Source organism: Gopherus flavomarginatus, chromosome 1 (assembly GCF_025201925.1).
Source record: "Gopherus flavomarginatus isolate rGopFla2 chromosome 1, rGopFla2.mat.asm, whole genome shotgun sequence".
NCBI classification, from domain to species: Eukaryota; Metazoa; Chordata; order Testudines; family Testudinidae; genus Gopherus; species Gopherus flavomarginatus.
In genome coordinates this window covers 332746181-333026966 of record NC_066617.1, presented here as the reverse complement: position 1 = coordinate 333026966, position 280786 = coordinate 332746181, and the positions used below count along the sequence as shown (strand labels likewise).

General features: G+C 43.6%; 1 protein-coding gene across 13 annotated transcripts; it reads left to right on the top strand.

The window, feature by feature from the left end:
• The first annotated feature begins 45492 nt into the window (after nt 1-45492).
• On the top strand, nt 45493-258447 carry ZMYM2 (zinc finger MYM-type containing 2). 13 transcript variants are annotated; one of them, XM_050937126.1, is made up of 26 exons: nt 46573-46715; nt 47613-47669; nt 86074-86185; nt 87518-88019; nt 88281-88374; nt 99905-100190; nt 113973-114138; nt 115600-115812; nt 152479-152629; nt 153284-153399; nt 165358-165474; nt 178425-178575; nt 207769-207941; nt 214149-214314; nt 215690-215724; nt 217547-217676; nt 217811-217926; nt 220876-221047; nt 223040-223147; nt 228448-228542; nt 241270-241438; nt 242732-242883; nt 249629-249743; nt 251224-251475; nt 251867-251987; nt 255490-258447. In XM_050937126.1, the coding sequence occupies exons 4-26, from the start codon at nt 87528-87530 to the stop codon at nt 255680-255682; spliced, it is 3783 nt and encodes a 1260-aa protein (XP_050793083.1). In that variant the 5' UTR covers nt 46573-46715; nt 47613-47669; nt 86074-86185; nt 87518-87527; the 3' UTR covers nt 255683-258447. The 13 variants fall into 13 exon arrangements, with proteins under 13 accessions (XP_050793078.1, XP_050793076.1, XP_050793085.1 ...); XM_050937121.1 differs by lacking the exon at nt 46573-46715 and adding an exon at nt 45493-45531 and having other exon boundaries at nt 87518-88374; XM_050937119.1 differs by having other exon boundaries at nt 46570-46660; nt 87518-88374.
• Nucleotides 258448-280786: the final 22339 nt, after the last annotated feature.

Sequence of the window (280786 nt, the reverse complement as noted above, 5' to 3'; positions counted from 1 at the left end):
GCAGCAGGCTGAAGAGGATAATGACCATCATCATGAATTTTTGTCTGTCCCAGCTGAAGCTTTGGCTCTGATTGGAAAATGCTAAAGTACCAGGGAGCTGCATGTGCCATGCTAATGGCATGTTATGGGATTTTGGTGTATTTCCAAAAATAGCCTGTTCTGTGTGAGACAAAGACAGGCAGTGGCAATTGTCAAAACCTTTAACTTGGAAAAATTTGAATGGATTTTTATGAGGCCAATAAAGAGCCCTTCTCAGAACTATCTCCCTGCCAAAGTTCAAAGTAAAACTGCAAACAATGCAAAGAACTCTTTTTAAAAAGTTGAAATAATTTTTCATTGTAGACAATGTTGTGGGTCACTTCAAATGAAACCTCAGCTATTCAGAGGATTACAAGAGAATATCATTACAGTGCCATCTGGTGACTAAATCCAGGATTGTCTCAAGAATTTTAATCAAATCAAGTGGAAAGAAAAAATGGGAAACCTAGAATAAATTGTCTATCCTTTGTGGTCTTAGAGAAATAAGATGGCAAGGACTTCTAATTTAAAAAGTATTAGTGGGCTTCCTTTCTCTGTTCAATTACTACTAAGCATAATTATACAAGGTAAGGCTGCTGGGTCTAAATGGAAAGAGTAATCTTCTAAACATACCACATTTACAAGATGCTCCATCAAATTAACCAAACGTAGTTATTACAACACTTATTTGCAGGCCATGTCATTAGAATCTGGAAAAAGTGAGGGGAAAAGCCAATGTCTCTGAATATATCTTCACTTTTACTCCTATAGGTAATTCTGATTTTAGTCAAGGAAACAAAGGCTGCCAGAAATTTGATTGTCAGACTCACCAGTTTGAGTTTGAGCAAAACATCCCAACTTTTCTAAAGAAATAACTTTGAAAGTTGTATCCCTCACAAACATTGCTAGTTCACAGAATATATGTTTGTCAATATTTTCCAACTAAAGTACTTCGCCTGTACTCCAGATTACAAGAAAGATATACTCAGACTCCCAACTAAAATAGAAAGCAGTGTACTAATCCTTCCACCGGGTAATGCAGCAACATCTGAAATATAATATGCCCTCAACTACTTCTTACCAGTCACTTAAACTGTGTTCAAAAATAGGAGATGGACTTGGGCAGACAGTTTACCCAAACAAACAAATAAGTGATCTGGAACGTTTTGTGCAGCTGTATCCCAGTCAAGCAGGGAAATGTGTGGTACAATCAGAAATGTAGAGCTGGAAGGACCTTGAGAGGTCATCTAATCCATCCCCCTGCTGAGGCAGGATCAAATATACCTAGGCCATCTTTGACATGTTTGTCTAACCCAGGGGTTGGCAACCTTTCAGTAGTGGTGTGCCGAGTCTTCATTTATTCACTCTGATTTAAGGTTTCATGTGCCAGTGATACATTTTAATATTTGCAGATGGTCTCTTTTTATAAGTCTATAATATATAACTAAACTATTGTTGTATGTAAAGTAAATAAGGTTTTTAAAATGTTTAAGAAGCTTCCTTTAAAATTAAATTAAAATGCAGAGCCCCCCGGACCGGTGGCCAGGACCCAGGCAGTGAGAGTGCCACTGAAAATCAGCTCGCATGCTGCCTTTGGCACATGTGCCATAGGTTGCCTACCCCTGGTCTAACCTGTTCTTAAAAACTTCCAATGACTGGGATTCAACAAATCACCCTTGGAAGCCTATTCCAGTACTTAACTATCCTTATAGTTAGAAATTTTTTCCTAATATGTAACCTAAATCACCCTTCCTGCACATTACGCCCCTTACTTCTTGTCCTGCCTTCAGTGGACATAGAGAACCAAATTGCTCACCATCCTTTTCATAACAACCTTTAATATATTTGAAGACTGTTATCAGATCCCCCCTTAATCTTTGTTTCTCAAGACTAAACATGTCCAGGTTTTTTAACCCTTCTTCATAGGTCATGTTTTCTAAATTTGTTATCATTTTTGTTGCCCTCTTCTTGGCTCTCTCTAATTTCTCCACATCTTCCCTAAAGCATGGTGTCAAAACTGGACACAGTACTCCAGCTGAGGCTTCACCAGTGCTGAGCAGAGTGGGACAATTACTTACCATGTCTTACATACAACAATCCTTTCAATATACCCCACAATTATATGTCTGTTTCACAACTGTATCACATTGTTGACTCATATTCAATTTGTAATCCACTACCACCTCCAGATCCTTTTCAGCAGTTATCACTGCCTAGCCCATTATTCCCCATTTTGTATTTGTGCATTTGATTTTTCCTTCATAAATAAAGTACTTCGCACTTGTCTTTTCTGAATTGCATCTTGTTGATTTTAGATCAATTCTCTGATTTGGCAAGGTCATTTTGAATTCCAATCCTGTCCTCCAAAGTGTTTGCAACCCCACCCAGCCTGGAATCATTCACAAATCTTAAGCATACTCTCTACTCCATTATCCAAGTCATGAATGAAAATTGAATATTACTAGACCCAGGACAGACCCTGGGTTGCCCCCATTGCTCTAAGTGCTTGCAAACTTATTGTTGAATAATTTGATCCAGTATCTTTCCAAGTATCAAAGTTAGACTGACTGGTTTATAATTCCCCTGATCCTCTTTGTTACCCTTTGAAAGATAGGTATTATGTTTGCCCTTCTTCAGTCCACTAGGATCACACCCGTTCTCCATGAGTTCTCACAGATAATTACTAATGGTTCAGAGATTGCTTCACCTAGTTCCTTAAATGCCCTAGGGTGAATTTTGTCAAGCCCTGCCAACTTGAATACATCTAACTTATGTAAACATTCATTAACCTGTTCTTTCTGTCGTGTTAGTATTAATTGTGTTAAGCACCTGGCCATAATTATCTTTTTTAGTGAAGACTGAAGCAAAATAGGTATGTCATAATACTCACTGCAATGTATTAACCCCTTCCAGATTAAATGCAACCGAAAGCAGTTATTTTCCTGTATCTGTTTGCCTCTGATATCCAGTCTTCTGGAGCAGAAGAGGAGACAATCTCTGAGACCTTGATTTCTCAGCTAGTGGCCACAGCAGTTGCTGAGAAACAAAGGATGGTTAATGTAGAAAAAAGGAGTCCCTCTTGGGGCACTCAGTATAGGTTTGGCCCTACCAAATTTATGGTCATGAAAAATGTGTCACGGACCGTGATATCTAGTCTCCCACAGTGAAATCTGGTCTTTTGTGTGCTTTTACTCTATACTATACAGATTTCATAGGGGAGACCAGTGTTTCTCAAATGGAGGGGTTTGACCCAAAAGGGAGTTGCAAGGGGGTTGCATAGTTGTTTTAGGGGGGCTGCAGTCCTGTCACCCTTATTTCTGCGCTGCCTTCAGAGCTGGGTGGAAAGAGAGCAACAGCTGGTGGCCAGGAGCCCAGCTCTGAAGGCGCCCCCCCCATCCCCCCGCAGCAGCACAGAAGTAAGGGCAGAAATACTGCAACCCCCCTTACAATAACCTTTGCAATCCCCACACAACTTCTTTTTGGGTCAGGACCCCTACAATTACAACACCATGAAATTTCAGATGTAAATAGCTGAAATCATGAAATTAACTATTTTTAAAATCCTATGATCGTGAAATTGACCAAAATGGACCCTGAATTTGGTAGGGCCCTTAGTAGAGGCAATCAGCCTTGTTTGTGTGTTGCAGTCATGGTAACAGGTGAAAGCCAGATGAATTTGGCCAAGTTTAATAATCCATCAGGGATAAGGAGCATCACATTCCTCTTCTCTTGAACTACAAGATGTCAGAAATTATCTTTTTCTTCTGCTGGATAAAAGTAGACTGAAGCCCCAAAGTATCAATCATCCTGTCAGGTTGTGGCAGAACTACAGGACTGTGCCTAGGACCCAGCTCCAGGAGTCATGTTGTGATTACATCAGAATTTCAAATTACATTTTAAAAAAAGGGTTTTAGCTGTCCTGTTTTCAAGCTTTGCTTCCTGAACATGAACACAGGATAACACAACTGATGCAGCAATGTCTGCAGACAACCTAAAACAGTAGATCTGAGAGGAGAAACTGCCCTGTTCAAATTAATGAGATGCTAACTCAAGATACACTGCTCGAGGAGGCTCCACCAACACCACCCCATCAAAGGACTCTGCATAAGGCCAGAGAAGAATGCAGCAGGCCTGGCCCACCAATCCTAACAGATACACCTCCACTGCTGGTGTAAGTTCTGGGGGACTCCCTGCTGCCAAATTTGACAAAGATTGGGACACATGTCAAAGGTTCCTGAACCAATGTCAGCTGCTGTTTCTCCTCCACCATCAATCATTTCCCATGGATAAGGCCCCTGTGGGCTCATCTTAAATTTGTTGATTCAGGCCTTGGCTTCCTGAAACAGTCCATCCCCCTCTTGTGACAATTAGAGGAATTTATTCAAGCTATGTCCATCATCTTCGGTAATTCCCACTATGCGCTGACCACCAAGGCAGCCCTTCACACCTTATGGCAAGGAGGCCAGGTCATACCAACTATGCTGCTTAATTTCATCATTTTTTCTTCTGACACTGAGTGGAATGAGGCAGCACAGCATCAAGATTTCCGCTTGGGCTTAAATGAAGAAATAAAGGACGATTTTGCATGGATGGAGCTTCTGTCGAGTTTGAAGAATCTGATTGATTTGTCCATCAGAATCAACTTCTACCTCAGAGAACATTGTCATTAGCATACCTCAATTTTCTGGAAGCTGCCATTCACTCTGCCCCTCACATTGCAAATAGGCAGGTCTTCCCTGGCATCAGAGCTCCTGCAAACCAACCAGGTTCATCCGCACCTCTCCAACCTGGAGAAGCACCAATGCTGGCCATTAGGTTTGTGCTTATATTCTAGAGAACCTGACCATCTTGCCTTGACATGTCCAGTGAAAACTAAAGCAGAACCAGGGCCAGGAAAGACCAGATCCCCAGCCCTTAGGAGTGGGTCCGAGCTGAGTTGGTCTTCTCCCAACTTCGGTGGTTCCCAGCACCCATGGGCCACAGTTGGCACAACAGGATCCCTGAGTCAGTTTCTCTGAATATCTCTATTAATCTGACTACCACTAAGCCCCAAGATCCCTTTACAGATCCTAGACAACTCGGGGACCTCAGGTAATTTTATGGACTTAAACTTTACCAAGATCCATGCTGTTCCCACCATATCCAAGGACTTCTATATTTGGGAGGGGATCAGTGGGGGGAGGGCTCTGGATGCAGAGGGTGAGGCTCAGTTGGGTGGGGATTCAGGTGTGGGGGGTTCATTGGGGAGGTCTGGGTGTCAGGGGCTCTAGATGCAGGGGGTGAGACTCAGCGATGTGGGGATTCAAGTGTAGGGAGCTCAGTGGGAGGATTCCAGGGGATGGGGGTACGGATGCACTGGGGTTGGGCAAATGGGAGGGTCGCTCCCTATAGAGTGACCCCTCCCCACACAGCTGAGGAGTGATGGGGTCAGGTGATGCGAAGCTTCCTGAAGCCGGAGGAGTTTGTTGAGGGTGGGTCTGACCCAGCCCACGTGGCTCCCTGCAGAGGTAGTCCCGTCATCCTCTTCACCACCCCCCATGCACTGGGATAGGTAGCTAAGCACACACCTGGGTTGGGAAGAAGCAGCTCAGCTGCTTGGCTCTTATTGAAAACGGCCCGAAGCTGGAGTTCTGCTGTGAGGTCAGTGCTCTCTTGCCCTCCCCCTACACTGCCCGTGTGAGGAAACTGCCCAGCAGGCACAGAGCTCCTGGCATCACCCCCTCTCCTAATGTTCCTTCATGAGGAGATAGCAGGACCAAATACAAAGGAGAAATCTTGGCGCACCACGCACGCGTTGCCTCTGCGTCATATCCAGTTTGGGGCTATCAAAGCAGCCTTTGAAGAATGGCGCTATCTTCTGGAGGGTGCTAGGTTCCCAATCTCAGTCCTGACAGACCATAAAAATATGCAATACCTAAAAATGGCCAGGCACCTGAACCAGTGGCAGGCATGATGGTCTCTCTTATTCATGCTATTTGAATTTGTAGTCACCTACTGACCAGGGACAAAGAACAATAAGGCAGATGCATTGTCACAAAAAAATGAGTACTACAAACCTGGTGAGGAGACTATGTCCATGATTCTCAAGCCCCCAAACTTCATTTCTGAAGTTCTTAATCAATCTGGCCTCTGAGCTCCATCTGCTCTCAGTTACCAAGTGATCCCTTTGCAATCCAAACCCGTCAAGACTTAGACCAGGACCAGTCCTCCACAGGCTTCACATTTCAGGACATGATCCTATACCACAAGGGATGCATCTATGTGCCTGAAGGGGCCACTTGGCTTTGAGTCCTACAACTTTGCCTCAGAGGTCTCCTAGCAGGCCACTTCGCCCATTTCAAGACCCAAGAACTGGTTTCCAGGAACTTTCAGTGGGTGCTATTCACACTTCTGTTGGGTCCTACCCAGAGTCCTTTGACCTTTGCACCTGGACCAATACCTCTCATTCAAGACTGCTGGTCTTCTCCAGCCCTTACCCACTCCACCTTGGCCTTGGGTCATCATATCAAATCAATAGATTTTATCGTGGAATTACCACCCTCCCAAGGTCACACTACCATTCTAATGGAGGTTGACCATTTAACTAAGACGGTGCATTTTGTTCCATGTCTTCCCTCTGCTGAGCAGACAGCCTACCTATTTTTGAGCAACATCTTTTATCTGTATGACTTGCCTACAGGTGTGGTGTCTGACTGAGGATCCCAGTTTATTTCCCACTTCTAGTGAGAATTTCTATGATGCCTGAGTTTTCAGATCTTAACCTTGTGACAGGATCAGGCCAGATGACTAAAAGAGAGTGGTCAAAGGTAGATACATTAGTTCCAGGTTAAGCAGGTCCCTTTTCCCTGGGTAAGATAACAGGGACTATTCTAGAACACTTAGGAACTTTCTAGAACTAACTAATGTAGGCAGGCTAATCAGGACACCTGTAGCCAACTGGGAAGCTGCTAGAATTAATTAAGGCTAATCAGGACACCTGGTTTAAAAAGGCTCTCACCCCAGTTAGTGCAGGATGTGTAAGGAACTGGGACTGAGAGAATATGCTGCTGGAGGACTGAGGAGTATAAGTGTAAACAGACATCAGGAGGAAGATCCTGTGGTGAGGACAAAGAAGGTGTTGGGAGGAGGCCATGGGAAGTAGCTCAGGGATGTTGTGCAGCTGTTCCAGAAGGCACTCTAGACAGCTGCAGTCCACAGGGCCCTGGGCTAGAACCCAAGGTAGAGGGTGGGCCCAGATTCCCCCCAAATCTCCCAACTCCTGATCCAACACAGGAGGCTCCACCAGAGGGGCAGGTCTCTGGGCTGTTCCCTGACCCACATGGTGGATCAGCAAAAACTATGGAAGTTGTTCTTACTCTTTTTTCCCCCACACTGGCCAGTGATGAGGTTATCTGAGTGAACAGCAGACTCAAGCCATGAAAGTGGCCAAACTGAGGGCTACTGTGAATCTCTGAGGCAAGCAAAATCTGCCAATAAGCACAGGAACCACCAAGGCAGAGGAGAAACTTTATCACAACCTCAACAGCCTATGATCCCAGCACCAGTGGGCAGGAGGAGTGGGTCAGTCAGGTCCTTGAACAGTACCTACATTGCATCCTAAACTGTCATCAGGATGATTGGTTGTCCCCATAAGTGCTGGAACTAGGCTTGCTGGGGGTGCTGCCACACCCCCTGGCTTGAAGTGGTTTCCTTTATTTACAGGGTTTACAGGGTTTACAATTTGGTTAATGGCTCTCGGCACCCCCACTATAAAAATTGTTCCTACACTCTTGGCTATCCCTGATCCCTCATGCCGAGTTTGCATTAACAATAATGCCATATATGCCTCCACCAAGCAGATGTTCTTCTTTGCTAACTATGGTTTCCATCTTCATGCTAATCCAGAGATCCCCTCTGAATTGCTGATGCCTGCTGTTACAAGACTCAAAAACCCACATCCAGCATGTACACTAAGAACTCCAGAGGCAATTAGAAGTCACCAAGGTAACCTACAAATGGTATGTCAAGTGGTCCTGCCAGCCAACACCTGGCTTAGGGGTAAGGCATGGAATCTGTGATCAATTCACCCTCCACAAACCTGGACCATAAGTACCTGGGGCCTTTCCAGATCATGAAACAAATTAACCTGGTCCCTTTCAAGTTACAGTTACCAGATTCCCTGAAGATTCACCCAGTCTTCCATGTCTCTCTTCTAAAACCATTAGTCAAGAACCCCTTCCCAATCCATACTACTCTCCCTTCTCTGCCTATAACTTTTCAGGGCCAAGAATATGTGGTTTGCCAGATTCCAGACTTTTGTCGGATTTGAGGAAAACTACAGTATCTAATTAACTGGGATGGATATGGCCCTGGTGAACATTCATGAAAACCTGCAGCACACATCCATGTCTTGAATTGCCTACACGCCTTTCACCATACTTACCCTGAGAAATCAGGTCTTGAGGCCTCTGGGGAGGTACTGTCAGTAATCAGGGCCTGCAGCAGAGCTAGTCTCCAAGCAGCCTCATCAGTACAGCTGGCCTGCAGTAAGCTGCCTGATTAGCCACACCACCTGATCAGCTGCATGAAGCCAGCAGTAACAGCAGCTCACTGGCTTCTCAACACTCATGCCCACCACTGTGCCTGCTCCTGTGTTACCTTACTCCTGTCTTGCCCCTGCTTTGAACCCCTCCTTGCCTGTTATCCTGCTTGCTCCAGTTCCTTCCCTCAGTTTTGACCCTTGGCTCTGGCTCCTAACTACTGACTCTGGCTTGACCCTGGCCCTTGAGTGCTGATGCCCACTCTGACCAGTAGGCTAGACTTCCCTCATCCTGGTTGGCTGGCAGAGGGTATATAAAATCCTCCTAGGGAGGTATGTAATGCTGAGTGGAGGAAGTTCCGTAGGAAATAGCAGGGGCAGGATAATGCCCGCTCTTTCTCAATTCCATTTTATGGACATTAACAGCAGAAGCCTCAAAACCCATCTGTGATGGAGTCATGGCTTGTCTTGGCAAACCACAATGCCAGTTAGTTGTGCAACAAGTTTACATATTTGGTGCTGAGGCAATGCAGTCCCAAGAGCAGTCCCACTTACTTTTTTCTGATCCTTGTCTTCAGCCCTGCAGAACCATTTTCAGTATACTTTCTGTCTTCCCTGTGATGCTGAGGAGTAGGAGTTTGCACTGAAGGCAGAGAGGAAGTCTGGAGATGTTGATGTTCTAACAGCAGTGTCAGAAAGAGGGTTAGAAATCTTAGCTGGTTTAGGTTTGGAACATGAGCCGTGGAGTCACAGATGGCTTAGGAACTGAGGAATGTTTCAGTATTGGCTAGTGAGAGCAGGAATTGAGATCTGTACAGGGGACTAAGTTGAAGAAACAGCTCTGGTGAACATCTGCTTTCCTATTATCACATGCAAGAGTTTCTTTAAGCTTGCATTCTTCACAGATCATACTGAGGTCAGCTGTGGAATCCAGAGGTAAGGGGGAAAATAGGTAAAGTTACCCCAAAATATGACTTTTCTAAAAACTATGTTAAACACTAGTTAAATTCTAAAACTAACTATATACAAGGTAAAAATTAGTTAGTTGTCTGGGAAGGTCAGAAAGGGACATAAACTGAGCTTATTTAGCTTCCCCCTCCTTGGGCACTGAACATTCAGTGATGTGAAGCAGCCTTCATGCAGCTCCCAAAGGGCCCAAGTTTCCAGAACAGTCTGGATCATTGTGGTTCAGGCACTCTGAATTCCATGAGTGGGAGTATGCAGAGGCTCCCTATAACAGGGTTCTCTGACCTCTAGGGCACCTCCTCCTGGCTGCTCTGGGAATTAATTCCTTCCATCACTCATTCACACACCTTGTAGCATCCCCCCCCCATCACTCTCTGGGACTTAGGGTGCTGTCTCATCATGGCTTGGCCATTCAGCCAGGTCACTATGTATTTTCCCCCTTCTGGGGTATCAAAGTCCCACAGGATGAACCATCCCAGGCAGTCTTCAAATCCACTGTCCTGATTGTGCCACTTTCCCAGCAGCTGGTAGGGGAACCCAGGCCCACCTCCTGGTTCCTGCACAGGGACTATCTAATCAGTGGCCAAGGTCTGTACCATCTTAAATCTCAGCCTTTTCCCACACCTTCTCTCTCCCCTTATGTATGTATGTATGTATGTATGTATGTTTCCTTCCTTCCTTCCTTCCTTCCTTCCCTAATGTCCAGAGAACTTCTGCAGGCTTCTGAGCTGCAGCACTTTCCTGCTGACAACTTCCTGCCATATAGTAGACCTGCCTGTTCCTTCTCAGGTGGGCTATATCATCTGTCTGCGGTTACTTAGACCACCTAATTCTCTTTGGGTGTGGCTTGTCTGGTTAAATGCCCCCTTCAGAGCCTTATTAACCCTTTCCAGGCTAATATTGGGGTAAACACCTCATCCCTAACCCCCCCACCTTATTTAACTAACAGGGGTTATGAGTAAATTATAATACTATCACCTTCTACAGAGTTGCATAATCACTTCTTATAAGTGTGCCATATTACAGGGTCTCAAGTGAAGTGATCAAAAAATGGATGCAGCTTTGGAGAGCCATGGTTTTTATTGTGAAAACTTCTAGTGCAGCAGCATTCAAGGGAGGCACACAGGTGCATAACTGACATTTTTCCTAAAACAGTTATATTTTAAATGTAAAATACACTGACAGAACAGGTAGAGAATACTTGATCAGTGTAACAGCCATTGCACTTGATCCTGAAGTGCTTATTATGTAAAACCCATTGCAATATGCCTACTGAAACCTTATAAAAAAACAACTACCTAAAAAAACCCCATACAACATAAAGTGCTAAATCATATTACTTGTAGTCCAAAGGCAGCTCCCATTATGGACTGTTATGAAAAGGAGCTTCTCAGTCAGCCAGTGTTGAAGGGATGAAATGAGAGAGTTTAACTGTGCAATGAAAGCCAGTTCAAGCTGATGCTTAAAAGATAGTAAAGTGCCAACAGTACTGCAATCTATGCTATACATATTTTTAAAAGATTCAATAAAGTTGTGTGAAGATTTATTTGATAACCACAAAAATGTAATAGAAATCCAATGACTTCATGATTTTTTGTTGCGTTTTTTTACTTTCCTCCTGTTGCTGCCTCCCCCCATGTCCAGAAGAATTTGCTTCTTGCATCCTGATCTTTGCATCACAGAGTATGCTTTTTTATCTCAGTTCAAGCTGCCTAGAACATTTCTTGCCTACTTTTTCCTACATGATCAGTCTTTGCACATAATTTATTTCTATAATTTTCCAAACAAATGAGGCACCAGGACATTTTTTTTTGTGAATGTATTCACACTCCAAAACTTTATTGAGGCTGTAAATGTCCAATAAGTCTAAAGAGTTTGATTAAACAAGTCAAATAGGCTTATAGATAGACAGTGGACTACTGTCCTGGAACATATGATGCATCTTTACGTGTTTTGTTCCTTTCTCTTCTTCAAGTCTAGGCTCAATGCGTTTTTCTGCTTGGTGAGGGATTTGTATTTGAGCCAGGAAAGTTTGAACTCTCCTTGTTTGGAAGTTTAACTAATACTTTGTCTTTAAACATCTTTGTGTTTACTGATATCTGTCAATGGGAGGTGCCTGATAAAGCTGGCTGGGAAATGGTTTTCCCGTCCTATGAGAATTTGACATGTTGACCATTTTTCCACTCCCAAATTGGGAAGAAGAGTCAAATTTTTGTTGAAAAGCAAAAACTTTCAGATTTGGGTCAATCAAAAGATTTCATTTTGATAAATTCTTAATGTTTCAGTTTTGACATTTTAATTTTTTGGATGTTTTAAATTATAAATTAATTTAAATTTCAATACAAGAAGTTATTTTGAAATGAAAAACAGAACTTTGTTTAGAAAATGTTGAAACAGGATATTTCAACAATTCTGAAAGTTTTTTTCCCCCCAAAATGGTTTTGACATTCTGTTTCCAAAACAACCTTTTCATATGAAAAGTTTAATTTTTGACAAATTGGTATTTTCCAGCAACAAGTTTTATAAAAAAAAATCCCAACCAGCTCTAATGCCTGTAAAATTCAGCTGCAGCAACAAACCTCATAGTCCACTTAGTATAAGTAAGTAGTATAATAACCAGGCGGGAGAATAGCTCACTACAGGAAACTCTCGTTCCCATACTCTCCACAGTTCTGTGCTACAGAGGGCAGCATAAAGAATAGAATTTGTGGTAAAATGGAGTTATAACCCAGGATGGTTGGAGCCGGGGGGCAAGTCTATGGAACATGTTCTCCAACTGCTATGAACCCACAGAAACCTTTCTATGTGAAGACTGTGAGGTTGAGCTTCATGAGTATTGGGGGATGTTTGGCCAGAAGCAGGCAAAAGAGAGGAGCTGCTGTTCTATGCTGCATGCTCACTATATCAATTCCCTGACATTGCAGGCACCTCAGGCCTTGGTACACCTGGGTCCCTCCTGTTCACAGCCTATGGCACACAACAGCTTAGCCTCCTGAGGGCCATAATACTTTGGTCAGTTCTGGTTGTTGAATGTGGTGTGGAGTGGTTGAGTGGTGTTTAGCGGCCTGTAATATTCAGAAAGTCATATTAGATGCTCTGGTGGTCCCATCAGGCCTTAAACTCTATGATTATGTTTCTCTTTCACACACACATGCATTCCCCAAAACCAAAAAGACCCAAAAGATTTCCTACCAAAAATCTGCACAGATATTAATTGTCCTTTAAGTAGTAACCTCTCCTCCACAGTATCTCATCCCCGCTCACAACTTGAGGACAGGGACAGCATGCAACCATGGTGAGGGAGCAATATGAATGAGAAGACTCTCCATGCAGATACCCTCAGATATGCCAGTATGGCATCAAAATTTCCTTGTAATTCTTAATGATCCATATCAGATACATTCAGAATGTCACACCCATTGCACTCAAATCGTTGCCTCTGGAGCAAGTATCTGTAAGGATTCTCCAGATAGGTTACCAAACTGAATTCTCTGCTTACTTTTTCTTTCCTATAAGTTCTTCTGGAGGACAGAATATAGGCATCTATTTTTATAACATTTTCTCTGTGCTTAAGCAGAATTGCAATTATTTATTCATGTGAGAAGATCTACTTAAGTGTATAGAGGTAATATTAAAAGTCTTTAGATATGACATAACAAGAAAGATATTACATCAGGCTAGGTTTGGAAAGGTTTACACTAGAAAGTATTTGTCTACTTTGGGAAATTAAATTATGCAAGAACACAACCCTGAGGAGTAGTTGCAATGTTAAACAATGATGTGGTGGTCAGTGTAGAAAGGGACTGTCATGTTTAATGGTGTGTCAGTGGTTGAGGTTAACTAGAGTAAAGTGGCATGATAGTGGACATAGTGTACCAGAGAATCTGGCCTTCAATGTTTAACACTGTATTATTTATGACTCTTCAAGGATGTGTTATAAAATGATATCGTTTCCCAGTTTAGACAAGCCGAACAAAGTTATGATAGTGATGGTTTTTGCAAGGTACATGGCATGTTAATTCCTTATGTCTTAATTTTTTGTTGGTGGTGACTTAGGATTATTGAGTTAGCATGGTAGTATGGGTTATTGGTGGAGAGATTTTGGAATGAAGAGGGTTTTGAGGAGAGTTTAGAGGAGGAGGAGAGAATATGTGAGGCATATAGAATCTAGAAGGACATTCCAAGTGTAGGTGAGAAAGCAAAGCTTATGGGAGAAAAATATGAAAAGCCAGTGTAGGGAAGTAAAACAGCAGAGCTCTGTCCAATTTGGAATGTGGGGATGCAAATTTGAACATGAAAGATTTTAGATTGCATATGGGTATGCACAATAGTAAATTTTCCATTCATTTTTGGACCTGTGCTCTATATGCCCAAGGGGACCCTTTGATAGAGGTGCTACTGCCTCAGTTTCCCCTCCTGTGCTTCTGAGATAATAATATGCCACACAATTAGTGTTACAAATATCCCCTGCTGGGCTCTGACTTATTGAAATACAGATTACATTTCCTACTTGCACAGGAAACTCTCTTCTTGTTCATACCTTGGCTTCAGATTTCCTGCCCTTTCATTAGGGTCTACGTGTCGTTCTCTCTTCCCATGTATAAGGCTTCACTACAGTCCTTCAACCTCTTGGTTGCAAGGATCCTCCATAGCCCTAACCCTAGAGGCTGTGAAAAATTCTAGGAAGTTCCAGGCCTCTCACTAGCTTCTGACCATAGGCCCATGTGAGCTCTTTTCCCGGGCCCTTGCTAGGTAAGACCTAATAGCCAATGTCCCCCCTTGAATCTTCTAGTGGAACAATTCCCTACTATCTTCCTTGATTCCTCAAAACTAATAACAGGCCTTGCTTTGATCACATGACCAATCATATGGCCTTTGGGCTACATATCCTCCTCAGCCTCTGATTACATCAAACAGAATTCTGAGCCTTAAACGGTCTTCAACAAGCAGAATGAGTCATGCCTGCAGTTACAAAACCAGCACAATATCATGGTCCATAACAGCAAACACAATTTCACATGGAAATCTTTCATGAAAAAATCATATTTGCCACAGTACACAATATTTTTTAATCACACTTACACATTTTGCTCTATTTTCTATGCAATAATACAATTTTGCATGAAAGATATTTTGGAAAATTTGTTACTTTAAAATTTGGCAAGACATGTAAATGCAGTTTAAATAAAAGTTTGTTCCTGCAGATGAGCTATCACATGAAAAATCTTTCATACAGAATCATGTCTACTGGAGTAAAATGTGGGTTAACAGTACAATTTTGTCTAAGTATTGCATTTTCTTTTTTCTTGCGGTCTCTTTCTTTAAAAATAAAGTAATTGAATTTACAGTCAACATCAGTGCAATGTTAAGTCTGAAAAAGTAAACATATAACAGTCAGGGCATTTTACAGTATAAGCTAGCCAGCATTACTACTCTTACTTCGTCTAAAAAGAGAGTGTGTGTGTTGTGGTGTGATTCAGACTAAGTAAGTCTTTAAAGAAAACAAGAACAGCAGCAGTCAATCTTAAAAAAAAATTGTTACCTCTTTTTGGGATCTCCTTCTAATTTTCTCTTTTTTCCTGGTTCTTGCAAGAAGCAGCTCCACCCCTTCTGATGATATCATAAATAACTCCAGCAACAGTCAGTTGTTCAGACTTAAAGGGGTTCAATCAATTATTTGAACAGTGAATTCGTTTAGTGTTGATAAAACTATGATGTTATTAGCATGCTGGAGGGTTTCTTCTAAGAACCAGGAAGAAGAGGAAAAAATTAAATGGCAAAGACTGGGGTAAAGTAAGGTAGAATACAAGCAGATTTAAAAAGAGAGACTAAGATTTGTTTACAGTATAACTCCTAGGAGTTGCCCCATTGGATCAGACCCAGGGTCCATCTACTCCACTGTCCTGTTTCCAGCATTGTCCAATACCAGATGCTTCTGAGTGTTATTATGGATGTAAACCAGTGGTCTGAATGAGCTCTGTCTTACTATCTAGTGATGAACTAGAGTAAAAGACCCCATGTGCATAGACATACCTACTTTGCCAAGATGATCAATTTTGCAAAGCTAATGAAATGTTATCTTTATTGTGTGACTAAAGGGCATCAGAACTGTACTTAATATGCCTCTCAGAGTTGGTAAGACAACTCCCATCTTTTCATGCTCTCTGTATGTGTATATATATTTCCTCAATATATGCATCCAAAGAAGTGGGCTGTGGCCCACGAAAGCTTATGCTCAAATAAATTTGTTAGTCTCTAAGGTGCCACAAGTACTCCTGTTCTTTTTGCTATTTTATACAGTGCCATAGTGCAAGCCAAAGAGTGTAGATCTGGGTACTGAGACTTGCTGCTGCAACTTTTTTTTTTTTCAGACATACACTTAATCCTCATTCACTAAGTGTGGGGTACTGAGCCAAATCTAAGTTCAAGTCACAAGGGGTGGAATAGATGTTCCTATTTGGGTGGTGGGGGGGCTATTTTAGATGCTGTTTGACTCTTTCCAGTGTTTTAAAGGAAGAGCTAAATAGACTTAATTGAAAGGCTTTTTCACATTGACCACTGGAGCTGAAGTCACTGATTAGCCTTGGATCCAGTATGGAGATAGTGTTTTGGTGGAAGACAATGCAGAGGTGGCAATGAGGTACTTTGGGGAATTCTGCACCAAAACCATTCAAAATTCAGCACACAATATTTTAAAATTCTGTAAATTTTATTTGTCAAAATAACACTACATAATCATGCCAGTTTCAATTATTTTAGTAATTTAATAATACTAATTTAGTATTTTAGTAATTTATTTCAAAATACCTGTCAGCAACAATATAGACACACTCAAAAATTCCCCCAGGAGTAGAGCGTTAAAGAAACCCCTATGACAACCCAGTTCCTGTTTCTCTGCCTCATCTCTCCACAGAGCTCAGATGGGAGGCCAGACACCACAACCCCTTACCTTCCACCCTGACCCACCCCCCGGCCTTTCCCCAGCCAATACACTCGAACCTCTCCCCCCAAGCCCAGCCATGGGGTCCCCCAGCCCAGATACCTGCACCCTGTGACATTGCACCACATAAGACTTTATGGAAATATGCTTATGAGTGTATATAAGACATAACTGGAATATGTTTTAGGCTACATATGCCATGTAACATTTCTGCAAAGGTTATGATCTACTGAATATATTCATCCTATTTATATGCATGTATCATTTTTGTATTTGAAATTATGAATATTGTCTGTGTACGTTTGATTTTAAGTAGCCTTAGTAAGGCTTTTGGTCAGCTTCTTAAGAAAGGAATTTGCAAGTTAAGTGCCCAATCAAGAAACACTTAACAGACAAAGGAACCTTGGAAGACTTCCATCCACATAAGAAGTCTAGCTGGTGACGTTCAAGGTAGCATGTAAGCAATGGCTGCCACTTGTAAGGAATTGAGTCATGCATGGACACGTGACTTGCCCATTAGACTCCAAAACTCCATCTTGGAGCTGGATTCTGCATAGGAGAGAGGAGGAGGTCTCTACCCACAAGACAAAGTCTATTTAAGCTCTTGAGAGACCCCTCCATTTTGTCTTCAGCTAGCTCAAGACATAGCCTCTCCACTCCCAAAGTATACGTGAAAGAAACTGGAACAAAGGACAGTAACCACAAGGGTGTGAGTGATTGCTGGATCCAGACTAGAAAGAGGCTAGTCTGTAAAAGAAACTTATTGGAACATCTCTGAGGCTGAGATGTCATCTGTAATCATTTTCTTACTGTATTAGGTTTACACTTGCATGTTTTATTTTATTTTGCTTGATAGTTCACTTTGTTCTGTCTGATACTTGGAACCACTTAAGTCCTACTTTTGTATTTAATAAAATCACTTTTTACTTATTAATTAACCCAGAATATATATTAATACCAGAGGGGGGGTAGACAGCTGTGCATATCTCTCTAACAGTGTTACAGAGGGCAAACAATTTATGAGTTTACCCTGTATAAGCTTTATACAGGATAAAACAGATTTATTTGGGGTTTGGACCCTGTTGGGAACTGGGTACCTGGGTGTTGGAGACAGGAACACTTCTCAAATTGTTTTCAGTTAAGCCTGCAGCTTTTAGGGATGTGGTTCAGACCCGGGTCTGTGTTTGCAGCAGGCAAGCGTGTCTGGTTCAAACAAGGCAAGGTTCTGGAGTCCCAAGCTGGCAGGGAAAATGGGTTTAGGGGTAGTCTCAGCACATCAGTTGGAAGTCCCAAGGGGGGTTTTGTGATCCAACCCGTCACAGCCCCCTCCCCTTCCAGAGCCCAGCCATGCCCCCACCAGCCCAAACACCCGCCCCCTACTCCTCAGAGCCCAAGGATCCAGAGGGAGAAATAGCCTGATACTCGATCCCAGGCTTGTGTGGAGTTTCCTGCGCACCACCATCTCCTTCCCTGAGGGCATGTGGGGAACTGCAGCTGCCAGGAACCCTCTAGCTCTCTCCTCTTTGCCCCACAGCAGTGTCTTCTATGTGCAAGCTGGGCTCTGCTGGATCCAATGGCCCCTAGTGGCAGTTAGCAGCACTGCAGTCCATTTCTGTGGGGGAAAGAAAATTCTACATGCATAATATTAATTTCTGCAAAATTCTGCATTGCACAGTGGTGCAGAATTCCCCCAGGAGTAAGAAGGTTCTCTGCTACCCAGTAAGATTATTAAAACTGAAATCACTAAGAGCTGGGCTAGATAGTGGAACCTCAGCACAAGGCACTGTAGCTGAAAGAGACATGATGAGAGATGCAGCAGCACAAGTGTCCCATACCCTGCAAATCCTACAGTTGTGACTATTAATAGCTGGGCTAGGTGATCATGGCGCAGTGGAACTGGACTACAAAAAAGACACAGCAGAGCAACAGCAGAGGTGACAGCAGCAACGGTGACAGCAGCAGCAACATCCCTCCCTCAAAGGGGCTGGAGGTGAACCCTCCTGAAAGCATCACTGGACTCTGGGACTTTGCTGACCTCAGACAACATACCATGAATGAGGTGAGGGAAAGTGGGTGTGGTGTACTAAAGAGGCATTTGTCCATTGGACTTTCACATTGCAAGGTGGAAAACTGAGGCAAGATACTGTAAGGTGGGTGTTTTACTTATGGTTTGCATACTTTTGAATCATTGTTGCTATGTCAATTATCAGGTGGTAGCCAGGTTAGTCTGTATCCACAAAAACGACAAGGAGTCCGGTGGCACCTTAAAGACTAACATTTATTTGGGCATGAGCTTTAGTGGGTAAAAACCCACTTCTTCAGATGCATGGAGTGAAAGTTACAGATGCAGGCATTATATAATGACACATGAAGTGAAGGGAGTTACCTCACAAGTGGAGAACCAGTGTTGACAGGGCCAATTCAATCAGGGTGGTTATAGTCCACTCCCAATAATAGATGAGGTGGTGTCAATTCCAGGAGAGGCAAAGCTGCTTTTGTAATGAGCCAGCCACTCCCAGTCCCTATTCAAGCCCAAATTAATTGTGCTAAATTTGCAAATGAATTTTAGTTCTACTGTTTCTCTTTGAAATCTTAGGGGGGAGGGAAGGCTTTGTTTTGTCTGTTCTTTGTCTGTCTGTTGCGTGCTTGCCGGAGTCAGATCAAGAAAGCAAGCAATCCAACTCCATTCGAATTAGATGTCTCCAGCATCAAGGGAACAGTTCCAGGCTGAGCAGGAAGCAGATGACAGCCTTCAGAAAGCTTGGGCGGCGGCACGGAGCACCCCACCGCCTCTCAGCTCTTCTAATCAATCCAGGTTTGTTGTAGAAAGAGGACTTTTATACAAGGAAACTCTTTCTGGTGAACACTAGGAAGACTGGCATCCTCAAAGAGAGTTGGTAGTTCCAACTAAGTATTGGGTAAAGCTCTTGAGCTTAGCCCATGATCATCCTAGTGGCCATGCTGGGGTGAACAGAATCAAAGACTGTTTGGGGAAGTCCTTCCACTGGGAGGGAATGGGCAAGGATGTTTCTACCCATCTCCGGTCTTGTGAGGTGTGCCAAAGAGTGGGAAAACCCCAAGACTAGGTCAAAGCCCCTCTCCAGCCACTCCCATAACTGAGGTTCCATTTCAGTGAGTAGCTGTGGATATTCTGGGTCCTTTCCCAAAAAAGACACCCAGAGGAAAGCAGTACATACTGACTTTCATGGATTTTGCCACCCGATGGCCAGAAGCAGTAGCTCTAAGCAATGCCAGGGCTAAAATTGTGTGCCAGGCATTAACAGACATTTTTGCCAGGGTAGGTTGGCCCTCTGACATCCTTACAGATTCAGGAACTAATTTCCTGGCAGGGACCATGAAAAGTCTGTGGGAAGCTCATGGGGTGAACCACTAGGTTGCCACCCCTTACCACCATCAAACAAATGGCCTGGTGGAGAAGTTTAATGGAACTTTGGGGGCCATGATATGTAAATTCGTAAATGAGCACTCCAATGATTGGGAACTAGTGTTACAGCAGTTGCTTTTTTCCTACAGAGCTGTATCACATCCCAGTTTAGTGTTTTCACCATTTGAACTTATGTATGGCTGAGAGGTTAAGGGGCCATTACAGTTGATGAAGCAGCAATGAAAGGGGTTTACGCCTTATCCAGGAACTAACATTCTGGACTTTGTAAACAACCTACAAAACACCATCCAAATCTCTTTAGCCCTTGCTAGAGAAAACCTACAAGATGCTCAGGAAGAGCAAAAAGCCTAGTATGATAAACATATCAGAGATCGTTCCTTTAAAGTTAGGGGACCAGGTCATGGTCTTGAAGGTGCTCCAGGCCCATAAGATGGAAGCATTGTGGGAAAGGCCATTCACGGTCCAGGAGCACCTACGAGCTGTTAACTATTTCATAGCACCCCCACACCTCAAACCTAAAGTGTATCATGTTAATTCTCTAAAGCCCTTCTATTCCAGAGAGTTAAAGGTTTGTCAGTTTACAACCCAGGGAGGAGATGATGCTGAGTGGCCTGAAGGTGTCTACTATGAAGGAAAAAGTGACGGTGGCATGGAAGAGGTGAACCTCTCCATGACCCTTGGATGTATGCAGCAACAGCAGATCAAGGAGCTGTGCACTAGTTTCGCACCGATGTTCTCAGCCACCCCAGGATAGACCGAAGGGGCATACCACTCCATTGACACAGGTGATGCTTGCCCAATTAGAGCCCAACCTTACCGGGTGTCTTCTCAAGCCAAAACTGCTATAGAATGAGAGATTCAGGACATGCTACAGATGGGTGTAATCCGCCCCTCTAACAGTGCAGGGCATCTCCAGTGGTTCTAGTTCCCAAACCAGATGGGGAGATACGCTTTTGTGTGGACTATCGTAAACTAAATGCTGTAACTCGCCCAGATAACTATCCAATGCCAGATGCAGAGGGGCTATTGGAGAAACTGGGACGTGCCCAGTTCATCTCTACCTTAGACTTAACCAAGGGGTACTGGTAAGTACCGCTAGATGGACCTGCCAAGGAAAGGTCAGCCTTCATCACCCATGCAAGGATGTATGAATTTAATGTGCTCCCTTTCGGGCTGCGAAATGCACCTGCCACCTTCCAAAAAAACTTGTATATGGTCTCCTAGCTGGATTGGGAGAATCTGCAGTCTCCTACCTTGATGATGTGGCCATCTTTTCTGATTCATGGGCAGAACACCTCAAGCATCTATAAAAAGTTTTCGAGCGCATAAGGGACTAACTGTTAAAGCTAAAAAGTGTTAAATAGGCCTAAACAGAATGACTTTGGACACCAGATGGGTCAAGGAACTATCAACCCCCTACATGCCAAAGTGGATGCTATCCAAAAGTGGCCTGTCCCAAAGCCAAAGAAACAGGTCCAATCGTTCTTAGGCTTGGCCGGATATTACAGGTGATTTGTATTGCACTACAGCCAAATCGCTGCCCCACTGACAGACCTAACTAAAAAGAAACAGCCAAATGCAGTTCAGTGGACTAAAGAATTCCAGAAGATGTTTAACGAGCTTAAAGCAACACTCATGTCTGATCCTGTGCTAAGGGCCCTAGACTTTGACAAACCATTCCTAGTAACCACAGATGCATCTGAGTGTGGTGTGGGAGCAATTTTAATGCAGGAAGGACCAGATCAAGAATTCCGCTTGTCGTGTTTCTCAACAAAAAAAACTGTCTGAGAGGGAAAGCCACTGGTCAATCAGCGAAAAGGAATGCTACGTCATTGTGTATGTGCTGGAAAAGCGATGCCCATACGTTTGGGGATGGCGTTTCCAACTACAAACCGACTATGCTGCACTGAAGTGGCTTAACACCATCAAGGACAATAACAAAAAACTTCTTCAGTGGAGTTTAACTCTCCAAGATTTTGATTTTGAAATACAACACATTTTGGGAGCTTCTAACAAAGTGGCTGATGCACTGTCCCGTGAAAGTTTCCCAGAATCAACTGGTTAAAATCATCCTTGAAATGTGGAAAATAGTTAGTTTTTTATATAGTCAGTAGGATATCTAAAGGTACATGTGTCTTATTAACTCTGTTTTCTCCTAGAGCTCCAGGAAGAAATCACAGCCAGTGTGGAACCAGTTGTCCAACACTGTGTGTGATTTGGGGGGCGTGTCATAAATATAAAGGGAAGGGTAACAACCTTCCTGTATACAGTACTATAAAATTCCTCCTGGACAGAGGCACAAAATCCTTTTATCTGTAAAGGATTAAGAAGCTCAGGTAACCTAGCTGGCACCTGACCAAAAGGACCAATAAGGGGAAAAGATACTTTCAAATCTGGGGTAGGGGGGAGGAGGAAGGCTTTGTTTTGTCTGTTCTTTGCCTGTCTATTCTACGTGCTTGCCAGAGTCAGATCAAGAAAGCAAGCAATCCAACTCCATTAGAATTAGTAAGTACTAGCGCGGGAATGCATTAGCTTACTTTTATTTTGGCTTGTGATTTTTCTCTGTGTTGAGAGAAAGGTGTATTCCTGGTTTTCTTTTTGTAACTTTAAAGTTTTGCCCAGATGGAGATCCTCTGTGTTTTGAATTTGACTGCCCTGTGAGATTATCTTCCATTCTAATTTCACGGAGGTGCTTCTTTTAACTTCTTTCTAATAAAGTTCTGCTTTTTTAAAATCGTATTGGTTTTTTTTAAGTGGTCTTAAAAAAAACCCACCCAAGGCTGGTTTGTGCTCCTCTTGTTTATTCTCAGGCCTCCCCAGGAAAGGTGGTGTAGGGCTTGGGGGAAAAGTAGAAACTCCAAGTGGTCCTTTCCCTGAGTTTTGTCTAATCAGTTGGTGGTGGCAGCATTACCTAATCCAAGGTACAAGGGAGAATTTGTGCCTTGAGGAGTTTTTAACCTAAACTGGTAGAAATAAGCTTAGGGGGGGTCTTTCATGCAGGTCCCCACATCTGTACCCCCAGAGTTCAGAGTGGGGAGGGAACCCTGACAGGAGCCAACCTACTTCCCTATAGCTTTCCTTCCCAACTGAGCTTTTTCAGTCTTTATAGATGTTGTGTGTAAGCCAGTCGTCTGAATGAGCTGTCCCTTGCCATATATTGATGAATTGGGGGAAAAAGACTTAAGGAGCAGACTGTATTTGCATAGATACAACTACTTTGCCTAGGTAATCAGCAACCATACCTGCTTTGCCAAAGTCATCAATTTTGGCTGCTTTGGGTTAAAAATTAAGTTTCAGATGCAGGGGTTATGAAATGTTATCTTTACCATATAACTAAAGGGCAGCAGAATGGTACTTAACATTCCCTAATTGAGGTAAGTCACCCTAAATGGAACCTCATTCACTAAACAGGGTAGTGATGCCAGATTCAAGTGAAAATCAGAAGGAGATTGTTGTTACCTGGTGCTGTGAACTTGTTTAATGTGTGGGACTTGATAGAGCTCCTTCCCAACATAGGGCAACCAAACCTGCCTGAGGGCTGGGGTGCTACTCCAAAACAAGGATACAGAATAGGCTACAGACTGTGTGGAAGGATTTGAACCCCTGAGCAGGTCAGGGGATTAGGCAGGGAACTAGCCTGCAAAGTTTGCAGAGAGAACAAAGAAGCTGTAGCCACTCCAGCAGGATCAGCAACACTGAGATGAGGGCAGAGACAGTCTGCACTAGGAGGTGCTTGAAGGAGAACCAGTGCTGCAGTGGTGATTGCAAAAGGGATCCCTGCAGGCATACAGCCTGGAGCCAACAGGTCAGCTTGGACCATGAAGCTGGAACCACTATTTTTTGCTCACAGCACACTCCAACATCAGAGTGCCTGGACAGGTTGGACTGACCCAAGGAGGTTTGCATTGACACCGGGCAGAGTGCCTGTGTGTGTCCAGTTGGCATGGAGGGATGTGTGCTGTGCCAGCATAAGGGAGTCTGTAACCAAAATACTCACCGGGGTTTACTCCTGGCTTTGCCTGAGTTAGATAAAAGTGTGTTGTATTGTTAAGCATGATACTTGTTCCAGGAGTTAACTCTGACCCCTAGGAGGGAGGGTCGTGTTTGTGCAGAGGTGCAGTGGTTGGGAGGTGGGGGATGTGGTCCCAAGTGACAAGTGTCATCACAAACAGGATATGGGGAGTTAAGGCAAGGCTGAGACAATGTCTGAGACACAAGTAGTTGGAGGGTCAGGGACACCTTTTAATAGTCTGAACTCTAACCCTTCTCCCCTCCTAGTGGCCTGTCCTGCCCTGTCCCAATGTTGATGGCATACCACATGGGGACCTGTGCTTACCCTGGTTTACTGGGGATAGCCAGACCAGCTTCCCAGGTAGGGCTGGAATCCACATTTAATATGTACTGCCTCCCTGAGTCAGCGGCAGATTAGCCACTGGGCCAATCGGGTCTGTGCCCAGGGACCCTGGACAACTGGGGGGCCCAGAAAAATGGGTGGCCCGTGCCCCAACCAGATCCACCCACCTGGTACTCCACTTGCTTTGACCCAGGGCTCCACAAAACAGTAACCCACCTCTGCCTTGAGTACCAGAAGGTGAGGATCCTGTTGGGACAGCTGTGAGGAGCCACTCTAGTGGAAGTATGGACCTGGCCAGGCAACCAGAATGGTAGAGTCCAAAATATTTTTAAAAGACTGGATTGGATTTATGGACCAATGACCTCTTCCCCTCCCTTAACAGATAAAATAATTCTTTGCTCAAGCTCAAAAAAGTCTACTAGCAACACTCAGGGATTTTGCCAATAGCCTCCACGCAATCCTCTGCTCCATCAAAAAGATGATACCCTTCCTGGGCCTAGAACAGGACCTGGCATGATGACTGGCAGAAAGGGCCTTTGCGCTCCCTATGCATGAAATTCCTCAAAGTCCATATTGAGGTCTTTAAGGAAAAAGCTGTGGAGGCAGCTGGATTATAAACACCTGAGAGAGAGGGCTGGACAGCCACTCACATGCTAGACTTTAGTTACTCACACTCAACACTTGGGGCCTGGCTCGGAGTGGACTGAAGCATCTCAGCCAGCATGGAGATCCACAATATCACCCAAGTTGTCCAGATGCATGATTGAGCTGAGAATGAGATGGAGAGGCAGGAGACACAAATGCAGAGACTGCATTAGGCACATAAACAAATCCAGCAGTGAGGCAGGGGCAGGGAGGAGGGCAAATGCTCAGTTTGACCAGGATGGCCAACCCATCTGCTGGGAATGTGGGGAAACAGGCCACCGCACAAAGAGCTGCTCCCACCAGGTGATGGTGTAAAACAGAGGGTCCTTCGGGCATGGAACTGAACCCTGAAGGAACAACCACTAGGACACCTGAATGGGAACAATCTAGATTGAACAGCAAGTGCCCAATAGTTCTCATCGTCCTCAATGGTGTGCGGATGAATGCCATACTGGACACTGGCTCCCAGGTGACTACTGTCCATAAGAGAACATTTCTTCTGCACTGGTGGCCAGAGGATTTATCAAACGCTCCCTACAGCTGAATTCAGCTAGTTGCTAGGACTGAGCTCAGCATCCTTTATGTGGGATACATGCTTTTTGACCTACAGCTAGACTTCCAGATGCTTCATCAACAGGGAATCACTCTAATAGACACTGATAACTATGCCCTAAATGGCTGTTGTTCTAGGCATCAACCTGATCCAGCACTGCTATGACAAACTGCTAGAGGCACTGCGGGCACATGAGCCTCAGCTGCCTCTCTAGGGGAGAAAGGTGTGGTAAAATATCATTAGAAAAAAGATGGAACTAACAGCATCTTGCTGACACCTATGATGAAATTCGAAAGGCTAAGATCCAGGACATCCCCTCTCTGTGTATAGGACTGAACATGGAGATCATTCTCCTGGTCAAGACAAAGACTGGCGTAGGTGGCATTGATTATGTCACCCAAGTGAAGCCATACCCTGACACCAGTGAAAACCTGATCATGGTTGCCCACAGCCAGAATGGAAGAATTATTCCACTGATTTAGGTTGAACTGGTGAAGGATGAGTCACAAGAATCAGAGAGAAGAAGACTGCAAGCCCCAGAAGGAGGGCTGTGGGGTTCCCTTAGTAAAGAAGGAAGGGTTCTGAGCCACTGGAGACTGGGAGCAAGACTACATAAACTAGATCCCACCCAGAAGGGGTAATTTTGTTTGAAATACCTAGGACTGTGCAGTTCTTAAGGGGGCCTGAAGAGGGGGAAGACAGGGTGCTCTAAAGTGAACTCTTACTCTGAGGGGCTGCTGAGGAGATGACTAACCTTGTTACACGCTCTAGACACAAATCAAAACAACCATCATCCACAATAACACCAAACCCACATAGGTCCTTGTTCCTCACACAGCCCATATTGGCCATCCACAATCAGCACACACAATAACCTCAAACATCAGTTTGAAGCCTAGAAGATCTGTTGAGTCAGTGTGAAGTTATGGAAACAGCCACAGAGCTCTTTTTGTTTAGAATATCACCAGGTTCAATCATCACTGGGATTTGCAGTCCGTTACCGTCCAGTTCTCAGCAATTTTCTGCCCCCCCTCCTTTTTTTTTTTAATACATACACACACGACTTTATAAATTACACCTGTGCAACAGCATGGCCTTTCAGCTAGTAGTAATAACACATAAGATGGTATAAACTGGTTTCCACTCTCTTACACGGGGCCTCAGTACTACTGAGGACAAGGGGTGGTTCTACGTTGCATGAGATGTAGATGTAGCTATGTCAGACTCGAGATATTAGAGAGACAGGTGAGTAAGGTAATTTTTTTTATTGGATGAACTTCTGTTGGTGAGAGAGACAAGCTTTTGAGCTACACAGAGCTCTTCTTCAGGTCTGGGAAAGGAACTCCCAGCATCACAGCAAAATTTAAGGTGGAAGGGATTGTTTAGCATAAGTAGTTGGCACGTGTTGTAAGGGACCATTCCAGGTGGAGTGGATCCACAGATTTTGAAAACTGTGTTGGGGGTGGAGTGTTGATCATTGTAGCAATGGAGATACGTCTGCCCCATCCAACCACCCCTTCTCCCTGACCATCCCTAGAAACCCTGTGTGCCTCCCGCTACCCCATTCAATCCCCCCCTCTCCTTCCTGACTTCCCCCCCTGGGATCACCACCCTCTGACCACCCTGACCCCTATCCACACACACACACACCCCAACCACTACCCCAAACTCCCCTGCCCTCTATCCAACCCCTCCGTTCCCTTACTGCACTGCCTGGAGCACCGGTGACTGGGAGCACTACAGCCCCGCCACTCGGCTGGAGCTAGCCATGCCACCGCGCAGCACAGAGCACCGGCTCTGCAGCTGCGCTGCCCCAGGAGCTCACCATCACCCAGAGCATTGCACTGGGGTGAGCTGAGGCTGTGGGAGAGGGGGAATGGTAGGGGAGGGGCTGGGGGCTAGCCTCCCACGGCAGGAGGGTCCTGTGGGTCATATATGGCCCATGGGCCATAGTTTGCTTACCTCTGCACTAACCCCTTCTTTTTCTCCTAGGACTGCAGAGGTGTTAATATTGAATGGTCCCTTCTAATATGTGCCAACTACTGATGCTGAACAATCTGTTCCACATTTCATTTTGCTGTGATGTTGGGAGTTCCTTTCCCAGAGCTGCAGAAGAGCTGTGCGTGGCTCCAAAGCTTGTCTCTCTCACCAACAGAAGTTGGTCCAATAAAAGATATTACCTCACCCACATTGTCTCCTACTTCATTTCAGTAAGAACTGCTGGCAGGAATAGGCTCAAAAATGCCAGTTTTTATTTCAAACTTACACTGCTTCCTATACGTAAAGCCTGCAAGCTGACCATCTTGCAATGTGAACTGTCAGAAGACTGTGCTGTGCAAAAATGAGTGATATGCTTATTTTTCAAAGCAAGTAAATTTGTGAATACAAACTGCAGTTCAACCAGCCAATATGCATATTTAACTCAAAGAAGAGCTGCCTGTGAGAAGCACTGTGTATGGTTATAAAGCAGTAGTTCTCACACTTTTGTACTGGTGACTTCTTTCACATAGCAAGCCTCTGAGTGTGACAGCCACCCCCTTATGAATTAAACACACTTAAAATATATTTAACACCCTTATAAATGCTGGATGCAAAGCGAGGTTTGGGATGGAGGATGACAGCTCAAGACCCCCCATCTAATAACCTTGTGACACCCTGATGGGTCCCAACCCCCAGTTTGAGAATCCCTGTTTAAAGCTTTCTTTGTGTGTTTTATGCTCACTACATTAAGAGTATGACAAAAGCTGCTGAGTTGTTCAGGATCTGTGGATGACAAGCCACTCTAAGATGGATCTACAATTCAAATATCAATCCCTTACTTCCCACAGCATAGAGCCAGGAGAGCTTCAGGACCATACTTGGGTGCAAACAGGATCAGCTATAAAAAGGACAGCTGATCACAGTGTAGAAACATAGAAAAGCCAATATAATACAAAGGAAAGCAATAAGGCAATCAAAGGCATTCGCTGTTTAATAGCATGGATAAGCGGCAGAACAGGCAAACTATTCTTTGGAGTAGTTAAAGTGAGAGGGTAGCAACTTACATATTACAGAGAGAGACATCCAAAATGAATGAAGCATCAAAGAAGAAATATGCATCTTGGTATGCAAAAATCTTTTGGATTAAACTAAGAGGGTTTATGGTGTCAAAAATGGAAGCCCCAGTGCAGAAGTGACCCTACCCAAATGCAAGCTCTGGGAGTACAACTGCTGCCCCACCCGGAAAAAATGCATGCAATTCTACAGCTAGCAATTCTGCTGACCACTGTGGAAAGGCAGTTCCATGGATGCCCTGCCTTTCTCTACCACTCTTGGGAGACTTGTGCCACTAATCGTGCTTAGGTGCATACAAGGGCTGCAGTTGTGCTCATCTCCATTTCAGGAGGTTCAAAGCCACTTGTGCACTTGTACTGGGACAGGCCACAATCTGTCCCTTCACAAAGGGAATGTTCTTTCCTCTTTTCAGGTGTATTAGATGTAAGAGCAAATCCCACAATTATAACTGATAAAACATTTGTGGGTTGCATGGGAGTAGCTGCACAGAATTTGGTTCCCTTACCTTATTTTAGTAAAAGGGGAGCTATATTAACCCTTCAGAGCTTAAAATGAGGTGGCAGTGATTATCTCCTGGCTCATGATCATTTCAATAGCCCAAATTCATGCTTATTCTAGTTAAATGTGCATCTCAGATCAGTATTAACTATGGAATCTATATCCTTATAATATTATGATACGAGTGCAGTCTTGTCATAGTTAAGGTTCTAGCTGGGTTTCATAGTAAACCCCATGTTTAGATCCTTTCTAACCTTAGTTAGCAAATTAGTTTGACCTAAAAATTAAAAAGTTTTCTCTGAAAGAAGAGGAGAAATTCCTGAAGTGATTGAAAAAAAATTGGTCAAAGTGGTTTAGAGTTACAGGACACTTAAAAAACAAAATGAAACATCACCCTACTTTCCAATATTGATATCTATTTAACATTACTGTAAAAGGGGCACTCACTTCTTAAGCACATCCTACCAGATAGGTGTGGTATTGCAGTCCTTTTCTCACCCCTTGTAGACAACTTGGCGGGCATCAGTGGCTTTGCCCTCTGGCAGACTCACAAAATCTAAATTAACCCCTTCTGGGGTATTAAAGAGTCCAACTCATAAGCAGTTTATCCCACTTCACTAGGGTCTTCAGCCCCAGCTCCAAGTCCTTTAATTCAACATTTTGTTCAGGCTCCCAAATAAGACTTGGCTCCTTCTTGGAGTTTACATCATTACGCCTGGGGCCAGTAGGGGAATCTGAGTCCCTCCACTACTCCATGGTCCAATCAGGGACCCTATACACAGCAGCCATACGCTACTTACTCCAGTCCATCAATCAGCACTATTTCCATAGGCCTAATCTTACTAGGCCCCTTTTGTCTCCAGCCCTATTTCAGGACCAGCATCCTCAGGGTCTTCTCCAGTACCATACCAGAAACAAACACCCTTCTTCTCTTCTCCAGTCCTAGCCAGGAACTAAACTGCTGAACCCAAGCAGCTCCTTTTATCTGGGCCAGAAGGTCTCTGCTTGGCTGTTACTAGCCCCTCTAGCTCATGGAGGACCACCTCTCGCTAACTTCCAAAATGGCTGCTCCAGAAAGTCCACTCTAGGCAAGCTTGGAGGACTTATCAATACTGCTCTTTTCTTCTCAGCTTGCTGCTTCTTGGGGCAGGGTCTGATTTGACCCTAAAATGTGCATTTGAAATTGCTATTTCAATTGAGATTACTGCTAAAATTGGCAGATAGTTACAGCAACCGTATGTAATCTGTGGAACAAATAAACTGTGCAGCAAACAGAAAGCACAACATGGAGAACATTCAAAGATTGTGTGTTTTCATTGTGGGATACAATCTCACAAAGATAAAGGTTGTTGGTGTAAAGACAAACCATGGAGAAACTGCAAGAAATTGGGGTATACACAGAAGACGTGCATGTCAGTGGAAAAAATACAAACGTTATCTCACAAGGGCAATTTCAGAGAGTTTCAAATTAATCAGATTGCAGATAATATGGAATCCTCTGAGAATGTTGTAGCATCTCTACAACTTTTTAGAAGACAGTAAATGAAGTGTTATTTGACTTCCTTTACAAATGGAAGGAGTATGATTTACAATGGAGTTTGACACAGGATCTTCTGTTTCAGTAATTTCTCCAGGGCTGCCCAGGGGGGCAAGTGGGGCAATTTGCCCCAGGCCCTGCAGGGACCCCCATGAGAATATAGTATTCCATAGTATTGCAACTTTTTTTTATTAAAGGGGCCCCTGAAATTGCTTTGCCCCAGACCCCTGGAATCCTCTGGGCAACCCTGAATTTCTCTGCAGAATTATCAGAGAATACTTAAAACGGTGATGTTGCAGAAAACCTCAGTGCTTCTAACAACATATAAAGGAGGGAATCCTCACTCCCTTGAGTGTAATTATGGTGAAGGTAACATGCAGTAAAACTGTAAACTGCTGCTCTGGTAGGGTGCTGGGTGGCTGCTACAATGGAAGATAGCGTGGCCCAGTAGAGGTTTCCCGAACTGTTTAAAGGGATATTATTCCTCAGTTCCTTTACACTGCAGGCAGAGATTCTGCAAAGCTCTTATGATCCACACTGCAGGGAGCAGGGAGAGGTGGGCCTGGGAACCCTGTGGAGCTCCTGAACTCTTGATTGGCTCCTACTTAAAAAACAAACAAAACCCACAAGGAAATTAACAAATTAAAAAAAAAACTTTAAAGTTATTTTTCTGTATACTAAGAGCTGTTCCAGTTAAAACAAAAAAATTCTCTAACTAAAGGTATGAAAATGCTGTTTTTGTCTCTTAATTTAAGCTATGGAGGCCCATTTCCTCTTCGACTCCCTGCACCTCCTTATAATGAAATGTGTATATATTAAATTTAGAAGTACTTGTATTTATTGTAATTTTGATGATGATTTTCCCAGGAGTGAAAACCTGGATATAGAACTTTAGCAAATTTTGTTTGAGACTCTCTAGCATCCATAATTTCACACAAAGTCTTTGAATCTGATTCTCCACATACGTACTTTAGTTTTACATCAATGTAACTGTATTACTTAAATGGAGTCACTCCAGATTTGCACCAGTGTAAATGTGAGGAGAATCAGGCCCTTTGCTTTGGTTTGTTAGCTTAAAATGAGAATGAAAGACTGAGAGCCTGGGTCAAGAAAAATGAATGGTTGCATCTTGTATCTGTACATTGTAGATACAATGCATGTACAAAATGAATTATTTCCTAGTAAGTCTATATTCTTTGCAGAATTAAATCATCCCTTGAAATGGAATACCTCACAAAGATAAATAACTCATACTATTCAGCCAACAGAAAACTGGAACCATCAGCTAGGAAAAAAATACTGTTATCCCTTTTTAACCCAAGCAGCTAGCCAATATTTGGGGTCTTGTGGGTTGTTTCCATTAGGAGAAGAAATTGATGATAGAGTCGGGTATTTCTTTGATGAAACCCTATTATTTACACAAATAATGTACACAAATCCTGTTTCCTGACCACAGTAGGAATCAAACAACACAAGGCAGTTTCTTTGCTCATAGTTCTAAGCCTCTTTCCAGCCAGCAGTCTGCCCGCAAAGCTCTCTTCATTTTCTCTTAGGGCCATTTCACGAGTGATGCTCTTATTACCTCCTGGCTCTCTGCTTGCTTTTCTCACAGCTTCTGTATGCTTCAGACACACACAGCTCCACTCAGAAATTCCTAGCTTGTACTTTTGCATTCAGTCCCCAGGGAAAATCTTCAGACTACACGGCTCAGCTCCTACTTCAGCCTTGCCATGCTGGTGTCTGATTTGAGTGGAGGGGTCTATTGTTTCAGTTATTACCAATAAAGGGGCATTCAACTGCTCCGTTATTTAGCCTGAATGAAAGGCAACTATCATACCCATCACTTTCAATGTTTACAACTGCCCTTAGGTTAAAGACACATTCCCTGAGAACCAGCCAACCTGCAGCATAAAAATATTTTAATAGCAAACCTTTAAAATGGGAAATTATATAATGCTTTCTTACTTGTATACTGCGCAATGATTCCAAATAAGTATCCCACCAAACAGAGATGATTTTGGCCAACATACTAGTTACATTATGGCCTATGCTTGGCATTGATATTGTAAGTTTGTAAGAATTCTTTATCTTTCAATCTTTCATTTGTACTGAAACGATTTATTCTGGGGTCTAAATTCTTCCCTCCTCTTCCTCTTCTTGATGTATCACTCACTTACCTCATAGTGACAACTAATTGTATAGCAACAGGGAACTCAAGTGTTCCTTTGGCAGATAGATAACACATCACTGAAATGCCATACAAGGTTTTCTTCTCTGTCTTCCCAAGTTCTTGGTTTTATTTAAAACTATATCAGCAGGCCTCTACCAATGATATGCAGAGTAATAAATAATAGTTTAACTGATCAGTTTTATTCATTATCTAACTTAAAGTCAGACAACAAGGGAGACATTGATAACACTTTATAACTGTACCAATGGATTCTTTATCAGAAGTACATCTAAGCCCAATGACTCTGTGACCTCATGGTGCTGATTGTCAGAGGGCATAGAGGCACATAGGGTTCCAGGGCTCCCCATGGTCTGGTCTCTACATAATAGTTTGTCAAAAGGTGTCATGTAAGGTTTGTATTGAAAGCTTGTGTCACACTGATCATCATGTACATATGGATAATATGTAAGGAGTTATGTTAAGATTCACAGAAGAGACCTCTGCCACTTGAAAATAAAGTAACTATGAGAAATAGTAAGTTGTCATCCTCTGTGTGGACTAGCCATTAGAGATACACATTTTGCAGTGGAGTTTACAGCTGTCTGCTGCTAAAAGAGGATTGCTCAACCTCAGAAATCCTGATTCCTATTCCAGGTTCTGAGAGGAGTGTGTTTTAGGGATTACAGACCCTTCTTCTTCTGTGCTGCGCAGTTCAATCCCTTCTGCCCCTGCCCCTCCGGCTTGTCCTTGTCCCAGTCTGAGTCTCCCCCTTCCCTTTCCCCTTCCCCTTCCTCCCTCTGCTCCACATCCTAGTCCCACACTAGCAGACCCTGGGCTCCACATCCCAGTCCCCTACCCCTTGACTCCTTGTCCCAGTTCCAGTCCCCCACTGTGATGGGATCCCTGGGTGCAGCCTGGGACTGTGGGACTGCTGTGCCCCCTTAACTCTCCAGCCTGGGCTGTCTCTCACAACACTTTGCTAGTGACAAGCAGCAAAAACCCCTACAGATGCTGTGATCACTCAGCACAACAGCATGTGGAGCCCCACACTCAGCTAGATTGCATGAATCCTCCCAGAGCCACTTATGAATCACATAGAGTAAGACACCAGTCAAATCCCCCCAGCTCCCAGCCTTGTACCTCAAGAATATACCTTCTTGCACTGCTCAAGACTAGCAGTTCAAATTTATTAATGGTTCACCACTTCATCAGTGGAAAGTGGATATACACCAGCCTTTGTAAATCTGAGCAAACACCCTTACCAAACACTTCAGGCAAACTCACTGGTAAAGATAAACAGTTAAACAAATGTATTAACCACAAAAGATAGATTTCAAGTGATTATAAGCAGTAAGCAAAATGTCAGAATTAGTTACCAAAAGAAAATATAAGCACACAGTCTAAACTCTCAATTCTTTTAGACTGAGCAACATTTAGATTAAGCAGTTTTTCTCACCCCACTTGATATTACACTCCTTAATATTCAGGTTTGTCCCTTAAACTTGAGCCAGTCTCCAATGTTGGAGTCTTCAGTCTTCTTCTGAGTGTCTTTGTTGCTTGCAGCATAGGTGGAGGCATGAGAAAGGGCAAGCATGTGGCCACTGTGTTCTGTTTTATACCCTTAGTCCATGTGCCTAGAGAACACAAGTCCGGGCATATCTTGTGGGCATTGCTGAGTTCCCAGGCAAGGTTGAGGAATTCCCCTGTTGTGGCCTTATGCAGGTGAACCATTGCATTTGCAGGTGAGTCATTGTAGCTCCTTGTATGCTGGACAATGGCTGGTGATTTCTGTTCAGCACCAACCCGGTGGTATGTGGGCGCTTCCCAAACGAACAGCATATTTTAGTGACAATCATACAACACATTCTCCTAACTTCATATGCATTAATTATATATATATTTAGATAGAAAAATGACTTTCAGCAGATCATAGCTTTCCCCTGATACCTCACACAGCCTGTTTTATAAGCAATATCACCATTATATATAAATGAGGAATATGTGGGTTAGAGGGGGCTCCCCCAAGGTATAGAATGTCACACCCACACCTTGTACCCATCTCCCTCATTGCCACTCCCTTGCCCCAAGGTCTGGCTCTTCACTTTTCTGCATTCCAGCCAGGCTTCTTTCTCCTTACTGCTTGGGCACCATAAGGGATAGCACTGAAAGCACAGGAGAGACTGTCTCCCTGCTCTCAGTTCCTGTGCCTGGCATGTATCAGCCCTACTTGCCTGGAGGAGCAATTACAGCCTGGCCTGCAAGCAGGGGTGGTCCAGGCATCAGCACGCCAAGCGCATGCTTGGGGCGGCAAGCCGCATGGGGCGCTCTGCTGGTTGCCACGAGGGCAGCAAGCAGGCTGCCTTCCGCGGCATGCCTGCGCAGGGTCCACTGGTCCCACGGCTTTGGCAGACCTCCCGCAGGCAAGCCGCTGAAGGCAGCCTGCCTGCCGTGCTTGGGGCGGCAAAATGCCTAGAGCTGCCCCTGCGTGCAGTCCTAGGTTGAAGCATGCTCAGTAGAGACTGAATCTTTGGAGATTTTAGCTGCCCAAACTCTAACTAATCTCTACTGAGCATATGCAAACTGAGATTTTTCAGAGACTTATAAATTTGCCAAATTTGTGTGAATTTTCACAGGAACAGGAAGAGGCATATCTCCAACACTAGGGCAAGTTATCTTCCAAATGTAAACTCCTGTCTCCAAAGCATGAAGTTCTAGAACTTCTTGTTGAAAGAGCTGTATGAATTTTAAACTTTTTTTTGTCATTAGTACCACCTAAAATATGATAGTTGTACATATGATTGTCACCCTATCCTCAGTGCTTCATCATATATTGTTAATCTTTTTAGCTTGTAAGCACTTTAGGGTACTATGTTTGTATAGTTCCTAGCCCTGTGCAAATATCTCTGCTTGGTGTCTCTATATACAACAGTATATAATAAAATAATAAGCATATGCTTTGTAGACTGCACTATTTTCAGCTGACTTCCAGATGCAATTCGTGGTGTTGAATTTCAAGCCTACCTGGCTAGCATAATGGCAGCTTCTCTCTTCCTAGCAATAAAGATTGGCTTAAATGCTCTTGCTAACAGACTTAGCCTCTGCATTTATACCTTTGTGTCTGATGGTAGAGGAACTTTTCTCTGGAATTTATTTTCCTCCACTGTTCCAACAGAGTCCAAGTTTCATGACCTTCCAAATATGCAGTAAGGCCTATATGTACACTCAGGCCAGTTGTGCACAGCTGAATTTTTGAAATGGTTAAGTGGGATTTTTAAAATTAATTAGTAGACAAATGCTGTCCCAAGTCATCCCCTTTGTGGCTTGCAATGGCCCTACAGGCACCTTGCCTCAGTTTCCTTTTGAGTTCCCCCAGAGCAATCAAGTCACAGACAAGATCTTTGAAACAATATTTCCCTCTCCTGGGGTTAGTTTATTCAACAGCATTCAGTCTCCTTTCTGCTTACCCCTCAGATTTAAGGTAATTTAAGGTAATGATTTAAGTCCTCCTCCTTGGGACTATGTCATTAAATCCTGGCCTCCCTAGCCCATAACTTGCCCCTCAAGTTTAGGGGTTACACAGCTATACTTTCTGGGACTGTGGGCTGGTTAACTTCTTTCCTCCAGGAGGTGGCTTCAGCAGCTTTCGCTGACTGGACTTAGATCTCCTTTTGAGTCATCCACCCAGTCACCTGAACACTATCTTAATTCTTACCAGGTGGATTTAGGTATAAAACCCCCAAACACCGATCTAGGCTGTCTGGGAGGGAGGGAAGCCTTGCCCCACCCCCTTTATACATTGGCTGATTTCTAGTAGGTATTGTGGCAGAAGTGGATTTTGAGAAGGGATTGGAAGGAGGAAGAGACAGTAATAGCTGTACTGATCAGTTCAGGAAGAACATACCATGAATAAGGGTAATGTGGAATAAAATGTGAAAATGTTTGTGCAAAAGATGGTAGATGATGACATTTTTAGTGGGATAGAAAAGGCTATGGAGTGAGGGAGCAATAAAATACATCAGCAAGTAAAGAGGAAGTGGCAAATTATTGAGAGGCCTTGAAGTTAAAGACAAGAAGCTTGAACTTGATTCAGTGATAAAGTGGGAGCCAGGGGAATATTCAAAAGAGGAATGGTCAGAGCAATGAGCATGAAAGTTGATCTTATGAGCTATGTTATGTGTGGGGCAAGTGAAGTGTTGGGGAGGCCAGTGAGAAGGTAGTTACAATAATCAAGATGAGTGGTTAGAAAGCTGAACAAATTCTAGCTTTCTGGACACAAAACCTAGTTTTCAGGAAAGGAAACATTGTTAACTATTTATAAGAGTTATAATACTTTTGATAAAAAGGTGATAAAACTTTCTATTTAGAAATCTCATTAAGAATTTTGAAAAACAGCTCTGTTTCAAGCCCCTTCGAAATGAAAACAACTTCAAAATTTCATTTTTTGTGTGATTTTTCTCCCGCAACAAGCTTTAACTATTGTTGATAATTGTCATTCTGGGACCAACCAAAAGAACACTGTGAACCTGATTAACAAAAAACAGGCAGTACTAGCCCTTCAATTAAAGATACTACCTTCTACCATCTCCTACTAATGTTTTCTCCATTACCAGCTCTTGTCTTCTCCAGACAGAACCTTAATCAGCTGGCTTTCATTCATGCCCTGTGTACACAGGGTGACCAGATGTTCCAATATTAGGGGGTTTGTCTTGTATAGGCAACTATTACCCTCCACTCCTGTCCTGCTTTTTCACATTTGCTATCTGGTACAGGTGCTGGGTTCCTCCGGACCCTGGGAGAGCTCAACCCCCCTGCTCTGCCCCAGACCCTGCCCCCACCCCTTCTCCCAAGCCCTCACCCCAGCTCCACCTCTTCCTGCCCAGTTCCACCCCCTCCCCTGAGTGTACCCTGTCCACTGCTCCCCCTCCCCCCAGTGCCTCTTGCCAGGGGCAGCTCTAGGAATTCTGCCTCCCCAAGCACGGCAGGCAGGCTGCCTTCTGCGGCTTGCCTGCGGATGGTCCGCTAGTCCCACGGCTTCGGCGGGCCCTCCGCAGCGAAGCCACGGGACCAGCAGACCCTCCGCAGGCTTGCCTGCGGGAGGTCTGCTGAAGCTGCGGGACCAGTGGACCCTCCGCAGGCAAGCCGCCGAGGGCAGCCTGCCGCCCTCGCGGCGCTGGCAGAGTGCCCCCGTGGCTTGCCGCCCCAAGCACGTGCTTGGCGTGCTGGGGCCTGGAGCCGGCCCTGCCTCCTGCACACTGTGGAACAGCTGATTGTGGCGGGCAAGAGGTCCTGGGAGGAAGGAGGAGGAATTGATTGGCCGAGCCACCAGTGGGTGCCAGGTGCTGGGAAAAGGGGGGAGCTGGCTGCCAGTGGGTACTAAGCCTCCACTAATTTTTTTCCATGGGTCCACTTCCGGGACTGATGTCACTGGCCAATTGCGCTAGCCCACAGGGCCCCCCAAAGCATGGAGCCCAGAGGGTTCGTGTGCACCTAGCAGCCCTGCGGCCTGCCACAGTAGTGGTGATGGCCGGGTCCCCCTGGCCCTTTTAAATCACCCGCCCCCTCGGCAATTGTGTACAACAAGCACTGTGAAAGTCAAAACATAGCACAATCTATGTTTAAGGAAAATAAATATTCAGTATTATCACCATACTGATGTCACTGCCTCTCTTTCCTTGCAGCACTGAACTGAGAAACACTTAAGAAGATATAGTCTTTACTCTGTGAATCTTACAGCCTGATATAGAAAGAAACAAGAGTGAAAGCAAATAGCATTTTAGAGAATCATCAAGGAAAACCTTGGAAGAAATTGGATTTAAAAAAGATCAAGGAGCTCACTTTGTACACAGGAAGAAGAAGGCTGTTCCAAGGCTAGGGAACTGTGTGAAGAAGATAGTGGGAAAATGAGTTAAATGGAGTACATGGAGGTTGGTGTGGGGAAAAAAGTGGTTACTCTATACTAGCACCTTTCTCAATCCGAGAATCTGCACACAGTCCCAGAAGATAAGGATGTTTCTGCTAAACTAACCAACAATTAAATAGTTACTATTAATTTTTTATCAAGAGACTTCAGGTCACCATGCTGTTGAGCTGAATAAGAGCATTTCACACCTGTCTTAGATCTATTGGGCCTGAATCTTTTCTCATTTACATTACTTTTACATTGGTATGACTCCATTGACTTAAATTAAGTTGCCGTACTTATGATTTACATTTCTGTAATAAGACACAAACTCATTGTTTCTGTCTATCTGAAAACTCAGTCGGATAGCCCTGCATTTGTTTTATATTTTGATCTGTTGCAATCATAAGGTTCAGAAACTTCATTTCTTTTAAACTAAAGCATAACTCTGCAGCAGCTGATGAGGCCAAATGAAAAATGCTGGTACTGTGTACTACTGCATACAAACTCAATCTGACCCGGGGGAGCCCTAAGGAGAGGGAATTGGTCAGAACAAAGCGGGAAAGAGGGGAGAATTAGATGAAATGTAGGCAGTGATGTAGCAGTGCAGAGCATTGAAATTTAGCCCGAGAAGCTTGAACTTGAAGCAGAACAGGAGAGTAAACCATAGATACAAGGAAGGGAAAGGGAATATGATTAGAGTGACAGGATAGGAAGATAACTTTAGTGTCAGTGTTTTAGATAGACCAGAGAGAGAATGCAGAGATAGGGAGACCAGAGAAGAGGAGGTTGCAATAACCAAGGGAAGAGTTGACCAGGATTTCAGTAGTTGGGACACAGAGAAAGTATACTTTCTCGGCTCTATGAGCTAAGAGGTGAAAACATTATCTAAAAGTTGTATCTCTTTATTAGTGCCATTTCTGTTAGCAATTTCTTCCATTTTCAATGAGGACTACAAGACTTGTCAAACAAACAAAAAAGAAAAGAAGAAAGGAAAAGGTAACAAAACAAAAATGGTAAAGTTTGCATTTTGATTCTATTTCACAAGTAAATGTAATTTTGACCATTGCATAACTAAATAGAAATTATTTAAGAATATTGGATAGGTGTTGCAATATTAGCCTAGACAATATCAGAATATGTACAGTTGCCTTCTTTGAGAAAGGTGTGTATGTTTGGAACTACAGTTTCTAACACACACTTTTCCAAAATTGAAACATGGGATGTAGTGCAAGGTTTAACTGGATATTATACCATGTAATGTATAGTAACCTACTATAGAGTGCATAATGTCACATTATATGATGTTTTGAGAGATCATTTTTGGTTAAATAAGACACATGCAATGAAAACACTTGAATGTAATACATTTTTGGATACATATTAATTTGTTTATAAAGATCATGAAATATATATGTAGCTTAAAATTAGGCTTGGCATAATTCATTTTTAATATGTTTGACAGACAATATTGATATTCATTTTTAAGCATTTTTCTCAATTGGTATTTAGTTAAATTTTCACAGTTGTGAGAAGTTATAGTGGGGTCAGACAATGTGTGTAGTCAGATGATAATTATTTAATGACAGTAGAAGTTGAGATTCAAAAAGTTAAAGATTTGTAACCATTAAAACAGAAAATGTCAATGTCAAATGTCAAAATTTACAAATTAAATACCGTATGTACTCGTTCATAAGCCAAATATTTTTGGTAAAAAAGTGACGCATCAAAGAGCGGGGGTTGGCTTATAAACAGGTCTACACCAAAATTTGATGATTTTAAACTCTGTGGAATCATTGAATTGAATATCTAATACATTGTCATTTTGTTTACCTGCAGCGTCTTCAGGCATGGAACCCTGCAGCTCCCTGTGGCCACGGTTCGCTGTTCCCAGCCACTTACCGCAGCTCCCATTGGCTGAGGGGCTCCATGCCTGTGAATGCTCCAGGTAAACAAAACGCCCGATCTGCCAGCGGCTTACCCCGATGGGCTGGGAGCCAGTTTTCCAACCCCTGAAATACAGGGTCAGCTCATGAAAGGATCATACAGTTTTGGCTATTTTTACTTATCCATCCATATAGGGTCGGCTTATAAACGAACGGCTAATGAACAAGTATATGCATCGTCTTAAATCAAACTCTAATAAGTTTTCAAGCAGCATTTTTCTTACTTTGCCTATCTGTAAATTTCTGTTACTATCAATGGAAATATATTTTTTATCAGTTTGTGAATGTATGGTGAAATTGATGTTTATCAACACTTACTGATAAAAATCTAATCCTTACAGGCCTACTTAAAACTCATAATGAAAAATACAGGTAATGTATTGTTGAAAGAAATTTCAATTTTTTTCAGGAATGTGTTAGTGCCCAGAGACCCCAATCAGGATTGAGGGCCTATTGCTTTAGGTACTGTGTAAACACATACAAACCTAAGGTGCCTGTCATGAAGAGCTTAAGTCTAAAAAACAGCTCAAAGGCCTAATGCAACTCAATTAAACAGAGAAAGGTAGAGGAAATGATTATAGCATACAAACAAAGTGATTAAGGTGTGATGGGCCCATATTGTTAATTGTGTATGTGTTGGGTTGCCCCACCTTAAGGTGTCACCTGATGTACAAGGATACCACTGAGCCCGCCTGTTCCGCCAGCCTGGGCCCCTTTTGCTCTGTCTTGCTGAGACAGGCTCTTAAGCCTCCTCTGGCACACACACAGGCAGGGCCACACCCAGCTGCAGAAAGACACAAACACTGAGATCAGCTCTGGCAAAACTCAGCTTAAGGGATTTGCCGCAGCACTCAGGTGCTCACCTTCCTTGGAGAGCTGACCCAAAGGTATATTGTCTTGCATTGTATAGAAAGATGTGCACAGCGCAAGCTCATAAAAATTCGCCCTCTCCCTCAATGTGAAGAAAGATAAGCACAGCTTCTTGTCTCCCCCATCCCCCCCACCAGATATGGCTTGCACAAACTGGGTTTAATAATAAACAAAAACAAGTTTATTAACTATAAAAGGTAGATTTTAAGTGATTATAAGGCAGTGGTGGGCAACCTACGGCCCACGGGCCACACATGGCCCATCAGCGTAATCCGCTGGCGGGCCACGAGACAGTGTTTACAATGACCATCCGCAGCTCCCAGTGGCCACAGTTCACGGCTGCTCAGTTTATAGTTTATTTATTATTATCATTAATTGCAGTAACACCTTTTTCTTCTTCTTTGAGTGACATCTCCAGTGTGGAGGTTGTCAACCACCACCTTCCATCTTTTGCTGTTGCGAGAGGCACAGCATTGTAAAACTTCCACTCTTCTTTGGATACCAGCCCATCTGGCCATTTTTCCGATATAGCAGGCTTTCTTCCTCTGTGATCTTGCCTGACAGTCTGAGTGCTGGAATCAAGTCGCTCTGCGATTGATGATCAGTGTGTTCACAGAAATATGTTATTCTCCTACCTAGGATCTCAAGTAATTGTGCTATTTTTAAATTAATCCTTCTCATAATCTCATCTATAGTTCTGGTTATTCAGCTATATTATTTTTCCAATTTTCAGTAATCGATTGTATACGGGATGCCTGGTCACTCACATCAGTGCACTCAGTACTCTATTTTACACTGTCTTGCCTGGGTACAAGAAAGTGCCGATTGTAGTCAGATTGCAAGGCTTCTTTGCAGGTTTAATTATACTGTACAACTTTCCATGTCAGATTGTACTAGTGGGTAGTTTCAGAGGGAGGCCCCCAAATATCAGCCTTTCCTGAATCCCTTCTGGTAGGTCAATTGCATGCCACTTTGGTTAGGATTGGCTGCAGGCTTATTTAATTGCAGCCTACACTTGTCATGTCCAGTACTGTGTTTGGGCTTGGCAGTACTGCATCAGATTGTCTGCAATTGCTTATTTGACCTGTGTCCCTGGCTATATTGCAGATAGCTGAAGGCTGTTCCACTATCTGCAACCATGGTTATGTTCAGTGGTAGATGCTGCTGCCCCTTGGAATGATTACCCAGGGCACCTAGGGACTCAAATCATAGACCTGTACCCCATTGTGCTAGGCACTGCATGAACACACAAAAAAAGACTGTTCCAGTCCAAAGGAATTTAGAAGCTTCTGTTTCTTCTTTCTTTCTTTGTTTTTATGTATGTATGTATGTATTTATGTACTTAGTATAGGATGGGGTTAGGCTTAGGAATGGCAGGAGTTGAGTAAATTGGAGCAAGAAAGTGGGATAAAATAAGGAAGGGAAAAAGAAACTGAGGAAGGAGAAATGGAAATGAATAAAGGAAATAAGGAGAGGAAGAAGAGAATGGAAGCAGGGATAGTGAGACTGGAAACAGAGGGATTGTGAGCGAGATAGACAGGAGAAGAGGAAAAACAATGAATTAGCACACAGAAAAGAATTATTTTTGTTACAAATTGTACAAGGGGCCAGATTCTATTTTCATGCACACTAGTCAGAGTAACTGCACTGACATTTTAAAGGTATATGCTTTATTTGGGTTCCAGACAGATGCTTTTCCAAGCCAGCCTTCAAATCAGTTGTAATAAATTGTAGGATTGAAGTCTATGTAGTTTAAAGCTGCCTGTTCCCTACCACTTTCCAACTGTTAACTTATGCCAAATAGTGGTAGACACTTATTTTATCCAAATATTCCTTCTTCTTCCTTGAAAATGGTCATAGTTCTACAGGCTCTGGGCCAGATTCTGTCCTCAGTTACAGTGTTGTAAATCCTGATAGTGTTTAGGCTGAAGAGGGAGTCATTGAATAAATAGAATATTCACTTTCTAATTCTGGAAAAAGAGTCTAACCATTCGTTCACGTGTGAACACTTGGCAATGTTGGCGGTAGCAGGAGGAAGCTTTAAACTACATACATTCCAATCCCACAATTTATTACACCTGATTTGAAGCTGTCTTGATAAACTAGTCAGGATTACTGTGAAAGCCTAAACCCTTTAAAAAATATGTCAAATATTCGATTTTGCCTTCTCAGTGAAAATACATTGGACTTCTAGTTGCCACTCTTTTACGTCATGAGACATAGAAGGATATCACTCTTCACATATGTCATTACTTATACTATTAGTTCAGCTTTGATGAATTTATCTACTTCCAGTCCATAAATTAGAACTTTTGTAGTGACGCTGCTGACATCAGACCTGTCCATGAGCGCTGTAGTGTGAAGACTATAAATACATCAGTTTCACATTCATAGTATATATGCAGAGATACACGCTTTTTTTTTTTTAGGTTTTTTTTTTTTAGTTTTTGAGCGAGAGCAAGTGCTTTCAAACTATAAGATGGAACTGATTAATTTTAACGGTGTTTTTGAATAAGGTCAGCCTCACCATGGATCTGTGGATGACAAGACAGATAAAACGCGATACAACAATGCTTGAATTGGGAAGTATAGGTGTCTATGCCAGACCTTCACTTTTCACTGCTGTCAGTTGAAAAAATAATTAAAAGATAATTTTATATGCCATAACTTTTTTCCAAGTTTGAGTAATGAGAGAGTTAATTTAAAGGTAGGATTTGTGATCCTTGATTTGTGATCTTTTAGTGGAATTACGATTAGCAAAACTCCAGTAGAAAATACATACATTTCTAAAATTGCAAGCACAAATGTTCAAATTTAAACGTAAACTTTACATTCTGGTGTCCTAGTGATAATGATCTGTACTAATGTGCGAGAGACACACGTGCCATTGCTAGTTCAGATCTCTTGTTGGGATTTTGTAGAGGCAGAGTGCTCAGTGGTTACTTTTTTGACTGATTAAATAGAATTACAGATTCCATCTACAAATCCTGATTCAGAAAAGCACTGAAGGACATGCTGAAGTCCATCGCTATTCAAAAAAAGCACTTAAAATCACGTTTAAGTCCCATTGACGTCAATAAGACTGAAACACATACTTAAAGTTAAGCATGTACTTAAGCACAGTTCCAGAATAAAGATGTTTTAATTAAGGGAGACCAGAGTCATGTTTATCCTCTGCAACTAGAAGGGTGGCCAAAGTATGCAGACCATTGAGGATAAATTTGTTTTGATTCTCAGATACAGAGAACCCATAAAACAAAGAAAACAAAACCAAACCAAACCCTAAATGTAGAAACAGTAGAATAGAATTTTTTTTGTTTAATCTTAATCATTTCTCTGGTTTGTATGTATTTATTTAGCTGAACATTTTTGTGTTTTGGTTCAAACTATTTACTACACAAACTCAAAAGAATCCCTCACTGTGGATGGTGATTAACATAATTAAAAATGTCATCCTTTCATAGTCATTGAGTTAGACCTTTTTCATTATCAGTTCATTTTTTTGCATCCGACACAAAAATGGCATGTACAGTATGACATCTAGGTGCTGTTAACCATAGGACACGTTTCCCCCCATAGCAACAGGTGTTCTCTCTCTTTCCAAGGCATCTATAGCTAGGGTGAAGTGTGCTAATAGTTGTTTCTTACCACCACCATATAGTAATGGTGTCACAAAAGTGTTTGGCTTGGGCTGTTGACTTCAGCCTGAGTCTCAGGGTGGGGCTGTTGGTCGGAAGGAATTAGTTGTAGTGAGCCAAAAGAAGCGTTAATATTTCTAGTCTATCTCCCACATGAAAATTATTAGCCCAACACACCAAGGGCACGCTGGAGAAGAGCCAGCCCTTCATTCATTTCTGCTCCTTCTCACCTCCGCACATTACCCGCCCAGATGCCCTGGCATTTGTGGTTGCCCTGCGCGATGCTTGCAGAGGTGGGATGGAAGTGGGGCAAGCAGCTCGACTGACTCATGCGCCTTACACAGGCATGAGGCTCTCTCCGGGGCTGTACTGCACAGTGTGGTTGACATGAATTGACGCAGGGTGGAGAGGGCTGGTGTTTGCTTCCTTTCTTGGCAGCGGGGGAGCAGTTCAGGAGAAAGAGCTGGATTAACTAGCGGTGCGAGAGGCTGAGCTCTCCAGGTCCTCGAAGAAGCGGGCGTGAGTCCCATGGCTAGAAAGGGGGAAGCAGCCGCGCAAAGGAAGTGCGCAGCCTCCATTTTGGCAGAGGGAGCGAGGAGAGCCTGGCTCTCAGGGTCTTGCAGCCTTTGCCGCTCTGAGCCCCGCGGACCACCCCAGGGCATTGCCTGGGGCGCCCTGCGAGTGTCACTGCAAGGCAGAGGCGCTTCCAACTGGCCCCTATCTGAGCCTCAGCTTGGCTTGAATTGGTCCCAAGTTCCCCGCAGCAGCTTCCGACAAAATGGAGGACGTTACCACCACTACCACCACCACCACCAGCAGCAGCTTCTCCAGGAGCCATGGCGGCTGCTGATATGGCTCCCTCCCCCAGCGTGGGTGGGAGTCTAGTGGAGGAGGCGAGGAGACTCCTGAGTGGGACGTGGGTGTGGAGAGTCTCTGCCCCGGGGGAGGGGACTGTGTGTTCTTTCGCTCTTCTGTGGGGGAGGGTTTCCATTAGCCACACTGTCCTTCATGGAAATGGCTCCAACCTAGGTTCATAGCCTTGCCGGGGGGCGGGGCCCAACCTATAAGAAGCTGTGGACGAGCTGTGCCCGCCCTGCCGTCGGCGAGCATGGGGTAATTACCGTCTGCCCACGAGTGGGGCTGTTGCCCATAGGCACTCTGCACAAGGATGGGCTAGGGTAATACACTGTACTCTCCCCACCCCAGCAGTTGTCTGGATGAGTGTGGCCAGCCTTGCACCCATACTTCTGCAAGTTACTGTCAAACAGCTGCCCTGGGAACTGGGGCGGAGCCCCCATCGCTTCCCAGACCCAATACCCGGGCATTAGAACTGCTGCTGCTAGTGGGCAAGGAAATTCAGGTTTCTCTAACCTGATGGATCAAAGTGGGACGAACTGTGGGCGTGGTTAGAAGAATGATTGGCAGCTTTTAGACCCAATCTGCTGCAGGATGATCTGATGGACGGACGGTCCGTCCAGTCGGCTTGCCAATCGCTAAAGCTCACCCTCTGTGGGAGCCAATGGGGGGGTTACGGAGGCCGTTCTTCCCCAAGCTCGGTTGGCCCTGCTCCTCCTTCCCCTCGCTAGCAGCTGCGCTTAGCCCGGGACTGGACCGAGTTAGAGTTGAGGCGGCGGAGGAGTAGCGCGGAGTGCGTGTGACCGGGGGGAGGGGGAGACTCGAGCCTGTGAGCGGTGGGGAGCTGGGTAAGGTGGGGACGGGGAGTGCCGCACCCTAAGGGCGGACAGGGGGGCAGCTGGAGGCTCAGAGCTGCCCCTAGGGCGGGGATGGGAGGGGAGCCGCCGTGCCTCACAGCCACCGGGGCTAAGTGCCCCACTGTGGCGTCGCTGCTGCCGCCTCTCGTCACAGAGAGGGGTGGGTAGGACTGGGGCAGCCCCAGTGACAGTCTCGGTGTGGTGGCGGCGGAGGGGGTAAATCGGAGGCGGGCTGGGGCAGAATCGAGGGCGCAGGGGCATTTGGGGGAGGGGTGTTTCAGTTTTAGCGCCTCCTATTTTAAGTCGCTCCCTCCGGCTCCAGGCCCTCGGCTGTTGTTGTGCCCCGTTTCCTCGCTCCCTCCCGCCCGCGTGTGTCTCCCTCCCTTGCCCGGCGCTGAGCTCCGCGGATCCTGCTGCCGCCGCCGGTGCTCCCCTCCCGTATTGTTTGGCTGGGTGTCTCTAATGGCGGACAGGAGGCGGCAGTGCTGTTGGCTGACTGCAGGGGGGCAAACCCGAGACCCGGGGCAACTGCTTAGGGAGGGTTATTCCAGCACAGAGGAGTGGCTACTGAGGGCTCTGTGCCCCCCGCGGCAGGGGGCTCCGCTAAGGGACTGTTTGGGCAAGTTAGCAGAGCCCTCCTCTGCTGCCGGGCTGCCTCTTACTTGCACCTTCCCAGGAAAGGCCCCGGGGCAGATCCATGCAATCCTTCCTTCAGCGGGGAGCTGGATGTCTCTTTGGGGCGATACCCCATAACCCACTGGGAAGGCCATGTGTAGGAGTTGGGGGGGGGTGAGGGAAGTGGCGGGCAATGCAAGTAATACCTGCCCAGGCAAAGGGGACGCTGCTGACTCCCCAGGCCGCATGTTAATCCCCCTGCCTTTCCCCCAGGCTCCAGCCCAGTTTGGTGCAGCCTTGGCAGAGACCAGAAAGGAGAGGAGCTCCATTGTGAGTGATATTTATGTATCTATTTCTGCCTCAAGTAGCCCTGTCTTTGGGGAGGGGTCAACCCCCTTCTCCGTTATGGTGTGGGAATCGGGGTAAGAGGAGGAGCGTCCGGCATAGGGTGGGGGAGATGCCTGGGTGCAGCAGCTGCTTCCCTGGGGCGAAGCCCCTGTAATGTCTGTGAGACGGCTCCTCCTCGGGTTGGGCGCTGCTGCTGCAGGCATCGTTCCTGCAATACCAACTCCAGCAAGCAGACGACGGGCTCCTGCCGCTCTCACGTTACTCAGCTGGGGAGGGGGGAGGGCATGTTTCGGCTGCCCTCTAGAGTTTTAGATTGTACATTAAAATACACAACGTGACACATTTAGCCATCTTTAATTTTATATCTTTCCTGTAACCTGCCTGTGGGAGTACGGGGGAAGGCAGAGATCTAAACTAATCCAGTAATTCGCAGAGCCTATTCCAGTCTCTGGCCTTTGTGTAGTTGGATCAGTTCTTGCTGCCTGCGGGTTTGCTTGGGTGATTCTGTCTGGTGCCATTGGGGTTTCACGTGTCACAGCAAGGTTCCCTTGTTAAGCAACCATCTGTCTTGCTCTTTCCCCAAAACCGCTGATGTCACCTGAGAAACCCACACCTTGTCACTAATCCGTTTCAGTGTCTTATCAGTATGGGATTTTCGAAGCAGATTGTGTTCTCTGTTAGGTGTTAGCTTACCTAAGGAGAAACGACTATTGATCCCTTTTCACCTAGGTTCTGGGTGTAACTTGTCGTAGGTTTGCACCTTTTTAGTAATGTCTTTTTCTGCGCCCTGTGGAATCACGAATCCCAAAATTACAAAGTAGCGCAGTGAAGGCGAAAGTAATAGTATCTATAGACACAATGTATTTTGAGAGCTCACGAGACTGGATGCTGTCGGTGCTGTCGGTCCCCACTAGAGGCCGCTGCAACGATCTATTGATTGCACTGAAACATCTCGTTAACAAACGTGGTGGAGGCAGAACAAAACAAGAAGTCAGCACATACTTTGGGCAGTAAGTTCAATTTTGTGTAGAAGTATTCTAAATCTGAAAATATTCCTAAACATGTACATCTTGTTTGATATCTTAATATTACAGAGCATAGTCAAAGAAAGTAAAAAGTTCTTTTCCAGTAGCATTGGACAATGACTACATTGCACTTATTATGTACATAGATACAGAGACTAGGTGGCTCCCTAAATAAATCCACAGCTCTAATTCTTTGGCATTCATGTTTGGATTTATTCTGAAATTCTAAAATGAGCAGTGACACTGACCATTAGAACTCCCACAGCCTCTAACTATTAAAGAGCTTGTTCTAATATAATCTCTGACTTGTTGCAGTACCTTATTTTTAATGTTTATGTTTGTATTCTGCCTGTGGTATAAGGCTACCTTCCAGCCTCAGCTCTTTATATGTTCTAGCATAATAACTATTGTAGAGTTTGTCTGTAGTACATATTGCTGTAATATCTAAGTTCTGAGTAACATAACTTATGTCAGCATTGCAGAATTCTACTAGTCTTCTCACTCAGGGCAAGTAACTGCTTTTAGAATGAGTGAATAAACATAATTAGGTTGATTTATCATCATAATCATCACCACCGCTATCACAATGGCAAAGGGAAGGCAAGTAGATTATTGTGCCTGGACTAGTACATTTTCATGACCATCTTGCATGGCCGTCTGCTAGAAAACAAGAATAGCTTTATGCAATACTCTTTCTGTATAAAAGTATAGATAAGAACCAAACATCTTGAACCATCATAGTGTTCTAAAGGCAGATGTATAGAGCAAATCCCTTTTTATAAAGCCTCTATTTAACTGTATTAATAAACTAAGTCACTTTTAGTTCTTCATTGATCCAAAATCTTTTGTTCCATTCTACTGTTTCTTTTTCTTTGAAATAAAAGGTTGGAAGGGATTGTTTTGACAATATATATAAAAACAAAGTTAATGTGAAATTCTGTATCTGAGCACATGTGAAGGCGTGTGGGACCAAGGTCTCAGTTGACTTTTTTTTTTTCCAACTCTTTTAGTAGATTTTGTTGACTTGGTCTTGGCTATTTGTTGTGCCTTGTCCAGCACTACCATTTTTACATTGCTGTGGCATCTTTCATCCTCAAAACTTTGTATTGTACAGAGAACTGCTGAAATCTATCTTACATCTTTTATGGTGGATGGCAACCAAACAGAGACAGTGGATAATAGGGGAAATGGGAAATTTGATCAAGGACATTAGGGCCAGTACTGCTACTAATGAAAAATGCTACAAAATCTTTGACACTTGTGCAGAGTAGGCATTTTTTGTTAGATTTTCTTCCAAAAGGCCTGTTTTCCTCAAATGGCAATGAATTCTATCTAAAGTACCCTAGAATGGTGAAGGGTTGTGGTGCAGGCAGCCTAGTCGGATCAAACCTGTTGGGGAGAGAGTTTGTCTAGTCCAGGAAGCTGGGTAAAAACTTGTTTAATGTAGACCTTGTAACTGTGTGTGTTTAGAGTCTTCTTGGCTAGCAGAGTTCAGTTTTGTTTCCTGTCAAAAGCAGTTAACTGCAACTTGTTTTATTATTAAAGCCACATTTTTGCGTCAGTGATTTAGGTTATGTCTACACTAGCACTTATGTCAGCAAAACTTTTGTTGCTCAGGAATGTGAAAAAACATCACTGTGAGCTCCATTAAGTTTTCCTGGCATAAGCACTCGTGCACAGCGCACTGTTGGTTGGAGACACTCTCCTGCCAACATAGTTACCGCCGCTCATTGAGCTGGGTTTATTATGTCGATGGGAGAGAACTCTCTTGTTGGCATAATGTGACTACATGAGTGCTCTTACAGCAGCACAGCTATATCACTGTGCCACTGTAAGCTTGTAAGTGTAGACATGGCCTTGATCATGTTGCCTTTCTGGAGCTTGTGACTTAGTAGCTTTCTTATGGATGGGAGACTAAGTTCTCTTTGAACTCTGTTCCTTACTGCATGTAGGCTGCCTGCTAGTCACAAATGTTGCTGAAAGTGGAAATTAGTATGTCTTGTTGGTTTCTTGTTCTTTGTGCAGGACCAAAGCTCATTTCCTAGTCACTTGAGTTCTAATACTGTTAGGAGAAATCTATCACCTGAAAGATATTAAGAAATGGGCTAGGAATATAAAGACACCTATGGTGTAGAGTTAACTTTTATGTCCCTTTTCACTTGATACCTTGATATATTGATTAAACTCTACTTGCATGTACTTAAATAGTGATTTTGTGCAGTTTAAGGCCTCTTCCAGTTTCTGGAAGTGATCAGTTACAAGACAAAACTTAATTAATCTGTGAAACTCAGTGCCACTAGATATCACTGAGTCCAAGAGCTTTATAGGATTATATCAAATTACATGATAGGATTAAATTTTTTAAAAAGAAAGGATAAAAACTTAATGCTTCAGGACTTAACTCTTGTCAGTTAGTGATTATCTTAAGAGACTTCTTATAAACCATTATTTCATAAGTTGTCCACTACAGGGTTTCTTGCATCTTCCTCTGAAGCATTTGGTACTGGTCATGGACACAATAGCGGTTTAGGTGAATCATTGTTCTTATCTGATATGGCAGTTTCTGTGGTCATGAAACAACCAGGCTGCTTTCTGCCGAGTATCTAATTTGGGGCTCTTGTTAACAGTCTAACTTGTACTGGGGTTTGTTCAAATTATTTTAACTGGGAAATGTTTACAAAGTTATTTCTGTTAATGTTTGTAATTTAGGTTGTGAAAGTCTTACTAATTCAGCATATCCAATATAAATCAAGGTCATTCAATTCTGTACTCCAAATGAGCATTTTCAGACTTGACACTAAAACCCATTTGAAGTAGAATCTTGTGTGGGCGGTAGCTCCAAAGGGGGTGTGTGTGTTTTTTGTTAAATGTTTAAACTCCCTTCTGTCCCCATCCTGCACCCAGTCACACTGAATGATTATTTAATGATGATCTCATGCTTTGGGTGGTAGTCTCACTTCAAGATTTACATTCAAGATTTTCAGTAACTTAAATTTAAATCTTCCTTTGCTATTGCACTTCAGGTGTGCACTGTTTTAAATCTCTAGAACATTCAGCATTTAAGTGTATTGCCTTTTCATAGAATGCTCAACATATTTTTGCAGACTGATTTATTGCAAGAAACTACGTACATGGAATACTATATTCATTTAAATAAATGTAGCATGCCTTCATTTTTGTGCATGCTGAAAAAGCTTTATTGTTGGGTTACCTGGAAAAAAAATTTTTTTTTTTAATTGCCATTTCACCAAACGTGCTAATCCGGGCTGGAGCCCCGTGGTATGACAGGTGCAATAATGATATCTAGAAAGACATGGTCCCTGCCACAAAGAATTTTTCTTTCTTTCTAGCATGGGAAGTGATGAAGGTGGAAAAAGAATGTTACCCCCTTTTTTCCTTCCCCAGTCTTGGATACTATGTGAATTACCTATGTGCACGTTTTAACAATACCAAATCACTTAAAAGTATTGTCCTTCTGCTCTGTTCCCACCTGACTTAATTGTCATTAGCTGGACCAGAAGTAGGTCATTAGAAGAGGGTAGTAGCCTTACATTAGTTTAGTAAGGGCATTCTATCTGCATAGATTGATAGACTCTAGGACTGGAAGGGACCTCGAGAGGTCATCGAGTCCAGTCCCCTGCCCTCATGGCAGGACCAAATATTGTCTAGACCATCCCTAATAGACATTTATCTAACCTACTCTTAAATATCTCCAGAGATGGAGGTTCCACAACTTCCCTAGGCAATCTCTTCCAGTGTTTAACTACCCTGACAGTTAGAAACTTTTTCCTAATGTCCAACCTAAATCTCCCTTGCTGCAGTTTAAGCCCATTGCTTCTTGTTCTATCATTGGAGGCTAAGGTGAACAAGTTTTCTCCCTCCTCCTGATGACACCCTTTTAGATACCTGAAAACTGCTATCATGTCCCCTCTCAGTCTTCTCTTTTCCAAACTAAACAAACCCAATTCCTTCAGCCTTCCTTCATAGATCATGTTCTCAAGACCTTTAATCATTCTTGTTGCTCTTCTCTGGACCCTCTCCAATTTCTCCACATCTTTCTTGAAATGCGGAGCCCAGAACTGGACACAATACTCCAGCTGAGGCCTGACCAGCGCAGAGTAAAGCGGAAGAATGACTTCTCGTGTCTTGTTTACAACACACCTGTTAATGCATCCCAGAATCACGTTTGCTTTTTTTGCAACAGTATCACACTGTTGACTCATATTAAGCTTGTGGTCTACTATGACCCCTAGATCTCTTTTTGACATACTCCTTCCTAGACAGTCTCTTCCCATTCTGTATGTGTGAAACTGATTGTTCCTTCCTAAGTGGAGAACTTTGCATTTATCTTTATTGAACTTCATTTACCTCAGACCATTTCTCCAATTTGTCCAGATCATTTTGAATTTTAACCCTGTCCTCCAAAGCAGTTGCAATCCCTCCCAGTTTGGTATCGTCCGCAAACTTCATAAGCGTATTTTCTATGCCAACATCTAAATCATTGATGAAGATATTGAACAGAACCGGTCCCAAAACAGACCCCTGCGGAACCCCACTTGTTATACCTTTCCAGCAGGATTGGGAGCCATTAACAACTACTCTCTGAGTACGGTTATCCAGCATGAGGCATCACAGTGGAAAGCACGAAGATGGCTGTCAGAAAAGGTCAAACTGGCATTTGAGGTTGGCATAAATGTGGCCGAGCAGAAAGGATGGGGGAAAGTTGATAGTTATAATTACGGTTGCAACAGCGTACTGAGGCATAAATTGAACCATCTGTCATCTCTCTTCCCTCCCTCTTTTCCCTTCCAATTAAAAAAAAAAAAGGAAAAGTGCAAGCTGGAGTTGCACGCTGGGAAGGATTTCTTTGATTTGTGTAAGTTAGGTGTACATTGCCACCATGGTAATGAATGCTATATACATGCCTATTAAAAAATTACTATGCTAACTTCACATACCTTTTACCTCAGTTCAAGATCAATTTTCATAGTGTTTAAGGCCAGAAAGGACCAACAGATCGTCTAGTCTGATCTGTATATCACAGGCCAACAGCACCACCCAGCAATTGCTTAAATTAGATCGAAGTATTACAACTCACAAAGACTAGACTTATGTGTCACAGGCAGAGAATAGCGGGGCCCAAGGTACCCCAGTGCCTGAGGCCCTGCAACGGCAGGGAAATTATTGTTAGATATACCCAGATAATCCTGGCAAGTGATCACGATCCATGTACTGCAGAGGAAGGCGATCACAATCGCGTTCACTGCCAGTGTGACCTGGGGCAATATTTCTTCCCGACCCTACATATGGCAATCAGCTAGACCCTGAGCATGTGGGCAAGAGCCAAGTACCTGAGAGAGAATGCTCCGTGCCACTTCTTAGCCGTGGTACACTCTGCCCAATGTCCCAGCTACAGCTGTGGCCATCCCGAATGCTTCAGAGAAAGGAGACCAAAAAAGCTCCCCCTCCTGCCCCAAATACATTGGGGTGCGTGTGTGTATTTTGCAGGCTATCCCTTCCTGACCTCTGCAGCTGGCCTGCTGAAATCCTGAAGCATGAGCTTTTAGGAATGTAAGGGTATGGCTACATCTGGAATTTCAAAGCGCTGCCCCGGCAGCGCTGCGGGAGCGCTGCCGCGGCAGCGCTTTGAAGTGTGAGTGTAGTCAGAGCAGCAGCGCTGGGAGAGAGCTCTCCCAGCGCTGCATGTAAACCACATCCTTTACGGGTGTAGCGTGCAGCGCTGGGAGCCGCGCTCCCAGCGCTGCTGCCCTGATTACACTGACGCTTTACAGCGCTGTATCTTGCAGCGCCCAGGGGGGTGTTTTTTCACACCCCAGTTGCAGCGCTGTAAAGTGTGAGTGTAGCCAAGGCCTAAGAGAGAAACCTGAAGTGAGCCCCAGGGCTGCTGAGTCATACCTTTTATCACAAGCAACCCCATCATACAATCACTCCTATAAATATGTCCAGCTCTCTTAAAAAGTTGTCTCTCCCCTCTCCCCTATCCCCATTGGTAGGCTGTTCCAGAATCTCACTCCTTTGATGACTAGAAACTGTCTTCTAATTTCCAGCCTGAATTTGTTCATGGACAATTATATCCATTTGTTCTTGTGTCAGTACTGTCGTTTAGCTTAAATAGGTCTTCACCCTCCCTGGTATTTATCCCCTGATGTATTTATAGAGAGTAATCATATCGCCTCTCTGCCTTCTTTTTTGCTAGACTAAAAAGGCCAAGCTGTTCCATTCTCTCATAAAATATGCCCTCCATTCCCCTGATGATTCTAATAGTTCTCTATACCTGTTCCGGTTTGAATTAATCTTTCTTGAACATGGGTGACCATAATTGTATACAGTATTCCAGATGAGGTCTTATGATGCATTGTACAATTGCATTAATACTACTTTATCTCTACTGGAAATGCCTCATCTGCTGCATCCTAGGATCATGTTTGCCTCTTTTGCAACTGCATCACAATGGTGGCTCATAATCATCCTCTGATCAACCCACGCACTCTGGTTTCTCTCATCCTCTGTCACTTCCAGATGATAAGCCCCCAGCTTGTAGCAGAAATTCTTATTATTAGGTTGTAAGTGCATTACCTTGCACTTTGTGCTATTGAACTGCATTCCATTTCTATCACTTCAGTCTTCAAGGTCATTCAGATCTTCCTGTATAACATTCTGATCCTCCTTTATATTGATGATGCCTCCCTACTTTGTGTCATCAGCAAATTTCATTAGCACATTCCTACTTCTTGTGCCAAGGTCATTTATAAAAGTATTGAATAAGTTCCAAGACAGTTTCTTAAGGAACTCCACTAGTAACCTCCATCCAGTCTAGTAATTCATCTTTCAGCACAACCCTTTGCCTTCTCCCCTTTAGTCAGTTCCTTATCTACCTTACAATTTTATACTGATCCCCATCTCCCCTAATTTAGCTAATAATTTCACTGTAGTAGCATGTGAAAAGCCTTACTGAAGTCCAAATATATTAAATCTAATGCCCTTCCCTTAACTATAAAAATAATTAATTTTCTTAAGGAAATCTTGTTAGTCTGACATGATCTGCCTTTGGTGGTAAACTCATATTCATTAGATTTATTTCCCTCCATGAATTTAATTATTCTTTCCGTCACAGTTTTAAAGCCTCACATACTATGGAGGTCAGACTAACAGGTCTGAAACTGCCTTAATCACCTTTTTCCCTTTTTTGAACATCGGTATGATGTTTGCTATTCTCCAGCATATGGTACTTCCCCTGAATAGCTATTTATTAAAAATCCTTGATACAGGAGTAGCAATTTCATGTGCCTGTTCTTTCAGGATTCTGGGATGGAAATGATCTGGTCCTCCCAGTTTGAGCGCATCAAGCTTCTAAAGCTTTTCTTCCACCTTAGATGTGGTGATTTCCATATCTAGACACTCATTTCTGTTAGCTGTACTGCCTTAATGCATGTGCTCCCTATTATCATCCTTTGCCTCGATTTTCAGTTAAGTACTCATTTAGTTTTTGGGCCATACTTAGATTATTTTTAATCTTTCCACTCACACTGCATTGTGGCTCAACCTCATCCTTCTTTATCCTTTTTTTATTTATATAACTAAAAACCCTCATGTTAATTTTCTTGGCAAGAGTTAATTTAGCTTGACTGTTAGCTATTCTCACATTATTCCTACATTTTCTAACCTCCACAATGTAGCTTTCTTTGCTTATCAATCCCTTTTTCCATTTCCTATATGTTCTCTGCTTACTCCTAATAGCCTTTTTGAGCTGGTTATTCATCTAGCTGGGAGGTGAAGACATTCTTTACAAGCCTCTCCTTCCCCCTCCCTTGATTGGTATGCAAATTTGATAGTTTTTGTATGGTTGGTGTGAAGAAATTCCAAGCCTACTCCACATTTAAGTCCTTGACCTCTTCAGTCCAGTTAACTTCTGTAATTAATTCCCTTAATTTCTCAGTCTGGTCTTTTTGAAATCAAACCAGGTCATCAACTGTTTTTTTTTATCATCCTTCCAATTTTTTTAAACTGAATCAACTCGTGATCACTCAATCCAAGGTTATCCTACATGAGCTCTTCTGTGCTGTCCTCACTGCTTTCCAAAACAAAGTGTAAAATTGCATCACCTCTTGCTGATTCAGGGACAGTTTGATGAAGAAAACTGTCATCTGTCACATCCAGGAATATGTTGGCCCTTCCAGTATTAGTATAATTTATTCTCCAATATATATCTGGGAAGTTAGTCACTCATTATGCACAATTCCCAGAAGTATTTCTCTCTTTAATAATATTAGAGATCTCTATCCATAGCCACATCTGACCCTAGGGGGTCCATAGTAGACCACTAATGCTATTCAAATAGAATCTCTTTTACAATCCATCCCTAAAGTGATTTTGACCTGAACAGACCCCACCACCTTTTACCTTTTTCTCTCTCCTAAACAGCACATGCTCTTTGATACCTGTATTCCAGTCAGTGCTATTCCGCCATGTTTCTGTAATCTCTATGTCTGGCTTGATCTCCTGCACCAGTAGTCACAGTTCCTCCATTTTATTGCCCATATTCCTTGCATTCATGTACAAGCATTTCAGTTGTTTCTCTTGGACCTCATCCAGTTTTCTAGTCAGATTAGATATAGCGCTTTCACTAAGAATAACACTTGACTACTACTGAAATCAATATTTCACTTTCTTTCTCCTGGCTGTCGATAATCTTATCTCATAAAGAATAGCGAAATATCACTATATCTTCATTTAGCTGACTTTTTTCCCCCTCTCATGTTTTGAAGCCAGGCATGGAGATTTCACAAGTCTCTCCAGCCTACTCTCCATATCTGTTTTAAAGCTTTTTTTTTCTTTTTTTTTTTTCACCTTCCTTCAATCATGCCAGCCTTGATCCCAGAAGGTTAATACCCCTGGTATTCAAAGTTGAATGCATCAGTTGAGAATAATCTTCCATCAGATACTCCTAAAGGATGAAATACATCCTGCAGCTTCTGCATCTGTCCATCTGCATCTCCTCTCCTCTTTGGGTCTCATAGACTTAAGGTCAGAAGGGACCATTATGATCATCTAGTCTGACCTGCACAATGCAGGCCACAGAATCTCACCCACTCACTCCTGTAACAAACCCCTAACCTGTATCTGAGTTACTGAAGTCCTCAAATTGTGGTTTAAAGACCTGAAGGTGCAGAGAATCCTCTAGCAAGTGACCCGTGCCCCACACTGCAGAGGAAAGCGAAAAACCTCCAGGGCTTCTACCAATCTTCCCTGGATGAAAATTCCTTCCTGACCCCAAATATGGTGATCAGTTAAACCCTGAGCATGTGGGCCAGCACCCAGGAATTAATTCTCTGTAGTAACTCAGATCCCACCCCATCTAACATTGCATCATAGGCCATTGGGCATATTTACCTGCTAATAATCAAAGGTCAATTAATTGCCTAAATTAGGCTATCCCATCATACCATCCCCTCCATAAACTTAGCTGGCTTCAAGACTAAGCTTGATATGTCTTTTGCCCCCACTACTCCCCTTGGAAAGCTGTTCCAGAACTTCCCTTCTCTAATGGTTAGAAACCTTTGTCTAATTTCAAGTCTAAACTTCCTAGTGTCCAGTTTATATCCATTTGTTCTTGTGTCCATATTTGTACTAAGCTTAAATAATTTATCTCCCTCCCTGATATTTATCCTTCTGATATATTTATAAAGAGCAATCATATCTCCCCATAGCCTTCTTTTGATTAGGCTAAACAGGCCAAGCTCTTTGAGTCTCCTTTCATAAGACAGGCTTTCCATTCCTCGAATCATTGTAGTAGCCCTTCTCTGTACCTGTTCCAGTTTGAATTCATCCTTCTTAAACATGGGAGACCAGAACTGCACACAGTATTCCAGATGAGGTCTCACCAATGACTTGTATAATGGTACTAACACCTCCTTATCTGTACTGGTAATACCTCGCCTGATGCATCCCAAGACTGCATTAGCTTTTTTAATGGCCATATCACATTGGTGGCTCATAGTCATCCTGTGATCAACCAATACTCGGATGTCGTTCTCCTCCTCTGTTATTTCCAACTGACGTGTCCCCAGTTTATAACCAAAATTCTTGTTATTAATTCCTAAATGCGTGACCTTGCACTTTTCACTATTAAATTTCATCCTATTACTATTACTCCAGTTTACAAGGTGATCCAGATCTTCTTGTATGATATCCCAGTCCTTCTCTGTGTTAGCAATACCTCCCAGCTTTGTGTCATCCGCAACTTTATTAGCACATTCCCGCTTTTTGTGCCAAGGTCAGTAATCAAAAGATTAAATAAGATTGGTCCCAAAACTGATCCCTGAGGAACTCCATTAGTAATCTCCTTCCAGCCTGACAGTTCACCTTTCTGTATGACCTATTGTAGTCTCCCCTTTAACCAGTTCCTTATCCACCTTTCAATTTTCATATTGATCTCCATCTTTTCCAATTTAGCTAATAATTCCCCATGTGGAACCATATCAGATGCCCTACTGAAATGGACGTAAATTAGATCCACTGCATTTCCTTTGTCTGAAAAATCTCTTACCTTCTCAAAGAAGGTGGTCAGGTTGGTTTGGCACCATCTACTTCTAATACTGGCTCAGTAGCCATTGTTGACTTCTCTTCCTAGATCCTATGCAGAAAAACCAACAAACAATGTAAGGGGGGAAGGAACTTCAACAGCACCACCTCCTCATTAAAGGATTTTAGCAAGCACTGAACCAAGCCACACACCTGTAAGAAATCACTGGGCCTTCAGAACACAAAGTCATCACTGTCCTCTCAGGCCAAACTCCCACAGAAACTCCACTGTTAGTGGTCAAGTGACTCCTGATTTTTGGATGCCCAAAATTGAGAGACCTTAAAGGGGCTATAGAAAAAGAGCAGGTGCTTAGAATTTTTTGTATTGGGCCCTGTTTAGGGCTCACAATCACTATGCCCTGACAATGTGGAGCCAATTTTCTTTTTTATTAACTCTTTTGTTGAAAATATTACAAAATATTCTTGCTATCTTTCCTGACTCCATATGCCCTCCTCCCCACAATTGCAAGGATGCTTTTGTCTCTCCCATCTTAAAAAGAACCCTCCCTTGACTCCACTTATGCCTTCAACTACTGTCCTTTCTCTCTTCCATCTCTAAGCTCATTGACTGCGCTGTTTACAGTCACTGTCTGGAGTTCCCTTGATGCTCTCTATTCTGGTTTCTGCCCTTTGCACGCCACTGAAACTTGCTCTCTAATGATTTTTTCAGATTTGGCTAGGGAGAATCAGTACTCCCATCTGCAGCCATCTTCGACACAGTTGTCTGTGCACTTCTTGGTTTTCCTTGGCTTCCATGACTGTCCTCTTCTGGTTCTCGTCCTGCCTTTTTAAATCACTCCTTCAGCATGTCCTTTTGAGGATTCTCTTCATCTCTCTAGCTCCACTTCCAACTTGGGGGTGGTAGTGCTGTTCTTCTGGGGTCTGCCTTTGGTCCTCTTCTCTTCTTCCTATACACCCTATTTCTAATTTGAATTTATAGATGAGATTACCTAAACTACCATCTCTATACTGATAATATGTAGATCTTTCTCTACTCCAGACACATCTCCCTTTTTGCTCAACTAAAATCTATCTCTGACATCTCCTTGTTGTCAGCTCAAGCTCAGTGTGTCTAATGTAGAGCCCTTAATCCCTCCCTCCACCCCCAAGCTCTCCCCATTACCTCCTTTCTTGATCATTTTGGTCAACACCACTATCTTTCCTGCAGCTCAGGCCCATGAGCTCAGTGACATCTTTGACTTAGACCTCTTTCTAGGTTCTCACATCCTGGCTATATCTAAATCTTTCAGGTTTTCTGCATAACAGCTCTAAGATATGGCCTTTCTTATTCACCCACCCAGCTAAAACTCTTATGCAGGCTCTCATCACCTTACATCTTTATTACTGCAACATCTTTATCGCTGGCCTTGACAAATGCAGTCTTACTGGCTCATATCCATTTGGAATGCATGTGTTGTTTACTGAGCTCTTTGATCATGTAGCCCATCACTTTGATTATGTCACCCCTCTCTATGCATCCCTCTACTGGTTCCTCCTTCTCTACCTAATCAGACATAAACTGCTTGTCTTCATTTTCATGGCCAGTCCCCACCCTGCCTGTCACCTCATTCACTATTGAGATGTCCACTCCTGCCTCTTCCATCATGGTCTGAGGAATCTCCATTGCCCACTTACTACATTTTTCTAACAAATGTCGTCTTGATTTCTCCTGGGAGAGGCTCCCTGCAGACATCTGTAAAGCTATCTCATGATCTTCCTTAAAAATTCTCCTTTGACGTGATGCCTCCAAAAATTTGACAATATTGAGGCTGCTGGACTGAGACAGTTGCTTGTCATGCTGACCAATACTAGTCAATGACTACGGCTTCAGGGGGCTAGAATCATAATAATTTGATAAAAACGGTAATATATTGGTAAAGAACCACTATCAGTTAGATCTGTGTTTTGGGTGGTGCTGGGGAATAAGCCTGTTTTTCTGTATAACATTCTGTATAATCTTTGATCTCAGATTAAATATTTTAACTTTTAATTGAAAAGTAGGATATTAATAGGTTTTATGCTCAAATAAATTTTAGTCTCTAAGGTACCACAAGTACTCCTGTTCTTTTTAGGGTATTAATGTGTGTCCGCTTTATGCTCAGACTAATACTCTAGTTAGTAGTGACATGTACCATTTCACATCAGGTGGACTGGCTTTTATGTAGGCCTCACCATAAATATAAGACTTTTTTTTTATTTAGGTTAAAAGAATGGGGGGTTCTTAGAGTGCTTGCTCATGTTCATTCCATATTAGGTGTGTGTACTCGCCACATGCACCGGAAGTTTTTCCCTTACCAGTATCCATAGGGGTCTGGCTCTGGCACCTTATGGAGTGGTGCCTGCATGGTGTGGTATAAGGTGCGCTGCCGGCTCCCCTCACCCTCAGTTCCTTCTTGCCGCCAGTGATGATGCTGAAACTTCTGCTGCTTCGGCTAGTTTTTGCTTAGTTCAGTGTGTCTCACGAACAGTTCTTGTAAAATAGTTGTATATAGTTTAGTTTTATCCTTAGTGTTTGTTCCAGTTAGTTGGTCCTGGATGGGACTCAGCCTAGGGATGGGGCATGCCCCAGTTCCCAGGCTATAAACTCTGCAATGGTTGTAAGTGGCCCAAGCCTATCAGCAACCCTCACATCAGCTGTTGAAGGTGTCTGGGAGGACAGATAAGTGACAAGTGTCACATCTGTAAGTTGTTCAACCCAGAACAAAAAAGGGGAGAGACATCTGTCTCAAGGCACTCCTGATGGAGTTGGCGCTGACCCTGGCGCTGGAGCAGAGGTCTGACTCGGCCCAGAGCACTGCAGCTTTGGTATGGAGCTCCCCGCTGGTGCCGCCTACAAGCCAGCACCAATCCCCCCTCCCCAGCCAAGAAGCCCAAGAGGTCTGCAAGGGGAAGGTCTCCACTTCCCGTAAGGGAAAGGAGAGGGCCAGAGGAGAGCCAGGACCTGCGCTGCAGCTCAATATCTCCGTCAGAGAGTCGGGCCCGAGCGCATGTCAGGCGGTCGAACCCCTCCCGTACTATGCCTGCCACACCAGACAGTGATGAGGCCCTCTGTCAACTCGAAGTCCCGTCGATGCCTGAGGCCCTGCAGGCAGTGCAGGAGATCTTGATGCTTCCGGTGCCACCCACACTTTGGGACCGTTCTGAGTGTCCCCGCCTCAGCAGTGCTGCTCCCCAGTGCAGGGGACATCCCGCCTGCGCTTGCCGACCCATAGAGCCATCATGTCTCGGACTTTGGGAAGCAGGCTCAAAGAACCCCTCTTCGGTCTCTGGACCCTTGGGCTCTGACAGCAGGATTTGAGGCGTGGCTTGCCGGTAACCTGGCATAGACCTGCAGCGGCATGTGCTCCCCACATGAATGTCAAGGCTGACCTATCATGTTTCCAATGCCTTGGCAGCAGTCGTGTGACTGATCGGCAGAACTTGGTCACCAGTCACGTGGCCGCTGGTGCCTGTTGCTGAGATGCGAACCCCTCGATCGGGGAGATTCTACCAGTGACCGGCCTGCTCCGACTCCCGGTCCCACTCTATATTCTGATACAGATCAAGCAGTGTGAGGCTTAGATTGCTAGTCTACCGATGCAGATTTGCAAATGTCAAAGTTCCCTGGGGTCCCATGAGAGGAACTCATTCCAGTTGGCGTTGAGACATAGTGGCTGGCACTGTAAGGAGGAGGGCCACTGGGCCAGCTGGTCATGGTCACTCCGCAGCGTCTGCTCTGCTTAAGACTGGTGCTGATCAGGAGTCCCTGGTAGCAGGATGGGCCTCGGTACCAGTGGTACCGTTAATATAATCGGCACTGCAACTGACCCTGTGGGCTCTGGGCCAGTAGTGGCAGCTTGGTACCCCTGGAATCCATGGGGCTTCACCCCGCCTTTCAGGCGGCCCGATCAGTGGTGGGGGCTTCAGGCCATCGGCCGCAGCATCCTGCCCTCCTCTGGAGGTGGAGGCCCACAGGGAAGGGCCACTGCCCACCCCAGTCCATGAGGACCTAGGGGAGCAGCCAATTGTACCACTTTGGGGGGATGTGGTGGATTCCTTGCCACTGGCTTCGTCGTCCTCTTCGCCAGACAAAGTGATTACAGGTCCCCCTCACCTAGTTCCGCAAAATGACACCAAGGCTTATCAGGAGCCTTTGAAGAGGGTTGCCTCTAACTTGAGGTTCCAGGCAGAGAAACTTGAGGAGTCATTGGATTCCCTGTTCAACATACTTTGCTCAATGACACCCGCGAGAGTGGCTTTACCCCTACATGAGGGGTATGACGAACCCTCTCTTCCCTGCCACTCATCTCAAAAAGGCCTGAGCGCAAATATTTTCTGGCAGCTAAAGGCAATGAGTATCACTATATTCACCCAGCCCCAAACTCCCTCATAGAGGGAGAGGCAGGGTCAACCCGCGGCTATGCCCAAGAATAAAGACTCGAAAAGACTATGTCTGTTTGGGTGAAAAATTTTAGTCTTCCAGCCTTCAGTTGAGAGTGGCCAACCACCAAGCCCTCTTTGGCAGCTATGACTACAGTATGTGGCAGTCTATAGCCAAATTCGAGGTCTCCCTGCCCCAAGGGTCCAGGAAGGAATTCTGGGTGATCCCCGAAGATGAGTGGCCTTCCAAGCGGCCTTGGATGCAGCAGACTCTTCAGCTTGCACCATGGTCTGGGTCATCTCCACGCGAACGGCGGCCTGGCTGCTCTTCTTGGATCTGTCAACGGAGACTCAGCAATCAATGCAGGACCTCCCCTTCAACAGCCAGGCTCTGTTTGCAGAGCAGATGGACAGTAAACTGCATGGCCTAGAGGACTCCCGCACTACCCTGAAAACTCAGGGCTGTATGTTACCAGCCCAGCCCGTAAGCGGTTCAAACTGCAGCCATCTCAGGGTCAAGAGAGTCGATCCCGCCAGGAACCCCCTCTCATAAGAAGAGTAGGGCTACAAGTGCCACCCGAGTCACCCAACTCCACCCCTTCCCAGTTGGGCTCAACCTGCAATAAGCAGGGAGACAAATGAGTGTTTTGATGGTGCTTTCGAGGGCAGCCTAGAAGACTATATCCCAGATCCATCTATCCTGCTGTTCTCCAATTGCCTTTCTTTTTTCCTTCCCTCATGGATCGCTATAACTTCAGACGGCTGAGTCCTCAATACTGTGGTGGAATGTTGAACCCTACAGTTTATTTCTATCCCCCTCCCAACCGCCCTTCCCCGTCCCTCTTCGGGGATCCTTCTCATGAGAGCCTCCTCGTGCAGACGGTAAAGGGGTTGCTGCATTTGGGTGCAGTGGAAGAAGTTCCTCTTGAGTACAGGAACAAGGGGTTCTATTTTATAGTACTACTTAATCCCAAGGGTGATCTGCAGCCCATCCTGGACCTGAGGGATCTCAACAAGTATTTAAAGAAGCTAAAGTTCCACATGGTCTTCCTGGTTTCTATCATCAACACCCTGGATCCAGGAGACTGGTATGCTGCCCTCAACTTGAAGGACGCATACTTCCACATAGTGATCTTTCAAGGTCACAAATGCATTCTCCGGTTTACAGTGAGCCCCCACCACAACCAGTTTCTGGTCCTCCCGCTTGGTCTGGCGACAGCACCCAGAGTGTTTACCAAGTGCACATTGGTGGTGGCTCCTTACCTTAGGCATCAGGGTATCCAGATCTACTGTACCTTGACAACTGGCTAGTCAAGGACAACTCCCGGTTTCAGGTCCAAGAGGATGTCGTGGTGCTGCAAGCCACATGCTGCTCCCTGGGCCCACTGGTGAATGACAAAAAGTCTACGTGAGTTCCAGTGCAAAGGATAGAGTTCATTTGAGCGGTGCTCATCTCGACCTGCACCAAAGCTTTCTGCTTCTAGAAAGGTTCCAGACATTTGACAGACCTCATTGCGGAAGTCTCTGCGTTCCCCTTGACTATGGCCAGGGTCTTTCTGGGCCTGCTGGGTTGCATGGCAGTGTGCACATACGTTGTCCACCATGCCAGGCTCTGGATGCAACCCCTGCAGCAATGGCTGGCGATGGTCTGGTCTAGTCCCAGTCCAGAGATCACCTGGACAAGGTAGTTACCATTCCCCCGATGGTATTCACCTCACTGTGATGGTGGACTGATCGCATGACGATCCTGGAGGGGGTTCCGTTCAACACCCCCATCACTCCCTCAAATTATCAGACGCCTCTGATTTTGGCTAGGGTGCGCACCTTGGTGTCTTCCAGACCCAGGGTATGTGGTCCCCAGAAGAGATGACGTTACACATAAGTGTTGGAGAATTCAGCGTGGTCCGCTTGGCATGCATTGTCTTCCTACATCACCTGTTGGGCAAGGTGGTGAGAGTCCTGACGGACAACATGGCCTCTATGGTCTACATCAGCAGGCAAGGGGGAGCACGCTCATTAACTCTCTACAAGAAGCTCTCTGGGACTTCCGCATCAGCCACGAAATCCATCTGGAAGCTTGTCACCTCTCTGGCTAGTGGATCACCTCAGCAGGGGCTTCTCCTCTCACCACGAGTGGTCACTCCACCTGGAGGTAGCCTGTATGATCTTCCGACGGTGGGGAACTCCCCATGTGGACCTGTTTTGCCACCAGTCTAAACCGGGAATGCCACTGGTTTTGTTTGCGACAAGGCCTGGTCAAGGATTCCCTCTCCAATGCCTTCCTCCTGTCATGGTCAGAGAACCTGATGTAGGTGTTCCCTCTAATTCCTCTCATCAGAAGGGTCCTAGCAAAGATCAAGAGAGACAAGGCGCAGGTTATCATGGTCGCCCTGGAGTGGCCTCGCCAGCACTGGTTTAGAACGCTCATGAACCTAGCAGTGGCCCCTCCCTGACCCCTGTCACAGTCATCTTACACCCTAACCTCGTCCCTTCAACTCTTGGCGTGAATGCTGCATGCCTGAACCCAGAGCAGTGGACCTGCTTGGATGAGGTCCAACAGGTCCTCCTGGGAAGCAGGAAGCCCTCAGTCAGACTGACTTACCTGGCCAAGTGGGTGAGGTTTTCCCACTGGGCGTCCGAGCGTGGCATCTCTCCCTTGTGCTCTTCCATATTGTCTATCTAAAACTACCTGCTTCATCTGAGGAACCAGGGCCTGGCATACTCTTCTCTTAGAAGCAACGAGGAGTCCGGTGGCACCTTAAAGGCTAACAGATTTATTTGGGCAGAAAACCCACTTCTTCAGATGCGTGGAGAGAAAATTACAGATACAGGCATAAATATATATTGACACATAGAGAGAAGGGAGTTACCTTACAAGTGGTGAACCAGTGTTGAAGGCCAATTCAATCTCGCAGCCATCTCCTCTTTTCACCCACTGATCCAGGGCCAGATGGTGTTTTCTGATGACATGATGATCAGATTCTTGAGAGGCTTCAAGAGACTCTTCCTGCAGGTAGGGACCCCTGTCCCAGAGTGGGATCTTAACTTGGTCCTCTCCAGGCTCATGGGCCTGCCCTTTGAGTCACTAGGCTCCTGCTCCCTTTCCCACCTTTCATGGAAGATCGCTTTCCTGGTGGCAATGACATCGGTGAGGTGAGTCTGAGATTGAAGCCTTGACCTCAGAACCATCGGACACGGTAGTCTACAAAGACAAGGTCCAGCTGAGGCCTCACCCAGCGTTCCTTCCATACGAACCAGGACATATTCCTCCCGGTGTTCTGTCCTAAGCCGCACAAGACCAGTGAGGAGAGGCGACTGCATGCCTTGGACGTCCGAAAGGCTGTGGCTTTTTACCTAGAATGTACCAAGCCTTTCTGTAAGTCGACTCAGCTCTTCATTGCCACAGCGTATAGGATGAAGGGCCTTCTGGTGTCCTCACAGAGGATTACCAACTGGATCACCTCTTGCATATGGGCTTGTTACAATCTGGCCAGGGTCCCGCTTCTTATGATTGTCTGAGCCCACTCGACTAGGGCTTAGGCTTCCTTGACAGCCTTCCTAGTGCACATCCCTATCCAGGACATCTCTAGAGCCGCAACATGGTCCTCTGTCCACATGTTCACGGCGCATCATGCCATCATTCAGCAGGTCAGAGACGACACTGGGTTCGGCAGTGCTGTGTTAACGATTTACACGTCTGTGAACTCCTACCCACCTCCAGGGGTACTGCTTGGGAGTCACCTAATAGGGAATGTACATGAGCAAGCACTCGAAGAAGAAAAGACTGTTATCCTTTCCGTAACTGGTGTTCTTCGAGATGTGTTGCTCATGTCCATTCCATAATCCACTATCCTTCCGCACTGTCACAGTTTCTGGCAAGATATAACTGAAGGTGGGGGGGAGCTGGCAGCACCCCTTATACCATGCCATGTGAGCGCCAGTCCAGAGGTCACCAGAGCTGGTTCCCTACGTATACTGCTAAAGGAAAAACTTCTGGCACCGGTGCATGTGTTGAGGGCACACACACCTAATATGGAATGGACATGAGCAATACATCTTGACGAACGCCAGTTACAGAAAAGGTAACTGTCTTTTCTGCAGTCACCAGAAATTTGTTCAATTGATGGGTTGTGTATTACCCTCTCACTCAGTTTTGGAAAAACTATGCCCTCCCAAAGGATGAGGTTTTTTAGAGTAAAAAATAACCAACCCATATGTAAATGGGGTAGAGCTCTTTTATATCATAGCTTGGCAGAATTCAATTTGTATTTTTTTAATAATTTTGATAGCTGTTTATGCAAAGTAAAGATCCTTAAACTGAAGATCTCAAGCAGCATTTTTCTTACTTTACATATCCAAAAACTGATTATCGATGGGAATTTTTTTTTTCCAGTTTGTGTGTATGGTGAAATGGATATTTACTGACAAATCTAATCCTCCAAGCCTACACTTGCATCTGATGCATGGAAAAATAAGTTGCAAGGAGAGGTTTTGTTTTGTTTTGTTTTAGACCTGGGAAGGATTTTTCAGGAAGGAAACCTGGACAAGTCCTGAGAGACAATGGAATAGGCTGAACTAAAGCTGCTTTTGTCTGTCTGATGACATCTATATAACACTGGAGCATCCATAATATCTGTAGCTGCCATATAAGCAACAATCTGGGCCCTCTGACACTGTGTTCAATGTAGCATCCAGTCCATTAGCAGGACCTCCCTTGAAGCAAAAACTTCTTTAGAAGTACTTAATCAACAACTTGATATGAACAGAGTCTGCTCCTATTTCTTCCCTTACCTCCTGTCCCTTCCTTCCCTAAAAAAAAAAAAAAAGGAAAAGAAAACCTGAGAACCACAGAAGAGAGAAAATGACTACCCAAAAGTAAGGTCCTGTAACTAGGAACAAAGAATATAGGCTGCATATACCAGATGTGGGAGGGATTACCCTAGAAATTATGAGAATGAAAATTATTTAAGGAGTCATAGTGGATAATCATCTGAATATAAGTGCCCAATGTGTGGCTAAGGCCAAAGGGGTAATACATTCCTTAAATGTATAAACAAAAAAATATTGAACAGAAGCGCTGGGGTGTGTGTGTGTGATTTTACTTCTGTGGAAGTGAGGGCAGTATTGGAATACTGCATCCAGTTTTGATGCCATTCAGTTTTTGAACAATTGGAGAGACTTCCGATAAGAGCCAGATGAATGATTTGAGGACTGGAAAGCATGCTTTACAATGGGAGACTTAAGGTCAATCTGTTTAGCTTATTGCAGAAAAGCTTAAGAAAGGTTTATTGAGTTCTACATGTACCTGCCTGAGAATATATCTGATATAAGAGCTCTAATATAGCACACAGAGGCATAACAAAATCCATTGCCTTGAGTTGGTGAGAAAAACAAACTATATAAAAGGCACAATTTTATTTTAATCCGTAAGGGTAATTAACAATTGGAACAATTTACTGAGGGTTGTGGTAGTGTCTCCATCACTTGATAGCTGTAATACAAGATTTGAATGCCTTTCTAAGGGAACTTTGAGCTTGATGCAGGAATTAATGGGTGAAATGTTATGGCCAGTGTTCTGCAGGAGATCAGACTAATCAGTTGTCTCTCTGGTCTAAACATCTATGATAATGATTAATACAAATGCCATAAAGTTTACTGTATCTCGTAGAGTACTTGGAGACCAGCATTAAGAGAACTAAAAATATACATATCTGCTGTGCGTTTAAAAAATTCAAATAACACTCTCCTTTGTACTTTTGGAAGCCTACCTGTTTAATCTTCATTTTGCAGTTTATAAGTTGGGGACTCAGTTGCATAACCCAAGCCCTTGCCAACCAAAGAATGCAGCTGCAAAAACCTGTCTTGCCTTACGCTCTGGCCACATCTATCCTCTCTTCAGATTCCTTCGCTAGTTTCCTGTTGGTCTTAGCATCAGACATAAGCTCCTAGATGTTAAGCCCAGAAGCGACCTTCATGATCATTTAGTCTGACCTGCTGCACAGTGCCAACCAGAGAACCTCACCCATCCCACTCCTGTAATAGACCCATAAACTCTGGCTGTTATTGAAATCTTCAAATCATGATTTGAAGACTTAGTTACAGAGAATCCACCCTTTACTCTAGTTTAAATCTGCACGTGACTTATGCTCCATGCTGCAGAAGAAGGCTAAAACAGCCTCTCCCCGCCTCCTCCCACCCCCAGTCTCTGCTAATCTGATCCCAGAGGAAAATTCCTTCCTGACCCCAAATATGGTCAGTTAGACCCTGAGCATTTTGGCAAGACCCAGCATCCAGACACCTGGGGAAGAATTCCCTATAGTAACTCGGAGCCCTCTCAGTCTAGCATCCCATCACTGGCCGTTGGAGATACTTGCTGCTAGCCATTGCAGATTGGCTACATGCCATTTTAGGCAGTCTCATCATACCATTTCCTCTATAAACTTATCAGTCTTGAATCCAGTTAGGTTTTTCACCCCCCATGCCTCTTCTTGGAAGGCTGGTCCAGAATTTCAATCCTCTGATGGTTAGGAACCTTTTTCTAATTTCAGACCTGTACTTATTGATGGCCTGTTTATATCCATTTGTTCTTGTGTCCACGTGGTGCTTAGCTTGACTCCTCCCTCTCTGATTTATCCCGCTGATGTATGTACTGAGAGCAATAATATCTCTCTCCAGCCTTCTTTTGGTTAGGCTAAACAAGTCAAGCTCTTTGTCTCCTCTTGTAAGGTAGGTTTTCCATTCCTGTAAATATCCTTTCACTCATGGACAGTGAAACCAAACAGCCTGCCCTTCAACTTCTGTGCTTTTATCTTCCTGCTGTTAATCTCTCTCCCCCTTTGTTGCCTGAATAACCTGGTTCTTTTGTGCTCTCATCTCACTGTTGGCTCCAGGCCGCTTCCATGTGGTCCCTGATATCAAGGCATCCCTCCCTTATCCAGTTTGGTGTGCAAGTATCCTGATGTGGGGTTTGCCTGCCCTATAGTGGCCCCTGTTAGCCAAGGGCAGCTCTACTGGGTTTCCCTGCCTGAGTTTTCTTCCCTGAGGTGGGTCTTCTGGGCACTCCATGCACCCAGGTCTGGTGGAGAGGTGGCTTCGCCCTCCAGCCAAGTCACAAACAAACTTAGCCCCCCACATCCCTTAACATCAAAAGAACAAACTAAAAAGTCCCAACCAAAAATAAGTTGTTTTTTTTTTGCCCTTTGCTGAGGGCTTCTCTTCAGCTCTTCAACAACCACCTGACCCTCTTTAGTCTCACCCCTCCAGACTAGGAAGCAGTTAATTATGTCACAGGTGTGGCTGGCCCATCTCCCCTTAAAGGGGCCAGTAGTTCTGTGACACACCCTCTTAAATCTCTTATTTAAAACTCACCCATTACCATGTCCACTCCTCCTTAGTCCTCTTATGTGATCAGTGTTACCAAACTAGCTGGTAGAATCTTTTCCATTCTAGAAAAAACTCAAACAATTGTGGACACATGCTGTACTTAACTATGCTTCCTTTTTCTTCTGTTTGTGTTTATCTAGTTTTTAAACTCTTGAAGGTAGGGGTGGTGGTTTTCATATTTCTGGCACACAGTTGACACTATACAAATGACATGTTTTTGAATTAAGTCCTGCTGATTCATATTATACCTAGCCTATTGCTGCAAGTTGGGGTTTTGGTTTGTCCATATGAGGATCCTTGAAACTGTGATTGTGTTCACAATCATGAAAGGCAGTACAGTATCTTTCTCCAATTCTCTGTCAAAGTAACTTTTTTCCTTCTCTGTGCTTGTTGAACCAATGGGAAAAGGTGCCGACAATGAGTAAAACTTGAACACCTTACAATTCAAGACGTCCCATATAGAAAAGTGGTCTCAGACCAGTCTTCAGCAGATGGGTTTCCATATAATTACTGTCATAACTCATCATCTTGTCGATAGTTGTAACAGAGAGGCCGAGAAATGAAAGGGGCATGAAAGCTGAACTATCCTCTCTTCTTTCAAGATGTTCCCTTTCTTAACAAGTTAGTTAACTGAAACATGTGAGCCAATCCTTAAGAATATCTTCTTGACACGTGGAGACAAAACCCAATTATCTAGATAATGAACTCAGGAGGGTTTCACACACAGCCATTGCAACTTTCTAGTTTTTAATCCACTGGACACTTGTCCTTACCTCATAATATATGGTTTTATATCATTGAAGTGCAGTGAGGACACCTCTCGTTAGTGGCTGAATGAGAAGAACCTCAAAAGATTCCCTCTTTGAATCACCAGACTGGATAATAGTGACCACTGAAAGCAATTTGTTTGGCTGAAGAGTGAATCTGTGCTTCAGAGTGGGCCAAGAGAGTTCTGAGATTCACAAATTACAAAAGACAGGAGGAAACACTGATTATCTAATCTGATCTCCTGTATAACACAGGCCACAGAACTTCTCTGGAATATGCTGTAGTTCAGATATTTTTCTAAAGAGAGTTTCTTTTTGATCTTGTTTTAAAAGTTGCCGTAGATGGAAATCCTGCCACAACTTTGGCAAATAGTTCCAGTGGTTAATTACCATCACCATTAAAATTGTCTGCTTATTTATGGTCTGTTGGGGCTTGTTTCACCTCTGTCTGCTATATTGAAGAATATATTATCAAACTTCTGGTCCCTGTATAGATACTTACAGACTGTGATCTCTTTTTTTAAGATTGCGCTCCTGAGTCTTTCATTATAATGCATATTTTCCAATCCTTTAATCCAGTGAGTCTCAAACTTCTGTACTGATGACCCCTTTCACACAGCAAGCCTACGAGTATGACCCCTTTATAAATTAAAAACACATTTTAAAAATATTTAACACTATTATAAATGCTGGAGGCGAATTGGGGCTTGGTGGTGGAGGTTGACAGCTTGCGACCCTCCCACATAATAACTTTGCGACCCCCTGAGGGGTCACGACTCCCAGTTTGAGAACCCCTGCTTTAATCATTCTTGTGGATCTTCCCTGAACTCTCTGCAATTTATCAATATATTTCTTAAATTCTAAACATCAGAACTAGACACAATGTTCTAGTAGTGATTTGCACCAGGGCCAACTGTAGGCAATGTAGCCTTCCTAGTCCTACTTCAGATTTCCTTATTTTATACATTAAAACAAAACAAAACTTTCTCAAATAGCTATCTGACTTTAGGCAACATGGATTGATCCATCCTCCTTTAGCCTTATAAATGATCTTTGTTCAAATTGCTGATTTCGTCAAAAGTGAAATAGTTTGGTGGTGTCACTTAAGTCTTCTGGCCACTTGTCTGTCTCTGACTGACAGTCTCTTTCTCCCCCTCCCTAAATATGGGAATGCCAGAATTAAGGTTTCCTGTGCAATCTTAATTCATCCGCTTTGTGCATGTGCATTGTGATAGTCATCTTTAATTGCATGATCACCTCTTTTTTTTTTTTTTTTCATAGGTCCCCTGCCTTATTATGTGCTATAGGAGTGAATCAGGGTTGTATAGTGAATGAGACTGTAGGATCTGCTGCATTTGGTGTTTTCCCTAGCCTTGTCCTGAGAAAAGGAGGAACCATTGTAGTTCAAACTTAAAGATTAGCTTGAAGGAGATGCTCCACTCAGCATGGAAAACTTCACCCTGGACAATTGGTTTTGCAAAGTTGTATGCAACTTACAACAGGATATTTATAATGGACGGTGTTGGGCAAACTAAGCTGTTGGGCTGCTACCTCTGCTACCTATAAAGATGTATTTAAAATTTGTCTGTTTTGATAGTGTGTTCAGAGGACAAGAATTGCATAGGGTGATCCAGGGGTCACTTCCAGTTGCAGGATTAACTTTTTTACATGTGGAATGACTACAAACATGGATGGCTTTGCAATTCTAAAGTACAGTGTGACTCTCCTTTTTATGTTAATTGCTTACTGGTAACTGATGAACAGTACTTCTTATGAGAGAGGACTAAATGATTTGAGAAATGGGCCTTTCACCTCCTTATTCAGTAATGTCTAGGGCTGTGTCAGTGACCATCACTGTCATGTAACGTCTGTTTGGCCATGTGAAATGAATAGTTTCAGTTCAATTTCCTAGAAGACAGTAATCCATGTCACATATCACCATCTTACTTGATTCTCTCAAGTATCCAGAAAGAAAGGAATTTGGAGACTGAACTGTTCTCTGGTTCTTGGCGGTGATCTCGACAGAGCAGTTATGAAGTATATCTAGAATTTAAATTTAGTAGCATTGTTCATATTTTTCTGGGTATGGATGATCCATAATTCCCATTTCTAATGCTCATGTTTAAATACCTCTTTGTCATTCCTAGGTCTGTCTCTATCTTAGACCGTTCATTTATTTTCCTTTAGTAAGTTATAGTGCCTGTATTGAATCAAGATGGATCAAATAGCAGCTCAGCCTCTTTTTATGCCTTCAGTTCAGCAGGAGAGAAACCAGCAACTCGCTAACCTTTACAGATGGGTTTCAATCACTGTGTGTTCTCTCAGATTCTGTTTCCTTTTTTGTGCTTTCTCCTCTTGTCATGTCCCTAACATGGTGGTTCTCATCCATCATATTTAATTCTTCTTTGCTCTCTCTGTCTCTCTCTCTCTCAACCTAAAGTTGGTTCAGGTTTTGTCACCGCTCTTTCCTTGGACCTCTACTCTCTAACTGCTGTGGAATTTTCTAGTTTCATCTATCTGTTTCCTCCTGCCATTAAAGGGGCATTACCTAAAATGTTCTGCTTGATATTTGAATAGCAGTAGTGGGGCAAGAATAATTTTGGTGTTTACCCCATTACATATATACTACTTACAGATAGAGGACTTCAGGTTCTAGGTGACCAGTATCTTTTCATGACTAAATTTACATCAAATGTATTGAGTGTGAGAAAAATAACCCTTTAATGTGATTAACATGGCTACCATGGACTAATTTTGTGTCTATACTAGAATTTTCATCTACTCTGGCCAACCTTGCCAAACACTGCTTGTTCTCTTCAACTGATATTGAAAATTGATTGTGCTGTTGGAGTGGCTCAGAGTCAAAAGTTAAACATTGTGATAGAGTGAAGGAGTGTGGCATGCTTTGCTGCAACAGGCATTGAGTGCTGTTGATCCTGTCCACAGAGGCAGGACAGCCATTTCAACACTGGCTGAGAGGGAGCAGCACAAAGGGACAAAAGCTGTGGTGGATGTCAGTTGTTCAAGTATACCTGAAAGCCCAGTTTGGATACATCTCTGGACTACTGCATTCATACGTTGCACTTGACAATAAAGACAACTTTCGTTGTGCATACTACAGGCAGTCTTGCAAAGGCATCAAGATATTCAGAATACAGTGAAGTTCATGGTCTCTTTACTTTTCAGCTTCCCAGTGGGCATCACTTTTTTTGCTTTTTTAAGTAGTTTATCTTTTGAATCAAATTGAAACCTGATTGATAGAATTGCTTTGAAGTATTTTCATTGCATAGGGCTATTCGTTTGTTTTGCTGTTCTGCAGCTTCTCTACATTTTTGCTATTGAGTTTTAAAAAATGTATTTAGACATATGACAACCTATGTGTCCATCATATGCTCTGGATGTTTATTGTGTATATAAACATAAAATAAGTCCCTAATTTAATACATTATTTCAATCCATTTCTCTCCATAAAAGCCTAGGGAAAAGATGAGCTTTGCAGCATGTCCAAACTTATCAAGTATGGGAGCAAATTCCAAAATCAAGGTCGTCTTGCAGCGTATGGCTTTCCATCTTGTTTATAAAGAAGGGGGCTGAAGCACCTCTGTTACACTCAACTGTGGTAGTACTGCATGATTAAAGATCCATGCCATTTACAAATAGATAAGCGGGACGGAGAAAAATGACTCAATTTTCTAAATCTGTTTTTTAAACTCAGATACTTTTATTTGCGTGTCTCTCGTTCTTTCCTATCTGTTTATTTTATAGTCTTGAATTGCTAAAGTGAGTATTTTCTACTTTTGTTTAGTTTCCCAGCTGTTAGTAGAATTTAGGATTTTGCATAGAGAACATTTTCCTAAGAAGTTTCACACTTACAATGGGTTTCTTTTTCAACATGCACAGCAGTGTTTCGTTAACATCCTGTCCATGCTATACTTGCATTCAGCACCATCTTTCAGTATATTGAACTTCCACAAGTTAAGAAAGCTGAAATTCTTTGCCTTCATCAGTATTTGCAGTTTGAAGTCAATGAGGCTTGCTTTTGAAAACCATACCTGTAGGCTCCTAAACCCATACTTAAGCACCTAAACGTAGGCATCTTTTTTGTTGTTGAAAGTTTTGGCTTTTTTGTTTAAAAAGTTAATTTCTGTGTATGGAAAGTATGAATAACACTTGTTAATTCTGAAGCAATTTTGATTTGAAATGTCAAACATTTTATGCCACTAACACTTTTTAGATTAAAAATACAGTTTTATATCTGGTGGGGCAAACACTTATTATGCACATGCTTAACTTTATATGAGTAGCTCCATTGAAGTCAATAGGGCTATTCATGTGACTAAAGTTACACAGTTGCTAAGAGAACAGGAGTACTTGTGATGCTTTAGAGACTAACAAATTTATTGAGCATAAGCTTTCATGGGCTACAGCCCTCTTCATTGGATGCATAGAATGGCACATATAGTCAGAAGATACCCACACACACACAGAGCACATGAAAAGGTGGGAGTTTTCCTACCAACTCTAAGAGGCTAATTAATTAAGAGAGAGAACTTTTGTAGTGATAATCAAGATAGCCTATTACAAACAGTTCCTAAAAGAGTACTCAAGGACGATAAGGCTATTGCAGAGAAACCACATCGGGTTGGCAGCCTTTCAGACTGTGCCAAGTCTTTCTTTATTCATTCTAATTTAAGGTTTGTGTGCCAGTAATACATTTTTAACGTTTTTAGAAGGTCTCTTTCTATAAGTCTGTAATAGATAACTAAACTCTTGTATGTAAAGTAAATAAGGTTTTTAAAATATTTAAGAAGCTTCATTTAGAATTAAATTAAAATGCAAAGCCCCCCAGACCGGTGGCCAGGACCCCGGGCAGTGTGAGCGCCACTGAAAACCAGCTCACGTGCTGCCTTCAGCACGCGTGCCATAGGTTGCCTACCCCTAAACTACATGCATTCATTGCATTGGTCTTCACGGCTGAAAATGTGAAGGAGATTCCCAAACCTGAGACATGCTTTTTAGGTGACAAATCTGAGGAATAGTCCCAGATTGAGGTGTCATTAGAGTAGGCTTTTAACAAATGGATAAATTTAACAGTAGTGAGTCACCAGGGCCAGATGGTATTCACCCAAGATTTCTGAAGGAACTCAAATGGAACTACTAACTGTAATCTGTAACCTATCATTTAAATCAGTTTCTGTACCAAATGGCTGGAGGGTAGCTAATGTGACGCCAGTTTTGCAAAAGGGCTCCAGAATTATCCCAGCAATTACAAACCGGAAAGCCTGACTTGAATACCGAACAAACTGCTTGAAACTATAGTAAAGTCAAAGTTGTCAGAGAGAGAGGTGAACATAATTGGTTGGGGAAGAGTCAACATGTTTTTTTGTAAAGGGAAATAATGCCTCACCAATCTACTAGAATTCTCTGAGGGGGTCAACAACATGTGGTCAAGGGGGATCCAGTGGATATAGTGCACTTAGATTTTCAGAAGGCCTTTGACAAGGTCCCTCACTAAAGGCTCTTAAGCAAAGTAAGCTGTCATGGGATAAGAGGGAAGGTCCTCTCATAGGTTGGTAACTGGTTAAAAGATAGGAAACAAAAGGTAGGAATAAATGGTCAGTTTTCAGAATTGAGAGAGTTAAATAGTGGTGTCCCTCAGAGGTCTGTTTTGGGTCCAGTCCTATTCAACGTATTCATAAACGATCTCGAAAAAGGGGTAAACAATGAGGTGGCAAAATTTGCAGATGACACAACACTGCTCAAGATGGTTAAGTCCCAGGTGGATTGCGAAGAGCTACAAAAGGATCTCTCAAAACTGGGTGACTGGGCAACAAAATGGCAGATGAAATTTAATGTTGATAAATGCAAAGTAATGCATATTGGAAAACATAATCCCAACTATACATATAAAATGATGGGGTCTAAATTAGGTGTTACCACTCAAGAAAGAATCTTGGAGTCATGGATAGTTCTCTGAAAACATCTACTCAATGTGCAGTGGCAGTCAAAAAAGTTTGCAGAATGTTAGGAACCATTAGGAAAGGGCTAGAAAATATCATATTGCTTCTATATAAATCCATGGTACTCCCACACCTTGAATACTGTGTGAAGTTCTGGTCGTCCCATCTCAAAAAAAGATACATTAGAGTTGAAAAAAGTACAGAGAAGGGCAGCAAAAACAATTAATAGTATGGAACATCTTCTGTAGGAGGAGAGATTAAAAAGCATGGGACTTTTCAGCTTGGAAAAGAGATGACTAGGAAGGGCAAGATACGATAGAGGTCTATAAAATCATTACTGGTGTGGAGAAAGTAAATAAGGAAGTGTTATTTACTTCTAACACAAGAACTAGGGATCATCAAATGAAATTAATAAGCAGAAGGCTTAAAACAAACAAAAGGAAGTATTTTTTTCACACAATGCACAGTCAACCTGTGGAACTCCTTGCCAGAGGATGTTGTGGAGGCCAAGACTATAACAGGGTTCAAAAAAGAACTAGATAAATTAATGGAGGATAGGCCCATCAGTGGCTATTAGCAAGGGTGGACAGGGATGATGTCTCTACCCTCTGTTTGCCAGAGCCTGGGAATGGGTGACGGGATGGATCACTCGATGAGTACCTGTTCCGTTCATTCCCTCTGAAGCACCTGGTATTGACCACTGTGGGAAGTCAGGATACTGGGCTAGATGGGCCTTTGGTCTGTTCCAATATGGCCGTTCGTATGTTCTTAAGTTTCAATATTTTGTGTTTTTTGCCTGTAACAGTTTTGTGAATTTCAAATATCCTACTATTAATGTTTGACAGATTGGGAATGTCTATGTCAAATTCTGTACTCCATTTTGTTGTGAGAATACCTTTTTCTTTTTAGAGGCTCCACTTTGTACTGTAATCTTCATTTTGGAGGGTAACCTTGATAATGTATTATAACCTTACTTGTGGATTAGAGCAGCGGTTCTCAAAACTGTGGGTCGCAACCCCATTGTAATGGGGTTGCCAGGGCTGGGTTAATTTGCTTCAGCCCTGGGCGGCAGGGCTCAGGTTACAGGCCCCCTGCCTGGGGCTGAAGCCCTGGGGCTTTTGGCTTTGGCCCCCCCAGCCTGAGGAGGTGGGGCTTTGTGCCCCCTCCCTCCTTCTGAATGGTGAGACTTGGGTGGGCTTAGGCTTTGGTCCCCCCTCCTGGGATCCTGTAGTAATTTTTGTTGTCAGAAGGGGGTTGTGCTGCAACGAAGGTTGAGAACCCGTGGATTAGAGTATCTATTTTGTAGTAGAGGCTCGATACCTAGTTGAATTACTATTTGGGAAGCTGGTACAGAGCAGTCTATCAACTTTGTCTCTGAGTTACTGGCCTATATACAAGAACAATGAACATTCTACACAGAAGCTTGGCTGTGGGAAAGGGCTGGAGTTCCTCAGACTGGGCATATGGCCAAAGTGGATCAAAGGTTATATTTAAGGGGTAATGTTCACAGACATCTGTGAGAAGACCAGGCCAAAGAGAGAGGTGGCAGGACGGGCCGGGTAGCTGAAGAATGCTGACCAAATCCAGCAGTTATAGGAAGAATGAGATGAGAGAAAAGGGGTGGGCTGCATTTGAAATTTTGTTTTTCAAAGACCGTAACCCTGTAGTGCTGTTAAGAGTAAAATGCCTGTGGCTAAGAAATTTCTTTGCGAAGCTTGTATTCTTTGATTGTCTGTCATGTTGTCCCTGAAGGAGTTAATGGAGAAGATCAGAGCACCCACAGTGAGGTGACATTGAGGTATCCCTTTAGAAGCAGCTGGTGACACGTGTATTAACAGTTGGAAAAGTTGAGGCACTGGTTCTGGTGTGTAAGGCAGCAGGGCTACAAAGCCTAAAGTCCAAGGAAAGGGGCACTGAGGTCTTTTGCGGTTCGCGGTATGCACCTGGGAACTGGCCTGAGAAGACCTAGAGCTAGAACATAAGAATGGCCATACTGCATCAGACCAGTGATCCATCTAGCCTAGTATCCTGTCTTCTGACAGTGGCCAGTGCCAGGGGCTTCAGAGGGAACAGGCAGTCATTGAGTGAACCATCTCCAGAGTGGATGACACTCCCAGCTTCTGGCAGACAGAGGCTACGGACACTTGGAGCATAGTGTTGCATCCCTGACCATCCTGGTTAATAGCCATTGATGAACCTATTTTCCATGAATTTATCCAGTACGTTTTTGAACCCGGTTATAGTCTTGGCCTTCACAACATCCTCTGGCAAGGAGTTCCGCAGGCTGACACGGTGTTGCATGAAAGAATAGTTCCTTTTGTTTGTTTTAAACCTGCTGCCTATTAATTTCATTAGATGACACCTGGTTCTTGTGCTACATGAAAGAGTAAATAAAATTTCCTTATTCATTTTCATAGGAATAGAACAAGTTAAAAAGTACTTAAGCAAATTAGATATCTTCAGGTTATCAGGGCCTGATTAAATGCATCCTAGAATACTCCAGGAGCTGACTGATGAGATATTTGAGCCATTAGCGATTATCTTTGAAAAGTCATGAAGACGGGAGAGATTCCAGAAGACTGGAAAAGGACAAATATAGTGCCCATCTATTAAAAAAAAAAAAGGGAAATAAAGACAACCCGGCGAATTACAGACCAGTCAGCTTAACTGCTGTACTGGGAAAGATAATGGAGCAAATTCTTAAGCAATCAATTTGGAAACGTCTAGAAGATAATGTGATAAGTAACAGCATGGATTTATCAAGAACAAATCGCTTCAAACCAACCTGATAGCTTTCTTTGATGGGGTAACAAGCCTTGTGAATAGGGAGGAAGTGGTAGACATGGTATATCTTGACTTTAGTAAAGCTTTTGATACTGTCTCTTGCATGATTTTCTCATAAACAAAGTGGGGAAATACAACCTAGATGGAACTACTATAAAGTGGGTGCAAAACTGGTTGGAAAATTGTTCCCAGAGTTTGCGGACGATACCAAGCTGGAGTTGGAAGTGCTTTGGAGGATAGGATTAAAATTCCAAATGATCTGGACAAACTGGAGAAATGGTCTGAAGTAAATAGGATGAAATTCAATAAGGACAAATACATTTAGGAAAGAACAATCAGTTGTTGCACACATACAAAATAGGAAATGAATGCCTCGGGAGGAGTACTGGAGAAAGGGATCTGGGGTTCATAGTGGACCACAAGCTAAATATAAGGCAACAGCGTAACACTGCTGCAAAAAAAGTGAATATGATTCTGGGAGGTAGAAGCAGGAGTGTTGTAAGCAAGACATGAGAAGTAAATCTTCTGCTCTACTTCGCGCTGATTAGGCCTCAACCATAGTATTGTGTCCAGTAAAGATGTGGACAAATTGGAGAGAGTCCAGAGAAGAGCGACAAAAATGATTAAAGATCTAGAAAACATGACCTTTGAGGGAAGATTGTCTGTCTTCTCTTTTCCAGACTAAACAAACTAAATTTAGTCAGAGAGAGGACATAAGTTTTCAAGTACATAAAAGGTTGTAACAAGGAGAAGGTAGAAGAATTGTTGTCCTTAACCTCTGAGGATAGGACAAGAAGCAATGAGCTTAAATTACAGCAAGGGAGGTATAGGTTGGATATTAGTAAAAACTTGCTGTCAGGGTAATCAAGTACTGGAATAAATTGCCTAGGGAGGTTGTGAAATCTCCATCATTGGAGCTTTTTAAGAGCAGGTTAGACAAACACCTCTCAGAATGGTCTAGATAACACTTAGTCCTGCCATGAATGAATGGGACTGGACTAGATGACCTCTTGAGGTCTCTTCCATTCCTATGATTCTATGTTTTTCTCCACACGATTCACAATTTTGTAGACCTCTATCATATCCCTTTTTAGTCATCTCTTTTCCAAGCTGAAAAGTCCCGGTCTTATTAATCTCTCCTCACATGGAAGCTGTTCCATACTCCTAGGAAAGGTGACTAGTCACGGCTTGGTCTATGGGGGTGGAAGAGGCTCAGATGACTTAAAAGCATGTGGGATCTATTGGTTGTGTTTACTCACAAGACTGGTGTCTGTGCAGAGAGGGGGACCGGGGCAGGTTGTGACAGTGGAATTTTGTAAAAAAAGCAATTCATCAATTTTAATCTAAAGTTAAAATTTTGTTTCAAATTAGTTTTACAAAATCTAGTTTAAATAAATACTTTAAAAAAATAAAAATAGAAAGGTGATTTAAATTGTTCCACTCTGTATATAAGTTAAAAGTAATGCCCTAAATTTCACCCAGAAACCTTCTGTCGTTCAGTGTAGATCCTAGAGCATTAATGTAATACTCCATTTAACGAGTGGACTTCCCTTTTCTGAATAGGTATAGTTTAAGTGGTCTCATAGGCTCAAGTTAGCTGCATTTTTGCAGTTTTGATATCAAGGTGATAGGGCATAGATAATAGTGGCATGGTCTGTTTGAACCGTGCTCATGGCCACATCCTCTATCTAATAATACACCTAAGTTCTTGCCTGTAGTTGAAATGTTGATTGCATGCTCTGTCAGGAGCCCCAGTATAATTTCTTCTAACTACAGGGTGATGTTTAACATAATGATCACATCACAGCCCACATCTCCTCACTAACTCTTCCAAGGGCCTCATTTGCATGTTGGTCAGGCGGGACTGACAGTAGAGACACCTATCTCGTTCATAGGAGAGAAGCCTCAGAGTAGAAGGTAGTGATGTGGAATTGTAACTTTCTGATCTCTCAAAGATGGGACCACTCCAAACAGAATTCATGCCTACCAGGTCAATAGGCAAGTTAGTAGAACCTCATAGTCAATGATTTCAAAAGCTGCTGACTGATCCAGTGAGCATAGATGTTCTAGGTTCATCCATTGCAAGGAGGAAAATCTTCAGCTAATGCCACCAAAGCTGTTTCTAGCCCATACCTGTGCTTAAACCCCAATTGGACAGGATAAGGGAAATTAAGAAACCAACCAAAATTAATCTCTGGAAAAAGATATTTTCTTGAATAGAGGCCTCAATAAATTCTTTAAGAATTACAAGCATGTGCCTCCCACTTAAAAAACTGTTAAATCTCAATCAGTAGCGGCAGTTCACGCTGTAGCTTGAAGCCACGTAAGTATCTTCATAACACTGAGTTTTACCCTCAGCCTAAATACCAGATCCAGAATGCACCCAACTTTATGAATAGAGTGTATGAGCACCTGAGGCTACCTATGGTATTAGTACCTTTCTGAGCCGATCCATTTCTCCTCTTCTCTCCACAAGAAAATACCTAAAAATTAATTCTTTGGACAATGTTAGCTTTGGCATTGAATGCTGTTTCATCATGCTTTTCTTAAAGAACTTTTTCACAGTCAGTAACTTTGATTCGCTGAGGTTGGTAGGTCCAAAACATGACTGATTTCTTTTCTACAAAGTTTGGCAATTCTTCTAAAATAAAATGTCAATATTCTTGTGTTTTTAAAATAAGAAGAAAATCCAAACATAGCCTTTCAATACATAGAGGGGCAATCTTTCAATCAATGGGATGTAAGTGCACTTCAGTCCTGCTCTTTGAGGTTGTTTATAAGTAGTAAGAAATGTTACACATCATGCTATTAAACTGGAAAATGTTCCTTGACAGCATCATACAGTAAAACTCTACAATAGGCTAACTTTTTGAGAGAGTCAAACTCAAGAAAGGTCAGACAGTGAAGATGCATAAGAAGTGAATGTCATTGGTTAGAAAGAAATGAGAGGAAGTTGAATTAAGGGGATTAAAGTGTTTGTGATTAGTGGACCACCTGGTTTCAAGCCTGACTAATATAGCCAAATGACTCAAATTGGCCAAGGGAAGTATAATCTGTATGTGAATTGTCTTGACTAATACACTGTAACAACCTTGTAGTCAAAGACTCCAGGTCTGAACTTTGGCAAGTGGATGAAACTTGGTTGACATTATTGCAGTTTATGTACCTACACATGTGTAGGCTTGGGAGGATTTGATTTTAATTGATAGACATTGGTAAACATCTGTTTTAAGATGATGCACTGAAATAGAAGGAATAGAATATTGACTGGATAACAGTTGGCAGGATCTCCCTGCAATTTATAAACCTCTTCCTAGCATTGAAAAATCCACACCCCTTGAGCAACGCAGCTGTACTGACCCAAACCCCTGTGTAGACAGCGCTTTGTCGATTGGAGAGCTTCTCCAGTTGATGTAGCTACCACTTCTCGTGGAAGTGGATTGACTATGCCAATGGGAGAAGCTCACCTGTCCATGTAGTAGCATCTTCATTAAAGTGCTTCAGCAGCTGCTGCAGCTTTTTAAATGTAGACTTGCCCTGAGAGCTGCTTGAATCTTAGTACCCTTTGCTTAAAATAAGAACGGCTGTACTGGGTCAGACCAAAGGACCATCTAGCCCAGTATCCTGTCTACCGACAGTGGTCAATGCCTGGTACCCCAGAGGGAGTGAACCTAACAGGCAATGATCAAGTGATCTCTCTCCTGTGATCCATCTCCATCCTCTGATAAACAGAGGCTAGGGACACCATTCCTTACCCATCCTGGCTAATAGCCATTTATGGACTTAACCACTATGAATTTATCCAGTTCTCTTTTAAATGCTGTTGTAGTCCTAGCCTTCACAACCTCCTCAGGTAAGGAGTTCCACAAGTTGACTGTGCACTGTGTGAAGAAGAACTTCCTTTTATTTGTTTTAAACCTGCTGCCTATTAATTTCATTTGATGACCCCTAGTTCTTGTATTATGGGAATAAGTAAATAACTTTTCCTTATCCACTTTCTCCACGTCACTCATGATTTTATATACCTCTATCATATCCCCCCTTAGTCTCCTCTTTTCCAAGCTGAAGAGTCCTAGCTTCTTTAATCTTTCCTCATATGGGGCCCTCTCCAAACCCCTAATCATTTTCGTTGCCCTTTTCTGAACCTTTTCTAGTGCTAGAATATCTTTTTTGAGGTGAGGAGACCACATCTGTATGTAGTATTCGAGATGTGGACATACCATGGATTTATATAAGGACAATTAATATATTCTCAGTCTTATTCTCTATCCCCTTTTTAATGATTCCTAACATCTTGTTTGCTTTTTTGACTGCCTCTGCACACCGCGTGGACATCTTCAGAGAACTATCCACAATGACTCCAAAATCTTTTCCCTGATTTGTTATAGCTAAATTAGCCCCCATCATATTGTATGTATAGTTGGGATTTTTTTTCCAATGTGCATTACTTTACATTTATCCTCATTAAATTTCATTTGCCATTTTGTTGCCCAATCACTTAGTTTTGTGAGATCTTTTTGAAGTTCTTCACAGTCTGCTTTGGTCTTAATTATCTTGAGCAGTTTAGTATCATCTTCAAACTTTGCCATCTCGCTGTTTACCCCTTTCTCCAGTTCATTTATGAATAAATTGAATAGGATTGGTCCAAGGACTGACCCTTGGGGGACACCACTAGTTACCCCTCTCCATTCTGAGAATTTACCATTAATTCCTACCCTTTGTTCCCTGTCTTTTAACCAGTTCTCAATCCATGAAAGGACCTTCCCTTTTATCCCATGACAGCTTAATTTACGTAAGAGCCTTTGGTGAGGCACCTTGTCAAAGGCTTTCTGGAAATCTAAGTACACTATGTTCACTGGATCCCCCTTGTACACATGTTTGTTTGACCCCTTCAAAGAACTCTAATAGGTTAGTAAGACACGATTTCCCTTTACAGAAACCATGTTGACTATTGCTCAACAGTTTGTTTTTCTATGTGTCTGACAATTGTATTCTTAACTATTGTTTCGACTAATTTGCCCGGTACCACCTGCTTTTAATAAACATGTCCATGTAACTGTATAGTATCAACTAAAATGCTCTCCAATTACAAACTGTGCCTAGTGTAAAATCTGGAATGTGTACTTTCTGGGAGAGATGACAGCTTCAGTTCCCAATTTTTGTCTAGAACACTCTAATAACATAATCAATTTTATCTATCATCCAGGAACAACTAAACTGATATTAGTGCATTTTGTTAGTATTATATGATTGAACTGTTACATAATAGTGCATTACCCACCCAGAGAAGAAATAATTCTAAGTACTATGAGCTGGATAGCACCTCTTATTCAGAAGGATGACATCGCTTTAAAAAATTTTTTTTCTAAACTCTCTCTGCTGGTGTGAAGGAAACAGACTTGTTATCCTGGTTGGTAAGACTTTGGGCAGTGTCAGGGGGTGGGGGAGAAAAGAACCTGTTGTTATATATGTTAGGATCGTGAGAGTTTATTTTTCTCTATTTCAGGATATTTCAGCCAAGGGCATCAAGTTAATTGGTATAAGAGGAGTAGACCCTACACTGGAGCACTTGGGATCAACTTACTAAGGTAAACAGGTTGCAGTGGATTTCTGGATGGGTGAGTATTGGGGAAGAATACTCCCCATCCCCCTACCCCCTTTTTTTCAAAAGGTTACTTGCAGAAATCCACAAAGACATTTTTCCAGCCTTGAATAATCTTCTGTCATAAAGTATACAAAGATTTAATGGTATCACACGTGCAAATTCAGGTATGTGTTTGAGTATACTATCATGTAGTTATCTTGATAGTCCTCCCAGTACCTGCAGTAGCACCAATGCACTTCATTTACCAACAGCTGCTGTGAACTTCGTTTCTATTATGTCCTTTCCATTGGCCCTGATTATATATTTAGTCTTTTATAATACATAAAAGCAATTATCCAGGGCTAAATTTTCTTTTGGTGTATTATAAAAATACAATTGTACTCATGCAAGTATCCACAGGAATAAACCCAGCAGCCTCCCAAAACCACAAAAAGACCAGCTGAAAACAAAATGCCACGTGCAAGATGAGTAGTGGATGAAGGAACCTGCAGCAGCATCTGATGTTGAGAAGAGAGGAGATAGGAAGTGAATCTCTTACAACTTTCTAAAGAATATTAGAGTAGGAGCCAGGATCTCAAATGAGCCTCCTTTCACTGCTCCCTTGCAGTGGTCAGAGTTTAAGATTGGCAGAGTCAATGTTTTCCTTTCTTCCTTTAGTGTCCAGCTATTCCAAGGCTCTTACCCTTGTTTCCTTCCCCCATCACTCTTCAGCTGGGCGGGATCCTGTGATGGGGGGTTATGCTTTCTAATTCAGACTGTGAAGTAGTCTTGGTTAGCCTACACCTTGTGAGCATGAGTCCATGCAAAGCAAGTCCTTTACTAGGCATGTAATTTGTGCATTTGCTGTTGAGATGTTTTCATGCCATTTTAAGAGGAATAAAAATGGACAACTTTAAATACCTGGGCTCTTGATCTTGCCTTGCAGTTGAGCAGAGGCACTGCTATTTGACCTATTGTGCATACAAGAGAGGTGTGGGGTATAGGGATAGGAAATTAAGCCTGAGTAGTAAATGGCAACAAAAAGGTGACAATTGTGCTAAATTCTGTTGATGTTTCCAACATGTATCTTGCTAAACTTAACAGCACATAGCTGTTCTATTGGCAAAAGTTTTGTGAAACTGATAATGGACCTCTGTTCTTACTAGCATGTTATGATGTGGGAGTGGTATTAGGTAGGATAATGAGTAAAAGTTCTTCTAAAACAGAAGGCAGATAGAAATCTTGAATTGTCGTTAAGAGAAAATAAATAAAAGATGACTTTTTAAATGTTATGGAATACGTGGTATTTAAAGAAGTTAAATCTTGTACTTAAATTACTTTTGTTTCTCTTTTAATTACAAAACAGCTTATCTGGAATGGACAGAAGTTCTCTGGGAGGATTAGAACTATCTGAACATACTTCTGGTTTACTAGGAATTACTGCCATGGCAACTGGTCTTGCAAATATAGGAAATTCTTTTGGAGGGCCACCTAATACTCTAGTTTCTAGAACTAATAAGTTCCAAAACTCATCTATAGAAGATGATGATGATGTTGTTTTTATTGAACCTATACAACCTCCACAGACTTCTACATCACTGATATCAGATCAGAGAAGCGTCGCATTTATTTCATCAAAAAGTGATGAGCTTCAGGGAAATGATTCCAAAATGCTTCCTCCTTCAAAAGACTTAAGTTCTCAAAAGGGAAGTATAAGCGAGACTATTATTATTGATGATGAAGAAGATATTGAAACAAATCAAGGACAAGAGAAGAATACTTCCAGTTTTAATGAGCGAAGACTTCCAGAGTGTAAAAATAGATCCAGCGATATGGAATTCTCAGCTTCCAGTTTTTCAAGAAGTAAGGTAAATGCAGGAATAGGTAATAGTGGTATAACCACAGAACCAGACTCTGAAATTCAGATTGCTAATGTTACCACATTAGAAACAGGTATGAGCTCTGTGAATGATGGTCATTTAGAAAATACTGAAGGGCGTGACATGAACTTAATGATTACACATGTAACATCACTGCAGAATACCAACTTGGGAGATGTGTCTAACGGACTGCAGTCAAGTAATTTTGGTGTTAATATACAAACATACACCCCATCTTTAACTTCACAGACCAAGACTGGTGTAGGACCTTTCAATCCTGGTAGAATGAATGTGGCTGGAGATGTGTTTCAAAATGGAGAATCTGTGACTCATCACAGTCCAGGTAAGTCATACCTTTAAATATTTTGCTAAGCTTATAAAATGTGTAAAATGTGAACAGTCCAAAATATTAATTTGTTTAAATATATACAGTGCAGAGCTACTAAAATACACACATACACTCTTAACGTCATACTTTAGAAAAGGAACTTGTTTTTTTTTTTTTCTGTCATCTCAATCAATGAGGCGAAGTGTATACATAAGTAAACTTGTCTTGCATTAGCAATTAGGAAACAAACTGAATTCCTTCCACCCCACCCCCAATAATTAATACTTTGTGTATAACTACCTAATCTTTCAAAAAGACAATGCACATTTTTATGTGTAACTGACTTGGGATGCATGGAACCCAGCGCGCAGTCAAGGTGACGTGTGCACCTAGATAATTAGTGCACATTTGTTCATGGACTTAGTATTTGAGCCAAACTTCTGTTTCTGAAGTTCTGTGGCTAGTATTATGCATCAAAGCCATTTTCCCTCAAAGTGGAAAAGCGTTAATTTACAGATTTGTTGTCCATGCTCCTTGTCCATGCTCCTTCAATAGTATTTGATATGCACAAGGATTAAGTGAGAGACCCTAGAATATTAATCAAATCATGATGATAGCAGCTAGCATTTTAAATTTAAGCACTGTGAAGTATATAATTTTTGTTGGTATGATGTCTGGTACATTTGAGGTCTAACCTGCTTGTGGCTTGTAGGTGTTAAGTATTAATAGTTATATGTGTGTTATCTTTTTGCGCTACCGATGCTAAAACTTATATGCTATATGCTGTTGGGGTAATTTGTTTTTGTTTAGGAGAGCAGAAATAGCAGTAAACCTTACTTAGCTAATAAGAAATTCCACTTGAAGCAAAATGGGACAGTTGCAACTGCAGTTTTCTAGCATTCACGTTCTGCAGAATTTAAGCTTTCACCTAAAAGGTGCAGGGGGAGGAGGAGTAACTCAGTGGTTTGAGCATTGGCCTGCTAAGCCCAGGGTTGTGAGTTCAGTCCTTGAGGGGGCTGTTTAGGGATTTGGGGATTGGTCCTGCTTTAAGCAGGGGGTTGGACTAGATGATCTTCTGAGGTACCTTCCAACCCTAATAATCTATGATTCCATGATTTTCTATGGTAAATACTGAAGCTTTTAATCTTAAATTATGAAGATGAAGTTCTCTCAGTGTCAGTCAGTGCACTGCTGCCCTATTAAATTAGCCTTGTAGAAAACCATCTCAAATGAAGCCAGTAGCAAAGGTATGAATGCCCCTCATTTCCCTATGCAAGTAATAACTTCGGAGACTAGTTGGGATTATTTCAAAGGTGATCTAAAACATTCAGTTGGAATCCAGATGTATTAGAACCTAGCACAATTTGCCAATATGTTAATTTTATAATTTTCAGACACATTGGTAGCCTCTATCTAGATCTCAATAAGTATCTTGATAGCAGAGTTCTCTAGTTCATGTATTACCAAAACTTACTTTTCAGAGAGTATTAGTGCTTTTTATAGAGTACTGTAGCAGTATTAATATAAAACTAAATACTTCTCTCAAAATAAGAGCAAAGGAAATGCTATGTTTCCTGACTAACTTGCAAAATTCATGTCAACTTGACAAGTTGTGTAGTTTGCTGATGGCACCGTCCATTCTTATGAATCAGTCATATCTATTATAACGAAAAAGCAAAACTTGGATGTTCACCTCAAGTTTTAACTTATTTTTCGAAGAATGCATTTCCGTTTTTGTGAAATTTGCTGGTGATTCTTGATACGCTAAAGACATCAAAATGCATTGTTTTTTGTGACATTACAGGTAGAAGACATGGGAACTTCTGGTACCTGTTAATGCAGAATAATGCCTTTTGTATGCCTTTCAAAACCAGCGCATGCTTTTGACCAAGACACCAGAAAATTCCTCCTTTTACTGCTGGCCCAGAAGGCTTTTTGTATGTCTGCTAGTTTGATTGACAGGTCAGGTGCATACTGAAAATCTGCAAAATATGGAAACTGGTACACTAGCAGCATGAAGTAGAGTGAGTTCTGGCAGCCTGGATTAATGGGGAAGAGAGGAAACAAGGTTTCTTTGGGATTCAGTGAAGAGGGCCAACTATGGGAAGGAAGGTTTGGTGCAGAATGGGGTGGGAGCTGAGAGTGTGTTGCAAAAGTCTGTATCTGTTGCACTTTCGAAATGTTGCTTGTCTTCTGGAGGGAATAAAAATGGTCTTTTCTACGCTTGTGGTCCTTACACATGAAAAGAGCATAGTGAAGGGTAAACAAAAATAGGGAGAAGCGGGAGCAGAAAGGACTACCACAGGTAAAAAGGGGGAGAGACAGAGCAAGCGAAAAAAGGAACAAGACAAGTGAGAGCAGGAGCAAAAGAAGAAGAAACGAGAGGAGGAGGGAGAGAGGGAGAGAGGAGAGAGCTGTAGTGGAAACTGCTTGTACAGGAGAAGCAACTGAAACACGGTAGGTATGGATCTCTTATAGGTTTTATTTACAAAAGTAGGGGAAACATTTTCTGGGTAACTTGTTTCTGCTCACCTTTTCATAATTTTTTTTTGCTTTTGGAATGGCCCTCCAGTGAATACTTGTCAGCATTTTATCTGCCAAGCTAGGCCTGCCTGATCAGAAATCTGTATACTATGAAGCGTTTCAATCTTAAGTATAGCTACCAAGGATGTGTTCCCCAACATCCTGTGGTGCAGGGATAGGGTGGAAGAAGTGGATAGAAGAATCTTACATGCTCTCGGATATTACCATCTCCCCTAGTGATTGCTGCTCCTGACTTTCACCATAAGTGAAAACTTGGCACAAAGGATATTCTTTCCAGCTACTGCCGTAGTTTTGCAAATCTTATGTCCAACCCATTGTTGTATTAAGTCCATTGTAACTCTAAAGCAGGGTGGTCTTAAGACTTGAAGTAAGTCTATTGTCTCTGGGGAGTAGCCTTTGAAAAAGAATGCTTGAGAGCTATAAACTGTAGCAGTATCAGTCTGAGCACCCAATAAAGCTTGTCACTCCAGGAGGGCATTACAGAAGGCAGACTGTAAAAGAGGATGTTGGGGAGGGGAGGAGAGCAACCTGAAGAAATGGAGACTTGGTGACAACATGGGAATGAACCAAAGAAGGGGAGACACCTTTTTTGTGCTGAGATCAGGCTTTAGGAATGGTTTTGAAGAAGGGAAGGAAGGTGGTGGAATACAAGGAATGATGGAGGAAAAAGCGGTAAGACTCAAGGATGTGAAGAGAGTTGGCAGAGAAGGATAAAGTGAATGGAGTGCAAATATGAGGGAGACAAGAGTGAAATAAAGAATGAAAGACAAAAGAGGAAAAAGCAAGAAGTCCCATTTTAAGATTAGACACTTACTGTTTCTACATTTTATGGTATTTCCCCTGCAGAAAGGAGGGAAGTCCACTTGAAATTTTAATGTATGGGGGACTCTCAAGGCCTTGTGGAAGGGGCTAGGAGGTGTGAGTGGCAAGTTGGAGTCTCAACCGAAAATGAAGTGTGCAAACCATAGGGCCCATGAAGCATCAGTTAAGTAATGTTGGTGGTATAGTCGCATATACAGGAATCTTTCTGGGCATATGCTTCCTTGTTCTGGATGGAAAGGAACCAGTGTGGACTCCCATTCCAAACACACATGAGAAAAGGGAGTGTCAATATTCTGGCTGATTGAGGTATTTTCTAGAAATGTATCTGTCAGTCTAAGGTAGTTGACAAAAAATGGAGTCTACATTTGCATGAGTCTCCTTAAACTGTAAGTACTGTGGTAACATATCTAGATTTGTCAGTGTGGGGCAGATTCTTTAAATTTTTTTTTTAAATGGTCTGACAGGTCAAAAAGAATGTTTTTGCGCTGCTTCTCCTGTCCTCCCCATAACCCCTCCACTTTGTTAATTGAAGCTTTCTAAGGGTATGTCTACACTACGGGATTATTACGATTTTACATAAACCGGTTTTATAAAACAGATTGTCTAAAGTCGAGTGCATGCGGCCACACTAAGCACATTAATTCGACGGTGTGTGTCCATGGTCCGAGGCTAGCGTCGATTTCTGGAGCGTTTCACTGTGGGTAGCTATCCCGTAGCTATCCCATAGTTCCCGCAGTCTCCCCCGCCCCTTGGAATTCTGGGTTGAGAGCCCAGTGCCTGATGGGGCAAAAATCATTGTTGCGGGTGGTTCTGGGTACAGCCTCACCCCTCCCTTCGTGAAAGCAGCAGATGACCATTTTGCGCCTTTTTTCCTGGGTGAACTGTGCAAACGCCATAGCACAGCAAGCATGGACCCTGCTCAGATCAATACCGCAATAGTGGACGTTGTAAACACCTCGCGCATTCTCGTGCAGTCTATGCTGAACCGAGACCTGCAAAGCCAGGCAAGAAGGAGGTGGCTACGGCAGTGCGGTGATGCGAGTGATGAGGACATGGACACAGAATTATCCCAAACCGTGGGCCCGTGCACTTTGGAGATCCTGCTGGTAATGGGGCAGGTTCTAGCCATTGAACGCCGATTTTGGGCCTGGGAAACAGGCACAAACTGGTGGGACCGCATAGTTTTGCAGGGGTGGGACGATGCCCAGTGGCTACGCAACTTTCGCATGCGTAAGGGCACTTTCATGGAACTTTGTGACTTGCTTTCCCCTGCCCTGAAATGCCATAATACCAAGATGAGAGCAGCCCTCACAGTTGAGAAGCGAATGGCAATAGCCCTCTGGAAGCTTGCAACGCCAGACAGCTACCGGTCAGCTGGGAATCAATTTGGAGTGGGAAAATCTACTGTGGGGGCTGCTGTGATGCAAGTAGCCAAAGCAATCATTAAGCTGCTGCTACGAAAGGTTGTGACTCTGGGAAACGTGCAGGTCATAGTGGATGGCTTTGCTGCAGTGGGATTCCCTAACTGGGAGGGGGCGATAGATGGAACCCATATCCCTATCTTGGCACCGGAGCACCCAGTACATAAACCGCAAGGGGTACTTTTCAATGGTGCTGCAAGCACTAGTGGATCACAAGGGACGTTTCACCAACATCCACGTGGGATGGCCAGGAAGGGTTCATGACGCTCGCATCTTCAGAAGCACTGCTCCGTTTAAACTGCTGCAGCAAGGGAATTACTTCCCGGACCAGAAAATAACAGTTGAGGATGTTGAAATGCCTATAGTTATCCTGGGGGACCCAGCCTACCCCTTGATGCCATGGCTCATGAAACCATACACAGGCAGCCTGGACAGTGATCAGGAGCTGTTCAACTGCAGGCTGAGCAAGTGCAGGATGGTGGTAGAATGTGCATTTGGCCATTTAAAGGTGCGCTGGCGCACATTTCTAACTCGCTCAGACCTCAGCCAAACCAATGTCCCTTTTGTTATTGCTGCTTGCTGTGTGCTCCACAATCTCTGTAAGAGTAAGGGGGAGACCTTTATGGCGGGGTGGGAGACTGAGGCAAATCACTGGCCGCTGATTGCGCGCAGCCAGAGACCAGGGCGATTAGAAGAGCACACCTGGAAGCGGTGCGCATCAGAGAAGCTTTGAAAACGAGTTTCACCATGGGCCAGGGTATGGTGTGACTGCTGTGTTTGTTTCCCCTTCATGAACACCCCCCCCTTGATTGACTCCTTCCTTGTAAGCAACCCACCCTCCCCCTTTGATTACAGCTTGCTTAAGGAAATAAAGTCTCTATATCGTTTAAAAATCATGTATTCATTATTAAAAAGTAATTATAAAAAGAGGCAGAGAACTGACAAGGTATCCCGGGTGTGGTTTGGGAGGAGCATAGGAGGGAAGGAAAAGGCCATTAAATACATTTCAATGTAATGACAGCCTTTTTTTTGGACTGTTCACTGGGGTGGAGTGGGTTGGTGCATGAAGCCTTCCCCCAAGCGTTCTTACGCACCTGGGTGAGGAAGATATGGAACATGGTGAGTGGTGAGAGTGATTACACAGGGGCTGCAGCGGCACTCTGTGATCCCGCTGCTCTTCCTGAAGATCCACCAGACGTCAGAGGATATCAGTTTGATCATGCAGCAGCTCCAGCGTTGCATCCCGCCACCGCTGATCTTCCTGTCTACACCTCTGATCTTCCTACTGCCACCTCTCATCTCCTATCCTCATGTTCGTCCCTACTATCTTCACCTTGGTCCCTCCTGTCCTCACGTTCACTGGCATCTTTCCTGTACTTTGCTACCACGTCCTTCCAGTCATTCATATGAGCTCTTTCATTGCGTGTTACTTCCATGATTTCTGAGAACATTTCGTCTCGTGTCTTCTTTTTCCTCTGCCTTATCTGAGAGAGCCTTCGGGATGGAGTAGGGAGGCTTGAAAAATGTGCAGTTGCATGAGGGAGGGAAAAAAGGGAGAGAAGTATTTAAAAAGATACATTTTACAGAACAATGCTTATACTCTTTCACAGTGAACAACACTATTCACCTTACATAGCACATGTGATTTCACTATAAGGTCGCATTTTACATCTTAATATTGAGTGCCTGCGGCTTTGGTGTTACAGATCTCACAGACGCAGGTCTGGGCATCAGAATTCAGCTTGCATGCGGCCATGGTAAGCCATTGTCTTTTGGCTTCTCCAGCCTTCATATACACAGTGCCCTCTGCTTCTTTCCTGTTAACATGCAGCAGCAGAAGCCAACTCCCCTCATCCAATTCTCTAGGATGATTGCTTTACCCCTCCCCCCACCGCATGGCTGGTATCATGGAAGATCACTGCTAATCACCCCCTTTCTGCCCCCTACCGCGTGGCTGGTAGCTGGGACGATTCCTGCTAGCCAAACGCAAAAAAAGCTTAGTGCTATCCTTCCTCCCCTCCCTCTGCTTGGCTACGTGCAAGGAAGGATTTCTTTTAAGCAACAGCCCAGTAGGAAAATGGCCATCTCTGTCCCCTTAATTAAATTCCTGAATTTCAACCAGGTTACCATGAACAATATCACTCTGCTGAGGATAACAGAGCGAGATAAAGAACGGATGTTTCTTGAATGCCAGCAATCACCGGGACCATACGCAGCTATGCTTTGTCATGCAATGATACCCGTTTACTTGCTACATGAATGGCGTGGTAAAGTGTCCTACCATGGTGGACGGAACAAGGCTGCCTTGCCCAGAAACCTTCTGCAAAGACTTTTGGAGTATCTTCAGGAGCGCTTCATGGAGATGTCCCTGGAGGATTTCCGCTCCGCTCCATCCCCAGACATGTTAACAAACTTTTCCAGTAACTTTACTGTCCGCGAATGCATCCCAAGCCCTCATGGCAAATCAATCATTAAAAAAACGCTTGCTTTTAAACCATGTTTTATATTTACAAAAGTACACTCACCAGAGGTCGCTTCCATGGCTTCGCTGTCTGGGCTAGTGGCTTGGGAGGGCTGGGAGGGTAATTCTGTCTGAGTCAGAAAAAGTTCCTGGCTGTTGGGGCTAACGGAGTGCTGTGTGCTCGCTGCAAGGTCGTCGTCCTCTTCCTCCTCCTCCTCATCTTCCCCCTCCGCAGAATCCTCAGCCATGGTTGAGATTACAACCCCCACCTCGGAATCCACGGACAGGGGTTGGATAGTGGTGGCGCAGCCCCCTAAAATTGCATGCAGCTCAGCGTAGAAGCAGCATGTTTTCGGCCCTGACCCGGACCTTCCGTTTGCTGCTTTGGTTTTCTGGTAGGCTTGTCTGAGCTCCTTAACTTTCACTCTGCACTGCACTGAGTCCCTGGTGTGGCCTTTGGCCATCATAGCCTTGGACATTTTTTCATTTCATCTTTTGGAACGGAGTTCTGTTAGCACTGAATCCTCTCCCCATATAGTGATCAGATCCAGTACCTCCCGTGCGGTCCATGCTGGAGCTCTTTTTCGATTCTCAGGAGACTGCATTGCTACCTGTGCTGATGAGCTCTGTATGGTCACCTGTGCTGATCACAGCTCCACGCTGGCCAAACAGGAAATGAAATTCAAAAGTTCGCAGGGCTTTTCCTGTATACCTGGCCAGTGCATCCGAGTTCAGACTGCTGTCCAGAGCGGTCACAGTGGTGCACTGTGGGGATACCGCCCGGAGGCCAATACCGTCGATTTGCGGCCACACTAACCCTAATCCGATATGGTAATATCAATTTTAGCGCTACTCCTCTCGTCGGGGAGGAGTCCAGAAACCGATGTAAAGAGCCCTTTATATCGATATAAAGGGCCTCGTAGTGTGGACGGGTGTGGCGTTAAATCGGTTTAACGCTGCTAAAATCGGTTTAAACGCGTAGTGTAGACCAGGCCTCATAGTCAACTTACATTTCATGCATCTTGCATGCCTAGGAAATAGGACATCCATGGCAGCTGTCATGACAGACAACAGGGCAGGCAAACATGCAATCTCAAACAGTAACCTGGATTTCCAAACAAGAACATTGGACTCCTTGGGTATTTAAAGAATAAATTTTAGAGTCCTTGAAACTTTTATCCAAGAATTGTGCAGCACACTTAGTAAAGCTTGATCTTTATGGTCTCTTCTTAGAAATAGAGTGCTTTATTAGAAAATATGGCAATCTTTCATTTCATTGATTGATGGATTCCTTAGAAAGCCTCAAGAACAGGCTGTAGTAATTTTCACCTAAAAACTGCAGGGATGAAGAATCCAAAATCTTCAGAATTTACAGTTTTTTTTTCTTTTTTGTTTCTATATGGCTGTTTTGATACCAGCTGTTCTAAGGTGCAATGAGAGTCACTAAAAATGTTTATGTATTTAAACTAACTTGCTGATACTGGACCAAACTATAGAGATGCCACAGAGCTTTTAAGGTCCTGCAGTGCAGTTTGCAGGATGTCAGTGCTTTCAGCCTATATGTTAGGGTAAATGCCACATTAGCTTTAACTTGGGGACCGTGGCAAATATATGTTCTCTAAGATGAGATTGTTTATGCATGCTGGGCTCTAGCATTATTTTTATGAAACATTCATTTAGAAGAATGGAATGACAGGATCAAAAGATAAGTTTAGGTGCTCTGAAGTTACTGGTGATAGTTGTCATGTTGTTGGTATTTTAAGTGAAATAAATTGGGTCATTAAAATATAAAGGAAATACACTTATAATGAAATTTTTCATACTTAAAATAATACTTCTTACTCTTGGCATCCTATAGAACTTTCTCCATTGTCAGGGCCTAAAAACTTAGTTGGTCCAAATGGAAGCTTAAATTCTGGAGAAATGCCTAGAAAGAGGGTTTTATAGAAGAATATTTTTGCCAGAACTTTGTCTTTTGAACCTAAGTTAAATATTAAAAATTGAGTTCAGGAGACACAGGGATGCGATTTTTTTTTTAGTTCTTTTCCTGTGGGACAAATTAAATTGTGATGCAAACAGCCCTGCAAGATATTAAACTATAAAATGACCAACTGTCTCTGTACTCTGGGATTGTGTTGTCCAGAGCTAGGTGGGAGGAGGGGATGCCCTGAGGCGGCGCTTAGGTACTACAAGGACTTGGACTGTTAACTTCTAGGTTTATTGTTCCCTACTGAGAAGACCAAAATCTTGAACTCATCAGTTTTTGCTATCCTGCAGATTTCCATTGTTCTGTTTGGTAGCCATTGCGTTGAATTAGGTTTAGAGTAAAATAGAAATTGCTTCCTATAGGAACCATCATACAGATAAACGTAATGGTTGGTGTGAATCTGTTTTGTCGTCTTTAATTATAATACAAAAATTTTTTGGGCCAGAGACTCCGGACTGGGAAACTACTTCAGAAGTTGGAAATCTGCTATTTTTGTATGTAATACCAGAAGTTTTAAATCAAAATAGTTTTTACCTTATTCTAATCTCTATATAAGTGAACTTTCTATCTACAGAAAATCCAGGGTTTTGCTTTTAAAATAAAAACATGAAAAGTATCTTTGATAACAGCCTAAGTCTGATAAACATTTGATTGGTCCAAATTTGTAAACCTCTTCAGTAATATTTTAGAAAATGGAAGTTTCTAATAGATGAAATCTTCAAAACGGAAATTCTGCTTTGACTTCTCTGCTTTGAATTTTTAACTGCAATTGGCACAATTTAATATTTGTCTAGAGGTTCTACTCCTGGGGGAATTCTGCACCAGTGCACATGTGCAGAATTCATGTCCCCCGCAGATTTCTTTGTTTCCCTGCAGAAAAATGACTTTCTGACACGGAAGTAGAGCGAAGCTGCAAGAGCAGTCACACACGATTCCCTAGCTGCGCAGGTACATTGTTTCAGGTACCCGGAGCAGCCAGTGGTGACGTAAATCACTGCAGGGCTGGAGACACCTCAGCCAGTGCTCCTACCCAGAGGAGGGATTAGCTGCTAGTCCTGGCTGGGCTGGAGGCAGGAGAGGACGGGACTTCCTCTTCCCCTGCAAGGAGTGGCTGTGGCTGTGTTAGACCCACCCCCAGAAACCTCCCCAGTTGCGGAAGTTCAGCATTCTCCCCCCCAGCTTCCTGCCCCCATTGCTCCTGAGCTGCAGGGAGAGGGGTCACTGTATGAGGAGCTGCTCCACTATCCCCCTAACCCCCGCCAAGCCTCACCCCGTACACCCAGAACCCCCCTAGCCCTGCATACCCAAACCCCACCCCACTGAACTTCAGCCCTTGCATTTGGAGCCCCTCGCCTCCAAACCCCCACCCCCCACTGAGCTCCCTGCACTCAAACCTCCACCCTGATAAGCCCCATGCTCTGCACCGCCCTGAGCCCCCTGCATCGAGATCCATTTCCCCATCAAACTTCCCTGCAGAGACCTTCACAACCAGACCCCTCTGCTGAGCCCCAGCCACTTTCACTTGGAAGCCCCTCCAGAGTCCCATTGCCCCTGCACCTGGAATCCCCTCAACAAGCCTCTGTGCATCCAAATCCCCCCACACCTAGACCCCACACTGAGCTACCTGCATTCAGATTGTCCCACACAGAATCCTCTCCTCTCCCCTCCCCTCCCCTCCCTGCCCCCGGATCTCCCCACACTGAGTCCCTCTACACTTGGCTCCTGCCTGGTTGAGTCTGCCTGCCCCATACCTAGTGTGCCTGGCGCAGAGCCCCAGGGTTTTTCTGGGGCAGGCCCAGGTCTTGTGCTGTGTCAGGATCAGGTGCAGCCTCACCACTGAGTCCGTGTCCCAAGGGTGAGGAGTCTGCAGGGTGATCCCATCTTCGCACAGACAGTGGCCTGTGCTCCCCACTGCCATGCTGGAGCCTCTGCATTTATTTATTGACAAATAAAACATGCAGAATTTTAAAATGTATGCAGAATTTTAAGTTTTTGGCACAGAATGCCCTCAGGAGTAAGGTTCAAATGCCAATTTGCACACAAACTACAGGTGTGTTAATCACTCTGGTGTCTCCAGGCCTAGGAAATGGGCACCTTGAGATGCTCCCCTGTTTTGGGATTTCCTGTGATTGCAGAGAACAATGCCATTGATCTAAATATACTGACTGATCATGTTCTTTAAATTTTTACATATACCTCCAAGGTAACCAATTCCTCCTCTTAGGATAATTTGCTAACAAAAGTGTTTAATATAATCAGATCTATTTGTATATTGAAAGAGTAATTTTCCATGTATTTTGTATTTTTAAGATTCCTGGATATCCCAGTCAGCTTCATTCCCTAGAAACCAGAAACAACCAGGTGTGGATTCCTTGTCACCAGTGGCCTCACTTCCTAAACAGATTTTTCAGCCGTCTGCACAACAACAACCTTCTAAACAGGTTAAAGTCACATGTGCAAATTGCAAAAAACCCTTGCAGAAGGGACAGACTGCATATCAGCGCAAAGGATCAGCTCATCTGTTTTGTTCCACTGCCTGCCTTTCATCATTCTCGCATAAACCCGCTCCAAAGAAACTCTGTGTTATGTGCAAAAAGTAAGGGATATTTTATTCTTTGTTCCCTTAATACTTTCGTGCAAAAATATATGCTTTATGATTGTTAAGGAGCATTCTTCTTCGAGAGATTGCTTATGCGTATTCCACAATAGATGGGTGTGCTCGCCATGTGCACTGGTGCCAGAAGTTTTTCCCCTAGCAGTACCCGTAGGGGAGTGCCTTAGTAATCCCTGGAGTGGCGCCTCCATGGCATGGTATAAGGGGTGCTGCGCCGCCAGTGAAGATGCTTCGTAACTGCTGTGCCATAGCTTGTCCCCAAAACTGCTTGCTTGTTCAGTGTATGGCACCTGTAGTTAGCTTAGCTTAGGTTAGCTAGAGCGCCCAGGCCAGAGCATGCTCTGTGCCCCGGGTTTTAAGTCATGCAGCACTTGTAGGTGACATATGCCAGTGAGTGATCTGCACGTGGACTGTTTACTCTGTTTGGGGGAAACGCATCTCAGTGATCGCTGCAAGATTTGCAAGTCATTTAAGACTCAGACTAAGAGAGAAAGGGATATCAGGCTCCGGGCTATTCTGATGGAGTCAGTGCTGACCCTGGCTCTGACGCATTGCTCTGAGTCAGCACTGGGCACTGCGGTGTTGGTGTGCGGCGACCCTTCGGCGCCATTGACTAGTTGGCATGGCCCATGGACGGGGAGTGGTGCCAAGAAGATTAGGAAGAGGCCTTCTTTGCCTCATCACTGGAGTAAACCTGGGACAGAGACTAGACCCATGTTAGGTAGTCCTCGATCCCCACCGGCCTCTAGGCCTCTGACTCAACTCGAGAAGAGCAGCCAGGCCCATTTGAAGCAGGCCTCCCCAGATGTCCGGATGCCCTCCACACAACGACCTGCAGGCGGCCCAGGATGTAATGTCCATGCCAGTACCAGGAGCACTGCCGATGTTGGCCCCATGCTCCAGAGGCAACCTGCCGCTGGGATCGCTGCAGTCACCCCCAGCTCGGTGCCGGTCTTGGTCGAGGGAACATTCCCAACGCCGTTCCCCACCTAGCATCTGTTCAGGGCAAAGTCCACGTGGATCCCTCTTGATGCTCACCAAGCTGTCTGGTTGAGTTCCATTTGACCGAGACTCTTGGCACCGCTCCGCCTCAAGGAGAAAACACCGACCGGACCAAGGCAGACAACGCCAGAGGTCCTCGTCTTGGAGGGGCTATTGCAGCCGGTCACGGCACAAACGTCGATGTCGTTCCCGTTCATCATCCTGCTCCAAGATCCCGCCACGGCACCACCTCCGCAGCGCCGGGCATCGATTTCCGGAGCTGATCGCGGAGCATCTGTTACCTACAGTACCGGTCCTCCATGTTGGGATTGCAGTCCGATGGTCTGCATTGCTACCCGTGCCACTGCTCCTCCCGATCCAGGGACAGTGGCAGGTTATGTCAATCCAGCCTCCTTTTGTAGTTGTCCATCAATGAGCCAGGCCGAACAGCTGGCTCCGCCGGTACCACTGCAGGTGCAGTGGCATTGGGCTCAATGGTACTGGTGAGCACTATGGCCCCCAATTGCAGCCCCTGGTGGGGGCTTGCTTGGTGGCTGGAGCCTCAGAAGGACCCTCGGCCTCCCTCTTCAGACCTCCGAGGAAGGAGTTGGTGGGACATACATCCTTGGCACTGTGCCCAAAGACCGACCAGGTGGTGGACCCTCCGGTGCCGGTGGTGACACAAGTACCGCACTGGCCTCCTCACCCTCCCCGCATGAGATGATTACAGCCCCACCATCCCACAGGAGGACTTTAGGGCCCACCAAGAACTCTTAAAAAGGGTGGCGTCAAGCCTCCACCTCCAAGCAGAGGAGATGGAGGAGCCCTCGGGCTCCCTGTTTAATGTACTGTCCTCCTTGGCACTGGGCACAGTGACCTTGCCTCTTCACGAAGGGATGGTGAAAATTTCAAATGCCCTGTGGCAAACCCCGGCCTCATTGGTCCCTATCTGTAAGACAATGGAATGCAAGTATTTTGTATCCGCCAAGGGGCATGAATACTTATACATCCACCCTGCTCCTAACTCCCTGGTCATCGAGTCAATCAGCCACAGGGAATGGCAGGGCCAACCAGCCCCTACCCCCCAAAAATAAAGATTCAAGGAGGCTGGACTCATTTGGAAGAGAAATGTATTTGTCCTCGAGCTTCTAGTTACGGATGGCCAACCACCAGGCTCTTCTGGGCCAGCATGAGCTCAGTCTGTGGGGCTCCCTGCCCAAGTTCGAGGACTCCCTCCAGGAGCGCAACAGGAAGGAGTACAAAGCACTGGTGGAGGAGGGCACAGTGGCTGCCAGGGCAACTCTGCAGGCAGCTTTGGATGCAGTGGACACAGCTGCGCGGTCTATGGCCTCTGCAGTGTCCATGGGAAGGGCGTCATGGCTTCTGCTCTCTGGGCAGTCCGGAGAGGCGCAGACTTCCCTACATGACCCTCCCATTTGACGGCAAAGCCCTGTTTGTGGAACAAACGGATACAAAGCTGCATGGCCTGAAAGACTCCCGCATGACTCTCCAGACTCTGGATCTCTATGTTCTGGCTCTGGCTAAACCTAAGTCCAAGCCACAGCAGACTCCCGCTCAGGCCACCCATTCAAAATATGAGACTGCCTCTTACAGTCCCATGTCGTCTTATAAGCAGTCTTGACCTGGTCCACCAGCCTACCTCAGGCGCCGGGGGGTCCAGATCTTCCCCTGTCTGGATGACTGGTTGGTCAAGGGTGACTGCTGGTCGCAGGTACAGGATCACATGGTGCTCCTTCTGTCCACATGCACCACTTTGGGCCTGTTGGTAAACAACACCAAGTCCATGTTAGTTCTGGTACAACACCATAGAGTTTATTGGGGTGGTCTTGGATGCCTCGTCGGCCAGAGCCTCCCTCACATCGGACAGGTTTGAGACCCCGAAGGGGCTCATTGACTTGGTCATGAGGTTTCTGAGGACAACAGACAGAGTGTGCCTCAAACTCTTAGGTCATATGTTGGCATGCACATATGTGGGCTGTCATGCCAGACTCAGGATGAGGCTCTCCCAAGTTCTCTCAGACCAGGAACAGGATGGACCAAGTCCACACGGTGCCCGAGCCAGTGATCACCTCCCTACGGTGGCGGTCCTCCCCGAGAAACATGCTCCAAGGGGTCCTGTTCAGGGGCAGGGCCCCATTGCTGGAACTGGTGTCTGATGTGTCGGACCTGGGATGGGGGGCCTGTGTGGGGAACTTTCAGACCCAAGGTCTGTGGTAGGTTCAGGATCTGACACTCCACATAAAGGTCAAGGAGCTCAGGGCAGTATGGCTGGCATGCATGGCCTTCCGCTCACACCTGAAAGACTGGGTGGTCAGAGTCCTCACAGACAACATGGCCTTGATGTTCTACATCAACAGGCAGGGCAGGGCCCGATCCTCTGCCGCGAAGCCCTCAGGCTGTGGGACTTTTGTATAGCACGTGACATGTCTACAGGCCTTCCATCTGCCAGGCACTTGGAACGCGCGCACGGATCGCTTTAGCAGGGACTTCTCTTCTCAGCACAAGTGGTCTCTCCACCTAGAGGTGGTGTACAGACTTTTCCAAGTGTGGGGGACTCCCTAGGTGGACCTGTTTGCAACGCAGCACTGTCGCTGTTCCCAGTTCTGCTCCAGGGAGGGGGCTGGGATGGGGTGCTTTCTCCTGTCCTAGTCAAGCCAGTTTCTCTCTGCCTTTCCCCTGTTCCCGCTGATCGGCAAGGTCCTGGAAAAGATAAGGGCAAGGCCCGGGTCCTTCTGATTGCCCCGGCATGGCCCAGGCAGCATTGGTACGGGACCCTTACGGGCCAGGCGGTCACCCCACTGTGGCAATTGCCGTCCTGCCCAGGCCTAGTCTCCCAGGACCAGGGTTACCTCCTCCACCCTAACCTAGCGGCACTCCACCTCACGATGTGGCTGCTCAGTGGTTTGGTAGAGAGGAAAGGACGTGCTCAGAAGGGGTTCAGCGCGTCTTCCTAGAAAGCAGGTGGCCCTCTACGCACCAAGCCTACTTGGCAAAGTGATCTCGGTTTTCCAGATGGGCAGAAGAGCAGGGCGTTTCCTCATGACCTCCCCGATTCAGTTTATTCTGGACTACTTTCTTCACCTTAGAGACCAGGGCCTGGCACCCTCGTCAGTCAAGGTGCACCTGGCGGCCATATCGGCCTACCATCTGCTGGTGCAGGGCCACACGTTATCCTCCCATGCTATGACTGGCCGATTCCATAAGTGGTTGGATCATCTCTTCCGTATGTTAGGCCCCCAGACCCGCAGTGGAACCTCAACCTGGTGTTGGCCCATCTCACGGGGCCCTTGTTTGAGCGACTAGCCACGTGCTCCTCGTCACACCTCTCGTGGAAGGTGGCCTTCCTGGTTGCAATCACGTCGAGTAGATGGGTCTTGGAACTCAAGGCCATGACCTCTGAACCCTCGTACACGGTGTTTCATAAAGATAAGGTCCAGCTCTGCCCACACCCTTCGTTCCTCCCGAAGGTGGTCTCCACCCGTCACATGGGTGAGGACATTTTTCTGCAGGTCCTCTGCCCCAAGCACCATGCATCCAGTGAGGAGCGCCGCCTCCACATACTAGATGTGAGACGGTCTCTGGCCTTTTACCTGGAGTGGACTAAGCTGTTCAGAAAGTCCTCGCAATTGTTCATCGCATCGGCTGAGCGCATGAAGGGTTTGCCGATCTCCACTCAGCAGCTCTCCAACTGGATCACCTCGTGCATCTGTACTTGTCGTGATCTGGCGGGAATCCCTCCGCTGTCAGTTGTGATGGCACAGTCGACTAGGACGCAAGCCTTATTGGCTGCCTTTTTAGCCCATGTCCCCATTCAGGACATTTGCAGGGCTGCCCCATGGTCTTCAGTTCACATGTTCACCTCTCACTATGCGATTGTCTCCCAGACCAGGGGCGATGCTGGATTCGGCAGGGCCGTACTCCGTCCTGAGAATTTGTGAACTCCTACCCACTTCCAGCAGATACAACTTGGAATCACCTATTGTGGAATACACATGAGCAATCACTCGAAGAAGAAAAGACAGTTACCTTTTCCGTAACAGATCTTTGAGACGTGTTGCTCATGTCTGTTTCACATCCCGCCCTCCTTCCCCTCTGTTGGAATTGTCTGACAAGAAGGAACTGAGGTTGGGTGGAGTGCACAGCACCGCTTATACTGCACCATGGAGGTGCCATTCCAGGGTTGCTAGGGTGCTCCCCTATAGGTAGTGCTAGGGGAAAAACTTCAAGCACTGTTGCACGTGGCGAGCATGCACACCTATTGTGGAATAGACATGAGCAACGCATCTCGAAGAACATCACCAGTTACGGAAAAGGTGGCTGTCTTTTTCTAATAACTAAGTATCTTGACACTTGTAAGATCTGACCACAAAAATATTTTTCCCCACAAAGTGTAGGGCCCGCTTAAATTTGGATGAAAATGGCAAATCCTTTATATGTTACCGTTTATATGTTATCCTTTATGGTTATAGCGTGTCTGGAGACAATCAAGGAAACTACATTACCTCTCCTTGACTGTCAACTCTCTAGTTCAGAATAAGGCAGGATAGGGGAGTTTCTTCTCTTTAAAGATAATTTTGGTTTAGTGATTTTTTTCATATAAACAGTTTCTAAGAGTTTATAAAATATAGTACAGTAAACAATATGGCAAAATTCGCAAGAAAAAATAGTGAAAGCATCTTATTATATAAATGCTTCCATTGTGAGAAGGAAAAGGTGAAATCAAGGGGCAAATGCATAGGAGAAAAAAATATTGAGACTTGGAAAGACATGGCAGAGAAACATAGGAAGACTGTTCCATCTACTGGGAATTGTGGGGGAAAGCCCTGGCGTAGGCAATGGCTGGAAGGGAAAGGGAGAGTAGCAATAAGCTGGCAAGCTTATGAGAGGGCCCATTGCAAATACACCTCTACCCCCGTATAATGCAGTCGCGGGGAGCCAAAAATCCCTAATGCGTTATACCTGAACCCCCATTATATCGGGGTAGAGGCGGCAGGGGTCCAGCAGTGATTTAAAGGGCCCAGGGCTCCCTGCAGCAGCCAGAGCCCCAGGCCCTTTAAATTGCCGGCAAGCCCCACTGCCGCCGCCCTGGAGTAGCGGTGGCAGGGCTCCTCCAGCGGGATTTAAAGGGCCCAGAGCTCCCCACAGCAGTTGAAGCCCAGAGCTCTTTAAATCACCGCCAGAGCCCCACTGCTACTGTGCTATATGTGAACCCGTGTTGTATTAGGTCGCGTTATAGCAGGGTAGAGGTAGGTGTGTGTGTGTGTGTGTGTGTGTGTGTGTGTGTGTGTGTGAAATATATACAGTCAAACCTCGCAATAACACTCCCCGCCGTAACGCGAAATCGCATATAACGCGATCACAAGTTGGCTCCCCTTTAAGGTATAATACAGTACGGAAGTGTACCAATGATCCCCAACACCATGGCAGGGGAGAGCCGCTGCAGCCCTGCACCTGCCGGGGACAGAACTCCGGGGCTGCGGGCGCCGGTTGTCTCTGTCCCGGCAGTTGCAGGGCCATGGCTTCTCTCCGGCTTCAAGAGATGCCGCTGCTCCCCGCTTGCCGGGGACTGAACTCTGGGGCTGCGGGCGCCGGTGTTCTTTGTCCCTGGCAAGCATGGGGCCGCAGCTTCTCTCTGGCTTCAAGAGGAGCCGCGGCTCCCCGTCTGCTGAGGACAGAGAACTCCGGGGCTGTGGGCGCCGGTGCTCTCTGTCCCGGCAGGTGCGGGGCCGCGGCTTTTCTCCGGCTTCAAGAGGAGCCGCGGCTCCCCGCCTGCCGGGGACAGAGAGAACCGATTTCCGCAGCCCTGGAGTTCTCTGTCTCCGGCAGGTGCGGAGTCACGGCTCCTCTCCCCTGCTAGGCACTAGGCGGCGCACTAGTCAGTCACTGGCATTGCCCAGGTCCTGGCCACCAGTCCAGGAGGCTCTGCATTTTAATTTAATTTTAAATGAAGCTCCTTAAACATTTTAAAAACCTTGTTTACTTTACATACAATAGTTTAGCTTTATATTATAGACTTATAGAAAAAGACCTTCTAAAACCGTTAAAATGTATTGCTGGCACGCAAAACCTTAAATTAGAGTAAATAAATGAAAACTCAGCACAGTGCTTCTGAAACGTTGCTGACCCTTGATATAGAAGGTCTTAAAAAGAAGCCTGAGAATTATGAATTCAATCCTGAGATCGTTCAGGAGCCAGATGGGTCACTCTTCTCTGTATGTGTGAAGGGGTGGGCACCCGCAGGAGTCTGGAGAAGGGGCCTTGTGGAAGCTATAGAAAGCATAATTGAAATAATGAAGGCATGAATGAGGGCTTGAGGGCTTCATCCCATTTTGCGGTCAAGGCAGTGTAATATGGGCAGTATTATAGAGGTATTTAAATATATTTATACATAGTGTTCTGCATTTTCAGTTTTTACCGACTTTCTCCGCTAAATTACCTTTTTTGATTGAAGAGTTCAGTTTTTTTTTTAATTTACACCCTCATCAATCCACTTAATATTTTTTTCAGGTACTTATTTTTGTTAAACACTTTTATGCTTTACATAATTGTTGTGTCCTGCAGCTCTGAGACTGAAGTGTAAAACTCAGAACACACACACAGTGGAGATCAGAAAATCAAACAATGTTAATATTGCGCTATGATTGGCTCACAAAGACATGCCACCTACCTATTGTCTTGCGTCAGTTTAGAGCAGCACTAAATTTAAACAGTCAGTCCTCCATAGATAAAGAAGTTAACGTGGGGCAAAAACACAAATCTGTGCCTGAATACCAGCGAACGATCAGTGCTAAGAAATTTTCAAGGAAAGTAAAGATGGGAGCGAAGAGGATGCATTGCGCTGCAAGAACTGCAGCGCTGAGGTGAGTGCTCTCTCTGGCAGAATAAAGGAGCACGTCGAAAGCAAGTGACACAAGAATCTGACCCCTAAAGTGTTTGGTTCCAAAGAATGTCATACAGGTATTGCACTCCTTCCTCAAGGTGAATTTTGCAGCAGACTGTGACAGTTATGCCAGCATGTTTTAACCATTTGCCACTAAAGATGGAATTTCAAATCTAAGTTTACTATTTACATGAACATACCTAACCTGACAATATGAAACTGAATGTGCTGGCTTTTTGGGACAGTCATCGAAACAAACTTCCTGACTTCAGCAGAGTGGCATGGCAAGCTTTGAGTGTACTACCTGTATCTTACTAATGCAGAGTGCTTATTTTTAAAGATGGAGTACCTCCAAGACAGCAAGAGGCTCAACATGAATGAGAATACTTTGAAGAAAATGATGTGAGCATACACAAACCAGGATTTCTGGAAAAACTATTCTCTTACAGAGACAAAAATTACCTTTTTGTACATGAAAAACTTTAAATTATACTGTAGTAAAATGTGTATATTATGCAAGTTGTTTTTTCCCCAATTTTTTTTAACCCAATTTCATAGTTTTAATGTTTGGAAAATAAAAAAGAAATCTCAATTTCTTTTTTTACAAATAAAAACTGAAAATGCAAAACACTAGACATAAATAATTAAAGGTCATAGTTCATCTTGAAATTTATTATTGATTCATTACTCAGAATGCCTAAAAGAACCATTGAGGAGCTTAAGAATTGTAGACTAATAACATAAGACTTGCAAAATAGTTATTCTTAGGCTATCAAGTGATTAAAAAAGAATCATGATTAATCACACTATTAAATAATAGAATACCATTTAAATATTTTTGGATGTTTTCTACATTTTTAAATATATTGAATACATTTTCAAATATATTAATTTCAATTACAACACAGAATCTGAAGTGTACAGTGCTCACTTTATATTTTTTATTACAAATATTTGCACTGTAAAAAGCAAAATAAATAGTATATTTCATTTCGCCTAATAAGTACTGTAGTGCAATGGTTTTATAATGAAAGTTGAACTTACAAATGTAGAATTATATACAAAAAATAACTGCAGTCAAAAATAAAACAGAGTAAAACTTTAGAACCTACAAGTCCACTCAGTCCTAATTCAGCCAATTGCACAGACAAACACGTTTGGTTACAATTTGCAGGAAATAATGCTGTCCACGTCTTGTTTACAGTGTCACCTGAAAGAGAGAACAGGTGTTCGCATGGCACTTTTGTAGCCGGCGTTGCAAGGTATTTATGTGCCAGATATGCTAAACATTCATATGTCCCTTCATGCTTCAGCCACCATTCTGGAGGACATCCTTCCATGCTGATGATGCTTGTTTTAAAAAAAAAAAAAAAAAAAAAAAAAAAAAAGTGTTAATTAAATTTGTGACTGAACTCCTTGGAGGAGAATTGTATGTATCCTGCTCTGTTTTACCCACATTCTACCATATATTTCATGTTATAGCAGTCTCAGATGACTCAGCCCATGTTCGTTTTAAGAACACTTTCACAGCAGATTTGACAAAACGCGAAGAAGATACCAGTGTGAGATTTCTAAGGATAGATGCAGCACTCGACCCAAGTTTTAAGACTCTGAAGTGCCTTCCAAAATCTGAGGGGGATGAAGCGTGGAGAATGCTTTCAGATGTCTTAAAAGAGCAACACTCCAATGTGAAAACCACAGAACCCAAACTACCAAAAAAGAAAATCAACCTTCTGCTGGTGGCATCTGACTCATGATGATGATGAAAATGAACATGCATTGGTCCACTCTGCTTTGGATCCTTACTGAGCAGAACCCATCATCAGCATGAACGCATATCTTCTGGAATGGTGGTTGAAGCATGAAGGGACATATGAAACTTCAGTGCATCAGAGATGTAATTATCTTGCGATGCTGGCTATGGCAGTGCCGTGAGAGTACCTGTTCTCACTTTCAGTTGACACTGTAAACAAGATGTGGGCAGTATTATCTCCAGCGAATTGTAACTGAACTTGTTTGTCTGCATGATTGGCTGAAGTAGGACTGAGTGGAGGTTCTAAAGTTTTACATTTGTTTTATTTTTGAATGCAGAAATTTAAGGCACCTCCCACACACCCCTCCAGAGCGGAGTTGGTGATTGGGGCAGGGGCAGCGTGCGGAGCACCGTGCTTTCCCTGCCTAGAAGCCAGACCTGCTGCTGGCCACTTCCAGGGCACAGAGCAATGTCGGAACAGGTAGACACTAGCCTGTCTTAGCTGGCCAGCACTACCAATGGAACTTCTAATGTCACGGTTGGCAGTGCTGACCAGAGCGACCCAGAGCCTGACATGCCATGACCCTAGTATTGGATCGCGACCTGAAGTTTGAAAAATGCTGTCTTAAGGCATATTTCTATATTCCTTGATAAATGAGTCTTTTATTTTGCATGCTGTACATTCTCTGATGAAAAGGGTCTAAGTATGTTTGGGGGGACACTCGCCTCTTGTGAGTCTGACCAAGTCTCACAGTCAGAATGTATGACCCCCTTCTAGGGTAGCAGAAAGTTTAAAAAAAACTGTCAGCCCTCACAAGGGTCTTCAGCCCTGGCTCTGCTCCTGTTCTAATCCAGTCCTTCTCGGGTTTTAGGCCACATTCCCAATGGCGGAACCTGGGCCTGTATACTACTCCAGGTTCCACCTCTCAGGGACCCTATAAACAGCAGCCATGTATAGCTACCACTGTTGTGGTTCCCTGGCCTGTTCCCCTGCAGTCTCTTTCTCTTAACCCTTACCTCAGGACTGAAATTCTCAGATTCTCTTCCTCCTTGCTGAATGCAAATATCACCAGAACCAATCTTTTGGTTCTCTCTTAGCTCCTGTGATCAGCAAGGAGCACCCTACCTTATTCCTTTGGATTAACTACAGCAATGGGAGAATCCCTCCCATTGCTATAGTGAGTTGTCTACAATGAAGCGCTACAGCGGCACAGCTGCAGCACTGTAGCTGTACTGATGTAGTGGTTTAAGTGTAGACATAGCCCTAGTCTTTTAAATTCTCTCTCTAGTCTTCAACTGCTCAGTAAATCTCTGTATTGAAACCAGGGCCTGGACAAAGTTGCTCTTGTTTAACACTGCCGTAGCTTCATGTCTAAAGAGTAGAAATCTATGTTACCTATGTTTTTTTAGTTAGTGATCCTGTATTTTCTGCACTTCCCTCCTCCACCATCCCCTCTCAGTATCAGATTTACTGGATAGGGAGTAATCTTGCTGCACTGTGTCAATGCCATAGCTATGGGAAACTTGGCCAATTTTCTCCAGTTGTAAGATGGCAGTACCATCTGTTCTGAGCACATGGTAAAAAGTAGGAAACTTGATGTTGCATGGTAAGTTAAGTGTTGTTTTGATAGAATACGGTGTTAACTTAAGTTTTAATTCAGGTTTATAATGGCTGTTTTGTAAATTGATATCAACTTCTTCTAAAAAAAGATGAAATTTAGCGAATCTGGCAAAGATTTGCTAGAAGTGATGTGATTTTGGGTGTTCCCCATAAGGCCTCTTAGAGGGTTGTTTTTTTTAAATCCAGCTGTTTAGTAGGTCTTAAATTGGGCACTCAGAAATTTAAGGCATTAAAAATTGTTAGTCACTTTCTGAAAATTTTGGCTAATGTGTTAAAAGTTCATTATTTTTCCCGTCAAACTTTTATTAAAAATTGCCATTTTCCCCCTTTTTTGATGCTCTTACTTCTGTCTGATCATAGTCAGTGAAACTATTTGTGCTAAAAGTTAAGCATGTTTATAAATCTTGGCTCAGTTGGTGCCACAGATTGTAAGCTTGTCAGGGCAGGGGTGCTGACGCTCTGTTTCTGTGGTAGTACACAAGCAATTTGTCTTGTCTTGTCCTCTTGCAAAAGGCCCGGCTTCATGCTGACATCCTTCCAGATGAGGGTAGATCTGAAGGTGTCTCACTGTACAGGCAGTCCATACCTTTTCCAGCAGTAATCTTTAAAGAGTAGCATACAGCATTCCCTTTCCCCAGAGGCTGTATATCTTCAGTGTTTTCAGCTCCTCCCAGTTTATAAACTCAGAACTGAACATGGGATAGACTTTCTGGGAACTTATCCGTCCCCAACACGAGAATATAACATGCTATCACTTGACCTCCAGACCTGCCCAGTCAGTTCTTTCTTTATACTGCTGAATGGTATTTCCATTGCATCAGTAATCATAAAAAAACAAAAGCTGTGTGACTGTAAGGAAAAGGGAGATATTTTTCCTCTCTCATAACTTCTGTGGAGGATGTGTGGGGGAGGGGAGGAGAGGGAGAAAAGAATCCTCTGGTTTGTGTGTGTAGCAGTCCTTTGTGCCCAATGCACGGATGATATGGATGTGCCACAGCCCCAGCTACAGAATCTGGCTCTTTAGTTTAAGCTGTAGAGACTCTCACTTTTAGTTTTATGGGAGTAAGGTTCTTGTGAAGTAACAGCAAAATTCACTAGCAGATATCACTTGTGTTCAAAGCAGTTAAGCTAATCTATTGTCAGTTGAGTTTGCTTCTTATTCTGTGTCTATTGTTAACCACAACTTTCTGATGAATATCTATAATGTATGATGGATTTGATTTGGAGGGGGCTCTTCATCATTTTAGGAGTTGGAAGTATCTCTTAAAAACTCTGCTGCCATCTGAAAACCAAGTAATCTAATATGTTGAAGTAATTAGATTCATGGACACCTTACAGTTAATACTGACTGACTTTAAACCAAGCTTACTTTAAGAACATTTTAATGTAACTTTAGATGTGTATTTAAACCCAAAGGTGGTAAATTGGTGGTGGTTGTTACTATTATGCCCTGCTATTTTTGCAGAGATGGCCAAACAGTAAATGCGGAAGAAATAGCATGCAACAAGGCATACAACTGAGATTATTGCAAATGTTAAGGTGCATAGTGTAGCATGAGGCTGAAGACCAAGTGTATCTAGCACTAGCCACAGAACACAATAGTGCAATTGACTTTTAATTAGGAGAGGCGTGAAGGACTAGTTCAGAGTAATTTATTACTGTTCATTTGATTAGTCCAAAAATAATCTTCTGTCTCAATTGTATGTTTAATCAGTTACAGCTAGGTAGTCCATATTCAGATTGGTGATTTGGAACTTCTTTAGCCAACTTGATTACTTTTATAAATTGTGCCTATTTTTTATTTAAAATGATGCATTGTAATATCCAAGCACAGCAGGCAAATTCAGGGTGGAGTTTTGCTCTCAACAAAAATGTCTGGCTACAGTTAAAAAGACAGCTCTTCAGTGTCCTATTTCAGAAGAAAAGAATCTCCAACAATAATAAAGTGCTGATATTAGTTGTAGCGGTGTTTATGGGGTTTTGAGGAGCAGGAAACAAATGTTTGACTGAATTAGTTTTTTTAAAATACCTTTTTTATTGTTGGGAAGCAGCTTTTATTTAAAAAAAATCCATGGCTTTTATGTTTAAAAATTTAATTTTTTGCATGTACCAAGTTAGATATGCACAATCAGTAACTGCTTTTTGGTAAAAGCTGATTTACAAATACTCTCTCTTCAGTATTGGAAGTAATGTAGGAAAAAATATGTAGCCTGATATTCTTTTGGATATATAACAGAAATTGCTTTGTTTTAATGGTCCGTTTGCAGTATTAATGTAAAGTTGCTCATAACTGTTTATATTTTAGCAAGTAGTATTAAACTCGAAACAAATGCAACAGAATGATTAATTGACGTCAGTACAGTGGGACTGTCTTGAAAATAGTATCGAACCAAAAGCTGTTTGGAATCTGAGAAATGAAAAGTGCATGGTGGGGGTGGGAAACAGAATCAATTATTAAAATACAATTTTTTAAAAAAAGTTTTATGCTTAAGCACTTTTGTCTTTCAGAGATATAACAACAATGAAAGGCACCATTGTTGCCCAAGTTGATTCCAGTGAGTCTTTCCAGGAGTTTTGCAGTACGTCATGTTTGTCCTTCTATGAAGACAAGCATAATCCTTCAAAAGGAATCTTGAATAAGTCAAGATGCACTATCTGTGGTAAACTAACTGAGGTCTGGTTGAATTTTTGGTCTCAACTCTTAAATTACTTACTAATAGAACATTTATTATTAAAAATTTGATTGGGAAGAGTGGTAAAATATCTATTTTTCTAAAGTTGTCCAGGTTTTTTGTATTTCTACGCTTATTAGGCTTAATATATTTAGCAATTTGATAGCTCTTGCCATCTTCAGTCATGCTTTTATAATGGTTAGATAATATTAATTTCTGGAAATTTCTTTATTGCATATTTAAATTTAAGAAATCTGTGAAGACAGTTGTGTATTACTAACGTTTTTATAGTCATGCAGCTAACATTTTGGAGTTCACTTTCATTGTTGATTATTGCAGGCAAGGCTTTTCTTTAGACAGCTAGTAATTTTAAAAATTTTATGTTGAATTGTTGAATTGATCACTGTTGATCTCCGTAAGAGCATAAGAATGGCCATACTGTATCAGACCAGTGGTCCATCTAGCCCAGTATCCTGTCTCCTGACAGTGCTCACTGCCAGATGCTTCAGAGGGAATGAACGGAACAGAGCAGTTAGTGAGTGATCCACTTCCTGTTGTCTAGTCCCAGCATCTGGCAGTCAGAAGCTTAAAGACACCCAGAACATGGATGACCATGTTGGCTAACAACCATTGACAGCCCTATCTTCCATGAACTTCTCTAATTATTTTTTGAGCCCATTTATATTTGTGGCCTTCATAGCATTGCAGGGCAATGAGTATTATAGATTGTGTTGTACTTTTGTTTGTTTTGTTTTATTAATTTCATTGGGTAGCCCCTGGTTTCTTGCATTCTTAAAAGGGAGAATACTAGAAACAGTTACTGCTTCTTTCATATTTCATTTTTCAATAACTATTTTGAGGACTCTCAAAGTATAAATCATAGTAATTGATAATGATCAGTACATTACATACAAATGTTGCCATTAAAACAATTCAGGATTTTCTCTATTCTAATTGCATATTTGGAGAATCCCCCTGAGTAATGAATAGATGGTTTGTATAGTAGAATATACTCTTATTTAAATTCTGCTAAATTGGGATTACTACATTCTGGATGCAGATACTGGGCCCAGCTTACATAGCCATCTATATGTATCCTTTTAGCCCCAAGACAGCCTTGTAAATTAAAAGCCAAATATATTAAAAATCCTGCTCACCGCCAACAAAGCGTATAAAGTGCAGATGGGGAAAATGATGTAAATTAGCTCCCCATTTTCTTGATCAGCCTTGTGTGAATCCCACCATATGACCTTGGACCTTGGATTCCAGGGCTGCAAGAACAGCTGGGGTTAGGTTTTTGCTCAGAGATTGCAAGGAGACAGAGTTTGCTTTGTTTGTTGTTATAGTTATTTCAAATGCATATGTCACAATATTATATAGGGTTCCAGCTGAACCACATATTATTTTTTAAATTGTGATTGTCAAGTGTAGTGCACTGATGAAGAACCTTTGTTTTTTTTTAGATTCGCCATGAAGTTAGCTTTAAGAACATGACTCATAAGCTGTGTAGTGACTACTGCTTCAATAGATACAGAATGGCGAAAGGTTTAATAATGAATTGCTGTGAGCATTGTGGGGAGTACTTGCCCAGTAAAGGAGCTGGAAACAATATCCTTATGATTGACGGTCAGCAGAAAAGATTCTGCTGCCAAAACTGTGTTGGTGAATATAAACAGGTAACTACTTCTATTTATAAAAAATGAAATTTAGCCTATAAATTAAAAAACAAAACATACATTAGTACTGATAAGATGCTTTCTGTTCTTGATTAACTGATTTTCTTGGGACTGTGTAAATATAGAATACGAACAAACCTCAAAGACTCAGCTGAATTTGTACGTGCATTTGTGGGAGTGGAACTCTACTCATAAATTATTATTGTAAAAGGAGATGTGTATCTTAACCATAACCAAAAGTGCTATTGACTTAAAATAATTGAGGAAGAAAAGTCTCTCTCTTTAGTGAAGGCTTTAATTCTTAACGTACTTATTTATGGTGGCCATGACAACTACATACTTACTGGACAACCCACTGTGCTTGGTTAGATATAGAAGCTCAGTTACTTGCACTTTTAGACATATACGTAAAGTAAAAAATTTATATGGGCCATGTAGTCTGGACATGGCTGTTGACTCTCTTAATCACATTGTTTACCTGTACATTGGATATACTTTTAGTTCTTTTTCAGTGTAGACCATCCCAAGTCCAAAGCCCTATATTCCTTCATGAGTGAAGGTTTGAAGGATTTTGTGTCCTCCTTTGCTTAGCTTCCGTGTGCTCTTGAAATTATTATAGCGTTTGAAACTCGTCTTGGTTTTTTACGTTCCAGTCTTCAGACAATATTTGCCCCCTGCGTTTACTTTAGGAGGCAGTGGTGAGCCATCACTTCACACTAGTGGGGAAGTTGGAGTGCTGTTCAAACTATTTATGACCTAGCAGGGATAATTCACAACCATTGTTATTTATTTATTTATTTATTTTGGGCCGGTCCACTGTAGAAATTCAGTTTTTTCTATAGCGTGCATCTTTTATCTGAGATGTCATGGTGGCCTCGTATATGAAGTGTTATGCCTCTACGGACTGTGTTTTAGGACTTCTGAAATGAATGTTCCACTTGTAACATATGCCTATATTTTCTGTAGTTTTGGAGTAAACCTTTATATACGTGAGATGGTTGTGCACCCAGCTGCGTTGAGGATTCTTCTTCATTTCTTTTCACTTTTTGAAGCTGGTGAAATACAATCAGTCAGAGGGAGCCCAGTATTGAATTAACAAAGCTCCATTATATTTGATTAATAAAAAGCTCTATAATGTTTGATCTCTGTTCTATATTGCTATTACATTTTTGAACATCAAGTGCTGCTTGCCTTTACCCTTTTTGGACTGCTTCTTTGAGCTTGTGCAGAACTCAAACAGTATTTCTGGGAATGTATACATGTATAAACAGCACAACTGAAAGCGTAACATGAGCCTTATTGTTTTATCATACAGCAAAACCAAAAAAGGTCAAAATAGGTTTTCGAGATACTAAAAATGTAGGCATAGACAGAAACCATGGAAAGACTTGGAGAAACGTTGAATAAGCACTCGTGAAGGAACAAAAAGACACAAGATTAACTTTGAACTTGGGACTGTCCCACACAACCTAAAAACTTGCATTGATGAAATGCCATGTGAGCATGGAATTATGAAAGGTGGAACAACAATTCTGTATCTGTTATACATTCATTGCAAAGTGTACTTTGTCATCTGTCTCTCTAGATATTTTTGTACTATTGTGTTCAGACATTAAATCCCCATATGTTAATGAGAGGATGAAGTGGCATGGCATTGGTAGGATCTTGTACTCTATTGTGTGCTGGGGAATTGCATTATTAGTAAACGTCACTATTAATAGTGGGTATTATGCAATAGCATGCTGATCCTGAAGTGAATCTCTCTCTCCTTGACCTGGATAGTTTTGCTGTGTCCATTGCCATTGGCAGACTTTGTACCAGCAAAATCTCTTACGTTGTGAAAGGATTATTATGTATTTGATGTTGGGGTGGGGTGGGGGCTGAATGGCTTATGGAATGGTAATGAGCTGTGAAACGATTAATCTCTAGTGCCTGTTTGCATCCACCCAGGTTATTGTGATCAAATGTAATTCATAGTAGGTTTTCAAATATTATTGACAGTGAATGGTGGATTTACAATTCTTGTTTAAATGAGGTACATTCCAAAAGACTATAATTGTTCTGATGGTGTATGATGTGGGTGGCAAAATGTCTCAGGCCATAATTTAATTTTATAATGACAAATCTGTCTAGCAACGTGTATTTACATTTTAACTTGAATTTGAAATTATTTGAGGAAATTTTGGAAAATGATTATTAACTTTTGTTGAGTGCTTTGGGTGTTCCTTGTGAGAAGAATAAATGTATAGTCTTGTTCAGTAAAGGGTTTTTGTATGGAAAGTGTCTATCAATTTAATCTTTTAAGGGAATTTTGACCATGAAAGCTCAATCACTGCTAGCAATAGGTAATTATAGATAAAATATATTTACTTTCCCACAATAGTACTAGACCTCTTTCTGGGGATTTTTCTCTGTCATTTTATTTTAAAGGGGAGTGAACCACAGGAAGGGAGGGACAGACTTCTAAAATAATATTGAAATAATCCTCCTTTTTTCAAAACAGTAATACAAGGCTTGATGGGGAAGCATTTGGCTACATTAGTATTTTGTTTAGCGGGTTATCATCCTGTGTGGTATACCTAAAACTTTTAGTGACTATATTCCACTTATGTGCAAGCAATTGTACAGTAAGTGGGGTCTGTCTTTTTGCTATGAGAGTTGTATAAAACTAATATGTCATGTACTTTAATTGTCATATAACAATTGGTCTTTTATAAATATGTAGTACTAGTAAACTAGAATTGACATAATATTTGTACCTATCTACTTAATCCTTATGTGTGAAATAAATATTACTTAAAAATGTTTGGAACTAGTTTTCATAACATATGCACATTTTTTCTTAGGATTGAAGTGAAATTATCTGCAGACTAAAATAGTATGCCCTTTGGCAGGGAGATTGGTGGTAGAGAAACAGGACAAATGGGTCATTATTTGATGTGGCTGATCCTTCATTTTACATTGTGATGGTTGGAGGTGTGAATGCACTTAAGAGGTGAATTCCCATTGACATAAGCTCCTAAATAGACATGTCATTTTTGAAAATGGAACTCTAGGGCCTAGGTACTAAAATTTCATCCTTCATAACCTAAGGAGATAACTGGTCCCTCTTTTATATAGCACTAGTGAAAGTGTACTGTATACACTTGGATGCATCAGTGCTTGAAAGATATCTATTAAACTGAAGAATAACTGGGGAAAAGTTGCAAATAAATAGGCAATGGAAAGATGAGGAACGCTAAAAAAATCTAAATAGGAATACCTTGATCAAACTGTTTAGGTATGATTATGTAAAGTGTGTTGACACCCACGAGGGAGACCTATTATTTATGGTGGCACAAGTGGGTATAATCAAGAAATGGAATGATAATAAATAAAGGGCAACTTAGGTCAAATGTCAGGAAAACTTTTTGGAAATCTATGTTAAACATGGAAGACACTTCCAAATGAAGTAGACTCTGAACCCTTACCTGTCTTATTTGTTGTTGAAGTACATACTCTCCAGCACTGGGAGAGTTAGGGAGCAACTCAGAGAGTGATCCTAGAAAAGTAAATTAATTACCAGAAGAAAACAAGATATTGTTTTGAGTATATGTAGCTGTGTATTCCACTTATGTGTGTGGGTGCCCAGTGCAGTGGAACCAGAGAATTTTGCCTACCAGTACCAGTAAAGGGGGTGAGGGGTGCTTGCGCCTTGTGGCTGTAGCACCTCCCCTGGTTACATGAGGTGGTTCTCTGAGTTCGTTCTTATTGCCTGTGGTGGGGTTTAAACAGTGATCCCTACACTTGGTGCTTGCTCTGTCTTGTTGAGGCCTACATCAAGGAGTGTTGTGTGATCTGCAGCTCATTTAAGAAATGGACTCAAGTGGCTTGAGACCTTTGCTTGAAGAAGCACCTGTTTGAACAGGCCATGCAGCCTGCATTGGTACCAAGGCCCTCATTGGGTCGGAGATTGCCCTTGAACTTCAGGAGAGCTGCTACTTCACATTCTGGAGCAAGTGCCTTTCCAAAGAAATTGAGAAGCCGTTCCTTGTCAACTGTGCTGAGGAAAAGATTGCAGAAAACCAACTGAGATTGCTCTAGGTCTCAGCGTGACTCTTCAGCCTCCCCCAGGAAAAGTGTGGACAGGCACAGAGTTGGTGCTGGCATGTGTGATGGTGCAGGTATCTTAACCCTTCCCTGATACTAAGTAGGGAGGGTAGAAACCCTGTACTGTTGACTGAGTGTCCATTGAGTCCAGTACCGATGAGGGAGATGCAAGCACTGACTGTTTCCACGTTGGCAGGATACCAGACAGCTCCTCTGCCTTTTGGTCCTGACCTCTCCTTTTGTCCAGGACTTTGCCATGGACGCGCCAGCTGTAGCCCCTTTGACAGAATGAGCTGCTGAGCCTTTGGATCTGTCAGCACTGCAACCCAATGTTCCCCTTCCACAGGTTATGTAAGCAGGGCTGGTATCAGGATTGGTATAGAGGGCCTTCATACCAGGAACCTCCTTTGCACTGCTGCAGTCACAACCACAAATGCTTCCGTGGTGGCTTTCACCACCCTCAACGTTGGTACTGTCAGATGCTCTGGTACCGCTGTTCAGTTTGGGACTGACACTGCTTCCAGCACCGGTATGCTTGGTAACCAATAGTACTTTCTCCATCAGCAGCCCTGCTTTCTGTCTTGTTCTAGGTGACAGATGAGTCAGACTGCCTCCTCGTTCCCTCTTGTCTTACTCCTCCCTTATCTCTGTGATCCTGAGGCTCCTCTGCATCTGAGTCAAGGTTGTCATCCTCTCACTCTCCATTGCTAAACCAGCATTGAGGGCTCCTGATGGACCGTTATGAGTACCAGAATTGGCATGCATCTCGTACTTGGGATGGAGGTCCCTGGCCCAGTGCCTGTTGGACTGGCCACCAATGCCATATCCATGTCAGTGGTCTCCTTGGAATCTGTGGGACATTCCTCAGTCGTGGGTGTCTCGCTCTTTGTCTTGTTCAAAGGTAAGATTGCTGGCTAGGTCTGTGGTGGTGAGCGTCAATCTGCTGCAGGCCTAAGCACTGGCTGTACTCCTCCCTGCAGAGCCTCCAGAATTGTCCTGTCCAGGTTTGTCCGCTCTGGGACAGGATCTGGCTTTGGCTCAGTTAAGAGTCTCATATTTGTCTGTGGACAGTGCTATGCTGCCTGGCTCATCCTTCCCTTCAGTACCAGAGGACTTTAAGTTATACCAAGACCTTTTGCGGTATGTAGCTATTTCCCTCAGTGGAGATAAAGTTCTTTCAAGAGAACATCCACCGATTTGTGGACATCTAACAGCCCTCTGTCCTTGGAGAGTTACCCTTCCTATCAGTGACACGCTCCTTGAATCAGCTATGGATCTCTGGAGCATGCTGGCTTTGGTACAGCCTGCAGCAAAGTGCATGGAAAAGCACTAGTTTGTTCCTTTGCAGGGATTTGAGGGGTTTTACTCACATCCAGCCTCAAATTCCTTAGATGTAACTGCAGTGAATGACAGAACTCATCAGGGCAGGTTTAAATCCACCCCTGAGGATAGGGACTCTAAATGATTGGACCAGACGGGGAGGAAGATATACCTCCTCTTCTTTACAGATGCAAATTGCTAACCAACAAGCCTCACTGTCCAGCTGTGATTTTTTTGAATTGGACAGCTATGTCAAAGTTTGCAGACCAGCTGCCTGAGACCTCACCAGAGGGAGGAGTTTTGGGCATTTGTGACTGAGGGCTGCTTGGTGGCTAAGACATCCTTGCAGTCTGCACTAGACATTGTGGACACCTCATCTAGGTTGATGACCTATACGGTCGCCATGAGGAGAGGCTGCTTGGCTGCAGAATCTGGGTATTTACCCAGATGCCCAGGAAACCATTGAGGATTTGCCCGTCAATGGTCAAAAGCTGTTTGCGGACAAAAATTACAAGACACTGCACTCCTTCAAGGACTCCAGGGCTACACTGCGCTCCTTGGGCGTGTACATGCAGACAGGGATTTGGAGCAATCAAATTTTTGAATTGCTCCACTCCAGCTCCGCTCTGGCACCAATAGTGAGTACACCAGCTCCGCTCCGCCCTCCGACTCAAATTATTTTTCAACTAAATAAAATGCATACTGTACTTTTGAAAAAACATTATTTTTATTCAGACTTTAAAATAATTTAAATGTCATCAACAATGATACAAACTAGAATCATTCATAATTCATTCTGTGAAGAATTATTGCAGCAATCAAGTTGTCTTTAATTTAAAATTAATTTTAAAGCCGAAAACAGTCGTTCTACACTAGTTTGAGTTGTTGGCTTGCTCAAAGCAATTCTACAGGCGGTGTGAGTAGCTGTGAATGGTCTCAAAAACAGACTTGACTTTTAGCCTACTGATAGAGTCTATCGCCTCACAATCTTCCTGAAAGTTTTTCTCGAATAATGCTTCATTACGATTATGAATCGCAGAAACTTGCCAGCATCTTTATTGTTTATCCAATTCCTTTTTGAAGTCATCATCTTCAGAAGAATTGATGCTTGAATTATCTCCATTTCCCCGTGATGGTTAAAGACATATCAGGGATGGATGTTCGAACAAGTTCCGAATGGAGATGGAAGTTTGAGAACAGCCTGCTATTTCTGAAGGATGTGAACTTTTTTCCAAAACTGCAAATTCAATTGTTGATGACCCCTTTTGTTGTTTCATTTTCTTTAACCTCTTTCCCCGAGTTCAAATGTAGTAATAGATTTTGTTTTTTGAGTCGTCGAGCAATATCAAGGAGCCCTTCCTTTGCCTTTGTATTTCCCTTAAAGTAAGAAGAATTCGATACTGTGGGTCAACATAAACTCCAGCAAGGAAATGAATATTGTCAAAAAGCTCCTCCTTGCATTTCTGCATGGAGGATAGAATTCCTTCTGCAATTTGTCCACCATTTTTTGCAAGTATTTTGACAGTTTTCACCATTCCTTCATTAAAATTCCCAATGTTACATCAACAGCTTGAAGATTCATGGTTGTTTGGTTTGGCTTTGCCAAGAGGTTTTACAGGTTCTTCACTTCGTCCCATTCAACTTTTGTTAACCTGAGTTCTCTTGTTCCAGCAGCCACTTGTTCACAGTAAGATTGAAAAATGAGAAGTCGATCAATCATCACAAATGTTGAACCCCAGCGAGTCACAGTATCCAATGATTGAGTTACCTCATGTAGATCAAGCAGAACACTTTGAATACTTGGGGTTTGTAGTTTGATAACGACTTGTCGAATTTTTGCCAGAAATTCCTTTGCATGTTCTTTATTCAGTCCATCCCAGATTGCCAACTGAAGAGTGTGAATACCACACCTCATCAGTTGGATTTTGAGTCGTCCTCATGAAGCCGTGTTGGAAGTATGAGGCTAGGGTCATTAACCCATTGCGCAGCAGCATCCATGTTGAGTTTGATTTAATCCATTTTCTTTAGTTCCTTCATCAGGCAAAATAGAATCATAGAATATCAGGGTTGGAAGGGACCGCAGGAGGTCATCTAGTCCAACCCCTTGCTCACAGCAGGGCCAATCCGCAGACAGATTTTTGCCCCAGTTCCCTAAGTGCCCCCCTCAAGGATAGAACTCACAACCCTGGGTTTAGCAGGCCAGTGCTCAAAGCTTCAGTTCTGTCCACATCCCTGTTCTCAGAGGTAGAAATGGTTTCATTGCCCTTGCTGAAATTTTTGACGGCACACATTGTATTTGCTGCATTGTCAACGCAGAAACTCAGCGCTTGCATTTCACTGTTCTCAAATTTTTCTAAAATAGCTTTTACTTGAAGAATTGTGACACCTTCAGTGTCTATTTTGTCCAAGCTTTTTACAACCTGAATAAATTATACAAGATAGAACCTGTTATTTGCTCTATCTTATATAATGTTTCCAGCCTGATGAAGGAAAAACATATTTCTGAAAATTTACTCTCTTTACTAGAAGGATTGTGCTTGCAATTTGAATCCGCTTTCTCATTAAAGTTTATTTTCAACCTTGTCAGGTGTAGCCTAATTACTTCCCAACAATTAATGTTATAGAACAGCAATAGCACGTAATAATGCTATGGCACATACCAAATTTCATTGATGGACATTTTCCAATAACTCTGGAGATATCACAAAAATCACTTCTAATTTATGCAAAAATGTTTACTATATATTTATATGGCTGCTGCACGCGACTTTTTCAGTAATTTTAAAATTACAAACAGCACTACCAAAAAACTGTTGAACAGATGATGTATAAAATAAGTCCACCAGGGTGATACGAGAGCATGTACAAATGTAGCGATAACGGGAGCCCATGTGAGCAATGAGCTTAAGTGTTAAATATGTCTTGATAGCTTAATATATCAATAAACAAAAACTTTTTTTTGCAATATACCTGTTTTTGATATCTTAAATGTTGTGTGTTGCATCACGCTTTTCCATAATCGCAGCACTCAGCACGTCTCGTTGATCAACTCTTAGAAAGGAAGTATCAACAAATACTAATATATCTATCTATCTAATCTACATGAGTACGTTCTCGCCTAACCTTGGCATAAGGGTAGGAGCAGTCTGTAGTGTTGCTGGATGTCTGATAATTATCTGATTCTTTAATAAAACGTATCACTAAAAAACTTTGTAATTTTGTATCTACACATTAAATCTTGATTTCAGCCAAAGTGAGAATAACTGTGACATTACGTAAAGTGGTAAAGTAGGTGAAAATATCAATTGCTATACAATCTGAAACTTTTTGGCACCGTTAAGATTTTCTTGCTAAATATCATTCATTTTGGATTGCAAATGAAAAAAAACAAACTGGAACAGTCAAGATTTTCTGTGCTCTGGCTCCGCTCCAGCTCCGTGCTTCGCTCCAAAGTCCTGCATGCAGGCGGTGTAGAGGTGCCACTATGGCATTCAACAGCAGCAGTATTGTCTACAGTGCACATTTGGGCAGCCTTTCCCTCCCCTGAGGCAATGGGACTACCCCAGAAAGAGGTTCATAGGTCCCACAGGAGAAAATAGTTGGGCTCGGGATTCAGCCAGTTCACACGACCAGCTCCAATGCCTTCCAAATGCTTATTTTGGCTCCTTGGTTCAGAGCACTGTTCCATTCTTTGTTTCTCCCTCCTCATTTCCAAATGGTCACTCTATTGACTCTTCTCCCTGAGTTATCTCACAGTGACTGGCTTGCAGCTCTGGATCTTCAGGACAATCACTTCTGTGTAGCTATTTTGCCAAGCCACAGAAGTTCCTTCAATTTGTTGTGGTGAAACTCCACTTTCAGTACCCAGTGCTATCATTCAGCCTCTCCTGTGCCATCCAGGTTTTTATCAAATGCATAGTCATTGTTATGATGTATCTCAGAAAGAAGAGAATTCACATCTTCCCATATCTGGACAACCAGTTACTTAGGGGGCAGCTCCATAGAGCAAGTTGTTGCTCATGTCAGCACCACACTGATTGCTCGACTGTCTTGGTCTCATCCTGAACACCAGAAAGTCAGCCTTGGCTCCCATGCAGAAAGTATAGTTCATTGGGGCCCTGTTAGATTCCACAACATTGCGAATGTTTTCAGACAATTTTCTATCTTTGCCTTAGTCTGCAGTCTGTCTTCCATGACAGTTCAGACATCTCTGTGGCTCTTCGGTCACACATCTGTTTGCATGCAGGTGGTCCAATTTGTAAGGTTGCACCTTTGCCCCTTTCACATGTGGCTCAGGATGGTGTACGGTCCTGCTGTTCATCCTGTAGACAGACTGATTCATCTTCCTCCACAGGTCCTGGACTCCTTGCAGTGGTAGATACATCCAAAGAACATGGCAAGGTGTCCCCTTTGTCCAGCCCTCTCCAGCCAAGTCAGACGTTACCAGTACTTCCCTGATGGGTTGTGAGGTGCACTTGTGGTCACTGAAAGTACAGGGACTGTAGTCAGAGTAGGTTGTTTCACTTCATATCAACTTGCTGGGGCTTTGGGCCATCTACAATGCATGTAATGCTTTTTGGCACTGTATCAGAGGCATTGGTTCACATATTTACCGACAATACCACTGCGATGTATTATTGAACAAACAAGGTCCAGGTTGCTTTGTTTAGAGGCAATCAGTTTGTCGAAGTTCTGCATTGTGGAGGACATTAATCCAAAAGCTGTTCACTTTCCCGGGGTTCAGAATACTCTTGCCGACCATCTTAGCGGAACTGAAAACAGGTATTCTCCGGATCATCTTCAAAGCTTGGGCATTCCAACGATTAACAGGAAATGTCTGTTTTGCTCTTGATGGGTCCTCAATCCAGGCTCTCTGTCCAATGCTTTTCCACCTCTGCTAGCAGTCTGCTCTCCTTTATGTGTTTCACTCATTCCCAATCATCCCTCAGGTCATCTTGAAGATCAAGTTGAACTGGTGTAAAGTCATTCTCATTGCCCCTGGCATGTCTGAGACAGTGCTGGTTCTCTGACTTTCTCATGCTGTCTGTTGAGCCTCCCATACTGCTTCCTTTCCGTCCTGATCTACTCACTCGTAATCACAGCCCGACTTTGCATCCTATGTACAGCTCCTTGCATCTCATGGTGTGGCTGCTGCATGAATGAGGAGCAGGAAGAGCAGTGTTAAGCAGCTGTCGAGCAAGTCCTGTTCAGTAGCAGAAAGTCGTCTACCATGATAGACTGTTGAGTGAAATGGAAGTGGTTTTCAGTGTGGTCATTAGCCTGCATACCCCAGCCGATGTTGCCTTCTATCCGGGACATCTTGGAGTACCTGCTTCATCTTCAGTTGTTGGGGCTTGGGCATAGCTCATGGAATGTGCTCTGACAGTGATACTGGCATTTCATCCTCCTGTTCAGGGAAGATATGTCTTCTCCAGTGCCATGGTAACAAGATTCTTAAAAGAGCTTCTTAGTCTACATCCTCTGAACTGAGAAATGGTTTGCCAGTGGGACTTAAACATGATCCTAGTGGCTCTGATGGTCCTCAAGTCCCTAGCATCTTGTTCCTTGGCAAGTCTCTAGCATCTTGTGTTGGAAAACTGATTTCCTGGTAGCGATAACATCCACAAGGAGAGAGTGAGTGGTGCAGGCTCTGATGGAAGAGCCTTCTTATAAACAGTTCTTCGAAGGTGGCTTTATGATCGCACCTCAAAATTTTGTCTAAAGTGGTCTGTTTCATTTGAACCAGGCAGCATATTTACCAGTTTTGTGTTTTGTTTTTTTTTTTTGTTTTTTCCCCCTAAGCTGTCTTCATAGCTGGAGGAGCAGTGTCTCAATATCTTAGATGTCAAGTGATGTTTAGCCTTTTATCTGGACAGGACTAAACAGTTTCATGCTTCACCTTGTTTGTGTCTACACTACAATCTGTGAAGGGTCAGGCAGATTCTTCACAGATTATCTCTGAATGGATAACATCCTCCATCAAGATGGCATATGAAGTAGCTTTGGCTATGCCCCTTCAAAGCTTGAGAGCTCATTCTATGAGGGCATAAGCAGCGTCCATAGTGTTCCTCAGTGATGTGTCCTCATTAGACGTATGCAGGGCTGCTTTGGGGTCCTCTATACATGGGTTCATAAATCATTATGCCATAGCCACAACTTCCAAGGTGGATGCAATCCTTGGTAGATCAGTCCTGCAGTCCCTGTTTAGTTAGACTGTGAGCCCTGCCTCCTGGGAGTGGGAGGAGTTACTGTTAGCGAGTCACCTAGGTGGAATACATGGCTGCATCTATTTGAAGAAACAACACAATGTTATGTAGATGTGCATTACATGACCCACCCTCCATCCCCTCTGCATTAGAGACTCATTTCCAAGCATTTGGTATGACACAACTAGGAGAGGATCAGGATAGTGCTGCCTCATGAACCCTGGAGAGGGGCCATGGCCACAAAACGCATGCATTACCCCTCTACAGGTACTGCTAGGCAAATTTCTGCAGCTCCAGTGCTCTCAGCACCTACATACCTAAGTGGAATATGTGTACCTACATCACGTCTCGAAGAACCATTTGCAGTAAGTTGGAGCATCCTTGACAGATGTAAAATGGTTAAAGTAATGGTCCCAGAAACTGAAAGGAAAACTATTATTACACTGAGTTACAGTGCATGCAGTTAAACATTTTTACCTTTATTACTGGTTTGAGCAGGTGTTCCCTGTAGTTATAATGGGGAATATTACCAATTCTAGTATTATCCTTATCTGCAGGTTGAAACAGCCCCCGAATATGTCCATTGTATAACTGTCTCTAACAAGAGAAGTGACATCGTATTTTGGTTCTTGTTAATTTGTACCTGTGACCAATATGTCTTCCTTGTTTCCACAAACCAATCAAGAGACGATCCTCTCAAGGAAGTGGCAGTACCTGGTTGTGCCTACGTTTGCGGGTGGGTTTCAGTGACTGGCCTGGCATTCTCATCTTTTGGTCACAAACTGGTGCAGTTATCTTGGTCATATCATCAACCATACCTTTCATCTTAGCCAGCTCAGTCTAAGCTTGACTGAATTCTGTATACCTGTTTTTACTAGATTGCATCTGCCATTGTAGCACTATGGCCCTGTTTACACTACAAAGTCATGCCATTTGAAGTTGTCTGTATACAGCTGCCATAGTTAGTACTTCACTGCGTACATGCATACTTGGCTCCTTGTGTCAGTGATGCGCATGATCACCAGGACTGTCAATGCAGAGTGCTTTGCAATATGGGCAGGTATCCCCGGGCAACTCACCACTGTCTGGCGCACTGGCTTGTTACCCTTAAAAATGAATTTTGGGACTCTGCTATAATAACCTGCGTATTGTCCCCTTAATCTGTTCTTCCCAAGGTAAAAGTTTTTGGCGTTGTTAAGAAAACACTAAAGGACACAGATATAACCTTCTAATAAAGTAATTGACGCAGCCAGTGTTCTGTCCAAAACAAAATATCTTTTTATTAAAGTGACTAGTAAGCCCTACTATAATGTGATCTAAAAATCCTAAACAAAGCACAAAATCCCTGACCCCAATCCCTTATTACAAATTTAAGAGCATTCAAACTACAGTAACATATAGCATAGGTGACCAGACTTACAGATTTTCTGAGCTGCATATGATAGTCTTCAGAAGTTCACGAGGTGGGCACGTCTGCTAGGGCTCAGAGCTTCAGTCCTTCTCTGGTGAAGCTCTGAGCCCCGGCAGATGCGCCCCACAGGGATGAAGCCCCAAGACCCATCATCTTGCTGCAGGGCAGAAATCCTGAATGCCGCCGACCTGACCGCTCTCCCCCCTGGTCTGGTAGGTGGAGATTGCGGGGGGGGGGAGGTGTTGTAGAGGGTGGTCTGCAAGCCACACTTTAACTGTAAAAGAGCTGTAGTTTGGCCACCCCTTGCATATAGTTCAAATGATTCGAAGCGAAGCCATTTGTTAAAGTGGCGAGTTTATAACAAATTGCTGACAGCAGATCTTAAAATTTACTTTGCTTTACATAAATAAAACAATTAAAATACACACACACACACACACACACACACACACACACACACACACACACACACACACACACACACATTCTGAGCAAACACACAAATACTATATTAAATGTATCAAAAACTGGCAAGCTTACTTTATAAATCCATTGATATCCCTTTAAAATCACCGTTGCTGCTTTGTAAATTTTTAATCGCTGTTGCTGTTCAGCTCCTAGTCAGTCAGTTTTGCTCTGCTCTGGTTTTCTTCTCTCTCTGCAGCAGGTTTTTTCTGGCTTCTTTACAGCAGCTTTCTCTTTGTTGGCTTTCAGTTCTCAGTCGTCTTCTGATCGAAACTCTCCTCCTTCCTCCGGTCCAGATCTTCTCTCCACATCAACTGACTGCTCTCCTCTAAATGTCTGCCTTTTTATACTGTGCTATTGGGATTTCCTTATATACCCTTAAGCAATTACCCATTTGCACACATTCAGTACGAACTGTTACTTCAGCATTATGATTGACAGCTCTGCCCTTTCAAAACAAGTTGTGACCGGTATGAGTGGTCTGTGACCAGCTAATGGCTCACTTAACTCATCTCTCTATCATCCCTTACTGCACATGCTCCATAGCCAGCAATCTTGCACATGTTCACTGTTTTCATTTACCTCAGAGCTGTGATTCTGCCAATCCACACATACATATACCTAACTCTTTGCCAGGGCACCATTTTAGAAATCTGAATTTCTTGAAGAATCTCAGGCTCTGCAGCATTCATCTCAGGGTGGACTGACTTTTGCTTAATCAAAACAAAGATTTAGAAAGGCAAAGTGGAGACTGGAGATTCTCTGGTAATAGGCGTTTGGAAAGTTTTGGCAATGCATGATGTGGCTGAAATGAGTCCCTCAGGGGTGACTGGGAGCATGAGGTCAACTTCCCAGTTGCAGCTGTGTCCATCTCATTGTTATCTGTATCCCATAATTTTATACCTTTTTCTCAAAATCCTACAATCCCACATGACCGTCCTCACTGTCCACCATCTCTGACAGAAACATGGAGCTTGCACAGCTCTGCACTATTGTCATGAGCATTGTAGGCACCGGATGCATGATCTTGGAGTATTTGCAGAGCCACAAAAAGAACCGAATGCGTGGGGAACATGACTATTCCTTAGAGGACAGGGTGCTGTGGGACATAGCAAGAACCAAGGTTGTTGGTGTCATTCACAGAGCAGCTTCAGGTGGTAGAGTGCTGCTTCTGGCCCTGAGAAATAAGCACTGGCTGGCAGGTTCGCATTGTAATTCAGGTTTAAGATGACTAGCAGTGGCTGCAGAACTTTTGGATGTGCAGGGCCACATTCTTGGATCTATGTGCCGAGATCATCCCAGCCAATGCAGGGACACCAAAATGAGAGCTGCACTAACAGTGGAGAAGCGAGTGATGATCTGTGTGGAAACATGCAAGGCCCGATTGCCACTGGAGTCAGGAAATCCACTCTGGAGGGCTATTGTCATGCAAGCATGCAGGGTCATTAATTGCCTCCTGGACTGTGATTCTGGGCAATGTGGAGGACATAGTGGATGTATTTGCAGCAGTGGGGTCCCCGAACTGCAATAGAGTGATAGACTGCACACACATCCCTATTTTGCCACCAGATCACCTTGCCACTGAGCACATCAACTGAAAGGGCTACTTTTCTATGGTTATGTAAGCATTGGTGGCTCACTCATTGACATCAGTATGGGCTTGTCCAGGAAGATGTGTGATGCTTGCATCTTTAAGAATGCAGGACTGTCAAAACTACAAGCAGGGACTTTTTCCCCAGCAGGTGGATTACCATTGGGAATATTGAAATACCAATAGTGGTCCTAGGGGACCCAGTTTACCTCTTGCTCCCTTGGCTCATGAAGTTATACATCAGCCACCTCAACAATACAAAGGAATGATTCAGCTACTGGCTCAGCAGGTGCAGAATGACAGTTGAATGTGCTTTTAGTCATTTTAGGGGGCCTTGGTGTCTACTTAAAAGATTGGACCTCAGTGAGAAAAATAAGCCAATGGTTATAACTGCCTACTGTGTCCTGCATAATACCTGTGAAGCAAAGGCAGGGAAGTTTCTGCTGAGGTGGAGGGCAGAGGTGGAGTGGCTGTCTGCTGAATTTGAACAGCGAGACACAAGAGCTATTAGAAGAGTTCAGTGTGGAGCTATGCAGCTCAGGGAGGCTTTGAAAGACCATTTTAATAGTGACACAGAGTAATTGCATTGCTGTAGTGTGCTCTATCTGGGCCTGCACTTTTGTGGCCTGGTAGGAATTGTGTAGTGATTATTGTACATATAGGAAGATATAACGTTGTCAGTGCATCTATTAATTTTGTTTGTGACTGATCCTCTGAATTGTGTAATGGTAATTGGTTACTTTCAGAACTGCTGAGTGCTCAGCAGCATATGCTGTGAACTATAAAAGATTATGTTCCAAATAATAGCCTTTTGTTCTGTAACAAAATTAGTGCAAAAAAACCTGTGCAATTAAAAAAAACATTCAAAACATAATAAAACTTAATAGAGCAGAACTTATCATGTCCATTTCAACTACAGATACACCAGCCGTGTCTTTCACTTGTATTCGAAGCTGTGATTGTCTTCAGTGTCCCCTGAAGTGCAGGGGTAGGGGTAGTACAATGACCCCTGATGCCCTGTGAAATGTGGGGCTATGGAGAGGTCCCAATTTTGAGTTTTTAATGGGTTGCAGAGAGAGGTGAGCCCAGTATTGTTGAACCTGCAGGTCCACCACAGGTTGCGGCATCTGTCTGTGCTGCATGAGAAGCCTCATCATGTCCTGGTGTATTTCCCTTTGCTTTTCCTGCTGGGACTACAATATTCATCCTCCAGGCCCTTTGCTCACAGTCCAGTGCGGCACTGGCTTGCATGATCTTATTGAACATGTCATCCTGAGTCCCCTTCCTTCTCCTTATCTGGCTGAGGTGTTCTGTGGGTCTGGGTGTGGAGGGGAACATCCTGAAGACCTCAATGGTGATTTTAGCTGATATCTCACTCTAGAGGATAGCAAAGGCAGAGAAGAGAGCACAGGTGCTGCTGGTGTCCTGAAGCCACCCACACACTGCAATGGTGACTGCTGAAGTTACCACTGAGCGGCTTTGGAAAATATCTTAACACAAAGGAAAAAATAAGGTAGCCCGCCGTAAACCTTTGGCAGCGGATTGCAGAGTACCTCTATGAAAGTTTGAGATCTCTCAGGAGGATTCATGGGCCCCATCACTATGTACATAAAGAAACTGGTCCTCATGGGCTCCCCTGCCTAACTCTAGAGGGGAATGAAAAGCAGATAGCAGCTCTCTTGGTTGTACCAGTATGTCTTCAAGTCAAGTGAATTAATGAAAGTCAAAAGCTATATCCTGCTACTTTGGGTGAATCCATCCCTGTAATTTGAAAGTTTTTCTACACACTGACCTGAGGTTTCTTCCTTGCATTGGCCTAGCCCATGCTCGAATGGCTAGACTGAGGTGGAGTCAAAAACAGTTTGTGGCTCACTGCTAACTGGATTTCCCCCGGTCACCTAACCCCCATATGCTGCCTCCTCTTCCTCATCCCTCACCACCACCTCAGCCTCTCTGTTCACGGCAGCGTCCTGCAATTTGGGCTCCTTGGAGGTATCCACTGTGCTGGGGTGTGTGTGTTTGTGGGGCTTGGTGGTGGGGTCTCCACTGAATATGGCCTGTAGCTCTTCATAAAAGTGGCAGGTCTGCAGCTTGGCACTGGGTCAATTGTTGGCTTCCCTAGCCTTCTGGTATGTCTGCCACAGCTCCTTGGTTTCATATGGCACTGCTGCTCTCCTCCATTTATATTTCTGCATCCTGTGAGCAATCTGTTCGTAGAGGTCAGTGTTTTTGTAGCTGGTTTGGATCTGTGCCTGCACAGCCTCTTCTCTCCACAGGCCTAAGAGATCCAATATCTCATGTCTACTACAGGCAGGACCCCATCTGGAGTGTGGGCAGTGTGGTCAGCTGGCTTGCTGCGCTCTATAATGTAGAGCTGCTAGGTGTGGTTCTTCTTCGAGTGATTGCTCACATCCATTTCAGTTAGGTGTGCGCGCTCGTCGGAAACTTTTTACCCTAGCAACTCCAGTGGGTCTGCAGGTCGCCCCCTAGAGTGGCGCCGCCATGGCACCCTATATAGACCCCTGCCGGCCCACCCGCTCCTCAGTTCCTTCTTACCGCCGTGTCGGTCGTTGGAACTGTGGAGCGCGGCATTGCTGTCCTCCACGTCCCTAGCTCTCCTTGTTCTACCGTTGTTAGTTAGTGGTTAAGTATAGTTAGTTATATAGTTTATAGTGTAAATAATATTGTACATAGTTGTTAGCCGGTTTGGGCCGTAGCCCTTCCCGGCACCCGGCACCGGGCTCATGCCTGGTTCGCCGGGCTTTAAGCAATGTGCGGCCTGTAAGAAGCCTATGCCGACCAGCGACCCTCACGACGCGTGTCTAAAGTGCCTGGGGGAATCGCACAGGTCAGACAAGTGCCGCATTTGCAAGGCTTTTAAGCCCAGAACAAAGAAGGAGAGAGACCAGAGACTTAGGACTCTCCTAATGGAAGCGGCACTTGACCCAGCAGCTTCGCAGACCGTGATCTCTACACCGGCACCGGATCGCACCGGCACCGGAAAGACTCCCCGGCACCGACCTTCCCCGGCACCGGGTGCAGAAACAAGACCATCGAAGTCTGCAACTCCATCCAGGCAGACTCGAGTGGAGCGCCCGGCATCGACATCTGCCGCGGCGCTACCGGCACCGTCGACTCCGGGCCCGGTGGGTCCGTCGAGTCCAGTCCCGCCGAGCTCCCCCATAAGATCTGGGGTTGAGCTATTGGTCCCATCCACTCCAGAGACCTTCGCCTCGGCACGGGACCTCATTGCCCTGACTGAGTCAACTCAGCCGCCACCCCCGGTACCTCCGGTGCGGGTAGCGTCCAGGGGCAAACCCATGATGACGGCGCCGTCTCGGGACTCACGCTCGCGATCGAGGTCCCGACGCCACGGTCGCTCGAGATCCCGACGCTACTCGCAGTCCCGGCACCGCTCCCCTCGGCGGTACCGGTCGTACTCGCGGCACCGATCGGCCTCCAGACGGTCACGGTCTGGTTCCAGCCGCCGATACCGACACCGGGACTCTAGGAGCCAGTCTCGCCGTCGTTCAGCGCACCGGTCGACCTCCTGGCACCGAGCTGGTGGCAGGTCCCGGTCCCGGTCGACCTCCCGGCACCGCGTCGGTGGCAGGTCCCGGTCCCGATCTCGGCACCGAAGCAGCGGCCGGTACCGGTCCAGATCCCGGCACCGAGACAGAACCCGGTCCCGATCCCGGCGCCGGTATGACTCCCGGTACCGGTCCCCGGCACAGAGAACATCTTCGGTGCTGGACCGCAGAGACTCTTACCAGCCGCGGTCGGCCCCTCCATGGCCTTCCAGACAGCCGTCGGTGTCATCACAGGCGGACAGCGTATATGCGCTGGGCACAGACAGACAAGCGGCTCTCTTCCAGGACCCTCCGCAACAGGACCGGGGTCCGCAGCAGTGGGGGTTCTGGACACCCTGGGCGTACCATCAAGCCCAGGGTCCCCAACAGCTTCCTCCTAGGCCTGCAACGGCAGAGCACAGGGTGCCGGAGGCGTCATTGTCCCGCCCCCCTCCCTCCCCGGATGGGGAGGAAGGATCGAAGCAACAAGACCCTGGTCTCCCTCCTGAGCCAGAGGCGAGGGCTGAGGCAGACCCCCCGCTGGACACTTTCTTGCCAGGGGTCTCCTCATCCTCCTCTCCTGACGAAGCGGTGGCTGGCACTTCCTCCAATAGCCCTCCTCCGCTAGATCTCAGGGCACATCAGGACCTCCTCATGCGCGTAGCACAGAATCTGAGCCTGCAAGCCGAGGAGGTCTCTGAGATCGAGGACCCCGTCGTCAGCATCCTCTCCTCCGATGCTCCCACCAGGGTCGCCCTCCCCTTCATTAGGACGATCCAGGCCAACACCAATACAATCTGGCAGTCACCGGCCTCCATCCCTCCTACGGCGAGGGGCGTCGAAAGGAAGTACATGGCCCCCTCCAAGGGCTATGAGTACATCCACATTCACCCGACTCCATGTTCCCTGGTGGTGCAGTCGGTGAACGAGAGGGAGTGTCACGGACAGGAAGCCCCAGCCCCCAAATCCAAGGAGGCCAGGCGTATGGACCTCCTCGGCCGCAAGGTCTATTCGGCTGGGGCCCTTCAGCTCAGGGTTTCCAATCAACAAGCCCTTCTTAGCCGCTACGCTTTTAACTCGTGGGTGGCAGCGGACAAGTTTAAAGAGCTGCTGCCACAAGAGGCTCGTCAAGAATTCGCGGCGATTCTTGATGAGGGCAAGAAGGTTGCACGAACCTCGTTGCAGGCCTCCTTGGACGCTGCAGACTCGGCTGCCCGTACCCTCGCCTCGGGGGTAACGATGCGCCGCATCTCCTGGCTTCAGGTTTCTGGCCTTCCACCGGAGCTCCAATATACCATCCAGGACCTCCCGTTTGAAGGCCAGGGCCTGTTCTCAGAAAAGACAGACCCCAGACTGAAAAGTCTTAAGGACAATCGGGTCATTATGCGCTCCCTTGGGATGCACATGCCTGGGACGCAGCGCAGACCCTTCCGGCCGCAACAACAGCAGCAGCGTCGGCCATACCCCCAGTTCCGCCAGCGGCAGGACCTTAATAGGCGCCGCGGCAGGAATGGAAGGCGCAGACAGTCGGGGAACCTAGGGGGGCAGAATCAAAGCTCCTCCAAGCCCCCGCCTGGGCCCAAACCTTCGTTTTGAAGGTGCACCCGAGGGCGCAGTACCAGTTTCCCCCACGGATCCTTCCCCCCCGTTTTCCAACCGCCTTTCGTTTTTCCTCCAGGCGTGGACCCAAATAACATCCGATCGCTGGGTCTTACGCACGGTGCAGACGGGATACCGCCTGCAGTTTGTATCATTTCCTCCCTCCCGCCCCCCTTCCTCGTCCCTCTTCAGGGACCCCTCTCACGAGCAATTCCTTCGGCAGGAGGTACAGACACTCCTCAACAAAAGAGTTATAGAGGCGGTTCCGGAAAACGAGAAAGGCAAGGGGTTTTATTCCCGCTACTTTCTGATCCCCAAGGCCAAGGGAGGCCTCAGGCCTATCCTCGACCTGCGAGAGCTCAACAAGTACCTAGCGAAGTTGAAGTTCCTCATGGTATCCCTGGGGACCATTATTCCATCCCTGGATCCTGGAGACTGGTATGCCACCCTCGACATGCAGGACGCTTATTTTCATATTGCCATATGGCCACACCACAGACGATTCCTTCGATTCGTGGTGGGCCGCCTTCACTACCAATTTGCAGTCCTCCCATTTGGCCTTTCTACGGCTCCGAGGGTATTCACAAAATGCATGGCCGTCGTTGTGGCACATCTTCGGCGCAGTCGTATCCACGTGTTCCCTCACCTAGACGATTGGTTAATTCGGGGCACGTCGGAGCTACAGGTTTGCAGCCACGTCCGCAGGATCACCGGCCTGTTTGCTACTTTGGGCCTCATGATCAACGTGGACAAGTCCACCCTGCTCCCCTCGCAGAGGGTGGAGTTCATTGGGGCCGTCCTGGACTCCACCGTGGCCAGGGCCCTTCTGCCGTTGCCAAGGTTCTAGGCGTTGTCGGCGATCGTTCAGCGCTTGCGGGCAGCCCACTTGACATCGATACGGACATGTCTAACCCTGTTAGGCCATATGGCAGCATGCACATTTGTGACCGGATACGCTCGGCTCCGCATGAGGCCCCTCAAGTCGTGGCTCATCGCACATTACCGGCCGGCAAGGCAACCACTAGACATGCTGATCACAATCCCCCAGGGGGTGTTGGATTCTCTCAGCTGGTGGCTAGACCAGTCCGTAGTGTGTGCGGGGCTCCCATTCCACCCGCCCCAGCCCTCGGTGTCCCTAACGACGGATGCCTCAGATCTCGGCTGGGGGGCCCACCTGGGAACCCTGAGAACACAGGGCCTGTGGTCCCCACAGGAGGTGAAGCTGCACATCAACATGCGGGAGTTGAGAGCAGTCCGCCTTGCTTGTCAAACGTTCTGTCACCAGCTTCGAGGTCGTTGTGTCGCGGTATTTACCGACAACACGACGACCATGTACTATATCAACAAGCAGGGCGGCACCAGATCCTCTCCCCTATGTCACGAGGCGATGCGACTCTGGGACTTTTGTGTAGCCCACTCCATTCACCTCACGGCTTCCTTCCTCCTCGGAGTACGGAACACGCTGGCGGACCGCCTGAGCAGATCCTTCCTCTCGCACGAGTGGTCCCTTCGCCCGGACGTCGCCCTCTCCATCTTCCAGAGGTGGGGTTGTCCCCGTGTGGACCTCTTCGCGTCCGGGGGGAACAGGAAATGCCAGGCGTTCTGCTCCTTTCAGGGCCGGGAACCCGGGTCTATAGCGGACGCCTTCCTTATTCCGTGGACGACCCACTTGTTCTACGCATTCCCCCCATTCCCGCTAGTCCACAGGGTCCTTCTGAAGGTGCGCAGGGACAGGGCCCGCGTGATCATTGTAGCCCCGGCGTGGCCCAGACAGCATTGATACCCCATGTTGCTGGACCTGGCCATAGCCGACCCAGTTCCCCTGCCCCTTCACCCGGACCTGATCACCCAGGACCACGGAACTCTCTGTCACCCAGACCTCCAGTCGCTGCACCTAGCAGCGTGGCTCCTGCGTGGCTGACCAGTTCTGAGTTGCGCTGCTCCACCCCGGTACGTGAGGTACTCTTGGGCAGCAGGAAGCCTTCCACTAGAGCGACATACTCGGCCAAGTTGAAGCGTTTCTCCTGTTGGTGCGTGGAGAAAGGTCTCCTCCCGATGGAAGTTTCGGTGGCCAATATTTTGGACTATATTTGGTCCCTCAAACAACAGGGCCTGGCGATATCGTCCCTGCGGGTCCACCTGGCAGCTGTCTCCACCTTTCACCCGAGTGGGGATGGCCGCTCCGTTTTCTCTCACCCGACAGTGACTAGATTCCTGAAGGGGCTGGAACGTCTATACCCTAACGTCCGACTCCCTGCCCCGACCTGGGATCTTAACCTGGTGTTGTCTCGGCTCATGGGGCCCCCCTTCGAGCCGTTAGCTACTTGCTCCCTACTCTATCTTTCCTGGAAGACTGCCTTTCTAGTAGCTATTACCTCAGTTAGACGGGTGTCGGAACTCCGGGCTCTCACGGTAGACCCCCCCGTATACAGTCTTCCATAAAGATAAGGTGCAGCTGAGGCCACACCCTGCCTTTCTCCCCAAGGTGGTCTCAGCCTTCCACGTCAACCAAGAGATATTCCTCCCGGTTTTTTTCCCGAAACCTCATTCTTCAGGCAGGGAGCAACAACTCCACTCGCTTGATGTCCGTAGGGCTCTCGCATTCTATGTGGAGAGGACCAAATCGTTCCGCAAATCCGCCCAGCTTTTCGTGGCAGTAGCGGACCGCATGAAGGGGCTTCCCATTTCCTCGCAGAGGTTATCCTCATGGGTAACATCCTGTATCAGGACCTGCTATGAGCTGGCCCACGTTCCTACGGGCCGTGTGACTGCGCATTCTACCAGGGTGCAGGCGTCGTCGCTGGCTTTCCTCGCCCATGTGCCCATCCAGGAAATCTGTCGGGCAGTGACCTGGTCATCGGTCCACACCTTTGCTTCCCACTACGCCCTGGTCCAGCAGTCAAGAGAGGACGCGGCCTTCGGATCTGCAGTGCTCCATGCCGCGACTTCTCACTCCGACCCCACCGCCTAGGTATGGCTTGGGATTCACCTAACTGGAATGGATGTGAGCAATCACTCGAAGAAGAAAAGACGGTTACTCACCTTTGTAACTGTTGTTCTTCGAGATGTGTTGCTCACATCCATTCCACACCCGCCCTCCTTCCCCACTGTCGGAGTAGCCGGCAAGAAGGAACTGAGGAGCGGGTGGGCCGGCAGGGGTATATATAGGGTGCCATGGCGGCGCCACTCTAGGGGGCGACCTGCCGGCCCACTGGAGTTGCTAGGGTAAAAAGTTTCCGACAAGCGTGCACGCGCGGCGCGCACACCTAACTGGAATGGATGTGAGCAACACATCTCGAAGAACAACAGTTACAAAGGTGAGTAACCGTCTTTTGCTAAGCCAGGCAATCAGGAAAGGGAATTTCAAAAATTGGTGAGCAGTAGAGCTCACAATGATGACCAGAATGGTCAGTATTAGACACTGTGGGACAGCCGCTGGAGGGCAGTTTGAGTCAACGTAAGTAACAGTGTCTACATGTACTGTGTTGACCTAAGTACATGGATCTTGGCTCTGTGCTGCTCAGGGAGGTGGTGATACTGTGTCGGCATAATGGAGCTCTTAGAGTGGTGAGAGATTGTGTAGATGCATACACAACTAGGTTGACGTAAGCTGTCTTTCATTGGCCTAACTTTGTACTGCAGACCAGGCCTGTACTCTGGCCTGAGTACCAATTCCATCTCTCTCTCTCCTTCCATCACATGAGTTAACATTTGATCCCTTTTCCAGATCAGAACACCCCTTACGTGTCTTGAATTTGGCTTCTTTTTCTGATGCAGAATACTCTTTCTTTCCCTGCCCCCTTGTTAGAATGTACATTTGGATTTAACTCTCTTGGCTGTTTCCCAGGAATCGTGGTCGTGGTATTGCCAACCAGCAAGCTGTCCTCAGTTACAACAATTTTAATTCTTGGAATGCTCTGACCAAGTTTAAAGAGTTGCTTCCAACTAAATCCAGACAAGATCAAGAACCTCCTTGCAAGCCTTTCTAGACTGAGCAACCCGCACTATCTCAACCACCATAGCTGTGAGAAAGAGCTTGTGGCCGCAGGCTTCAACATTTCAGACTGGAAAAGAGATGGCTAAAGGGAGATACGATTGAGATCTATAAAATCATGATTGGTATAGAGAAAGTAGATAAGGAAGTGTTGTTTACTACTTCTCATAACACAAGAACCTAGGGGTCATCAAATGAAATAAATAGGTAGCCGGTTTAAAACAAAAGGAAGTATTTCACACAATGCACAGTCAACCTGTGGAATTCCTTGCCAGAGGATGTTGTGAAGGCTAATACCATAACTGGGTTCAAAAAAGAACTAGCTAAATTCATTGAGGATAGGTCCATCAATGGCTATTAGCCAGGATGGGCAGGAATGGTGTCCCTAGCTTCTGTTTGCCAGAAGCTGGGAATGAGTGACAGAGGATGGACCACTTGATGATTACCTGTTCTGTTCATTCCCTCTGGGGCACCTGGCAATGGCCACTGTTAGAAGACAGGGTACTGGGCTAGATGGACCTTTGGTCTGACCCAATAGGGCTATTGTTATGTTCTTTTGTCCAGCAAAGAATTCAGGACTTGCCCTTCAAGGGCTTAGGGTTGTTCTTGGAGCAAACAGATGCCAAGCTCCACACTCTCAAAGACTCATGAGCAACGCTAAAATCTTCGGGGCATCATACACCAGCCCCACAAAGGAAACATTTCAGATCATCGCATCCCCCACGCTTCTACCCTGCTCATCCTAGACAGGATTAGAGCAGGAAGTGTTTCGGAGTGATAGCCATGTTAGTCTGTATCAGCAAAAACAACTAGGAGTCCTTGTGGTACCTTAGAGACTAACAAATTTGGGCATAAACTTTTATGGGCTAGAACCCACTTCATCAGATGCATGGAATGGAAAATACAGTAGCAGGTGTGTGTATATATATACATAGTACATGAAAAGATGGGAGTTGCCTTACCAAGTGGGGGGTCAGTCTAATGAGACAATTCAATTAACAGTAGAATACCAAGGGAGGAAGAATCACTTTTGTATTGGTAATGAGGGTAGCCCATTTCAAACAGTTGACAAGAAGATGTGAGTAATGATATGGGGAAATTAGTATGGTAAAATTAGGTTTTGTAGTGACCCATCCACTCTCAGTCTTTATTCAGGCCTAATTTGATGGTGTTCAGTTTGCAAATTAATTCTAGTTCTGCAGTTTCACGTTGAAGTCTGTTTTTGAAGGTTTTTTTTATTGAAGAATTGCCACTTTTAAGTCTATTATTGAGTGACGAGGGATGTTGAAGTGTTCTCCTTCTGGTTTTTGAATGTTGTAATTCCTGATGTCAGATTTGTGTCCATTTATTCTTTTGCGTAGAGACTGTCTGGTTTGGCCAATATACATGGCAGAAGCGTGGCAGGAATAATAGGCAAAGGCCACCTCATCCCTCTTTCAATCAAGGCCAGGGCTTGGCGAGGCAGTCTTCAGCCCCTAAGCAAAACCTTTGAAGGGGCGCCCAGGAGCGACGCATCAGACCAGATCCCGGATCCTTCCCACTGTTTTGTGAACAATCTATCACATTTCTGCCATGCCTGAGCCTGGATCACCTCAGACAATTGGGTCGTGCACATGGTAGAACTGGTATATTCTCTTCAATTCTGTTCGCTCCCTTTCTCCCTCCCAGCTATCTTCCCCGTCCCTCTTCAGGGACCCTCTTCACAAGCAGCTTCTCATAGAGGAGGTGTAAATGCTCCTAGAAGTTGGAACGAAAGAAGAGGTGCCTCAGAAATTCCGGGGCAAGGGGTTGACTCAGGCTTATTTTAGACTTGGAAAACCTCAACAGATTCATGAAAAAGCTGAAGTTCCGCATGGGCTCGCTGGTTTCTATTATTCCTTCCCTGGATGCAGGGAACTGGAATGCCACCCTTGACTTGAAGGAATGAACTTTCACTTGTTGTTAGTCCTGTCGCACAGGCGGTTCCTCTGCTTTGTGGTCAAAACACCCATTATAAGTTCATGGTTCTCCCCTTTGGCCTATCGGTGGCCTCTCAGGTTTCCCCAAGTGAATGTTGATCGTAGCCACTTCCCGAGGAGGCAACAAATACAAGTAGACGGCTGGCTAATTAAGGGCCGCACCAGAGCTTAGGTGGAGGAGCACATGAGCCTGATAAGGTCAACTTTTGACAGGCTCAGACGAATATTTAATGTGACAAAGTCAACTCTAACCCCCACTCAGATGATGGAGTTCATCGGAGCTCTCCTAGACTCTGGTCATGCCAAAGCATTCCTCCCAGAATCTCATTTTCTGACAATGGGCGCCATTGTAGAGGACTTAAGGACACCCCACTACTACAGTGCAAAAGTGTCTGAAGCTTGCTTGTTTCTATGGCAGCTTGTACATCTGTATACAGCACGCAAGACTATGGCTCTGACCTTTTCAGGCCTGGCTGGCCTCATTGTACAGACCAAACCGAGACCGCCTAGGCAAGATAGTCACACTCCGTCCACCAGTTATTGAGTCCTTCCCTGTGGTGGCTCAACCCACAAGTGGTATGCGCAGGGGCACCCTTTTCCAGTCATGGACGCATCAGTGATGGAATGTGGGGTGCATGTAGGAAAACTCAGGACTCAAGGCCTCTGGTCCCAAGCAGAACTTTCCCTGCACATCAACATCAGGGAGCTAAGAGCAGTTTGCCTTGATTGCCAGACATTCCAAATCCCTCTGGAGGGCAGATGTGTATCGGTATTGACTGACGATACAACAGTTATTTTCTATATAAACCAACAGGGTGGTGCTTGCACCACTCCCCTACGACAGGAAGCCCTCAAACTGTGGGATTTCTCCATTGCCTGCTTGATACATCTAGAGCAGGGGTAGTCAATAGGTGGACTATTAACCAAATCCAGACCACCAGATGCTTTTGAACGGACCCCAAAATCTTTTTATTTACTACTTATTATCATCATTAGTATTTTTAAAATGATTTTCTTTGGAGTCTGGACCTTGATTATACCTTGAACAAGAAATTTGGACTTTGACAAAAAATAGTTGACTATCCCTGATGTAGAGGCAGCATACCTTCTGCGCTTTTAGAACAAACTGGCTGATCATCTCAGCAGATCATTTCACAATCACAAGGGCCTGAGAGGTCCTTCTGCCTGCATGTCATGAATATCTTCCAACAGTGGGGGATTCCCGAGATAGACTTGTTCACAACAAGGCACGTCGGGAAATATCAGCAGTTCTGCTCCTTCCTGAATCACTGCCCACGGTTGCTCATGGACACTTTTCTCCTTACTTGGAAGGACCACCTGCTATATGTGTTCTCGTCGTTCCTTCTTGTACACAAGGTCCTGCTAAAGGTCAGAAGAGAGAGCATCAATGATATTATTAGCACCAGCGTAGCTGTGCCAGCATTGGTTCACCATGTTTCTAGACTTGTCAGTGGACACACCAGTGACCCTGCCCCTGGTCCCAGACTTGATCATGCAGGACCATGACTGCCTCCAACATCCTAGTCTAGAGTTTCGGCACCTCACGGCGTGGAAATTCCATCGCTAAACCCCTTGGAACTGGCATGCTTAAACCCTGTTAGAGAGCCACTTATTTGGCTAAGTGGAAGAGATTTTCTATTTGGTCATTACAAAAGGACACTCCACCTTTGCAGTCATTGATTCCTTATATCCTGGCCTGTTTACTATACCTGAAACAGCAGAGCCTGTCAGTGTCATCAGTAAAGGTGCACCTGGCCCCCATCTCAGCCTTCCATCCAGATTTGGGTGGCCAGTTGATTTTCACTGACCTCATGGTTGGCCATTTTCTCAAAGGACTAAATAGACTGTACCTTCAAGTAAAGCAACCGATCCTCCTGTGGGATCTCAACCTGGTGCTCTCAAGACTGATGGGGCCTCCCGTTGAACTCCTAGCAACATGCTCACTTCTCTACCTTTCCTGGAAAGTAGTGTTCCTGGTGGCTATAACTTCAGCCAGGATGATGTCTGAGCTTAAGGCCTTGACTTCTGAGCCTCCATATATTGTCTTCTGTAAGGACAAGGTGCAGTTGTGGCCCCACCCTGCCTTTCTCCCAAAGGTCGTTTCACATTTCCATGCAAATCAGGACACATTTCTCCCAGTTTTCTTTGCTAAACTGCACGCTAGCAACCGGGAGTGAATGCTTCACTTCCTTGGATGTCAGGCGAGTGTTAGCTTTTTATATTGAAAGAACGAAGCCATTTTGAAAATCAACACAGCTCTTGGTTGAAATTGCAAAGTGCGTGAAGGGACTTCAAGTATTGTCACAAGAAATTTCCTCATGGATCATGTCTTGTATCAGGGCGTGCTACGACCTAGTGAAGATACCTGCTCCCGCACTGACAGCACACTCCACAAGAGCGCAGGCATCCTCGGTGGCATTCCTGGCGTAGGTCCCCCATTCACGACATCTGCATGGTAGCAACATGGTTATCAATCCACAGCTTTACATCGCACTACACCATAGCACAGCAGGCCAGAGATAACGTTGTATTTGGTAGAGGGGTGCTGCAGTCTGTGACTCTCTGATCTCCGACCCCTCTTCGTAATAGATGCTTGGGAGTCACCTACTGGGAATTGACATGAGCAAGCACTAGAAGAAGAAAAAATGGTTACCTATCTTCCTGCAATGGTTGTTCTTTGAAATGTATTGCTCATGTCCATTTCAACACCCACACGCCTACCTCTCTGTAGGAGTAGTCTGGCAAGAAGGACCTGAAGAGGCGGCAGGTCGGCAGGGACTTATATATAACGCCATGAAGGCAGACTCCAGGGGCCTCCACAGCCAACCGACAGGTACTACTAAGGGGAAAACCTTCTGACAACTCTGCATTTGGCGTGCACACACCTAGTTGGAATGGACAGGAGCAACACATCTTGAAGAACAACAGTTACAGAAAGGTAGGTAACTGTTTGTTTCCACTGAAGGAAATAGGTGACTGGAAGGATTCTCAGTGTTTGCTCACCCTACAATTGTAAGGTTCATCAATGGACTGGGACTTCCTCAAGTAACAACCCCTCACTCTAGGTTGGGATCTTAATCTACTTCTCAGAGGTCTCACAAGACCCCATTTGAACCAATGGTGACCTGTTTCTTAATGAACCTCTCTATGAAGATGGCCTTTTAAATAGCTATTACATGGGCATGAAGAGTTGGAGAAATCAGAATTTTGATGACAGATCCTCATTTACAATATTCTTCAAGAACAAGGTTTCCCTATATCCACACCTTAAATTCCTGCCTAAGGTGTCATCTGAGTTTTCTCTGAACCAGACTATACATTTACTCCTCCCCTACTCCCTGAAACCACTTAACTGAGGGCAGGAAGTTGCTTTCCATACCTTTTTATAGAATCATAGGTACGTAGGACTGGAAGGAACTTCTAGAGATCACCTACTCCAGTCCCCTGAACTCATGGTAAGGCCAGTATTATGTAGACCAGGGGTTCTCTCAACCCAATTTTTGGTGGCCTCAGTGCAGCCATCAACTCATGCTTGTGGCTGCTCTGATAAATTTTCCTACTTTACTTTAGGAAAAACAAATAAATATGCACATATACATGTCCAAATCATTGTAATTTATTTATGTAGGTTTTTGCAGACTCAATAATACACAGTTGTATTTTGGTGCCCCGATCCCCATTGACTTGCCTTGTCCGCCATGGATTCCACCTGGCCCTTGCCGCCTTCCTTCCATCAAGCATGGGCTACGTAACAAAATTAGGAAACAGATTTTATTCCAAGTGCTTACAGTTACCTAAAACTTTAGAAGGGCTTCATCCAACTTGGTGATACATGAATCAGTAATCCTTCTAAAATGAACAATGAAATAGTGATGTTTAAAGTCACCATCAGTTTTAAAAGTTAAGAAGTTCTGTTGTATTCCTTCTTACCCCCTTTATCATAAGAACGGCCATTCTGGGTCAGACCAAAAGTCCATCTAGCCCAGTATCCTGTTTTCTGACAATGGCCAATGCCAGTGCCCCAGAGGAAATGAACAGGTAATCATCAAGTGGTCCATTCCCTAACACTCATTCCCAGCTTCTGGCAAACAAAGGCTAGGGACACCATCCCTGCCCATTAGGATGACCAGATGTCCTGATTTTATGGGGACAGTCCTGATATTTGGGGCTTTTTCTTATATAGGTGCCTATTACCCACTACCCCCATCCTGATTTTTCACCCTTGCTATCTGGTCACCCTACTTACCATCCTGCTAATAGCCATTGATGGACCTATCCTCCATGAATTTAGCTAGTTCTTTTTTGAATCCTGTTACAGTCTTGGCTTTCACATCATCCTCTGGCAAAGAGTTCCACAGGTTGACTGTGCGCTGTGTGAATAAATACTTCCTTTTGTTTGTTTTAAACCTGCTGTTCATCTGTGTGTCTGACAATTTTGTTCTTTTACTATAGTTTCAACCAGTTTGCCCGGTACTGAAGTCAGACTTATCGGCCTGTAATAGTTGGGATCACATCTGGAGCCCTTTTTAAAAATTGGCTTCACATTAGCTACTCTCCAGTCATTTGATACAGAAACTGATTTAAATGATAGATTACAGACTAGAGTTAGTAGTCCTGCGATTTCACATTTGAGTTCCTTCAGAACTCTTGGGTGAATGCCATCTGGTCCTGGTGACTTCTTACTGTTTTAATTTATCAGTTTGTTCAAAAACAACGTTTGTCACCTAAAAAGAATGGGTTTTGGGAATTTCCTTCACCTCCTTAACTGTGAAGACAGATGCAAAGAATTCATTTAGTTTCTCCACAATGGCTTTATTGTCGTCAAGTGCTCCTTTAGCATCCCGATCGTCCAGTAGCTTCACTGGTTGTTTAGAAGGCTTCCTGCTTCTGATGTAGTTAAAAATTTTTTTTGCTATTACTTTTTGAGTCTTTGGCTAGCTGTTCTTCAAATTCTTTTTTGACCTTTCTAATTATATTTTTACACTTAGTTTGCCAGAGTTTATGCTCCTTTCTATTTTGCTCACTAGGATTTAACTTCCACTTTTTAAAGGATGCCTTTTTGCTTCTCACTGCTTTTTTTACTCTGCTGTTTAGCCACGGTAGCACTCTTTTGGTTCTCTTACTACGTTTTTTAATTTGGGGTATACATTTAAGGTAAACCTCTATTATGGTGTCTTTTGAAAGTTTCCATGCAGCTTGTAGGGATTTCACTTTTGGTGCTGTACTTTTTAATTTGTTTCACTAACTTCTTCATTGTTGTGTAGTTCCCCTTTCTGAAATTAAATGCTACAGTGTTGGGCTGCCAGCAATGCTAGCTTTAGTGCCCTCTTGATTTGCTTTATTTCCTTTTCCTTTGGTCAGTCTTCAAGCTGCCCCTACTTGGAACATCTTTTCAATTCCAGTGTTGAGGATCTCTCTAGTTTCTTCGTTTTCATCCTATCTGAAGACCCGTTTTTTCTTAAGGTCCACAATATTTAAGACTTCAAAAATTTATCTAAGATAACTTCTTCCTCTCATTCTCTTAGTGCATCTTGGTTTATCTTTTTTCCCTGCTGGTTTCATGATTTTAAGGTTTCCAAGGTCAAGACTGTCTTCTTTATCTTGGTCTTTTGGGCTGAGCATATTGTTGATGCTTAACAAATAAAAACAATAACCCATTGTGATGAAAGGGAGAGCATTACATTTCTCAGAAATATTGTTTCAGGTTTTCTGTTATCTTGGAAATAGAGAACACTACTTTGGCTTATATTTTTGAGTTTTGACTCATAGACTTTAGGTCAGAAGGGACCAATATGATCATCTAGTCTGACCTCCTGCACAAAGTGGGCCACAGAATCCTACCCATCCACTTTTATAACAAACCCCTAACCTATGTCTGAGTTATTGAAGTCTTCAAATTGTGGTTTGAAGACCTCAAGCTGCAGAGAATCCACCAGCAAGTGACCCATGCCCCATGCTGCAGAGGAAGTTGAGAGAACTCAACTGTATGAGAGAATGTTAATGAAGAGTTAGAGTTAGATTTCATCATTCATTTCTACAGCAAAGGTTAGATTTTACAGCAGGTCCTCACCAGCAGAATTGCAGAATAAATGGAAACCGTCTTTTGTAATATCTCAGAACCATGTGCTATTTCATACAAAAGCCATCTGAGATGCCTGTATTTTCTCTAATACTGTTTAGTACTTAACATAAAGTGAAAGCTGAAAAGTTTATACAATTAATATACTTTTGGGGTTGCAAATGGTTTTAACATTCAAACATACTAGCTTGGTGGAGGGCGGACAAGAATAGAAACCAGATATTGAAAAAAGATTCAGAAGAAGAGGTGGCACAGGAGTTTGCGTTGGAAGAAGTGGTAATGGGATTGGAGAGGGAGATTTTTCTATACAAAATATTGTGCTAAACACTGTACTATCAATATTGCAAACGTGCTAAAATCTCCTTCTAGGGGTCAGTGACAAACAGTGAGAGCTTTAATTGTGATTAGATACCTCCAGAATCTTTCCATAGAATTACACCTTAATGTACCACTGGGAAAATTGTATTACTTATGGTACAGTTTTTGTCCATGTAGAAACTCGTGGGATGAGAATATAAAGACACTGGCTCTCTAGTATAAAATACCATTAAGCAAATTAAGATCTCTAGGTTTGGATTTAGAAATTTCTTTCTAGATACCATCAGCACAGATTTTCTCACTCTAAAGTTTCAGGCTTGCAGCATGAAGCAGAATAGGAACTTCTTTAACTGCAGGTCTGTTTGAATCTCAGAAACACTGGTAGTGGGCCTTGACACCTTCTTACGCTACTGATTGTATATTAAATGCCATTTCCGTGGTCCAGACATCCAAGTGTTCCTTCCTTGCTTTCAGACATGCAGTAAGGTCTCTGTGACCTTGTCTGGCTGTGTAACTGTGCAGGACTAACCCCTGTCGCACCTCCTGCTGGTACCTTCCGGGAATTAGCTCTCCAGCCGCCGGAGCGCCCTCTGCAGGCCGGTGTCCCGCTTTGCCTGGCCCCCTGTCTGTCCTGGACCTGGTGCCCCTTGCACGCCAGGGTACTGCCCCTGGCAGTACACCCCTCAGTCTCTGGGTCTCCCCTCCTTGGGAACCCCCACCCACTATTCCCGCTTCGTCTCAGTCGTAGGCTACTGCCAGTCACCAACTAGCCCCTACTCCCTGGGGCAGACTGCAGTATAAGCCATTCATCACAGACAAGGTTGGGTTTGGACCTGCTGCCTCTACCTATAGTGGAGCTGCCCCTCTGCAGCCTTAGTACCCTCTAGTGGGCGCTTCCTTTGGCTTGCAGCCTAGGACTCTTCTAGGCTGGAGCTCCCCAGCTCCCTGGCCCTTTCCCAGCACCGCCCTACCCTCGGTACCTTCCTCAGTTCCTGAGGCAGCCTGGTCCCTCCATTTCCAAAGGCAAGAGAGAGAATGTTCCTGCTCCTGGCTTCCCTGCCATTTATAGGGCCAGCTGGGTCTGTTTGGGGTGTGGCCCCAGCTGCAGCTGCTTACCAATCAGCTGAGCTTTTCCCCCTGCCCCAGCCCTCTCCAGGGCTGTTTTAAGCCCTTCCAGGGAGGAGCAGGTGACCACAGGCTGCCTTTGAACTCTGTTTTGCCCACCATTCATTCGTTAGACATAGGATATCCTTCAGAGTGTTCTCGCAACATTCAGCGTGTAATAAATTTTCAATTTTTTTGCATGCCTGTTTTTCCATACTGTGGAGTGCTGGTAGCCTTCAAGGCCTGACAGCTTAATTTTGATCTTTTCTGCTAGTCCAGAATCTTGAGGAGGCTCCAGTGATTTCTCATAGACTTAAAGGGCAGAAGGGATCATTGAGCTCATTTAGTCTGACCTCCTTCATACTGCATTCCTACTTTCTGATTCTGCTCCTGGATACAGTCTATCTATAAAGCCCCCTTTCAGCATAATTGCATCGGTGCTTCCAGATTTTGCTTAGAACCTTTGAGTGGTTATCTGCATAGACTTTGGAGTAATTACTCAATGCTCTTAGGTCTTTTTTCCTGGATTCCAGTCCTGCATAGACTCTACCTTGAGGTCTTTACTGTGCTCAGTTTTTGCTTTACATGGTTTCAAAAAGTGCTGCTGTGAGATATTCCTCACAGGTGAGCATGACTTTTGTATTTTGTGCTTGGGAGTTGAGGAAATTGTGTGGCTGTCATATGTCTGATTAGAAATGTCACCCACAATGTGCAAACTCTCCATGAGGCACTTCTGAAAATTTCGAGTAAGATGGGCATAAAATTGGCCTGGAATCTTTCAAACGATTGATTCTCTAAATAGAAGCCAGAGTTGAATCCCTTCTTCTTGGTGCTAGGATTGTCCACATCAGCACAGACCCAGCCACTCTTGAAGCAGAACGGATCGACAACACAGGTTGCCTCAAAGTAGCTTCCACAGGTCATGAAGCCAAACTCTTTGGAGTACCGTGAGGCTTTATGTGTTGCAAATTAATTCACCAAATTGTGTGTGTGTGTGGGGGGGGGTGTACATTTTACAGAGGCGAGAGAATATTATAGACTCTGCTCTGGAAGAACTGACCGTCCACAAGTTTCTCCAGTGACTGCATAGACGTCTGGCTTTGACTTATTCACTGATGATAAATCCTTAAAGACTAAGAGCCAAAAGTACCCAAACGAAGTTCCCTCTGCAAACAGGATAATTGTGCCCTTACATCCTCCTCTTGAATGACTGAAGCAGAAGTGGAAGAGCCTGTCCACTTCTCCCCCCTGGACCTAGGTGTTGAATGATTTGGGGAAATTACTAGGAAAAGATGGTTCAGAAAATCCCTCTTGAAAAGGTCTACCGTCAAGCATGGGCTACTTGGAATAAAATCTGTTCCGTAATTTTGTCAAGTGCTTACAGATGTCTAAAATGTTAGAAGGGCTTCATCGAACTTGGTGATTATATGAAACTGTAATCCTTCAAAGGAAAAATTCAAGATGGTCACCTAGGAGCAAGTATACTACTAGATATAGAACACAAAGCCAGTGACCTCTATCTTGTTGATGTTTTTTGTACATTTTGATCCTTACCTAACTGTGAGATCTGTATCAAATTTGTAGAAGACATCAGCACTATCCATTTGGTGTATTGCCTTTTGTGTTGGCATCTGTAGTGCTTGTGTTCACTAAGTGATTATCTTGGCCTAGTTTGGCTTATCTGCGTGGTTTGAGAGTGCTCTTATGGGGTGGAATGATACTACTGATGGTGGTGGGGATTATCTGAAATCAGTCGGTCACCATCACGATGTTATAATTACCTAGAGTTCACTCAAAGTCTCAACTTGTCATTGGGTGATCAGTTGACATACATAGAAACTCTTCTAGACATGGCTCAACTGCATCAAGGCAGGAACCCAAGATATTCTAAAGTTAAGAGAAATCCACTCTTCAGGATTTGTCAGAGCCAGGAATTTTCAGCTCTAACAATATTCAGGTGAGCTCTGCTGGCTGCAACAGTATTCATAGTAGCCATGATATATCATAACATCGGACAACCTCAGTGGAGCCTTTGATCCACTGAAAGTATGTTGTATTTCATCAGTAACTATTTTGTTACTGATAGTCTTATAAGAATCATTCAGGGTGGAAGGTTAAGTAGAGGGTATTTCTATAAGATACTGATGCACAAGGGCTTGGCCATTTTGTATCCAAAATTACGTTGAGAGTGGTTTAAGGTGAAACCAGTCTTACTGCTTACAAAAGAACATAAGAACGGCCATACTGGGTCACACCCAAGGTACATCTAGCCCAGTAATCCTGTCTTCTGATAGTGGCCAATGCCAGGTGCCCCAGAGGGAATGATCCAAACAGGTAATCATCAAGTGGTTCATCCCCGTCGCCCATTCTGAGCTTCTGGCAAGCATGTCTATAAACAGCTGAGAGATCCCATGTATTTTAGTTCAACAACATGAAAGCATTTTTAATATTTCTTTTTTTACATTTACCATAAATTCCCACTTTTCATGTATCATACTGAGTTCTATTTTGGTGCCTAATTACTTGTGCTCTTTCTTCCTGCATGGGTGAAGTTCTTTTTGGAGCCTAGAGTATCCCTATTTTAAACTTCAGTTCTCCATCCCACTTCCCTCCAAGAAAAGACTCTCTTTTCTCATTACACCGTTTATCCGCTAGCAAGAAGGGATAAATATGGGTACCTCCAAACTATTGTAACCACTCCGATTTACCTGGGCTCTAACACAGTTCACAAAATTGTTTTCAATACTCTTGAAATTAAAAAATATATATTTATTTTTAGCCAAGCCATCCTTTCCTGCCAAAAGAAATGTTCTAGATCTTTTATGTAATACAGGAAGATTCTAATGAGGTGAGAATAGCAGAAATGTATCTTCCTGTGTACTTACTGTAATGTAACTTAAAGTCATAACTAATGCATTGTTTTGCTTTGTTTTATGTTTTAGAAATATGGCAAATTAACAACTTGTACTGGTTGCAGAGCTCAGTGCAGGTTTTTTGAAATGACTCAGTGCATAGGACCTAATGGATATATGGAGTCATACTGCTCAACTGCATGCATGAACACACACAAATCAGAATATGCAAAATCACAAAGTAAGTGAAAAGGATGGTGGCTTTTCATCACTGATAAGACTCCCAAATTGTCCGTCCCCCTCCCTTAAAAAGTTTCCCAGTGTATTGAGGCTTGTAGGTTACTGGGGGAAAAATGTTGAGACATAATAAGTAGTGTACACTAATGATGCTACAGAGTCAGATATAGTACAGTCTTCATGCATGTAGGGGGTACTTTTTACATATATGATACCATCCAGTACTGAATAAAATTCCATCCATATGCATGAGGCATTGCAACTGTGTCTCCTTCACAAGATGTGTCATTTAGCCAAGACATTTATTCTGGGAAAAGGGTGTATAAATCTATCAAGATTTCTGAATGGAAAAAGGAGACAGAGTGAATTAGCTTGATCACTAAATTGGAAATACTAATAAGCTTTTGATAGGAACACAAAAATACTTTAACATTGAGGTTTAACAAATAAGATCAGGAAGAACTAAATTGTGTATTTTTTTCTGGTGTGTGTGTGTGTGTGATTTTCAGAGCCTAATAGTTTTTTTGGTAAGAAAATTTAATTATGAAGTTTAGGTTTTTACATTAATAAAATGAGGGGAAGTGGTAAATTATAACCCAGTAAATTTCTACACTACTGCTTGTATTTACTTTCTGTGTAAACTACGTTTTTCTTTTAGGTATGGGAATTATTTGCCACTTTTGTAAACGAAACACTTTACCTCAATATCAAGCCACAATGCCTGATGGAAAACTGTACAACTTTTGCAGTTCCAGTTGTGTAGCTATATTTCAGGTTAGCTGTTGTGTTAAATCTTTTGCTCCCTGGGGAAAGAAAAATATATATATATATGTTTATGCGTGTGTTAAATATGTGCATATTAAAATATCTGGCTTTTATATAGCTTACTTTGATTTTTTTACTAAAACTAAAAAAAAGACTATCTTGGGCCATAGGCAACTTTGACATAATGAAAAGTACAATTTCATAAAGAATAAAACTCACAACCTAAAAATCTGAAAACAATCAATTAAAAATATATATCCCAGCAATATGTGGGCGCACCCACCAATATCAATCCTCACCACATTCTCCCCACCCACCCCCCCCAAAAAAAAAGTATATGTGCAAAGATGAGCACTACAGCATGCACTGAAGGACAACAAATTTTGGATCTTTCAGACCAAGTGGGGGAAGTGAATTCCAAAGTTGAGGGTCCTTCATGTTTGAATACCTACCATATGGGGCTCCACTGACTACAACTACAGCAATATGTCATGGGGACAGAGGTGCTCTCTGAAACTGTTACATCAAGTGCCATTGAAGACTTGCAGATGGAAATTAACCACTTAAACTGCACCCAGAAAACAAATAGGTTGCCAGTGCATATCCTAGAGCACCGATACCCTGTTCTTCTGGTGGGATACGCTACTTACCAAATGGACTGTCACGTTCTTCGCAGGCTTCAATTTCTGATTTAATTTAAGGTGTAGCCTCCATATAGACTGCATTGCAGTAGTAAATCTTTAGGGGTGAGAGGTATAAATGATAATAGCCTAGTCTTCATCTGAAGGAAATTGTTGCAATCTCCAGATTAAATAAAGTCTTCCTAGTATTGTTGCTATATGATTGCCCAACAGTGACTGGGGATCCAGCAATACCCCCAAATGACTTCCCATATGTCAGTGGTCCCCAACCTTTTTGTGGTCAATAGCACATTCATGTTTTCAGAAAAGTGTGGCGGGCACCAACAATTTTTCAAGGCTTATTTTGCATTTGTGCATTAAATAATACAAAAAAAAATCATATTTACTGTTACATAATATATTAATCCATAAGATAAAAAAGATAAGTTTACATATAAAAGATATTAATTAAATTATTTGGCAATTACTCTTTCACCTTACCATGTGAATTTCCTCTTTTTTTATCTACCTGTAAGAAAAATTAAGGAGTTTTTACAAAATAAATATCATAAACAGTTTTCATCTTATTTATTTTAAAAAAGTAAAACGTTGAACTGCTGGTCCAAGTATATTTATTATTCTTAACTTTAACATTGATAACCAGTTACGGTTAATTAAAAAAATATTCTTTGTATTGTTACTTGTATCTGGATTTCAATAAACAAACAAATATGAGAAAAAGTTAAACACAAATTAATCATACGTGCTCATCAGCACTTAATGGAAAATAGGTATCATTAATTCATGTGGTTTTTCTAATAATGTCAGTGTGATTTTTGACACTGCATTTCTTCTACCAATTTTTCGTAGTTGGGAGAGTAGGATGATATTCCCGTTCCTAAGCAGTTGTCAAGATGGGCAACTGTAAGCTGAGATCTGTATTTTGATTTTATGATGATCATTGCTGAAAAAAGAACTTCGCATAGATAAGTGGAACCAAAATAAGATTTTATTTTGTATGCTACATTTTTTAAGGCAGGAAACTTTTTTCGGTCTACCAGATTCCAGAAGTTTTCATCTGTTGCACAGAATTTTAGCACAATATCATTTTAAAGGTCCAAAATCTTCAGTTCCACGTCTTCTGTTCTTACTTGAATGAGACTTGCAATTGATGTAGCCATTTCTCTTACCTTTTTTTAGCAAGTAAAAGGATTCACAGGAAAGGCAACTACAGGCTCAAGATGGTGAACTGTTGAAATCCTCTTTTCAAATTGTTCCAGAAGTGTTTGAATGTGGATAATAGATGGTGATGAGTTAAAATCACTGTCACATACCATTTCCTTCGTATTTGGGAAATGTGCGAGAGACTTCGTCATCATTTGTGACATCCACAAGATCAGTTTTGCTTTTGCATTTGAGCCACATGTTTGTCTATCTTTTCCTTGGAGCTCAAGATTTAAAATGTTCAATTTGTCAGTGATGTCGGCAAGAAAAGCCAAGTCCATTAACCAGCTGTTGTCTTCTAGTTGCTCGAAGTTCTGATTTGTGGACTTCAGAAATTCTTTTCTCTCTTCAGTTAGGCTTAGAAAACATGCAAGAACTTTACCTTTGCTCAGCCAGCGTACTTCTATGTGCAAGATAAGATCAAATTCTGTCATCAACGTCTTCCAACAGGGCTTTAAGTCACTGTTGAAAAGGTTTCGCTTGAATAGAGTTAATTATTTTAATAATGACATTAATGACATGTTGAAAAGAAAGAACTTTGATGCACAAAGCTTCTTGGTGGATAACGCAATGATAAGACAAAGTTCGGAAAGGATTCATTCTTCTTGCAGAGTGCAATGATGGGCGGGGCCAATGGATTCATTACTGGTGCCCCACCAGTGGTGATTGCACACAGTTTGTGTAGTGCCATACTAACTGATGTTGCATATGATTTGAGTAATTTATAGATGTCCTCAGCCTTTGTTTGCCCTTTCATAGGCAGTACTTTTAGTAACTCTTCTTTTACGGTGAAGTCACTAACTACCATCCTTACCATAACTGCCAACTGTGCTGTATCCGATATGTCTGTCGACTCATCAAACTGCAGTGAAAACCAGTCACGTATTTCCAAATCATCTTTTAGCTGAATTTGCATGTCGCTTGAAATTGCTTGTATCCTCCTCGTAACTGTTGTCTGATAACTGCAAGCCTTGTATTGCCGACAAAAATCTCATGCGTGTTAGAAAATCCTTGAAACAAGCAATCAGCATCAGTCAAAAATGCTTCCTTCAACAATTCACCATCTTGAAAGGGTTTTTCTTCTTTGCGAGCAGATGAGCAATTTTAAAGGAAGCAATAGTAGCACTTTTAGACTTTACTACTTGTCTAATGAAAACAGATTGCTGGGCAGATAGGTTTGATTTGAGTTGATTAATTTTTTTCTTTCTCAGCTCAGATTTAAGTGGATGGCTAATGTCAAAAGAGCTGTGATTAGTTTGGAAATGGTGTTCAACATTGTTTTTTCGGTACTGCAACGGTACCACTGCACAATAAGCAAACACATTTTCCTTTATTTTCAATAAAACAATAGGATTCTTCCCAGTCTGCATTGAAATAATACAGACATTGTCTTTTATTTGAACCACTCATTTTGTGGCAAAATGTTAAAATAAATAAATAAATTGCAAAGCATGAGAAAACAGTATCAGTTCCTTGGAAGAATACTCACATAATATATGGAAACATGGGTCACTGACATCCTACTGCGTGCGCAGGTGCAAGCAGGAAAAAAAGAGTGGCGATAAATGAGTGACGAGAGGTTGGAACCAACAGCACGCACATGAGACAGCCTACATCTGCACTACCATGATACTACCAAATCTGGTAGGTTATTCCAGCGAACAAAAATGAGACCAGTTTGTGTTGGGCAGTGCGGAGAGAAGCTGCAGCCCTGTGCCTGCCGGGAACAGAGAACATCTGTTCCTGGTAGTCGCGGGGCTGTGGCACTAGTTTTCATACCTTGTCACTAGGCAGGCACACATACATACCCTGGTGGGTGCCATGGCGCCCGCGGGCACCATGTTGGGGACCACTGCCATATGTTGTTAAAGTTTGCACATTTATGGGAGCAGATGTAATCCCCCCCTGCCTTTTCTGGTTGCTTCTAACAAATCTACCAGCATCACATCAGTCTTCTCCAGATTGAACTTCAGTCAGATAGCCTTCATCTGTGCCCCAGTCTATATCAAACATCTGGTAAGGCACCTAACAGCACTGTCTAGATTGGATGAAGTAAAATAGAACTGGGTATCGTCAGCATATTGAGAACACTATAACTCATGCCTCTTGCTAACCCTCCCAACAGTCATGCATATTTGTCATTCCCACATACCCGTCATTGTTCAGTAAGATGGAATCCTGCAGAATTCCACATGTGAGAGTTCTTGAGACTGAAAAGCAATTGCACAAAACAGTTCAATATCTCTTGAAAGAGAGAGCTACTGAAGGATAATCCTGTTTGCTTCTGCTTGGCTTTGCAGACCAAACAGTGTTTCGTCCACAATACTGAAAGCAGCTGATAGATCTACAAATGTCAGCATGTGTAGCTTGATTTGGAGTGTGGTAGTAGTGTTGATTTAATTTATCCACTTAATTTAATTTTATTTATTTATTTAATTTTTAATTAATGCTATTAATAATTATTGGATATTAATTAGTATGGGTTTGGCTTGCCAGTTTGTTTGATCAGAAGATAAAGTTCATCCTGATCAGGCTTCACAGAGTTTATAAAAGGAACTTCGGGATCATGACAGGAGCTTACACTGAGACAGATATAGTCATAAAGACCTTTTTATTAAAATCAATGAAATGGTAAGCAAATGATAAAACAGTTAGGATTACAGAGTTACAGGTATCACAGTTCTTTAAGAGATATATCTATGGTAATACAATATTATAAGCTGCAAACATGCTTAATACTCACACACTGTTTTAATAACCTGGTACTGAAAGATACAGGCCGCACCTGTGGCAATTTCTTTTTCCCTCTGGCAGAGGAAGCTACTGCGGATTTGTTTGCTTTCTTATTTAACACTAAGCTTTAACTAAATTAAAACATAAGGGAAATTAAATCTCTTTACACTTCCAGTTTGAAAAGAAATAATAATACGGCCTGTTAATAGCCGTCGTAGATGAGTAGCATCGAGACGGAGTTGAAGGTGGAGGCAATGAAGAGTAGATGGGAGCAGATAGATGGGTAGATTGCCTGCTTAATGGCGAGCTGTCTCACCTTTTTATAGGGCATTAGTCAGAAATCCTTCCTCTGATGTCCAAATTTCATCCTTCCCCCACGGAAATGTTAGGGTACACTTGCCCCATAGGCTAGTATGTATGTGTGCATGAATGACAGGCATGTACGCATTTGTGGTGTACTTGTTAGATTTGTGGGCAAAAATCCCCTTTTTCCACCTTTTACTGTTGTTGGTTCAGTCAAAGGTCTCTAGACATCTGCATAGGTATTTTGTCTATTATTACTTTTCTGAGTAAGGGTCCTAAAATGTGCTAAAGTTGCCTTAGCGTCACATACAGGATGTTTGGCCTGTAGGTCTCTTGCATTAAAGCCAAACTTATTCTTAATATAAATCTATAAGCCTATTACATTAAATACTCAAATTTATAAGAAAGATATATTTATACAGACCAGCAGATTAATCCTTAGGGCTACACGTGGCTACCGGCTTTTCCTCTTTCATAGGAGATCTACCAGTGCTACCATTACAGTGTCTGTGCTATACTAAGTCTGTGCCCAGCCCAGATTAACATGGACTAAGATGATCTGAGGCATCCACAAATTATCTTGGCGCAATCTTTTAAATACTTTTAACCAGGGATGGAAGGTCAGATACTTAGTGGTAGTTGGTGAAATCGTTCACTTCAGGTGCTGACTTTTGGTCATATAATCACTTACTTAATAGAAGCCAACTCCTTTGAAGGAAGAGTTGATATCTATCAACAGTTCACCTGTGGTCCAGCCCTCTGAATAAAGCTCAGAAGGAAGGACAGATCTGAAGCACAGGTTGTGGCATGAAGTATTCCCGGAATCTCTAATACCAGAGTGAACAACATTGGTACTGAACTTAAGAAGAGGAAACCAGTTTTTTTCACCCTCTTCATCAAGATGTTGCCCTTCATCTATGGAAAAAGACAATTAATTCTGAATCTGCTTGATTTTATTCACAAAATATGAGATTCCCTGACAAAAGCGAGGGACACTCAGCCACCAAATGCATGTGCAATGCTTCAAGTAGTGGGTGATGGATTTACTTATTTAATGAACCATGTGAGCAGCAGTACTACAAACCATGTGATGGATTAAATAATTGACTTAATATCATACTCCGAATATTCTTAATGTTTGCTAATGTAAATTTAGTTTCACCTTTTACCATCTCAGCAGTAGTAGCTAATATATGCCTAAAAGTGTACTGTTTTTTCTTTAATAGTTTAAGTGAATCCTCTCAAACTGGGATTTACTCAGTTAAAATGAGTTTGACATTAATTATTATTAACTATTATCCAACAATTTGTCATCCAGCCACTCTGTACAGTTTGCTTTTACTCCTAAATGGCTGAAAGTTTTGCAGAAAGGTGTGAATATAGGTTTCCACCAGTGATTTTTATTTCTACTAGTCATGGGTGGTTCGGCACTGTTAAGAGAGAAAATGCAAGGTGATACTTTGGTCAGATCCCTTTGATCTAAGATCTTATTCTTTCACTCTACTCTTAAAGTAGGTTGCTATGTTTCTCACTCTGATAATATATCTTCTCTTGAATAATCCTTTCATTTCCAAATAAAAATTATTTAGTAACATATTAAAAGCATTTGAACAGTTCACTTGAGGTATATGCTATGGCACTTATGCTATTACCTAAATACTGTTCTCCTTTCCTTGACTCATAGACTCTAGGACTGGAAGGGACCTCGAGAGGTCGAGTCCAGTCCCCTGCCCTCATGGCAGGACCAAATACTGTCTAGACCATCCCTGATAGACATTTATCTAACCTACTCTTAAATATCTCCAGAGATGGAGATTCCACAACTTCCCTAGGCAATCTATTCCAGTGTTTAACTACCCTGACAGTTAGAAACTTTTTCCTAATGTCCAACCTAAATCTCCCTTGCTGCAGTTTAAGCCCATTGCTTCTTGTTCTATCATTGGAGGCTAAAGTGAACAAGTTTTCTCCCTCCTCCTGATGACACCCTTTTAGATACCTGAAAACTGCTATCATGTCCCCTCTCAGTCTTCTCTTTTCCAAACTAAACAAATCCAATTCCTTCAGCCTTCCTTCATAGGTCATGTTCTCAAGACCTTTAATCATTCTTGTTGCTCTTCTCTGGACCCTCTCCAATTTCTCCACATCTTTCTTGAAATGCGGAGCCCAGAACTGGACACAATACTCCAGTTGAGGCCTAACCAGCGCAGAGTAAAGCGGAAGAATGACTTCTCGTGTCTTGTTTACAACACACCTGTTAATGCATCCCAGAATCACGTTTGCTTTTTTTGCAACAGTATCACACTGTTGACTCATATTAAGCTTGTGGTCTACTATGACCCCTAGATCTCTTTCTGCCATACTCCTTCCTAGACAGTCTCTTCCCATTCTGTATGTGTGAAACTGATTGTTCCTTCCTAGGTGGAGCACTTTGCATTTATCTTTATTGAACTTCATCCTGTTTACCTCAGACCATTTCTCCAATTTGTCCAGATCATTTTGAATTTTGACCCTGTCCTCCAAAGCAGTTGCAATCCCTCCAGTTTGGTATCGTCCGCAAACTTAATCGTACTTTCTATGCCAACATCTAAATCGTTGATGAAGATATTGAACAGAACCGGTCCCAAAACAGACCCCTGAGCAGTTGAATGTAAGCATTCATCCTTGTGGCTGAGAGAAGACCAGGCATGTTTACGTAAGGCTGTTGTTCCATAGGCGGTTGCTGGTGAAATGCTCTGCAAGAATGTCTGAGGCCTTTCCATATATCCTAAACATACTGCTTGGTCTTCTGAAGCTAATAATGTTGCAGGGTTAAGTATAAAGTTATTCGTATATCATATTAATGTTTCCATCCAACATTATGCTGCCATTAAGAAAACTGGGACAACTGAAGATTTTTTCTTTGTCATGTCTGAACTTGATAGTTAAAGAAACTGAGGCTGGAAATTCCTTCTTTCTGAAGATGTGGTGCTGCCGTATGAGCTGGCCAGTTCATCTTGCCAATAGCATCAGTCCTGAATGGGCATAAAGTGCATTACTTAAATAGTCTTATCTTGTATCATGTCTCAGCATCTGTTTTCCAGTCTTCCGGTTTTTGAGTGTGCCTAAAGAGTGCTAGATCTAGTGCGTTTCAGACTTCTTTAAGTAGAACATCCTGTAACTTGTTGCCCATTTTGTTGGTGGCCAGGTAGTATGGTATTCTCTCTTGTCCTCTACTGTGGAATGCATGTGATGGGAGATTGGCGTGTTGGTGGTGGAAATCCATGCTATGAGTCTGATAGTAGTAGAGAAAATATTTGACATTCCTGTACGGAGGCTGTAATGGAGGTAGTTTTTTTCTTTCCCAGTGCTGTAAAGTTGTTGAGATTTGCTTATGGAACAATCCTGGGTGGATAGGTGACTGATAAATTAGCTCTTCTAAGGAACAGACACATTTTATGCACTTTTTTACATTATTTCACTGATTGGAGCAATTTGATTCTTTCTGGGTTCATTTTATTTTTGTCAAAACCAGAAAACTTGGTGTGCTAACTGCTGGTTGGACCTCCTAGACGACTTGTAATACATGCATCCATATGTAAAATTGCTAGTGAAATTTGAACTGCCCTTGCTCAGAGCAACCCTAACTTTCATGTTGTTCAGAATTTCATCATGTTCCACCAGTTGCAGTGACAGTGTAGAATGTAAGGGCTGGGTTTAGCAATTGCATTAGTGCTTCAGTCCTCCCAGTGCAATCCCAGACTGTTCCTGTTCCACTCTTTGACAGTTGACAGCTCAGAGCACTGGCTCTGTCACCTGTTAAGTTGCTTGGATGGAAGCCTGATTGTGGTCTCTGATGGTCTCATCTGTGCCTGGCACTTCCTATGTCCTCTGTATTCAAGGCAAGCCCTCGAGCAGCTGCAATGAAACATGACCATTCTTGGCTCAGATGAGAGCTCAACAAAGAAGGGAACAAATATATAATTTAAAATACAACTTTAATACAAATATTAATAAAAAATAACTTAAAGATGTCTGGAAAAATGTTTTAAATGGGTTGTGCCTTTTTTTTTTTTTTTTTGCTGCTTGATTTATTTATTCTAACTGTAGTACACAATATGTTTTAGACGCTTCCCAAACATTCAAGAAGGATGTTCTCTTTGAGCAGCTTGCAATGTAAGGATAGACAGAGTTAGGGGGGAAAACAACAATAGGCAACTTATAAGTCCACTCAAAAGTTAAAGAAGAAGAAATTAATTTAGTGGGGTAGAGGTCTTATAGATGGGCTCAGTGAGGTATTAAAAATGGCCTGAAGGATTATTTTGTATTTAAAAAAAATATCAGGAATGTAAATCCTGGTCTTCCCTGGCAATCTCTGGTAGACCTCTGTGGTGCTTGTTGTGAGCTGTATTTTAATTGAAGATGTGTGTATATTAAATCTCATAAACAACGATTTCCATTATCTAAAATGTTAGTCATTAAACTTTAAATATTAATTAAAAACAAATTTTGAACTGTCTGACTAAAAATCCCTTCCATTCTCAACTCTTTAATTTTCACTTTTGTCATGTAACTATTTTGCTATTTGTCCAGTCACTTGTCTTCCAGCCTAGACAGGACCTGAATTTCTAATATATAAAGAAGAGCAAGGGGACCTTAAATAAAATCCTTTCAGGACTTTTATATATCAAAAGAAGCTAAAAGGCCACATAACCAATTTTTAACATAAAAAATTTTTTTTCTTTTGCCCTCCCTTTTTAGTGATTTGTTTCTTATTTTTGGAAAAACAAAAATGACAGAAGTCAGTGGTCAAGAACACACACCATTTCTAATGTACTTATTGCCTACAGGTTGTCACAAGCGCCTGTCAGATTTTTAGCAACATCCAAAGCTCTGATAAAAAGGAACCACATACCTCTGCATGTTGCTTTACTGCCTGATCATTTCCCAACCAGTGCAACTCCCTAGGACTTTCCCTGCACTTAGTGGGGGAGTGTATAGTGAGGAGAGGAACAGAATGGGGAGTTGAAGGACCTGGAGAGAGATCTTCTCTTTAGACTCAGACTACTACTCCCTCTGGATCCTGGAGAGAAAAATGCAAAAGGGGATTTTCAGTAATGAGACAAAGGAAAAAATCAACAGAACAAGAAAACTTAAACAAAACCCATACTATTTTACTCCTTGAGCACCAACACCCAAAGGCATGATTGCTTATCAGAATAAACTGGTCACCAGTCCAGTAATATGTGCCGGGAGAGCTGATGACTTTGTCCTGGCATCTGCAAGTATGAGGATGTAGCAAGTTGTAGATCCTACTCTTCATAGCACTTGCACAACTCCCAGTGCTGAACAGAACCATTTAAAGCAGGCAATAGAACAAGTCAAAATGTGATCAAGTTTTAATAAACCCATTACATAATACTGCAAAGATATGTGCTGGACATAATCTGACAGGTGTGAAGATTGAGGCCCTGAAATGCTTGCATGGAGTACTATCTGTGGACATTGCACAGGGTTCAAGTTATAATGACACAGTTGTCTGAAGAAACAAAGCATAAACTTTTCTGTTTGAGGTTAGGCCAGTTTTACTCTGAGGCCTCATCTACATTAGTGCACCAGAGTGAAAACTCATGCAAACTCCTGATGTTGCACTTGTGCAAAGTTGGGTCTTGCACCAGTCTAGTGTACGTCAGTATGTTACTTAATTAGGATGCGCCAGTGTTGGTCAGTTTTATGTCAGTGAAGCACATCTGTATGAACTTGAAGTTTCAAAGAGAGCTGTCCTGAGAAATGTGAGTTAAACGCTGAACCACCATGACTTTTGAAGTCAGCTGGAGCAGTGGTAATGAGTCCATTATTGTTTGAAGTTAAATCTTATCCCAAACTTTGATTAGTTCCCTCTTCTAAAAATAAATAAATGTTGCAAACTTTGTTGTTGTCCTGTTTATAATCTTTCTATTTTGGGAAAGGCTATTAAGAAGGTGGGTGTGGGGAAGGTAGTGCTATCTCAGATTTCTGTGATCACCTTTCATTGAGACTCTGGCATGACCACAGCACAGAGAATATGCCAATTTAATTGGTGGTTGATTTAGTGATGGTTAAATGCTGATGTCCATAATGGGTCTAGAAGACCAATGGAAAGTTTCTGGTATAAAATAGAGTTTTTCATCTAAGTGGTATTTGCTGCAGGGAATATTTTACATCTGTTCTTTAGCTGTGATGTTGGCTTCCTATACATCTCCAGATGCATTATAAGATGTCTCCTTTAATCTAAAAGCTCTAAATGGCGTGGGATCTGGTTATATGGGCGAGTGCCTCTTCTTGCAATGGCAGTTGAGTCCATTGGGACACAGCTTGTATTCACAGATTTTTCTAGGAATTGGGTGCAGGGTATTCTCAGTAGATTGCCCTCTACTCTGGCATTTATTTCCTCACCTGATCTGCTAGAACTTAAGTTTGACCATTTAAGACACTTCTCCATTCTCAGGCTTTTTTCTGAGGGCAAGGTAGTGTTAATCTGCCTTGTTTTTTCTTTTCTTTTTTTTTCGGGAGGGGTTCACACGGGGCGCAGCTGGGGTTCTTTATAAATATTGCTTTGTCTAGTTCCTTTCATATGAAACCTCTGATATAAATGATAGTTTGATAATTCTAAATGGGAATTATGTTTGTTTGAAGTTACATGACTGATTAATTGTGTCAACTGATCAGTGGTGAGTGGCATAGGGGGAGGATTCTCTTCAGCTTTATGCATACATACAAGGAGCAGCCTAAAGAGGTCCTTAACATTGAGTACAGTAGATGGGAATGTAGGAGAAACAAGACTGAAGATCATCAGAGGTGAAACAAATGGATTATAACAAGAGCAAGAGTAGTAGATTGTGAAGATAAGGGAAAAGATCTGTAAAGCAATTGAGAGACGTGGGGAGAATCAGTCAAAAGTGGAAAGATTTATCTATTGTGCCTTCTACAAGGAAAACTTCTGAATTCAATAATATAAAACCCCATATTGTTAACAGTGTCCTTTAATGAAACATATTTTAATTAAGAAAAATGTAAATTTGTAGAACACACTTTCTACAGTGATGTGTATAAATGTTTTTATATTTTTCAGACTCTTAGTGTGCAGTCTTCAACCAATGGTCAGTTTGTGTCTCCAAGTGACATTCAGCTGAAATGCAATTATTGCAAAAGTTCTTTTTGTTCAAAGCCAGAAGTACTGGAGTGGGAGGTATGTTCCTTGATAATACTGAAGCAGAAGTAGGGACTGGTTACATGTACTTGCCAAATAGGTTACTTACAAAGAGGTTTTTAAACCTATATTGTGTTTAAATGTGTACCTCTTAATAATGGGGTAGTCCTTAAAGTTTGAATAATTTTTCTTTTTAATGTTTTAATTAGCAAAAAATAGGTATTAATCATGTTAAACCTATAATTAAATTAGTTTTACTGATGGAATCAAAAAGTTTTGCAAGAGTGTATGTGCGCGCACATGGTGCATGTACTCAAATACTATATTATCTATAGCAAAAAGGATCTAGAATTTAAAGTAAAAGGTAATTCTCTCTTCTCACCTTAGCTGTAGAGGTTGAAGCCTGCTTCTTCTTTGAGTAGTTGCAGACATGCATTCCACTCAGATGTGTGCGTGCCAGTGCTGGAGAACTTGGCTTAGTAATATCAGCTGGGTGATGCATGCTCCTTTTGGCCCCTTGTAGCTCCTCCTAGGGCTTTTTAAAGGTGGTGCCGCCCTAAACCTCCTAGGTTCCCTCTTACCACCCACAGCTTGAGTTAAAGCATTTGATGAGGTATTTACCTCATATATTGTAGTCTGAGAGTTTTCTCTCTCTTTTTTAATATGTAGTTGACCCCTAGCGTTATTAGTTAAATAGTTGGTTTTTTGGATGGTGCAATGCCTTCACAAGGTTTCCAGCACTGTCCCTCGTGTGAAGTAGTTACCTCCAGTAGCAGTCCCCATTATCAGTGTGTATTGTGCCTGGCAGAGGGGCATATTAAGGAGAAGTGCTCCGTTTGCAATTCCTTCATCCATTTTAGTCAGGCAATCAAATTGGCTTTCCTGTGGAGATCAACATACCAGTCATCAACTTCCATACCAATTCCCTGCCATTTAGGGACAGATTGTCCCTTTTCTACAGTGGTTAGGAAACAATAACCACAGATGTATGGATTCTAAGCATGGTAGGATTGGGTTATGCCATCCAATTCCTGTCTGTCCTCCCACCCCCCCTTCACACACCCCAACTTTGTCCCTTTTCAGGGAACCCTTTCATGAGTCAGTGCTTCTACAGCAAATTGAGACTCTGCACTTTGGGAGCCATAGAGGAAGTTCCCATTCAGCCTCAGGGAAAGGGATTCTACTCCCATAATTTCCTGATCCCCAAGCCCCATGGAAGGATGAGACATATTCGGGACCTCTGAGGTCTCAACAACTACATCAGAAATATGAGATTCCATATAGTAACCTTAGCTACAGTTCTCCCGACATTAGAGGAGAATGTCTGGTTTGCTGCCCTCAACCTTCTGGATGCCTACTTGCCATGTTCCCTTTGCCTGTCCTCCAGTGACCAGGACTATAATTATTGATGCCTCCACAATGGGTTGGAGGGTGCATTTAGGGACATTGAAAGTACAGGGGTGTATGAACAGAATAGGAAGTTTCCATTCATATCAGTGTCCTGGAGCTTTGAGTGATTGACAATGCATGCCTGGCCTTTTGGGATTAGATCCAAGGGTGTGCAGCGATTCACATACTTAATGACAATACCACTACAATGTACTATGTGAACCGGCAGGGAGGAGTTGACTCCAACCAGCTCTGTTAGGAAGCCATGATGTGTTGGCATTTTTGCACTGGGGAAGACATCATTCACACAGTTGCACACTTACCAGGTTCACAGAATCGGGTGGTCAATCATTCTGCAGGAATGTCTCCCAAAGTCACCAATGGTTTGTGAAGGGCTATATGCTGAGATTCCCTTTAAAAAAATAGGGCATTCAGACAATTGCCCTGTTTGCAATGAAAGACCCCAAGAAATGCAGTCAGTTTTATGCTCAAGGGGATCTCAGTCTGTCTCATTAATCAATGCCTTCCATTTGAATTGGGTATCAACCCTGATACCCCAGATCCCACTTGTCCCTGATACCCCAGATCCCACTTGTCCCTCAGGTTATTCTCAAACTGAAGTTGGATCCTGTCAGACTCATTGCACTAGTTTGGCTGAGACAGTGATGGTTTTCTGACCTTCACAGTCTGTTGGTTTGACCTCGCAGATCTCTTCCCCTCATTCCTTACCTGTTGAAACAACACCATGGTCAGATATAGCATCCACTGCCAAGCAGTCTGCACCTAATCGTGCGGGTACAGCATGGTTAGATGAGGAGGAACAACAGTGTCCTCAAGCAGTGCAGCAAGTCTTATTTCGTAGGAGAAATCCTTCTGCTGTGTTTGCCTAGTTTAGTCATTGGCTTGGGGAATTCAGTTGATGCTAGCACATATTCAAGAAGTTTTGGATTAGCTGTTACAACTTAGGTCCTCAGATCTATCTTAGCTCGAGCTCAGAACTTTATCCTATGATGCAAGGGAAGTTGGGATTTTCCAAGTATATGATAGTTATCTTTCTAACAGGTCTTGTCCTCCTCTTTCCAGCTGTAAAAGAGATGGTTCCCTTGTGGGACCTCAGTACTATACTAGCTGCCCTCATGACTCCTCCATTTTGAGCTACTAGCAACTTGCTCTCTGTCTCCCCTTTGCCAAAAGACAGCAATAAAAATAAAAAGCTATAATTACTATGAGGAGAGTTAGTGAACTGCAAGCCTTAATAGTAGAGCCTCTGTATCCAAAAGTGGTGTCACAGTTTCACCAAGCCTCACTCAGATGTGAATGAGCAGCATCTTCATTCCTTGGATATGAGATGAACAATTGGTATTGGATCATTTAAGGCATCACCTCAACTTTTTGTCTCTTCTGCAGATCAGATGAAGGGTCAAAAGGTTTCCACACAGTTTACTTTCTGCATTACGACAGCACATGGAGCTGCTCAGAGCATATCTCCATGGAGACTGGTGGCTGATTTGTTGAGGGCCCAAGTGACTTTGGTCACATTTCTCAATAACGTTTTTTCTTCAAGTGCTAGTCCCTCTGTGTAGTCCGCACATGTGTACACATACGTGCCATGCACCTGAGTCTGGAATTTTTTCCAGGCAATGTCCGTTGACCCTCACATGTACAGTGTCTCCCCTTGTGCTTTCCCGGGAGAGTATAAGGGGTGGTGCAGGTCAACACCACTACAGTTCCCTCTTACCGCACGTGACCTGAGTCAGAACCCTGTTTCCCTTTGCCCTTCTAATCTTTAGAAGAGTTACTGTATATATTTGCTATAAATAGTTATCCTGTAGTTTAGAAATCTTAGTTGTACAATGGCCTCATGCACATATGACAGTTTTTGCCAGGCTCCATTTGCGGTGTCTACAAGCTTGGGTCCACTCGACCTAGCAGGCATCACATGGATTCCTGAGTCACTGCTCCCTCAGAAGTCCTTGTCTTTCTTGGTTGGTAGTGCAACCCAGCCAGGGTCATGGTGGGTATCCCCTCCAGCTCTACCATACCAACAGCCTCTCTTACAGGAGGGGTGCTCACCTGGACTGCCTTGCAGCCGAGGGGATGTGGACACCATGGGAAACCAGGCTGCATATAAACTTTCTGGAACTCAGAACAGTCCATCTAGCCTACAAGGCCTTTCTTCCCCTCATACGTTCCCTCTGCTTGCAAGTCCTATCAGACAATATCATCACAATGGTATATATAAACTAACAGGGAGGAGCAAGATCTTGTCCCCCTCCTGCTTTGAGGTAATCATACTGTGCCACTGGTGTGTCAGGAATCGGGTTACCATACAGGTCACATACCTCCCAGCTGCTCAGAACTACCCAGCGGACAGACTAAGCAGAAGTCTCTACATAGATCATGAATGGGAAATACACTACACAGATCTGACCAACATCTTTGCGCAGTGGGGTACTCCCTTATGGGGTCTGTTTGCGTCCCAGATGAACAGAAAGCTGCCCAAATACTGCTCCAGTGTGGCCATAGGCAGTGACTTAGCCATGCTCTCCTTTTTCACTGGACGGGCAGCCTCTGATATGCCTTTCCCCCATTCCTCTCAGACCACAGGTTCTCTGGAAGATTTGCCAAGATGAAGCTGCCATCCTTCTCCTAACACGCTATTGGCCAACACAGTTCCGTCCACATACCAACCCTTCAGGATTGGCCTATTCCAAGTTCTCCTGAAACAAGACTATGGGAGGCTCAGGCTTTCCAACCCGAGCTCCTTACATCTCACGGCTTGGTGTTTGGGTGGGTGTCAGACATAGCACACACATACTCTGCCTCGGTCCAGGTAGTCCTTAACTAGAGCAGGAAAGAGTCTTCAAGAACATACTACCAAGCTAAATGATGCCCCTCTTCTTCTTGGGTGTGCCGCTACCACCATTCCCTCACCACAGTAGACATTCTGGTTATCCTCGATTATTTTCTTGCCCTAAAAACACCAGGTTTATCCCTTAGCTTGCTTCATGTACACCTACCAACATTTAGCACCTTCCTTCCCCTGGTGTAGGGATGCTCTGTCTTCATGCACTCCTTGACCGTACTCTTTATGAAAGGCTTGATCAGAAACTTCCCACCCATCAAGTAGTCCAGGCTTCAGTGGGACCTTAACATCAGCCTGTCAATTCTCCCAGGTCCACCCTTCAAATCTATGGAAACCTGTGCCATGGCCTACCTCACCATGAAAGTAGTGTTCTTAGTAGCCATCACTTTGGCTGGGAGAGTCCGTGAGCCATCAGCCATGATGGCAGACCCTCCTTTCACAGTATTTCACAAGGAGAAGGTCTCCCTTTGGCTACATCCAGAATTCTTCCCCAAGATGTGTCCGAATTCCATATCAACCAGTCAGTTCACTTACTTATATGTTTTCTATGGGTATCTCTACTCTGCCTGCCGTATTGGCGGGCAGCGATGGATCCGGGGGGGTCAATTTATTGAGTCTAGTCTAGATGTGATAAATTGATTCCTGAGTGCTCTCCCATCGACTCCTGTACTCTGCCACCACGAGAGGTGCAGGTGGAGTTGATGGGGGAGTGGCAGCAGTCGACTCACCGCAGTGAAGACACCGCGGTGAGTAGGTCTAAGTACGTCGACTTCAGCTACGTTATTCATGCAGCTGAAGTTGTGTAACTTAGATTGATCATCCCCCCCCCCCCCAGTGTAGATTAGGCCTAAAACCTCATTCCTCTCCTGGGGTCAAGAAACTGTACTCCCTTGACATCAGATGTGCCCTGGAGTTCTACCTGCAGAGAACTAAGCCCATTAGAAAGTCTCTGAGACTTTGTTGCAATAGCAGAAAGATCAAGGGGCCTAACCGTATCCTTCCAGAGAATTTCTAAGGGGATTTCAGGATGTATACTTGAATGCTATAAGATAGCAAACCTTCCCCTCCCGGGGGTGTTACAGCTTGCTCGATGCAAGCTCAATCAGCCTCCACAGCATCCTTATCAGATCCCATTGCAGAAGATTTGCAAAGCTGCAACTTGGTGATCTGTCCACACGTTTACAGCACCCTGTGCCCTGACTCAGGTGACAGCTGTGGATGCAGCAATAGCAAGGGCTGTATTACAAACAGCTCTGCTACCAGCATCTGTGCACCCTCCTCCACTCTGATCACTGTTTACAAGTCACCCATGTGTGGAATACCTATAGGGACCAGCACTTGAAGAAGAGGTGGTTACTTAACTGTAACTGGAGGTTTATTGAAATGTGTGGCCCCTTTCTGTTCCACTGCCTGCCCTTCTTCTCCTCTGCTTCAGACTTGATTATATTGCAGTAAGAGGAGTAACTGGAGTGGCATCAACTCGCACTGCCCCTTATACCCTTCGTCAGGAGCACAAGGGGAGATACTGCGCACGTGTGGGTCAACGGACACTGCGTGGAAAAACTTCTGGACTCAGGCATATGGTGCACGTGTGTACCAATGTGTGAGATACAGATAGGGACCACAGATCTCAAAAAAAACTCCAGTTACAGTAAGTAAGTTGATATTGGATATTTTCTGGGGTGCAAGCTTGTCTTCCATACATCCTTTTACCAAACACTACACTGTTAAAACTGCATCTTGATCAGATGCAAACTTTGGAAGGGCAGTTCTATAGTTGCTATTAAGAAGATTCTGAGCCCCATCTCCTTCTATTACTGCTTGTGAGTCATCTTGGTTGAATACATGTCTGCAACTACTCAAAGAAAAAGTGGTTATCTACCTGCTCTGTAACTGTTGTTCTTCGAGGTCCGGGTGCAGACATGTATTGCATGATCCACCCTCTGTCCTCTCTATACTGAAGTCTCCAGTCTTGGATTCCAGTGCAAAGGAACTGAGTGGGGTCAGAGTGGTGCCAACCTTAAATAACCTTGGGTGGGCTATGAGGGGCCAGAGGGCATGTGTGCAGCCCCGATGGGTACTTCTAAGCAAATTGCTTCGGCGCACTGCTGCATGCATACGAGTGGACCTCATGTCTGTTCGCACATCTTGAAGAATAACAATTATAGTGCAGGTAGGTTACAGTTATCTTCATCTCTTATTCAGCTACTCTGCTTTAGAGATTATAGCTGATCTTAGACCATCTTGAAACTTGCCTGTAAATTGAAAAAGAGGAAAATAGCTAAAGGAAATGTGCTGTTTTTTAAGATTCACCAATATGTATTCTTTCTTCTTCGAGTGATTGCTCACATCCATTCCAGTAAGGTGTGCGCGCCGTGCGTGCACGTTCGTCGGAAACTTTTTACCCTAGCAACTCCAGTGGGCCGGCAGGTCGCCCCCTGGAGTGGCGCCGCCATGGCGCTCAATATATATCCCTGCCGGCCCACCCGCTCCTCAGTTCCTTCTTACCGCCGTGTCGGTCGTTGGAACTGTGGAGCGCGGCATAGCTGTCCTCCACGTCCCTAGCTCTCCTTGTTATCTCTCGTTATCTCTCATATTGTTATAGTTGTTAGTTAGATTGTTAAGTATAGATAGTGTAATTAACTGTAAATAGATTGTAAATAGTTGTTCGCCGGGGGCTTAGCCCTTCCCGGCACCCGGCACCGGGCTCATGCCTGGTTCGCCGGGCTTCAAGCAGTGTGCGGCCTGCAAGAAGCCTATGCCCACCAGCGACCCCCACGACGCGTGCCTGAAGTGCCTGGGGGAATCGCACAGATCGGACAAGTGCCGCATCTGCAAGGCTTTTAAGCCAAGAACAAAAAAGGAGAGAGATCAAAGACTCCGGACTCTCCTTATGGAGGCGGCACTTGACCCGGCGGCTTCGCAGGCCGTGATCTCGGCGCCGGCACCGGATCGCACCGGCACTGAAAAGACTCCCCGGCACCGAAAAGACTCCCCGGCACCGACCTTCTCCGGCACCGGGGACAGAACCAAGACCGTCGAAGTCTGCTACTCCAGCCAGGCAGACCCGACTGGAGCGCCCGGCCTCAACATCGGCCGCGGCGCCGCAGGCACCGTCGACTCTGGGCCCGGCGGGTCCGTCGAGTCCGGTGCCGCCAAGCTCCCCCATGAGATCTGGGGTCGAGATATTGGTCCCATCCACGCCGGAGACCTTCGCCTCGGCTCGGGACCTCATTGCCTTAACTGAGCCTACTCAGCTGCCACCCCCGGTACCTCCGGTGCGGGTCGCGTCTAGAGGCAAGCCCATGATGTCGGCACCGTCTAGGGACTCGCGCTCACGGTCCAGGTCCCGACGTCACGGCAGATCGAGATCTCATCGCCGCTCGCAGTCCCGGCACCGCTCTCCTCGGCGGTACCGGTCGCACTCGCGGCACCGGTCGACCTCAAGGCGGTCGCGGTTGGACTCCAGCCGCCGATACCGGCACCGTGACTCCAGGAGCCAGTCCCGCCGTCACTCGCCGCACCGGTCGACCTCCCGGCACCGAGCTGGTGGCAGGTCTCGGTCCCGGTCGACCTCCCGGCACCAAGCTGGTGGCAGGTCCCGGTCCCGATCCCGGCACCGAAGCGGCGGCCGGTACCGGTCCAGATCCCGGCACCGAGACAGAACCCGGTCCCGGTCCCGATCCCGGCACCGATATGACTCCCTGTACTGATCCCCGGCACCGAGAAGATCTTCGGTGCCGACCCGCGCAGACCCTTACCAACCAGGGTCTGCCCCGCCGTGGCCTTCTAGACAGCCGTCGGTCTCCTCCCAAACGGACAGCGGGTATGCGCTGGGCACCGACCGGCAGGCGGCGCTATTTCACGATCCGCCACAACACGACCAAGGCCCGCAGCAATGGGGGTTTTGGACACCCTGGGCATACCATCAAGCCCAGGGGCCCCAACAGCTTCCTGCTAGGCCTGCGACGGCGGAGCACAGGGTGCCGGAAGCCTCATTGTCTCGCCCCCCTCCCTCCCCGGATGGGGAGGAAGGGTCCAAGCAACAAGACTCCGCTCTGGCTCCGGAGACAGAGGCGAGGGCCGAGGGAGACCCTCCATTAGACACTCTCTTGCCGGGGGTCTCCTCATCCTCCTCCCCTGATGAAGCGGTGGCTGGTACCTCCTCCAGTAGCCCCCCCCCGCTGGATCTCAGGGCGCACCAAGACCTCCTCAGGCGAGTAGCTCAGAATCTGAGCCTACAAGCCGAGGAGGTCTCGGAAATAGAGGATCCGATTGTTACCATCCTCTCATCGGATGCTCCCACCAGGGTCGCCCTACCCTTCATAAGGACCATCCAGGCCAACGCCAATACCATCTGGCAGTCTCCGGCCTCCATCCCCCCTACGGCGAGGGGCGTCGAGAGGAAGTACATGGCCCCTTCTAAAGGCTATGAGTACCTCCATATACACCCGACACCGTGTTCCCTAGTGGTACAATCAGTAAATGACAAAGAGCGTCATGGGCAGGAAGCTCCAGCCCCCAAATCCAGGGAGGCCAGGCGAATGGACCTCCTCGGCCGTAAAGTATACTCGGCTGGGGCGCTGCAGCTCAGGGTTTCGAACCAGCAGGCCCTGCTCAGCAGGTACGCTTTCAACTCCTGGGTGGCAGCAGACAAATTTAAGGAGCTGCTGCCGCAAGACGCCCGCCAGGAATTTGCAGCCATCTTAGATGAGGGCAAGAAGGTTGCACGTACATCTTTGCAAGCTTCTTTGGACGCTGCAGACTCGGCTGCCCGCACCCTCGCGTCGGGAGTAACGATGCGCCGCATCTCCTGGCTGCAGGTCTCTGGCCTTCCTCCGGAGCTCCAGCATACCATCCAGGACCTCCCATTCGAAGGCCAGGGCCTGTTTTCCGAAAAGACAGACCCCAGACTCAAGAGTCTGAAGGACAATCGGGTCATTATGCGCTCCCTCGGGATGCACACACCGGGAACGCAACGCAGACCCTTCCGGCCACAGCAACAACAGCAGCGCAGGCCATATTCCCAGTTCCGCCAACGGCAGGACCTTAACAGGCGCCGTGGCAGGAATGGAAGGCGCAGGCATTCGGGGAACCAAGGGGGGCAAAACCAAGGCTCCTCTAAGCCCCTGCCTGGACCCAAGCCTTCATTTTGAAGGTGCGCCCGAGGGCGCAGTAACAGTTTCCCCCATGGATCCTTCCCCCCCGTTTTCCAACCGCCTTTCGTTTTTCCTCCCGGCGTGGACCCAAATAACATCGGACCGCTGTGTCTTACGCACGGTGCAGACGGGATACCGCCTGCAGTTTGTATCATTTCCTCCTTCCCGCCCCCCTTCCTCATCCCTCTTCAGGGACCCCTCTCACGAGCAATTCCTTCGGCAGGAGGTACAGACGCTCCTCAGCAAAGGAGCTATAGAGGCGGTTCCGGAAAACGAGAAAGGCAAGGGGTTTTATTCCCGTTATTTTCTGATCCCCAAGGCCAAGGGAGGCCTCAGGCCTATCCTCGACCTGCGAGAGCTCAACAAGTACCTGGTGAAGTTGAAGTTCCGCATGGTATCCCTGGGAACCATTATCCCATCCCTGGATCCGGGAGACTGGTACGCCGCCCTCGACATGCAGGACGCGTATTTCCACATTGCCATTTGGCCACACCACAGACGTTTCCTTCGCTTCGTGGTGGGCCCCCTTCATTACCAATTTGCAGTCCTCCCATTTGGCCTTTCTACGGCCCCGAGGGTGTTTACAAAATGCATGGCAGCTGTTGTGGCGCATCTTCGACGCAGTCGTATCCACGTGTTCCCTTATCTAGACGATTGGTTGATTCGGGGCACGTCGGAACGGCAAGTCTGCAGCCATGTCCGTGTGATCACCAGCACGTTTGCTACTTTGGGCCTCTTGATAAACATGGACAAGTCCACCCTGATCCCCACGCAGAGGGTGGAATTCATCGGGGCCGTCCTGGACGCCACCATGGCCAGGGCCTTGCTGCCGTTGCAGAGGTTCCAGGCATTGTCGGCGATCGTTCAACGACTGCGGGCAGCCCCCTTGACATCAGTGCGGACATGTCTAGCCCTGTTAGGCCACATGGCGGCTTGCACCTTTGTGACCGGTTATGCTCGGCTCCGCATGAGGCCCCTCCAGTTGTGGCTCATCGATCATTACCGGCCGGCAAGACAGCCGCTGGACATGCTGATCACGATTCCCCAAGGGGTGTTAGATTCTCTCGACTGGTGGCTAGACCAGTCCGTAGTGTGTGCAGGGCTCCCTTTCCACCCACCTCAGCCCTCGGTGTCCCTGACAACGGATGCCTCAGATCTGGGCTGGGGGGCCCACCTGGGGACCCTGAGAACGCAGGGCCTGTGGTCCCAGAAGGAGGTGGGGTTGCACATCAACATGCGGGAGTTGAGAGCGGTCCGCCTCGCTTGTCAAACGTTCTGCCATCAGCTTCAAGGTCGTTGTGTCGCGGTGTTTACTGACAACACGACGACCATGTACTATATCAACAAGCAAGGCGGCACCAGATCCTCTCCCCTGTGTCACGAGGCGATGCGACTCTGGGACTTTTGTGTAGCCCACTCCATTCACCTCACGGCTTCCTTCCTCCCCGGAGTACGGAACACGCTGGCGGATCGCTTGAGCAGATCCTTCCTGTCGCACGAGTGGTCCCTTTGCCCGGACGTCGCCCTCTCCATCTTCCGGAGGTGGGGTTATCCCCGTGTGGACCTCTTTGCGTCCGGGGGGAACAGGAAGTGCCAGGCGTTCTGCTCCTTTCAGGGCAGGGAGCCCGGGTCGATAGCGGATGCCTTCCTTATTCCGTGGTCGACCCACTTGTTCTACGCGTTTCCCCCGTTCCCTCTGGTCCACAGGGTCCTTCTGAAGGTGCGCAGGGACAGGGCTCGTGTGATCATGGTAGCCCCGGCATGGCCCAGGCAACATTGGTACCCCATGCTGCTGGACCTGACCATAGCTGACCCAGTTCCCCTGCCCCTTCACCCGGACCTGATTACCCAGGAGCACGGGACCCTCTGTCACCCGGACCTCCAGTCGCTGCACCTAGCGGCGTGGCTCCTGCGTGGCTGACCGGTTCTGAGCTGCGCTGCTCCACACCGGTGACGGAGGTGCTTTTGGGCAGCAGGAAGCCTTCCACGAGAGCGACATATTCGGCCAAGTGGAAGCGTTTCTCCTGTTGGTGCGTGGAGAGAAATCTCCGCCCTATGGAAGTTTCGGTGGCCGATATCTTAGACTACGTTTGGTCCCTCAAACAGCAAGGTCTGGCGATATCGTCGTTGCGAGTCCACCTGGCAGCTATCTCCACCTTTCACCCGGGTGCGGATGGTCGCTCTATTTTTTCTCACCCGACGGTGTCTAGATTCCTTAAGGGACTGGAACTTTTATACCCTAACGTCCGTCTCCCTGCTCCAACCTGGGATCTTAACCTGGTGTTGTCCCGGCTCATGGGACCCCCCTTTGAACCGTTAGCTACTTGCTCCCTGCTTTACCTCTCTTGGAAGACTGCCTTTCTAGTAGCTATCACCTCAGCTAGGCGGGTGTCGGAACTCCGGGCTCTTGTGGTAGACCCCCCGTATACAGTCTTCCACAAAGATAAGGTGCAGCTGAGGCCACACCCTGCCTTTCTTCCCAAGGTAGTCTCGTCCTTCCACATCAGCCAAGAGATATTCCTTCCGGTTTTTTTCCCGAAACCTCACTCCTCAGGCAGGGAGCAGCAGCTTCACTCGCTTGATGTCCGTAGGGCTCTCGCGTTCTACGTGGAGAGGACCAAGCCCTTCCGCAAATCCCCCCAGCTTTTCGTGGCGGTAGCGGACCGCATGAAGGGGCTTCCTATCTCCTCCCAGAGGTTATCCTCATGGGTAACGTCCTGTATCAGGACCTGCTATGACTTGGCCCACGTTCCTACGGGCCGTGTGACTGCGCATTCTACCAGGGCGCAGGCGTCGTCGCTGGCTTTCCTCGCCCATGTGCCCATCCAGGAAATCTGTCGGGCAGCGACCTGGTCATCGGTCCACACCTTTGCTTCCCACTACGCCCTGGTCCAGCAGTCAAGAGAGGATGCGGCCTTCGGATCTGCAGTGCTCCATGCCGCGACTTCTCACTCCGACCCCACCGCCTAGGTATGGCTTGGGATTCACCTAACTGGAATGGATGTGAGCAATCACTCGAAGAAGAAAAGACAGTTACTCACCTTTGTAACTGTTGTTCTTCGAGATGTGTTGCTCACATCCATTCCACACCCGCCCTCCTTCCCCACTGTCGGAGTAGCCGGCAAGAAGGAACTGAGGAGCGGGTGGGCCGGCAGGGATATATATTGAGCGCCATGGCGGCGCCACTCCAGGGGGCGACCTGCCGGCCCACTGGAGTTGCTAGGGTAAAAAGTTTCCGACGAACGTGCACGCGCGGCGCGCACACCTAACTGGAATGGATGTGAGCAACACATCTCGAAGAACAACAGTTACAAAGGTGAGTAACCGTCTTTTCCCGGTTGTCACTTTCTCCATGTGAAATACTTAATGACAAATAACTTCTGTAGCATTGAGTGTCAGTTTAATCAAAAGCTTTTACCTCTGTTGGTAAAGGTCACACTACCTCGTATATACTTGCATCTTTGCTCATGACACATTTTTAAGCATTTGAGTATTAAAGGCATATTCTTGTTTAAAAGTTGCTCTATGCCAATCTTAATACTTAACCCCTTTTTTATACTTTATTTTATGTTTAGAACAAAGTATACCAGTTCTGCAGCAGAACTTGTTCTGATGATTATAAGAAACTGCACTGCATAGTTACATACTGTGAATACTGCCAAGAGGAGAAAACACTGCATGAAATGGTGAATTTCTCTGGTATCAAAAGACCATTCTGTAGTGAAGGTATGTTTTTTTTGTTTTTTTATGGTTTTGATCTCATTTGTTGTATTTTTACTGTAGTCTGTTTACCTTTTTGCTTATTGATGATGATGAAACTTTTCACATTAAAATATATATAAAATACTACTGTATTCAGCAATATTGAGCTGGAACAGCGCCCCCCCCCCAAGCCCCCCGTCCGGTGAGTGGGCCTGTTGAAGCCCTGAGACACTCCCATGCATTCCAATCTGTTGAGTTTCTGCAGTGCTCATTTCAGGTTGAAGAAGACTGGGCCAAGATTCTTTTTTTAAAAGCTCTTCAGTGCTCTACACTCTTCTCCATCAAGAAAAGTTGCTTTTGAGTCCTGGGTGGCCCCTATACAGGGACTGAACAAACTTTCTGTTTAGCAAGGTGGATAAAATTTGATGATTTAAAAATAAATAGGTCTCTCTTATTTAAATTAAATGCAAGTTATTTTTTAAAAATAAAAATTGGCAACCTATGTTAAGGCCTAAAATTATTATAATTCTATTAACATTGTTTGAATTGAATATGAAAAACAATATAAGCAATAGATGTTTGCTGTTAAATTTGAAAGAAAGTGAAACCACTGAACTGATGGAAGTCACTGGCTACGTACCTGAAACCAGAATTTTTGAAGTGCTAAACTTGCTTTTGACTGCAGTATTCTCTTCTGTAGATGCAAAGAGAATATTTTCTTCCTTTAAGTTTATTCAGCTTATTCAATTTGATGACTCATGTATTCATAGTCAACAAACCAATTGGGTGTTGAAAAAGCAGAAAATCTTGTTTTCATCTTCCAGTCTGATTAAAATATAGGTGTGAGAGGATGCTATCTACTAGTTACAAAATCTTGATGGAGATGGTGGCCAGAAACAGTTCAGTTCGCTAGCTATAGAGAATACTTTCTTTATTTTATTAAATCATTTGGTTTTAAATGCAAAACATGTTTTGAGAAACTTTTTTCTTATGTATCCAACACATTTAAGGTATTGTAGTTTATTAAATAATCATTTAAATGCTGTTTTGTGCATTTTTAGTTGAATTTGAATTTCCATTTTTTACTTACAAATCATAAGTAAAAAATTAATAATTTAATGAATGCTAAATGCATAATTCACCATTATCTAACATAACAAATATGTAAAAATTAAGAGTGTGAATAAAAGTAAGTTAAGATGTGTAATTGTTTAAATGTGTATAGAATATAAGTGTATCCTTCTGGTTAGCAAAAAGAAGCACCAAATTTAGTGCAAATCAACCTGTTTTAATAGTTTTTAGCCAGTGAAAATCAACCTTTCTTTAGGAAAATAAGTTGTACAAATGAAAAATCACTTTTATATTAAGGTTTTCTGATTTAAATCATTAAAATTGGTAGTTTAAATTTTGGTTTAAATCAAGCCACCCTGTTGTTCAGACTTTTGAAAGAAGGTAGGTGAGGTAATATCTTTGACTGGACCAACTTCTGTTGGCAGAAGATATAAGCTGTTGAACTTCAGAGAGCTCTTCCTTTTCTTCCCTATAAAGCTTGTACCTTCCATCAACAGAAGTTGATCCAGTCGAAGGTATTACCTCACCTACCTTATCTCTCATATCTCCTGGGACCAACATAGTTACTACAACCCTGCAAAGAAAAAAGAAAAGTCACCGGGAAATCATTTTTACACAGAAATAAATTATGAAAGTCCCTTTCAAGCTATAGTTTGCTGTCTTGATAGGTATTCATTATCATTCAGTGGTGGATGGCACTGCCTGGGGAAGATGACCCAGAATCTGTGCACTGGTTGCTTGCTTGAGGATGTTCAGTTTATAACTGATCACTTCACTTGGTCAGTCAATCATTTTAGTTTCACAATCAGCCTAAAGAAAACTGAAGTATAGTACCAGTCTATGCTGGGGAATGGACATGTCTACCCAGTTAAGATCAGCAGTGCTCCTCTCAAGTGTGAAGTTTTGCTACCTAGGGAGTATGCTGTCACAGAATGCCACAATTCATGAGCTAACCCATTTGGAATGCTGTCATACCACTTATGGAACAATAGGGTATCAAAATAAACACTAAACTAAATGTCTGTCAGGAGTCATGCTCCAGCGCTTCTATATGGTTGTGAGACATAGACTAGATCATTAGGATTTAGAGGCATATTGTTCATTTGATCCTTTGATGCAATGATCAGATTTAACCCTAATCTTGCAAACGCTGCCCAGAATTCTTTCTCCAAGTAGAGCAAACAGTAGGATTCAAATTTCAGTTTGTAGTAGAGCCCTTTTAATATAAAATCTTTAAACCAAACCAAAAAATTCTTGCTGTTCTGTCCTTCTGTTCCTTGTGCCTTTTAATCCCTCATACTGGTACTATTGGGGCATCCTGGATTGGCACATTAACTTTAATTACCATCTACTGGCCAACCCCAAGCAGTCCAGTTGGAATGCTTGGAGGACAAAGATGATCCGGATCTAGTGGTTCTGGGAGCAATTTCATCATCATCCCATGAGGCAGTTACCCCATCTTCATGGTCTCTGGTTGATGAATTCAGGCAATATCAGGGACTCCTCCTGCACAGGGTGGCATCCAAGCTGCAGATATAACTTGAAGACGTTCAGGAGCTCCAGCATAGATTGTGATGCATTTTACAGCACTCAGGCACCAGTCGAGTATCCGCCTGATAAATGAGGTCTTTGTGGATCGAGCAAAAATGGTATGGCACATTCCTGTGTCTTGTGCTCCCACCTTAAAGAGAGCCTAGTAGCAGTACTTTCTTCCATCCAAGCGGAGAGAGTTTCTATTCTTGTACCCACTGTCTAACTTCTTGGTGGTACAAGCAGCCCCTGAAAGATCCAAGCTGCAATGCCCAAAAACGGTTCCCTCAAAAAAAGGTGCAAAATGGCTGAATCTCCTGGAGGAAGAAAGATCTTTTCTTCTTTGAGTGATTGCTCATATCCATTCCAGTTAGGTGTGTGCGCCATGCGTGCACGTTTGTCGGAAAACTTTTTACCCTAGCAACTCCAGTGGGCCGGCAGGTCGCCCCCTAGAGTGGCGCTGCCATGGCGCTCAATATATACCCCTGCCGGCCCACCCGCTCCAGTTCCTTCTTACCACCGTGTCAGTCGTTGGAACTGTGGAGCGCGGCATAGCTGTCCTCCACGTCCCTAGCTCTCCTTCATTTCACTGTTCTCATAGTTGTAAATAGTTGTAAATTGTAGTTAGTTATTGTTAATTGTAGTATAGTTGTATATTCTTATTAGCGGGTTTGGGCTGTAGCCTGGTTCGCCTGGGTTCAAGCAATGCTCGGCATGTAAAAAGCTGATGCCGACCAGCGATCCCCACGACGCCTGTCTGAAGTGCCTGGGGGAATCGCACATTTCCGACAAGTGCCGCATCTGTAAGGCTTTTAAGCCTTGGACAAAAAAGGAGAGGGACCAGAGGTTAAGGACTCTCCTAATGGAAGCGGCACTTAATCCTGTGGCCTCGACGCAGAGCGCCGGCTCCTCGCCAGCACCGGACTGCGCCGGCACCGGAAAGACGTGCCGGCACCAGAAAGACACCCCGGCACTGCCCTTCCCCAGCACTGGGACCCAAAGCAAGACCCTCGAAGTCTGCAACTCCATCCTTGCAGGCTCGAGCGGAGCGCCCGGCACCTACCTCGGCCGCAGCACCACCAGCAGGGTTTCCGTCGACTCCGGGCCCCGGAGGTCCGTCGACTCCGGTCCCTCCTAGCTCCCCTATAAGATCTGGGGTTGAGCTATTGGTCCCTTCGACGCCAAAGACTTTCGCTTCGGCGTGGGACCTAATTGCTCTCTCAGAGCCTACCCAGCCTCAACCCCCAGTACCCCCGTTGCGGGTCATATCCAGAGGCAAGCCTGCGGCAATGCGAGCACCGTCTCCATACTCGCCCAGCCGGCACCGATCGCCTTCGAGGTCCCGACACCGTGGACGTTCTCACTCCAGGTTCCGCTCGCAGTCCTGGCACCGCTCCCCTTGGCGGTACCGGTCGCACTCACGGCGCTGGTCATCCTCCAGGCAGTCTTGCTACTCCTGGCACCGGTCTGGATCCAGTCGCCGCTACCAGCACCGAGACTCCAGGAGCCGTTCCCATCGGCGATCAGCACCCCGGTCGACCTCCCAGCACCAAGCTGGTGGCAGGTCCCGGTCCTGGTCGACCTCCCGGCACCGCGCCGGAGGCAGGTCCTGGTCCAGATCCCGGCACCGGTACGATTCCCTGGTACCGGTCCCCAGCACTGAGAAGATCATCGGCGTTGAGACCGAGGGAGCCCTACCAGCCACATTCGGCCCCACCATGGCCCTCCCAGCAGCCGTCTGTCTCATCGCAGACAGACAGCATGTACGCCCTAGACGCAGACAGACCCGCGGCCCTCTTCCATGACCCTCCCCCGCAGGATCAGGGACTGCAGCAGTGGGGTTTCTGGACACCCTGGGCGTATCATCAAGCCCAGGGCCCTCAACATATTCCACCTCAGCCTGTGACGTCTGAGTGCAGGGTTCCGGAGGCCTCGTCTCGCCCTCCTCCCTCTCTAGCGGGGGAAGACCGATCCAACCAGCAGGACCCTGAGCTCCCTCCGTAATCAGAGGCGCTGGTACAGACGGAGCCCCCCGTGGACCCACTCCTACCGGGGGTCTCCTCGTCATCCTCCCCCGATGAGGCAGTGGCGGGAACCTCATCCTCCAGTCCTCCCCCACTCGACCTCAGGTCGCACCAGGACCTCCTCAGGCGTGTAGCGCAAAACTTGAACTTGCAGGCTGAGGAGGTTTCCGAAATCGAAGATCCGGTGGTGAGCATTCTCTCAGCAGATGCTCCCACCAGAGTCGCCCTTCCCTTTATCAGGACTATCCAAGCCAATGCTAATACCATCTGGCAATCACCGGCCTCCATCCCTCCTGCTGCACGCGGGGTGGAGCGCAAGTATATGGCTCCCTCCAAGGGATATGAGTACCTGCATGTACACCCAACCCCGTGCTCCCTCGTCGTGCAGTCTGTGAATGAGACGGAGCGTCACGAGCAGCAGGCCCCAGCACCGAAGTCCAAGGAGGCGAGGTGTATGGACCTGCTAGGCCGGAAGGTCTACTCAGCGGGCACCCTCCAACTCAGGGTCTCTAACCAACAGGCCCTCCTTAACCGCTATGCCTATAACTCCTAGGTGGCTGCGGATAAGTTCAAGGAGTTGTTGCCTCAGGATGCGCGTCAAGAATTCGCAGCAATTCTTGATGAAGGCAAGAAGGTCGCAAGAACTTCATTGCAGGCATCCTTGGACTCGGCAGACTTGGCTGCTAGAACTCTGGCTTCAGGGGTTACAATGCGCTGCATCTCCTGGCTACAGGTTTCTGGCTTTCCTCCGGAGCTCCAACACACCATCCAGGACCTCCCGTTTGAAGGTCAGGGCCTGTTTTCAGAGAAGACGGACCCCAGGCTGAAAAGCCAGAAAGACAATAGGGTCATCATGCGCTCCCTAGGGATGCACACGCCCGGGACGCAGCGCAGACCCGACCGCAACAGCAACAGCAGCGCCGGCCGTATCCCCAATACTGCCAGCGGCAGGACTTTAGTAGACGCTGAAGCAGGAATGGCCGGCGCAGACAATCGGGCAACCAAGGGGGGCAGAATCAGGGCTCCTCCAAAGCCCCACCTGGCCCAAAACCTTCGTTTTGAAGGTGCGCCGAAGGACGCTGTACCAGTTTCCCCTACGGATCCGTCTCCCCCGTTTTCCAACCGCCTTTCGTTCTTCCTCCCGGCGTGGACCCAAATAACTTCCGACCGTTGGGTCTTATGCACTGTGCAAACGGGATACCGTTTGCAATTTATTTCACACTCTCCCTCCCGCCCCCCACCCTCGTCCCTCTTCAGGGACCCCTTTCACGAGCAATTCCTCCTTCAGGAGGTGCGGACGCTCCTCGACAAAGGAGCCATAGAGGCGGTTCCGGAGAACGAGAAGGGCAAGGGGTTTTATTCCCGCTACTTTCTGATCCCCAAGGCCAAGGGAGGTGTCAGACCTATCCTCGACCTGCGAGAACTCAACAAACATATGGAGAAGTTGAAATTCCGCATGGTATCCCTGGGGACCATTATCCCATCTCTGGATCCTGGAGACTGGTACATCGCCCTCGACATGCAGGACGCTTATTTTCATATAGCCATTTTTCCACAACACAGACGCTTCCTTCGGTTCATGGTCGACCGCCATCATTATCAATTTGCGGTCCTCCCATTTGGCCTCTCCATGGCCCCGAGGGTATTCACGAAATGCATGGCGGTCGTCGTCGCATATCTTCGGCGCAGTCGCATACACGTATTCCCCTACCTCGACGACTGGCTGATTCGAGGCACGTCAGAGTCGCAGGTTCACAACCACGTCCACAAGATCAGCAGACTCTTTGTAGCTTTAGGCCTCATTATCAACGTGGACAAGTCCACTCTGCTCCCCACGCAGAGGATAGAGTTCATTGGGGCCATTCTGGACTCCACCTTGGCCAGGGCCGTTCTGCTGCTGCCCAGGTTCCAGTCGCTGTCGGCCATCGTTCGGCGCCTATAGACGGCCTCCTTGACCTCTATAAGGACGTTCCTAACCCTCTTAGGCCACATGGCGGCCTGCACCTTTGTTACGGGTTATGCGCGGCTTCGCATGAGGCCTCTCCAGTCTTGGCTTATCACACAGTACCGTCCAGCCAGACATCTGCTGGACGCGGTCCTCACCATCCCCCAGGAGGTATTGAATTCCCTCCGGTGGTGGCTAGACCAGTCCGTAGTGTGTGCAGTGCTCCCGTTTCATCCGCCCCAACCCTCGGTATCCCTAACAACGGATGCCACCTTGGAACCCTGAGAACACAGGGCCAGTGGTCCCCTCAGGAAGTGGTCCTCCACATCAACATACGGGAGTTGAGAGCGGTCCGTCTTGCTTACCAAGCATTCTCCCATCAGCTTCAAGGTTGCTGTGTCTCGGTATTCACTGACAACACGACGACCATGTACTATATCAACAAGCAGGGTGGAACCAGATCCTCTCCCCTATGTCAGTAGGCAATGCGGCTCTGGGACTTCTGTATAGCCCACTCCATTCACCTCATGGCTTCCTTTCTCCCTGGAGTACGGAACATGCCGGCAGACCGTCTGAGCAGATCCTTCCTTTCGCACGAATGGTCCCTTCGCCCAGACGTCGCCCTCTCGCTCTTCCAGAGGTGGGGTTGTCCCCGGCTGGACCTCTTCGTGTCCAGAGGGAACAGGAAATGCCAGATGTTCTGCTCTTTTCAAGGGCGGGAACCAGGGTCAGTAGCGGATGCCTTCCGTATCCCGTGGACAACTCACCTGCTCTATGTGTTCCCTCCGTTCCCTCTGGTCGCAGAGCCCGCTTGATTATGATAGCTCCAGCGTGGCCCAGGCAGCACTGGTATCCGACGTTGCTGGACCTGTCTCTGGCCGACCCAGTCCCCCTGCCCCTTTATCTGGACCTGATCACCCAGGACCACGGCAGGCTCCGTCACCCGGGCCTCCAGTCTCTACACCTCATGGCGTGGCTCCTGAGTGGCTGACCAGGTCGGAACTACGGTGCTCTACCCCTGTATGTCAGGTACTACTGGGCAGCAGGAAACCTTCCACTAGAGCGACATACTCGGCCAAGTGGAAGCGTTTCTCCTGTTGGTGCACGGAGAGGGGTTCCCTCCCTATGGAGGTTTCTATTACCACTATTCTTGATTACATCTAGTCCCTCAAGCAGCAGGGCCTGGCGATATCGTCCCTTCGGGTTCACCTGGCGGCTATCTCCACCTTTCATCCGGGAGGAGATGGCCATTCGGTTTTCTCTCGCCCTACGGTGACTAGATTCCTGAAAGGACTAGAACGCCTCTACCCCCAGGTTCGACCCCCTGCCCCTACCTGGGATCTTAACCTGGTTCTGACTCAGCTCATGGGCCCTCCATTTGAGCCGTTAGCGACTTGCTCCCTGCTCTATCTCTCATGGAAGACTGCTTTCCTGGTGTCCATCACCTCAGCCAGACGGGTATCAGAACTCCGGGCCCTCACGGTAGATCCCCCGTATACGGTCTTCCATAAAAACAAGGTGCAGCTGAGGCCGCACCCTGCCTTTCTCCCCAAGGTGGTCTCAGCCTTTCACGTCAACCAGGAGATCTTTCTCCCCGTCTTTTTCCCAAAGCCCCATTCGTCCCGCAGGGAGCAACAACTCCACTCGCTTGATGTCCGTCGGGCACTCGCGTTTTATGTGGAGAGGACCAAACTGTTCCGCAAATCCCCCCAGCTCTTCGTGGCAGTAGCGAACCGAATCAAAGGGCTTCCCATTTCCTCACAGAGGATATCCTCATGGGTAACGTCTTGTATCAGGACCTGTTATGACTTGGCTCACACCCCTACGGGCCATGTGACTGCGCACTCCACCAGGGCACAGGCATCATCGATGGCTTCCCTCGCCCGCGTGCCCATCCAGGAGATCTGTAGGGCGGCAGCCTTGTCCTCCGTCCACACCTTCGCTTCCCATTACACCCTGGTCCAGCAGTCCAGAGATGACGCGGCCTTCGGCTCTGCAGTGCTCCATGCCGCGACCTCTCACTCCGACCCCACCGCCTAGGGAAGGCTTGGGAATCACCTAACTGGAATGGATATGAGCAATCACTCGAAGAAGAAAAGACGGTTACTCACCTTTGTAACTGTTGTTCTTCGAGATGTGTTGCTCATATCCATTCCACACCCGCCCTCCTTCCCCACAGTCGGAGTAGCCGGCAAGAAGGAACTGAGGAGCGAGTGGGCCGGCAGGGGTATATATTGAGCGCCATGGTGGCGCCACTCTAGGGGGCGACCTGCCGGCCCACTGGAGTTGCTAGGGTAAAAAATTTTCCGACGAACGTGCACGCGCGGCGCGCACACCTAACTGGAATGGATATGAGCAACACATCTCGAAGAACAACAGTTACAAAGGTGAGTAACCGTCTTTTCTTCCATCTCTCCCCAATTCAGGATTTTGAATTTCAAGGCTCATCTAGCTAAATATGATTTTTACCAATTATATGAAGTTTGGTTTTTTTAGATTTTAATGACAAGCTGCTTTAGGAAGATAGAGCCCACTTCCACTCCTTAATTAATGCGGGCAAATTGGTGGCCAAAACTTCCCTCCAAGCTGCAGTATATGCTGCAGATGTTGTGTTCACAGGGATGACTGTGACCTTCCTGGTTACAATCCTCAGGTTTCCCTAGGGAGGTACAGAGTACCGTTCAGGATCTGCCTTTAAATACAGTTAATTTGTTCCAAGAGAAGATGGATGAACCACTCCACTCCCTCAGGAACTCAAGAACAACTTTTCACTCTGGGCATTTATACCCTTGCCTCTGAGACAGCATTGCAAGGATACAGAGTGGGACAGCCCCTTCAACCTTTTTACTACCAGCGTCATCGGGAATCACCACATAAGCGACACAGTGTGCACAGGCCCAGACACACAGGTCCTGCAACATCCACTGCCTCACCTCGCTTTAACCTTCAAACAAAGAATTTCTTTTGATGACTGCTGAGACCGTATCTTTTTATTGATGCCACATCATCCTCCCCTCTCAGTTTTTTGATGGCCACCTTACCAAATTTTCCTGCAAGTGGAGGACCCTAACAACCAACTTATGGGTACTGGAAATGATTCATTGTGGCTGTCTGATTGTGTTTCTGTCAACTCCTACCCACAAACCCCCTCCCTTTTTCCTTTTCAGGAACCAGTCTCATGAGGAAATTCTTTCGAGAACTGGATTCCTTTCTCTACCAGGGAGCCATAGAAGAAGTTCCACCTCAACATCAGGGGAAAGGATTCTACTCCCCATACTTCTTAGTTCTCAGAAAGAATAGGCAATGCAAACGTATTCTCAGCCTGCACTGATTAAATATATTCATCCAAAAATTAAAATTTTGCATGAGCACATTGGCATCAATAATTCACTCCCTAGACGAGGGCACATGGTTGGTGGCTCTGGACATGAAAGACACATACTTTGTGTAGCTTGAAAGCTATTCTTTCACCAATAGAAGTTAGTCCAATAAAACCCCGCCTTGTCTTGGCATACTTTCACATAGACATTTGCCCATCCCACTGAAGGATCCTCGGGTTCCTCTATGGTCAAGACCATTACCAATTCTGGGTTCTTCTATTTGTACTCGCCACAGCACTAAGAGTCTTTACAAAAATTTTTTTCAGTGTTGGGAGCTTGGATGAGAAGGAATGAGTTCACTGTCTTCCCATTGGCTCCTAATGAGCAGATCATATGAGGAAGTCCAGTTGTCAGCCTGATTCCTGTTCCGCCTATGTCCTTCTCTAGAAGTTTGTCAGCCGTGAGAAGTCTGTGTTGACCCCTACGAGGTCTGCAAACATCATAGAAATTATCTTGGATTGTACCGCAACAAGAGCCTTTCTATTGAGAGATTCCATTCACTGGGTCGCCTTCAGGCCCTGTACATCCATCAGAACGTGCCTGTCCCTCCTCGGCCTTGTGGCCTCATGCACACATGTGAAACATTTCTCAGGCTGCATCTTTGTCAGAAAACCTGGTTTCTGTCTGCCTACTCACCATAGTGGGGCAACATCAGTGCCAAAATGAAAGCTCTGTTTAAGTTCCAGAGTCTTTTGTCCAGTGGATAAAGTCGAAGAAAGTTTGAGTGGGGATCCCTTTCCTCACACTGACACCCAAGACTACCATAGATTCTATGGAAAATTTGTCATGACAGAGCTTGAGTCTTCCTTATTTCATCTTATTTACCGAAACAGTTCTGGTTCACAGATATATTGAAGCTGTCATGTTGTTGGCCCATAAGAATCCGTCCATTTCTGGACCTTCTGACACAACACAAGGACATCTTCAAGCACCCTAACCCAGAACTGTTGCAGCATGTTCTAGATTGGTGCAATCTATTTTCAATTAAAGTAGGAAAGATTCTACCAGCAGATGTTTTTTCAGATAAATGGAAACGTTTTTCTTGTTGGGGTCAATGATAACTGGGATCTCTTATATTCTGGCATATCTACTTATCCTTAAAACTTTGGGTCTTTCTTTAGGTTCGCTTTGGGTTCGTTTGGCAGCAATCAGAGTTCATTCTCCATGAAAATTTGTCATGACAAATTTTCTTTCTCCTGTTGACAGCCATACTCTCTCTTCTCATCCTGCAATAACTAGATTTTTGAAGGGGCATCTTTGATCCTTCCGACCACTGGTGAAACTCTCATCCCAGTGGGGCCTCCCTTCAAACCTTTAGCCTGATGTTGTGCATCCCATCTTTCATTTAAAGTTACCTTCCTACGTGCCATAACATCAGCCAGAAAAGTCAGTAAGCTGTGGTTACTCATGACAGACCGCCACAAGCTGCAAATTATCTCCTTTCATCTTTACTTATTGCACCTACAATACTTGAAAGACAAAGGAAGCACCAGTGGACTGGGAGGGATCCTGGCTGAAAGATCCAGCCAGTAAGACTGCAAGAGAACATGTGGTGAGAGAGAGACCCTTTTGCTTTGTTCACTTAACTTGTTAAATTAGGTATTAGTTTGTATTTTACCTTTTATTTCTTTGTAACCAATTCTCCTTTTATGCCTTATTACCTGTAATAATTTAAAATCTATCTTTCTGTAGTTAATAAACTTGTTTTATTGTTTCGTCTAAACCAGTGAATTTGGATTGAAATGTTTGAAAAACTTCATTTGAGGTAACAGGATTTGTGCATCATTTTATTAATATAAAGTGATATGGACTTTCTATGAGCTTGTATTTTCCAGAAGGAAAGAGCTGGGCAGTACAAGATGCATTATTTCTGGGGACAAGTCTGGGACTGGGATTTGCTGGTGTCACTCTGCAGTGTAATTCATGAGTGGCTAACTAAGCACTCATGCAGTATAGCTGGGAGTAATTTACATGCTAGAGGTTATGTGTGAACAGGCCAAGAGTGGTTGCTCTCATAGTGAAGCAATGTAAAAGGTTCCTCAGATTGGAGAATTGAGGGGACACAGCTGTCCAGTAGTCCAGATTGTACCTGGATAATGTCCCCGTGTCCCAGCAGCCAACATGTATATTATAAATACAGAATGTGAATTCCCAAGTAGAACAATCAGATAACTTCAGAAGTCCTGTTTGCTCCTAAAGAATAGAAAGGTCAATGTAACTTTGGTAAACTTAGGTGCAGCTACTGCTGTGCAATTGAGGGTATGTCTACACTGCACAATAAATGTGGTTCTGTGGGACCTGCGCGTGTAGTTCTTAGTGTTCCAAGCCCACGCTTGAGCGTTCACACTGCTTTTTAAACCCGGGTTTACAATTGCTGGACCTAGGTTCACAGCCATGCTAATATTGCACTACTTAGACCTTCTGACTTGGGTCCACAGCTTGAGCTGCATCCACGTTGCAAAATGACAGGGCTTGGACCCAAGTCACAGTGGGACATGGGCTCTGATCCACCCCTCTCACAGGTTCCTGTGACCCAGGTCCTGAGTGCTTGTGGAACTGAGTCAAACTGATTTATGTGTGGACGGAAGTAGGGCTTGGGCTCAAACCTGAGTCAGAGCCTTGGCTAAATGTGCATTATAGACATATCCCAAAACACAGCTGAATCCTTAGAGAGGGAATTCTTACTCAAGGAGTCACTGAACAGGATGATTGTGGATAGGAGGCCATCCTTGAGAGATGATTGACTCTAAAGGATCTTCACTACAAGCCTCTACCACTTCATACTGTTCTCAAGCTAAACTGGCCTGACTGATGAACTGGAAGATTCTATTCAACCAACAAGTAGAAATTAAAATTAGTTCTTCTGGATATATCTTTGGATGCCTCTTTTACAGCAGATGAGTTCTGGGGCTCATGCTGCTTGCTCTCATCAGTGGTATACAGTATATTGGGTTAGGAAACTTTGTTGGCTTAGACTGTGGAAGGTAAATGCATATATGTAACAGTTAAACTGCCTCTAAATATGCAAGCAAAAAACTGCACAGGGAAGTAAAAGTCAGAGCTGTAATGGAGGTGATGGATATGTATAAGATGCTACTTGCCTTCCATAAGGCATCACAGAAGGAATTTAAGTAGTCTTTTTCAGAGAAGCAATCCTTTTATGACCATTACAAGTGCAGCTGTGTTCCCAGCAGAGGCTGCTGGAACAGGAGGAAGTGGGGGAACAGACTAGTCTCTTGTACCAAACAACAAAACTCAGACACATTTCTTAGGAAAGAAGAGGTGTCAGAAATTTGCTCATGTATGAGGGAGGGGTAATCAAGAGTCTTGAGGGAGGACACTCCTTGGCACAAAGACACTAAAAGACAAATTGTTATCCCTCAGAGTTGCAGGACAAGCATCCATAAACTAATCCAAGCCACTCCCAACTACTTTCCCTGTGGTGGTGAAAGGCTCAGGCAGTGGGAAGGTAGCAGGATAATACATTGTTAAACGTGGCAGTGTCAACAGGAGAGGAATTACTTAGGCATGTAGAGAGCGGTCTAGGGTATGTACCCAAAGGATTCATGTGTCTTTACTTGCCTAAGCAGTGCTTCGCTGTCTATAGTGTTATCTATGCCCCAGCTAGGGGGGCATGCAGCATATGTACTCAGCATGCTGCCGTAAGGAATGTGAAGTATAGACATACACGCTGTCAGTTGCAAAACTGGTACAAATAAGATTTCTAAGATAGGCTCAGGGCATGCTATTATCTCTTCAGGTGGTATGATTCCCTAAGAGAAAGCTGTAAAGGTGCAGAGCCACTCATATTCCAGCCTTAAGTACAAAGTGGAGGGCCACCACCTTAATGGGCCCATAATAAATAGGAGGAGCCACCCAGAAAAATTTAAATCAGCCTAACTTCTCAGTGTCAGCCTGTTGCTGATAGTTCTGATGATTTCTACAGAGGTGGCACGCATCTGTGGTACCACTGGAGCAATGCTAACAGTGGATGCATGCCTTCCCATAGAGATAATCTGAACTACCAAATTACGCAGGGAGTGTAGGCAGACCGAGAGTCGAAAAAGGAACATAAACTGGTTGTAACTTGGGGCAGTCCAGCTTGTGCTTAAATTCTAGATATATCTGTACCGCGCGCACACACTAGTCATAATTGAGAACACTGAGATGATGGTACATAAGTTGTCCACACGACACAATAAGGACAGTAAACTGTTGAGCTGGGCAGAAGCCACATAAAATCTTTGTCCTGTATACCAAGGATAGGGCTATCTTCGTTGGTGATGTCTTGGCAGTATTGGGAGCCAGCAGTGTTGTCCAGGTCTTTGACTCAGGTAAATGGGTCAAGTCAAGACTCCAAACAGACTCAAATATTTTTTCCCCTCAACAAGCAGAGAGATCCAGTGACAGTGATAGATCTTCTCTTCCAAACATCACCTTTGGTATAACTGTACATCTTTCCTGGGAATGACTATAAAAAGATTGCAGTAGAACAAGCTGTAATGATGCTGATTGGCCCCAAAGGTCATGGAGGCAGTGGTTCTTGGACATAATCCCAATGCAGATCACCCTCTAGTATTTGGTCCAATACAAGTCTTCTGACATGCGGGGTGGGGAGGAGTGGAATCGTGCACTAAATTCTAACATGCTATGATTAACTGAGAGTTTGTGAGGGGTGAACTGTTGCTCCCTTGGATAGTCACAAAGGTACTAACACATTCCTAGCTTTCTGGAAGAAATTAAAGTCATTGAAAGAGAAAATATGAACAAAGTTCAGAAACTGGTATTATGAAAGACTTCTAAGCAAAGTCAACAGAAGTTAAACACATGGAATTTTTGCAAGGCTGCTTATCTATGGGTTTCAAAGCAAGTGCTGTCAAGAAACACACTTTGTCTATTATGCACTTGATCAGCTACAAAAAAAATAAAAAATAAAAACTTTACTGGCTGTGCTAGCCAATGACATGATTCCATATTCCCGAGGGCAACATCTTTGGGCTGGTCTACACTACAGGGGAAAATCGATCTCAATCGATCTCACAACTTCAGCTACATGAATAACGTAGCTGAAGTCGAAGTATCTAAGATCGAATTAATCACTGTCCTCACGGCGTGGGATCGATGTCCACGGCTCCCCATGTCGACTCCGCAACTCTGTTGGGGTTGGTGGCGTTCCAGAATCGATATAAGCGTGTTCGGGGATCGATATATCGCGTCTAGATGAGACACGCTATATCGATCCCCGAGCAATCGATTGCTACCCGCCGATACAGTGAACAAAGACACTATGATCGATTGCTACCCGCCAATACAGTGAACAAAGACCCGCCGATACAGTGAACAAAGGCTATGTCTTCGCAAAGACATAGCCTTTGTTGTTCACATTCTTTGGAGCCTGAGTTATTTTTTTAAGGCACTGAGATATCCATTCATGCTGCTGGGGTCAGTCTCTCTGTACTTTTACTTCCAAATCTTGCTTCTTAATCAATATGACTTCGACTAGGAGAGATTTGGAAATATATGCAATATCCATGGAATGAGAATACCCAAACCTTCCACCCGGACAAGGTCGTCATCAGACCTCTATCCAAATCCCAAGCACTCCAGGGAAGTTGAACGGCATGAATTGACCAGTAGAAGAGCTATGGAAATCTGTCTACCAATGACTGATGGAAATTAAAGTAACCTCATAGTGCATTGCCACTTTGCATTCTAGGGGTAAAAAGCTTAAAAACCTCAGTGACAAGCCATTGCAAAGTCTGAAGCAAGAGGAGCAGACCCAGTTGTGGATATTCTTGTGCTATCAATCAGATAGGTGACAACATTGAAGACAGAATGAACAAATATGAGGAAATTTGCAGAACAGCAGCTTGGCCATCAGTACATGTTTTCTCTGAAGTGTCCAGAAAACACATCCAGTCGTGAACAGATTGCTACAAGCTGTGACTCCATAATGTCTTTCCTTATGGACTCGCAGGCTGTGTCTAAATAGCTAGTTAATGCACAGCAAGCTGGGCAGTGAATGTTCAGCGTGTGAGACTGACAGATGCTAATTGACCACATCGATCCCGTTTTGCTGTGTATCAGAAGTTCTCTAGTGCATGGCAACAGGATTCACATGGTCAATTAATGTGTGGCAGGCCTGGCTTGCTGCTTGTTAACTAGCTATGTAGATGAGCCCAGAATCTGTATATAGTTAATCTTTCTTTCTCTTGGAGATGGTACTCACAGCTATTAACATTACACTGTTTTATGTCTCAACAATCAAGAATACAGCTTTCCTTCTTCTAATCTGGGAATTTTCTTTTTAAGCAACTTCATGTCTGACCTATCCTGAAAGGAGAGAGCTGGATGAGGTTAAAATGATTTAATTCTCTGAAGTTTGATTGAAAGCTTTGTTTCAAATGAATAATACTGTTAAGTTTTAGAATGTGTACTGCTTTGGTATTTGTTGTCTCTGGGTAAGGTTTCTGAGCAAGGGATGTCTCCTCTTTCTAAGCCCTTTGTAGGGTCAAAGCATTTGCCAGAGTTCAAGTTGCTAAGGAAGAAAAGGATACACACTTTTAAGATTGCTGGATATTAGGGGTCTAAACATCGGAATGCTCAAGAAATAATGCTTCATCCCTACTCCCCCCCAGCATCACTCAGGTATAAAAATTGTGCAAATAGGAGATTAATGTGATGTTTCTGTAGCTGCTTCAGCCAAACAGAATCCAGCTTACTTTAACAATATTGTGTTGGTTTTTCAGAGCAAACAGGAGTAAAAAAATAATAAAAACTTTCTCAGAAAACTAAGTGATTTTGACACTGAATGCCTACTGGCTGCACATCCATTGAGTAACATACTGCAGTTTTAACACTTGTTTCTAACCATAAATCACATTTAACCATAAGATCATTCAGGTTTTATATTTCCTAATAGTCTAGACCCTCAAGTTTTAGTAAAATGCATAATAAAATGTTTTGAGTTGACTCGATAGACCTCTTGTCTTTTATATAAGAAATCTTAGATTATGTAAATTAAAATGAAAATACTGGAAAGACCTTAAATCTCTGTGTATTAATTATCCACAAGAGAGGGTGTCAACACTTTGTGGAAAATTCATTGTTTTATTACAAAATGCTTGCAAATTTATTGATGCGGGAATAGTTTTTTTTGTCATTAACTTTGTTAAAAATATCATAATTTAAATAAAATGATATATCAAATGATTCTGCTTATGGGTTTTTTTTCCTTATTTTGTTTTTTGTTTGACCACTAGATGGAGAACTGTACTGAGGAAAAGTTCGTATGCTGTATTTTTTTTTCTTTTTAAATGCATGCTTAACTCTAAAATTGTAAATGATAGGGATGAAGACAACTGCCTGACTTGTATACATTATTGCCTTGTCTTCTAGATATTATTATTGTCAGACTTTAGAAAAAGTTCAAATTAATTTCTTTGCTTTTTTTTCAATTTTTCCTTGTTTATATGTCCCATTGCCACCTTAAAAGGGTTGCTGTCAGTGTTTTTAATGCCAGTAATGTACCTTTTAAAAATAATATAAATGCCATGCAGAATCCTGCTACTGCAATTAAGGTTTACACTTTAATCACACAAATCAAGATGTTTAGTGTTTTAATTTCCATAGCAATTTTAATTCTTTTGCTGTATTATCCTTTGTTAAATGTCACAAGATATGTATGAATATAACATGTATTTATAGATTAAAAGGCAATTCCTGCGTGTATGGTGTTTGCCAAACAATATGTCATGTTTGTGTCTTGTGTATGTAATGAAAAACCCTACTGTAATTCTTACTTAACTCTTCCCCTTTCTAAGTTGTTCTTAGCTTTTGGACATTTTGCATTGTAGCCTAGCATCTCTCACAATTGTGTGGTGTGTGGCGCTGTTCCCTTCTCTGATGTTATAGAGTTTAGCTTTGCAGAGTAGCCCCTATGCAGCAGTTAGTCATGGTTTGTTTTAATCCTGCTTGATTCCTTTGCCAGTTTAAGGCAAATATGTACTAGCCAAATCCCAGGGTGAGACAGCAATTCCCCTTTACCTTCCCTTTGATGTGAATGGGAATACTCTGATGAGGGGAGGAGGCATTTAAGTGGACAAGTATTTAAATAACTACAAAATGCAACAACCAAAAAATAGCCTCACAGAAATACCAAGAGTATATGCTGCGGTGGCATCCTTAGTGAAAGATATGATTCCATCCTATAGGGATTTTTTGTCCAAAGGCACAACACTCTTTGGAGCAATTTTGATGCTTTCTCAGCCACTGTTAGAGAGCATCCTTAGCCACTACATGCTTTGCAAGAGCTACAGTGTTCTGATTGGATGACCTAAAGCTCCTGAACAACAGGGACCATCCTAGCTTCACGTCAACCCTTAAAAATAACCTTAGCAACCACTTTTGCCATAGACGCCTTAATGGACACACTGGGGTTCTCAGCCAGCGCTATGGCATCTAGTTTAACACCCAAGGGCACCACATATGGCTACACTGCATTGTAAACGTGTCCTGTGCTTTTCTAAGTTCACAGGCTCTGTCTCCTACCTGGAGAAAAACTGGATAAGATAGTGGCAGACAGTACTTCCAAACTGAAACAGTCTCTCCCTTCTACACACACTGCCAAAAGTAGGGGGCCTACAAGTCCAGCAGTAGGCAAAGAGACTCCTTTTATAAATCCTCATCTCAGAATTACAAGAGGAAAGATGGCAGGTATATCCGACGAGAACCCCGGAACCATGGAAAACGCAGCAAAACCATACAGGGTAGCCAGACTTCACACTTCTCAAATCTTTTCATAATCATAATAAACTATGCATCTGGCCTAGTCTGAGTCTAGGAGGCATAATATCCCACTTCTGAAAAGAATGTTCCCTCTTTACAATGGGCAAGTATGTGAAAGTAGAAGTGAATTTTGGTAAATTCTCTCAAACTAAGGCCCCTTCTACTCTGTTTATCCAGTTATCCATCTGTAGCAACTGTACGAAACATGAGTTGGTGCTGAACACAGTCTCTCACCTTCTGGATATAGGAACAGTAGAACTGGTTCCCTCAGAAAAAAGGTTATTAGTTCTATACTTCATATTCATCATTTAGAAGCATATAGGGGAGGTCAGAGCTGTTCTGGGTCTAAAATGACTCAGAATGAAGAAAATGAGATTTTGGATGGAAATTGTAGCCTGGACGGTAACATCTCTATCCCAAGGGGATTTCCTTGCCTCAGTGGATGTAGCAAATGCTTATCTCCACATGCTGTTATGACTGTTACATATTGAGACCTGGATACAACATGGCTTACTACTGGTACAACTTACTGTCATTTGGCCTTTCATTGGCTTCCAGAGTCTTTACCAAGATGCTGGTAGTGATCATAGTCAAACTCAGGTCTCATAGTACTCATTTATATCAGTTGCTGGACACGTACTGATCCAGCCCTTGACCAGACAAGCAGCTCACAGCACATATGTTTGTGATGAACAGGAAAAGATCACTGATCCTTTCCACAAAGAAAGCTTTTATGGGAGTGCATGTGGATCCATCAGTAGCCAAAACCTATCCCTCACTGGACACATTTGAGAAATTTACAGAAATTGACATCCAGACTCACAAGGAATCGAAGACTGTCCATATCGCAATGTCTCCGGCTCACAGACCTGCTGGTTTCATTTATTGCTGTTACACCTTGGGCAAAATTCCACATTAGGTGGCTTGCAACTTCTGCTGAAGGTGGGGACCACTCACCATAAGGCATTCAAGATCAGGTGCAAGTTCCTTCCCTCAGATGGCGGAGAAATCCAGGGAACGTCCACAGGGGCTTTCCAGTTTGCTCTGCAGAGTTCCCAATACTCACAATAGAGGTCAGCGTACTGGGATAGGAATGCAGAACAGCGCAAAGCATATGGAGCTCCTTAGGCAGAAACAAGAGCATCAGCTTCTTGGAGCTCAGAACAGTGAAGCTAGCCTTCCAAAAATTCCTGAACCATCTTCAGCGTACTCAAATCTTCGTCCAGTCACACAACATCCCAGTGGTGCTGGTGTACCTCAGCAGCCAAGGGGGAATTTGAAGCACAGTCCTGTACTTGAAAGTGATGGCAGTTAGTGGAATGGGCAGAGGGGAATATGGCTTTTCATAAGAGCAATACAGACAATGGGAGAACTCAACCATAAGGCAGACTGCATCAGGAGACACTCAGTCAATAACTCAGAATAGTGTCTGAATCAGGAAGTCTTCAACTTGATTTCACAGAAATTCACCCTCCCTGGCAGATGGTGTGTTTGCCACTTACATGACCAGAAAGCTGCCACGTTATTTTACCAGGGAAGCAGATTCAGGTCGCTGGGGACAGATGTATTTCCACTCAGCTGGCTGAAGGGCTTGCTTTATGCATTCCCACCACTTCACCTTGTAGGAAGGTGATTGAAAAGATAAGTCATAAGGAAGATAAGGTAATAGTTTTTCTGTATTTTTATAGTTAGTATAGTTAGTTTAGTTGTTCTCCGCCACCCCCCTCCACCACCCAAAGTTGTGGTGTGTGGGTGTGTGTGGAGAGTTCTCGCTCTGAAGAGAGACTATGCTAAGACTTCGAAGGTTCAAGAACTGTCTTCTGCCCTGGTTGCTTTTCTGCCAGTGACAAACACTAGTTCTGCCTTTACTGCCTTGGGGAGGATTATATAGCTACCACCTGCAGTATCTGCTGCTCCTTCCCTCCCTGAACTTGTGAGGGACAAGAGCACCGTCTGCAGAAGCATTTCATGGAGCAGGCTATGAAATCCCATTTGGATTCAGGCTGGGGAGACCTCCCTATTAGAACTACCTAAAACAGTGAGCAGTGTCCCTCTGAGCACAAGCTCCAGAGCTGGGGCACGTATCAGAGGGGTAGCCGTGTTAGTCTGGATCTGTAAAAGCAGCAAAGAATCCTGTGGCACCTTATAGACTAACAGACTTTCGTCTATAATCTGTTATGCATCTGACGAAGTGGGTATTCACCCACGAAAGCTCATGCTCCAAAACTTCTGTTAGTCTATAAGGTGCCACAGGATTCTTTGCTGCTTTTACAGAGTTGGGGCAAAAACTCTTATGCCTTAGAAACCATCTCATGAGAGTAGAGGATGTGAACGTAGACATGAGAACAGATCTCTGTCCAAATCTTTCTAAGAGAAGGGATCTCTCCCTGTCTCGGTCAAAGTTTGGTGAGCCATCACATGTGGGTTGCAAATAATTAAGCCTACATAAACCTTCTGTCCAAGAAGGAAAGGCAGTGGGGGAGATTTAGATTGGATATCAGGAAAAAACTTTTTCACTGGGAGGGTAGTGAAGAACTGGAAATAGGTTACCTAGGGAGGTGGTGGAATCTTCCTTAGAGGTTTTTAAGGTCAGGCTTGACAAAGCCCTGGCTGGGATGATTTAGTTGGGGATTGGTCCTGCTTTGAGCAAGTGGTTGTACTTGATGACCTCCTGAGGTCCCTTCCAACCCTGATATTCTATGAAAAAGGAACATTCCAATCATACTGGTGCTGGCTTCGCCCTAGGAACTCCAGGAGTGGTACCCAACAGTTCCATCTGTGACTTCAGTGCTCAGATCCTATCTGACAGCTACAAAGCAGTCTATGCGGAAACCTCTGAACACCAGACCATCAGATTACTCGGATCCGCCAAGTCATCTGAAGGAGCAGCCCACACTACAGGGAAGTCCAAAAACACCACCTTGCTGGAGAGTACCATTGTTTTGTCCTACCCACAGTTTCACCTGCTATCAGGTCTGGTTCTTTTTAGAAATATCCCTACGCTTGTGGAAACCACCTTGAGGGGAAGAATATCATCCCCTACCACAGCCGTAATTAACATCCTCCTACTAGTTCTGTCAGTGCCACTTGTAGAACCAGGAGCCTGTCATCTCACCAAGTGAATCTGATGCTCCTGCTGAGACTTTCCTCCCCAAAGGAAACAAGCCTGGTCGGAAACCCAGGAGGGTAGTGGACCCTACACATCTCCTTCCAAATGTGGTTATGCAGGGGATTGTTGATAGGTAATGTCTTGAGGTCCTCCTCCTTCAATCAATCCCTACTAGTTTTACTGGCGTCTGTAGGATCTATACCAATGGTTCTCAACCGGTGGCCCAATCAGCACACAGCTGCGGCCCATGTGACATCCTCAGGGCCATGCAGGTAGTGTGTATAGATATATATTGTGTGGCTGCAGCCCGCATAACACAGAAAGTGCCGCATATTTGGTCCACAATGGTAAATAGGTTGAGAATCACTGATCTATACAGTAGAAGCCTGGGGTCCATGAGGGAATCGCATTGATCCTCCTCTGCTAGCCAATACCAGCCAGTTCTATCAGAATTTGCAGAGAAGAAGAGATCGAGCCGGTTCTGACTGCCATGGCATATTGTTGTCCTCTCCAGATGACGTAGTTGCTCCTTCATAATCCTGTTCACCTGTTGACCACAGACTATACCCACTGTTGCAGAGGGTGACGTCACATACCTCTCGAAGATGTCAAAGACACATAGTAGGCCTGTTGGACATCCTCCAGCCCTCTGGCCCTTTGAGGGTGGCCCTTCTAGTTAATCAAGTCAAACTGGAACCTACCAGACTGGTGTGGCACACCCATGGCTCTTGTGTCCCTACATGAAAAGGAGCTGGTATAAGGTATTTCATACTAGCTAAAGGGGCTGAGTTCTTACTCACCCATCTGGCACCCAACTCCTTAGTAGTGCAAGTGGCTACAGAAAGATCCAGGGCACAATACACTAACTGATAAGTTGCTAAACGCCCCAGCCTTTTGGATAGGAAAGTATTCTCATTGGCTAGTCTCCAATTGAGAGTTGCTAACTACCAGGCATTGTTAGCAAAATATGATTTCTTTTAATTACACCAAATTTACAGAGTTTAAAGATAAACTTTGGCAGGAAGACTGGGCCCTGTCCAAGCCTGCAAGTGGCCAGACATCACTTCAGGTGGTGGTTGACACATCTGGTATTGCCTCTAGAGCCATTGTGATAGCTACAGTCATGAGGCGTATGTCATGGTCACAATCTTTGGGATTCCCTGAGAGGTCCAGAGTACCATCTAGGACCTTCCATTTGAGTCTAACATTTTTAATGCAAAGACTGATTGCATACTCTAAAAGACTCCAAAACAACCTTACGTTCCTTAGGGATTTATGCCTCTGCCCTGAAGAGGAAACATCATAAGCAACCCCATAGACCCAGACTACCTCCTTAAGCATTCTACCACCAGTGGTTATATGAACTCCTACATAAGAGGCAAAGGATTCAAAGCCCCATATATACGGCTTCCTGTGCTTCTACAACCACTGCACAACCTCAACCACCACCTAAGGGATCACAATCGCTCAAGATTTCTCAGATCAGACTGGCTTGCTAAACCTGTGGTCAGACTAGTCTTTCCTAAGTCACTTTTGCTCAAAGCCCGAACCACTCACCCCTCTGAGTGGTTAAGTTGCGCCATTTTTAAATCAAAACATGCTGCTTGATCAGTTTCCTGTTTTCAGACATATCTTGGTATTAGCGGCTCTGTCCATGCAGGAACCACATGACATGTTCTATAATGAAAAGGTGGTTCAAACGAGCCCAGAATTTTTTGTATCAAAAGTGATTTATCGTTTCATGTTTCCCGGCAAGTAATCTTCCCACCAATGTGTCCAAAGCCACAGCATCCTACTGAAAAGCTGCGGCATACTCTGGATGTACATGAGCTGCCTCAAGCACACTAATGGACAAGATGATCAGGTTCCTTGTTTATGTCCTGTCCTCTGAAGTGCCAAGGACTTCCAGCATCCAGATGGATTGGTATGTTTTGTGGAGGCATATAATCCCTGAAGGAATCGGAGCCCACTTTACAAGATCACTAGCTACATTGTGGGCAGAAAAAGTGTAGGAACATCTTGGAATAAAGAATGTAGGCCATACTTGCATAATGGGAGACTCTATCCTGGGAAGCAGTGACTCTGAAAGACTTGGGGGACATGGTGGATAATCAGCTGAATGTGATCTCCCAGTGCAATGCTTTGGCCAAAAAGGCTGTGTGAGATCATTGGAAGAACGAACAGGGGAGTAGGAGTAGAGAGGTTGTTTTCCCTCTGTATTTGGCACTGGTGCGACTGATCCTGGAATACTGTCCAATTCCTGTGTCCCTAGTTCATGAAGGATGCTGATAAATCAGCAAGAGTTCAGAGAGGAGTCATAAGAATGATTAAAGGATTAGAAAGCCTCATAGTGATAGACTGAAGGCATTTACTTTCAAGGGGAGATTTGTCTACTTCAATCTGTTTCTTTATCCAATCTTACTTAATGTTCACTGCTTGCTGCTTCCCACATGTCTCATAATTGTGGGAGATGTTGAGCTGCAGAATGGAAAATTTCTTACCTGGTAAATTCCTTTCTTCTAGCAGCATCTCTCACATTTCTACCCTCCTCGGTGTGACTTCGGTAGTCAAGGGACAATATTTATTTATGAGTATGGTTTGTGGGCCAATTAACCTACTGCGCATAGGGCCTAGCTGGCACTTATATTATTGCTGCCAATCATACTTTGATGGTTTCTACACAGCTGTGGGATTTACTCTCATGGTAGAAAGCTGGAGAAAGAGGTATGTGGCCAGCATAGTCTATGCTGCAATGCTGAACTGCCTCTGGAATTGCAGGGGGGAGGGTCACAGCCCCACATGTCACAGATTTGTAGGAGAGACTGCTCGCAGAAAAGAAATAATCAGGTAAGAAACTTTCCACGACTAAACAGTTGATGAGTAAATTATGAATATACACACTGACATCTTCAGTGATAATGCATTGGATTTATTTCTGTTGAAGAGTATATTCTCTAAACCAAACTACTTAAAAGTGACGTATCCCATTTTTAAGGAAGAATTATCTATTTAGTAACTCAAGTATTTGTAATTATTGTTTAATTGTCTCTAAATCATATCACATTTCCATAATCTCTTCTATAGGTTCTGCTCTCTAATTCTTTTAATACAAATTTGGCTTTAACAAGTCTGCATAGAAGGCAATTACTATCTCCAATATTTTTAGTGATACCCCTTGTATATAGTATTTTTGGCGACAGCCTCGCTTCAAGATCATGTCTAATTTATTTGCAAGCAGTGTTCTAAATTCTTCATTGTGTAGCTGTGTTTTAAGCAAGCTGTTTGTTTTATATTTTTGCCGGGTATTAGAATTCCATGATTATTTAATTTTTTTCCAAGGTGCTGAGCACCTGCAGTTCCCGTTGACTTCAGTGAGATTTATTTGTGCTCAGTACTTCTAAAAATTATGCCAACAGCATATTACATGTGCTGATAGAAACTAAATCTTTCTATTGCTGTTTGCCTGTGTCCTTAAACTCCCAAGATTTTCTATAATCTATTTCAGATGAACTTGATTGCCTTTTAGTGAGAATAATTTTAAAAAGTGATTATGTATCTGTACTGTATTTGGCATTCAGTGTATATACAGCATATTTGGATTTTAGTGAAGCATTTGATACTCGTTAGACTTTAGATCAGAGATCGGCAACCTTTGGCACATGGCTCGCCACGATAAGCACCCTGCAGTGTCCGCAGGTTCGGCTGATCATGGCTCCTACTGGCCATGGTTCGCCACTCCAGACCAATGGGGCCGGCGGGAAGCAGTGGCCAGCACATCCCTCGCCCCACACCACCTCTCGCCACCCCTACTGGCCTGGAGTGACGAACCATGGCCAGTGGGAGCCATGATCCCACTGATATAGATATTCAGGCCTGCCTGTAAAGGCCTATACTTTAAGAACTTGCGTATATTTTTTATCACTTAGCTAGTTATAGAGGTATAAAACAAAGACTCGAAATCATACATCCGCCTGTGTATGGGTGTTCTCTCACTAGGGTAGTCTGAGGCCTTGTTCTTAGGCTAAGTCCTTTGGCTAAGCGGCAGGGGCAGCCATAAGCTGGAAAGCATATGGTCACATCCTCACATTCCAAACCTGTCACATTGAAATAAGGTGGTATTGGGCTGTTAGGAAGACTGTCCTGTCCTGATGGTGCCCGTCACCACCAGATAAAGAAACAGATCTTAAGATGGTTAAAGAAAACTTAGTTTGATAGCATCCTGTCGGGCAGAAATCACTTACCAGTGGTTGTGAAACCCTCATTTCTGTATTTTTATCTTTATGGCCCCTACTTTTTCTATTGTTAATCTATCTGGTTCTCTAATTGTTTCTGTCTACCATTTAATTTTGCTAGATGTAAGTTAATTAGGGTTTTGGCATATAATTGGTTAGAGAATTATGTTACTATATGTTAGGATTGGTTAGTTAAATTTCAGTAAAATGATTTGGTTTTAAGGTATAGTTGAGAATATTACTATATAAACTGGAGTCAAACAGGAAGTGGAGGGAACGGAAATAGGAATCATGTTTGCTAAAGATGGGGGAAACAGGGACACAGGCAAGGCTCTGCGGCATCAGAGCTGGGAAGGGTCACATGGGGTAAATGCTCTACAGTGTAAGAGCGGGGAATGGTGCACTGAGGAACAGACTCTATTGGCCTATCGAGGTAAGCCTGACTGGTGTGAAGGGCTTCAGAATATGCTTGCTTGGAAACTAACATCGCATTGTCTGTACTTCAGACTTCTGGTATTTTGCTGTTTGCTGTCTGCGTGACAAGAACCAGGGAAGTGAGAGGGTGAAGGGAAAGCCGTCCAACAATACTGTTTAATGAAATCATAATATCTCAAAAATAAATGAGTTTATCTTGGGTAGAAACATTGTGGATTTGACTGTCTTATCACAGTCTGAATATAGTCTAAAAGACCCACAGCACAGATGCAGCTGGCCAGGTTCAGCTTGAATTCCAGGGGTATAAAATTGCATTGTAAACATCTGGGCTTGGGTTGCAGCCCAGGCTCCAGCACAGTCCTCTGTTGCGGGTTTTCAGATTCCAGGCTCCAGCCTGAGCCCAAATATCTATACTGCAGTTTAATAGCCCCTCAGCCTGAGTCAGCTGATCTGGGCCAGCCATGAGTCTTTTATTGCAGTGTAGAAATATCTTTAATGACTCATTAGATAAAAGATAATAATAAATGGTAATGTATCAAAATTGGTGGAAGTGCCATAAAATGTTGTTGTACTCTGTAAACTGACTATAATAATGGAATTGTGGGCCCCTAAATCAGGACTCTTAAGAGAGAACCATGTGATCCAGTGTCACCAAGTCACACCGCAATGCACAACCTTAACTCAGTCATCCAATGTAATATTGTTTAATAATTAAGTTATAATGGCATTTCCACATTATGAACCAGAGAGAGAACCTGTTTTATTACATATTCAAAATTTATTGACTTACTATAAGCACAAAGTTCTGCTGTTTACTACAAGGCACTATGAGGAAGTATGGCCTAAAGGTCTCAGGATAGTTGTGTTCTAATTCCAATGCTGCCACTGGCCTGTTTTGTGATTGTGGGCAAATCACTTTGCTTTTGTGCCACATTTTCCCCTTTAAGTAAAATGAGGTTAATGATACTGACCTCCTTGTAAAGCTCTTGAGATCAACTGATGAAAAACGTAGGTAAAAAATGTATTCCGCAGCCATTGACTCCATCTCTTGGTTAATTTTTGCCACAGAACAGTGCCCTTGTGGAATTGAAAACTAACCTGAAAAATTTGAACTGACTGTAGAACAATGCAATGTTGTTTTCCTGAGTCTACAAATTGCCTGAACAGTTTGATAGATGTGAATTTTCAATCATCTCAATGGATTGTTAACTTTGGAGTGTGAAGATGACCATTTCATTGTTAACGTTAACTATTTTAGTGTTGATCATTCTGGGAGTTGCATGCAGCTGATGCATTTATACAGCAATGCCAAACTGCCACCTTTGCTTTCCCAGGTGCCAAAAGCCCAAATGTCCCCTACTCAGCTGCCAAAACCTCCAGCTTCCCATGACAACTTTTATGATGCATTTATTCCTTGTCAGGACAGAAATCTGTGGCATATTGAAAACTGAAAATGTGGGGACAGCATAAAAGGTAGAATTTAATATAAAAATAAACAACATAATGGCTGTTGTCTCACTCTTTTTCATATTTAAAGCATTAAAAGCCTCCTTTTAATTGAAATGAAGACATAATTTTCTAGTCTGTTGCACCAGATGACTGAAGAATCCAGGTCCAGCGTGCTGTTAGAGTACTTTGAGCTGTGGCTACATTAGTAAAAAAAAATCTAAAGTACTATAACATAATAAACAAAACCATATAACATTTTTGTTAATTCATATATTCATACAGTTTCATGTTTATACTGATAATTATATGACAGAATAACCAGTTGCCAGATTTGAGTTCAGATTATGTATTGCAATGTGATTTTCAGTTCTTGGTTCTGTGTGTTGAGTGACAGTACTGTTAGACTGAAAATGAATGGGTTACATAGATTATTGGAGTGTTAATGTGGATGAGTGTAGTCATGATAGCGAGCTGATGCTTGAAGATCACTATATTGTATAAGGTGTGAATATTGTTTTAGTCTATGCTTTGCTTTTTATTGTTTGCATTCTAAGGAAATGTACCTGAGCAATAGTAACTCTAATGGTATGTCTACACTTTGGTGATAAACCTGCAGCACTGAGTCTCAGAGCCTGGTTCAGCTGACTCTGGCTTGCGGGACTTGAGCTGCGGAACTATAAAATTGCAATGTAGATATTCAGACTTGGGTTGGAACTTGGACTCTGAGATCCTGTCCCCTCAGTGGGTATCAGAGCCTGGGCTCCAAACTGATCCTTCAACATCTACACTGCAATTTTATAGCCCCACAGTCCAAGCCCCGTGAGCCCGAGCTGTATTACTTGGGCCTGCCATGGCCCTGCTTGGGAATCTTTTATCATGGTCTAGACATACCCCTAGCCAAGGATTTTTGTGGGGGGTTATGTAGAAGGCAAAAACTGAATAGAACTCCATGGCTACTTGTGATATTCTGAGTTTTTAAATGCTGATAAGTAGCCACAGCGTTACATATTGTGAAATAAGAATACAAAGAATTATATATAACCTTAAAGTTGTGCATGGGTTATATTCAGGTAAGTTTGATCGTTTAGATCATAGTGTAAATTGTAACCTGAATTTATCTGAAGCATCAACTTTTTTGCTATTACTGCTGTTTCAGTTTTAATATATCTTGTAACTTCAAATGATTCTGAAAAAAAATTCTATAAAAATAACTCTGTTCCTAAGCATTCTTTTAACTTTTAAAACTTTTTTCCAGGATGCAAGCTGCTATATAAACAAGATTTTGCAAGACGGTTAGGATTGAGATGTGTTACTTGTAATTACTGCTCACAGCTCTGTAAAAAAGGAGCTACTAAGGAACTTGATGGTGTAATAAGAGATTTCTGCAGTGAAGAGTGCTGTAAAAAGTTTCAAGACTGGTACTTCAAGGCAAGTAACTTAGAATTTTTGCCAAGAGCTCCAAAGTGTAAAAAGATAAAATGCTCTTGAGGATATGTTCAAGGACTATCTAGGAAATATGGCTTGCTTCAGCACAGCATTTGCAACACAATAATCAAATGTTCTTTCCATCATTTCAGTTTTCTCATAACTTAGAGCAGCATTTCTACCTGTGTGTAACCCAAGTTTCCCTTGCCAAGTGGTTTACTAAAAAAACTAATAAAGAACTGCAATATGTTTGTTACTTTACAGTTGCAAAAAAAGCTGCTTCATCCACAATTCACAGAAATACTTTCGCCAATCACAAATTATTTTAATTTATATTCAAAATGTTGGTAAAAAAAAAAAACAACCAAACCTCATTAATAGTAACTGACTAGTACCTCAAATAGACTGATGATAGATTAGGTTAACGGAGTTCTTTCTCTATGTTCCTGTTTTTGCCTGTCCCTGTCTTCCCCTGTTTGTGAACTTCAGAGGCTTTAATTGTTCAGTATTTCCCAGTGCAAAGGATGCCAAAGTGGAAAAATGAGACCAAATGGATTTTTTATAGAAGTGTAATACAAATGTGATGACTTCTTTTTTTAATTCCCTGGACGTTTAACTACTTTGTCATGCACAACCAGCCAAGATTATGCCTTAAGAGCTTTTGGGAAAGACGTTAAAGTGAAATTGGACTGGGTTTAACCTGCCATTGGTACCATGGATAAAATATTTAATCTCTGGTGTGAACAGCCTGGAAAACTACTTTGATATACCAAAACAAGAGCTACACTTGCGGATGCAATGCAAAAAACGAAGGATTACAAAATTCATCACCTTTCCAAAACTGCCTACACAGCCTGGAAGCAAGGCAATAAAAAGCATGAAATATTAGAAGTCTGGGTACAGTCCAGTTATCCAAGATAAGCCTTCCAAATAGAACCAAATCTGAAGAGAGGTTTGATATTTTTGATTGGCAGTTTCCAGAGGTTTTACAGCCAAATGTTGTACAGTCTTTATTTAGAATAAATACTACTGCAGCTACAGTGTTGATATTTTTCCTATGCTGTCTCATGTAAAAGATTGAGGCTAAAAAGTGACTGCAGGTTTAAAAAAAAGTTACTACAGACATTATTTAATACATTATATTAATTGGATGAAGAAGTTTTTAAATGGATTGTAAGGAATTGAAATTTATCCCATATATAAGAAGTGCCTCCTCATATGAAAATCTATTACAGCCCTGCGATACTTGAACCAATCTCTTGGTTGGGCATTCACCTGAGGGCTTAAAATATCCAAACTTCCATGAAGATGGGATTCTGATTTGGGTTTGGGAATTACTTAAACTATTACTTCAGAGTCAGAGGGGTAGCCGTGTTAGTCTGGATCTGTAAAAGAAGCAAAGAATCCTGTGGTACCTTATAGACTAACAGACGTTTTGGAGCATGAGCTTTCGTGAGTGAATACCCACTTCGTCAGTTCCATTCACCCATGAAAGCTCATGCTCCAAAACATCGGTTAGTCTATAAGGTGCCACAGGATTCTTTGCTGCTATTAGTTCAGTTGCACTTCTGTCTGTGTGATAAGGGTATGCCTTAAATGGACCAATAAGTCTGCTTAAAAGAATTGCTGTACTTACTGTGATACAAGGAACTGAAATTTTCATTATCGTGGCTTTGCCTTGGTACCGTGGTGTGGCAAAGGCAATGTAATTTAAGTAGCCTTATTGATAATTAGATGCTTTTGATAGTATTGTTGGTCTTAAATTTTGTCAGATTATTTTTATATTTTGGGATCTTACACTTTTGAGTGAAAACTAGTGTTATGTAACACTGTTGAATTGTTCATTGTTGCAGTTGCATTGTTTTTTGATGCTACTTAATGCCTTTTCCTAATTCAATTATGTTTATAAAGTTTGGGTTTTTTTCAGTGGGGAAGACATGCATACATTCACAGGTTTTTGGAAATTTGTGCATCTTGCTGACAGTCTCTGTCTGCCTACACTTGCCAAATGCCTTTTTTTAATTAAAAATTTAATTTAAAAAAAAAAGCCCACTGCATGTAGTATCTTCCTTGCTTTTTTTGCATTCTACAGTTACATGGTATACATTTTAACTGTTAGTTAATGTCCTTTCCTAACTAAAGGATAATTTTAAAATGTGGGAAGAAAGAATGGACAGATGTTGACCCCTCTCCCCCGATTTGTACTTCATTTGTTTTTTTTCTTGAAAAAAGTTAAAAGAACACTTATTTATGCTTGAGGAGTTAGTCTCATTTGCGCAATGTCCAATGTTATACTGGAGTTTCAAGAAATTTAAATATATTTAGTTAGTAAAATAAGTAGTGGTGATCTAATAATGTTTAATACCAGCATTATGTTCATTAAACAAGAGTTTATTTCCATTTTCTTTGTTGTCTACTTTTTTAAACTGGAAAAATGTCTCGTGTATTATAATTAGCAGGTATGGGGCCTCTTAATTTTTACATGAAATTAACGCTCACCAGAGGCCTCAGAATACCAACCCTGGAGGATAAAATCCTCTTTTCAGATAGCAACTATGGCAAAGGCAGCTGTATGTCAAGGTCCCTACCCTGTCCAACTCTATCACGAGTCAGCCCAGATCTGGAGGTTTGAAGGGAAGAGTAATTCAGCTCTTGTCATTCTTTACTGAGAGACCCACAAGCTTGTCAGTGCCAAATGTAGTGATAGCTCTTGCAATATGGATCCTTATCTATTCAGAAAAAAGTCATCTGAAAGTGAAGGATTCTGTGTCCTGAGACCAAGTCCCTAAATTATTGTATCTCTTTATGCTAATATTTCAGTGTAATTACATCTGTTGATACAAAAGCAGTGGTTTGGATATCATTCAAAAGAATAGTTGTGTAGATGAGAAATATAAAAGGTAATCTTACTTAGCTGATTTGTGACACTTGACCATAGTTCCAATAAAGTAATTTGATTTTACTGTAAAAGAGCACTGACTGAAAAAACTGAGGAAGATAACTTAAAGGGTATTCCTCAGTTCTGAGGGCTAGTCTACACTGGCAACGTGACTTGTGTAGTTGCAACAGAGCACTAGGAGAGAGCTCTTCCAGCACTGTAAAAAAAAAATCACCTCCAGAAAGGGTATAGCTACAAGTGCTGGGAGTGTGGCTCCTAGCGCTGGTGCACTGTCTACATAGGCACTTTACAGCACTGAAACTTGCTGTGCTCAGAGGGCTGTTTTTTCACATCCCTGAGTGAGAAAGTTGCAGCGCTGTAAAGTGCCAGTGTAGACAAGCCCTAAGTTAGGAGTAAAAATGGTTTTTCTTTGACTATAGCTTATGCCCATATTTAGAGGGTGACTCAAATTTACCATGGGTTAACGATTGGACTAAGCATGTATAGTGATAACGGTGAAGGTATTGAGAGGAATTCTTTCAAATGTTGACTGAGTATGCTATACATCACAACTTTTTTGTGTGTGTGGTCTTTCATACAAGCAGATTTATAAAATGCTTTAGAGTTGAATACAGTTTACAGTGTTAAATAAAAGTAGGTAGAAAAACAGGTTGAAAATTTAAGCTTAGCTAAGGGAGAAAAGATACATGTTGAACTGAGACTTGAAAGGAGGTTGAGAGTTGCAGGGGCAAAGATATAGGTAAACTGTTCCAGAAGGCAAGATGTCAGAGAGAGGAAGTGAATGTAGCATGAATGGGGGGAGGAGGGCAAAGAGACTGAAGGACCCGAAGCAGTTTGGAACAAGTTCATGAAGCACATTTGTTTTTTAAAAGAAACTGATAACTATTCTCAAGCCCAGTGAGGACAAGTATAGTTTGATACTGGGGATAATAATGTGTTTATACTTTGTACACGTGAGAAAGCAGACAACAATGTTTTGTACATGCTGGAGCTAGAGAATTAGAACTTGGGGAGGGAGCTATGACAATCAAGGCAAGAAGGGAGTCAAGAACGGATAAAGATTTCAGCAGAGGTGGAGCCAAGGCTGAGGCATAGACGAACAATACTGGGAAAGTGTTAATAGGCAGATATGCATATAGTTGTGGGAATTCCCGGTCAAAGATGCTAATGTTCTAGATAAAAATAAATGGAAGGAAGGGACAGGGGAGAGAGAGGAAACAGAATTGTTTAAGACAACGGTACAAATTTGTTTGGTTCAAGGAAAGAGAAAGGTTGTTTATAGGGAAGAGTTACTACAAGTGTAGAAGGCTATGTGGACGAGATAGCTGAGGTGTGTAAAGATAAGAAAAGTTAAAAATCGTGGAGATGGAAATTGAACCTTGATGAACACTATGGAGAAAGGCATCTTGGGACAAAGTTGGAGCTACTGCCAGAGACAGTATAGCTCGATAGGTAGAAGCAGAAACAAATGTGTCTGCATAAAGTAATTATGGGGCAGTCCTAGAGGGTAGAACGGTCCATATGTCAAAGATTTCACTGAGGGGGAGAAGAGCAAGGAGGGAGAAATAAATTATCAGCAGAAAGAACAATTCCACTGTATTTTGCAAGATCTTGTTCCTTGTATTTGCAATGAGAAATCAGATGGGGAGAAAGAAAGGTGTGCTGCTATCGTCAAGCTCCATCTACAAGTCCAAAGTAGATGGATATTTCTACTAAACTGGTCAGCTGAGAAGTTAGTGTAGTATTAGAGTAGTAGCATTAAGAGCCATATGAATTAACGCCTGTTGAAGAGAAACGGAGCAGTTTGCAATTCTCAGAACTAATGTTTCAATCTTTCTGTTGACTCTGAAAGAGAGTGCTTGCATTGAGTCACATCTAGAAGGGTTAGAAACACTTTTAATGCAAGTATTTTCAAAAACAGATGCCTAAAATTCAATTCCTAAGTCCATAGATAAGCACCTTAATATTTCAAAATCTTGGCTCAAATTTTATGTTCCACAGAAATTCTCACAGGGTCACTAGAGAATGACACCAAACCACTAATTCAAGCAGAAGAGACTAAATACTGTACCTGATACACATACACACTATACACATAAACACACACCACTTTGTCTCTTTTGTGCTTTAACTAATTGGCCTGGTGTCATTCTCTCATTACCCTGTGAACACTAATGGTGCAAATTTCAATTCTTCAGCAATCAGATCCTCATATGTAACTTCAGTGCTACGTGTCTCTTGACCAATTATCATATCTGTTGCGCCCTGTACTGCTTTAAATGGGTTTTCCAGTGTATCTCATTCAACAGATCTATCTGGTTTAAGTATCCTTAAACCTTGTATTTTCCCTCCTCTGTTTTTGGTATCATGTGGCACGCAGGTGTCAACAGATGGGAAGAGCATTGTGGTTATGAAGATTTGCTTGCTTGCTGAGGGACTGCAGCTGGCACCATCAACATTCATATTATAACTTAGTGTGACTGATTCACTTCAATGGAAGCTTTATTTATTAGAAATGAAACCGATCTTTGGATAGCATAGAAGCCCAAGTAAAGTTGTTATAATGCAAAGCTAAGTGTGGAGACCTACAGGATTCCATTTAGGAGCTTCAGTTATGTGCTAATCATTGCGTTCCTGACCAAAAACATTGAAATAGCAACTTGAGCTTCCTGTTAGATTTGCAAAATATATATTTGTATTGCTCTAAAATTGGTGAAACTTAAACAATCATATTGATATTTATTATTTATAACAATTTTACTACTACTGCTATAGCACAAAGTAGATAAAGACACAAGGTCCCTTCACCAAGGAGCTCACAATATAATTCAAATACAAAACATTGGACAACAATATTGTTGCTTAATTATTATTTCATTGTGGGTTGGAAAGAATCCTTATGGAGGTCTCAATCTCTGTCCTTCTCTCTTGTTTTGCAGAATGTGTCAGTGGACCTTGTTAAAAATGGTTCCATGACACACACATATCTTGATGAATATGCAGAGATGAGCTAGTTTTACAGACTTAAAAACATGTAAACAAATGACGCCTGTTGATCCTTTTTTCAGTTTTATATAGTTGAAAACCAAATGACTAATGTGTCTATACGTACAGATCAGAAGGTAACACAAATGTTGTGGAAGTGGCAAAGTAGTTTTCTCAATTGAAAATGAAACTTAACTGTTTAAAAGTACTCTAGAATCAATGATAAATAGCCTCATCATTAAGTATCCTTCTAAAATGTAAAGTGTTTAGTTCTTTTTCTGAGGTTTCTTTCTTTAAAAAATGTCAAAATCTCCCTTTCTCTTAAGGCTGCCAGGTGTGACTGTTGTAAGTCTCAAGGAACTCTCAAAGAGAAAGTGCAGTGGCGTGGAGAAATGAAACATTTCTGCGATCAGCACTGCTTACTGCGTTTCTACTGTCAACAAAATGAACCTAATATGGCAACACAAAAAGGACCTGAAAATTTGCATTATGGTATGTGATGTTTCAGAGATCATAAACAGCAGAACTATACATTCGTTATTCTGAAATGATTTTTTTTTTATTTACAAATTTCAATTGTGGCTCAATATTTTTCACTCAGATGACATCTACAAGCAATATGAACTTGTATTTACAAAGGAGAGACTTCTATTAAATGAGAAATCAGAAATTGATGAGATTATATATTTTTCTTGCGATAAATCCTAGAGGCACCAGCCCCATTGTGCTAGACACTGTCCAGACGTTTGTTTTACTGTCAGAAATTTGCTGCTTGTGCCATTTGTATTGGATTTTTAATGTTAACTTTTTGTTTTATTGCCTGTTTTGAGAGTGAAATTTCTGTAACTTGTCAATTAATATTCTGATTCTGTGGACAGGTATTCAGTACTTTTCATGGGTAGAATTAAACACACAATTTCTGTTTAATGTTAAAGAAAGAAGAGACTGATTCCCAGCAGATCATGCTAAATAATTGCCCTTTACTATATGTTTGTTCATATAGAAAACTTACTTGTACTACAAGAGTCACAGTTTGAAGGTCAGTTCTGAGGCCAAACACTGGTTAAAGAAACCAAGTAATCTCAAGAGGGGAAGGAATAGCAGAACACACTAACACTCATATTAGCTTCTCTTCAGAGCCAATGTAATTTTGCATTTAATGTGGATAGGGGGCAGGGAACACTCTCTTCCTCCCTCACTCCCAGTTTGTCTTTGCTTGTACTTTGGGGTCTTTTCCTTTCCAAGTGTCCTTAGATCATGAGGAGAAGGGGGGTACCAGGGGTTAGAGGTGAAAACGTTAAAATCATGTTTTTCTCACATGGGAACTCAACTTGCAACATCTTTTTGAACTACACAATGCTCTCTTGCTTTAATACAAGGAGACAGCTATATCCTTAGAAAGAGCAGGAAGCTCATGTGCATGTGGAGATCATAGTGATACTTAGGGGCTTGTCTGCACACAGAAATGACACCAGTTTAGTTAAATCAGTTTTTAAATCAGTTCAATCAGATTGGTGCAGCATCTTTGTGTGTACACTTTTTTAAACCTAAGTGGTCACTATTAATTAAGCTCAATTTAAGATAAATTGATATAAGGAAGTCTTAAACCAGACTGAGAGTGAACATGGGTATTGCACTGATTTAACTCAGTGGATTTAGAAACCTGTGTAGTTAAAAGGGTGTAATTTCTGTGTGTAGACTGGGCCTAGGACTGAACACAACTGTCATAGACAGTTGGCTGTGCTTGTCTGGTAATACTGTGATAAAGTAACTGTCTTAATTTTTGTTGTTGAAAATTTATTTTATGTACTTTTTATATAAACTGATAAAATAAACACTGTTAATTTTGAATCTCTTTACATTTTAGATCAGAGTTGTCAAATTTCCCGAACAAAAATGACAGTAAGTATATAAAATATAATTAGATATATTAAAATGACATCTTGAACTCTCTTAAAGAAACACCAACAAAATAAGTAACATTTTTATATGCTTAAAATAGAAAACATTAATCCAACTTTGGGGTTTTTGTTGGTTTTTGTCATCATGATCAGTGAAACTAAATTGGCTAGCTTAAGTTACATAAAAAAATTGTATTCATATGTCTTTTTAAACCACTTCCACTAAAACGAACTACTGGGTATTTTCTTGCTGAATTACGTGAGAGTATCCCTTTAAAGATAATTCACAAGAAAATATAGTTTTTGTATGTTTTGTGTTCCTAATATATAGGTGTATATAATAAATGTACAAGGAAAAAAACCCACTGATTAATTAGCATTTTAAGGTTATGACCCATTTTGGAAAGGCAGAAAGTCCCAAGTTAAGGCCTCTGATTATGCAAATAGTTATCAGAAGTACAGTCACTGCTGTACAGAGTCCCATTGACTACATTTAGACTGTATGTGGGAATAACTGAGTAACTTTTTGCAGGTCTGGTGCCTGTGTAGCGGAGAGCAAGGCACAGCATGAATGGAGCATGGAGTAACCTAAGTTTGAATTTTACTAGGTTGTATCAGATTTTCACAAAAATGGGGTTTAATAATTGACTGTTCCTCCAGATTACCTTGTTTTAATTTCACACTAATTTATTTTTCTCTTGTTGAGATCTTCGGGATGCTTATTTTCCAACTAGACTAGATTACCTCCTTTAGATTCCTTACTGTTATAGAAAAATATATTTAGACTTGTATAGAGATAAATGTTAGACATGTATAATAAAGTATCTTAATTTATATTTAGTTTATGTATAAATGTGTATGCATTAAACTTTTTGGGATTTCTGTAGTAATTGGAGATGTCAGCCATAAGCATCTGGATTAAAATTTCTGAGCACATACATAGAAAACTGCTTCTAGACTGATTGATTCAGTCCACAGGTTTAAAATAAAAAGCAGCTAAAAGCCCTCATTACTTAACTTTTACTTTTTAGGAAGTACATTGCCAACTATTGTAGTATTTATTTAATATTTTACTATTTTATAATATCCGTTTGTAAGTCTTAAGTCTTTCCTCTACTGATTTTAATGCACACTGCCATGTATAGGTGAAAATCTGTTTTGAAGAGAACTCTGTTCATCAGTGGGTTTATTTTTAACAGCAGTTGAAACTTATGTAATGTTCTGTCATGCAAAACCACTTTAATTTATTGATCATCATTTTTAGTACATTTCTAGAAATAGAGTTGGATTACTGCTGTAGAGCCCATATTGCATATTTTTAGGATTAAAAAAAAGCAGTGGAATGCTGAAATTAAAATAAGAATTAGAATTGAAGACTTTTCATTATGGATTATTATACCTCTAAAGAAGGTCAAATTTTGAGCCTAGAGCCTTTCAATTGTGTTGTTTTTAATGAAGTAGTTTAAAGCTAGAGTTTTTAAAAGTTGTAAACCAACAAGTCCATTTCTTTATGCTTTCATAATGTAACAGCAGTGAAGTCAATGTTGTAGTTTAAACTAAAATTTAAAAGTTAATTGTGGAATAGGCAGTTATTCTGAAAGTATTAGCCCCAAGCAAATAAAATACAGGTGTATTATGCTTCTGACAGAAGAAGCTCATTTAGAAATACAAAACAACTTTTAACTAAAGAGCAGTCACCAGTGCTGCTGTGTTTTGCATTCTTTTCCAGGACTTGTCTGTGTTTAGAACACAAACATTGGCTGGTATCTGAAATCAAAAGCTGTAACAAATCAATAATGATGCAATTGTTTGCTTGTCTGTAGGGTTCAGTGCCACCCCCTTCTCCAACACTTAACAAAGAGATGAAGAACAAGGCAATTCTTTGCAAACCTTTGACAATGACAAAAGCTACATACTGTAAACCTCACATGCAGACAAAATGTTGTCAGACAGGTAACTAGTGAATATTAGTAGAAGTAACAGTTCGTTCATTTCACCTTTCATGTATTTGAATTATATTGGCTTGGAATATGCTAAAGAAAGTTTAACTTTTAAGTGCCTATCTGTAATTTGGCTTATTTTTATAGAAGATGATTGGAAGAAAGAATATGTCCCAGTTCCTGTTCCTGTACCTGTTTATGTTCCGGTGCCTATGCACATGTATAGTCAAAATGTTCCTGTTCCGACAATGGTTCCTGTTCCAGTAAGTCATGCCTTATTTTTGAGCTGAATTGCATTATTATTAATTATTTTGCCTGTTACAGTCATAAATACCGTGTTGCTTGAGTGGTACTGCAGCACTTTTTTTTTTAGGTAGAACAGTACTTATTTTCATAGATTCTGGGACTGGAAGGGACCTTGAGAGGTCATCGAGTCCAGTCCCCTGCCCTCATGGCAGGACCAAATACTGTCTAGACCATCCCTGATACACATTTATCTAACCTACTTTTAAATATCTCCAGAGGTGGAGATTCCACGACACCCCTAGGCAATTTATTCTAGTGTTTAACCATCCTGATTGTTAGGAACTTTTTCCTAATGTCCAACCTAAACCTCCCTTGCTGCAGTTTAAGCCCATTGCTTCTTGTTCTTTCCTAGGAGGCTAAGGTGAACAAGTTTTCTCCCTCCTCCTTATTACACCCTTTTAAATACCTGAAAACTGCTATCATGTCCCCTCTCAGTCTTCTCTTTTCCAAACTAAACAAACCCAATTCTTTCAGCCTTCCTTCATAGGTCATGTTCTCAAGACCTTTAATCATTCTTGTTGCTCTTCTCTGGAACCTCTCCAGTTTCTCCACATCTTTCTTGAAATGCGGTGCCCAGAACTGGATACAGTACTCCAGTTGAGGCCTAACCAGCACAGAGTAGAGCGGAAGAATGACTTCTCATGTCTTGCTCACAACACACCTGTTAATGCATCCCAGAATCATGTTTGCTTCTTTTTTTGCAACAGCATCACACTGTTGACTCATATTTAGCTTGTGGTCCACTATAACCCCTAGATCCCTTTCTTCTGTACTCCTTCCTAGACAGTCTCTTCCCATTTTGTATGTGTGAAACTGATTTTTCCTTCCTAAGTGGAGCACTTTGCATTTGTCTTTGTTAAACTTTATCATTTTTACCTCAGACCATTTCTCCAATTTGTCCAGATCATTTTGAATTTTGACCCTGTCCTCCAAAGCAGTTGCAATCCCTCCCAGTTTGGTATCATCTGCAAACTTAATAAACGTACTTTCTATGCCAATATCTGTCGTTGATGAAGATATTGAACAGAGCCGGTCCCAAAACAGACCCCTGCGGAACTCCACTTGTTATACCTTTCCAGCAGAATTGGAAACCATTAGTAACTACTCTCTGAGTATGGTTATCCAGCCAGTTATGCATCCATCTTATAGTAACCCCATCTGAATTGTATTTGCCTAGTTCTTCTTCGAGTGCTTGCTCTAATCCATTCCAGTTAGGTGTGCGCGTGCCGCGTGCATACCTAACTGTAATGGATATGAGCAACACATCTCGAAGAACAACAGTTACAAAAGTGAGTAACCGTCTTTTTATTGATAAGAATATCATGCGAGACCATATCAAATGCCTTATTAAAGTCTAGGTATACCACATCCACCACTTCTCCCTTATCCACAAGGCTCATTATCCTATCAAAGAAAGCGATCAGATTGGTTTGACATGATTTGTTCTTTACAAATTCATGTTGGCTATTCCCTATCACCTTACCACCTTCCAAGTGTTTGCAGATGATTTCTTTAATTTCCTTAATTACTTGCTCCATTATCTTCCCTGGCACAGAAGTTAAACTAATTGGTCTGTAGTTTCCTGAGTTGTTTTTATTTCCCTTTTTATAGATGAGCAGTATATTTGCACTTTTTCAGTCTTCTGGAATCTCTCCCATCTCCCCTGATTTTCCAAAGATAATAGCTAGAGGCTCAGATACCTCCTCTTTTAGCTCCTTGAGTATTCTAGGATGCATTTCATCAGGCCTTGGTGACTTTCTAAGTGATTTTTAACTTGTTCTTTTTTATTTTCTCTTCTAAACCTGCACCTTCCCATTAGCATTCACTATGTTAGGCATTCCTTCAGACTTCTCAGTGAAGACTGAAACAAAGAAGTCATTAAGCATCTCTGCCATTTTCAAGTTTCCTGTTACTGTTTCTCCCTCCTCACTGAGCAGTGAGCCTACCCTGTCCTTGGTCTTCCTCTTGCTTCTAATGTATTGTTAAAAAGTCTTCTTGTTTCCCTTTATTCCCATAGCTAGTTTGAGCTCATTTTGTGCCTTTGCCTTTCTAATCTTGCCCTTGCATTCCTGTGTTGTTTGCCTATATTCATCCTTTGTAATCTGTCCTAGTTTCCATTTTTTATGACTCCTTTTTATCATTTTGCTAGTGATACTTCAGCTTCCTCACCATTCTTCAGTAAAAAACCTGCCTGCTTGCATATATGTAAGCTCTTACAGTGCTGTTTTGCTCCAGCAACAGTTTTGACTGGTGCATCTCTGCTGGGTGGTCAAAGATGGGAAAGTGAAAGATTGTGAGAGATGGCAGAGTCAGATTAGCAGGAGGGAGTAGAAGCAAATAGAGAATGACGGGGTTGCAGTGGAAACCAGGATAAGATTTGGATTTCAAAATTTCTAGCAAATTAAGCTTCTTAAAAGTTACCATTTACATAGCATTCTGCATCTTCAATGTGATTTGCTCAAGTGATGATCCTCACAGCGCTTCTTTGACTAGGAAGGTAAAAAGAATTTTCCGCATTTTACAGATGGGGAAATTGAGGCCACCAAAAGAGGATAATGACTTGTCCAAGGCCACAAAGAGTACGTAGATAGTCAGACCTGGGATTAGGAGTCAGGAGTCTCCTAACACTGTTCTTTATTCTCACCACTAAATTGTACTACAGTACTTCTCACAGCATTTCTGTCCCTCTTTTTTTTCACTCTGGTCATCTGTATTCATGGTTTTTCAACCGTCTTATCAACTGTTGGCTTTTCTGCTAGACCTTACTGAGGGCACCGTTTCCTAAGCCCCGGACTATTGAGTCTTTTGAAAGATAGATGTAAAGCTTCTGCATTTAACTCTACATCATTGGTAATCATCTGTTAACAATGAAATTTTTGAAGAGTTACTCATTCATATCTGCTTAGGTGCCAGTTCCAGTTTTTCTGCCCACTACTCTGGATAGCAATGAGAAGATCCTTGCAGCAATAGAAGAGCTGAGGGGTAAAGTTCCTTCAAATCCTCTGGAGGCTGAGCTACTGACTATAGCTGAGATGATGCCTGAAGATGATGGAAAAACAGAGACTACAGATCTGAACAGTATGTTTTATTGCTGTGGCCTTTGAATCCATGTGTTTTTACTTCTGTGTGTATGTATCTATAGTGTTCTTATATTACAGTAATTAAATACAAAACTGCTATTTGTGAATTCTAAAATTAATTGGAAACTTTACCTGTTTAAACAAATTTCTAGAATATTTCATCGTATTTGAGAAGCAGGTAACTTTTAGAAATCTGCTCTGTGGCTTAGCTGGCAGCCGTGTAGATGCTGAAATCCTCCTCCTCACTTGCTCCTAGAGCCAGGAAGATGACAAATTGTCACCCAGGATTTTCTCACTCTATGGGGCTCCTTCCTTTACATCTCTAGTTTGACTGCTGCTTCACTTAAAAAAAAACACAAATTCAGAAAAGTGACTTCTGCAGCTGGGTCCAACCACCATTTATCTATCAACCAAAGGAGGCTAAAGAAAGAATAAATTAATTGTTGTTCTTGCAGTAGCACTTTCCTGTAGACACCTTAAATTATTTATTAGCTGAGGGAAAAATTCACTATCTCAATGGAGCAAGGCAGTGGCTGAAACAGTTTTTGCAATTCTGATGAACAAAATCAGCCTCTCAGGGTGCCTAAAGACTCATTATAAAGGGTAAATTTTTAACAGTGACAGTAATTAACCATTGGAACAGTTTTTACCAAGGTTTGTGGTGGATTCTAAATTTTTAAATCAAGATTGCATTTTTTTCTAAAACATACACTCGGAATTATTTGGGAGAAGTTTTATAGCTTGTGCTATACAGGGTGTCAGATTAGATGTTCAAAGTGGTCTCTTCCAGCCTTAGAGTCTATGAAAACCTGCAAAAGCAGAGTCTCTCGCTGAAGCAGAACAAAGAAGCAGTTGATGCAATTTCTGGGGCTGTGACAGGGGTACTGCTTTCCCACCTTCTTCCCATCCTCCCTGCCAACTTACCTGAAGGAGGAGAGAAACTCTCTCTAAGGCATCCTCAGATTCCGAGGATGATATGATTCAAGACTTTCACTAGGAGAGGAATTTCTGCAAACTTTCCTGCCATGCAGACTTTTTTTTTCTCCCCACGTATCATGATATGTTTGTGGCTTCCAAATTTTACCAGAAAAAAACCTCTCCTTCAAACAGTAACCTCAAAAGCTTTTGAGAGGTCTCCAGAAGCATTTTTTCCTAGACTACTTCAGTTGTTTCCTCAAATTATCTAGAGACTATATGGACAAATGTTTTATGTCTGAGATACAGGAGGCATACAAAGCTACAGAACTTCCATGTCCATTAAAACTTAGCACTCACGAAACCAGAGCTAGGGCCACCACCTCAACTGGAGAGTTGAAGGTGTTACTGGAGAAGCTTTGCAAGGTTGCCACCTCAAGTTCCCTTTGCTCTTTCACTAGATACTGTTGACTGAACATACAAATGTCTGCAGACAGAGCCCTTTGACTGTGGAGAGCTTGTGTGCTCTGCGTTTTACTGTGGAGAGCTTCTGTGTGCTCACAGAAGCTCTACTTCTGACAGAAGTTGGGGAAGAGGTCAAAGATTCCTATTTCCTTTCATCTCCCCTCCCTTTTCTGGTTTATCCTCTTGTTTTCCCTCCATGTTTGTTTTTGCTAAGGTCTGCTATAAAGAAGCCCAGGATCTGTGCTGTTGCAGGCAAAGCCGCAGAAAGACAAATTATATTCCCACTTTATGCTAATTTGCTTTCTGTGGCTGGTTGAGACAGCCTAGATTACACAGTCCTGAGCTTTACAAACCTGGACTTCAACAAGAGATTCTCCATAATTAAGCAGGGCAGAGTAGGCTAACAGATCTCTTTCTAGCTGGGAAGGAATCATATTGGAGAAGCAGAATCGAGAGTTCCAGAATTGGAAAATCTGGGCTGGTGATTTGACATCATTCTCCTGGCAGTGAGTATGTGAGGAGGAATTCAGCATATGCACTATCTTGGCAGAGCCACAAAATGAAAACTAACTGTTAAATGGTAATATAATTGTATTTAATTTAATTACAGGTGTAATAATCGAAACAGACTTGCTTAACTCTGGTACAGAGATGCAGACAAGCTTGCCTGATATTCCGTATGAACCAGATCTTGATATTGAAATTGATTTTCCAAGAGGTATTTCTGCTATTCTTTCAACAAATGTTCTGAATGAAATAGTCTTTATGGTCTGGCTTTGTGGTCATATATTAGAACACCCATACTTGTCCATCCAGCTCAGTATTCTGTCTCTGACACTAGCCACTGTAAGATGTTTCAGAGAGAATGAGCAGAATAGGATAATCTCAAGTGATTAATCCTGTCATTCAGTCCCAGCTTTTGCCAGCTGGAAGTTTAGGGACACCCAGGAGCAAGGGGTTGCGGAGAGAATTCAGGGGTAGGCCACCTCCAGTCAGAGAATCTCAAAGTGGGTCTCGAGGTGCATTACACTCTATCAGTTGTTAGGGCAGTCCCATCCAAGTGGGATAGGGGCCCATTCCATGAGAACGCAGTCATCAACTATGGCCATGCTCAACAAAGTGACCTCTATGGATATATGTAAGGCGATCACGTGGAGTTTAGTACATACCTTTTCTTCTTATGCTCTAGGCCGGGGATCGGCAACCTTTGGTATGTGGCTCACCAGGGTAAGCAGCCTGGTGGGCCAGTTTGTTCACCTGCCGCATCTGCAGGTTCGGCCAATCATGGCTCCCACTGGCCGCGATTCACTGCTCCAGACCAGTTGGGGCTGTGGGAAGCGGCACGGGCTGAGGGATGTGCTGGCCACTGCTTCCCACCACCCCCATAGGCCTGGCGATCAGCCGAACCTGCTGATGCAGCAAGTAAACTGTCCCACCAGCGTGCTTACCCTGGCAAGCCGCATGCCAAAGGTTGCTGCTCTAGTCATTCTGTGGCAGATGCTTTGTTTGATGTGGCAGTCCTCTGTTCCACAGTTCTGTCTTCTTCCTCACAACCTCCTCCTATCTAGGTACTGCTTGTTAATCACTCTCAGTGGAATACAGTAGGGACCATCACTCAAAAAAGAAGGGTAGGTTATTTACCTATAACTGGAGGTTCTTTGAGATGTGTGGTTCCTATCTGTATTCCAGTCTCACCCTCCTGCCCCTCTGCTGCGGAACTGGTCGATTTTTTTAGTGGAGAAGGAACTGACCGCGTGGTCATTCCGCCCTGTCCTTTATTGCCTTGGGCGAAACCATGAGGCGGTACAATGACGCATGGACGGACCCACGGATTCTACTATTTTGAAAAGCTCTGGGTCTGGGCCCATGTCTCATGTGCATAAATCCTCAGTAGAATATAGATAGGAACCACACATCTCAATGAACTTCCAGTTACAGGTATGTGACCTCATTTCCCCCTTTAGTCATCTCTTTTCTTAACTGAACAGTCCCAGTTTTTTAAATCTCTCCTTGTATGAAAACTGTTCCATTCCCCATACCACTTCTTTGTTCTACCTTTTCCAATTCTAATGTATCTTTTGAGATGGGGTGACCAGAACTACTCAGTATTCAAAATGCAGGCATACAATGGCTTTATATAGTGGCATGATGATATTCTCTGTTTTATTATCTATCCCTTGTTTTTAACATTCTGTTAACTTTTTTACTGCGATTGCACATTGAACAGATGTTTTCAGAGAACTATCCACAATGACCAAGTTCTCTTTCTTGAGTGATAATAGCTAATTTAGACCCCATCATTTTGTATGTCATCCCTTTAAAGTTTACTGGCTTGCTTCTTTGGATGGTTGGTTGTTCAGCTTTGGCAGACTAAGGGTGTATGTGAGTGAGTTCCTCATCCTTCGAAAGAAACTTTTCCAAATAGAGCACTACAGTCTGGCTCCTAGAAGGAGCGGGTCTTAGACAAAAGAAGGTAGGTGCACCATTTGGCCTTGAGAGTAGACTTGGGGAAAGCATTCTTAAGACTGCCTCAGGGACTCTGGACACACCCTGACTCACATTCCGGAAGATGAAAATGAAACATCCTCTATAATGCTGGATGCATGACCAAGAAGACACACCTTGTACTCAGACCTGCTCAACCTCTCCATACCACCCCCACTCATGCTTCCTGTAGTCTCAGATCTTATGGCTCAGAATGGAGGTGAGATGCTGCAACCAAACCTCCACTCTCTCTATCTAAGCATGTGGATGCTTTCTGGTTGACTCAAGCAGAGAGGTCCTGCTTGCTGGAGGTGCAGGAGGTGTGATAAACAGCATGTAGGAGTTAACAAGGACAACTTATCTTTTGAAATGGATGAGACTCTCCAGCTGGGCCCACGGGTACCATATTCCCCCCTGTTCAGGCAAGCATCCAGGATACACTAGAGTACCTGTGTCAAAGCAAGCGAGTGTTTTCTAAGGCTCTTGGTGGGTGCACCTAGTGGCCATATCAGTTGACCATCCATCTGTTGATTGACCATTCCTTTGTATTCTTATACCCAATGGCAAAGAGAGTCCTGAAAGGCATCTCTAGATGCTTTCCACCAGTTAAGGACCCAAACCCAGCATGGGACCTTAATGTGGTCCTCTCCAGGTTAGTGGAAGCCCTTTAGGGCAACGAGCCTGTTGCCAGTGGTTCAATCTCACCATAAAAGTTGGCAATCACATCAGCCAGAAGAGTTGGAGAGACTCAGGCATTAATGGTGGGACCCTCCAGGTACCATCATATATAAGGATGAAGGGACAATGAAGCCCCACCCAAGATTCCTGCTAAAAGTAGCGTTGGAATTCCACATCAGTGAGACTATCAACCTACCTGTGTTCTTCCTGAAGCTTCATGCAGGGAGAGCAGAACAGAGTTTGCACGTGCTGTACATGCAAAGGGTGCTCCTATATTACTTGGACAGGGTGAAGTCCTTCCAGAAATCACCCAGACTCCTCTTTTGCTTATCGGGAAAGGGTTATGGGTCAAGTAGTACCCACCCAGAGATTATCTGGCTGGAGCATCACATCATGCTTTTGACTCGCAAGAATGCTACTTCCATACAAAGTGTTAGTGTGTTCCTCCATATACAGTCTCTATCAGTGGCTTCTTTGGTGTGCCTTTCCATCAGTGACAACTGCAGAGCAGCAGAGTGGTCATCTGTCCACACACTTATGAAGCATTACACACTGGTATAGGTGAACAGGGATGAGGCCAGATTTGACAGGACTGTAAGGACTACTGTTTGGAAGTCACCAGCTGTGGAATTAACAGACTATCAAAATAAAACAGGTTACTTACCTGTACAATAACTGATTTTCTTTGAGATGTGTAGTTTGTATACGTATTCCACAATCCACCCGCTGTTACTACTACTACAGAATTGCCCAAGCCCTGAGCTTTGAAGGTGGTGAAGGAACTGAGGATGATGTTGTGGCTCCAGGCTCCTCACTGGAATTTCTTTGAGTGTAAGGGGGCATGCAGTGCCACAGAGATGCTGCAGACTAGAAAGTTTTCTGGCACATGCACTGCCCCCACAATCACAAGCTGTGGAATGTGATTTGGACTACACATCTTGAAGAATATCAGTGACTGAACAGCTGAGTAATCCTTTCCTTGGATGTGTGGCATAAGACCATTCCGCCCCACTCTGAACTCAGTCAGTGCCTGGTAGTTAAATGGGAAGTCAGCCTCCTTTTACTATTAAGTCAATAAAGTTACAGCCTGCAGTTTTAAATCTAGTGTCTTTGTTTTGCTGTGTGTCCTCATCAAAAATTGGTGGCTTCTTTCCACTTCTCAGGGGTTAATCAGAGATGCAGTATTGGGGCCTTACCTTATCATTATAATAATTTGTATTACCGTTGCTACTAGGAGCCCTAGTTACAGACCGGATCCCATTGTGTTAGGTGCTTTACGAACACAGAATAAAAAGACTGCCTGCTCCAAAAAGGAAATCTAAGACTTAGTAATGTTAACTTTACATTTTGTTATAAACGAAAATAAGTGAACAAAGTATATTTTGTAACGTCACCCTAATTTGTTTGTTTTCTCCTGTTTATTCACTAAGGGTATGTCTACACAGCAACTAGATACTCCACAGCTTGAGCCCTGTAATCCTGAGTCAGCTGGCACGGGCCAGCCACAGGTTTCTAGTTGCTGTGTAGAAATACCATTACTTGCTAATTCACACAATGGGATCACAGGTCTGATCCAAAGTTTGCATAGATGAAAGAAAACCTGCAAAGTGATGTGTTATGTGCCTCTCTTAATAAAACAGAAGAATGGGCATTACTGGGTGAGACTAATGGTCCACCTATTCCAGTATCCTGTCTTCCAGTGGGCCGGTGCCAGTTGCTTTAGAGGTAATGAATGGAACAGGGCAGTTTATCAAGTGATTCATACCCCATTGTCCAATCCCATCTTACAGCAATCTGAGATTTTAGGGATGTCCGGAGTATAGAGTTGCATCCCTGACCGTTTTGGCTAATAGCCATTGATGGCACTTTCCTCCATGAACATATCTAATTCTTTTTTGAACCTTGTTACACTTTTGGCATTCAAAACATCCTCTAGCAATGAGTTTCACAAATTGACTGTATTATGTGAAGAAGTACTTCCTTGTGTTTGTTTTAAACCTGTTGCCTGTTAATTTCAGCAGGTTCTTGTGTTATGTGAAAGGGTAATTGTTGAACAGCACTTGTCCCAGTACAGATCCCTGGGGAACCTTGCTATTTACCCCTCTCTTCTATTAGAACTGACCATTTATTCCTGCTCTTGGTTTCCTGTCTTTTAACTAGTTACTGATCCATGAGAGGAATTTCCCTTTTATCCCATGGCTGCCTACTTCATGTAAAAACCTTTGGTGAAGGACATTGTCCAAAGCTTTCTGAAAGTCCAAGTACACAATATCAACGAGATCATCCATATCCACGTGTTTGTTGATACCCTCAAATATTTCTAACGGATTGGCAAGGCATGATTTCCCTTTACAAAAGCATTGTTGGCTCTTTTTCAGCAGAGTATGTTCATTTGCGTGTCTCATAAAACTGTTCTTTACTATAATTTCAACCAGTTTGCCTGGTACTAAAATTAGACTTACTGGCTTGTAATTGCCAGGATCATCTCTCAAGCAGTTTTTAAAAATCGGTGTTACGTTAGCTATCTGCCAGTCATCTGATGCAGAGATAGATTTATGTGATAGGTTACATATCACCGTTGTAGGCTTACACCGTCTTAGTTACGTAACAGACGACTTGAAAATTTTTCTTCATCATTAAATTGCTTTTGAAATTGATATTTCATGTAAAATACCAAAATAGAGTTAATTGCCTCGTCTGAAATCCTACACTTGGTATTGCAATGAATGTTAGCAGAACATTATCATCTGTGTATTCTAATAGACTCCTTGTATTAGTGGATATATAATAATATAACCTTGGACCATGTAATCTCTCAGAAGTTTTAGGAAACTTAAGTTTCTAATATATTTGCAGCAGCGGAGGAGCTTGATACAGAAAATGAATTTTTGCTGCCTCCTGTCTTTGGGGAAGAATATGAGGAACAGCCAAGACCTCGATCCAAAAAGAAGGTAATAGATCATTTGATTCAAATACAAAAAAACTTCGTACACTGCAGGTTGACTAAATTTTAGATCACTGTGAGAACTGAAGTTATTGCTTATTAATATGTCTAATTGCTTTGGAATGAAATAGTACATTTGTTCAAATAGTAAAATTAATTCAGTGCCTTGCAATTAATTCAGTGTAATACTTCAGATTTGTCATCAGGCAGAGTGAGTAGGAGAGTGATTGCCGTTAATTTCTGGGGTTTAATCCCATCTTTGCCACTGACTTGCATAGCCTTGTACAAAACACTTTACTGCTGCCTCAGTTCCCCTATTTGTGAAGTGGAAACACTAAATCAGGGTGGCCATACTTACTGACCCTCCAAGAAATTCCATTGAGTGTAGAGCTTTGCTTTGCTCAGCCAATTATATAAATGTATTAGCTTACTTGAGCAGCCACTATAAGTAACCATTATAAGTAACTAACCTAGGAACCTATCCTTGCAACAAAGCCTGTTGTCAACTCTGTCCACATATCTATTCAGGAGATAGCATCATAGGACCTAATCACATCAGCCACACTATCAGAGGCTCGTTCACCTGCACATCTACCAATGTGATATATGCCATCATGTGCTAGCAATGCCCCTCTGCCATGTACATTGGCCAAACCGGACAGTCTCTACGTAAAAGAATAAATGGACACAAATCAGACGTCAAGAATTATAACGTTCAAAAACCGGTTGGAGAACACTTCAACCTCCCTGGCCACTCGATTACAGACCTAAAAGTCGCGATATTACACAAAAAAAGTCCGAAACAGACTCCAATGAGAGATTGCTGAATTGGAATTAATTTGCAAATTGGACACCATTAAGTTAGGTTTGAATAAAAACTGGGAGTGGATGGGCTCATTACACAAAGTAAAATTATTTCCCTATGCTTATCTCCCTCCTCACTCTGCTCCCCCCCCCACCCGGTTCCTTATATCTCCTTAACAAATGCTGGAAGTGGGCCATTTTCATTAGCTCACCTTAACTGATCGCTCTCCTTATAATGTGTATGGTAACACGCATTGTTTCATGTTCCCTGTGTGTGTGTATATATATATCTTCCTTCTGTATTTTCCACTATGCATCCGATGAAGTGAGCTGTAGCCCATGAAAGCTTATGCTACAATAAATTTGTTAGTCTCTAAGGTGCCACAAGTACTCCTATTCTTTTTAGGTATTTTTCAGTCGCTCAAAATTTTCCCAGACTTTGTTTTCAGTCTGACATTTTCCAGGTTTGAAGGCTGATCAAGTTAGATTTTCGGTTTTTAAAACATTTAACTGCATTTAACAGTTCTAAAGACAATGATTGGGTATAGAAAAGCTGAAGTTTGGATCAAAAAAGCCCTCCCTGAGAAGTGCCTTTGAGTGTTCTGGTAAAAATTGGTTTTGATTAGCAGTTACAATTTGTCAAAAATTGTTCTGAGCAGATGCACAGTATGTTTTGCATAGATTTTTTTGCTAAACTAAGTGCAAAACTAAGACTGTGCTGTCTATGTGTGCATGGGAGAAAAATTTAGTAAAATTCCCTGTGTATCTTGTAAATCATATGGGACCATTGAGATTGTTTGGTCTCTTTTAAAGAAGGTGCAGTGTTTGGGTTGCTCTTTTCCTACCTTCTCCTTCAAGTAGTATCCCTTTGGGTGCTCCACTCCAGGTATGCTTTTATCCCTGCACTGCCAATCGGAGAACTTTGATAGCAGAGTCCATTTGGCCCGCATATGCACTGTCTCCCCCCACCCCATGCTCTGCCATGAGGCTAAGCAGCGCTCACGAGCGAACTCCTCTCAGTTCCTTCTCAGCATCCCTAGCTAGAGATGGAGCTATTAGCAGTCCATTCCTCAGATCATCTTTCTTAGCACTTCAGTAGTTAGTTATACTTTTCTCTTGTAGAGCTTTCTTTAGTTTCTCTTTCTTAACATCAAAGGACTATGGGTCAAAGAAAACAACAGTGAACCTCTCACTTAAGGCTTCAAAAAAGAGAGCTGTGATCCCTGAGCTAGCTGAAAAAGACACATTTGGTATCATCGGTACAGAGATAGTTGAAACGGTACCCATAGCCCTCGAGGGTCTGACGTGGCAGGTACCACTGATGTGCCTGAAGACCTGATGGGCATAGGCACTGAAGCAACAGTACCAACAGATAAAGGGAAGGACAGAGACTACGTCACCACTAAGAAAACACTGCAAATATGAGTAGTATCATCGGCACCATCAGCAGCAAGCCATCCAGCCTTGGAGCACTCAGTACGGCCAAGATCCCTAATCCTCTCTGTGCTGCCGGCCCCCCAACAGCTGCCATTGGCACCAGTTAGGTCTGCGCCACAGGAATTCAGACACTCTAGAAAACTCATGGTATCTGACATACCAGAGTCTCCCTCATTTGGTACCTGAGCTCTGATACCAAGTTGATTTTGGGCACTGGAATCTTCACCAGCACTGTGACATGCACCTCCAGTCACTTGTGATGAATCAGATAGTAAGTAGGAGGAGGTTGTCTCTCACTCTTATAGTGCTCGCTATCAACCTGGACCCCGTCAGTCATACCCTCCACCTGCTCCTCAACCACCGTGGTATGGCTAGCCATGGGCACCACCACCAAGACCTTTTTCACTGCACCAGTTGCCCTACTGGGATCCTTGGGTAGGATACAGACTACATTCCTTCCGAGCACACAGCATGACCCACTGTGAACCTTTGAGGTGCTCTCCCTGAGCCATGGCATCCAGAGCCTCCAAGATCATGGAGGAACAGGCAGAAGGGTGGGTTCAAGGAGGAAGTCACACCACAGACCAGCACGTCTTCCTCCTCCCCAAATGAGGCAGTTATGCCCCTTCCACCATCTCTAGCTGATAAGTTCAGATATTTCAAGATCTGGCTAGAAGGGTGGCAGACATACTGCAGATACCTCTTGAGGAGGTAAAAGATACCTATTATAAGCTCTTGGACATCTTGTACTCCTCCTCTTCCTCCAGAATAACCCTCCCCATCAACGAGGCCCTTCTGGACTCAGCCAAGCTTATGTGAAAAATTCCAGCATTGGTCACGTCCACATGTAAATGGGTTGTTAAAAAAAAATTACATCCCAGCTAGGGATATGGAATTTTTTTTCCCATTCCCCTGCTTCCCCAATTCTATTGTTGTGGACGCAGTAGACTCCTGAGATCTCCAACACCAAGTGAGGTCCACCTTTTATGGTAGAAATTGAAAGCACTTCAGCCTGTTTGGAAGAAAGACCTATTCCTCCATCACACTGCAATTTAGAATTGCAAACTATCAAGCTCTGACAGCAAAATACGACTGTCAATTATACCAGGCTTAACGCTTTTATTGATCAGCTCTCAGAGTTGCACCATGAACAGTTTCCAGGCCATTGTTAGTGAGAGACAACTGATGGCCAAGTCAGTGTTCCAGTCAGCGCTTGATGCAGCCGACACAACAGCCTGGGCCATCTCTACAGCAGGGGTTATGCAGTGAGCATCCTGGTTGCACCTATCTGACTTCCGTAAAGAAATGCAGATTACTGTAGAGGACTTCCCTTCAAAGGCACCAAATTGTTTGCCAAGAAGACTGACAGGTCCCTCCATACACTTAAAGTCTGCAGGGCCCCTCTCCTGTCATTTAGTCTGCAGCCTTAGACATAAATCCTGCACTCCACATTCTCCAACTCAACGCTATTATGAGCCTCAAAGGAAAAATCCAAATTTTCCAAATGTAAACCATCAGGCCATGGTCTTCCTTGTCACAAACATCCACCTCAAAACATCAGCTTTGACATCTTGGTCGGGCACTAACACACCTCTCCCCTCAACACCAACTGCAACTGAGCTACCCATCACATACATCTGGGTACTACCTTGCTTCGTTCCACAACAATTGGGAGTAAATAACATCTGATCAAAGAATCCTTGAAATCATCCATAATGGGTACTCTGTCCATGTCACCTTCCCCCAGCACCCTTCCTTGTCCCTCTTCAGGGACGCTTCTCGCGAGAGTTTATTACGACAAGAAATAGATCTCCTCCATCTGGGGGAGACAGAACCTAGCAAAAGCACAGAACAAAGCACAGAGTTCTACTCTTGTTATTTCCTGATACCCAAGAAGAAGGAAGGTAAGCACTGAATAAATTTGTCAAAGCTCAAAAATTCGAGATGGTCACACTAGCAGTGATCATTCCATCTCTCGAACAGGGAGATTGGTTTTCAGCTCTTGACTTATAGGATGCCTATTTCCACATATCGATCCTACCTTCCCACAGACGATTTCTCAGATTTAGGCTACGTCTATACTAGAGATCTTACAATAGCACAGCTGTATCAGTGTAGCTGCACTGCTATAAGATATCTCATGTACCTCCTCTGCGCTCTCCCATCAACGTAATTAAACCACACTGCTGAGCGACATAAGTTATAACAACAAAAGTGCTAGTGTAGACATAGCCTTACACTGGGCCAGGACCATTACCAATAGAGAGTACTCCCCTTTAGCCTCTCATCGGCTTCGCGAGTATTCTCCAAGGTCTTCTCCATAGTGGCGGCTCACCTATACTTTCAGGGGATTATGATCTACCCCTATCTGGACGATTGTCTCCTCAGAGCCTGCTTCTTCAACAAGGCCCACCAAGTTAACCCCAACAGCTGTAGACTTGTTCACAGAACTGGGTCTCCAGATCAATGCCCAAAAATCAATGTTCATCCCCTGTGTAGCACTTAGAGTTCATAGGAGCCAATCTTGACTCATTACAGGTGAGTGTGCTCCTGCCACAGCACAGGTTGCACACACTGGTCACGCTCATAGAGACAGTACAGATCAGCCCTCAGATATCAGTGAGACACATCCTCCACCTTCTGGGATATAGAGTGACAGGCGCATCCATAATACCTCATGTCAGAATTCACATGAGGTGCCTCCAGATGTGGTTCAGCTCTGTCTACATGCCGACAAAGATAGACTAGACCAGGCATCACCAACATGGTGCCCTCGGGCGCCATGGTGCCCGCGGGGGTATTTGAATGTGCCCACATCCTGGCCGGCGGTTGAGCATCTGCCAAAATGCTGCCGAAATTCGGCGGCATTTTAGCAGCAACGCCTCTGGATGATACTGCTTGCCGCCGACAAGCGACATCATCCAGAGGTGTCGTCACCGAGTTTCGGTGGCATTTCAGCGGATGCTCGACCGCCTCCACGGTCCTTCGTTTGGTGCCCACCAGACAAAAAAGGTTGGGGACCCCACTGGACTAGACAAACCTTTATCACTGCCCGCCAAAGTCAAACACTCTCTTGACTGGTGGAAGCACCCAGCAAATGTCTGCACAGGGATCCCTTTCTTGCAAACTCCCATCGTTACTCCTCACCACCGATGCATCCCTCATAGAATGGGGTACACATCTCAACAGTCTTACGAGACAGGGCAAGCGTGGGGGGAGGGCAGGCAGGGAGCCTGCCGTGCTCCCAGTGTACATCAGCCTGGAACCACTCTAGGTAAACACTGGGAGAGGGCGGGAGGGGGCCGAAAGGAGCTCGCGGGCCACAGAAAATAACCTCAGTCTGCGGGCCGCGTGTTTGAGACCCCTGGTTTACCCTAAACCTCACCGTGATAACAGGGAGCCTATTCTGCACAAGCTAAACGTTAGGAGAGCCCGGCCTTTTACCTGGACGGGACAACGGCCTTTAGGAAGTCTAAGCTCGTCCTTTTCATTGCAAAGGTCTAAAGGTGCAGCAATATCGGCCCAGAGACTCTCCAAATGGGTCTCAAACAGTATCAAACGCTGCTATGAGGTTCTCAATGTAATACCTCCATCTGGAATCCACACACACTCCACACATCTGTTTCCTCTTCTGTCACTTTCTTCAAGAATGTACCTATCTTGGAAATCTGTAGAGCAGCAACCTGGGCAACTGCATGTACCTTCACAGAGCACTATGCAGTTACTGGGGACTCTGCTTCTGATGCTCTCTTCAGCTCTGCAGTATTGTCATCCATAACAGACTAGACTCCGAAGCCCCAGCCTCCCATTGGAGATACTCCTTGGGAGTCATCTACAGTGGAGCATCACTGGGAACACTACTCAGAGAAGAAGAGGAAGTTTATTCCCCTTGTGCAATAACTAACGATGGTTCTTCGAGAGAGTGTCTCTGTGGGTGCTCCACAACCCACCCTCCTCCCCTGTATTTCGGAGTTCTTGTCAGGAACTCTGCAGTAGCAAAGGAACGGAGGGGAGTTCACCCATGCACTCTGGTTAGCCTCGTAGCAGAGCATGAGGTGGGGGACAGCATATGTGCGGACTGAGTAGATGCTGCTGTCAGAGTTCTCCGTTCCGCAGCACAGGGACTCAAGGGCACCTTCGGTGGAGCACCCAGAGGGGGACACATCTCGAAGAACAATTGTTCCTGCACAAGGTGAGTGACTTCCTCTTTTCTGAGCAGCCTTAAATATGGCACACACTTTGATGATTGCCAGGCAAATTGTCACTGTTATTGATGCTGTTCTTTGATCTACTCTATAGAGAAGGGGTTGGCAACCTATGGCACACGTGCCAAATACGGCATGCGAGCCAATTTTTAATGGCACACGGGAGCCTGCCAGGACTTCAGCGTGCCATTAAAAATCCTGCCCAGCCCACTCTCCTCTGCCCTCTGCTCTCATCACAGGGGCAGGGAGCAGAAGCATAGCCGTGCACATGGGATGGGCAAATGGCCCCACTCTCCCGGCTCGGCAAGCCGTGGTGTCCGCATTCCCAGGCCAGAGCACCAGGCCGAGTGCAGCAAGCTGCCGGCCCCTCCCCCCACCTTCTCCCCTCACCTGGAGCTCTGCTGCTGTGCACAGTGCTCTGGGGGTTGGGGCTGTGCGCGCTCCTGCAGGGCAGTGTTTGGCTCCTCGGGAAGGCAGACACGCTCCCCCTTCCCCTGGAGCCATGCCGCCCTGCGCGCTCCCGTGGGGCAGCGTTTGGCTCTGCAGGGAGGCAGACACGCTCTCTGCTGAACTGGAGCCGTGTCGCTGCAGCGCTCTGAGGGCCGAGGCTGCACTCTCCCACGGGGCAGCGTGTCTGGCTCTGCGTGGAGCCTCAAGGTAAAGGGCCCAGGGTTGGGGGTGTTGGATAAGGGGCTGGGGGCAGTTAGGGGACAGGGAGCAGGATGTGTTGGATGGAGGGGGGTGGAATCTCGGGGGAGGTGGTTAGGGGCGGGGGTCTCTGGAGAGGGCAATCAGGGAGCAGGGGGGGTTGGATGGGGCATGGGAATCCTGGGGTTTGTGAGGGGGCGGCGGGTGGATAGGGGTCAGGGCAGTCAGGGGACTGGGAGCAAGGAGGGTGTGGGGGGGGGCAGTTAGGGTGGGGGGAGTCTCTGGAGGGGATGGTCAGAGGACAAGGAGCTGGGGGGGTTGTATGAGTTGGGAGTTCTGGGGTCCTGTCAGGAGGCAGGGGTGTGGAGAGGGGTTGGGACAGGCAGGGAATTGGGGGGCATTGGATGGGTTGGGAGTTCTGGGGGTCCTGTCAGGGTGCGGGGAGCGGTTGGATGGGGCATGGGAGTCCTGGGGGTCTGTTTGGGAATGGAGGTGTGGATAAGTGTCGGTGCAGTCAGGGGACAGGTAGGGGGTAGGGTCCAGTCTGGGGACAAGGAACAGGGAGGCTTAGATAGGGGGTGTGGTCCCAGGAGGGGGTAGTCAGGGGACAAGGAGCAGCGGGGTTGGGAGTTCTTAGGGGGGCAGTCACCCAGCCCTCCCCCTTGAACCCTGACCCCCTCCCCTCGCCTCCCCCGCACGCACGCACACCCACCCCACGCCATCTGCCCTGAGCCCTGCACACCCCCCAGGCCCCTGCCCTGAGCCCTGTACCCTGTATCTTCCTCATCCACACCCAGCTCTCTGCTTGACTCCTTCATCCCCGCCCCCCTCAACCCTAGCCCTGACTCTGGCGCCCGCACCCATACCTAGCCTTCCCTCTGCCCTGACTCCAGCCTGCCCCCAGCCCTCTGGGTCCTGGCTGCTGGCCCCGCTCAGTCCGCTGCTGGTCTGGGGTTCTGACTGACGGACCCTTGCCAGCCAGGGTCCTGGCCGCAGGCCTCGCTCAGCCCACTGCTGGCCTAGGTGAACAGAACCCCAGAGCAGCAGTGGGCTGAGCAGGCCGGCGGCATAAGATCAACATTTTAATTTAATTTTAAATGAAGCTTCTTAAACATTTTGAAAACCTTGTTTATTTTATAATACAACACTAGTTTAGTTATATAATGTATAGATTTATAGAGAGAGACCTTCTAAAAAATGTTAAAATGTATTATCGGCACGCGAAACCTTAAATTAAAATGAATAAATGAAGACTCGACACACCGCTTCTGAAAGGTTGCCGACTCCTGCTATAGATGCACTGTCACATGTGTTAACTCCCATCCTAGAGATTTTGGGGTGGTACCTCAGAATTGTTCCATGCCTATACCTGTCAGTATAGAAAAGCTATAAAATGAGACATTTTGGGGGGGAAATAGGGAAATGCATTATGATCATTAAATCCACTTTTTGGAGGGAGAGATTTGGAAGAATATTGCAAAAACATTACTAAAGAAATAGCACCAGCTTCCTTTTATGGGGAAAGATGTCATATACGCCAGTCTACAGAAGGAAAATCTTCAGACTTCTAACCATGTAAGATTTGGCATCCTTTTCTCTAAGTCCATAAGTTTAATAAAGATGCACTACTGTATTTGGAACAGAATCCTGTGGCACCTTATAGACTAACAGACGTTTTGGAGCATGAGCTTTCATGGGTGAATACCCACTTCGTCGGATGCATGTAGTGGAAATTTCCAGGGGCAGGTATATATATGCAGGCAAGCTAGAGATAATGAGGTAGTTCAATCAGGGAGGATGAGGCCCTGTTCTAGCAGTTGAGGTGTGAAAACCAAGGGAGGAGAAACTGGTTTTGTAATTGGCAAGCCATTCACAGTCTTTGTTTAATCCTGAGCTGATGGTGTCAAATTTGCAGATGTTTCTCTTTGAAGTCTGGTCCTGAAGTTTTTTTGCTGCAGGATGGCCACCTTAAGGTCTGCTATAGTGTGGCCAGGGAGTTGAAGTGTTCTCCTACAGGTTTTTGTATATTGCCAATTCCTAATATCTGATTTATGTCCGTTTATCCTTTTCTGTAGCGACTGTCCAGTTTGGCCGATGTACATAGCAGAGGGGCATTGCTGGCATATGATGGCGTATATATTACACTGGTGGACGTGCAGGTGAATGAACCGGTGATGGTGTGGCTGATCTGGTTAGGTCCTGTGATGGTGTCACTGGTGTAGCTATGTGAGCAGAGTTGGCTTCGAGGTTTGTTGCATGGATTGGTTCCTGAGCTAGAGTTACTATGGTGCGGTGTGCAGTTACTGGTGAGAATATGTTTTCCGGGTTTGTGGATCTTGGGTAGTAGATAGAATAACCCTGGTCGGGGCTCTAAGGGTATGTTGATTTCTTCCAGTGTTAGTGTAGGGAGTGTCCTGAGCAGATGTTGCAATTTCTTAGTGTATTCCTCAGTGGGATCTGAGGGAAGTGGCCTGTAGAATTGGGTGTTGGAGAGTTGTCTGGCAGCCTCCTTTTGGTAGTCAGACCCGTTCTTGATGACAACAGCACCTCCTTTATCAGCCTCTTTGATGATGATGTCTGGGTGGTTTCTGAGGTTGTGGGTGGCATTGCGTTCTGCACGACTTAGGTTATGAGGCAAGCAATGTTGTTTTTCCACAATTTCTGCCTGTGCACGTCGGCGGAAGCATTCAGTGTAGAGGTCCAGACTATCATTTCGACCCTCAGGAGGAGTCCATGTGGAGTTCTTCTTCTTGTGCTGTTGGTGGGAAGGTACCTGTGTATCAGTGCGCTGTTCAGTGTTGTCCTGAAAGTATTCTTTGAGTCGGAGACGGCGAAAGTAGGCTTCCAGATCGCCGCAGAACTGTATCATGTTGGTGGGGGTGGCAGGGCAGAAAAAGAGTCCCCGAGATAGGACAGACTTTTCTTCTGGGCTGTGTGTAGTTGGAAATCCGGAAATCCTGGACGCCCCATCATCTCGGGCATTGGCACTCTCACTGAAGGACTGTCTGGATATGTGGACTCTCTACTCAGACCCTATGCCACCAGCACTCCCAGCTATCTCCGTGACACCACTGATTTCCTGAGGAAACTACAATGCATTGGTGACTTTCCAGAAAACACTATCCTAGCCACCGTGGATGCAGAGGTTCTCTACACGAACATCCCACACACAGATGGAATACCAGCTGTCAGGAACAGTATCCCTGATGATGCCACAGCCGCTGAGCTCTGTGCCTTTATCCTCTCACACAACTATTTCAAATTTGATGACAATATATATCTCCAGATCAGTGGCACCGCTATGGGCACCCGCATGGCCCCACAATATGCCAATATTTTTATGACCGACCTGGAACAATGCTTCCTCAGCTCTCGTCCGCTCACGCCCCTTCTCTACCTACGCTACATTGATGACATCTTCATCATCTGGACCCATGGGAAGGAGTCTCTGGAAAAATTCCACCATGATTTCAACAGCTTCCACCCCACCATCAACTTCAGCCTGGACCAATCTACACGGGAGGTCCACTTCCTAGACACCACGGTGCAAATAAGTGATGGTCACATTACCACTACCCTATACCGAAAACCTACCGACCGCTATGCCTACCTTCATGCCTCCAGTTTCCATCCCTGGCACATCACACGATCCATTGTCTACAGCCAAGCACTGAGGTACAACTGCATCTGCTCTAACCCCTCAGACAGAGACCAACACCTACAAAATCTCCATCAAGCATTCTCAAAACTACAATACTCGCATGAGGAAATAAGGAAACAGATCAACAGAGCCAGACGTGTACCCAGAAGCCTCTTACTGCAAGACAAACCCAAGAAAGAAACCAACAGGACTCCACTGGCCATCACATACAGTCCCCAGCTAAAACCTCTCCAACGCATCATCAGGGATCTACAACCCATCCTGGACAATGATCCCACACTTTCACAGGCCTTGGGTGGCAGGCCAGTCCTCGCCCACAGGCAACCTGCCAACCTGAAACATATTCTCACCAGTAACTGCACACCGCACCATAGTAACTCTAGCTCAGGAACCAATCCATGCAACAAACCTCGATGACAACTCTGCTCACATAGCTACACCAGTGACACCATCACAGGACCTAACCAGATCAGCCACACCATCACCGGTTCATTCACCTGCACGTCCACCAATGTAATATATACGCCATCATATGCCAGCAATGCCCCTCTGCTACGTACATCGGCCAAACTGGACAGTTGCTACAGAAAAGGATAAACGGACACAAATCAGATATTAGGAATGGCAATATACAAAAACCTGTAGGAGAACACTTCAACTCCCTGGCCACACTATAGCAGACCTTAAGGTGGCCATCCTGCAGCAAAAAAACTTCAGGACCAGACTTCAAAGAGAAACATCTGCAAATTTGACACCATCAGCTCAGGATTAAACAAAGACTGTGAATGGCTTGCCAATTACAAAACCAGTTTCTCCTCCCTTGGTTTTCACACCTCAACTGCTAGAACAGGGCCTCATCCTCTTTGATTGAACTACCTCATTATCTCTAGCTTCCCTGCATATATATACTTGCCCCTGGAAATTTCCACTACATGCATCTGACGAAGTGGGTATTCACCCATGAAAGTTCATGCTCCAAAACGTCTGTTAGTCTATAAGGTGCCACAGGATTCTTTGCTGCTTTTACAGATCCAGACTAACACGGCTACCTCTCTGATACTTGATACTTTATTTGGCAGTCCTACTCTTAGTGTGCAAAATAACTGAAACAGTGTGTGTAACATTAATAAATACTCCTAAAGAAATGTCCTTGCGTGTATGCTACTAGTAACATCCTGATCATCGGCTTTCGTTGTTTATGCTCTTCATATCCGTTTTTGCACTTCACTCATTTTAGGCACTGAAAATAGATTGGCCAGATTATTTTGTTCATAGTCTGTTTCCAGTCAGTTTCCCTTTGTGGCACCCAGGCACCAGCACAAACTGAAGTCTAGCAGACTGTTTCATAGCATTTTTTTTAAATGATGAAGAAAATTCTATTAATATTAGGGTTTCTGAAACCTTCTTTATATTTTGCTTACTAAATTTTAATGTGGGTCCTGCACAAGCTTGAAATTGTCTTTCAGTGGTTAGTATATTTTCAAAAGGGGTCAGGTCCAGCCTCTCTGTTTTTGGGTGTGGTTTGAAAAATGAATGATGGACTCAGCTTTTAGTTGTACCTCTAACTTCCTGATTTGCATATTTGGAAAATGAGGACTTGAAAGTTAATCTATAATCTTACTCTGTGAACTGTGGTGCCAGGAGTGTGTGTTTCTTAGTGTGATTCACTAATGTAACACTTCCTTTATAATAAAAAAAGTCCATCTAACTTCATCTTAGATACCACTTTAAGTGTCTTAGAAGTATCAGAGTCAGCACAGGTAGAACTGTTTTTGGAAGTGTCTTCAGTATAAGGACCCACATGCTGATTGTAGTTGAATGAAACAAATATTGTTACTTGCGTTTTATAATTCAAAATCTGGCTGACAGTTCGTTATAGTTTGCTTAGTTTCTATGTTTTTAGATAAGGGTAATATTACTGACTGTAAGTTAGATCAGTTTAATAAGCAGTAATATTTACAGATTTATTTCAATGACAGGGAGTGAAGAGAAAAGCAGTGTCAGAATACCAGTCTCATGATGATAGCTCTGAGAATTCAGAGTGTAGTTTTCCTTTCAAATATGCATATGGTGTAAATGCGTGGAAACACTGGGTAAAAACTAGGAGTCTAGATGAAGATCTGCCAGTATTAGAGGAACTGAAATCAAGTAAGTATTGCCCACATATTTGTAATTCATTTTTATTTTTTATAAGAACTTTTATATTTTCATGAACTCTTCACCTTTTATTAACTAATTCTTAATATAAAATATTAACTACTGTTTTCAAGTTTTAATCAAATCCTGTGTACAACAGAATTATTTATTTCTGAAAATGGCTGCGTAACTCTTTTTCAAAGTTCCCACAAACATGGCTTTTCCTGAAGATACCTTCTGCACTAGATTCTGAGTCCTGGGTCTTGTGCTCCTGGTGTGAAACAGGATTGACCACCCTAGTTGTCAGCATTTATTGTGGCCCCTTGGTTTTCTAGCAGCCCCCTGGTTCTCCTTATCTCATAGCCAGCCCCAGAGTTCACATCTTAAGAGGTCTTCAGCTGGGGACCAAGTTGGCAGTGCAGAGCTTCTAACCTCTACCTGTTTGTGGGGCTCTGCTCAAGTGAGCTTCGGAGCTATGGAATGCAGCTGCCCTTCCTGCAAGGCTCTTCTGGTATCTGCATTTACCGTGGCCCCTGGGGCCACTAATCTCCTCTTCTGCTAGTCTCTCATGTGCCTTAGCACAGCCATATACACCAGAAATGCAGCCATTCTTTCTGAAACCTCTCTCCCCAACTCCCTGTATTTGAATTAATACCTTGGGCTATTGTCTTCCTCCACCTTTTCCTCAGCCTGGAATGACTGTAAATTCTCCTCAGTGGGTGATAATCTTCCCATCATGGCACAGTGCAATGTAGTCAATTAACATAGCCTTGAATCTGGTGGCTTTGCTGCGTAAATTAGGTCAAATATATCAGGTACAACACTGGAACTCACTTATTAATCTGTGCAGAGAATATCTAAACCAGTAGTTCTCAACCAGGGGTCCAGGGCCCCCTAGGGGGCCTCGAACAGGTTTCAGGGGGGCCTCCAAGCAGGGCCAGCATTATACTTCCTCGGGCCCAAGGCAAAAAGGTGATGCCCCATGGTATGGGGCTGAAGCCCAGGTCCCTGAGCCCCGGCACTCGGGGATGAAGCGGAAGCCTGAGCAATGTAATTTGTGGGAGCCCCGTGGCATGGGGCCCCAGGCAGTTGCCTTGCTTGCCACCCCCTAATGCTGGCCCTGGCTTTTATATGCAGCAAGTCAGTTATTGTGGCACAGGTGGGCCATGGAGTTTTTATAGTATGTTGGGGGGGCCTCAGAAAGAAAAAGGTTGGGAACCTCTGATCTAAACCGTTTCCTCTCCCATAGCAAGTAATGTTAATGTTGTTGTGTAATGTTATATTTGTTTTATCTTTATTTTACAGCAAAGTCTGTGAAATTAAAGGAAGATCTGCTATCGCATACTGTAGCTGAGCTAAACTATGGTTTGGCACGTTTTGTCAATGAAATTCGAAGACCGAATGGAGAGAACTATACACCTGACAGCATCTATTATCTTTGTCTTGGGATTCAGGAGGTTAGTAAGCTAGAAGATGCAGTAGATTATAGAGCTGATGATTTGACTCCGATATATGCTTTAATAAAAGAATGGGGATAAGAAAATGTGGATTTATTGGTTAAGTGGCTGGGAGGCATTATGAACATAGGAGCTGTGTTAATTTGGAATGCAGAGAGATCATATAAATTACATAATGGAAAGGTGTGTGTTTTGATGATGAACTGCATATACATCTGGAAATTTGAAAGAAAGATGGTACAACATGATACTTTTAAACGTTGTGATAAATGAAGGTACGGAATGAGTTGCCTTACATTCACTTGTGTCTGACAAAAACAATTTTTCAAATGTTGCAATTTTTGTGGATTCCCTGAGATTTAATGATAAAGCAAAGTGAAACAGTTAACTGTATCTACACAGAAAATGAGAATTTTCACAAACTCTGGAAGCAACATTGATAATGATGACTAATTCATTCATTAGTGGATGGAGGGGACAGCTGTGTGGTGGAATGCTTATTGGGCAGGGCTGCCTTTGCTGAATACTGAGCACTATTAGCCTGCCTTATTTTGTGGAATATTAAAATGTTTAATAGTTACACAAAGTGATCTAAAATTCTACTAAAGTGATCTAAAATACTTCAGATCAGAAAAGAGCCACTATAATTTCATTGCAAATAAAGACAGTAAAAGACCATTAGATTCTTAAATAAAGAAGTAGAGGGGCATCTCAATTTTGTGTGGTGCAGAAAGCAGTCTGTAGATTAAACATTCTAAATTCTGAGCTGAAAACGATAAGGCTGAAAATTTCAGTCAGTCCAACATCATTTGTATATGTGTCTAATATAGAGCACCAGCTCTTCTTTAACCAGCTATCACCCTAGCTAATCTTTCTTATTGTTAAGGGAAGAGACTGGAATCAAATAAAGAATCCCTTAAACAATCAAAAATATTTTAAGAAATTCTTCTCCAACTATTTAGTTTCTAGTGAGAGCTAGCTGATAACTTTCCAAATACAACCATGAGGAAAAGATATCATCCTTTATTTGGCAAAATATACAACATTTTAAAGAAAATGTAGTTTAATCTCAGGTAGCTTGCCACCACTGTCCTTGCATGATCTTCTATCACTCTGACATCAGAACTTATTAAATTTTTTAAAAAATCAGATATACAGTACTGAAAAAATAAGCCATCTGCGTATAAAACAGTGCTCTCCCAATAGTTTACTCTCTCCAAATTGTTCTTTTATCTCCTCTACCCTGCCTATTTTTCTGTTGCAAATATTAGGCATATATTTAATTTTAAGTTTATAGTAAATGATTTGTCTTGCACGGATATGAATATCAGGAACCCTAATACAAAAATAATATATTGTGACATTGGAGTAGCATTCTTTATTGATCATGCCATTGCAACTATTGTTTGTATTTGTGTTTCATATTTCAATTGGGATAGTGCCCATAGATCCCAGTGGGATTTAGGGCCCAGTTGTGCTAGATGCTGTTCAAATACATAGGAAGATATGGTCACTGCACTGAAGAGCTTAGAGTCCACAAAGACAAAAATGAGTTGGGAATTAGAGGATATACACACACAAGCAGTCAGGGTGACAGCAAGTACACATCTTATTAATGCCAGATTTTGTGCATTTTAAGGAAGTATCCTCAAGTGCCTTTCCCCCTTCCCCAGAAGCAGGTTCAGACTTTATCCTGGGGCCTAGCACTGAGAATTTTTCTAAGTGACAATGTACTAAATTTGATCCCATTGTCCCTATGTGAAACGAAACCCAACTCACTTCTTAGGTCATTACATCTCTTCCTCCCAGCACACAATCCTAGACTGGAATCCATGGAAGGGAGAATAAATATAACTTCCAGGAAAACTGTTAAAGGACTTAATCAGAAGGGGCTTTGATAAGCTAGGAAGGCTTATGTCAGATATTAGTTGTTAAAGGATTTTGCTAGTAATAAAATTAATATGAAAAAACCCTCAGACTTGTATATTCAAATAAACCAGATAAGTACTCTATGAAGGAAAACTAAATTGAGAGATCAGTATATTATGGAAAATTAAGATTGCAACAGATTTTACAAGAAGTGTATGCTATTTTCAGATCAAAAGAGTAACATTTATATTGAGGAAGAAAGCTGAGAAATTATCAAGGCAGGCAAAAAAAACTCTAATGAATTAAGAACAGTGTTAAGCCTTCATTCAGATACAGTGGAAATTCCCATGGATCTAAATGTAATCAGCAGTGTTTTAGTAACTTGTACTAATACTGTCCGACAGGTTACTGGGGAAGGCGGAGGGAAGGACAGAGAACATTTCTTCTCCCCCAATAGAATTACCATAGTTGTTGGGACTAGATAGTGTTACTGTGATGAGCCTTATTCTCTGTTAGATATAGGCTTTGAGCATAATGGGGGTTATGTAAAAACCTTATTTGTATTAGTTTTTCTGACATTGATATATTTTGAAAGCATATAAGAATATTGTTTTGAAAAGGACACTTGGAAAAAAGCATCAGTATGTTCAAGACCAGGTAAATGTGTTAACCAAAACAAGTATAAAAAATAAGTGGAGGGATCCTCTTGAGATTTCTTATACAGACTTGTTGCATTATCTGATTTAGAATTGTAATACATTCAAAATTGTGTATCTGCAGCATTGAAAATATTTGTAAGGGTTTTAAGTTTTCAAGAAAGCATTTTTGTAAATGTATCCATTCCAGATCAATTCTCTGAACTAACGTACTGTGTATTCAGAAACTTAAGACTTCAAAGAAAGTGTACAGATTCATTTTTCCTTATTATAAAACTAAGTGCAAAGATAAGGTAGTCAAGATATGCTGAACTTCTGCTTAATACTAATGAGTGCTGTGTTTAATGTTATTTCAAGGATGTGTACAGAAATAGAAGCCATTTCCAGAAGTGAGCACATGTTTTATTGTATTCACTAGCAACAGGCTTGTTTTCACTAAGATAATATTGAAGTGGAAGTTTTAAGAAGCCAATACTCCATTTCTTAGAAATGTCTCCAGAGAGGATAATGTCTAATACTAGTATAGCCCTCATAATTAATTCTTGGTCAGTGTTCAAAAGAGCAACCACTTCTGTCTGTAAGATCTAGAGGATTAAGATAATTAGACTTTAGACTGCAGAATATTCAGGCGCCTTGCACAGTCTAGCAGTTTTAGAATCGTAGAATCATAGACTATCAGGGTTGGAAGGGACCTCAGGAGGTCATCTAGTCCAGCCCCCTGCTCGAAGCAGGACCAATCCACAACTAAATCATTCCAGCCAGGGCTTTGTCAAGCCTGACCTTAAAAACCTGTAAGGATGGAGATTCCACCACCACCCTAGGTAACCCATTCCAGTTCTTCACCACCCTCATAGTGAAAATTTTTTTCCTAATATCCAACGTAAACCTCCCCCACTACAACTTGAGACCATTACCCCTTGTTCTGTCATCTGGTACCACTGAGAAAAGTCTAGATCGGCGTCGGCAACCTTTCAGAGGTGGTGTGCCGAGTTTTCATTTATTCACTTTAATTTAAGGTTTCACGTGCCAGTAATACATTTTAATGTTTTTAGAAGGTCTCTTTCTATAAGTCTATAGTATATAACTAAACTATTGTTGTATGTAAAGTAAATAAGATTTTTAAAATTAAATGCAGAATCCCCCAGACTGGTGGCCAGGACCCGGGCAGTGTGAGTGCCACTGAAAATCAGCTCACGTGCCGCAGGTTGCCTACCCCTGGTCTAGATCCATCCTCTTTGGAACCCCTTTTCAGGTAGCTGAAAGCAGGTATCAAATCTCCCCCTCATTCTTCTCATCTGCAGACTAAATAATCCCAGTTCCCTCAGCCTCTCCCCATAAGTCATGTGCTCCAGCCCCCTAATCATTTTTGTTGCCCTCCGCTGGACTCTTTCCAGTTTTTCCACATCCTTCTTGAAGTGTGGGGCCCAAAACTGGACACACTACTCCAGATGAGGCCTTGCCAATATCGAATAGAGGGTAATGATCACATCCCTCTATCTGCTGGCAGTGCTCCTACTTATACAGCTTAAAATGCCATTAGCCTTCTTGGCAACAAGGGCACACTGTCGACTCATCCAGCTTCTCGTCCACTGTAACCCCTAGGTCCTTCTCTGCAGAACTGCTACCAAGCCGCTCGGTCCCTAGCAATGCATGGGATTCTTCTGTCCTAAGTGCAGGACTCTGCACTTGTCCTTGTTGAACCTCATCAGTTGGCTTTTGGCCCAATCCTCTAATTTGTCTAGGTCCCTCTGTATCCTATCCCTACCCTCCAGGGTATCTACCACTCCTCCCAGTTTAGTGTCATCAGCAAACTTGCTGAGGGTGCAGTCCACATCATCCTCCAGATCATTATTGAAGATAGTGAACAATGATATTGGCTGTCAACTAGACATGGAACCATTGATCACTACCCGTTGAGCCCGATGATTTAGCCAGCTTTCTATCCACCTTATAGTCCATTCATCCAGCCCATATTTCTTTTAACTTGCTGGTAAGAATACTGTAGGAAACCGTATCAAAAGCTTTGCTAAAGTCAAAGAATAACACGTCCACTGCTTTTCCTTCATCCACAGAGCCAGTTATCTCATCATAAAAGGCAGTTAGGTTAGTCAGGCATGATTTGCCCTTGGTGAATCCATGCTGACTGTTCCTGATCACTTTCCTGTCCTCTAAGTGCTTCAGAATTGATTCCCTGAGGACCTGCTCCATGATTTTTCTAGGGACTGGGGTGAGGCTGACTGGCCTGTAATTCCCCAGATCCTCCTCCTTCCCTTTTTTAAAGATGGGCACTACATTAGCCTTTTTCCAGTCATCCGGGACCTCCCCCAATCACCATGAGTTTTCAAAGATAATGACCAATGGCTCTGCAATCACATCTGCCAACTTCTTTAGCACCTTTGGATGCAGTGCATCCGGCCCCATGGACTTGTGCTCGTCCAGCTTTTCTAAATAGCCCTGAACCACTTCTTTCTCCACAGAGGGCTGGTCACCTCCTCCCCATACTGTGCGGTCCAGTGCAGTAGTCTGGGAGCTGACCTTGTTCGTGAAGACAAAGGCAAAAAAAGCATTGAGTCCATTAGCTTTTTCCACATCCTCTGTCATGAGGTTGCCTCTCCCATTCAGTAAGGGGCCCACACTTTCCTTGACCACCTTCTTGCTGCTAACATTCCTGTAGAAACCCCTCTTGTTACTCTTAACATCCCTTGCTAGCTGCAACTCCAAGTGTGATTATGCCTTCCTGATTTCACTCCTGCATGCCTGAGCAATATTTTTATACTCCTCCTTGGTCAATTGTCCAATCTTCCACTTCTTGTAAGCTTCTTTTTTGTATTAAAGATCAGCAAGGATTTCACTGTTAAACCAAGCTGGTCGCCTGCCACATTTACTGTTCTTTCTACACATCGGGATAGTTTGTTCCTACAACCTCAATAAGGAATCTTTAAAATACAGCCAGCTCTCCTGGACTTCTTTCCCCCTCATGTTATTCTCCCAGGGGATCCTGCCCATCAGTTCCCTGAGGGAGTCAGTCTGCTTTTCTGAAGTCCAGGGTCCGTATTCTGCTGCTCTCCTTTCTTCCTTGTGTCAGGATCCTGAAATCAACCATCTCATGGTCACTGCCTCCCAGGTTTCCATCCACTTTCACTTCCCCTACTAATTCTTCCCTGTTTGTGAGCAGCAGGTCAAGAAGAGCCCTGCCCCAGTTGGTTCCTTCTTCACTTGCACCAGGAAATTGTTCCCTACACTTTCCAAAAACTTCCTGAATTGTCTGTGTACTGCTGTATTGCTCTCCCAGCAGATATTGGGGTGATTGAAGTCCCCCATGAGAACCAGGGCCTGTGATCTAGTAACTTCTGTTAATTGCTTGAAGAAAGCCTCGTATACCTCATCCCCTTGGTTTGGTGGTCTATAGCAGACTCCCACCATGACATCAGCCTTGTTGCTCACACTTCTAAACTTAATCCAGAGAGACTCAGGTTTTTCTGCAGTTTCATACTGGAGTTTTGAGCATTCATACTGCTCTCTTAGATACAATGCAACTCCATCTTTTTTTGCCCTGCCTGTCCTTCCTGAACAGTTTGTATCCATCCACGACAGTACTCCAATCATGTGAGTAATTCCACCAAGTCTCTGTTATTCTAATCACATCGTATTTCCTTGACTGTGCTAGAACTTCCAGTTCTCCCTGCTTGTTTCCCAGGCTTTCTTGTAATGCCTGGTAACAAGCATTTCTTGTAATGCTGCATATCTTTACCATGAGTAAATATTTTTCTTTGCTCTGTATTAAAGTTAAGGTAATTCTGTCATTCGTATTGTCAATAATCACACTTTACATTTAAAATGTAGTCCTGCTAAAAATGTATCTACTCTGAAGACCTTGCTGGAAATGAAAAATAAGTGTTGGTGCCATAACTAAATACTTTGTTTTTTAGAGATTTTTTTTTTTAAAATCCTTTTCATTGATGTGAATTAGGCTTCTAATTAAACCAATATTTTTATCTTTAATATTTTCTCCAGTACTTTTCTCTTTAATTTTGTTGTACCCAATATTACATGTTATGTGACTTAAATGCTACACTACTTTGTTTTATAGCCAGCCTACAACTGCTAAACTATTAGAAAATTTCATTGTTTTGTGAGAAGAAATGCCGGCTCTTAACATACGTTGTTTTTTCACTAATTCTCCCAACACAGTAAATATTCTTTGTTTTTCTTGTTTTTAGTACTTGTATGGAAGCAATCGAAAAGACAATATATTTATTAATCCAAGCTACGAGACATTTGAGCAGGAATTAAATAAAATCCTTAAAAGTTGGCAACCAAGCATACTTCCAGATGGTAATTTTCTTTTTTGTTGTGTACAGTCTTCTGTTAGCAGTTCTGTACTCTTAAACAGGCAGATATACACAAACAAATAATTTGTGCCTTGTGATGGTGATTGATAACATTAAAACAAATAAATAAAATGGTAGGTGTCATTCACCTTGCCTGCCTGGTCCCTGCTCCTCTCCCTCCCCCCGCAATCATTGCAGAGGATAAGGCCAGCCTACTGAGCAGAGCTCTGTAAAGAAGATGTAGCAACACTAAGACAACTTAGGAAGTGACAGAGAAAGGTGAACCTGTATCCCTTCACTCCTGTAAGACATCTGGTACAGTTTAGGGGAGGAACTCCTGCACTAGCCATGCTCACCCAACAGAGGAGAGAACAGAAGGCCTAGGCGGCATCACTTGTGCTGCCTTCTCTCTGCCCAAAGATATCTGGGTCCTTTTCAGAATATAGGGGGTGAAACAAACCCCATTGTTCCCCACCCTGGGAATGGGAGAGTTAGCTCTTGGGGGCTGTGAAGGAGCATTTGTGGTCATCACTCTCCCTTTGAAGCTGGAGCAGCCCTGAGAATAAGAGGAGAAACAATCCACCTCTGAAAAGATGGGAGAGAATTTGGTATGTATAAAGAGCATTGTAGGGTGTTCAGTGGGGCTGGGAAGTTAGACACTTTGGTTACTGTGATGCACCTACCTCCATAATCTCTCAGTCTCAGCAGGAGTGGGCAGATCTCCTGTGATGTGTCTTGGAGTTTGTGTAGGGGGGGGAGATATGAGGTAAGAGAGGAATTCATTTCTAGTCTCCTCTGCCCTCTCTCCCACTATATCAGAGTGCTGCCAGGAGAGACAAGCTATTTCCCTGCCCCTCTCCTCTCTTCGCTCTTGAGATTGTGGGATGTCAAGTTACACTAGAATTTTTCTACTGCAAACCCTTGAGAAGGAGGCAGGTGCACCTTTCTTTTCTCCTTTTCATCCAGTGATCTTAGGTCTGCGGTAGCCTCTTTAGGTAGCAACTGCTGCCCTAGCTGAGTCCTCCACCTAAAGTAATACAGGAGTCCTTTCTGGATGAGGCTTCTTTCTGCAATCGGAAAATTGAGAGGGTCAGTCAGGGGCCCTTACATGTGCCCAAAAACTCAAAAATCCAACCCAAAAACATGAGTGTTTTTTTTATGAAAGGACCCAAGGTTGGTCACTTTCTCTGACCTTCACTTTTTTATGATGTGGCATCAGTTATGAGAGTGACAATTTAAGAATCCTGTTGAAATAGTTTAACAAAAAAAGTGTTGCTTGTGTGTCTTGCTTATGTGGAAATTGCCGTTTTCTCTTCCTGAATCAGTGGGTTTCAATTTCTCCTCTTAGGGATGTGGGCAGTTTTCCATTGAATATTGAACATTTTGTCTGATTTTTTTGCAGTTGATAGACGTTATTAATTCTTTTAAATGTAGGTTGTTTGCCTCATTGTATTTTCTCTAATACATTTTTCCCCCTCTTGAAGGGTCAATATTCTCTCGAGTTGAAGAAGATTATCTTTGGAGGATAAAACAGCTAGGATCCCACTCTCCATTTGCTCTTCTGAATACACTGTTCTACTTTAACACTAAATATTTTGGCCTGAAAACAGTGGAGCAGCACTTAAGACTTTCCTTTGGCACCGTTTTTAGACAGTGGAAAAAAAATCCTCGAACAATGGACAGCAAAGCTTGTCTTCGATATCAAGTTTCTTCCCTATGTGGAGCTGATAGTGAAGGTATTATCATCAGTTTCAAAATAAGTATTACAGAGGCATCCAAATTTTGCCCAATTGAGGGCTACTTTGGCCCCTTGCCAGGAGCCTGAGGACTGTACCTCATTTGCATAAAACTGAGCAGCTTGTAGCTAGTGGATCTTTAATATGAATGTGTGGTCTGCAGCTGCTACAAGGTCCCTGCATTAAATGTTCCATTTTGATCCAAGTAGCCTCCATGTCAAATGCTGGAACCCTGTCTATGGGCTGCATCTCCAGTTTAGAGATGCAAGTGACTGCATTGCAGTATTCTGGGTTGTACTTTTGTTCACCCTAATCTAATACGTTAAATATACAAATGAAATTACCTAATGTTTTCAAGTTTGGACTTAGATGGGTTTTTTCCTTTTTAAAGATAAAATTACTACTGGAAAAAGGAAACATGAAGATGATGAGCCAGTGTTTGAACAAATTGAAAACACGTCAAATCCTGCCAGATGTCCCGTGAAAATGTTTGAGTGCTATCTGTCTAAGAGGTAAGCGTTTCATGGAGAGAGACTATTATGGTGCAATGTGAAATAATGTTTACACAAATAAAGTGAATGTAGTGCTTGGGGAAAGGGGCGGATTGAAAGCGCTGAAATTTTCAGCACAAACTTCCTCCTTCTGCTCTGCAGAAAGACACTCCATCTAGGGGTGAGAGTATGGTTTGGTTTCTATATCTATTAAATCATGAGAATCTCAGACTTGCCAACAGGAGACCCAATTGATTCAGATATTGATGATGTGTCTTGTGGTGTGCATATATCTGTTCAATAATTGGACTGCAAAACAGTCTTATTTTATATAGGCCTTCAGGAAGTCACGTGATGGCAACAACTTTCAGTTACTACTGATTTCTGGATTTGATAACCTAGGCCTATAAAGCTCCATTATCTTTTGATTCTCTTTGTTTAGATGTTAAATAAGAATTTGAATGGTGTAAAAGAAGTCCACAAGGTATTAAACTTGGAGAGATTCAAATACCCAATACCAAAGTAGTGCCTTTTATTTGTGGTGATACGTTGTTATTCCAAGCAAATATTCTCTATTTTGTTGAAGTATTTTAAGTTTTTTCTGTTACTGATTGAAAGACTCTCAAACAGCTGTAATTCTGCTGTTAACAGACTCCAGCTGCATACTAATATTCTTTTGGTTTCTTCAGAATGAAATAAATATTAGTTTGAGCAAACATAATCTTGTTATGTCTTCCCCTGCATTCTTTATATTGCTTATAAATTGATGAATTGATGTTGAGGGCCCCATTCTGTAATTCTCAAGTCAGGCAAAAATCCCACTGAAAATAAGTTACACATTAGTTACAATTTAATGAAAAGTTCTATTATGTAGGTAAATATTATGGAGTAATTTAAAAAAAAATATTCTAGAGTTTATTGTCATTTGAAGACTGCTGCTTATATGGTAGATTTCAAGTTCAGATTGTTTTGTTGTAGTCCAGGCAGAATACATGCTTCGCATTTTTTCACAGTAAGAGAGAGAGTAATTTTTTCACTAGCCTATGATTTAGAAATGGATGAATGGTTTTTCAAAAAGACCTATTTAATTTAAAAAAAAAAAAAAAGCTTTGGGCAGACAAAACTTAGAAAATTTCATTTCAAAGGTTGAATGTTTTGGAAATGCATATGTGGTAGAAAACTGAAGAACTTAAAATGGGAAACATTTTAAAACTTTTAAATAATCTAAGAAGTTCCATAGAAATTTCAGAAAGTATAATATAAAGCCCAAAATGTTTTAGCAAACTGCACTTTATCCCTAAAAAGTGAAGATATACACCTCTACCTCGATATAACGCTGTCCTCGGGAGCCAAAAAATCATACCACATTATAGGTGAAACCATGTTATATCGAACTTGCTGTGATCCACCGGAGTGCACAGCCCTGCCCTCCCCGGAGCACTGCTTTACCACGTTATATCTGAATTTGTGGTATATCGAGTCGTGTTATATCGAGGTAGAGGTGTAATTTGAATGTATGGCAAAAACAAAGTCCAAGCATAGAATTTTTCCTCTTTGATTTCTCACTGTGGTTTTCAGTTTTCTATTAAATATTTGAAAACAAGTTCCTGTTAAATAGTCCTAGCCCTGCTAAAATATGTTTGCTTAGACACTAGAATCACACACCTTGGGAGGATTGCATGTAATAGCACATTGTAGAGGTAGATTTTTGTTAACTACTCCAATGTAGCCAATAGATGGAGTATACAAAACACTTTCAAGAAACTTATTTGAAAATAGTGAAAGGATAGAGAAAAACAAATAATTTTAGAAGTTTTCATAATAGCTCTTTTGTCCTAATAATGTCACAATTTTAAAGTACAATATCTTAAAATAGGTCTTGGTCATTCTCCCTACTGCAATTGCAGGCTCTCTCTCTCCTGGTCTTGTTTGCTGCCACACCTTGTTAGTACCCTGACCCAATGGAGGAGAGGTTTCCTGCACAATTGAAGTTATTTTGTAAAATACCTCTTTAAAACAACATTTAATTAAAACTGTTCTCTTAATTTTCAAGTAATGGTCCCTATATTCTGTAAATGGGTTTTGAAACTGGTATTTGAGAATCAGCTGAAAACCTGCAGCTGACATTTTAAAGGGACACCTCTCACTTTCAGCTGCTGCCATCATTTCATACCCTGCTTCAACAGAAACAGATCTGATTGTTGAGAATCAGTTGAGGATATTAAAATGCTTAAATGTAATATTTCAAATCTAAACAACTTCCAGCAATGATGTCTGTTTCTATCAAAGTAGGAAAGTAGCTGCTCTTGCAGCTGAGTGAGGCTATGTCTACACTACTGTGGTAAGTTGACCTACGCTTCGTACCTTAGGTCGAGTTACTGCGGGGACTACATTGCAAGGGGTCAGCAGGAGAAACTTGACTGGAAAGCGATCTGCTGTCGATTTGGCAGGTCTTAGTAGACCCACTAAATCAACCGCCAGTGGATAAATCTCAGGGTGTCGATCCCAGCTGTAGTGTAGGCCTGCCCTGAGATCTCAATGTCTGCAATCTGCAATTGCCAGTCCAGAAAAGCCAGCTAAATACTTTCAGCCAAAAAGTATGTCCCAGTAGTAATGGCTCTTAAAATCTGTAATATTTAAGGGAGAGGAGAATAAAAATATAATCATAAACTAGATGGGCCGCTTTGTGTTGAGAATTTCCTTAAGAATCCTCTCCACTGTCTAAGAATGCTGAGATGCATCTGAGCCACAACACCAAGTTCACCAAATATGCGTGGCTCAGTAGGAAACTGCAAAGCAGCTTCATAGGAGAAACAAGAGGAACCATGTAATAGGGACCCAGGAGCTAAGGGACCAAGATAATAAAGTCTTTGCCAAACAACCAGACCTTGGAGAGAAAAGACAGGAAACAGGTTTTTGAGTTTCTCTCTTAAGACCAGCCATACTGGGTCACGCCAAAGGTCCATCTAGCCCAATATCCTGTCTTCTGACAGTGGCCAATCCCAGGTGCCCCAGAGGGAATGAACAGAACAGGTAATCATCAAGTGATCCATTCCAGGTCACCCATTCCCAGCTTCTGGTAAACGGAACCTAGGGGCATCATCCCCACTCATCCTGGCGAATAGCCATTGATGGAGCTATCCTCCATGAATTTATCTAGTTCTTTTTTTAACCCTGTTGTAGTCTTGGCCTTCACAGCATCCTCTGGCAGAGAGTTCCACGGGTTGACTGTGCGTCAACCTTTTTAATTTTAAGGAAATATACAATAGTTTTTAGTTTATAGAGAGCTACAGCACCTTAGGTCAAAAAGCAACTTCAGCTGGACAAGAATGCTTGAAGCCATTTATGCCACCATAAGGTCCCATTTTCAAATCGGAAGGCAGTATTTTTCCACATTAATCCTCAACTCCTAATATGTATATGCACAATTATAGTTGTACACACAGGTTGTTAAAAATCAAAACCTGTATAGATTTGTCATGTGAAACTTTGACTCTTTTGACCATTTTTTTTTTCCTTTTAGCCCACAGAATCTTAATCAGAGAATGGATGTGTTCTATTTACAACCGGAATGCTCTGTTTCCTCAGATAACCCTGTCTGGTATACTTCCACTTCACTGGACCGCAACACTTTGGAACACATGCTCGTACGAGTTCTTTTAGTAAAAGATATTTATGATAAAGACAATTATGAACTGGATGAAGATATAGATTAAAACAAACTTCCAAAAGCTGTCAGGAAAAACAAAACCGCATTAGATAGTCATGCTGCTAGACCTTAATTATGGAAACCATTTCAAGTTTACTCTTTGTTTTATGAGTTTTGTAGCAGTGTACCCTGACCTGGGTATTACCATGTAAATAATCCGTGAGTGAAAGTTGCCATTATCCTCCTACGTAGTGGTTTTAGGATACTTAACAAACACATTCAAATTCTTTTTTTTTATTTATTTGATTAGGTATGTTTGTAACTTTTTACATTGCGAAATATGAATGAGAATGTGCCATGTGTAATTTTTTTCTTGTAGTAAGAAACATCCATATTGCACAACTCTACTGTTGCAAGCTTCCTTGAAAGGAGGCTCTTTTACTGGGTTCTTCAACCAGATGGTTGTGTATGGGTAGCACTACTAAAGTTTAGAACTTGCTGTGTCTTTCAGAATTTTTAAATAAATTGTAAACTAATAGGTTTTTTACTTTTTAGTTACTGAAGCCTTATAAGGTTATGTAGAGAGATTCCATCTTATGTACCAAAAATAGACAAAAGAGAATGCTGTCAATATTGGTGTACTGTAATGTGAATCTATACTGGTGAAAACAACTTTTTTGTTGCCCTTATTAAAACCTTAGTGTCCTTCCCTTATTTGTGACTCTCTGAATTGCCCCTTCAAATAAAATATATATTCAAAATGAGTGTAAGCGTAAGGCATGTGATCATCTAGACATTTATTTTGTAAAAATGTCTGATGGCAATGCTATAATTTTCTTTTCCATTTTTATTTTGCCAAACATAAATGCTGGTACCCCATATTGCTGTACATCAGTCCTTCATAGCCTTAGCAAAAGGGATTTTAATGCAGTATTACAAAAAGTAATACAGTATACTACATTTTTTAACTTTTTTTCATTTGTCATTGCTATGCTGTACTTAAATACAACTAACATTTGATTATGGGTTGTGAGAGTTCTTTTAACTAATGTCTCCATTAAAAAAAACTGAAGATACATGAAGTGGCAGAAAGTCAAAAGATAATTTAAAAAAAAATCTGCTGTCCTTTGTTCTTTGTTCAATATATTTATTTTGCATAAAGAATCTGATTTCCAGATGTATATGATCAGCCTCTAAAGTTTTATTTGTTCCTTGCTCTTGTTTGACTAATGCAGACAATATGGTGGTTTGTGCAATGAAATTTCCTGTAGTACTCAAGAAATCATAGTACAGCATTCTACTATAAAGTTGGTAATGGGTATGGTATTCCTAATGATTTAAGAATCTATTGATAACAATCAATTATTACTGAGATGAAAGAGAGAAAATTGTTTTTATATATCTTATTGCCATGAGATTCATTTCCTGCAAAGATGCACTACTTTTTCATTTTCCTTATTATAGAAGAATGGACATAGGGATGCTTACTTCTACAAAGAAATAAAGCTGCTAGCGCTTTGTTTTGATAAAGAAATTTATTTAAATTTTTGCTACTCTCTTCTGACAGTGAGTATGTATTAACTTTAGATATACCACTTATAGAAAAGCAGATGAATATACACATTTTTAATTTCTTTATTTTGATTGGCTGAATTGGCACCAGGTCCCCCCAGATGATTACAGTTGTTCCATTGCCTGGAAAATCAGGCAGCGTTTCACAGCACTAGTCAATAGGTTATCTAACACATAATGCTCAGTAATCTGTTGGCTGTTGCCGTGAAATGTTGCCTGATTTTCCAGGGAATGGTGCAACTTCAGTAACTAAAACATTACTTAATGCCTGCTTTTTCAAGCAAAAGCAGTATAAAATACTCATGAGATAGAAAAGTTACTTGATTTAAAATAAATTTCAAGCACTATAATCACAATTTTAATATTTATATGTTTTGGGAACTAAGTTTCTAATTCTGTGAAGTACTTAAGTACAAACTTACCTTTAAGCAAATGAATAGTCCTATTGAGTTTAGTGGGACTACAATATTACTAACCTGCTTAAAGTTAAATGTGCTTGAAACCTCAGGTCGGCAAAGCACTTAAGTATATGCTTAACCTTGAGAGATAAATTTAAACTATAAATGTTTAACTGGTTAGGTATATGCTTACGTGCTTTTGCTAAAAGCAGTAAGAGACCCAATTTCAGGAAGGCCCATAAACGTGCTTATGTCCATCCCTGTTGAGTACAACACTTTAGTACTGATTCAAGAAAGCACTTAATGTTTGACTCTGTGCCTAAATTAAGTATATGCTGGCATGTTTTGCCTGAATCAGAAGCTAACCTAGTGTCCTCAAAATCTGATTATGGATATCCTTTAAGTAAATAAGGACACTTGTTAATATGACATACTGGAGACTAACCTACCTTGTTTTTCAATTTCATAAGGAAGTGATGACTGAAGTCTATTAGAAATCAAATTATTACCATAAATTTCTCCCATTCTCTACCCTAGTTCCACTCTCCAATAAAAACACAACCATAATTTAGGCAGGCTTTAAAATAGAAGTTTTTACATATAGATCCAAGTTGGTAATACAAAGATGGCTGAAATGAAAATAACTTATTCCAGAAGATGGAGCTATTCCATCATTAGCAATAATGTTTATTCAAGTAGTGTGTTTAGATCAAACATTGTAAACTGTTGGGATACTGTAGTCAAGTACACATCATGCCTCAATGTATACATGTTATTACATAATTTCTAAATTTTAATGGTGATGCAAAATGCAATAAACAGCCTTAGCTTTAAAAAAATAAATAAATGCAATTTTGTAATATTTAGGAGTTGAGGGCAAATACTTTTTTCTTTTTAAAGACAGTTGCTAGTCCAGTTCTTGACTATCTTGGTTCCAAGGAACAACATGAAGAAATAAATTAATGTGTAGGAATGTATAGCCAACTTGTTTCATACCGGGTGTCTAGGTTAATGGCATGGATCAATAATTTGCTTGACACCCCCCACCCCCAATCTTGTGCAGAGTAGAGGGAAGTGTGAAGAAGTACCCTACCTTCCTCGGCCATTGTTGTTAACTATGGTACAGCTCACCTTAGTTAGAAATATAACTTGGTAACTAGTCTGTTGTACAGTTGGTTGTCTATGAGCCACCTCAAAACCTACCCCCTCGGTACTGGTAGCATGTCCTAGCCTAAATACATAATTTTTCTGCCACATCCCAAAATCTGTCAGCATGTGCTAAATGTCTCCTTTTCTGCATGAAGGAAAAGTTTTATCTAGAGAACCGAATCTCCCAGGAAACTTATATTTTTAATAATAATTAAAACAAAGATGGCAGCTTGAAGCTATTGAGAGAATTAGTGTGGCAACACTAGGCAGGATGCAATGCAAATACAATTTATTGTGAAAATTTTATACAAAGGAAAAGTTCCTTTTTGAAAATTGTAAGTAGTAATATTTTCATAGATTCTAGGGTCAGAAGGGACCAATGTGATCATCTAGTCCGACCCCCTGCACAAAGCAGGCCACAGAACCCTACCCATCCACTTCTATAACAAACCCCTAACCTATGCCTGAGTTATTGAAGTCTTCAAATTGTGGTCTGAAGACCTCAAGCTGCAGAGAATCCACCAGCAAGTGACCCATGCCCCACACTGCAGGGGAAGGCAAAAAACCTCCAGGGCCTCTGCCAATCTGCCCTGGAGGAAAATTCCTTCCCGACCCCAAATATGGCGATCAGCTAAACTCTGAGCATGTGGGCAAGACTCACCAGCCAGCACTCAGGAAAGAATTCTCTGCAGTAACTCAGATCCCATCCCATCACCGACCACTGGGCATACTTATCTGGCGATAATCAAAGATCAATTGCCAAAATTAGGTTCTCCCATCATACCATCCCTTCCATAAACTTATCAAGCTTAATGTTAAAGCCAGATATGTCTTTTGCCCCCAGTACTCCCCTTGGAAGGCTGTTCCAGAACTTCACTCCTCTAATGGTTAGAAACCTTCGTCTAATTTCAAGTCTAGACTTCCTAGTGTCCAGTTTATACCCATTCGTTCTTGTGTCTACATTGGTACTAAGCTTAAATAATTCCTCTCCCTCCCTAATATTAATCCCTCTGATATATTTATAAAGAGCAAGCATATCCCCCCTCAGCCTTCTTTTAGCTAGACTAAACAAGCCAAGCTCTTTGAGTCTCCTTTCATATGACAGGTTTTCCATTCCTCGGATCATCCTAGTAGCCCGTCTCTGAACCTGTTCCAGTTTGAATTCATCCTTCTTAAACATGGGGGACCAGAACTGCACACAGTATTCCAGGTGGGGTCTCACCAGCGCCTTATATAACGGTACTAACATCTCCTTATCTTTGCTGGAAATACCTCGCCTAATGCATCCTAAAACCGCATTAGCTTTTTTAATGGCCATATCACATTGGCAGCTCATAGTCATCCTGTGATCTACCAATACCCCAAGGTCCTTCTCCTCCTCTGTTCCTTCCAACTGATGCTTCCCCAATCTATATCTAAAGTTCTTATTATTAATCCGTAAGTGCATGACCTTGCACTTTTCACTATTAAATTTCATCCTATTACTATTACTCCAGTTTACAAGGTCGTACAGATCTTCCTGTATGATATCCTGGTCCTTCTCCGTGTTAGCAATACCCCCCAGCTTCGTGTCATCCGCGAACTTTATTAGCACATTCCCGCTTTTTGTGCCAAGGTCGATAATAAAAAGGTTACATAAGATTGGTCCCAGAACTGATCCTTGAGGAACTCCACTAGTAACCTCCTTCCAGCCTGACAGTTCACCCTTCAGTACGACCCGTTGTAGTCTCCCCTTTAACCAGTTCCTTATCCACCTTTCAATTCTCATATTGATCCCCATCTTTTCCAATCTGACTAATAATTCCGCATGTGGAACTGTGTCAAATGCCTTACTGAAATCTAGGTAAATTAGGTCTACCGCATTTCCTTCTCAAAGAAGGAGATCAGGTTGGTTTGGCACGATCTACCTTTCGTAAAACCATGTTGTACTTTGTCCCAATTACCATTGACCTCAGTGTCCTTAACTACTTTCTCTTTCAAAATTTTTTCCAAGACCTTACATACTACAGATGTCAAACTAACAGGCCTGTAGTTATTCGGATCACTCTTTCTCCCTTTCGTAAAGATAGGAACTAAGTTAGCAATTCTCCAGTCGTAGGGTACAACCCCTGAGTTTACTGATTCATTAAAAATTCTCGCTAACGGGCTTGCAATTTCATGTGCCAGTTCCTTTAATATTCTAGGATGAAGATTGTCCGGGCCCTCCGATTTTGTCCCATTAAGCTGTTCAAGTATGGCTTCTACCTCAGATGTGGTAATATCCACCTCCATATCCTCATTCCCGTTTGTCATCCTTCCATTACCCCTAAGCTCCCCATTAGCCTTATTAAAGGCTGAGGCAAAGTATTTATTTAGATATTGGGCCATGCCTAGGTTATCCTTAATCTCCTTTCCATCCTCAGTGTGTAGCAGTCCCACTTCTTCTTTCTTTGTTTTCTTCTTATTTATATGGCTATAGAACCTTTTACTATTGGTTTTAATTCCCTTTGCAAGGTTCAACTCTACTTGGCTTTTAGCCTTTCTCACTTTATCTCTACATGTTCTGACCTCACTAAGATAGCTTTCCTTGCTAATCCCACCCTTCTTCCATTCCTTGGAGGCTTTCTGCTTTTTCTTAATCACCTCTCTGAGATGCTTGCTCATCCAGCTTGGTCTACAACTCCTGCCTATGGTTTTTTTTCCCCTTTCTTGGGATGCAGGCTTCCGATAGTTTCTGCAGCTGCGACTTAAAGTAATTCCAGGCCTCTTCCGCATTTAGATCCACAAGTTCTTCAGTCCAATCCACTTCCCTAACTAATTTCCTTAATTCTTTAAAGTTAGCCCTTTTGAAATCAAAAACCCTAGTCCCAGATCTGTTTTTGTTTATCCTTCCATCTAGTTTGAACTGAAGTAGCTCATGATCACTCGAACCAAGGTTGTCCCCTACAACCATTTCTTCTATGAGGTCCTCACTGCTCACCAAAACCAAATCTAAAATGGCATCCCCTCTTGTCAGTTCTTCAACTACTTGGTGAAGGAATCCATCAGCTATCACATCCAGAAAAATCTAATCCCTGCTATTCTTGCTAGCACTTGTACTCCAGTCTATATCTGGGAAGTTAAAGTCTCCCATGATCACACATTTCCCATTAGTGTTTACTTCCTTAAAAACATTAAAGAGGTCTCTATCCATATCCAAATCAGATCCCGGCAGTCTGTAGCACACCCCAAGCACTATCTCAGGGGAGGCTCTAGTAGCTTTCTTTCCCAGTGTGATTTTTGCCCAGACAGACTCTGTCTTGTCCATTCCATCACTTCTTATTTCTTTACAGTTAACCTCCTCATTGATGTACAATGCTACTCCACCACCTTTGCCTTTATTTCTATCTTTCCTAAACAGCACATAGCCTTCAATACCTGTACTCCAGGCATGACTACTATTCCACCACATTTCTGTTATCCCTATAATATCTGGTTTCACTTCCTGCACCAGTAGCTCTAGTTCCTCCATTTTGTTCCCTAGGCTCCTCGCATTAGTGTACAGACATCTTAATTTTTGCCGTTTGGCTTCACTCACATTCCCTGTTAGGCACGGACATTCTACCACCAACATCACCTGTTAGTCTGTTATCTACACTACCCTTCCTCCTTATGCCAATTCTTCTGTCCATGGCTGTACCCCCTTTTACTTTGTTTACTTCCCTCTCAAGGTTAAATTCCGGCGTGGAGATCTCCCGAACATCTCCCAACCATCTCCCCCAAGTTTCTAGTTTAAAGCTCTCTTAATCAGTTTGGCGAGCCTCCATCCTAAAAGTCTATTTCCCTCCTTGCTCAGGTGAAGTCCATCCCGAGAGAACAGTCTTCTGTCCGTAAATGCTTCCCAATGGCTGTACATCCCAAAGCCCTCCTTACAGCACCACTGCCTGAGCCATCTGTTGATCGCCATAATCTTGTCACACCTTTGTCGCCCTTCTCTAGGAACCGGCAGAATCCCACTGACGATCACCTGAGCCTCGATTTCCTTAAGCGTCTTCCCCAGTCTGGCATAGTCTCCCTTGATACATTCCAGAGAGTATCTAGCTGTATCATTCGTTCCCACACGAAGGACAATCAACAGATTCTTCCCCGCTCCCGCTAGTATCCTTTTCAGCCTCAGGTCCACATCCTGTATCTTAGCACCCGGCATACAGCACACCCTTCTGTTCTCCCAATCAGCTCTAGTTTCAGGCCTGTCTATTCTTCTCAGTAAGGAGTCTCCAATCACGTAGACCTGCCTTTTCCTGGTGACAGTGCGCTTCTCCGGTCTATCTCCCGCACCCACCGGCTGCAAGTCCTCTCGATTCCTATTCCCTCTTGCATTCCTCCTGGGGCTCATATTTGGTATTGCCTCCATTGACTCCTCCCCTCCTCTTGCAGGACTATCAGCTCTTCTCTTTTTCCTTGCCCTCTCTCCTTCAGCGACCACTTGCTGTGCCCCTTCTTCATTTTCCAACTCTGCAAACCTGTTCCTGAGTTCTATTTCTCCTTCGCTGGCCCGTCTTTTCCTCTGCCTGGTTCTCTTAGTCACATGCTTCCACCGTCCACTTTCCTCCCCCAGCAGTCTCTCCTCTGAATTCTTTGGTCCTGCTTCCATCTGCACATCTGAGCTTATCCCTTCAGCCCCCTCATGTCTGTGCTCCATCATCTGCTCAAACCCCCTTCTGAACTCAACCAGAGTTTGCACCTGCATCTCCAGTCCTCGGATCTTCTCTTCCATCAGCTCTATCAGGTGGCACTTCATGCAGACAAAACACTTTTCAGGCGCCCCCTCCAGGATCATGTACATGCCGCAGCTTCCATATCCAGTCATCCTCATTGTGTCTTTCACTGCTGCCTCTGTATCAGTCATAGCCTTCCCACCTAAAGCCTGGTTGTCAACACAACACAAGCCCCCAGCAGGCACCAGACCACCACCCTATCCCTTGACTTGCTTGTCAGTTCCTCTGTCTTAGTCTCCCCTGCAACCTCCACCTGGAAACTCCCACTGAAACTCCCCTGTTTACAGCTGTTGTTTGCTGGCTCCTGTGCTGCTGCAGCTGTCTGTGCTGCTGCCTGACTGGCTGGCTCCTTATATAGGACCCCTAATCAGGTAAGCCCCATCCCCTAATCAGGGCTCCGCTGCTCTCCCAGCACACTGCCCCAGCAGCCTCCACACACACACTACAATCCACAAACTACACAATACAATCCACAAACTACAAAAACCTGCTCCAACAGAACTCCCACTGAAACTCCCCTGTTTACAGCTCTGTTTGCTGGCTCCTGTGCTGCTGCAGCTGTCTGTTTTTCTATTAAAATGATGATTGCTATGCAGTGGCATTCTGGGCATGGAAAGTAAATGTATATTATATAAGTAAACCTAGGCTTTTTTAATTATTGGCTTATGATATAAAGCACAATGAAGACTTCTAAGAGTTAACTTTTAATTAGGCAAAAAGTAGTTGTGTAGATAACCTCAACATTTAACATACCAATTTGAGAAGGATTTTTAAAAGACTAAAAACATAAATCTAGAATGCAATAATAATTTATTTGTATTACTGTACTGCTCGGGGGCTCCATTATGCTAGGTATGCTATACAAATATATTTTAAAAAACCATGATTCCTGCCCTCCAAAGAGTTTGCATTCTAGAAAAATGACAGAGACAAAAAGCATGTGTATGGAGAGGACGAAAGATAACATACAAGCAGAATGATGCTAGGCACACATCTTAGTTCCATTTTTTTTTCTTGTATAGATTTTAATATTTTAGCTTATTAACTATTTTTGGCTATTCTGTTTTTTATTAATTTTGGTCTAATGTTCTTTTAAACAGACAAAAATAAAATTTCAGACCTCTTTAATCAATTTTATTCCAAAATAATAAATCTTGTAGAGAACGTAGATTGGGGGCTGCTGTTCTCCCATTTGTAACATAAGTGAATTACACAGTAGCAATGAATTATACAGTAGTAGTTTAAAAACTGATAAAGTACTCTTTCCACACAACACATAATTATGTCAATGAGTTCCCGAATCTAAAGTGTCATGGAGGTGAAGAATTAGCAAGATTCAAAGAGGGATTGGACATTCATATGGAAAACAAGACTATCCAGAATTATGACTAATACTAATAAAATTTTGGAAGGGATATTAAACATCATTCTTAAAACTTTAAAACAATCTCTAACTATTAGGGTTTAGGATGAGACCTTCATCAAAGTAAATGATCTCAGAGCAGCCATGGTTTTTAGTTTTGTTTTTGTTTGTTTTTTGCACTTCCCCGTGAAGCTTCTGGTATTGCCCACAGACAGGATGTGAGACTAAATAGACTTCAAGTCTGATCCAGTATGGCAGTTCTTAATTTGCCAAATTTTCATGAAAGGCCTCTGCTTGAAAGACCTTGCATGATATGCAGATTATACCAAGAATCCCATAATCCACTGCTCCAGTGCACCCAATCTTGGCGTGAATGTGGCAAGTGTCTAACAGTGCATAATAACATTACAAACTGCTTGACAGATTAATATTTACTCTTTCTGAGCACCCAGAAGTATGTTAGGCACCTCAGAAAATTAAGTGGAGGTGTGGGGGTTAGATTTTCAGTTCTGCTCTGCTTTTTGTACTTCTCAGGTGGCAGAAAGAGAATTGAAACTGCCTCTTGGAGATTCCAGGTGGAGGAATCCCCAGTGGGTATACAGCACCCCCTATTCAGTATAAAAGGCAATGGCTAGGGCATGCTGTACACCAGTTATCCTCTATTTGTGAAGAATCCATGAAAATAGATGGGATAGATTAGAGCAGTTTGGAGGCTCTGTCTTCAGTTTTGTTTTTGTGATGTGCTTAACACAAGTTTGGAGCTTGAAAAATAACATGTCCTGAACTGTGTGTAGTGTTGTAAAATATTAGACAACTTCAGGCTGCTCTAACTTAATTCAGCATCTGGGCAGAAAATCTGGGCATTGTAACAGTTTCCATGACGTCCCTTCCTCTTCGTTATGTTGAACAGCCCCTGGCCACAGCAAAGATTTTAGCTTGTGGTCCATACCCAGAAAAGTAGAAATGTAACATGGTACAACTGAGGTTCATCAACAGACAAAAAGGGGCAGATGGAAACAGAAAGGACCAGCGTCATAATCTAATCTGTTCCTTAACTCAGGGCTAGTCTTCGCTACCAGAGTAAGTCAACTTAAGTTACGCTACTCCAGCTATGTGAATAACGTAGCTGAAGTTGACGTAGCTTAGGTCGACTTACCCTGGTGTCTTCACTGTGCTGTGTCGACAGAAGACACTCTCCAGTTGACTTACCTTACTTTTCTCAGAGAGGTGGAGTACCGGGGTTAACTGGAGAGTGCTCTGCCATCAATTTAGTGGGTCTTCACTAGACCCACTAAATTGATACCTGCTGCATCAATTACAGCAGGGTCGATCTCCCCGGTAGTGAAGACAAGCCCTCAGTAAGCTACCATTACATCTTGCTGTACCTTTTGTATATAAACTCCCTCCCCGCTTTCAGTTCTATTGGATAAAAAGGCATAATTGAGTTTTTAGGAGGGATTTGAATGAAACTGGCTGGTGTGGCAAACAGGTTTAGGGATGCAAACATGATATTGAAGCTGGTGGCATTGATGGACAGAGGCAGAGGGATAAATGCAAAAGGAGATCAGTCAGAGAAGATTCTAGCCATTTTGAATAGCTAGTGGAATTTAGGAAGGCAGAATTCATTAACCAATTCTAAAGTCAGAAGGAACCCTTAGAGCATTTAGTATGTCACAGCAAAATAATTTCAACCATTTACCCCGTATGCAATCACTGGAGTTGGAATTAGCTAAAATATCCATGTAATGGTGTCAGTTGTTCAAAAGAACTGTCAGGCCAGTTAAAATTTTTAGTTTTCAAGATTGACAGCAATGTCTGTGCTTCCACACGTGAATAGCAAAAAGTCATCTGTCCAGGGAATATTTTTATTTCTTGGACTCCAGATTTGTTATGTATCTCCATTCAGTAAAGTCACTGATATAGTAACAATAGTGTGCTTCTCCATGCACAATTCTAGCTGGTTGTGATGCACTTAGATCTTTAACTGTCCATGAGTCTGGAGTATGTTCAACGAGTTTGTCTAAGTATACATTTATTTGCAACTGAGTTCCCTAGTTGTCAGCTCACAAAGTGAAAGGGAGAAAAAGATCTCCTAAAAAGATACAATTTGAGCTCTTTGGGGTCTTCAGTGGGCAGATCTATCATGAGACCTGTCAGCATAGTTTTTGTGCCTACAATACTTCACTTCTGCTAGTATCAGACTGTGCCAATAGTCTGCAAAGAAACAGCAACAGATACTCTTTGTTTTGGATAAACTCACTGGGAATAGCGAGGAGTCTACAACTTCTTCCTGAACCAAAATTTGTCTGATTCCAGTGGCAGGTCTGAACCTTGACTTTATGAACATGAAAAGCAGATACAAAAGGAATTTCTAATTCACCAAAAGGAGCTGAAGGGCAAAGGCTTCTATTCCCAGTATTTCCTGAAGTTCCACATGGTCTCTTTGGCCTCCATTATCCCTTCCTTGGATCCAGGGGAATGATGTGCCACCCTTGACTGGAAGGACACATACTTTCAAATAGCAATCACAATGTCCCACAGAAGATACCTCAGGTTTGTGGTCAGCCACAGCCATTACCAATTCACAGTCCTCCCATTCAGCCTGTCAATGGCTCCTTGAATGTTTACCAAGTGCATGGCAGTCACAGTCGGTATGACTCCACAACTGGCTGATCAAGAGCCACTCCAGGGCTCAGGTGGAGGTACAAGTCGCCTTCATAAGAACGACATTTGATGAACTGAGTCTTCTGAACGTGGGGAAATCTACACTGTCCCCGGTTCAGCAGATAGAGTTTATAGGGATGGTACTGGACTCTACACAGGCCAGGGCATACCCCCCAGAATTGAGGTTCTGGGCCCTCGCAATATCATTCAGTCTCAGGAAGTTCCCCGCCACCACAGCAAGGAATTGCCTGAAACTCCTGGGACACACGGCCGCTTGTACCTATGTGGTGCAACATGCCAGGCTCAGACCGGACACTCCAAACGTGGCTGGCCTCGGTGTATCGGCCAGTTTGGACAGATTTGTGATTCTTCCTTGCCCGGTCCTCATCTCCCTCCTGTGGTGGCTTGACCTGCAGGTGGTATGCGTGGGGGTCCCCTTCACCAGTCCTCAGCAGTCCCTCTCACTGGTGATGGACATGTCAGCCTTGGGCTGGGGCACACATCTGGGAGACCTCAGGACACAAGGCCTCTGGTCTCAGGCAGTGCTCGCTCTCCACATCTATGTCAGAGAGCTGAGAGTGGTGCTCCTAGCATTCCAGACTTTCTGAGCCCACTTGACAGGGAGATGTATATCAGTTGTGACAGACAGCACCATGGCAATGTTTTGTATCCTCTCTCCTGTGCCAAAAAGCCCTCATGCTGTAGGACTTTTGTCTAGCTGATTCCATACACCTGCAAGCATTGTACCTCCCTGGACTTCAGAATGAGTTGGCAGACTATCTCAGCAGTCATTCCACGGTTACGAGTGGTCCTGTGCCCAGACATCGTGAACTCCATCTTCCAACGGTGGGGTTTTCCCTGCATAGACCTGTTCGCCACACAATGCAACAGGAAGTGTCAGTAGTTTTGCTCCTTCCTGAATCACAGCCCAGGCTCCATCTCGGACATGTTGCTCCTCCTATGGGGAGGCCACCTATACATGTTCCCTCCCATCCCTCTCATTCATAAGGTGCTCATCAAAGTATGGAGGGAAGAAGCTTCAGTGATATTAATAGCCCCCACCTGGCCCCGCCAACATTGGTGAACATCTGTCCTGGAAATGTCTGTGGAAGCCCCAGTCACCTTGCCTCTCTTCTCAAACTTGTTAACTCAGGATCATGGCTGTTTCTAGCACCCAAACCTTGAGTTGTTGCACCTCAGGGCGTGGAAGCTCCAGGGCTGAACCTGATGGAGCTCACCTGTTCAGACCTAGTCAGAAAAGTCCTCCTTGGCAGTAGGAAATCCTCCACCAGAGCTACCTACCTGGCCAAATGGAAGAGGTATTCAATCTGGTAGGTGCAAAACCATCTGCCTCTGATGCTTGTGCCCATACCCCTTGTACTGGACTACCTTCTCCATTTTAAGCAGCAGGGGCTGTCCATGTCATCAATAAAAGTTCACTTGGCCGCCATTTCTGCCTTCTATCCAGGAGCAGGAGGCCAGTTGGTCTTTGCCAACCCTATGGTCAGCCGTTTCCTGACAGGTCTCGACAGGCTATACCCACATGCCATACAGCCAGTCGCAGCCTAGGACCTCAGTCCGGTCCTTTCCAAACTGATGGTACCGCCCTTCGAGTCACTGGCAACATGCTCTCTGCTCTACCTCTAGTACAAGGTGGCATTTTTGGTAGCGATAACCTCAGCAGGAGAGTGTCCAAGCTCAGGGCTCTAACATCAGAGCCTCACTACACTGTGCTCTACAAGGACAATGTTCAGCTAAGACTGCATCCAGTGTTCCTCCCTCAGGTTGTCTCCCAGTTTAATGCAAACCAGACCATCTTTCTTCCAGTTTTCTACTCTAAGCTGCACGCGAACAGCAGACTTTCACTGGACATTCACCAGGTGTTAGGCTTTTAGATCGAGCAAAGCAAACCGTTCCCAACATCCATTCAGTTGTTCATCGTGGTAGCGGACAGAATGAAAGGGCTCCTGGTCTCCTCCCAAAGGGTTTTGTCATGGATCACATCCTGCATCTGGGAATGCTACGACGCAGTGAAGGTGCCTGCCCCTCCACTCACAGCACGCTCCAGGGTACAGGCTTTGTCAGCGGCGTTCCTTGCACACGTTCTAACCCAGGAAATATGCAGAGCAGTGAGGTGGTCCTCCTTTCATACATTCACATTGCATTATGCCATTACCCAGCAGGCCAGACATGATGTAGCCTTTGGTAGAGGAGTACTTGAGTCAATGAACATTTAAGCTCCGACCTCGTTTCCAAAATTTAGGCTTGGAAATCACCTAATTGGAATTGACATAAGCAATCACTCGAAAAAGAAAAAGCAGTTACTAACCTTCTCATAACTGTTATTCTTCAAGATGTGTTGCTCATGTCCATTCCAATATCCACTCTCCTACCCCTCTGTTGGAGTAGCTGGCAAGAAGGAACTGAGGGGGTGGTGGGTTGGCAGGGTCCTATATCAAGCGCCATGAAGATGCGACACCAGGCGGTGCGCAGGCCAACCCAATGGATACAGCTAGGGGGAAAATCTTCTGGCATGCACACACCTAATTGGAATGGATATGAGCAACACATCTCAAAGAATAGCAGTTACAAGAACGTTAGTAACCATTTTTCCTAGGGCCAAGAACCAATTCCAGTAGGACCCCACTAGAAACCCACCTGCTCAATGATGATTCCTTATTTAAAATTACATTTTGAGACCTATCAGCCAGTTTTTAATCAATGTAATGTGTAGCATATTAATTTTATATCTTTCTAGTTTTTTAACCAAAATGTATGGCACCAAGTCAAACGCCTTACAGAAGTTTAAATATATTAAACCAGCCCTGTTACCTTTATCAATAAAATAAGTAGTCTCATCAAAAAAAGAAAGTTTGACAGGATCTATTTTTCATAAATCCATGTTTATTGGCATTAATTATATTACACTTCTTTAATTCTTTGTTATCTGAGTCCTGTACCAGCCACTCCATTATTTTGTCTGGGGTCACTGTCAGGATCACAGGCCTAAAAATACTTGGCTCATTCCCTTTACCTTCTTTACGTATGGGCACAACATTAGTTTTCTTCCAGTCTTCTGGAATTTTCCCAGTGTTTCAAGAGTTACTGAAAATTAACATTAATGATCTAGTGAGCTTCTTGGCCATGACTTTTAAATCTCTTGGGTGCAAATTATCTGAACTTTGCTGATTTAAAAATGTTCTAGTAGCTGCTGTTAAACATCCTCCTGAGTTACTATTGGAATAGAAAGTGTTTCCTCATAATAATATAACTACATTTGTTTTTTTCACCCATATACAGAACAGAAACATTTATTGAACACTTACACCCTTTCTGCCTTTTTGGCATTTATCCTGACACTTTGTCCTTCCAAAAAAAAAAAAAAATTAATGGGAACTCCTTCTCAGATTTTACATCCATACAGTTTAAATTTCACATCTAATTTGTGCTGGATCAATAAATGTACTTTACTAGAGAAAAATTATGAAATATTTCCTTGTTTCTTTTCTCAGCTAGAACACAGGACTGAATCAGTAGACATACTGTATAAAGTCACAAGGGTAATGATTTTCCAGTTGAGTCTTCTAAATATGCATAGTAGTAGTATGGTAGGCACATTGGTATTTGCAGCCTTTAATTAGTTATGTTTATTGTTAATGAGCTTTTGAAGTATTCTGCCTGAAATTTAATGGGGGAGATCAGGACTGCTTCTAGATGGCATAGTAAAGGACCTTAGCCATCATTGCCAAATCAGCAGGCCCGCTATCTCTCCAAAAGTGACCTCTCTCCTTTTAATCAAAAAACATTTATTATTTGCTCATATTTAGTTCCTGTTATGAAGTACATGCTAGTATGCAGTGGACATATCATGTCGCAGCAGTATCTTACTACTTTTCAATATTTATCATAATTATTTTTCCAGTAACTTAAAAAATGAAGTCCTCTCTTCACTCAAGCTTTTTGACTGTATCGTGTCATTAGAGTTAATACAACCTTTTCAAAAAGAGAATGGTTTTGAAAGAGGAGGAGTAAGGGCACTATGTAATGGGCTGATAAGGAATGCAACTCATTTAAAGAAATAATCCTGAAAAGAGTGTCTGTCGAAATATTCATACAACTCAGGTGCATTGGAACGTAAGAGACTCAGGGTTGGTCTTCACTACTGGGAGATCGACGCTGCTGCAATCGATGCTACAGGGGTTAATTTAGTGGGTCTAGTGAAGACCCACTAAATCGACTGCAGAATGCTCTCTGGTTGACCCCGGTACTCCAGCTTGCCGAGAAGATTAAGGTAAATCAACGGGAGAGTGTCTCCTGTCGACGCAGCGCAGTAAAGACACCAGGGTACGTCTATCTAATCTGTGTTGACTCCAGCTAGTTTTTCATGTAGCTGCAGTAGCGTAACTTAAGTTTGACTTATCCTGGTAGTGAAGACAAGCCCTCAAGTGCTGTCAGCCATGTGAAAAACTTGTTTCACCTTTTTTAAGAAAAAAAAGATATGGATGTGTAAAGGGCTATAGATAAACTATTTTCAGGAGGAAAAAAGTGTGAAATTTTCACTCTGCTAGAGTCATAGAAAACTCACAATGAAATAGACCTATGAAGTCACCTAAGGCCAGACTGTTATAGATTTTTAAAGGTAACTAGGCAGCTAAAGATACAGTTAGGCATCTAGTAGGATTTGCTTTGGGAGTCACGTGCACAGGCACTTTTGAAAATCCCACTAGGCACCAATATATATCTTTAGGTGTCTACATACCTTTAAAAATCTAGTCCTATGTCTATCGCTCTTCCAGTGCAGGATTGTTCCTTATAGTATAGACATGTACTTCAGGCTCTCAATCTCTTCTCTAACCTGCAGCTAATGGGTTGTGATCCTACTACCATACTCAAGAAGCACTCCAGAGTAGTCATTGAGGTTGAGTGCTGGGACACACCCCATCCGTGGTTCATCAGAATCTCTGTCTCAGGTGGAGCAGATAAAGCAGCAACCTAGCTTTCTAGTCTGTAAACTTTATTACCTGGCTTTTACAATGTAACTGGGCCAATAATGAGTGATATTCTTCAGCTCTCTTTTATCTCTTTCCATCCTGCATACTTACTAGTGAGGAATTCCCTCTCCAGGAACCAGCCAAGAAGCATCTGCTGAGGCCTGAACTTCCCCCCACCAACATGGCAAGTATGCAAAGAAGCAAAAATCCAAGCCAAAGCTATGTTCTTTTTGTAAGGACACCCTCTTTGGCTCCACTGTGGGAGAGCTCTGTTACAGTGACTCCCAAGAAGCAAGGTCCATTTACCCAGTGTCTCCTTTCCCTATGCTTGTTGACTTCCTAAATGAACTATATTGGGATAGAGAGATAGATAAATTATATTGGTACCAGCAGGCTGTGAAAGGTAGGGGTGGGTATTTGTGAAACCTGAATTACTCTACTGGTTTTCACAGCTTTCCCCTATCCAGTTTAGCTGAGCTTGGCAGCCTGAGTATTGAATGCAAAGGCCCAAGAAGAGTGTGGTTTATAAAAGGTTATGAAAACTCTGCTTCATACAGGACCTTCTACCATCTCAGATTATGCCAAACTCTAGGTGAGATCTGAGTTGCCAATTCTCATGAATTTTGCAATTTTAGGTTCTCTTAAAGCTACCAGGAAAAGCTGAAGACTTCCTTGTGATCTTTTTCCCTTACTAACGTCCATTGTTCTCAATGAGACTGAAGCCAGGCTGCCCTTACCCAAAGTGGCCAGCACTTTTCTTCATCCTTTGTAGGTGATGGTGAGGCTGCATCTAGAAAAATTGCCTGCTATCTGCCATTGTTTCCAAAAGAGACTGAAGCCAAAATATTCTGCAGTGAGAAGACTGCCTACTATTTACCATACATGCCTGAGATTGCAGAAAGTGAGGAGATGGGAATGAGACTAAGGGAAGGGGAATATATGGGGTGGTAGAATGGGAGGCTGAGAAGAGCATGAGAATGCAGTAAAGTAGTTAGAATGGGAAAGTAGGGATTCTTTGGGGATAAAGGAATGTGGGGAGGTGCCAGGAGGCAGAATGTTGGGGCACAGCATGCTAAGGGGCACATCTGCCTACACAGATCCCCAAATCCAGCAAACCTCTCCCCCCCCCAATTTTCCTTCATTCCCCACCATTATTTTTCTCACCTCCCCCAGATCAGATTGTATTTTTTTTCCCTAAAAGATATGCTGTAATTCACACGGGAATCTGTTCAGGGAAGTCCTATGGCGTGTGTCAGATGTAGGCAGATCACAGTACTCCCTTCTGGCCTTGGAATCAATGAATCATTCATTCTCCAGCTCCCTCTAGTCCCATTAATTCTCTCCCAGCACGTGCTAAATGTTTGTAAAATCTGTGGTGGGTGGGAAATACAAGCTATTAATTTTTTAAAACTGAAAGGTCCTTATGTGTTGTGTGTTTGTCAAAAAAAAATGTTGGTTTGAAATTAATAACTGTTCTGGAGTCTTTATAATAAAACTGTTTGTGGTTTTCCTGTAGAATATACTCTTATCTAAAGTAATAGATATTAATAATTAAAATGGAATATACTTTTGTTTTATAAACAAACCCGCATGCAGAATAATTTTGAATGCACTGAAATCATAATGTTGCTCACAGTAGTCTGACAGGCTTAGGCCCAAACTTACAGGAAGTAAAAATTATCCAAAAACAGAAAGCAGCAACAGAGAGACACAGATCTTTTAGAGCATCAAGATCACACAACACCTATCTTACAAAAGCCAAAGGCTAAAACCAAGAAATGCAGTAACAAAAGATATTGTTCACACAACACTTGCTCCTTAGCAGTAATAATTTCAGTAAGCTTTGACCAATTAGATTATTTGTGATGGGCTATTATGTACATAATCCTTGGCTGGATCAGGAAGAGGCTAACCCCCTTGACTGAACTTAAACTATAGAGACTGCCTGAGGTTTGGGCCTGGAGAAAGGAGATAACAGCTGTGATCCACTACTAAGGCTTTTGAAAGGTGGAGTTGATGGCCAAGTCTCATGATGTGATAGAAGCCACACAAAAAAAGAGCACTGGCTTGCAGGAGAAGTGTGTGTTCCTGGAAAGGAAGAGTGTAATTTCTAGGCACAGAGGTGATGATCAGCATTTGGAAAGGGGACAAGGGCTCTCATTTTTTCTCCCCTGTAAACCAGGGAAGAACCAGGACTATGTGAGCACCGTGCTGAGATGGGAAACCTACTTCCCTTGTCATTTGTTTATCTACATGGACAAATAAAAAACAGAGATTATTTGCCTCCCAGGAAGGAAACTGCCTGGAGAGCTGTTTTATGATTATTATTATTTTAATTTGTTTTTCTGCTCATTTTTAAAGTAGTGGTAACCCCAAGTCTGTGGGGTCGAAGCAGTGTCCTTACTGGACTGCACCGGCTTCTGTGGCATGGATTCAAAGGGCTGTGGGTTCCCCACCGCAGCGGGCAGCCCAGAGCCCTTTGAATCCCTCCAGCGGCCGGGCTAGGGCTGGGATTTAAATGGCTCAGAGCTCCCATGGCTGCGGGCAGCCCAGAGCCCTTGAATCCCGCCCGTGGCTCTGGTGGCCAGGCTGGGACCGGATTTCAAGGGCTCAGAGCTCCTGCAGCTGCAGGGAGCCCAGATCCCTTTAAATCCCGTCCACGGGTCCGGCAGCTGGAGCCCTTTAATTTGCCCCGACCCCCGGGGCTCTCAGCCACCTCTGCAGCTGGGATCTGTGGGTTGATTTAAAGGTCCTGGGGCTTCCAGCCACAGCTGGTGTCCCAGGGCCTTTAAATCTTGAGAGCTACCGCCTCTTCCAGTTGAGGCCACGCCAATTCCATATGAGGCCACGCCCCCCTCAGGACTCCGGCAGTACCGGTAAGTTCTGTAAGTTACTTTCACCCCTGTATTACACACAAAAACTGCACCATTCCAAAGCAGATTCTTTAGGAGCTGCGATGGCAAAAGCTTGATAATTATGTTAATATTTTTCTAATTTATAAGCTCTCCCTATAAAAATTGGCACACTATACAAAATTAGTATTACTTTTAATAACGATGTGGCAAATGAGTTCAACAAATCTCCAAGTGAAATAAAACACTTTCTCCTGTTTTTGAAAGAAGTGCTTTCAAGATATATACTATGCACTAGAAAAATGGAGGTGGTATGCATCTTAAGCTCAAAAACTCTAAGCAAAAGTGACTGGGCATTAAAAAAAGGAATTTGACTGTAGCAACGGGTAAGTGGGTGGCTAGTTTGAAAAAAATACATAACTAAGGGTGGTGTTAGCTCTGAAAATGAAAAAGCATGAGTATTACTCTCAAGTACAATTTGTGCATTCAACCAAATAAGCCCTTCAGCATAGCCACAGTGATACAATGTCTGGCACATAATGTGGGTTGGTTTACAACCACAGATACACCCTGCTGAAGATCTCTGAGGTCTTGCACTAGGACAGTCCCCCCTCAACCCCCTCCACACTCTGAATGTCCCTGGAGATATTGGTGTAGAAGATCTACCTCCAACCTCTGATGTGTTTATGAAATGTCTGGAAATGCAGAAAAGGTTCATACTGTACTATAAGGAATTCTATGCTAATATGAATAGAATTGACTCCCTAGTGGAGTGATCCAGGACACAACAACAGGGCCATCTCCGCCACCCCTACCCAGGTTCTCTCCACCCCACAGCCTGGTAGCTGGATGGGACTTGCATATAGACAACGCATATTCCTCTCCTGTTCATGACATCTTTACATACAGTTACCACCCATCTACTGGAGCATGTTACCAAGCCAAATGGCACAATATTGTCACCTGGGCACAGCTCCGCCGGCTCTCCTTAGACTCTATCTCCATTCCCACCATTCTGGACTACCTCTTCCACCTCTAACAGTCGGGCCTCACCCATTCCTCTGTCCACATCCACTTGGTGGTTCTCAGAGCTTTTCTTCCTCCTGTGGATGGGTTCTCCATCTTCACCCATCCAGCTACCTCCCGCTTCCTTCACTGCTTCCTCAATGCAGTCTCCATCATATGAAAGCCTACTCTTCTTGGTGGCCATCACCTCTGTTTACCCTCCTTCCCCTCTGCTCCATGATCTCCTACTGCTGGGTAAGATGTAACTTGAGCGGTGTCGACCTGTGCTGCCTCTTAAAGCCTCAGACACGCTACATGGCCAACTAATGACACACATGCAGATCAACGGACAGTACTATGAACATTCTGGCTCCGGCGCATAGTGCGCATGCGCACCTACATTTGGAATCCAGATAGGGACCACACATCTTGAAGAATTTCCAGTTACAGCAAGTTACCTTGTGATGGTCCCTATGTGTATTCCACTCGAGGAGTGCATGTGCCTCAGTGCAGGGGGCTGGACTAGATGACCTCTAGAGGTCCCTTACAGTATTGCATTTCTATAATTCCATGTGTGTGATGTATTGCTAGTTCTTATAATAGAAAGCACACTTCAAAACTTAAATATTTAATTTTTTAATTATTTTAATCCTTCTTCTAATATATAAATTACCTGCATAATATAAATGTAATATATATTCTATTTCACTTATGTAAAAAGTGTGTATTATAATAACTGATCTTAATGCAGTTAATATGAGCCTGTTTCAATGCCTATTGAAGTTGGTAGAAAGACTCCTTTTGACTTTAGTGGGCTTTGGATCAGGCCCTATGCATGTATTGTTGTGATTATATTCCTCTACTATAATAAAACCCTAAATTGAATAGGTTTTTGCTGTAGATCAGGAGCACAATTGACATTTTTTTCTATCTATTGCTATTGTCTCTGCTGGGTTTGTCTTGCATAGGTTCTGGTTCAAACAGAGTTCAGCTACCACATATGCAGAAAAAACAAACCTGTCTCACTATAAACAGACAAACATGTCAGTTGAATACCCATAATAATACTGCATACCTTGTATGCGTTTGTCAACAGCATTTGAAACTGTTCAATCTCACAAGTGTTTAAAAAAATTCTTATCAGAGGGTGTCTGGGTTTTATTTTTATTTTGAGCAGATAAAATAGCTTGTAAATTTATTAACACAAAATACAGTGCACTTTTTACATATTTCTCAGCTAGCTGAAAATGTACTACAAACAACGAAGGGGAACATTTTCAGGATTCTAGAAGTGTTTGTCTGCAATTAATTCATTTTAAATGCAGACCTCATAGGATTAAAATCAACTCTCTGAATAGTAGCTCGTGCTATAAGTGCCTAAATTAACATTTTTTCAGGGACATGAAAAAGATAAATGAACTATCAGAGGTGTTTTTATTAAGATATATTCTCTAATGAAAGGTAATTGTTTAAAATCTTTTATTTTTTTTCAGCAAATTTGGTGATGCTGACAAGAAGGGAGTCTCTCTGTCTATTCCATTGTGTTACGTGTCTGAGACAGTCATGTGACTAAGCTTACAGTCAATACATAACAAAGACTACAGCCACATAATTGACACCACATACAATGAAAGGTTGATGTAACCACATTTTTGTTAACTGCATGAAAACTCAGGAGCATTAAGCAAACCAGGTTTCAGAGAGTTTCATATTAAAGTAAAATGTGATGCATGAATTAGATGTTGATATCAACAAACAAGTCTTTAAAATCAATTTATTTAAGGAAGAGTGGGAAAAACATTCTATTCTATTTTTAAACTTAATTTGCTCTTACCTTGCCTGTTAGGTGCTTAATGTATTCAAAGAGCTTTAATCTGATGTGCAACTGAACTAACATGTGCCTTACTTCTGTTTGAATGATGGTGGGGGATCTCATTCTTAATAAGAACACATGAAATAATGTGGCCTTTGTGGCACACACAAAGTTTAGCAGGAGGCCACTTATCCAGAAGAGTGCTTTGGTTTTCTGTGTCCTGGAAGTCAGGAAGGGGGCAGGCATGTGCCATGGTGAATAAAATTGTTGTGGCTTCATTTTGTATAGATTAAATAGGGGACAAAATGGGCATTTGGGAGATTAGGGCGGATGAGGTTGCAGGAGAGAAATAATCAGGATCTGGACAAGGGTCTTTTCTGCGATAATGGAGATGGATGAGTGGTAATTAGAGACATCTATGTATGTCTAATAAATGGAGTTATACACAGGACCATTGTGGCAGAAGGAGAGAGTAGATCTGATAATGCCATGATCGGGGCATAAAGAACAAAGAGGTAGTGGAATGAAAGAGAAGGCTAGATTGAGGAGGTCATGGAAGGATGGATAGGGAGTTCAGTTTTTCCTGTGTTAGATCTGAGTCAGTGGTGGAAGGAAGTGTTGTTAGAAGTCACTAGGAGATGCAAATCTGATGGTGAGCGATGGATTAGGGATGGAAGAGAGATAACTGTGGATCTCAGCAAAAGGATATGGTTTAGACTGGGGAAAGAGGCAAAAGCTGAGCCCTGAGAGACCCTGACAGAAAGAGAGAAGGAAGAGGAGGAAAGCCGGTAGGAGATACTGAAGAGGCTATTGGAAAGAAAGGAAGTGAAAGTGGAGAATAGTCAGTCTCTGGGGGCTAGTGGGGCGAGAGTTTCTGAGAGGAGAGAGTGATCATCCAGGCTGGTTTTCTTATTGAACCATGTTCATAGTCTCAGAGATCTGAGGTTGAAAAATGAAACAGGCCAGGCCACCAAACAAACATACCCAGATGGAGGAGGCTTCTTGGAAAAATGTAAGTGTTTAATGGTAGCCAAAGCATTAAGAGGGATACGAGGGTCAGAAAGCAAATCCACTAATAAATGAGACAAGCAATGAGACTGACTCATGGGGTGGATTTATTTTTGTGGTGCCCAAAAGCGTGCAGGGCACTTCACATAACAAAGAGAGAAAAACAGTTCCAAGGAGTTAACAATTTTTGACAGGATGTGACAAGCAGGAGTGACAGCAATAGGCAGAGGATGGAGAAGGAGGACCAAGGTAACAGCAATAAGCTCAGTTACTTAGTCTAGGTGTGTGCACAACTCAGTGGTTCAATGTATTTTTTAAAATGTATTATTAGGGATACTTCTCATGGGCACTGAAAAACAAGTAGGAGTGAGAGAATAGCGGTTGGGTGGACTGGAACTGGGAGGCCATGCCATGCCTGGAGGTTGCTATGAAAAAATGCTTGGAGATAGTCATGGGAATAGCAGACACACAGGGCACTGAGGCTGGTATAATTAGTGGGGAGAAGGGAGTGAGAGGTGGTGCAGTATGAGCCTAGGTCAGATATGTTTTCAGAAGCAGAGATATGTAGGACTTTGAAGGTGAAGATAAGGTGTTCAAGCTTGATATGGTAGGAAAGGGGCATTCGATAGATGGATTAGAGGAGTGGATGATGTGATCAGATCAGCATAGGAAAATAATCACAGTACAGGTCTGTCACATCTTACACTGGGGTTACGTTCCCCAGTCAGCACGTAAAGCGAAAATCACATATAGTCAAAATTCCATTGAGTATAATGGCTGGCGGAATCACTCACACTACAAGTACAGTATTAAATTGTTATTTTTCTCTTCTTTTTTTTTTTTTTGCTGACTGCGCAAAGCTGAATTCACACATGTTAAATGCGCATAAGATGAGACAGACTGGTAGTGGTTTTTTGAATGGATTCCAGGGATGCAATGTGGTATCAGGAAAGTCAGACAGGAGGGAGGAAGAGGCTGATTAGTCAATACAGAAGACAATGAGTCATGGACAAGAGTTATAGCAGTGGGGAATGAGAGGAAGGACTGGGTCTCTGAAATGTTTGAGGGGAAGAAACAGCAAGATTGGACATGGCCTGTATGTGAGGAGAGGAGCAGAGAAGTTCTGAGCCTGTGCACCAGGGAAGTTGGGGTGATGTCAAGAGTAATAGTAACAGGGAAAGGAGGAAGTGGAAAGGGCTTTGAAAGCAAAATATGGTGCTCAGTTCTGGCTACGTTAGCTTGACATCCAGGAAGAAATGTCAGAAAGACCCCTCAAAATTCCAGAGTGGACTAACAGAGACAGCTCAGGAGTGCACAGATAGGTATGTGAGTTGTCAGCATAAAGATGATAGTGTGTGGAGGAAAAAGCAGTAAGGGCCAGGGAAAGAGTCCTGCAGGACCCCTTCACAGAGTGAAAGGAAGGGGTGGATCTAGCCAGGGGACCCTGAGGAGGACTCTGCAGTAGCAGGCACAGAAGTAGGAAGAGAACCAAGATAGAACAGTAGCATTAAAGCCGAGGGAGGACATGCTATCAAGGGGCAGAGAGTAGTCACTAATGCTGAAAATAGTGGAGGGAGAGGAAGGCCTGAGTTTTGGCTTTTTTTCACTTAGTCTTAAAAC

Bases quoted from the DNA above. Each gene is read 5' to 3' on its own strand.
- ZMYM2 (XM_050937121.1), top strand. From the start codon at position 87,528: ATGGACAGAAGTTCTCTGGGAGGATTAGAACTATCTGAACATACTTCT. The intron at 115,813-152,478 runs GTAACTACTTCT...TTTATGTTTTAG, and splicing joins GTGTTGGTGAATATAAACAG to AAATATGGCAAATTAACAAC. The intron at 223,148-228,447 runs GTATTTCTGCTA...ATATATTTGCAG, and splicing joins TGAAATTGATTTTCCAAGAG to CAGCGGAGGAGCTTGATACA.